A 229,607-nucleotide genomic window follows, 5' to 3' on the forward strand; every position below is an offset into this window, starting at 1 on the left:
GCACCAATAATTTGACGGCACAATCTGGGATATTACAAATCACGAATGGATGATTCTGTACAATGTTTGTGGAATGCAAGGAACATACAGATACTGAAGGCTGATGTATTTATATACCATATTTGATAACATAAGTAAATATATATGGGTCATTGACAAATCAGGTGATAAAAATGAGGAATTTCTTAAAAATTAGAAATGTGATCTTTGTCAGCATGTTGGTTTCATAAATGTTTGGAAAAGCATTTATAGCATTCTAATATTTTTATGAAAAGGCACATTTTGTTCAGGTCAAATGGAATACCACAAAGAAAACATTGTAATATGCATGACTCAAAAATTCATGATATATGTAAAGATTTCTTTTTTTTCTTTTTTTTTTTTACCTGGAGAAATATGTTTGAAAACTTTTTGAAATTAATGATTTAGTTTTGAACACTCACGTGTACTCAAGGAGCAAGGAAAGTATTTTAATACCTTTACTTGATGGTTACACCATTTTACATTTTTTAAATTATTAAATCTATTTTTTATTTGTAAAAAAATTCTATCTCCACCCCCCCCCAAAAATGTATTAAACCAGCATGGCCACAAAGATTACATTTCTACCAATTTAATATATGTGTTTTAAACTAGATTTTTAAAAGATTTCTCATTTTTATCATCTAAAGGCATCTTTACACAGCTGAGTTAATCCTGATACAGCATAAAAGCCAGTCTAAATTAAGTCTGCTCTAACCCACCTCAGAGCAACCTTAAACTTAGTTTTTGTCATGATAGAGCTTATATTTCATAATGTAGTTTCATATTTAAGGTATAATTTCATATTTCCATTCATTTCATATTTCTATATTCAAAATTGTATATTTAAAACATTAATATCATATTATTTATGCAATTGTAATTTGTGTAAATGCATTTATGCCTGCTCTGAGCAGCATTAAACAGTCTGTGTAAATGCCTCTAAATACCTGTTTAAATGCAGCCTCTCTGCCACCTTGGCAGTGTTAAGATGGCTTAAGTCAACCTTATTTGTGAATGGCCCATACTGTATACAGTATATTAATCATTATACTGTAGAAAAGTATAGTGATTTTTAAAATAGAGAACTGAACATAAAAACATTCACCCAAGACTAATCTAAACTGATCTGGTCAAGATACGATGACTATGTTCACACACAGAGTGAAAACAGAGAATAGAAGACAAACAGAAAAGTGGAAAGTAGTTTGTTTTAGAAGGCTGCAGCTCAATATATGGTGGAGGCTGAATGAAGAAAATACTTTGAAAAGGCCAGGGCAGCTGGGGGGACATCCATAAATGTCTACATTTAACATGTGCCATGTCAACCAAAGAAAATACCTGTCCAATATTATAAATATATGAATGAATGGCCAACAGCTTGTGCATTTAGAATATGTGGCTGCTATGGCTAATGTATCATTAGTGGAACAATTACTGGGAGCCAGGACCTTGTCAACAACAATACTGTCCTTATAGGGTGAATTCAGGAAAATTGTGCCACTTTTGACACAAGAATGACAGTTTACCTGTATTTTAACTCTGCTTTTTCATGAGCTAGAATAAACTTGACAAGATTGAAAGAGGAACATTTAAATTTATGTAGAATCGCAAGGGACAGCTCCTCAGAGTGAGTTGAAATGCTTGTAAATGTGCACTTTAAAGTGCATTTTTAATAATAATAACATTAGCATAAACTTTGTGGGCCGATGATTCTAGATATTTTTGAGAATACAATTTTTAGTGCAACTAGCATAGCCAGATTTCTAATAGAGGGAGAAAGAGAGAATGAAGAGAGAGATAAAGAGAGAGGGAGAGCGAGCAGAGAAAGGCAAAGGGAGAGCCAGAGGTGGGGTGCTTACTAATGAGAGCAATGTCTAGATGGGCTGTAAATAGGAGTACCAATATATCAAAAGCTATTCTCTTCAGTGAAGGCTGTGAAATCTCAAGCAGACCCTTTCCTAATTGAATTTCATGCCTTGCTTTTGTCATGTGCCACTGCACCTTCTGTCCCACCAGCTCTATACAGCAGCAGGGTCCAAAGAGGAGGGAGACAGAGGCCGTGTGCATGTGTATATGTGTGTGCATTGTGGCCAAAAAGTGTGCAAGAGATATATATAAAAGTGGAAGCAATCTAATAAATAACTATAATTGAGTCTAGTTAATTTATATATGGGTAGCTGACATAATACATTTGGGAAACTGACATGTCTTTCAGCATAACACACTAAACTACATCTAAATCTACTTTAAACAGCATTTTGTTAATTATTTTAGAATTTTATGACTTCATATTATTGGAAAGACTACATGGGATAATTGTACTTAAAAACAAAAAATGTATTAGTCAAACCACAGGACCATTAAAAATGACCTGGTGATTGCAAAAATTTAGATTAAAAATAGTGAAAAATGTAAAAGAAATGGTGGCCAGTTACAGGACTTAAAATATACATTCTTAAAATTTTCATAAAAAAAAAAAAAATAGCTCATGGGCATATTTTGCGTCAACTACCCATATACAGGATTCAAAGTACTACGAGGAAGGCATACGGATGCGGGACTGTTCCCCCACCTGCACACACTCCGCCCCAAGTCTCTGTCCCATCACAAAGGCCCCTCCTCTGGCCAGATCAAGGGGCCGGATCCCATGAATTAATTACTGTCCGCCTCTCCGCCTGAAAAGGGGGGCTCCAATGGCCGGGTTATTAATAGTATGAAATGAGCAATAAAAGGGCTTAGGAGTGGGAACAGGGGTGGCAGAGGTGATGTGGCGGGGGGGATTTGTGGAGACGGAGAGAAACTTTTGTGGACATGGAGAAAGAGAGCAGAAAACACTATGGTGCTAATCTTCAATCCATCTGGACTTCATTAGCATTTAGTGTGTTTGCAGTTGCCAATCAAGCCTTAAAGGAGACTTTCTCATCCTCTATTCAGGCGTCCAATGTAAGCCCTGTTAGAATGGCACGTAAAAGACTTGACAAAATATTTTTGGACAAGTGCTTTTGTCAGCGCCCTAACCCCCCTGAGGATTGGCCTCTGTACCGGCGCTCTCAACGGCACAAGAGCTCAGGCATACAATTCGCCTATTACAGCCACAAAGCTTATTATCCCCCAAAATAGTTAATAATTAGATTAAAACTTCAAATAAATGAAGTGGTGTTGTGAATGTGCCAGGCAAAGTCTCGCTACATGCAATCTGTCCTGCAGTCTATCAATAAGGATTGCCCGGATCTCTCTTTTTTCTTGTTTTCAGAACGTGCGCACAATGCCGCTGCAGATACAGCAATGAAGAAATATTACAGCCATGTGTCCTTTCTTTGCAGCATGAGAAATTCATGGTCTTTCCAAGAAAGGAGGAGGCAGAGGGAAAGGCATAGCCATTTAAAAAGAGTGTTTGTGGTTAAATGGCAGTTCTAAAGTCTATTCAAATTGGTTTCATTTGCTGATTGTGGCTGTGATGCATGTTAAGGTTAAGAGTAGAAAGTGAGAAACAAAGATTCATCATTAGTGTGCATGTGAAGAGAGGAAATAAAACAGCTTTTCAAAGTATATAAAGTACATCTCTTCCTAGGTTTCATTATTGAATGATATTTTACATTTAGCTTAAAAACCTAGCTGTGTTTTAATACTTTGCAGTACTGTGCTTCCATTTGTATCTATATGCATTAATGTGTTTTTCTACATATTGTGAAGTGGTTTCATGAAAAGTGTTTCCTTTGTTTTCTATACTGTTACCAAATGGAAAACCTTCAATCTTCAGATGAAATTAAATGGGTTCTAAAGACAGCTTTTAGGAACTGTAATTATATGAAGTGGGGTCCAAATTTCAGAGACTACTACTAAAAAAATGTGTCCCAATGACTTTTTCCAGCAAAAACAGTTTGAGTGAAAAGTGACTTGACTTTCAGAATTTCTTAGTATTTGGTACACTCACAGAGGACTTTAATTGGCACACCTGTACACCTACTTATTCATGTGATTATCTAATCAGCCAATCGTGTGTCAGCAAAAAAACTATGCATAAAATCATGCAGATACGGATATTTAACTTCAGTTAATGTTCACATCAACCATCAGAATGGGGAAAATAATTATCTCAGTGATTTGGACCGTGGCATGATTGTTGGTGCCAGATGGGCTGGTTTGAGTATTTCTGTAACTGCTGATCTCCTGGGATTTTAACGCACAACAGTCTCTAGAGTTTACTCAGAATGGTGAAAAAAACAACAACTACTAGTGAGCTGCAGTTCTGTGGACAGAAATATCTTGTTGATGAGAGAGGTCAACAGAGAATGGCCAGACTGGTTCGAGCTGACAGAAAGGCGGCGGAAACTCAGATAACCGCTCTGTACAACTATAGTGAGCAAAACATCATCTCAGAATGCACAACATGTCGAACCTCGAGGCGGATGGGCTACAACAGCGTCAGGTGCTTTATTAGGACCATAGTGTTCATAATTAAGTGCTTGGTGAGTGTATGTTCCTCTTTACTTTAATGACATCATGCACTTGATCTGGCATTGACTACACAAGTCCAGCATTATTTAATTATGTTACTACAGTAAGTACATCTTGCGTGGAAAAAGGAAAATCTGACCTTTTGTATAAATTAGTTAACACTGTCAATGTGAACAATTTGCTTATTTAATTAGTGCCCTAGAAATAGCACAGAAACATCTCTAATTAATTGTATGTAATACAATTTCTTTTATTTTCTGATCAGACAGCTCAGACTTTGAATCCCAGATTTTTTATGTGATCTCAGACTTGTGGCCCCACTGTATAAATGCTGTCCATTCTGATAGCTGATGCGAGTCCTGTGCTGTAAGTATGGGGATTGGAGTGGAGGGAAAAATGATAAGAGAGAGAAATAGAGACATAGAAAATGAACTAGGAGCTGCAAGAATAGAAAAAAGGCAAGCAATGATATTTTCTTGTCTTGATGGTTTCAGACCACCTGAACAAACATTCACAGCAGGGGGTGTGAGAAGAGAAAAGATAGAAAGAGAGAGAGAGACAGATAGAGAGAGACTTGGGGTGAGAAAGGGTAAACGAAAGCAAAAGAGCGTGTGACATGTAGACAGAGACGCTCCATCGAGGTTAAATGCTGCTTTGTGCCACTCAGTTTGTGAGGTCACATATACAGTACTTGATCTGATGAGAACATGTTACAGTCATGGGAAGAAAATGTATTTCTGCCCTTAATTAAAGCCATTGTTGGAATTTCATCGAAGAGGAGGGTGAGCTATTGGTGCTATTTCCATCTGTATTTAGCACGAGGGTAAGCGTTAAAAGAAAAAAGTAATTTTCTGCTTGAAGATACTTGTCCCTGGAGCTGTTATAGAGTGTTTTGGCATAATACACAAGAGCAGACTCTACTTGAATTGAAGAGAAGACGTTCTTCACAAGCACTTACACCTGCCACTTATATATATATATATATATATATATATATATATAAAGCAGCTCCCTCGGTTATTCCAAAAAGAATCAGCATATGATGATATGTGTATTTTCAGTATATTCAGTTCCAACATTTAATGTCAAAACTCAATGCAACCTGTCGTCGGACGTGGCAGTGCCACAGACCAAGTTCTCTCGGATGAATCCGTCACAGACAGCCTTCTCAATCTCTCTCTCACTTTCTCTCTGACTCGCTTTAAATCCTTGAAACAGTTCAAGAGACAAATTGCTTCTTGTGCCTGTATCAATGCATTTCATTTAAACCTCCTCCAGCAGGGGGGTCTGGGCGAAAAGATGTCATTCAGCGAGAGAGGAAAAGATAAAAATATGTGGGGGAGAGATAGGAGAGCATTGGAGGCAAATGGGCCGTGAACTGAACCATCGTGTAGCCGCTAAGAACCTGCTTGCAGGCTTTATTCAATCGCGTCTTATTGTGGACCGACGGGCAGTTGAATGCTCTCTTTCAGAGGGGTCTGCAGCATGAACTTAAAGCAAGTAAATTTCTATTTTTCTGCGCATTAGCTGCCTCATTACCCTTCAATTGATTCCCTAAGAGGCCAGAGAAAAGAAACTGGTGGCAGGGGAACGAGGGAGAGAATGGAAAGAAAAGTTAGCCAGAGAGAGATTTGGAAAGAGAGAATGACGGAGAAAAAGGAGAGTTAGCTGAATAAACTGATGGACTGTAAAGATGGAAACTGTTGCTTACTTTACAATTACGACTCTCACACACACCGTCAGTACAAATTTCATTGAGGTGCAGTGGCCCCAAAAAGTTTTTCAGACACTTTTGTCACATTACTGTATATAAATGTATAAAATGCATATAAATGTAAATGTTTAAAAGTCATTTTATGACATAAACCAAGTGGATTAAAAAAAAACACACACACACAAGCACACTTTGAACAAGCAAAACATTTCACAAAAATGAAATTAGTTAGGCAGGGCCAGGACTAGGAAGAGTTTTTTGGTGGGGCACTTGAATGCTTCAAAAGCTATCCTGCTTAAAAAGACAAAAAGTATTTGGACTCTTTCTGGTTGTCATAAAAAGTTTAAAAGTTCATAGTTAATGTGATGACCTACACCTGTGGTTACTCTGCTAGGGCACCTGGGGCCACGCCCACACATCCATTTTCGCTTGAAAACTCAGCTTTCATTGTTTCTCAAAGTAAGTGGTTATGGAGAACACAGACAGTAACATAGCAAAAACAAAGCGTTTTTAAACAAAAAGGTGTTAGTGTGGATGTGGCTTGGGTGTAATTGTTTTCCACTAAAAATCACCTTGGGACCAGCTGGTTAAAAGTAATTGCAAAAATGACTAAAAAATGTAAAGGTAGTTCTCAGAAAAGGTCAAGAATATGCAGATGCCACTTGATATTTTGTTATCTATGCAATGACATTCATACATTTGTAAGTTTTGGGGGCCACTTTATATCAAAATTGTCTTGATTTAACCCATGAACTATGGAGAAATCTTAGGACAGAGTCCCTCAGGCGAGAGCCTCTTGACATCATGTCAATCAAACCACAGAAGACAATAGAAATCACCGGTAGATCGGTCACACTTCCTGTGCAGCACTGCAAGGCATTCTTCCCTAACACCCACCCCTCCTTCTCTTTCCTCTACTCCACCACAACATCAACAGGTTGCCCTTGTTATGATCAAAGAGACTCTTGTGTTTATCCAACACTGACAATAAAAGCAAATGTTACACTTCATGTCAGGGATAAAGGGCTGAAGGAAGTGTGTCGAGCAGGGAGTGCCTGATGCTGACAGATCCCTCAGCACTCCATGAACAGTTCACCTGAGTGCGGTGTGTGCTGGAACGGTGATGGACTAGGCAGCAAGTGGATCTATATGATAATCAAAGCCTGACACCAAAAGAAATAAAAAGTACTTGCCAAGATGACTGCAATTGTTAGTGGGTCTGAATCATGCAAAAAGGTAAAAAGAAAAAAAATCCTGTTTAAAGGTGCACTCAGTCATTTTTTTTCCTAATTTACAAAGATTTACTAATAGTGATTTTGAAACACATGTATAAAATCATGACCACTCATGTGAGTTCAGCCATATCAGTAACATTATAAAAGCTCTTTATTCTACATGGGCGGGGGTTCCCTCATGGGGGCAGCCATGTTAGGATCACATGACCAGCTGTAACTATACTACTTGATATTGGACACTTTCATTCATGGATTAAATTAATCCTGGCTTATTGTGCATAGTGAATTTCTACAATGGCATTGGTAAATGAAAACTACTGTTTGAATGATGCAGCTTCCAGGCCACTAGGTGTCAGTGTAAGACATACTTCATCACAATTGAAAAAATTATTGAGTGCACCTTTAGTTAAGGCTAAAAAACTGGCAGTTGCAGTGGCCAGAAATTCGACTTAAGAATAAAGCGGCCATGTTTCAGGCATTACAGGATGTAATTTTGGTGCATACATGTTTTTCACTATCATGCTGTATTTATTATTAAATGGTATAAGGTGGTAGAGCAAAAGGCCACATGATTACTTAAATTTCATCAAGAGTGGCCCTTTCAGGAGCAATGGCCAATGAATAGACAGTGCACAGTGTCACTCACACAACCAAAAAACACCAGCAAGGTAACACATGTGACACTAACATAATCCAATAAACATGAACTAAACAATAAAATGTAACATAAAACATTCCACTATGCATAACTGATCTCAAAATAATAAGAAATATAAGTATTGCAATAAAATATTATCAAATGTGATAGGTCACGCAGGAACTTCTGGAAACGTCCAATTATAGTTTTTCATCGTAATTTTCACAGTAGTTTACCTTAAAAGTACATATACTGTATATAATATACATTTTCACCATTAACAGGTAAATAATACTTTTTACTTGTAATTTTTTATTACAATATTTTACTGTACAATTACATGTATTGTCTTGTTAAATACATTTTACAAACATTGTAAGGTAACCATTAAACAGTATTTTACTGTAGCATTTTTACATTCATTTTCTGTTAAAGTTACGAAAAAATGTTTAACAGTTTATGAGAGGCTGTGCTATATTGTAAGGATTGCAACCCCTTTAGCGTTAACTATATTTCACAAAATAGCATAACCTTAAGTGTTAAGGACACACATATTATTAAAATCTTAATTAAGTGCAACAAGAACATACAATACCAGTTAAAAGTCTGAACACATGACTGAATTTATGTTTCTCATGATCTCAAAAACCTTTGATCTAAAGGTATGCTTAAATGCTTAAAATTAGTTTTGTAAATAAATAGAATTCCACCTTCGTATGAATTTCTTTACAAAACTGAAATAATTGTAAAAAGTTCACATGGATGAGTTGGACTGAACAGTGAAGGTCAAGCAGCTAATACAGTTGAAAAAGCATCCTAGGTGGATAGATATGTCATTGAAGTTGGTTGAGAGTCTGCAGAACTGTAATCCAGGCAAAGTGTGACTACACAGAAAAAGCTGAAGTATAAGATAGTTCTGATTTGTTTAACTCTTATTAAACTTTTTTAATCATTACATAATTCCCATAGCTCCATTTGTGATATTTTCATTTTGATTCATACTGCAGTTTTATTGTTAAATTGTAAAGTAAAACAGTAATTAGGAAATAGGAAAACAGTAATTTCTTTCCTAGTGATAAAGTTAATAGCTGGAATCTGTAGGTGCTGTGCAGTGATATACACAATACATGAACAAGTATTTTCTGTAATATGCTAGCACAAAATGCTGTACTGGCCAATCAGCATCCCGAACTAGCTGGAGGTGTACTGCAAAAATTTCTCAGCCTAAGACGAGGAGAAAAAAAAGAATAAGCACACTGAACCAACCAGACAGCAACCACAAACCAACTCTGCTGGAGATGCCCAACTCTTGATTAAATTATCTGACAATCTGTCAACAATATCATTGATTTCACAGTGCCAGTATTGAGAACAGACAACTGTTTAACCAAATAATCTATCAAATGATTGACAGCACTAACAAGTGTGAGAAAGAACCCACATTTCCACACACGTCACATCAAAGAGCAGCACAAGCATGACACCATTGAATATGGGCACAACTTGACTTGCTGAACTTGAGTCACCCTCACCGATGACCCCTTTTATGGCTTATGAGGAGCGTCGCTCATGAATGCCTTCGATTTTGCAGCATATGGTTAATGGTGACATTTGGCTGTCAGAGTAAAAGTGTCCCCCACACACAGTGGCCTGCGGCTGGGCCTCCAACAATGGCCTGGCCCACAGTGGACACACACACTTCCAGCTGTGGCTGACCATCCTGGCCTCTTCTCTGGCTCCCATGAAATTGGAAATTATCAGGGCCGTTTCTGGTGACAAATCATTGTCTGTGTGTTCCTGGCACTTTCCGTGGATGTAAAGAGACTGAAGCAAGGAAGAACATCTTTTTGATGGCACTTGAAGGCTGACCTCGTCACCCTCTTCCTTCAAAAGTGTGACCCCCATGGAGACCAACTCAAAGTGTGGCCTGGGGTTGACTCTCTTAAAGTGCCACATTCTTCTTTAACTGTTCCACATTTCCTTGAGAGGAACCAAAACCTTCAATATGCAAACAGGAATACTGGAACTTTCTTCAATCAGTTTGTCTACACCTTTAACGAGAAGGATAAGGAACTAGAAGTTAAAAGGATAGTTCACCTATAAATGGAAATTCCGTTGTCAGTTTTTCACCTTATGTTGTTCAATACCCAAATTACTTTCTTTCAACTGTGGAACACACAAGGAGATGTTAGGGAGAATATTAGGGAATGACATTCTCTGTCACCATTCACTTTCATTGTATCTTCCACGGAAGACAGAAACTCATATGGGTTTGGAACAACATGATGGTGAATAAATAACAACAGAATTTTCATTTTGGGGTGAAAAAAAAAAAACTCCTTCAATTGTGAATTGGGTGTATATGATAAAACAGAACACTGCGGTATCTCCAATGACCTGTATCTGAACTCTTCAAACCTGTGCTACTGTAGCCAAGAAAGCAGGCCGTATTTGTGTACAAATAATGTTTTCTTGACAGAGCAATTGCTGCTTGGCTGAAGGCTGAAGGCTGAGGAAGTGAGGGTGGGCACAAAGAGGAAGAAAACAAAAAGATAAACAGCAGTTGCCAGTTGCTAGATGGGCCAAAGTCTGCAAACCTTAAAAAAATCAATCCTGTGTGAAATTTCTTACAAGAAAAGTGGATATATTAAAGACAACTGCTTTTGTAAACTGAAATGTCATACATTCCAACTCATTCCCAGATAGCGCATGTACATCTCCGAGATGTCTGTTTAAGAGCGTTTCATCTGAAAACCATTTCATTTTAATTACATCTGCTAAATATCTTTAAAAAATCAGATTTACAAACATTCTTAAACATAAACGTCTCAAAGATGTCTTATTGACAGCCGAGAGGAAACATCTTATAGATGTATTGCAGATGAGCAAACAACCTAAAAAAATACCTTTTCCAGATGTAAACATAATCTTTTGGATTTCCACTATGGTATTCCTTGATTATCCTTGGAGTACCATTTATATACCATTCCAGGTAACACACGTACATCTTCAAGCAGTGGTGTAGTCAGGGGTGGGGTGGGGTGGACCCACCCCGAATTCTGAATTCTTTGACTTCAAATATATATTTATAAATAGTTTTATTTCTAAAAGTGTGAAAGAACCGTTTGAATGCGCTGCTTCTCTGTTAAGGAAAATTTGGGAAAAATAATGTATGGACGAAAACTTGGCCCATCCATTTTTGATGAGGACAACCAAAAGTAATTTCCTGGCAATGCCCTTGTCTCTGACATTGTCTTTGACATTCAGCAAATGTCTTTGAGGTGTTTACGAGTTTTAATGTTTGTAAATTTGATCTTTTTTAGATATTTAGCAGAAGTTAGATAGTGATGCTTTCCAGATTAAACGCTCTTAAACAGATATCTCAGAGATGTACGTGTTCTACCTGAGATGGTACTGCAAGGTATATCATGTATTACTCTACTGCAACTTGGATTTGATCACATAGTAAAAAAAAAAAAAAAAAAGATGCTATTAAATCAGATATTTTTGGTTATATAATTGATATAATTGTTATACTCTCATGCTCAGTATGAAAACAAGGCCAACCTTTATGTATAGTTGCATTTTGACAATTATGAAATCCACATAGAAACACAAAAGTAGCAAAGAACATGCACAGTGCTGTGGAAAAAGTATTTGCCCCCTTCCTTATTTCTTCTGTTTTTGTGTATTTTTCATACTAAATTGTTTCAGATCTTCAAACGAGATATAACATGAAACAAAGGCAACCTGAGTAAATACAAAATACAGTTAATATATATATATTATATATATATATATTTTTTTTTTTTTTTTCATTGAAGCAAAAAAGTTATCCAACATCTATACCACCCATGTGAAAAACTAACTGCCCCCTTAAACTTAATAGCTAGTTGTGCCACCTTTAGCAGCAACAACTGCAACCAAACACTTCCAATAACTGGAGATCAGTCTTTCACAACATTGGTGGAATTTTGACCCAAACTTCTTTGCAGAACTGCTTTAGTTCAGCCACATTGGAGGGTTTTCGAGCATGAACTGTCCATATAAGGTCTTGCCACAGCATCTCAATTGGGTTCAAGTCAGGACTTTGACTAGGCCACTCCAGAACTTTAATAAGCCATTCAGAGGTGGACTTACTCCTATGCTTTGGATAACTGTCTTGCTGCATAATCCAGTTGTGCTTGAGTGTCAACTCACGGACTGATGACCGGACGTACTCCTTTAGGATTTTCTGGTTGAGAACAGAATTCATGTTTCCATCAATTATTGCAAGTCACATTGTCCCTGAAGCAGCTAAGCATCCCCACATCATCACACTATCACCACCATGCTTGATCGTAGTTATGATGTTCTTTTTGTGGAATTCTGTGTTTGATTTATGTTAGATGTAACGGGACCCCTGTCTTCCAAACAGTTCCACAGAACATTCTCCCAAAAGTTTTGAGGATCATCAAGGTGTGTTTTGGCAAAATTCAGATGAGCTGATAATGTTCTTCTGGGTTAGCAGTGGTTTTTGCCTTGCCACTCTTCCATGGATGGCATTTTTGACCAGTGTTTTTCTGATAGTGGAGTCATGAACAGTGACCTTTATTGATGCAAGAGAGGCCTGCAGTTCCTTGGTTGTTGTTCTTGTGACTTTGTGCCTACCTGGACATGTCGTCGCTGTGCTCTTGGAGGAATTTTGGAAGGTCGGCCACTTCTGGCAAGGTTCACTACTGTGCCAAGTTTTCTCCATTTGGAGATAATGGCTCTCACTGTGGTTCTTTGGAGTCCCAGAGCCTTTGAAATAGCTTTGTATCCCTTCCCAGACTCATGTATTTCAATCACTTTTTTCCTCATTTCTGGGATTTCTTTCGACCTTGGCATAGTGTGCTACTGGGTGAGACCTTTTAGCCAACTTCATGCCGCTGAAAAAGTTCAATTTAGGTGTTGATTTAATTGAACAGGGCTGGCAGTAATCAGACCTGGGTGTGTCTAGTCCAGCTGAACTCCATTATGAATGCAGTTTCATAGATTTGGGGATTTAGTAACTGAGGGGCAAATACTTTTCACACAGGCCCAGTTGGTGTTGGATAACTTTTTTGCTTCAGTAAATAACATTATAATTTAAAAACTGTATTTTAGAATACAGAAGAAATCAGGCAAATACTTTTTCACAGCACTGTATTATAAAAGAACAGCAGTACCTTATTTGAAGACTGGGCAGGGTAAAGTAATTGAATGATGATTACGCCTTGATGAGACTTTTAATATCACATTTAAGCACAGTGGTGGTCCTGATATATACCATTAGAAACACCCGGAGCGTCATCTACTGCTCAAACGGAGGGCTGCAATCGTTGTCGATGGACAATCAGTTTCCAAATAAACCAAAAATTGGTATAGAAATGTATCTTGACAACCAATCTTTCCTAACAAAGTAACATATAATTACCACAATCCAATCATTATTGCAACTCTATTGTCAAATTATAATGGGATATAATTTAAACGGTGCAAGATACTTTCAGAATATCTCATTTGATCGGTCATTTATTATTATTTTTTTCTCATGACAGTAGTGGTTATATATGAAGTTATCACAACCGCAGCATGGCAGGCCGATTCAACTTTTAATCAAAAGTCTTCATGTGTGTGACAAATAATAAAACCTGAACCTGAGTTCACATCTGCATTTCCTCTACTGTATAGAAATATCACAGAAAAGCAAGACTAATAAAATATGTAATATATATTTTTATTTAATATGATTAAAGCATTAATAATAATCACCTAAGGGTTGTCGCTTGAGGTTTACAGCAGCCCAGCTGGCCGTCTGTGATGCACATAAATGCGGTCTATGTCGGCTACTGGCAGGTGCAGCGGCGCAGACAGAGGCAGTTGTGTCGGTTGCGCTCAATCCTTATGTGCACTTGCAGGCAAGCGGTGAGAAAGCGTCTTCTAAACTGTGAATGTGTATGAGAGAAGGCTGCCGGCAGTTTGCCAAATGGGTGGCGTTGCTCATTGAAGTACCAAGTATTAATATACGCATTAAGAGAAAGAAAAAATAATTGCAACGAGATACCTTGACACCTCAACACTGCAGTTTAAATGACGACATTAATGATTCTGGTCAATTTGTTGATTGTTGAGAATGAGTTTCTGAGAACTGTGAAGACAGACTGTCCAGTCTGATGGTCATCTGCTATCCACAGAGACTCATATCCTGCTGCTTGAATACCTGTTTTCCTTATAAAGTTGCCTCATTCTTCAGCTCCGACCTCTGGAAGGCCATGCTGCTCCACCTGATTGTTGTGAAGGTGACAGAGTTTGAACCATATTATGACCAAGCAACAAGCAGTACTTATTTACGTTCATTGGACAAAATGTCTGTTCAATGTATGTTTTCATGTAGACAAGAGGGGTTTTGCTTTTTTTTGAATATCACTTCAGTTTTTATTGTTATTTATGCTTAATTTTTTTTTTTTTTTTTTTTTGCATGGTTTACTGTGAAGATAAAAAGAAAACTAAACAACTGATATCATTTTTTCTTTTCCCTTTATATGTCAAAACAAACATTTAAAACATTTAGAAAACCAATTTTTTTTTTCTGTTATTTCTTTTTGTACAAAGAGTTTGACAAACCACAGGGTTTAATTTTTCTCATCTCACTCTCTTGCTTGTTTTGTAAACTTCAAAGTGACCTGACAACAGACAGCGAACATGAAACTAATAATTCCTTACACTGACACGAGAAGCCAACAAATCTAAAGAATGCTTTTTTCTTTTCATTTTTTTTTTTTTTTAAGAAATAAACTTTAAGGCCATTTAACTTTTTCATCTTTATGTTGCACACTTTTAAAAATGGTAGAGAATATGCATGAAGAGATTTGTTTTCTCTATGTTCACCTAGATTTTGATTATTTTGTGACTTGTTTGGCCTGTTGGACAGGGAAAGACCAGGGACTTGCCCATTGAGCCAAATAAAACAACAGTGTGTAGCAAATTTCAACACATCAACAAATGTCAGTTTAAAGAATAGTTCACCCAAAAATGAAAATTCTCTCATCTTTTACTCACCCTCATACCATCCCAGGTGTGTATGACTTTCTTCAGCAGAACACAAATTATGATTTTTAGAAGAATATCTCAGCCCTGTAGGTCCATAAAATGAAAGTGAATGGGTGCCAACTTTCTGAAGCTCCAAAAAATACATATAGCCATCATAAAAATAATCCATATGATTCCAGTGGTCTAATTAATGTCTTCTTAAGTGAAACACTGGGTGTGTATGAAACAGATACATTTTTTAAAACTTTTTTTACAAAAAATGTTTGCTTTCAGCCAGCTTGAATTTTGTACATTGACGAGAATGAAGTTTGTAACGTAACGCAAGTGTGTAAGTCTCCTCTTCATAGATATTCATACATAGATCCCTTATTAGCAAATGTTTCTATGGACTGCGATACTGTTTCTACACAAAAGCAGCTAATGCAGCAAAGAGCTCGGTCATCTCCTCCATTCACTCACTTGCATTTAAACCGATTCAAACAGCTCTTCTTGTTCACTGTTCCAAGATGGCGTGCAGTTGACATATTCAAACCAGCCGAATGAGGCATCTATGTATGATTCTATATGCTCCTCTATTGTAAACAACACGGCGCTTCTGTTTATTTTTTCCGTATTTCATGCGGCAGTTTTCACGTGAACTTGCCAACACGCTTGACATCGACCCTCGTGAATTAAAAAAAAAAAAAAAAAAAAAAAAAACACTTTTTAAATATTTATCTATTTCATACACACCCAGCGTTTTGCTTCAGAGGACATTAATTAGACCACTGAAAAAATTGGCACCCATTCACTTGCATTTTATGGACCTACAGAGTTGAGATATTCTTCTAAAAATCTTCATTTGTGTTCTGCTGAAGAAAGTCAGTCAAACACATCTGGGATGGCATGAGGGTAAGTGATGAGAGAATTTTCATTTTTGGGTGAACCAATCCTTTAAAACCAGCCCAGTGACAGCAAATTTGACAATGTCTGACCCATTAATCAACAACTTCTTGCTGATATAGAAACACAAATTTCAATGACATCTACTTTCATGTTGATTTACTTTAAATTCTCATCTTGATGAACTAATAGGTAACCTGAATTTGAAGGCATAAGTATTACTATAGAGAATGACATGAAGAAAATGGATGTCTTTGGTAAGCTGACTGCAGTTGGCACCCCGAAAAAAAGAAAAGGGCAAAATGACAGGGCAATGGAGAACAATTTGTTATTCCTTCAATTATGGCAGTTAAACGTGTATAACATGGATAATACAGATTTGGGGGGGTTCAAATAACAGAATCTGACCTGATACTTAGAAAATAAATATGATAACCTAATGTCTAAAATGCTTGGCAGAAATAATTCAGTATGCAGGCAAGATGAAAACAAAGACAGTGCATGAGATGTGGAGAGTGGGTCGTTCTGTTGGTCCTGGGATCTTTATGAGGTCACATCTCAATTCAGCTCAGTCCTCCCTAAGTAGTGTACCTGCTTTGAGGCATAACTGCAAGGAAATTCTATTTTCAAAGGGCAAACTACAGAGCGAACGAGTGAGCCGTTTGAGTTCAGTCCAGTCTCACCACTCTTTCTTTTTCTCATCCATAGACACTCCACCTGGACCTAGTGCTACTACCAGCAGAAGGCCTCCGATGACAGATGTGGTCTGGAAGAAGTCGTACTTGAGGAAGTCGTGCATGGGTTTGTAGGCTGGTATGGTCCAGAAAGCATTGAAGTACACGTTGACTGCCAGCAGCCAGATGACCAGGGTGAGAGCAGCCAGCTTAGTCTTAAAGCCAATAGCCACTAGGACAATAAGAGCTGTTCCCACCATGTTCTGCAAGATCTAAGCCAAACGGATATAAACACAGATATGAGCTTTGTGACAGTAAAAACAATTACCATGAGAAATAAGAAGTCAGAGACTTTAGGTTAATGCACAAATATATAGGAAAAGGGAACACTCAAATAATTTCTGTGATAAAATGTCTTGTGCACGTCTGACCTCTAGTGGCAAAAAAGGCTTATTGCAATGGAGTAGGCAAACCATTACAGGGTTAGTTCACCTAAAAATTTAAATTCTCTCATGATTTACTTGTCCTTTAGCCATTCCAGATGTGTATGATTTTCCTTCTTCAGCAGAACCGAAATTAAGATTTTTATAAGCAGGTTTCAGCTCAGTTTGTCCATACAAAGCATGTAAACGGATGCCATCAGGCTGCTGGCTATTTGACGGTCCAAAAGGCATATTTAGGCAGCATAACAGTAATCCACGCGACTCCAGTCGATCAATTAATGTGTTCTGTAGCAAACCGAAATGTTGGTGTAAGAAACAAATCGATAATTAAAACGTTTTTAACTTTACATCGTTGCTTCCGGCCAGTGCTGAGATGCTGTTTGAAATGAACTAACTCTCGCGTGACATTTGTTCCTCTGTATACAAAGCGCGCGCTTCCAACTTCTCGCTTGAACGCGCCATAGCGCTTACATCACTGATACGTTGACTGCTGGCAGAAAGCGTTTTTTTTTTTAAAGGTTAATCAAGTTTTAATTATCGATTTGGTTTTACACAATCCTATTGATTTGCTTTAGAAGATATTAATTGATCGACTGGAGTCATGTGAATTACGTTTATGCTGCCTAAATATACCTTCTGGACCGTCAAACAGCCAGCAGCCTGATGGCACCCATTTACACGCATTGTATGGACAAACTGAGCTGAAATCTGCTTATAAAAAAATTTCACTTCATTTCTGCTGAAGATGGAAAGTCATACCTTTAAGCTATCCCAAATGTGTAAGTAAATCAAGAGAGGATATTCATTTTTGTGTGAACTATACCTTAACAAATACTGTAATTCACCCAAAAATGAAAACTCTGTCATCATTAACTAACCCGTGTGTCGTTCCAAAACCATATGACCTATCGTATGCCTACAGAAGACTGGGAATATTGCACACAGGCAGCATGGACTACTTTTAATTTTATTTATTTATTTTTTTAAGCTGCCACTGTATAGAATAGATTCGAAAGACTGGGATATTCATTATTTTTTCCTTTTGTGTTCTATGCAAGCAAGCAAGTCATATGGGTTTGAACTATTCCACAAATGACATTTTATGAGATCAATGATGACAACTTGTCTTGTTTTTACAACAACCATGTTTGAAATGCCAAATACATCATGTTCAGTCTGAATGACATTCCCACTGTAATAAACACCATACATTTACAGTATTAGGATAAACTGATCATGGTTTAAGTCACCGTCAGAATCAGGGTATCATTAAGCAACTGACACAAATGCTGCATTACAGCCAGACCACATCCTGAGCAACGCAATCACAATATCTTCTGTATTATGAGTAAGCCTTAAGCATTTTTTGACATTCTGCCAACTCTTAAGATGGCACAGAGCTGGGCTTATGAGTATAACCAATAAAAACGCAGAAAAGGCTAACTTGATTCTCCACATTTATTCGTGAAGGCCGTTTTAAATGTGAAAGTTGTTGAAAGATCTGCATGCAAGCCTATTAAAAAAGTGCTTAGAGAAATGGTTGTAATATTCTAAATGCCATATTTCTTTGCCAGTTGCCATTTAGGTAGCTATTTTTTAGAGGAGCTTCCAATGTTAACATGAAAGCCTTGATTAGTTTGTGATTAAGCCGTGAGGATAATACCCTCATCAATGCTGAAACTACTAATTACAAAAAAAGACAACAGAAAAATAATAATTATACTTAACAAAAAGAAAATGAAGACAATTTTAGCACCATAAAGGTTTTTTTCATAACAATTAAGCACTCCCTATATTGTCAGTAGCCTACTGTAATGTGAAAAAAAAAAAAAAAACTAATTCCTATTACTGTATAGTGAAAAACAATATTTAAATGATATATTATTCAAGTAGTAATGTATGCATGTATTTTATTGTTTAATGCCATATCAGCATCAAATGCAATTTACATGGCAAGTAAAAGGTGAGATCCATCAATGAAGCAAATAATTAAAAACAGTGAAAATGAATAAAAGGAGAAACCAAACAAACAACTAATCTTCATGCCGAAAATGTTTAATATACATAGGATTTTTAAATTGTATTTGTGATAATCAAATACATTTTTAAATGACAACTTTAGGAATACCATATAGTAATATTTGTGATACTGAATTTATGCTGATTTTAATCCACAAAGATTTTTTTTTCTTTTTTTTTTTTTTTCTTGGCACCCAGACAATGACATTGTTTTTCTACATTACAGTAATAAGAATGATTTTTTTTTTTTTTTTTGCAATGGACTATTGCACAACTGCTTCCGCATTCTACTAAGTGAGGCCCAGCAGAGGTTTATCCAAGGGAAGGCAGATCGTTTCTACTCTTTAGGGCCATCAGATGATTTAAGAAATAAATAATGTTTTTGGCGTTAATGGACTAATCTCAAATGTATAATTTACCTCTAAATATATATATATTTTTCTTTCCAAATGTAGCTAAATAAAACATTTATATTCTGCGTCAGTCCACCACTGGCCATCTTTTTAACACGTGTTTCCTTCATTGATGATATTTTATACCTGTTGAGCTTCAACGAATGCACAGGACTTTACTTTTGTTAAATGTCCCATGTGGATTTGATTCCTCAATAAATTAGCCGTTCTCTTACTCTGACCAAGCTTTAAAAATCACTCCAAGTGGAATAAAGCAGTTTTAATGTCCAATTGAATAAATACATTAACTGCGATTAAATATATCTAATATTATAACTCATTATCTTTTGCAGCTATTTTACTTATGCATTTACATAACATAGAGCGATATACTTATCAATGAAACACAGTTACACAAAACAGAAATTAATAAATGTATTTAATAAAAACGGGGTGTGTTCGTCAGATCTCTCCCTCCTCCCTTACACATAGAGAACTGGAGTGTTTGAAGCATGTAGTTGTTTCATTCTAAAAGTGCTGGTGCTGACACCCTTCTCTAGTCTTTCAACCTTCTGTCATGTGCGGTTCAAGCTGATTTGTGGTTAAATGTCTGCTACAGACCTTCAAGTGAGAAGAAACAGTGAAATGCACTTGAAGTGTTTACCAACCACTGCTTTCTCGGATCGTCTCAGGCTGAATTAAAACTTTAAAAACTGCTATTCCACTGAATTTTTAAGACGCAGTAATGTTCAGTCTCTGAAAATATCCGTACTTAATAATTTCCTTCCAAACACTAATTTTAAGTGGAGCTTCGGGAACTAGGCAACTAAGGCACATTGCAAACGCATATAACCGGAAACTAGCAAGTGCTCGAGCACCGAATGCGCGCGGCATGATTTTTTTAACCTTGCATACTCATGCGCAGTATACACATGCACCTGAAATTATTTGCACTAATAAGAGTCCACAAGGTGGCAACACTCACCGTTAAGCCATCATAAAGCACTTGAGATGTATTCAGCGCTAAACAACAGGAGGGTAATGTGGAAACAACAACAGTGGATGTGCACTTCAAGAGCGCGTGTATGAGGAGGTCAGGAGATACCTGCATTTGTATAACTTGAGTCTGAAGGACTATAAAGACATCTTTATGGGTCTAAACTCCTGAAGAGAAATAGTCCAGTAACTCTCAGCAGTCTAACGCGCTAACTGCCTGTGTATGTCAAATGAAGTATACTTTGAAAGGTGAGCGTTCGACGGAACGCACTACGCAGACAATAAGTGTTCACGTTAAAACCGAAGTATACTTTGGGTTTAACAGTCATGACAATAATGTCACAAGGCAAATAAACTCAATGGTTCTACAATAGACTTCTTTTTCTTTATGCACTACACCATTTCTTTTTTTTTTCTTTAATTTGAGTGAAATATGACCCCAGACATTTCTTTATAAGATTCACCCTTTTACCAAGCTGAGGATGTTTGCTCACTGAGAGGAAGCTTGTGTCAAAGTGGAGCAGCGTCATAAACATGAGCACCAACAGGACTCTGCCTCCGAGCTGCATGTACTGCTTAGGAGAGCTCTCTCTCATAGTGGGAACTCCAGCAAACATACTCCTGCCCTCAGAGCGGGACTCAGCAAGGAGCAGCAACAGACCTCCACCCAGGGCCAAATTCCTGACAGAGAGAGTAGAGAAGTCAATCCAGGTGAAATTAAAGCATAATCCATGTTGCATGTTCCTTAGCCTTCAAAAAGCTTACCTCATCAAAAACTTTGGGTCCCAAAGAATGCTATAGGCAACAGTCTGGAACAGATAAAGATCATGATTGTAATGAAACCATTTAACTTATAGTCCTATTCAAAGATGGTGTTTAAAGGGATAGTTTACCCAAAAATGAAAAATCACCCTCATGATATCCCAGGTGTGTATGACTTTCTTCACCAGAACACATTTAAAGAAAAATAGAAAAATATCTTAGCTCAGTAAGTCCTTAAAATGCAAGTGAATGGAGATTTCTCATTTGAAGCTCCAAAAATCACAGACAGTCAGCATAAACGTCATTGATACGACTCCAGCTGTTAAATTAATGTCTTCTAAAGTGATACGATCACTTTTGGTGCAACGAAAATAAACATACAGATCTAAACCAAAACCAACCAAGCTACTGTACAGCATTCCTCCTTCTCACTTGTAAACAGCGCTGCTCTCCCGGCTGTGACGCATGTGCCTCAGTTCTCGCGTTTTTTTATGCCAATGCGATAAAGTCACAAGCGCTTACCACTGCTGAACGGAAGCATGATTTAGTGTTTAAAAAAAAAGTACATAAATATTGATCTTCTTCGCACCAAAAGTGATCGTGTCGCTTTGGAAGACATTAACCGCTAGAGTCATATCAATGATGCTTATGCTGACTGTCTGTGATTTTTGGAGCTTCAAAAGAGAAATCTCCATTCGCTTGCATTTGAAGGACCTACTGAGCTAAGATATTTTTCTATTTTCTCCAAATGTGTTCTGGTGAAGAAAGAAAGTCATACACACCTGGGATATCATGATGAGTGAATAATGAGAGAATTTTCATCTTTTGGTTAACTATCCCTTTAATTACAGTCTTAGTTGCCGTTCACGAGGAGCGTGTTTTGCATCTATTGGTGCTGATTTTGAATGGTTTTTCTTTGTAGATGGACGTCTTTGAACATCACCTCACATCTTGCTGTTTTTGTCAGCATCTTGTTCATGAATGCCACGATTTTAAGATTCTGTTTTAAGTTAAAAAGAACTTGACCTTTAAAAAACATGTCTTAAGAGACCTGCAATCTGTTCCATTTTTTGAGCATAAATATACTAGTTTTTTAATGCAAGAACACTTTTGGTGTGAATGGCCCCTAAGGTGGTTCTATGTTAAAGTAAAAGAACATGAAAGGAATATTCCGGGTTCAATACAAGTTTAGCTCAAATGACAGCATTAGTGGCATAATGTTGATCAACACAAAAATAAATTTTGATTTGTCCCTCCTTTTCATAAAAAATAAAAAAAAGAGAAAAAAATCTGGGTTACAGTGAAACACATACAATGGAAGTGAATGGGGCCAATCGGTTATTGTTAAAATACTGTTTCAATTATCTAGTCACAAGACATAAACTTTATACAAGTTAACATGATTTTAGCATGATAAAATCAATTACTGACCTTTTCTATATAAAGTTATATCCAATAATAAATCTTTGCTATGACGATGTAACGGTGTAAACCCTATAACAACTGTAAAAATGACGATTTAAACAACTTAGCTCAAATAATACACACGTTTTAACAAAAGTAATAATGTAAGTGCTTTTATAAAATTTTAAGCTTCACATTTTGGGGACCTGGGTTGCTCAGTGAGTATTGATGTTAACTACTACCCCTGGAGTCGTGAGTTCGAATCCAGGGTGTGCTGAGTGACTCCAGCCAGGTCTCCTAAGCAACCAAATTAGCCCGGATGCTAGGGAGGGTAGCGTCACATGGGGTAATCTCCTCATGGTCGTGATTAGTAGTTCTCGCTCTCAATGGGGTGCGTGGTAAGTTGTGTATGGATCGCGGAGAGTAGCATGAGCCTCCAAATGCTGGGAGTCTCAGCGGTATCACGCACAACGAGCTACGTGATAAGATGCGCAGATTGACGGTCTCAGAAGCGGAGGCAACTGAGACTAGTCCTCCACCACCCGGATTGAGGTGAGTAACTGCGCCACCACGAGGACCTACTAAGTAGTGGGAATTGGGCATTCCAAACAGGGAGAAAAGGGGATAAAAAAAAATAAATAAAAAAAGCTTCATATTTCTGCCTTTAAACCCTCCAAAAATTCACTTCCATTGTAAGTGCCTCATTGTAACCTCGATTTTTTTCGTAATTTTTTTTTTTTTTTTTAAAGAAAAGGGAGGGATGGACAAAATTATTTTCTGGTTATCAACATTATGCCACAAATGCTGTTGATTGAGCTTTACTTGTACTGATCCTGGAATATTCCTTTAATAATCCTGCTCACACCTGCAAGGCGATGATTCCGAATAATCCAAAGCAGGCATACTGCACAAAATTTCTGCTCAGGATCAGTATACAGCCACCTGTTTAAGAAATACGATAATAATAATAAAAAAAATAATTCTATCAAAAAAAAAAAACAAACTGTTTAACAGAAATCTAAAGACATTTACAGGAGCCATTATAACTGGGTCAAAGATTTTTCCATTGAATAGAATGAATTACACTTACCCAGCTGCCCTAACAAGTTGATTAAGACAAACAGTGTGGCAAGGAAGAATCCACATCCCCACGTCGTGTCGATATACTCTTTCTGCTCACTCCACTGGAACCACATCCTAATGCCATCCTCCAGAAATGTACTGATCAGACAGAGGCGCGCTATGTGAGGCAGGTACTGCTTCGTCATCCTAAGGAACTAGAGATGAACAAAAGGGCAGAGATATGAAACAGCGATTTCTGGTAACTAAGATAAGTAACTTAGACAGCTTATCAGAAGATCATTTTTGTTTATGTCTTAAAGATTTTGACATGAAAAACATGTCATTAGCAATATAATGCCATTCTGAAGTCATCTTAAAAGCGAAAAGTTCGCCCTAAAATGCAAATTCTGATTTTTGAATGAAACTGACATTTTTTAAATGAAAATTCTGTCATCATTAACTCACCCTCATGCTATTACAAACCCTTGTGTGGAACACAAAAGTAAATGTCAGTCTTCATCACCACTCACTTTCATTGCATCTTTTGTCCATACAATGAAAATGAATGGTGACTGAGGCTGTCGTTCTCCCTAGTATCTCCTTTTGTGTTCCATGCAAGAAAGAAAGTATTACGGGTTTGTAACAGCATGCGGTTGAGTAAATTATGACAATTTTCTTTTTTGGGTGCACTATCCCTTTAAGGCAATAATATTGGACTATAATTAGAGACCACACCTGAGGTCCAAGTCAGCATTCAGGACCCGGTTGAGACAGAACAATGTTAAAAGGAAAGGTGGATGGTGTTACATTTATTTTTGGTGTCTAGCCCAGATTTATGGAATTAGAAAAGCTACTCTGATCCCAGTGTCACGTTACACTAATGACCTCAATGATCTGATACTTTTAAACCAACAAAAAGAACCAGGAATAAATAGCTGTCTATTGATGTGACAATTTTCCTCAAATTTACAGTACGCCTACTCAAATGTGTAAATGTTTTGGTTATTCACTTACATATTACATCAAGCAAATGCTGAGGCAGCATCTCAAACAGGTGTTGTTCAACGTTCAACCTCTGAGCTCCAATTACCCTTTTCACTTTCCCCTACATTTTCAGCCAATATCAGCGCACAGGTGGCCAAATGTACATCCATATGCTACCGCCGTGTTCATGACTCATTTCCAGCATTTGAATTGCAGCGAATACTGCGGTCTATAAATCACTATCACTTCCTCATGCAACAGGTGTTGTTGAGCAGAGATGTACAGGAATGAATATCTCAGCTCTGTAGGTCCATGCAATGTAAGTGAATGGTGGCCAGAACTGAGGCTAAAAAAACCCCCACAAAGGCAGCACAAAGTAATCTTTAAGACTACAGTGGTTTCATCCATGTCTTCAGAAGCAATATCATAAATGTGGGTGAGAAACAGATCAATATTTCAGTCCTTTTTTCCCCTATAAATCTCCACTTTCACTTCCACATTCTTCTTCTTTTGTTTCTGGCGATTCGCATTCTTCCTGTAAAACGCCACCTACTGGGCAGGGAGGAGAATTTATAGTAAAAAAATGGCTTAATTTTATCTGTTTCTCACCCACACCTATCATCATATTGCTTCTGAGGATGGGTTTTACCACTTGAGTCTTATGGATTACTTTTATGCTGCTTTTGTGTGCTTTTTGGAGATTCAAAGATTTAGTCACCATTCAGTTGCAATGTATGGACCAACAGAGCTGAAATATTCTTCTAAAATCATAATTTGTGTTGTGCAGAAGAAAGTCATACACATCTGGGATGGCATGAGGGTGAGTAAATAATGAGATAATTTTCATTCTATTCACTATCCCTAACTATATAAAGAGCTGTTCAGTAACTCCACAGTCTTGAACATTAGTTTAACGCAATATTAGTTTACTATTGTCTATTATAAACGGATATTAAGGTGTCACTTTTAAGCTTCATTTGTAAGATTCATTTCAAGAATCAGAGAGCTTATATTTGTTTTTTAAGCCTACTTCATGTTGAGCTATTTGGATCCAAATTTTACTGTTTGCTGGTCTGATAATTTAGATTACTACTTGTAAGCTACCTTATGTTTGCATTTAATTATAACACTTTGATAAATGCAGGGCAGACTTTCATAATAATACTCCTTACATCTGCCTGTGATTAACACAACACTGAGCTTTGACAGAGGGCTCTGCTAAGCCCCGCCTCCAGACAATCTACATCAGCACTCAGTCGAGAGTGAGCCAATCAGCATTAAACAAGTACCAAGCAAGACTGAATGAATGGGAAGAGACCACAGGGGCAATGTCTGCTTGACTGTCAACACATTTTTTGCAATCAGTGTGCCTGGAGGTCCTTATTTCCAAGCAGCAGAGGAATATTGAGTATGGGTTACATGGCAAAGCAAGACAGAATTCCAGAATCAAGCAATATTGTGTGAATGAAGTTGAAAAAAAGCATAATAATGAATTATTATGATTACAGATGTCATCGACATGGGACTAAATGACTAAACTAAAATCCTTGAAGATTAGGTTATAATAAAGCAATATATCTATAGAGATAATGACACTAAAGGCCTTGCCAACCCCAGGACTGATAAAATGGTGGCAAATGCATCCGATGCAGGCACAAAACATTCATCAAACCCTTATTAAAGGTGCAATATGTAACTATTTTTTTTAAAAAGAGGATGTGATGTTTGTGCGCGCTCTCGAGAGCCTTGCCTCAGTGCTTCTGCTATTCAACAGCGACAACAAACTGCAACACTAGGTAACGTTATCTTAGAGATGGAATCCAGTAAACGTCTGACTCCCAGCACAACACCGACTCCTACACAAACTCTGAGTAAGCCAAAAAAAAAAAAACATTTATCTACTGAATCCCGTCTGGCTAAGCGGGAACGTGATTGTGGTCGGGCGAAAACTAGAGTGAAAATCGGCAGGGCATTTGATTCCTGGAGGGACCCTTCGTTCGGTTTTGGGGATCAAAACTGACCCTGAATTGGCGTTCTTCTTATTGGACAAGTAAGCTTACAAAACTGCAAAGCATGTGAAATATAGTGCCATAAGGATTGATCTGCGTAATTTTAGCTAACTTGATCTTGCCTGCTAACGCTGATGAATTGCAAGCTACCTTGCTTCGTAACTTTCAAATAATTTAAACGATCTTCTCTATATACTAAAAGTCAGGTATACAGGATACATTTAAGCAAATATGCTGGTTTCTTGATCGTAGTACAACATATGACATACAAAACATACAATAGTGCAACACAACAGTGCAGTGCAACAGTAAACTGTCCAGTATAGTTTGGTAGTATGTAGCTGTATGTGTGTATCAGTGTGCTATGTTAGCTGATAAGTAGTTTTAGTTTAGTCTCAAAGTTTGTAGTAAAACAATCATAACTGTGTAATTTTAATTATGCTACCTCATCTGTCATCATGATGCCGGTGAATCACGTTCAGTCTCTTTGTACGTTACATCATTGTTTTGGCCAATGCTCATGTCCCAATGGAGTGTGTGCATGAGCACGAGCAACAGGTAGCTGGCTGCAGTTCACTTAACGGCCGCAGGTGTCATTAATAACAAGGGTTTCTGAATCTTACATACTGCACCTTTAACTAAAGGTTTAAAATGACTTACTGCTAATAATTAACAGTCAGCATAAAAAAGACCCCCTAACACAAACAATAATCATGCAAATCTACTGAGAGGGTAAAATGCTTATACAATGCGGACAACACAAATGTACTTTACATTAAGGATGTGTATGAGTAATCGATTAATCGAGTACTCGTTCGGCACCAGCTACGCGATTATTAAAACACTACTCGAATACCGCAAATTGATTTTGTGACATTATAAAATGTTTCACAAATGATAAAAATGTGACAGCTTTTATGTAAGCTCCAGGGTAGGGTTGCACCAGCTGTGCGTTAATTCTCACATAAGTTAGGACGTAAAGTTCACACTAAGGGCTTAGTAGTTACTAGTTAGTTTGTAACTAAGTCAGTGCTTAATTTGGTTGCACCACCTGTTCTTAAGGCAAGACTTAACTAGTAGGACGTAAGCTCTCCGTAAAGTAATGTGTAGTTGCATAATATGACGTTTATCCGTATTGATTTAATAAACAGCCTTCAAATTTGTACACAGAAGTGTTAAAAAGCTGTGTTTCAGTTTTATCTCATTACGGTTGATGTTCAAACCTTGTCTGCTCACGTAACTGTCAGCTGTAATAAATCATATTCCCATTAAAAATAGTCATTTATTCATTTTAATGTCCTATATATTTTTTGAATGTGTTGAAACTTGACACCGGGCGACGCACCCTAAAAACTGCGCCGTTAGAACGGTTTCATGCTAAAGAGCCGAATAAAAGTACGTTTTTTCGCTCTCTCGTAAATGTAAACGAGTGTAAATGTCAACATCATAATGTATGTTGAAAGGATTGAAGCCTGTCACACAAAACATGAGCTCACTGATGTCATAAAATATCAGTCTGCTTTTTTATTCCATCAGTTACTCCTGGTGGGAGTCTTCTGTAATTATGTAGTTTATACTTAGGGTTACATCCTACCTAATTTTAATGGTGCAACGCTCAAATATTTAGCAGTGCGTAAATTGTGACTTAGTGTCCATTTACGCCACAACTAGGCTAAGTTGTAACGTAGGTATAGCTGGTGCAGCCGGTCCCTGATGAGTGATCGATTACTCGTTTTTTGTGGGTACTCGACTACAAAATTACTGGATAATGCCCATGCCCACTTTACACCGATGGCCTGATGTCATTTTCCTGTTGCATACGGTCAACACAATTTTATTTTTACCTAACTGTAGTTATCTTAAAAATAAAGCAACAATCACGTTTGCATTTAAGCATCATTTCATTAAACGCGGCGATTCAAATCATTCCTAAAGTTTAAACGCCACTCTCACACTTTGGGTGCACACAGTCCTCATCACCACTAGAAAGCAGCCTTGGGAAATACAGCATAATCATTAGGATACCGAAACATATTTGACTACGAAGACAAATGAAGCCATTACTCAAGCTACTTACGGGTTTAACATTTCTTGATAGTAGAACTAGTTCGAGTTCCTTGATCCGAATCACAAGACTAGAAGTTAGTTGTTCAACAAGTCTCTTTTACAACAATGCAAACATGACGCTCACTCCAAACAGAGACACGGACCTTTCCTAGACTCTGCTTTGAGTAAGCAACATCAGGTTGTTTCTGAAACGACAGAAATGCCCTGAACTCTCCGTGATTTTGTGTCAGTTGGCTAACAGGGCCTTCTGTTCTGTTCTGTTCTTACCTGATCCGCCACGTCCTCCGCGTTGCTCATCAAATCATTCTGAGCCATGACAGCAAAACCAAGCGACAGTTCCTCTCGGCAAGACGCCTTTGATTGTTTATGCTATGTTTGTCTATATCTGTGCCCACTCTAAGATGTGTTACAGGTTTCGCACTAGCTTTGCCTTCCTGTCGTCTGTATGCGTGCGCTAGAATGCCATCTCTCCGCCCCATAATGCCCCGCTGTCTGATCTGTCGCCCCCTGTAGGAAACAAATGTGTCTGCATGCCACGTGTACTAATGCAGTCATAGAGATCAAGCACAGAAGTGACTGTTCACTACTGTCTATTGCCATTGGTACTTTTATTCACCAAAGTGGCATTCAGCTGATCACAATGTATAGTCATGACATTATTTAACGTGAAAAATTACTATTACAATTTGATTGTAATTTTTTTTTTTTTTTTTAAATCCTCCACATTCAGCAATGACAGCTTTGCAGATCCTTGACATTCTAGCTGTCAGTTTGTCCAGATACTCAGGTGACATTTCACCCCACACTTCCTGTAGCAGTTGCCATAGATGTGTCTGTCTTGTTGGGCACTTCTCACTCACCTTACAGTCTAGCTGATCCCACAAAAGCTCAATGGGGTTAAGATCCATAACACTCTTTTCCAATTATCTGTTGTCCAATGTCTGTGTTTCTTTGCCCACTCTAACCTTTTCTTTTTGTTTTTCGGTTTCAAAAGTGGCTTTTTCTTTGCAATTTTTCCCATAAGGCCTGCACCCCTGAGTCTTCTCTTTACTGTACATGAAACTGGTGTTGAGCGGGTAGAATTCAATGAAGCTGTCAGCTGAGGACATGTGAGGCGTCTATTTCTCAAACTAGAGACTCTGATGTACTTATCCTCTTGTTTAGTTGTACATCTGACCTTCCACATCTCTTTCTGTCCTTGTTAGAGCCAGTTGTCCTTTGTCTTTGAAGACTGTAGTGTACACCTTTGTGTGAAATCTTCAGTTTTTTGGCAATTTCAAGCATTGTATAGCCTTCATTCTTCAAAACAATGATTGACTGATGAGTTTCTAGAGAAAGCTGTTTCTTTTTTTGCCATTTTTTGACCTAATATTGACCTTAAGACATGCCAGTCTATTGCATACTGTGGCAACTCAAAAACAAACACAAAGACAATGTTAAGCTTCATTTAATGAACCAAATAGCTTTCAGCAGTGTTTGATATAATGGCAAGTGATTTTCTAGTATCAAATCAGCAATTTAGCATAATTACTCAAGGATAATGTGTTGGAGTGATGGCTGCTGGAAATGGGGCCTGTCTAGATTTGATCAAAAATGACTTTTTTCTAATAGTGATGGTGCTGTTTTTCACATCAGTAATGTCCTGACTATACTTTGTGATCAGTTTAATGCCACTTTGATGAATTAAAGTATCAATTTCCTTCCGAAACAGCAAAATCTGAACATTATTCCAAACGTTTGGCAGCCAGTGCATATGCATAAAGTCAGAAGTTTACATACACTTTAGCCAAATACATTTAAAATTGTTTTCCACTATTCCTGACATTTAATTGTAGAAAACATTCCCTGTCTTTATTTTAAGAATGTGAAATGTCAGAATAATAGTAGAGAGAATGAGTTATTTCAGCTTTTATTTCTTTCATCACATTCCCAGTGGCTCAGAAGTTTACATACACTTTGTTAGTATTTGGTAGCATTGCCTTTAAATTGATTAACTTAGGTCAAATGTTTTGGGTAACCTTCCACAAGCTTCTCACAATAAATTGCTGGAATTTTGTCCCATTCCTCCAGACAGAACTGGTGTAACTGAGTCAGGTTTGTAGGCCTCCTTGCTCGCACAAGCTTTTTCAGTTCTGCCCACAAATTTTCTATCGAATTAAGGTCAGGGCTTAGTGATGGCCACTCCAGTACCTTGACTTTGTTGTCCGTAAGCCATTTTGCCACAACTTTGGAGGTATGCTTGGGGTTATTGTCTATTTGGAAGACCATTTGTGACCGAGCTTTAACTTCCTGGCTGATGTCTTGAGATGTTGCTTCAATATATTCACACAATTTTCCTTCCTCATGATGCCATCTATTTTGTGAAGTGCACCAGTCCCTCCTGCAGCAAAGCACCCCCACAACATGATGCTGCCACCCCCATGCTTCATGGCTGGGATGGTGTTCTTCGGCTTGCAAGCCTCACCCTTTTTCCTCCAAACATAACGATGGTCATTATGGCCAGACAGTTACATTTTTGTTTCATTAGACCAGAGGACATTTCTCCAAAAAGTAAGATTTTTGTCCCCATGTGCACTTGCAAACTGTAGTCTGGGTTTTTTATGGTGGTTTTGGAGCAGTGGCTTCTTCCTTGCTGAGCAGCCTTTCAGGTTATGTTGATATAGGACTCATTTTACTGTGGATATAGATACTTGTCTACCTGTTTCCTCCAGAATCTTCACAAGGTCCTTTGCTGTTGTTCTGGGATCTATTTGTACTTTTCGCACCAAACTACGTTCATCTCTAGGAGACAGAATGCATCTCCTTCCTGAGCAGTATGATGGCTGCATGGTCCCATGGTGTTTATACTTGCGTACTATTGTTTGTGCAGATGAACGTGGTACCTTTAGGCGTTTGGAAATTTCTTCCAAGTATGAAACAGACTTGTGGAGGTCCACAATTTGTTTTCTGAGGTCTTGGCTGATTTATTTTGATTTTCCCATGATGTCAAGTTTGTCGAGTTTGAAAGAAGGCCTTAAAATACATCCACAGGTACACCTCCAATTCAGTACACCTCCTAAAAGAAAATTGTAAAAAGGCTTGACATCATTTTCTGGAATTTTTCAAGCTGCTTAAAGGCACAGTTAACTTGGTGTATGTAAACTTCTGACCCAGTGGAATTGTGATATAGTCAATTAAAAGTGAAACAATCTGTCTGTAAACAATTGTTGGAAAAATTACTCATGTCATGCACAAAGTAGATGTCCTAAATTACTTGCCAAAACTATAGTTTGCTACTATGAAATCTATGGAGTGGCTAAAAAATGAGTTTTAATGACTTTAACCTAAGTGTATGCAAACTTCTGACTTCAACTGTGTGTATATATATATAACTCAGCAAAAAAAGAAACGTCCCTTTTTCAGGACACTGTATTTTAAAGATACATTTGTAAAAATCAAAATAACTTTACAGATCTTTATTGTAAAGGGTTTAAACAATGTTTTCCATACTTGTTCAATGAACCATAAACAATTAATGAACATGCACCTGTGAGACACTGTCAGCTTACAGATGGTAGGCAATTAAGGTCACAGTTATAAAAACTTAGGACACTAAAGAGACCTTTCTACTGACTCTGAAAAACACCAAAAGAAAGATACCCAGGGTCCCTGCTCATCTGTGTGAACGTGCCTTAGGCATGCTGCATGGAGGCATGAGGACTGCAGATGTGGCCGGGGCAATAAATTGCAATGTCCGTACTGTGAGACACCTACGACAGCACTACAGGGAGACAGAAAGGACAGCTGATCATCCTCGCAGTGGCAGACCACATGTAACAACACCTGCACAGGATCGGTACATCCGAATATCACACCTGCGGGACAGGTACAGGATGGCAACAACAACTGCCCGAGTTACACCAGGAACACACAATCCCTCCATCAGTGCTCAAACTGTCTGCAAAAGGCTGAGAGAGGCTGGACTGAGGGCTTGTAGGCCTGTTGTAAGGCAGGTCCTTACCAGACATCACCGGCAACAACGTCGACTATGGGCACAAACCCACCTTCGCTGGACCAAATAGGACTGGCAAAAAGTGCTCTTCACTGACGAGTCGCAGTTTTGTCTCACCAGGGGTGATGGTCGGACTCACGTTTATCTTCAGAGGAATGAGTGTTACACCAAGGCCTGTACTCTGGAGCAGGATCGATTTGGAGTTGGAGGGTCCATCATGGTCTGGGGCAGTGTGTCACAGCATCATCGGACTGAGCTTGTCATTGCAGGCAATCTCAACGCTGTGCATTACAGGGAAGACATCCTCCTCCCTCATGTGGTACCCTTCCTGCAGGCTCATCCTGACATGACCCTCCAGCATGACAATGCCACCAGCCATACTGCTCATTCTGTGTGTGATTTCCTGCAAGACAGGAATGTCAGTGTTCTGCCATAGCCAGCAAAGAGCCAGGATCTCAGTCCCATTGAGCAGGTCTGGGACCTGTTGGATCGGAGGGTGAGGGCTAGGGCCGTTACCCCCAGAAATGTCTGGGAACTTGCAAGTGCCTTGGTGGAAGAGTGGGGTAACATCTCACAGCAAGAAATGGCAAATCTGGTGCAGTCCACGAGGAGGAGATGCACTGCAGTACTTAATGCAGCTGGTGGCCACACCAGATACTGACTGTTACTTTTGATTTTGACCCCCCCCTCTTTGTTCAGGGACACATTATTCCATTACTGTTAATCACATGTCTGTGAAACTTGTTCAGTTTATATCTTAGTTGTTGAATGTTTTTATGTTCATACAAATATTTACATGTTAAGTTTGCTGAAAATAAAAGCAGCTGAAAGTGAGAGGACGTTTCTTTTTTTTGCTGAGTTTATATATATTAAAATGTTAACAAATTACAATAATTAGTTAATGCATTTCATATGATGAACTAATAATGTACACTATTTCGTTATAGCATTTAATAAATCTGGTTAATGTTAATTTATGAAAATACTAGTGTTCATTGTTAGTTCATAATGCATTAACTAATGTTCGCGTACATACAACTTTTAGTTTTAAATGTATTAGTAGGGTATGTTGAAAATAACATTAACCAAGATTAATACGTGCTGTAAAAACTTTGTTCATTGTTAGCATTAGTTATCTACATTAGTTAACATGAACTAATGAATACAAACATATTGTAAAGTGTTACCAATTAAATAAATAAAATAAAGGAATATAGAAATGTAATAAAGAAAATTCCAAAGATTTAAAAAAGGGTATTATTATCAAATTCATTCAACTGACAATGAACAAGAGACAGATATTGTCAATGTGGAAAATTCATAAGTTGAAACAGAGAAGGTGTGTTCTTTAGATGTGAGTCTGAACAGTTTTGTGTTGTTTTGCCACCAATGTTAAACAGAGCTGACCGAGGTGCCTCAACAAATGTCTGATGGTGTCCCATTAAATTCATAAAATTGAAATAACTAAACACTTTTTTTTTTTTCATTAAATACATGCACAAATACAAGCTTTGATGTCCTTTGCAGTTTAGTTAATGAAAAGATTTAATTTCATAGACAAGATGGCAGACTTCATGGTGCTTCAGTGTCAGAAGCATCACACAGGAGACAAATTATGCTGGCGTCCACTATATCTGTAGCCAACATTTGAGCCAGTGGTATAGTGGCGACTGAAGAGGTGGGCATACTGTGAAATTGATCAAGGACAAAATAAATAAATAAACAACAACAAAAACAAAATAACACCCGGTCTCTAGAGGACATACAGTATATTTACATTTAAATACATATACAAAAAAATTAACAAATGCACGCACATCCAACGGCAAAAAAGCTCAACGTGAAAAAGAGAGAAAAGTCTGTGCACCGCGGCTCCAAAGTTAGAAACATTTATTTTAATTTTCTCACCTAAGGTGACGTTTCGAGCCCACGGCTCTTCATCAGCCTGAACATGCATACTTCCCTACTATATAGTATGTTAAAAACATGCCAATGTAGAAGTGTCCAAATCCTCAGTATTCATAAAACTGTAAGCAAGAAATACCCAGATGAACTACTGTACTATTTCTGGCGAGATTCTAAACTGTGCATCCACTGGACACTGTTTCATTCCATCATGCCTCAGGAACTAAGGAGACGTCTTGTTCAAAACACTGGATTTTTTAAAAAAAAGGTGAAGAACTGCAAGTCAGGCATTTCTTTTCAATTGAAAGTGCTTTATACACCAAGAAAGTTATTTCCTGTGCTTAAATGGTGCTTGTTTAACAAAACCAGAGTAAGTTGTTTTTGCAGTTGTTGTTATTCCTTCATATATTCAGGTCAAGGGGCAATCCCCACGTTCCTGGATGAATGTCTGGCAGAGAAGTGTGTCCTTCATCAAATTCAGTACATACTCTAACAGTTTCAACCCCAATAAAGAAAACCCGTTTAAGTCATTTATATGACCACACACATTGTTGGCTTTTTAAGCATAACCGGTGTAAAAACATGCATCTTAACGTGCTCACTGTTGCCTCTGGCGAAAGACCACAAAGTGGCATATAGAGAAAATTATAGTTCATCCAAGAATGAAAATTTTCTCATCATTTACTTACCCTCATGCCATCCCAGATGTGTATGACTTTCTTTCTTCAGCAGAACAAAACAAAGGTTTTTAGAAGAATATTTCAGCTCTGTAGGTCCATACAATGCAAATGAATAGTAGCCAGAACTTTGAATCTCTAAAAATCACAAAGTCTCCATAAAAGTACTTCACATGACTCCAGTGGTTAAATTCATATCTTCTGAATAGAAGTCTGATGTTCATGTGTGATGATAAGTTTGGTTAAGAAACAGGTCAATATTGCAGTCCATTTTACTATAATCTCCACTTTCACCTCCACATTCTTCTTTTATTTTTGGCAATTCGCATTCTTCGTGCATATCACCACCTACTGGCCCTGGTCAAAGGTGGAGATTTATAGTTTAAAAAGGACGTAAAGGAATATTCCTGGTTCAGTACAGGTTAAGCTCAGTCGACATCATTTGTGGCATAACAGTTATTACCACAAAAATTTATTGACTTGCCCCTCCTTTTCTTTAAAAAAAAAAAAAAAAAAAAAAGCAAACATCTGGGTTACAGTGAGGCACTTACAATGGAAGTGAATGGGAGAAAATTTTTGAACGTTTTTGAGCTTAACCTGTATTGAACCCGGAATATTTCTTTAAATATTGATCTGTTTCTCACCCACACCTATCATATCGCTTGGATGGATTTAAACACTGGAGTCATATGGATTACTTCTATGTTTCCTTTATGTGCTTTTTGGAGCTTCAAAGTTCTGGTCACCATTTATTTGCATTGTAAGGACCAACAGAGCTGAGATATTCTTCTAAAATCTTTGTGTTCAGCAGAAGAAAGAAAGTCATTTGCATCTGGGATGGCATGAGGGTGAGTACAGGTGCATCTCAATAAATTAGAATGTCGTGGAAAAGTTCATTTATTTCAGTAATTCAACTCAAATTGTGAAACTCGTGTATTAAATAAATTCAATGCACACAGACTGAAGTAGTTTAAGTCTTTGGTTCTTTTAATTGTGATGATTTTGGCTCACATTTAACAAAAACCCACCAATTCACTATCTCAAAAAATTAGAATACATCATAAGACCAATAAAAAAAAAACATTTTTAGTGAATTGTTGGCCTTCTGGAAAGTATGTTCATTTACTGTATATGTAATCAATACTTGGTAGGGGCGCCTTTTGCTTTAATTACTGCCTCAATTCGGCGTGGCATGTAGGTGATCAGTTTGTGGCACTGCTGAGGTGGTATGGAAGCCCAGGTTTCTTTGACAGTGGCCTTGAGCACATCTGCATTTTTTGGTCTCTTGTTTCTCATTTTCCTCTTGACAATACCCCATAGATTCTCTATGGGGTTCAGGTCTGGTGAGTTTGCTGGCCAGTCAAGCACACCAACACCATGGTCATTTAACCAACTTTTGGTGCTTTTGGCAGTGTGGGCAGGTGCCAAATCCTGCTGGAAAATGAAATCAGCATCTTTAAAAAGCTGGTCAGCAGAAGGAAGCATGAAGTGCTCCAAAATTTCTTGGTAAACGGGTGCAGTGACTTTGGTTTTCAAAAAACACAATGGACCAACACCAGCAGATGACATTGCACCCCAAATCATCACAGACTGTGGAAACGTAACACTGGACTTCAAGCAACTTGGGCTATGAGCTTCTTCACCCTTCCTCCAGACTCTAGGACCTTGGTTTCCAAATGAAATACAAAACTTGCTCTCATCTGAAAAGAGGACTTTGGACCACTGGGCAACAGTCCAGTTCTTCTTCTCCTTAGCCCAGGTAAGACGCCTCTGATGTTGTCTGTGGTTCAGGAGTGGCTTAACAAGAGGAATACGACAACTGTAGCCAAATTCCTTGACACGTCTGTGTGTGGTGGCTCTTGATGCCTTGACCCCAGCCTCAGTCCATTCCTTGTGAAGTTCACCCAAATTCTTGAATCGATTTTGCTTGACAATCCTCATAAGGCTGCGGTTCTCTTGGTTGGTTGTGCATCTTTTTCTTCCACACTTTTTCCTTCCACTCAACTTTCTGTTAACATGCTTGGATAGAGCACTCTGTGAACAGCCAGCTTCTTTGGCAATGAATGTTTGTGGCTTACCCTCCTTGTGAAGGGTGTCAATGATTGTCTTCTGGACAACTGTCAGATCAGCAGTCTTCCCCATGATTATGTAGCCTAGTGAACCAAACTGAGAGACCATTTTGAAGGCTCAGGAAACCTTTGCAGGTGTTTTGAGTTGATTAGCTGATTGGCATGTCACCATATTCTAATTTTTTGAGATAGTGAATTGGTGGGTTTTTGTTAAATGTGAGCCAAAATCATCACAATTAAAAGAACCAAAGACTTAAACTACTTCAGTCTGTGTGCATTGAATTTATTTAATACACAAGTTTCACAATTTGAGTTGAATTACTGAAATAAATGAACTTTTCCATGACATTCTAATTTATTGAGATGCACCTGTAAATCATGAGAGAATTTTCATTTTTGGGTAAACCTTCCCTTTAATTAGAGTGATTATAATACAAGGCTGTATAATTTGAGACTAAGATGAGAAAAGTCAGAGATTGTCTGAGGCAGATATGTATTTGAGCAGGAAGTGTTTGATCTCTGAGATGTGCATAATCTCTCTGATGGTGGTGTCTCTGTTACGGACCAGCAGAAGGCTATTCTTTAGTGTGCTTACACTGACTATTACTGTGAAGAGGACACCCATCTCATCATACCTGCAGCCGAAATTAGACCTCTCAATACTGATTTCATCATGACACGGTGCTGCGGTGTCAATGAATATTGTTGAAAAATGTGAATAGAGTCAGTTACTTTTATGTAAATTATCCAGGGATGATGGCATAATTATTAATTTTATCACACATTATACAATTTCCACATATACAATGAAATACAGGATCAGCCATTATATGGTGCTCCTGGAGCAGATAAGGTCAAGGTCAAGGGCCTTGCTCAAGGGCCTAATAGTAGCATCTTGGCAGTGCTGGGGCTTGAACCCCAGCATTGGGATTCAAGCCCCAGAGTAACCCAGAGCCTTAACTGCTGAGCCACCACTGCCCCCTACTCCATTGTATCCAGGCCAGGTGGAAATTCCAGCTTCAAGAAACTCTTGGAGCAAACCCTCACAAACCTTAGGAGACACATTTGAATTGCCTTACCAGATTTCTACAAAAGCTTGACCTGGTCTGAAATAAAATAAATCTATTTTTTAGATTACTGGTCAGAATATTCCTAAATGTTTATCTTTCACTGTCCATTGTCCAAGACACTCGAGGTACCATTTGTGGTTCCTCAGCTGCCACACCGGCCGAACCTTCTGGAGAACATCTAAGTTCCTCCTTGGCTCTCTCAGGCCATATCCACTCTAATACATTATTGTATGAAAACACATTGATTTTGCTACGTTTACCTCTCACCCACACTAGAGCAAACTTTTCCTCCACAAAAACGGAGCATTTAGAAAACACTCTCCATTACTGCATACTTTGGAAAACAATGGCGTTAGAAAACTGAAAATGGGGTTTTCAAATGAAGTAGGGATTAGTGTGGATGTGGTTTGAATATCTTAAGCTACTCTTAGTTCTTGCAAAAATTGTTACAGTCTCTACTCTCTAGACACTGTCAACAGTTCATTAAGGAAACTCCATTATGTTCCCATCATAAAGGAAAGGCTTTGAGACTTTTGAAATACATATTGAAGTTCCTTGAGCACAAATACAATTTTGAGGCTTCTTTAAAGGATATCTGGATGATCTCAAGAGGGTTGTGTTGATGTAGCAGCTGAGGAGCCTCAAATGCCTCAAGTATCTTTTCATATTTACCTGTCTAAGCTCTGAATTACAGCCCCGTCCCAGATCCAGGGCAACTTTCACAGGAGTTAAAGTGGGATGCAGCTTCAAAACCTGTTAATACCACAGAAAAATAGCAGAGAATGTAAGCTTGCTGGAGTGAGTTAAACAGGTAAGCCAGCATGCCTCTGTCCATATTCCCACTAATAGAGATAACATGAGTACCTACAGACTTCCTTCTATCTCTGCACTGGGGGAAAAACCACATCCAAGGCACTGTTGTGACTTGATACATTGACATGAAACTGTGATAATACAATTTAAGCTCAATCAACAGCATTTTTAGTATAATGTTGATTATCACTTAAACTTACTCGCCCCTCCTTTATTGAATATAAAATACATTGTTTATAATTGTAATATAAAAAATAAAAAAAAAAACATTGCAAAGACAACTACAAGTAAGCCATTTGTATGTTCATTTATCAAAATGTAAACACTGTCTCTCTGTGGTGCTATAAAAAATCCTCTTTGTTTTGACCGATCCGTCCAGCCCGACACAACAACACTGACTCAACCAATGGTGTGAGTTTGGTACGAGACTATCTGTTTGTTTGATTAACAAAAGATGCCTATAATTGCCCTCCCAGAACCCTGACCTAAACCCTATAGAACAACTATGGAATTAAATTTAGAAGAAAATATCAGACCGTCAGTGTTCTAGTGTGGATGAATTGAAAGCTTTGGTGGCTGAAACTTGGAGCTTTACAGAAACTTGTTGATTCTATGCCATCAGGGTTGGGGAGTAACTGAATACATGTAACGGGATTACGTATTTAAAATACAAAATATAAGTAACTGTATTCCACTACAGTTACAATTTAAATAATTGGTAATTAGAATACAGTTACATTCAAAAAGTATTTTGATTACTGAAGAGATTATTTTGCATTTTATTGTCATTTGTTTCATTTAATATTTAGTCTATTCAGTTGGAAAACGTGTATCCATATAAATGATGCAGGAACTTTCTCTTTGGGACTTTAATAGAGAGAATCCACATCCAATCAGAAAAATATGTCCTTGTGTACACTCTGTGGGGTTTTGAAGTTTGGAGCAGCACAAATAGTTAACCTTACTTGTAAAATTGTCATGTGACCATTTAGATTTATGCTAAGCTAAAATGGTATTTCTAGCCCTTTTACAGAGACATTTTAGTCTGAGAATGAACACTTACTAAAATGAATGGGGGAAATTGGAACGCCCACTATCGCCAATGTACAAAAGGAAGTCCCGCTTTATAATTAATAGAGCCAATCACCTTTTAGAAACAGATGTCACCTGTCATTCAACTCGAGAATGTGCATGCCCATTAGCTGGACCTGCCTGAAAAAAAAAAAAAAAACATTTTTTAGCATGATCTGAGCTAAAGAAACAATTTATTATGTTTTTTTCTTTTTACTGCTGATTTGAAATATGTTCTTTAATCATGATCTTGACCAACCATTTTAGAGATATCTGTCTTTCCCTATTTAAGTAGATAGGAGCTGTACTTTTATGCCACTTATATCCGTAGAAAATAACTGCCGAGGAGCGTTCCCAAGATGGCTGCAGAGTGGATTCACTTGCCTTGTAAGGGAATTTGTCTTACATGCACAATTATATTTTTTCTATCAAGAAAATTCACATTAGATCTTTCTTTTTATCTCTAGTAAGACCTTTGGTATTAGGGCAAAGATATATTGAAATGTTTTTATTCTTGATGAAAATGTTTGTATTGTTTTACGGAAAAAATATCTAAAAATCCTTAGAACAACATACATTTTTTTTTAGAAGAAACACTGCATAAGGTATTTAGGCTTTCTTCAGAAAATGTATTTTAAATATAACTGTATTTTGTCTTACTGTACTGGCAGACTTTTTAAACTTTTTTTATAGTCAAAACAAGTTAAAAAAATCTGTGCTGAAGAAGTAATCCAAGGTATTTAGATTACGTTACTGACCTTGAGTAATCTAACAGGATATGTTAGAAATTTACATCATGTATTCTGTAATCTGCAGAGGAAAATATTTTGTAAGTAACTCTCCCAACCCTATATGCCATGACATGGTCAAGAAGTCCTGTGAAAGGATTACAAACCAAATACTAAAACACTTAAACTGAGATGTTTAAGTGTCCAAATCTAAACAGTATATCTGTAGTTTTACAATTTAAAACCTGACAAGCTTATTTTTGTTAAATGTTTTTCTTAAAAAGTGTGCTCATGCTAATTTTCTTTACAATAAATAGCATTTGGTTTATATTTTGTTTTATAATGCAATAGAATTCATATTTTTAAAAGCAGCCTAAGTGTCCAAATACTTATTGGGGCCACTGTATAATGTTTACATCTTGTATTATATTCATACTGTGTGTATTTGAATGTTTATGGACTTGCCCCATCCACTTCCATTGTAAGTGCCTTACTGTGACTAAAAATTTTCTCTCTTCCTTTTTTTTTTTTTTTTTTTTTTTTTCAAATAAATGAGGGGCAAGATTTTTATTTGTAATTAATATAATTCCACATATGCTTTTGTTGATTGATCTTAACTTGTATTGAGCCAAATGGTTTCTGTAAAAACTAATTTAATAAATCTATTGTATACTTACTTCACACTTGTGTAATAATATACTGCCCAATTTAGTAATATTCCATTGGCAAATAAACGAAATTATACCTTTTATAAAGATACCATATAAATGCATCTAACATGCACACAGTTCATTCTGACCTGTAGTTTTGTACATGTGCCCTGGTGAGTCTTCAGCTGTCGAGCATCCCCCAGGCTCCACAGTGTCTCCAAGGTCTCTAGGCCCCAGGGGAATTTATAGATGACTTTGATGCCACGAGATGCCCCCTCTTTCAGATCCTCATCCACCACATCACACATACTGACAGACGGGCCTAAAACAAACTACAGCAGGGGGTCTTGTCCCAAAGTTCCATTACAGTGTTTTAACATGCTACACTCTTTTTTCTATAATTCACTCAATTATTCCATGTCTCTTCTACAGGATTTTAATCAAAACTATTTCCTAGGCACCTCTTTCTTGTCTCACTACACAAAAAAAGTTTACATTTCTGTTTTTCTCATAAACATTTTTGGACAATACCTTAAAATCTTAAAGCTGAAGTGTGTAATTCTGCACCAATAGTGCCACTAATGTAAATGCAAAATTAATCCCCGTTTTCAAATAGATTCCAGAGAACTCCACAAATCCTTCACTGATTGCTCAAGCAGATAGTCCTGCCCCAAACTCAATCCATAGATCGGGCCAATTACACTGTGTAGGGCTGGATGACCGTTTAAACTAACATTTTAAGTTTTGATAGAGCTACAGAGCCACAACGTTATACTTTTAGGAGAAATCAACCTACAAGAGGCTTACTTATGGTCAGGGTTGGGAGGGTTACTTTTGAAATGTATTCCACTACAGATTACAGAATACATGCTGTAAAATGTAATTTGTAACGTATTCCGTTAGATTACTCAAGGTCAGTAACGTATTCTAAATACTTTGGATTACTTCTTCAGCACTGGTAGATTTTTTTCACTTGTTTTGACTATAAAAACTCTGCCAGTACAGTAAGACAAAATACACATGTTAAAAATACATTCTCTGAAAAACCTAAATATCTTATGCAGTGTTGTTTCTAAAACAAGATAAATCAAATTGATCTTGTTTGAGTGATATTTAGATATTTTAACAGGAAAACAATTTAAAAATTATTATCAGGAATATGATTTTTGCTCTATTATCAAAGGTCTTTTCTTGATAAAAAATATGATCGTTCCTCGTAACGTGCATGTAAAATGGCTAGAAATAACATTTTAGCTTAGAGTAAAGCTGACAATTTATACAAGGTTTATTTCTATTTCTTCTGCTCCAAACTTACTTCAAACTTACTTCTCTGTCTGCTCATATGAATATAACACATCATAAGAAAGTGCTTCACCGCTGTTCAAATGCACTTTGGATCGCATCATTTATATGTATAAATGTTTTCCATCTGAAAGGAGTAAATATTAAATGAAACAAATGACAATAAAATGCAAAGTAATCTCTTCAGTAATCAAAATACTTTTTGAATATAACTGTATTCAAAACACCAATTATTTAAATTGTAACTGTAGTGGAATACAGTTACTTATATTTTGTATTTTAAATACGTAATCCCATTACATGTATTCCGTTACTCCCCAACCCTGCTTATGGTTGACTCTGCATACTAAGCTGGGATATGAAAAAATTATTTTGTTGGCAGTTTTGACAAAGTCTCTGACTTTCTTTAATTCTCTAGGAACAGCATTGCTTTTCAGCCTACTGCCGCCTTTTCAGCAACAATACACACTCTGTTGGCTTTTCAGTTTAACACACGGAATACACACACCAACTCGCCTGCGTGCGTCTCTCTCTCCTCGTCTGCCGCTGTCTCCTCTCCTTAAATACTCCTGTCCCTCCTCACTGGAAAAAGAGACATGTGTGGAGCACAGGTGGAACTCATTCCCCACTCATCTCCATTGCCTCACTCTGCCCAGACACCGCTCTGCCACACCCCCATCACCACATACCCCCATCGCCCAACTCAGGCCGGGGAGCCATCTGGCCTGTGACTTACACCCCCCCCCTCCATTTCTGGAGAAGAAGTGTTGGCGTTTCGACCGACTCACTGCAGGATGGCTTCTGGGTCATAATTCCGTGTTTCTGGGAATAGGAACAGGATGAGGGGAAGGAGAGGGGGAGGGAGGAGAGGGAGAAAGAAAGAGGAGAGAGAGAGAGAGAGAGAGAGAGAGAGAGAGAGAGAGAGAGAGAGAGAGAGAGAGAGAAGAGGGCTCGCCGGCCCCCAAATATGCCGCCAAACGGTCCTCAGCCATCCCTTTCGGTAGCCTACTGACAAACAGCTCCAGAACTACCAGATTGAATATCTCGCTGAAGTTGTGATCTTCAGCCAGCAACGAGGACTCCACGACAGCGTTTTCTTCCTCCAAATCGGCACCACTGTGACAAAGTTTCTGACACTGCATTGCTTTTCAGCCTACTGCCACCTTTCCAGCAACAATACACACTCTGTTGGCTTTTCAGCCTAACACACAGAATGCACACACCAACTCGGCTGCATGCGTATCTCTCTCCTCGTCTGCTGCTGTCTCCTCTCCTTAAATACTCCCGTCCCTCCTCACAGCAACACAAGACAGGTGTGGAGCACAGGTGGAACTCATTTACCACTCATCTCCCCAGCCACACTCTGCCCAGACGCCACTCGGCCATGGCCCCATCGCCACAGTAGTGTTCGAGGAAGAAAATAACAAATAAATTTAACAATGTATGCACAATCAAAAGACAACCAAATTTCTTAGATTTCTTACATTCACCTGTGTACAGAAATCCCTGCAAACAGTCTTCAATCTTTCAAGAGCTGCAAAACTTACATTTAACAAAGGGTCAGTACATGTTATATCGGACAGAATTAAAGAAGTTTGTTGCTATTGCAGTCAACTCAGATTTTGTTCATGCTTTGATTTGAACTAAGGGTGTGCATGAGTAATCTAGTAATTGAGTACTCGTTCAGCTTAAAATTTTAGACTAATAAAAACACTACTCGAATATTGCAATTTGATTTTCCTTTGTGCTTTGTCTGGCATGAGCAACAATGAAATCGCTTCTCTCACCAAAATCTTGCCGTTAAAAATCATGACATAACATGCATGACTTTATAAAAGAAATAGTTCACCCCAAAAATCATTCTGTCATTATTTAAAGAATCTAATTACATATATATTAATATCTCATGATAGGGAATTACAAAGCTTATGGTTTTGATCAAAACACATTTATTAGTCTCCATAATCTTTTTATGGGTGTAATTGAGGCCCCAATACCAATCACATTTAGAAATTTTCCAACCTTATGGGCCAATTATGGAAATATTTGTATCCTGAGGAGACTCTGAACCATGTCGAATCTGTATGAGCGTTATTCTTTCTATAAGACATTTTTTGGCTTGGAAATAATAAATACTTCAGGTGGCTGAAAAAATATTAAAATCTAGAATTTGCAAGAAATATTTCACAGACGGTAGTTTTAGGTCACAAACAACAAATGAGCAAGCTTTAACTCTCCTATTCTGTTAAAAAAATGGCCACTAACTTTACTGTAAGTACAGGGGTAACTTATTTTTAAAAGAAATGATAACATTTCTTCTTCCCTGAAATAAAAACTATCAAATTAATCACTTCTTTTCAGATCTTATTTAAATATAAATTTCTTGATTTCACCATTAATTTGCTTATGCGAATAAGCAAATGTAGGTAACCTAAAACATTAAAAACCTACATTTCTATAAGTTAAAACATGAAGAAAATATGAGAATGTGTCACGTAATGGGGCCAGATTGCTACCATCTGGTGAAAAAAGAAAAATAACTTGAAAATCATGTTGTGACAATAATAGCCAGTAGGTGGGCTGCAGTGACATTATCAAACAATTTTTTGTCAAAGTTTAGCACTTATTTTAGTTTTTACTGTTTTTGCAAAAATGTTACATTATGCTTTCAGTTAATCCTGTCTAGGTGTTACAAAGAGAAGAAACAGAATAATCATTCTGTTACAGTACACATCATTTATTTCAAACATCAAAATGTTTTGCACTATAATGTTTTATAGTCTCACCCCTTCATTTCTATGTGTGTTTGTTCTGCATTGAGGCTGATTTTTATATTGTTTTTGACAAAAAAAAAAAAAAAAAAAAATTCCCATTCATTTCCTATAGTCTGTCAATTTTGACCACGAACAGTAAAGGTGACGCTTTTTTTTATTACTACTTAGACTTGATTTTTGTTTTCTTTCTTTTTTTTTTTTTTTTTTTTTTTTTGCAGATGGTAAATGGAGGAAAATTCACCAAGTCTTGTACTGCTCAGATAAAGGAAACCATTTTTATTACATAGGAAAACGTGATTTCAGTCAAATATGTCCAAACAGTATAGGAAGGCTAAACAAAAGCTGAGTCAGTGCAGCAACTGCCCTATCTGATATGACACTGACTGACCCCAAAGCAGTCTAATATAGAGAGACAATCTGTTCTCTGTTGATCGTGTGCATGTATAATAGGGTAAACCAACTATAAGTCCTTCCTAACTGTCTTCCAGGATACACATGTAGTTCATGCCTCTGTTGTGAAGACTGTTGAGGAGGATGACAATCAGGCGAAGACAAGAGAAAATCTACTTGTGCTACTGGTCTACAAGGCTCTGATGGGGCTGTTCCAGGCATCTTCTCTGTTGCTGGTTAAACTGCTTTTCTTTGATTTTAAGCATTCTTGTTCCTGCTAAGATGCACACTGCAATGTACACAGGTGCCTGTTTAGAACAGTGTGCAAACCTTTACATTTTAGGGGAAACAAGACTGCTACATCTATATTCTGTTTCACTATAAACACATGGCATGACCAGTCCATAACACCTATTGGTAGATAAACCTAGCCTGTACATTAGTTGCATGTAACACTTAAGTAATGTGACAGAATCATAGTACAGTGAGAGTATCAGTTGCTAGTACTATGGCACTTTGATATTTACCATGAATGATTACCATATTTATATACCATGTTATTTACATGTACTTTAAGAATACCAAGGTATTACCATATGCAAAAAATAATGGCAATAATAATACCATGGTTCTTTTAGGTAAGTGGTAATATATATATATATATATATATATATATATATATATATATATATATATATATATATATATATACAGTTGTGCTCAAAGTTTGCATACCCTGGCAGAAATTGTGAAATTTTGGCATTGATTTTGAAAATATGACTGATCATGCAAAAAAATGTATTTTATTTAAGGATAGTGATCATATGAACCCCTTTATTATCACAATTGTTTGGCTCTTTTTCAAATCATAATGATAACAGAAATCACCCAAATGGCCCTGATCAAAAGTTTACATACCCTTGAATGTTTGGCCTTGTTACAGACACATAAGGTGACACACACAGGTTTAAATGGCAATTAAAGGTTAATTTCTCACACCTGTGGCTTTTTAAATTGCAATAAGTGTCTGTGTATAAATAGTCAATGAGTTTGTTAGCGCTCACATGGATGCACTGAGCAGGCTAGATACTGAGCCATAGGGAGCAGAAAAGAACTGTCAAAAGACCTGTGTAACAAGGTAATGGAACTTTATAAAGATGTAAAAGGATATAAAAAGATATCCAATACCTTGAAAATGCCAGTCAGTACTGTTCAATCACTTATTAAGAAGTGGAAAATTCGGGGATCTCTTTATACCAAGCCAAGGTCAGGTAGACCAAGAAAGATTTCAGCCACAACTGCCAGAAGAATTGTTCGGGATACAAAGAAAAACCCACAGGTAACCTCAGGAGAAATATAGGTTGCTCTGGAAAAAGACAGTGTGGTTGTTTCAAGGAGCACAATACGACGATACTTGAACAAAAATGAGCTGCATGGTCGAGTTACCAGAAAGAAGCCTTTACTGCGCCAATGCCACAAAAAAGCCCAGTTACAATATGCCCGACAACACCTTGACACGCCTCACAGCTTCTGGCACACTGTAATTTGGAGTGACGAGACCAAAATAGAGCTTTATGGTCACAACCATAAGCGCTATGTTTGGAGAGGAGTCAACAAGGCCTATAGTGAAAAGTATGCCATCCCCACTGTGAAGCATGTTGGTGGCTCACTGATGTTTTGGGGGTGTGTGAGCTCTAAAGGCACGGGGAATCTTGTGAAAATTGATGGCAAGATGAATGCAACATGTTATCAGAAAATACTGGCAGACAATTTGCATTCTTCTGCACGAAAGCTTCGCATGGGACACTCTTGGACTTTCCAGCACGACAATGACCCTAAGCACAAGGCCAAGTTGACCCTCCAGTGGTTACAGCAGAAAAAGGTGAAGGTTCTGGAGTGGCCATCACAGTCTCCTGACCTTAATATCATCGAGCCACTCTGGGGAGATCTCAAACGTGTGGTTCATGCAAGACGACCAAAGACTTTGCATGACCTGGAGGCATTTTGCCAAGACGAATGGGCAGCTATACCACCTGCAAGAATTTGGGGCCCTCATAGACAACTATCACGTGGCTTGTTGAGCACATTACCGCGGAGACCTAGCGTGTGTGGAGACTTCACGCTATTCTCAACGGCATCCATGCACACAACTCGCCACGCGCCCCGCTGAGAGCGAACCACATTATAGCGACCATGAGGAGGTGACTCTACCCTCCCTAGCAACCGGGCCAATTTGGTTGCTTAGGAGACCTGGCTGGAGTCACTCAGCACGCCCTGGATTCAAACTCGCGACTCCAGGGTGGTAATCAGTGTCTTTACTCACTGAGCTACCCAGGCCTTACATACGTAAGTGGTAATATTTTATTCTAAAACAGTGAATCTTATTCAGAATTTCATAAGGTAGAGGCAAGAGACATTGCATAAGATCGAATTCTTTTACACTTGAAACAAAACTGCATGCAAGTTTAAGCCTACAACAATGTCAAAAGAGTAATATCAGCACAAGACGATAATATTGTGACAGATACACAACAGGAGGCGGCACTGATACAGGCCTGTAAACTTTGAGAAGGCTTGAAATGTACGTCAAATAACATTTCTGCTTTGATTTGCTTTCTTTTTTTAAACAACTTGGGGTAAATATGGGAAACTGCTCACCTTTTGATACGAAAACAAGATTTACTCCATTACCGTTTATAGACAACTCTTACTCTCCTCTAGCACATTTGTTTAGATGTCGGTTAGTAACAACTAGCGGTAGTCCATCCTACCTTGGCTGGGAGAAATAATCGAATTCTTGTAGCAAAATAGAAGTTAATTATTTCTATTAATATTACACAAATTACTTTTGTGTGCACAGAACGCCTGTGCAATAAAATTCAAAAATTTTAAGCGTCGAAGTAATCTGTTAGGACCATGGATATTACGTTGTATGTATATCTAAGGTTAGAACAAGCACAATGGACCTTATTCAGAGTAGCGCCATGTTTAATTTTCACGAGGCTGTGAGGGATAGAAGTATTCTTCAATTGGTTTTACTGGTGTTTAAATTGGATGTTAATTTCTCAGCTGACGCAACATTGAAAAACATCTTTAAATAAATAAATAAATAATCCAGTAGACAAAAACTTAAAGGAATGTTCCGTGTTCAATACAAGTTAAGCGAAAGCATTTGTGGCATGATGTTGATTACCACAAAAATTCATTTTGACTCATTCCTCCTTTTCTTTAAAAAAAGCAAAAATCGAGGTTACAGTGAGGCACTTACAAAGAAAGTGAATGGGGGCCAATTTTTGAACATTAAAATACTTACAAACCTGTTCTGTTTAAAGTTATAGCCAATTTTACAACTTTGTTACCATGACGATGTAATGTCAACAAACCCTAAAACGACTGTAAAAATGACAATTTAAACAACTTTACAGCTCAAATAATACACAAGCTTTAACAGAATATTTAATGCAAGTGCTTTTATAAAATGATAAGCTTCACATTTCTGTCTTTAAACCCTCCAAAAATTGGCCACATTCACTTCCATTGTCCCTATTGTCTTCCATTGTCAGTGCTTCACTGTAACCTCGATTTCTGTTTTTTTTTTTTTTTTTATTTAAAGGAATAAGCATTATGCCACAAATGCTGTTGATTGAGCTGAACTTTTAAATTTGAACATTCCTTTAAGAAAATGAGTTGTTAGAATAGAGCTGTTTGGGTTGTGTTCCAAAAACCTGGAAGAGATAAGCATATCAAACTGGGTTCCCCTCAAAATTTTCCAATGGGTTTTTATTATGGCCGTTTTGGATTTACGAGTAAAATAATGTCTGTGGTAAAAATTACTTCAAGATACCTGGATGTTTAGTAATTCAAACATGAATTTTGAAGCCGCCGTGTTAAAATGTTTTTTTTTTTAAAATATGTTGCTAACCAGTTGATAGATACAGACTACAAATACCACAAGCATGTGAGGGAATCCTATCCTAGTTCTCATCTAGCAACTTTTTAATGCTTTAAAAAAATAAATAAATAATAATAAAAAAAAAACACTGGCTTCAAAATTCACGTTTAAGGTTTGACTGTGTGCAATATGTGTTGTAGAACAAAACGTCCAAGTAGCCTATCTTCAAGTAATGTTTACCGCAGACCATATTTTGCAATCCAAAACATTTTAAAAAAAACTTTGGAAAATCCAGTGGGAACCCATGGCTCTAAAATGCCAATTCTATTCTGGGTTTTGGAATACAACCTGAACAGCTTTATACTGCTGTAGCCTATACAGCGCATGGCATTGAAAAGACTGTCTTTCTCTTACAACCTGCTTTTCATTCATGTCAAAACATTTCCTTGTGACCCCCTTTTAGTACAGTTTGGGTGTGATTTAGTTTAAAGGGATAGTTCACCCAAAAATGAAAATTCTCTCATCATTTACTCTCCCTCATGCCATCCCAGATGTTTATGACTTTCTTTCTTCTGCAGAACACAAATTAAGATTTTTAGAAGAATATTTCAGCTCTGTAGGTCCATACAATGCATGTGATTGGGTGCCAACATTTTGAAGCTCAAAAAAGAACATAAATGCAGCATAAAAATAATCTATACAACTCCAGTGTTTTAATCCATATTTTCGGAAAGGATATGATAGGTGTGGGTGAGAAATGGTAGAATGGTGGTATTTAAGTCCCTTTTTGCTTGAAATACTTCTCCCTGCCTAGTAGATGGCGATATGCATGAAGAATGTGAATCAACAAAAACACAAGAAGAAGAATGTGAAAGTGATCTGTTTCTCACCCACACCCCTCATATAGCTTCTGAAGATATTGACTTAACCACTGGAATCGTATGGATTACCTTTATGCTGCCTTTATGTGATTTTTGGAGCTTTAAAATGTTGCCACCCATTCACTTGCATTGCATGGACCAAAACATGCTGAGAAATCGAGAAATTCTTCTAAAAATCTTCATTTGAGTTAAGCAGATGAAAGAAAGTCATACACATCTGAGATGGCATAAGGGTGAGTAAATGATGAAAGAATTTTCATTTTGGGTGAACTATTCCTTTAAACAATTTATTGAAATTACTGATCAAGCCATGTTATAACAGGTCCCCATCATTGCGCCCCCAGTGGCTTGAGAAGGTACTGCAGTCGGCGCCTCATCACTGCATCCAACCCGCAGATCGCATAGATGTGGTGAACACAGACAGGGAGCTGCGGGTTGGGAGGAGGACGTACGTCGATTTGCAAAGGTGCCTGGAAAATTGAAGGAAACGCTGCAAGGGACAGCATTCATTTATTACGGGGCTCCATTCAGGGTCGATTCCCTCGTTTTTTCCCCCACACTGTGAACTAGAGCCGATTGTTTTTCCATAAAGATGGGCAATCGGGGAATGGAGGACTTGATTCCTCTGGTGAACAGACTGCAGGACGCCTTCTCTGCGATCGGACAAAATTCCAACCTGGACCTTCCTCAGATCGCGGTGGTCGGCGGCCAGAGCGCGGGGAAAAGCTCGGTATTAGAGAACTTCGTAGGGAAGTAAGTGACATCCGACGCCAAACTGATGTGCTACATTACGTGCATCGTGACTGATAACATCCGCTCAATCATTAATTGCTCCTGCTCTAGACACAAGCATATTCAGAAATCGAGCATTGCTTCACAAGAAACGAGCACCAAAGTCATGCATCAATGTTTATTTATAAAAACATCTAAGTATCTATTCATAACAATGAGGAGCGAGATCATTCTTACTCTGTTTTCAGGCAGGTTGCGCTTATAAATCAGGTGATTTTGGGACACATTTTGTGACACCTACTCTCTGACACTATAAACCTCTTTCCATCAATGTTTTATTTCATGCCAAACGTGGAGCCCTCAAAGCTTCCACCAGTCTCTCGTCTTGCATGCCATTCGTTTTTTCGAATCGGGAGGGATTATAGTGCCACCTTTGCATTATAAATAAAATGCTTGTACAATAGTGAATTCTATTTTGTGTGCTATCAAATTCAAGAGAGGTCCTGTTGAGGAAAGCTGGTGATAAGCTACTCTATATCACATCATTTGTTTCATTTTGTAGCTAGGCTAATTGGAAATATTTGTATTCGTTTCATAAGCTATTTTTGCCTTCAACTCTTTTTAAACTAATTGGCATCCCAGTAGAGAAATCATTATCTTGGATTTGGCTCACATTCAGATGAACCCTGTTTGGTTTCAGGACCAGGGACAGTGATTCAAAATATAAATTTGTGGAGCTGGATATCTCATCATTTACTTAACATTAGATGATGGGCCAAGAGGGGCACAAATTACATGTTAGAGCCCATTAAATTACAGTGCTTTCAAGACAGCACTGTACTGAGATTCTTATTTATGATCCACAATTTCTGCAATTAATTTGGCTCCGGCCTCTTAAAGTACACACTTCATTCAAGCTGTTGTTTTGTAGATAATTTCTAAAGTCTTAGCTGCTCTATTTTGATTTATATAAATAAACTATTTCAAAGAATTAAGAGTTTTTATTTATTTATTTATTTGCTATTAACAATTTTTATTGATTCTTGTATAAAAAAACAGAATAAACAATATACAGCTCTGGAAAAAATTAAGAGACCACTGCAAAATTATCAGTTTCTCTGGATTTACTATTTATAGGTTGTGTTTGAGTAAAATGAACATTTTTGTTTTATTCTATAAAGTACTGAAAACATTTCTCCCAAATTCTAAATACAAATATTGTCATTTAGAGCATTTATTTGCAGAAAATGACAACTGGTCAAAATAACAAAAAAGATGCAGTGTTTTCAGATCTCGAATAATGCAAAGAAAACAAGTTCATATTCATTTTTAAACAACACAATACTAATATTTTAACTTAGGAAGAGTTTAAAAAACAATATTTGGTGGAATAACCCTGATTTTCAATCACGAATCTGCCTGATTCCAGCCTTGCTGAAGCACCCCCAGATCATCACCTATCCTCCACCTGGTCATCTTATGGTTAGATGGAGACCTGGAGAGGCCTTCAAGCCACAGTGTCTTGCACCCACTGTGAAATTTGGTGGAGGATCGGTGATGATCTGGGGGTGCTTCAGCAAGGCTGGAATCAGGCAGATTCATCTTTGTGAAGGACCCATGAATCAAGCCACATACAAGGTTATCCTGGAAGAAAACAACTCTGTTTCCCAACTCTGAGGATTGGTTTTTCCAGCAGGACAATACTCCATGCCACACAGCCAAGTCAATCAAGGTGTGGATGGAGGACCACCGGATCAAGACCCTGTCATGGCCAGCCCAATCTCCAGACCTGAACCCCATTGAAAACCTCTGGAATGTGATCAAGAGGAAGATGGATGGCCACAACCCATCAAACAAAGCCAAGCTGCTTGAATTTTTGTGCCAGGAGTGGCATAAAGTCACCCAACAGCAATGTGAAACACTGGTAGAGAGCATGCCAAGACGCATGAAAGCTGTGATTGAAAATCAGGGTTATTCCACCAGTTATTGATTTCTGAACGCTTCCTAAGTTAAAACATTAGTACTGTGTTGTTTAAAATGAATATGTACTTGTTTCCTTTGCATTATTTGAGGTCTATTTTGTTTTATTTTACCAACTGTCATTTTCTGCAAATAAATGCTCTAAATGACAATATTTTTATTTGGAATTTGGGAGAAATGTTGTCAGCACTTTATAGAATAAAGCGAATATTTTCATTTTACTCAAACACATACCTATAAATGATAATTTTGCAGTGGTCTCTTAATTTTTTCCAGAGCTGTATATACAGTATATACAGAATCAACTGTATATCCCTCCCCAACCCACCGTGTCCCTCAACAAACATCCCTGTGGTCAAAGCCTAAATTACACAATGCACACATATAAACAAACAAAAAATATTTGAGGTCATCAAAAATATACAAATCAACAAACAAAGAGTAAAGAAAGAAAGAACAGAATCCACAATTACTACCACAATTTTGGGGGCTGTGTACTACCCCCAAAAATAGTACAATGTAGATGGTGCAATTGTAAATACTGAAAAATTGAGACCTATAAATCCCAAATTGCTGTGTTATATTTTCAAATGATCTCAAAGCTCCATTTTCATAAAGGTCACCAAGTGTAGCAACACCCCTCTCCATCCATTCTTTCCAGCAAAAGGGGGACTTGTTGATACACACTCTGGGGTTCAGCCATATGCTTGAGGAAACATTTAGGTAAGTATCAAAATTGAACATACAGGAAACTGAATTTAAGTGTGAAATAATAGGATGCATTTTACTACAGTTTGATAGAAAGACTTTGCAATGGTGAGATTGGGGCAAGGACTGCTTGTTCAATGAAATACCAGGGAGGGGCTCTCTCAGGTGGAAGAGACCAATGGGCCAAGTGTCTAAGATTAAAAGCATAGTAATAAAATAAAATTATGGGGAGGCCTAAACCTTCTTTGTCAAATGGTCTATGTATCTTACTGAAATGCAACCGAGGTTGTTTACCATTCCAAATAAAAGACTTAGATATTCTATCAGATTATTTAAAATAAGAAAGAGGAACTTCTAAGGGGAGAGACTGTAGTAGATAATTGAATTTATAGCACTGACCTTCCCAGCCATAGACAAATGTAGGGAAGCCCACCTATCCACATCACACAAGAATCTTTTCATTAATGGGTCAAAATTAACTAACTAAATATCTCAAATTTGCTGGAAATAAAATACAGTTGAAGTCATTAAAACATCCTGGTTACTTTCGTAACCTCCCTTCCCTGATGGAGGGTACGAGACGTTTTGTTGATGTAGTGACACTAGGGGTCACTTTTGGGTGCCCCAAACACCTCTGCTTTTTGAAAAAAGGCCAATGGGAATAGGCGAGTGGAATTTGCATGCCACTCCCCCAGACATATGGGTATAAAAGGAGCTGGTATGCAACCACTAATTCAGGTTTTGTGCTGAGGAGCCGAGACAAGGTCCCGGCCATTTCAGCAGGTAGTTCAGTGTTGTGGCAAGAGGGACACAACATCTCGTTCCCTCCATCAGGGAATGGATGTTACGAAAGTAACCAGGACGTTCCCTATCTGTCACTTACTCGATGTTGTGTCGATGTAGTGACACTAGGGGTCCCTATACAAAACGCCACAACTAACTGAACTGTGTTACGTGGACTGGCGGTGTGAGATGGGCAGACCTGTGTGTGCCTTGTAGCCAGTGCACCAGGCCATCACGTAACCTCCCCCAATGCTCTTATGAGCGTCAAACGCTCCTTCGGGAACAAGTTGACTGCCTAACAAATAGGGACAGGCTAGCCCAGCCGTGGCCTCTTTTCCTCTTTTTTCTCCCCAAAAAGAGTGGAATTTGTTAACCGACTGGGGGCCATAAATGTCTATGTCGGGGGGGTGTCACTCCCAAGGGGAAGACACCGCGGAGACCACACCCTGCCCAAAGAAGGTGGGGGGTATTTTGAGTGGAAATCTTTCACATGGTCTTACTGAGTCTTGTCGGAAGTATGTCATGTGGAGAATTCGCATGGTAGGTCCTACCTGATGGGGGAGGAGTTTCTACAAACATAGTGACCGGGGGCAGAAGGGCATCTGGATCAACGGCCAGAACCTCCGCAAGACGAGCAGTACTGCCAACGACTTGAGGCAGTTGATGTGCCAACGCAGCCGCGGGCCAGTCCAGGAGCCGGTGGCTGTGTGCCCATTGCGTACGGTGCCCCAGCCCGTATTGGAGGTGTCCGTCATAACCACGACACACCTGGAGACCTGCTCTAGGGGAACCCCTGCCAGTAGAAATGCAAGGTTGGTCCAAGGGCTGAAGAGGCGGTGACAGATCGGCGTGATAACCATGTGATGTGTCCCGCAGCCAGTGCTGAAGCGGTCTCATATGCATTAACCCGAGCGGTGTGGCCACTGCTGAGGATGCCATATGCCCCAGGAGCCTCTGAAATAGTTTCACTGGAACCGCTGTCCTCTGTCTGAATGCCTTCAGACAGTTCAGCATCGACTGTGCACGCTCGTTCGTGAGGCGCGCCGACATCGAGACTGAGTCCAACTCCAAGCCGAAAAAAGAGATGCTCTGAATCGGGGAGAGCTTGCTCTTTTCCCAGTTGACCCGGAGCCCCAGCCGGCTGAGGTGCATGAGCACCAGGTCCCTGTGCACACACAACACAACCCGAGAGTGAGCTAGGATTAGCCAGTTACCTTAGCGGGGCAAGGGCTGCCTCTGCAACCTTTGTGAAGATGCGAGGGGACAAGGACAGGCCGAAGGGGAGGACCTTGTATTGGTATGCCCGGCCCTCGAAAGCAAACCGCAGGAAGGGTCTGTGTCGAGGTAAAACCGAGATGTGGAAGTACGCATCATTCTGGTCTACCTCCGAGAATCATTCTTGATGCCGGATACTCCCTAGAACACGTTTTTGCATCAGCATCTTGAACGGGAGTCTGTGCAAAGCCCGGTTCAGTACTCGCAGGTCCAAGATTGGCCGTAACCCACCACCTCTCTTAGGTACGATGAAGTAGGGGCTGTAAAACCCCTTCTTCATCTCGGCCGGAGGGACAGACTCTATCGCACCCTTCCGTAGAAGGGTAGCGATCTCCGCACGCAAGGTAGTGGCGTTCTCACCCTTCAGCGAGGTGAAGGGGACGCCGCTGAACCTGGGCGGGCGCCTGGCGAACTGAATCGCGTAGCCGAGTCGGGCACAGGTGCACCGCAACTGCCTTATCCACCTGGGAAGTACCCCCTGGCAGCCCCACCATCGAGGGTAGTGAGAGCGGAGGAGCTCAGAGACCGGGTCTGGGCAGTGAAAGGTGCCCGCCACGACCTCGTGGGCTCCTCATGCACCTCTGGGAAGAAAGGGACTGGGGTGGGGTGCGGCCATGAGCGGCACTCTGGGCCCAGGAACCAATCGTCAGGCTGCGAGGGTTCGGGGGGGGTGGAGGGTTCCACTCCAGCCCGACACACGCAGCCGCCCGGGCAAGCATAGCTGCCAGCTGCGCGTCAGGCTGCGACTGGGTGACCGCACCTGAAGGTGGGAGCCCAGTCAAGTCCTCAGCATCAGACTGGACAGCCCGCTCTCCGATGCCGCAATCGAGAGCACAGCCACTTCGCGAGTGCTGAAATGAGACCGCAAACTCACCCTGAGATGAGCCGGCGGTCTCATCCCAGCGGGGCAAATGAGCGTATTGGGGAATGGGAGGTCCGTTGGGAGCTACCCGGCGGAGTGGCTCCCATTGGGGTCCCCAAATCGCCCCCAGTGCTAACCGACGTGGCCTCAAACCCGTAGGTAAAAGGACCGACGCGGGCAGCCACTGGGGTGGTCTTTCCCTCTAAGGAAGGAAAAACCGCGACCGCAACATTGCCATGGTCACGCTCTCGCAGTGAGAACATGACCCATCCACGAATGCTGTCTCCACGTGGGCAGCGCCCAAGCACGTAAGGCCACGATCCTGGCCATTGGAAGCGGAGAGGTAACGACCGCAACCAGGAAATACACACAAATGGAGAAGCATCTTTAAAAAGATGCTCTCCGTTAATGCCACTCTTTTAGAAGGGAAAATATACACTTTCAGTAGGAAGAATATACTCTTTTAGCTGCTGAAGCGCCCAGGGGCATTCTCTGCACTTCACCAGTGCAAGAGGGGGAGAAGCCGCTGTAATGTGCTGTAAATCCAACAGCTTTTTGAGGTGAATGGGCAGAGTAATTCAGCTCGCTGAACACAACCGCTCAGCTCCGAAGAGAAAATCTGAATGAGTGGTTGCATACCAGCTCCTTTTATACCCGTATGTCCGGGGGAGTGGCATGCAAATTCCAACTTCCAATTCCCACTGGCCTTTTTTCAAAAAGCAGAGGTGTTTGGGGCTCCCAAGAGTGACCCCTAGTGTCACTACATTGACACAACGTCGAGTGAGTGACAGATAGGGAACTCATTTTTTAACCACTCCACAGATTTCATATTATCAAATTACAGTTTTGGCAAGTTGTTTAGGACATCTACTTTGTGCATGACACAAGTAATTTTTCCAACAATTGTTTACAGATTGTTTCACTTTTAATTGTCTATATCACAATTCCAGTGGGCCAGAAATATACATACACTAAGTTAACTGTGCCTTTAAGCAGCTTGTAAAATTCCAGAAAATGATGTCAAGCCTATAGGCAATTAGTCATTTGGCTTCTGATAAGAGGTGTACTGAATTGGAAGTATACCTGTGGATGTATTTAAGGCCTACCTTCAAACTCAGTGCCTCTCTGCTTGACATCATGGAAGAATCAAAAGAAATCAGCCAAGACCTCAGAAAAGAATTTGTGGACCTCCACAATTCTGGTTCATCCTTGGGAGCAATTTTCAAATGCCTGAAGCTACCACGTTCATCTGTAAAAACAATAGTATGCAAATATAAACACCATGGGACCACGCAGCCATCATACCGCTCAGGAAGGAGATGCATTCTGTCTCCTAGAGATGAACGTAGTTTGGTGCGAAAAGTGCAAATCAATCCCAGAACAACAGCAAAGGATCCAAAAATATGCAAAGGGAAGGAATGATGAATCTGCACTCAAAAATGGGCTAAATCTCACATCAGTTTATTTATACAGAGGCCACAACAGAGTAAACAAATTTGCAAAAGTGCCAAGTGCTGCAGCAAAACGTTTTTGGGTTTACTCCTTCATCAGTGCTAAATACCTATGAGCACACACCTGCAATAATTTATAGTACAAGCCTTTACCGTAAACATTCTAATATTAAGCATATAACTGGTTCAAACGTCAAAAGTCAAGACACATAGTTATATACATTCCAAAAAACATTGCTTGTATCTATAAATAAAAACATATTACATTTATTTCCCATTGATATAAAAAAGACATTTTTGTACATTGATATAGAAAGGAAATTTTGTTGGTCTAGACTACGGTATATACTGTATTTACACACATACACATGTACACAATCAAGCTTGTACAGTTCTGTATATCAAGAAAAAGTTCATTTAATAACTTAACATTTGAGTCTACAAAAAACAACCCAAAGAAAGATCTTCATTCATTCCCACAGGATACATTGAATTCAAATAAAAAAATCCATCTACATTCCCTCTGTAAGAGTCTATGTTCAATATTCCCTCCTCTATGGTGACATTTAATTTGTACAATCACTAGAAAGTTAAATTTAGAAACGGAGTGATTCGCCTCACTAAAATGACATGCAATGGGTGATTTTTGGTCGTCTCTTCTTATCGCACTCATATGTTCAATGATGCGTGTTCTGATGGTCTGTTAGTTTTGCCAACATACTGTTTGTTACAAGGGTATGAAAGTAAATAAATCATGTTTCCTGAAGCACATGTGACAGATTATTTGATGTTATGTACGGCCTGCTATCGAACTTTTAAAAGAGGAAGTTCTCCTATATACATTCTTACAGCACAGTTAAGACAAGCGAAAAAAACAATGTCTTTACTTAAACGACCATCTGTCATAATCTGTGTGTTAAAGGTATCAGATTTAACTAAATAATCTCTAATATTACATTTGGTATGGTTTTTTCCCTTGTTTCTACATAAACATAGACTTCTGTCTTTAACATTTGTTGAAATGCTGGGTCCTATAGAAGGGATGTATTAAAGCGGCATCTATATGATATTATTTTCTCTATATGTGGCAACATCTCTAAACACACCATAGCATGATTTGAAACTAAAATGTTCCCAATTGAGCAGTCAGTGGCAGATTTTATATATATATATGGTATATTTATACCCCAAGCCCTGCCAAGTTTTTCAGCTTCCTGTAGAGAAAGGTGCGTTTCTTAAAGGAACACTATATCATATTTTTTACACTTAAGATACCACCTTCCTAATTTTTATAGAGTGCCCCAGCCCATTAACATTCCACGTGGAGAGAAACATTTTAACTATATAAAGTGTGACATATTGAAATGCAAAGAAAAATGGTGTACCCAAGGCTAAGTTACATAGACCACAATTCAACACTGATGTAGCCATAAAATCCTTAATAACCCACAGAAAAGAAAAAATATGTGCTTCAACCTCACGCATAACAGTCCCAACTGGTGTCCATCCCCCGGAAATCCAACGGTCCATGCATGCTTACGAGATTTTCCGTTACAACTTTACTACAAGATTACTTCAGTCCGGTGTTTTTTTTTTTTTTTATACATACACCATACAATTGAACTGCACATGAAAGTAATAGGCCCAGTAAATAACAACATCAAACCCACAAAATGAACAAATAAACTCAACAATAACCCAATAAAGGAAAAGAGAAAATAACAATAATGATAAAAAAGTAGATCGAGAGAGATAGACAGTGGGCAACCAACCGAATAACAAACCCTCTCAGACCGCATCAGAAAAATGATGTGTAATCCCGCTGATTCAGCGCTGGTAAAGCCACCCACTTACTCCATTGATTTAATGAAGGCCATAGCTTCTCGTGGGTATGTGAAAGTCTTACGTCCGTCCTTGGCATCAATTCTCAGTTTAGCTGGGAAAAGCAAAACAAAGCTCACATCCTGTGCGTGAAGTAATTTCTTACACTCTTTGAATCTCTCCTGTTTCTCTTGTGTAACATTTGCTAAGTCCGGAAAAAACATAATGTTGTAATCCTCCCAGCACAACTTGCCTTTATTCCTCGCCACACGTAAAACAGAGTCTCTGTCTGCCAAACGCAAGAATCTTGCAAGTATGGATTAGGTTCTGTCACCTGCTCTGGAAAGCCAACCGAGAGCTCTGTGCACATGCTCTATTTCCAGATGATGGCCCACTGTGTCGAACAAATTCGGAATAAGCCCGTCCAGGAACTTTACCATATCTTGACCTTCCTTTCCCTCTGTGATTCCAATGAAACAAACATTATTACGTCTGCTTCGATTTTCCATATCCTCTTATTTTTCCAACACCTGATCCATATAAGATTTGGTGGCCGGCGGGCTAGTCTGCAGCTCTTTTCCGGCTGCTTCCAGAGGCTCGATTCACTTTTCAGCCTCATCCATTCTTGTGATCAGGGCGGAAAGTTTTGCCTCCATAGATGTGACCGCTCAACGTATTTCCGCGAGGCCCTACATATTGGTCGAGATTTTCTTTAGCGCTGCATAATGTTCGCAATATCTTGACCTACATCCTGTGGCACGCTGCCATTCCTAACCGGACCCCCACCATCTTGCTCTTGAGAGTTGTCAGACTTGTGAGACCGTAAATGCTTTTTAATGTCCCCGTAGGCCGACGATTTCAAATTATTTATATCCTACACTCCCTGCGCAGTTTAACAATCAAAACTAAATCAGTTCTCACCAAGTAATGTTGATTGAAAGGATAATTGTAGCAAAGTGTAGTGGAGAACTCCACTAGGCTGCTTCCAGTCGCATAGCGTCACCTGACTCTTTTAAAAAAAATAAAATAAGAGATTAAATATGAAAGAAAATCTCCCATTCACATACATTGTTTGGATGTTAACCCTTCAATATCGAACCAACAGCGATTTTTTTCTCTGCAATATTTGTATACTGCGACTAGTCTTCTTTCTGGCATTTATTTGCATACTAAACTGTGGTCTTTTACTTCTTGTGTTGATTTAAGCATCCATAGCTGCCTAGGATGGTGCAAGGACGGTGTTGAAAATAAGATAAACTGAAAAGCGGCTCTGATATGGCATTTCCTTTACAGAGCCTAAAGATTTGACGCCTTTAGGAGATGCAGTCCCTTGATCCCTGTTAACATCCTTGCTGAAGGAAAAATTTGAAATGTTGTTTTGCTTTTACAAGCCCTCTAAAACACACATACATCCACGTCAGTGGCAGGTTGCTATTAAGTCTCAACAGTAACGTTGTGACGCTGGTTGTGCTCTCGTCAGAGCCTCATTGTTATTTAGCAAGGCTTTCAAACAGTGTTATTGGTCATGCTATACTGTGAGCCCCGTGTACACTAAAGTGTCTGTCAAGCTTGTCAGTCACAAACAGCTCTATTGACCAACAGTACAATGCTCACAGCTGTTACAAGTAGGGATGCACAATGGTGTGTAATGACAGTTGTTTGTCATAAAATGGTGTACACTGTACAAATTCCCAAGGTTTTACAATATCATTTCTTACTGTAAAATACTGTATTCAGATTTTTACTGTGAAATAAATGTAGGCCTGGGCATTTTCTGTGATAGGTAGCAACAAATAACTGTAAAACAAATTAAAGTACAAACACACAAAAATATTTGGGTTTTGTTTGAAGTAACCATCATGATGATAAGATTATTTAACCCAAAAATGAAAATTCTCTCATCGTTTACTTACCCTCATGCCATCCATGACTTTCTTTCTTTGGGACACAAATGAAGATTTTTAGAGGAATGTTAGTAGGTCCATAAAATGCAAGTAAATGGGTGCCAAATGTTTGATGCTCCAAAAAGCACTTATAGCCATCATAAAACTAATCCGTTTGACTCCAGTGGATTAATTAATGTCTTCTGAGGCGAAACGCTAGGTGTGTGTAAGGAATGGATCAATATTTAAAACTTTTTTTACTAAAAATTCACGAGGGTCGAGGTCAAGCACGTTGACAAGTTTACGTGAGAACTGACGCGTGAAAAACAGGAAAAGAAAAAAAAACGGAAGCGCAGTGTTGTTTCCAACAGAGGAGCATAGAGAATCATACATAGATGCCTCATCTGGCTGGTTTGAATATGTCAACTGCATGCCATCTTGGAACAGTGAACAAGGAGAGCTGTTTGAATCGGTTTGAATGCAAATGAGTGAGTGGAGGAGATGACCGAGACTCCTTGCTCAGACCGCTGCATACGTAAACTCCTTTTGTGTCAAAAAAGTACCGCAGTCCAGAGAAACAGCTGCTAATAAGGGATATGAAGTTACATAATATAATACATAAGAGACACGTATGTGCTAGTAACGGGGCACATTTTCATATGGTCCCATTTTTCTTTTGTCACAAAGATATCTGCTGATAATCTATTCCAAAAGGCAACTATCGGCACCGATTAATCAGTAAAATCAATATATCGGTCTACCTCTAATTTATATTACATATATAATGGGAGGGGAAGTTTGCAATACTGTTGTTGTGAGTGGAGTGGACAAATCAAACTTTTAGTATGAGTTGTAATAGAGACTAATGGACAGAGCACTTGTATTAAAATGAATGGGAAACTGGAACACCCACTATGGCAGATGTAGAAAAGGAAGTCCCACCGTACAGGTAAAACAGCCAATCAACTTTTAGGTACAGACATTGACTGTCAGTCAACTCCAGAATCATTAGCTGGACCAGACTGAAAAAAAAAAAAAAAAAACAGTTTTTAGGGTAATCTGAGCTAAAAAAATAAAATATTAAATTGATACTAGTCAAGTCATTTTTATTTGTATTGTGCTTTTTACAACACACATCGAAAATTATAGTGTTATGTCTAGTTTAAATGAAAAAATGTGAATAAAAATCATGTCTTAAAAATTACCATTGATACCACTGTTGTCTGATTTTACTGCTGATTTGAAATATGTTCTTTGATCATAATCTTGACCAAATGTTTTGGAGATTTCTGTCCTCCACCATTCAAGTAGATGGGAGCTGTCCTTTCATGCTGCTTATATTCAAAGAAAATAGCTGCCCGGGAGCAAGATTGTCGCTGAGTGGACTGACTTGCCTTGAAAGGGACTTTGATTGTAAATGGTATTCCCAGATCTCGCAAGAGAAACAAATGACCTAGTCTGGAAAAACAAGCCTAAAAACACAGCTGCATTCTGGAAATAAGACAAAAACACAGCAAAAAGAGGTTGCGCTAGAAAAAAATCTTCATCTGTCACTCTGATGTACTGAGTTGTAAAATTTCCATCATGGTCTATTTTTTCATCATACTTGTTATACTATAATTTTATAAGTACTACATTCAGTGGCGTAGCATCTATACAGGGGTGGATCTACTGGGGTGGCATAGGGTGGCAAATGTCACCCTAAGAAAAAGCATTGCCACCCCATCTGCCACCCCAACATAAGTATCCAAATGTATTAAATATAAATATAAGTATATTATTGTTGATGTTGACATTGTGTAGGGGATTATTAATCTCAAACTGCCTAAACTCTCACCGAACGCACAAATGACTACAGACCCATAGCGTGATTGATTACAGCTGCAACCAATCCCGTGATTGTTTACAGCAGCTGCAGCGGCCAATCACAACATCGACCAATCGCCTACCTAGCAGCGCGTGTACAGTGTTTGGGCTCTTGTGGGTTGATGAGCTTATTTCCTCAACAACAATGACTACATGGACAATTACATGAAAAAAAAGAGGTAAAAGATGAATTTCTCATTTGTTTCCAAGTATTCACTGAATGATTATTAGATGCATCAGTGTCAGTTGTGGGTTGAGACGGGTAAGATGTGTCCTCACCACTTTTTGAAATAGTTTCGTCAGGTGATTGTTGATGGGGCGCACCGGTGCGCAGTGTGTTTCCTCCCTATTTAAACTGAGTGTTTCATGGCTGGGTTGTGTGATGGGAGACGGTTGTTCGTGAACTGTGTCATCTCGTTCACGGGTGTTCAGGCGCATTTTGCCTTTTTTCCGGGTTCCCGCTGCTGGTGCGGAGAGTTTGTGGTTGTTGCTGTCTGAATTTCAGAGTTTGATGTTTTTCATATACAGAACTGTCAATAAATATGTCTGTGTTTCTCGTCTCCCCGCATCTTTTATTGCATTATATTTTTAAAGTGTAACACCCATTCACTGACGTACAGATGCAATCTTGTTTTATTAAAATAAAAAGTTATATTTGGGTGAATTAGAATCCAAAACCTCTAAAAACTAAAGGCAAAAGGTTACCACTAGATCAACCAGTCATGTTCTTAATCAAAGTGCTGATCTATGTACTCATCTACTGATTAACAAAATCCCAAGACTGATAGTGGCAGATGTAGAAATGAAATTACCATATTATGTGAAATATTTATTTGGGTGCTTGAATCGGACATTAAGAATGACTGTTGATCAAAACAGGTCATTTAAAAGAATCTTTTAATGTGCATAGCATAATAATTAATTAATTAATTAATTAGTTTTGCAGCACTGCCCCCCACAGTACAATTTTCTGTACAGTTTATTTTTATTTAGACCTAACTTTGTGTTAATCTTCGCTTTCAAATGGATTATTCCAGCTGTTACAAAGATGATAGGCCTACAGGAATTTATTAGCAGAATAACATGGTGTATGCATACATTTTCCATCCATGTGTACACTCAACAAAATAAAAAATTTGGCCTGCATAAGGTGGTGACATTTAGTCCAGATTGCCTGTTCTATATGTGAAGCTTAGGAACATTTATTATTTGTAGAAGTGTTTAATAGACAATGTCTTGGTGCTCTGCAGATAAACATTTTGTTACTTATTTTTTATTATGCAAAAGAAAAAAGAAAAAAGTTAATGTTGAAAAATGGTTACTATGTGGTTCCTGTGGAAATGCAGCTGTATCACAAATTCATGGACATTTGTAATATGATAGTTACTCCAATTAATGAACTAGTACTTGTTGCAATAAAGCTTGGTACCTTAATCCATAAGAACTACGCATGGGCGCTTGCTTTGGTGTTGCCACCCCTCATAGTCTGCATGCCACCGTCTTGCCACCCCATAAAAACATTTCTAGATCCGCCCCTGCATCCATAATAATGGCATATACATGAAAGTGGATAGGCTTGAGTGATATATTTTTTGACTCCTCAAGCACAAGTTTAGTGAATCCAAGGAGTTCTTGGGTGAAAGTTCCATCTGTCAATCAACTGTGCTAATACAAGACTTTTAAACTTTGGCAGTTACTTGCAGCTTTTAAAGAAAATAAACGTCTGATCGAACATTTTAAAATGCGCATGCTTACATACACAATTTCACTGAACTTGTTCAGTGTGCCTGATATCACAATAAAGTGTCACAGATGAGAAGCACACACATCACTGAAGCTCTAATACAGGTACTCCTCTAAAATAACTGACAGTTCTGCTCTAAACGTAATGTTGGCTCTTAGATTAAATACAAGTAATTGACAGAAACAATAAGCTGCTTTTTTTGCACTTTCATTTGGTTATTTTTTTGTGCTTTATTTTAATAAAGTAACACACTACTCATGCAGTAACACTGAGTATCACTGATGTATGCAGTCATAAATTCAGAGACCCTCTCCTTGAAGTCCAAACACAATATGTCAAAAGAGATGCACATTACCAGGTGTAAATGGTGATGGCACATGTTAATACACATCTTAATACTACCAGGCAATAAACAGGGCACAACACAGCGTGAGTGTGTGTGAGAGAGACAGTGAATTCAAAACTGATGCGCTAGGTTTTTTTATTTTTTTATCTGTCAAAATGACAGACAGCATATGAAATGATCCTTCAATGTTTAAAAAAAAAAAAAACAATCGGTAAATGAAGGAAAATTTTCAGTTGTTTTTTAGATTTTAAACCTTAAAAATATACTCATTACAAATTTTTTTTACAAAATTACATTACAAAAAAGTAGCTACAAGTGACAACAAAAACAGCAGCAGCAAAATAAACCAGCAAAATAATGAAAAAAACAAAAAACACAAAATATATTCATGCTTGCATGCAATTAGCCAACGTAGTAGACATCACTATTACAGTTAATGATAGTGTGTAGATTACTGTTATACAGACACAGCTAATCAGTGTGATTCTACAACACAGTCATTTCCTGGTTCACTGTGACGTCACAGTATAGATTTCAGTTTTTAAATTGTACAGATATACTGTCAAAATTTGCCAGAAAGCATTGCAACTAGTAGCCAGTAAAATACAGCAAATTCGCACTATATATATATATATATATATATATATATATATATATATATATATATTTTTTATTATTATTTATTTGTTTTTTTTTTTACAGTGTTTTGTATTGTTCTACCTGGCTACTGTACAGTTTTCAGCTCTGATCAGGATGGATCTTAGCTGATTGTTCTGTAATACTTGTTTCATTTACGCAGATACTGTTCTTTGGATTTATGAATCAGTTAAAGTGTCTCATACAGTTGAACGAAGATGAGCTTATTCACACTGACACTTGTGGTGCTATTTATCAGACAGCTGTCATTATGGATGAGACATATTTAAATGTAGGCATGCACTGATGTAGCTTATCACCATCATGATATGACAGTTACATAATGTTGCAGTCCAGTAAAAAGCAGATGGATATCACAGCTGCTGTATGAATGTAATTTCATTGACTGTGAGAAGCAGATATGATGTCTTTGTGTTAAAATAATGTTTGAGGTTCAGTAAAAGTTAAGCTCAGTTTGCAGCATTTGTGGCATAATGAAGGTGATTTCCACAAAAAAATAATTTTGGCTCATCCCTCGTTTATTGAATATAAAAAATAAAAATCGTTGTTACACTAAGGCACTTGCAATGGAAGTGAATGGGGACAGTCCATAAATGTTAAAATACACAGTTTGTGGTTGTTGGTTAATTATTGACCCAAAGTAAAAAAATAAAAAAATATCCAAGCCTTTATGTTATTCTGGTCCCTATATATGGCTATGGACTTTTTGATGTGTTTTATCATCTGTTACTTAAATTATAAGTCTGATCACTTAGAAAAGTAATAAAACATCTCTGTTCTACATGCTGCACAATTTGAGGTATCATTCAAGTCTGTAGCACAGTGTGGGACAAGTTACACACCACAAATTAATAATCAGGGCTAGAGGTTTGTTCAAGTATGAGCAATATTAATATTGATATGTGCCTTAACAACCAGCACTAACTAGAGCTTAATAGCAGCCCTAAAATGTGTGGCCTTATTCGCTAAAGGCTACAGTTGAACAAACATAAGCTCATCATTCATTATTCTACACACTGCGGCTGCACACTATAACAGATAATGAAGAGATGTGAAGCAGTTTATGTGAGAATCAAAGTGTAAAGATTAAAGGCTGATAAGAGATTTTGGTGATATAAGAGGCTATTATGATAAGATACTTGTCTATCAACTTTATTATGGCATTTTCATCTTAACATTTTCAAGATGAATAACATAATTGCACTGTCAAAGTAACATTTGATTGCATTACTAAATTAAAGGTTACTACATATTAGCTTTCTAAAATGATCAAGATTCGATCATGATAACTGAAAAAAGATCAAAATTAACTGGTTTTATTCAAGTAAAAATATGAATTAACATAACTGAATCAACCTGAATACATTTGGTTACACCAACAAAACTATTTTTAGGGTTAGATCAGGTAGAAATAGCTTCCACTTTCACAGTGTAGGCTACATTATACTGTACAGGTGCATCTCAATAAATTAGAATGTCGTGGAAAAGTTCATTTATTTCAGTAATTCAACTCAAATTGTGAAACTCGTGTATTAAATAAATTCAATGCACACAGACTGAAGTAGTTTAAGTCTTTGGTTCTTTTAATTGTGATGATTTTGTCTCACATTTAACAAAAACCCACCAATTCACTATCTCAACAAATTAGAATATGGTGACATGCCAATCAGCTAATGAACTCAAAACACCTGCAAAGGTTTCCTGAGCCTTCAAAATGGTCTCTCAGTTTGGTTCACTAGGCTACACAATCATGGGGAAGACTGCTGATCTGACAGTTGTTCAGAAGACAATCATTGACACCCTTCACAAGGAGGGTAAGCCACAAACATTCATTGCCAAAGAAGCTGGCTGTTCACAGAGTGCTGTATCCAAGCATGTTAACAGAAAGTTGAGTGGAAGGAAAAAGTGTGGAAGAAAAAGATGCACAACCAACCGAGAGAACCGCAGCCTTATGAAGATTGTCAAGCAAAATCGATTCAAGAATTTGGGTGAACTTCACAAGGAATGGACTGAGGCTGGGGTCAAGGCATCAAGAGCCACCACACACAGACGTGTCAAGGAATTTGGCTATAGTTGTCGTATTCCTCTTGTTAAGCCACTCCTGAACCACAGACAATGTCAGAGGCGTCTTACCTGGGCTAAGGAGAAGAAAAACTGGACTGTTGCCCAGTGTTCCAAAGTCCTCTTTTCAGATGAGAGCAAGTTTTGTATTTCATTTGGAAACCAAGGTCCTAGAGTCTGGAGGAAGGGTGGAGAAGCTCATAGCCCAATTTGCTTGAAGTCCAGTATTAAGTTTCCACAGTCTGTGATGATTTGGGGTGCAATGTCATCTGCTGGTGTTGGTCCATTGTGTTTTTTGAAAACCAAAGTCACTGCACCCGTTTACCAAGAAATTTTGGAGCACTTCATGCTTCCTTCTGCTGACCAGCTTTTTAAAGATGCTGATTTCATTTTCCAGCAGGATTTGGCACCTGCCCACACTGCCAAAAGCACCAAAAGTTGGTTAAATGACCATGGTGTTGGTGTGCTTGACTGGCCAGCAAACTCACCAGACCTGAACCCCATAGAGAATCTATGGGGTATTGTCAAGAGGAAAATGAGAAACAAGAGACCAAAAAATGCAGATGAGCTGAAGGCCACTGTCAAAGAAACCTGGGCTTCCATACCACCTCAGCAGTGCCACAAACTGATCACCTCCATGCCACGCCGAATTGAGGCAGTAATTAAAGCAAAAGGAGCCCCTACCAAGTATTGAGTACATATATAGTAAATGAACATACTTTCCAGAAGGCCAACAATTCACTAAAATTTTTTTTTTATTATTGGTCTTATGATGTATTCTAATTTGTTGAGATAGTGAATTGGTGGGTTTTTGTTAAATGTGAGCAAAATCATCACAATTAAAAGAACCAAAGACTTAAACTACTTCAGTCTGTGTGCATTGAATTTATTTAATACACGAGTTTCACAATTTGAGTTGAATTACTGAAATAAATGAACTTTTCCACGACATTCTAATTTATTGAGATGCACCTGTACATCAATCCTCTGAAGCTATAGTAGTTGTTTTAGTAGTAGGGTAATGCAATTACATTGTACATGTTCTTTCTTTCTTTCTATATATATTTTCATATATATGTGTTTTCCTCTTATTGACTTGAGAAATCTCTTTGAAATGTAGCAGCATCACCATTACATATATTTTATCATTTGGAATATTTATTTATACTAGAAAGCACAACGTTTTTGTGTAATGTACAGCACTTTGTGCAGCATTTGTATGCTAAAAATGCACATTGATAACCTTTAAGAACTCTTGTTTATTTATTGAAATGAATGACATTCAATGCTGCTTTCTTCTCTTTCAGGGACTTTCTGCCTCGTGGCTCTGGTATTGTCACTCGGCGCCCCCTAGTGCTGCAGCTCATCAACTGCCCTACTGGTAAACATCTTACTCTCTTCTGCACACTATTGTATGGAAGTCCATTTCCGCTACATAATAAAATTAATTGTGCTTTGGTAAGTCATAACTATGGCATACTAATTCATAATTATGAGATTATGAGACTGGTTCCTGGGCTCAGAGCGCCGTTCACAGCCACGCTCCACCCCAGTTCCATTCTTCCCGGAGGTGCATGAGGAACTTAAGAAGACATGGTAGGCACCTTTCACTGCCCGGACCCGGCTTCCGAGTTCCTCCGCTCTCACTACCCTCGACGGTGGGGTGGCCAGGGGGTACACGGAGGTTCCTCAGGTGGAGCAGGCGATTGTGGTGCACCTGCGTGGGCGTGGCCCAGTCAGTCAATGCAGCTCGCATACTGATCTGACGGCGGGATGTGTCTCTCGCATAAGGAACACTTATGGAATCTTTAAAAAGACACGAACACATAAGCGACTCTTAGATATATAAATATATAAATAAATTAATATTTATATTTCACACAATATACAATTAGGGTTGGGCGATATGGCAAAAAATATTATCACGATATTCCTTTTCATATTGTTCGATATCAATATTTATCGCGATATGCACATTGCACTTTTTTTTTTTTTTCAAAGCAGAATAAAAAAATTAAAAAAATAAAATCCTAAACAGTCATAATAGTCTCAACAAAACTGCATTGGGGCCCGGGGACAGCTGAAGCAGTGGGGTCTGAGAGATCTTCTCCCAAAATATAAAAATATTTTATAGAGTTTATTAATCGAGTGCAGTTGGATATGAATGTTAAAAGATCATCTGTTCGTTTTGAAGCATAATGACAGCAGCCCAGCCGACACTAGTGTGCCGTGAAAGATTGTCAGGTGTGCCGTGGAAAATTATTAAATTCCACAAAATAAATAAATGCATGAAAAAAAATTATAATTTCAGGATCCAAACTCCTCACCTTTTTGAGAAATTCACCATTTTGAAATCATAATCGGTCACTTTTGTGATTGTGAAGAGCAATAATTAATGTGCAAAAGTGAGTGATATTTATACGCGTTAAGGGCCTTTCACATGACTCGCATCAGTGCTGCAGAATACATTGAAGTCTATGAAGTGACGCCACTTTACACCAAAGTGTTTTTCACACACACGTTTTTGCTTCACCAATAATGTCTTTGAGAGTACTAAGCAACAAGAAATATTTAAAAACTGTCCAAATTTGTGAAGAGACATTGAATGACGCATAATTTCCGAATTTCAAACATTACAAGTAAACGCTACTAAGACAGACAGAAAATATGGACAAGTTCTTGAAAAGGAAAAATATTGACGATGGTTAGCCTATGTGGGATAGTGGTGTGCCATAGAATTTTTTAGTCGTAAAAAGTGTGCCGTGGTAGAAAAAAGGTTGGGAAACACTGCCCTAGCGTTGTTAGTGGCTTTGAGCTGATTTCTTCCACGCCAGTGGAAACGTAGCCTGAGAAAGCCAAACTGCTTGTGTTTTTAGCAACATGCATCTGATCTTCGTAAAACATAGACTTAATATCGAAAATTGCTCAAAAGTTTATCATGGATATCAGTTTATTTTATTTTTTTTCGTGATAAATATCGTTAAAGTTTTATCGGCCAGCCCTATATACAATACACAATATGCAATTACTTAGTAAGGATACACAACACCTGCCAAAGCGCTGCGGAGAATCAGGATGCTGAGGCCCGTTCACCAGCGAAGTGTCAAGCGGCGAGGTGCAGTGATGTTCGCCGGAGCACTGCAGGGGAGCGGAGAGTCTTCTCGTTGCCATGAAGATTCCGCCCGCTGACTCATGTATATCGATGGCGAAGGGTAGAGGGCTTCTAGACAAGAGATGATCGCTGTCTTGAAGGAAGAAATTCTGAGGAAATGGTGTTTGTGCACCTGCTTTTATAGTGGACAGCTTCGCGGCAAAACAGGCGGGGCTCAAACACCATAGCCAATATTAGAATTTTGCCGTTATTGTAGAGAGGTTTCAACTAGCTCGTGTAAGAAGGCACTCCCCATGTGCGTTAATGAACGCAATGTCAAGTGTACTGAGTCGTAAGGGAACAAAATGTACTTACAAAACATGGTTCATCATACATTTATAAATAAGCTCATTTAACAAGCATTATGCCTCAACATAGCTTATGTAACGCCATTAAATCATTAAATAAATGTGTTATCTAATTTGATTCTTACCTTGTTTCCTGTTGTTTTGACTTGATATTTAGTCTCGAAATGTTGAATTTTAATCTCATAAGTATTACTTAGTATGTCATAATTATGACTTACCAAAGCACAAATAATTTTTTTATTTGGTGGAAATGGGCTTCCATACTATAGTATTTGTCAATCAAAGTTTTAAATGCTTGTTTTCAATACAAAAATGAACTAAAGTATTGTGAAAATGTCTATTTGTCTATAGGCCAACATTTTCCTAATTGCTTGTTTTCAGAGTATGCAGAGTTCTTGCATTGCAAGGGAAAGAAGTTTACGGAATTTGATGAAGTGCGTCTGGAGATTGAAGCGGAAACAGATCGCCTCACCGGCCAAAACAAAGGCATTTCACCGGTCCCTATCAACCTGCGTGTCTATTCGCCTCATGGTACCTACACACTCATGCATGTACAGAGAGAATTATTGAAACGTAATCAGACTGACATATTTTGACATACTGTATATTACAGGGGTCATCAACAAGCTCTGCTAATGTTAAACAAAAATACAATATTAGCTTCAACCAAAAACTTTAACCAAAGCTGAAATTAAAAAGCTAATGTTTAGCTAAATGTTTCTTTCTCCTTCCTGCATTATAATGTATTAAGTAAGATTTAAAATGTAATGTACTTGTATATGACTCTGTACAACAGTAATTATTATTTTAATTGTTTTGTAATGTAAGCATCATAATAAAGTATGTAAATACTGTACAGTAATATAGTTCTATACGCATGTTATTACAAACCAGGCTTAAAATGCAACACTCTTTTTTATACAGTATGTGACAAGGAATCCCTGCTCTGTTTCTCTATTCACCAATGAGTCCTTGGTCTGGAAAAAGTTGAAGACCCAATGTTCATTTATGTCAAATATAAACATGCATTTTGATAAATTTCACATGCAACCATGTCACTTCTTGTCTTCTTCACTAGTCCTGAATCTCACACTTGTGGACTTGCCTGGCATAACCAAAGTGCCCGTAGGCGACCAGCCAGTTGATATAGAGTTCCAGATCAGGGAAATGCTAATGCAGTTTGTGACAAAGGAGAACTGCCTGCTGCTGGCTGTGTCTCCTGCCAATTCTGACTTGGCCAACTCAGATGCCCTCAAGATTGCCAAAGAGGTGGACCCTCAGGGTATGTTTTTTTTCCCTTTATATCTTACAAAAAAATAGCTGAGAGGATATCGAATAACAACTAGAGCGTTCACAGCAGCCCAGTTCACTTAAGGCTAATCATATAGTTAAAAAAACATAAGCTCATCATTCATTATTCTGCCCAAAATGAAGAGTTTTGAAGCAGTTTATAGGACATTCAATGTGTGAACATTAAAGTCTAATAAAAGATACAGTTGATACATGAGGCTGTTATGATAAGACTTGTATATCATAATTGCTTTCTCATATTAACATTTTCAAAATGAGTTACATAATTGCAATGTCAGAATAACATAATATGACCAAAACAACCTGGTCAACTGTGGACCCTCAGAGAGTGTTTTCATCCAGTAGTGACTAAAATCTTGTTGGTGATTGTTGTCAAATCAATCTGCATAATCTTAATGGCAACAGACAATATTTAGCATCAGATCTAACACATAATTGCATAGATACTTTGATGTGAGATTTTGAAAGCTATACCGGCTTCTGTTCGGCTATTCATGCATCAATGTGTATGTGATTTGAACAGGCCTTCGAACTATTGGTGTGATCACTAAGCTGGATCTAATGGATGAAGGAACTGATGCACGTGACATCCTAGAGAACAAGCTTCTTCCTTTACGTAGAGGTGAATTCAGTCTACAAAGAACAAGCATGTATATTTGTTACCCATAAATAGAACATCCATGCATAGCTTATCATTTCAAGTTTATTCTTGAAAAAAGAAAAACTATTTTGTTTCTGTGCCCTTTTTGTCTAACATTACATTACCTTTTTTATGTATTTATTTGATAAAATATTAACAAGAATTGCTACTAATCCTCAATTGTCCTCGTGATAACAAAGTAAGTAGTTTCAAAGTAATGAGGTTTGTTTACTTACTGGCTTTAGTATAAATCTTTAGACACCCACCCATCTATAAACCCATCTTTACCACTGATAAAACTTGCATGTCCTTGCACTAACACTAGAAGATGGTGAAGGAACACATCACTGGTCTCTTTAAAAGATCTCTTAAAGAAGCTAAAAAAATCGTATATACTGTATAAAAGCATGTTTTTATATATTTATTTTTAAGAGTGCTCAGATACAGGAACACATCTAATGATTCAGGAGTGCAAAAAAATCTACTGTGCCTGCAACATGCTTTAAGAAGAATTCATCTGTAGAGAACATTTGAACATTTGAAGCATTTCAAGCACTATTAAGTCTAAGTGTACTTGTGGATTTTAGTGACTGGTATACTTTATTTGCAGTTGCAGATAGCCTTTCTCCAGACTATTATTCACTGACATTGAATGGTTGTCATTTAACAGATGCTTTTTAACCAAAGTATACACAGTCCACTTGGAACAACCTTGAGATATAGTACCTTTGAATGACACAACAGTAATATGATTCGCTCATTAACTCTCCAATTTCAGACAAGTGTTTCCATTTGTTTCTGCAGGACTTTACATTTTAAAGAATATTTGGTCATATTAACAAGACAGGTTATCAGGAATGTCAACTAGATGCAAATAATTTAGCAATTACTAAAAGGGTTAAAGGTACAGTGTGTAATATCTGGCACCAAACAAAAAGATTTGCAAAAAGAATGACTGGCTGAGTTCGGAATAACATACTACTATACTACTACCACATTTTCTGTCATATATAGCTATGGTAGAAATTGACAGAGGAGTAAGTAGTATGCAATTCCGAATTTAGCACTGTCTCCAAACAGGTTTCCCAAACACTCACCCTCTCTTCCATTGTTTTGTGAAACAGATCACACCCCAAACTTATTCCATTGGTTGAGCCAGAGGTTGACATGTCGGACTGCTTAAAAAACAGGGCGATGTTTTTATAGTCATCATTTACTCACCCTCATGCAGGGCTCCAGACTGCGACTAAAATTTAAAATCTAGTTGCCACTGGCAACAGTAGGGTTGTGTGCGTTCATATGCGGTTTCGTCAGGTATCATCTTGTGAATTATTGAATACATATTTATAGTGCGCAACAGTGTGTCTCGCACCGCTTTTCAACCGTTCTGTTTCTGACAAGCTCTCTGCACCACATGCAACAACAAACCCAGCGTGAGAGAGTTCTGACCAAATGACTCTTTTAATTAGCAGTTTGAATCAGAGTCACTTTCTCAGCGAATCAGCCATCAGTGAGCTCACAACTGGGAGCGCAGACATTTCAAAATAAGAGTCCCATGTGTATTTCGGACTTCTTTATAATTAAAAGTCCCATATTGTGTACCACTTTTTTTCTTCTGGTAATTATTGATTGCGATTGGAGTAGCACAATAAACTGCATCTGGGATTTCATTCAGTTTGCACTCTTGTAGTCTCTGTGTCTGGGCCATCCGGTAACATTTAAAGAAAGAATTAAGGCAATATTTTAAAACAATTAAAATTATAAATATATATAATCAAACTTTTGACACTCAGGACAATTGAGGGACTTGTTCACAACTATTACACAAGGTGCAAACAATCATTGATGCTTAAGAAGACAGAACCCTACTATTTGCATACTATATGTAAATATCTGTAATGTAGATTCTGAAGAGCACTAATAAATACAAATTATGTAAATTATGTAAATTGTATAAATTATGAAAGGGGTTTGAACATTTGAGACAAAAGGGAATGCAAACTTATCTTCTCAACTATATATACTGTTTATTAAAACTTCGATGAATGGGTTATCAGCTGACTTCCTTTTCTTCGGCTTTCAATCTTGTTTCTGAAAAGCAATCTAAATCGAGAAAATCTGTGATTTGGCTACTAAAAACAGACATTTGGCTCCTTAATGTTTCAGTTTAGGAGCCAATGGCTCCTAAGTCATTTTTTTAGTCTGGAGCCGTGTCACGTTGTTCCAAAGCCACATGACTTTCTTTCTTCTATGGAACCCAAAAGGAGATGTTAGGCAGTATGTTAGTCTCAGTCACCATTCACTTTCATTGTATAGAAAAAAAGATGCAATGAAAGTGAATGGTGACTGAGGCTAGCTTCAGCTACTTGCAATGTTCTTTGGCTTAGCTAGAACTAGCTTCTTTCTTTATTTTAGACAAAGATCAGTGACATTAAACACTGCTTTGGTCATTCTGATTGAATCTAACAACTGTACATCAAACTCACTGTCTGTGATGCTTCCCTGTAGGCTACATTGGGGTTGTGAACCGCAGTCAGAAGGACATTGATGGCAAGAAGGACATCACTGCTGCCATGGCAGCCGAGAGGAAGTTCTTCCTCACCCATCCAGCCTATCGACACCTGGCTGATCGCATGGGGACTCCCTACCTGCAGAAAGTGCTCAATCAGGTAGGATGCACTTTGAATTTTTTCAAGCCACTTATGTATGTTCTATACAATTTTCCATTTTGATTTAGAAGAATTGATCATAAAAGAAATAAAATAAAAATACTGCCATAATTTACTCACCCTCATGTCATTCTTAAGCTATACATAAATGGAGATGTTTTAATTAACAACATGGTCCATTTTTTCAATACAATGGCAGATGATGGTGCCTCACTTTAAAGCCTAAAAAACAAAACTGTGGTGTATAGAGACTGAAGAGGTGGGTGTGCTGTGAATTGTTGAAGGACCCAAACCCAACCCCCCAAAAATATATTTTTTTGTGAGAAAATTTTCATTGCAAAAAAACAAAACAACAACAAACAAAACAAACACAAAAAGAAGAAGAAGAAAAAAAAGGTAGTTTATTGTCTGTTGTAATCATAGTCCCATTTGAAATGTATGTCAAGGCATGGTGTACAGTACACACTACTAAAACTTGATGTTAAATATCTATTTAAATGAATAGGTTTGATTAACTGTTCTTTTTATTAATGGTAAAATGGGTAACACTTTATACTTACTCTAATTAATAAACTAATACATACATTACCTTATACATAATAAACTGTTAAGCATTGTATAGTAAATATTTATGTAGTATTGTCAGTGTTAAAGGAATAGTTCACCCAAAAATGAATATTCTCTCATCATTTACTCACACTTATTCCATCCCAGATGTGTATGACTTTCTTTCTTCTGCAGAACAAAAATGAAGATTTTTAGAAGAATTTCTCAACTCTTTTGTTCCATACAATGCAAGTGAATTGGTGCCAAAATTTTGAAGCACACAAAAATCACAAGTCAGCATAAAAGTTATCCAAGACTCCAGTGGTTAAATCAGTATCTTCAGAAGCAATTTGATAGGTATGGGTAAGAAACAGATCACTTTCACATTCTTCTTATTGTGTTTTTGGTGATTCACATTCTTCATGCATATTGCTCCCTACTGGGCAGGGAGAAGAATTTATTGCAAAAAAGGAATTAAATATTGATTTGTTTCTCAGCCACGCCTATCATATCACTTCTGAAGATATGGATTAAAGCACTGGAGTTGTATGGATTACTTTTATGATGCCTTTATGTGCTTTTTGGAGCGTCACAATTTTGACACCCATTCACTTGCATTGTATAGATCTACAGAGCTGAACTATTTTTCTAAAAATCATAATTTGTGTTCTGCAGAAGAAAGAAAATAATACACATCTGGGATGGCATGAGGGTGAGTAAATGATGAGATTTTTGGGTGAAATATCCCTTAACACAATTGTTAACACAATTTATCAGTGAAAATCTTGACGTCTGTTGCACGTTCATGAGTGAAGCTCGTTTACATTGTCAAAGAACTTATTTTGTTTAGTGCTAAAAGCAATCCAATTCTCACATGAGCACATGACACTGTGAAAGAGCCTCTCTCATAGTGCTCAATGCACAAACATTTTCACTTTGTTCGCTTGTGTTTATTTGTTATGTAACTTTAGACATATTTCCCAGTATTAGATTTTAGGCCTGTGTATCTGTACATCATAGTGACTTTTAGCTGTCAGAAATCGTACTGGTTACTTTGGTAACCTCCGTTCCCTGATGGAGGGAACGAGACGTTGTGTCGATGTAGTGACACTAGGGCTGAACAGGTAGCGGCAGATTGGTGTGATGACCACACGATGTGTGCCATGGCACCATGCCCACCTCGCGACTCAAGTCTGATGCCAGTGCTGAAGCGGTCTCATATGCATCAACCCGAGTGGCGTGACCACCGTCGAGGACGCCATATGCCCCAGGAGCCTCTGAAAATGCTTCAGTGGGACCGCTGTGCTCTGCCTGAACAACTTCTTGCAGTTCAGCACTGACTGCGTGCGCTCGCTCATTAGGCGTGCCATCACAGAGACTGAGTCTAACTCCAACACGAGAAAAGAGATGCTCTGTACTGGGGAGAACTGCTTTTCCCCAGTTGACCCGAAGCCCCAACCGGCTGAGGTGCCTGAGTACCAGGTCCCTGTGCACACCCAACAAGTCTCGAGAGTGAGGTAGAGCCAGCCAGTCATCGAGACAGTTGAAGATGCGGATGCCCACTTCCCTTAGCGGGGCAAGGTCTGCCTCTGCGACTTCCGTGAAGATGCGGTGCGACAGCGACTGACCGAAGGGGAGGACCTTGTACTGGTGCACCCGGCCCTCGAAGGTGAACCCAAGAAGGGGCCTGTGCCGAGGAAAAACCGAGACGTTGAAGTACGCGTCCTTCAGGTCTACCGCCGTGAACCAATCCTGATGCCGGATGCTCGCTAAAATGCGTTTCCACGTCAGCATCGTCAGAACTGGAGTCTGTGCAAGACCCGGTTCAGAACTCGCAGGTCCAGGATTGGCCACAACCCACCGCCTTTCCTTGGTACGATGAAGTAGGCGCTGTAGAACCCCTTCTTCATCTCGGCTGGAGGGACAGGCTCTACCGCGTCCTTCCGCGTTCTCGCCCTGCACTTGAGGTAAAACGGATGCCGCTGAACTCACGCAGGTGCCTGGCGAATTGAATCTCATAGCCGAGTCGGACACTCCTGGTCAGCCATCGTGACGGGTTGGGGAGCGCAAGCCATGCCCCCAAGCCCTGGGTGAGGGGGACCAAGGAGAAAATCGCATCGGACGTACCGGCGGGTGGGGCCTAGTGGTGGGGCGGAGCCGGATGTGCCACGTTGAGGGGGCTCGGACCCCGAACTCGTGGCCGTGCTGAGTCTGGGGACATCGAAGCACTTACCTGGCTCAAGGTACCCACAATAGGACCGGTCAGTGACGGGGGAGGAGGACATTCTCGTAATCTGTCACAACCGCCCGGGCGGGTGTGTTGTGTCGCAGCTGGGCACGCAGGGGTGGGGGGCCCACCTCCGCAGCGTTGTGCCTGCCATAAATGTGTGGTGTCTGGCGATCACAATAACAACGGCCGTAAACACCGGGTGTGTGACCCAGGAAATGAGGAAACCACTCCTTTTCTGAACGTGTGGGTACCGCAGCCTTTTGGGCATGCGGCGAATCAAAGAAAAGGCAACAAAAGATTCTTCTCCCGGCCTGCAGCAGGTCTCCACGTGCCTGGGTTGCCCATCTCAGGGGCGGCTAGAAGCCTTCCTCGGGTTCTTGACGGGGGGCATCTGCTTCCTGCGGGTGGCTCTACGCCAGGGCCAGGCCGCTGGCCCGGGCTGCGACAGAGCCAGTGTCGTCGCTGCAGGGGGACGCTCCTGGCAACGAGCAGATGGGGCACGGGATCTTGATCCACGCCGGGGCAGGATATGCTGAATAGCCTCCATCTGCTTCTTAACCGCCGAGAACTGCTGGGCAAAGTCCTCGATGGTGTCACCAAATAGGCTGACCTGGGAGACGGGGGCGTCAAGGAACCGTACCTTGTCAGCTTCCCTCATCTCAACCAAGTTGAGCCATAGGTGGCGCTCCTGGACCACCAGGGTGAACATCGCCTGCCTGAGAGTCCACGCCATGACCTTCGTCGCCCGGAGGGCGAGATCGGTCGCCGAGCGCAGCTCCTGCATCAATCCCAGGTCAGAACTACCCTCGTGCAGTTCTCTTAGCGCCTTGGCTTGGTGCACCTGCAGGAGAGCCACGGTGTGCAGGGCAGAGGCGGCCTGTCCAGTAGCACCATAGGCCTTAGTCACCAGAAACAACGTAAACCTACAGGCGCTGGATGGGAGTCTCGGGCGGGTCCACCAGGTGGCGTCGGCCTGCGACTGGCCAACCACACCTGAAGGTGGGAGCCCAGTCGAGTCCTCAGCATCAAACTGGACCAGCCTGCTCACCGTTGCTGCGATTGAGAGCTCATCCACTTTGCGAGCGCCAAATGAGATCGCGAACTCGCCCTGAGATGAGCCTCATGAGTCTCATCCCAGAACTCGACTGAGGCAAACGAGCGTAGTGGGGAATGGGAGGTCCATGGGGAGTTACCCAGCGGAGCAGCTCCCATTGGGGTCCCCAAATTGCCCCCAGTGCTAACCGATGCAGCCTCAAACCCGTAGGTAAAAGGACCGAGGCGGGGAGCCGCTGGGGTGGCTTTCCCTCTAATGAAGGAAAGCCACAACCACAACGTTGCCACGGTCATGTTCTCGCAATGAGAACATGACCCGTCCACGAACGCTGTCTCCATGTGGGCAGCACCCAAGCACGTAAGACAGCGATCGTGGCCATCGGAAGCGGAGAGGTAACGACCGCAACCAGGAAATAAACACAGACGGAAAGGCATCTTTAAAAAGACACTCTCCGTCAGTGCCACTCTTTTAGTAGGGAAAATATACTCTTTTATCGCAAGAATATATACTCTTTTAGACTGTTGAAGCGCCCAGGGGCATTCTCTGCACTCCACCGGTGCACAAGGGGGAGAAGCCACTGTAATGCGGCGTAAATCCAACAGTTTTTTTAGAGGTGAATGGAACGGCAGAGGATTCAGCTCGCTGAACACAACCGCTCGGCTCTGAAAAAAAAATCTGAATGAGTGGTTTCAAGCCTGTATGTCCGGGGGAGTGGCATGCAAATTCCACTCGGCAATTCTCATTGGCCTTTTCTCAAAGATTAGATGTGTTTGGGGCTCCCAAGGATGACCCGTAGTGTCACTATATCGACACAACGTCGTGTGAGTGACAGATAGGGAACTAGGGAGCTGTTTCAAGTGTTTTTACAGTAAATGTGTAACTAATATAAAGATTTTGTTTTTAATGGGAAATATAATTTTTTTTACAGAATGAATACAGAACTGCCTGATTAACTACAGAGATAATCAGCACAGGCTGACCAGAAAGGCTCATATTTGGTAAATGAGTAACCATGATTCTCCACTTTTGTTAAGCAACTGACTAACCACATCCGAGACACCTTACCCGGACTGAGGAATAAACTGCAGAGCCAGCTGCTGTCCATTGAGAAAGAGGTGGAGGAGTACAAGCACTTCCGTCCAGATGACCCCTCTCGCAAAACCAAAGCCCTACTACAGTGAGTCCAATACACATCGCCCACTTCAGCATTTCCTGCCCAGGCACATGCCTTGCCTTTGTGTTTGTATTTCTGTGAGAATGTATGTTTATTTTGTATGACTCACTTGTAAAAACTCACTGGTTTAAAGGATGGTGCAACAGTTTGCGGTGGATTTCGAGAAGTGTATTGAGGGTTCAGGAGATCAAGTCGATACGGTGGAACTGTCTGGAGGTGCAAGGATCAATCGCATCTTCCACGAGCGCTTTCCCTTCGAGTTGGTTAAGGTAATTTCCATCACACAACACACAATACATCTGTGTTTTTTCTTTGAGAACCAAACATGGCTACAGTTGCCAATCAATACTCTCAGAGTAGACAAAACAATTAATCTAACAATTGTAATTATTATTTTTTTTAATTGCAAACAAATTATAAAGGAAAAACATTTGCTATTATGAAATAATTGGCTGTATAGTTCGTTCATGTTTTCCCTGCCAAATAATCCAGTTTAAACCAGCCTTAGGTGGTTTGCTGGTTTTAGGTGGTTAAAGATGGTTTAGATTGTATCCCAGCAATGTCCAGGTTGGTGTTTCACTGGTTTAGCTGGTCGGCCAGCTGCTCTTCCAGCCTGACCTGCTGACAAGTGCCTGACCCACTAAAAACAACTGGTTTAAGCATTTTTTATTTTATTTTTTTCAGCAAGTTTGTATTAAAACTGTCTATTGTAGAGGTGCACCGATACTACTCAGTAGTACACATATCAGGCCGATACTGGTGGGTAAATACTCATACTCTGTATCAGTGTCATCATTTCATATTACGAGTACGAGTACATTAATATAATGATGTGATTGCACATGTGTGCATAGTGCTTCTAAGACCAGTTTGAAAACATGAGAAACATTTTAATGTATTTAAACCATTTAAATCTAGAACATCAATTTTTTATTTTATCCATCTTTACTTGATATAAGTGGATTCTCTCACGTGCAAGCGCCTTCTCTCTCTCTCCCTCCCGTGTGTGTGGCTCGAGAGCTTGCATTCCTTAGCGCTTGCCAGTCATCCATGATTTTTTTTAAAGGATAATTCCAAATGTCATTTTGACAGATAAAAGAAAGAAAGAAAAGAAAGAAAGAAATTGTTTGAAACTAATGCTTAAGTTTTCATTTCATCCACCTATTCCCTCTCTGCACATTTGTGCTTGAGGGAGAGAAAAAAAGAGTGCTATGATCAGACTCGAGCCAGAGATCTTCGTACCAGAAACACTGTAACTCCAAAAATCATTTGTTATGTATGAAGACGAAGCTGGAAAATATGATGGGAGTTACTGTTTGTCACTTTACTTCAGCCCAATAACAACACAGTATAAAGCAATCAAACAGATGTCGAACTCAGTCAGGCTTAATGCAACAAGACCAGAACAATCAAGCAGTACTAAAGCTGCACTCTCCTCTCCCTAAATGTACAGAACAATATGGATAAAATAACAACAAGCATGAATAACATGTATGTGTTAGCTGGGATACTTTTAAAGGTAAGCTACACCCTATTATTGGTATCGGTGCACTTCTAGTCTATAGTATTACAGCATATAGTATTATAATACTGTGTCTCTGTCTTTTAATGGTGACTAGATGGAGTTTGATGAGAAAGAGCTGCGTAAGGAGATCAGTTATGCCATCAAGAACATCCATGGTATCAGGTGTGAATTCTCTAATGCACACACTCAAACACACTCAAACACACACAAATACTCACCTGCACTGAGATGAAACTCGCTTTGATGTTACTGTGGCATTTGAACAACTGCTCGCTACCTATGAAATATTGCATCACCAGTTTGTTGTTGCAGTTTTTTTTTTTTTTTACATAGTTCTTATAAGCAACAGTAATGCACATAATTTTGCTTTTCTGACTGTTCTATTCACCATTGCTTTTAGGACTGGTCTGTTTACTCCAGACATGGCCTTCGAGACTATTGTGAAAAGACAGATCGCCAAGATCAAAGAGCCATGTCAGAAATGTGTGGACCTGGTCATCACTGAGCTGGTCAATACGGTCAGGCAGTGCACCAAGAAGGTACTGTATGTCTTACTGTAGCACTGTCTGTAATCTCTGCAAATCTTTGTACTCATTTATATGCTTTTGAGATTTGCATACACTCGACTGAATAGATTTAAAAACATCAAAATGTTAAAAACATTTGACCCCATTATTACATCACATTAGTGTGTCACACAAAGCCTGTCCAGGTCATATTTCACCCAAAAATCAAAAGAAAATAATGAAAATTATATATAGTAGTAAATATTGTATGTACAGTATATTAAGTGACCATTTAAAGTTTTGGCATTGTGCCATTATTTTCATAAAAAGCACATTGCCCAATTCTCATTACAGTAATACAGAAAATACAAATAATATTATGTGTGACTTGCACCATCATTTTGAGTTGCATTGACCCAGAATCACATTTTGAGTTTTATGCACTAAAGTAAAAAAGAAGGTCACAGCTTTCTAAAGATATAAGTTTTACCACTGCTGAGATATAATCATTTGAATGTTGGCTATTGTTTTTGAAACAGGCTTTAAAGATTCCATTTGTTCGTCCACACAGAGATTGTGCATCCTTCGGCACCAGAGCTAATTAATAGTCTGAAGTTATTTCTATCCACTCTGCATCTGTTGTCGCATCTGACAGTTAGCAGTTTGATGGTTAGCCATTTGCTCTTCTCTTAGGGTTACCCTTTCCCTAACCCTAACTGTTTGTGGAAGTGTTGCCCCCTTTTGGAGTGAGTCCAACCTTCTTCTGGAGTAACCTCGCCCCCTTCTGGAGTTACCTCGCCCTCTTTTGGAGCTTCCGCCCCCATTTGGAAATGTCCGGGCTGTAGTTATGAGCGCAACAGTGCCCACCCACTTATTCAGCCGTCTGAGTTCCAGAAGTATTTTCCCCATTAATTTTTTCCAAAGACTTTTCATAAAATCGTCCATTAAAGAATTCTAATTCTAAGCCATCAAACCAACCAGCCCCGAGGTAAATCACAATGTCACAAACTTTGCTTTGAGGCAAAAAGTATTTAAAAATCGGAAAAAAAGACAAAGGTATAAGGCTGTGTACTTACCGTCTTTCATGAGGGCATGGAATACAATCCCATGAAGCATTGTGAATGATGTCATTGAATAAAAAACAATGGGAAATATATATAACACTTGTGATTTTAGGTTGTTGATTATAAGTATAGAAACAATATATTTTATGTTTGTTGCAAAATATTCTGATATGTACAAATCAATAAGTAGTTTAAGTGTGAAGAGACATCGACTCGATTACATCATTCACAGTGCATCATGAGAGTGGGCTGTCGCTCTGAGGCACGTTTCGCGGGCTTCGTTGGCCGTGGCTCTCTGATTGATGAAGCTTTCTCTGCTGGACCTTGGGTAATGTTTACCAGGAATTCTGCTATCAAACACTATTTTTAAACAATGAGGTTGAAATAATGCGGACTAATGGCTTCAACGGAAGCATATACCATAGATGGACAACCATGTAGCTCACAGTAGGTCTACCTGTAAAGGTTTAGAAGTTGTCATTGAAAACGTATTTGTCTATGGGATAAATTAATGGAATTTTTTTCTTCTGGAACCAGATTGTTGCACTTTATACTTGGCCATCTGAACTGACAGCAGCGCGATTTGACACACCACATTATAGGTGCAGTATGTAAGATTCAGAAACCCTTGTTATTAATGACACCTGTGGCCGTTAAGTGAACTGCAGCCTGTAGCTCGTGATCGCGCGCACTCCATAGGGAACAAAACAAAGAGACTGAACGTGATTCACCAGCATCATGATGACAGATGAGGTAGCATAATTAAAATTACACAGTTATGATTGTTTTACTACAAACTTTAAGACTGCATATTATATTAGACTCTCCAGTGCTAGAACAGGGCTAAAACAAAGTGCGGATATAGGTCTGACTATGCGAGACTGGACTTTGAAGTAATCACTTTTCTTTGCATGATACATAGGCTGTCGTATAAATGCAGTCAATGTCGTCATTAGCTAGCTAGCCAGCTTTATCAATAGCTGTTAGCTAAATTTGGTGGATGATGACAGTAGCTGTTTATAAAATAGACTGTACATTATAAATATGTTGACACAATTCAGTATTGATGTGATTCCATCACAACTGTCATTTTGATATATCGATGTGCTATTGTTTTATAATAATAGATTGTATATATTTTCTGTATAACCAAGTTACATTACACTAATGAATGGGTCTTTTTGCATTATCTTGAACATTGTCTAGCATTCATTTCATGTGTTATTGTAGTTTACCTTGCTGAATAATTACAGATTAACATTATGCCAGTTACTGTGAATCAGCATACTTGATTTTAGTATAAAGAGAAGATCGTTGAAATTATTTTGAAAGTTACAAAGCAAGGTAGCTTGCAATTCGTCAGCATTAGCAGGCAAGATCAAGTTAGCTAAAATTACACAGATCAATCCTTATGGCTCTATATTTCACATGCTTTGCAGTTATGTAAGCTTACCTGTCCAATAAGAAGAACGCCAATTCAGGGTCAGTTTTGATCCCCAAAACCGAACGAAAGGTCCCTCCAGGAATCAAATGCCCTGCCAATGTTCACTCTAGTTTTCTCTCGACCACAATCACGTTCCTGCTTAACCAGACGGGATTCGGTAGATAAATGGGTTTTTTTTTTGGCTTACCCTGAGTTTGTGTAGGAGTCTGTGTTGTGCTTGGAGTCGGACGTTTGCTGGATTCCATCTCTAAGATAATGTTACCTAGTGTTGCAGTTTGTTGTCGCTGTTGAATAGCAGAAGCACTGAGGCAAGGCTCTCGGGAGAGCGCATAAACATCACATCCTTTGGATTTTCCCGGCAAAAGCGACCCGCTCCCTTCGCATGAAAATCAGTCTACAGGCTTTAATAGGCAACCTAGGAAGTCCGGGAAGGGCTCGTTTTTTAAATTGCGTTACAAGCCGTTCACACATTGGCAAAAAAAATATTACATGAATAAAGTTACATATTGCACCTTTAAAGAGGATGGAAACTATATTTTATAGTTTGAATTTAATGATAACAAAGACTTTGCTTTATCAAAAAGCAGAAAATCCAAATTTATACATTTACGCTAATTTGTTTTTTTTTACTTTATTACAGAGTATTCCAGAATCTACTGAGAATGATCACCAAGAAATGTGAGAATTCTAAAGCCAAAAATATTATTATTAGAATTATAAACTCAAAAATAAAACAACCAGATGCATTACAATAATGTGTATTGGGGTAAATGTGCTTAATTGTCATTAAAATTGTCAAAATGCAAAAAAATCTTATTGGTCCTACAAAAAGGGTTCTTTTCCCAATGGAAAATATTATTTCTTATTTTAATTTCTTATTATTTCTTTTGATTTTGGGGTGAAATATTACCCAGAAATGTTTTCATAAAATTCATACTTAAACTAATAATCCCTTGTTCATAAATCCTGATTGTTGTTAATCCAGTCTGTGCTTTGTGTTTTTGTGGGACAGCTGGCTCAGTATCCCATGTTAAGAGAGGAAATGGAGAGGATTGTCACGCAGCACATCCGTGATCGAGAGAGTCGTACTAAGAATCAGGTATAGCCCACCCACCTGCCAATCATTCACAAATTAAAACGAATGTGGTGAAACCAAAATATGGTTTGAATTGAAAAATAAGCAATGAAACATTTTATTTTTTATTTTTTTCTGGTGACAGGTCATGTTGCTAATTGACATTGAGTTGGCCTACATGAACACTAATCATGAGGATTTCATTGGTTTTGCAAAGTAAGAACATTGGACTGCACTATTTACAAACTTTTTTGTCTATCACCTAAATTACAAACAGCTAGAACACTCTAACATGACTGTAAGATCATTACACTCATTGAAACATAAACTGAAAATCTCTATCATTGAATGCTTTTATCTAGAACAATTAACCACTGGACTGTGATGGTAGACTTGGATTGTGTCCTCTGTGACCCCCAGATGTTCACAGTGGACACATTGGTGCATCATTTTTAATGGCATTTGTAGAATCATTCTAGATGTGAATGTACGATAATTTCCTAAATGTACATACGTATGATTTATAAAGCATTAATACACAATGCTTTTCAGTTGATGTACGTATAAGAACAAATCCATAGAATTTATGATCAAATCTGATCATCCCTGCTGAAAAGACCATCTTAGACCAGGATGATTTGGTTTCAAGGCTGGTTTATGCTGGTCTAGCTGGTGGACCAAGCTTTGCTGATGAAGCTGGTCAACCAGCATGGTCTGTCTGGTGAAGCTGGTTGACGAAGGAAGTCTTGCTATTTAAGAAGCCTAACACAACATATGCAGTTGTCCAGCTATGCTGGGTTTTTCAATAGGGACATATGTGTGTTTTGTAGCATTAGTGGCCATTAGTTGTTCATACAGTAAGTTCCAATCTCTTTTTGCTTTCCTTCTGCTTTTTATTCATTTGGTTTTATTTGTTTGTCTCTTCAGTGCCCAGCAGAGAAGCAGTCAGATGAATAAGAAGAAGGCTGCTGGTAATCAGGTATGTAAAACCTAAATGAACAGATACTATAGTTTGTATCCACCACACGAACCTTACAGGTCATTGCAGCATCACTTAGACCTTGCAGTAATACATGCAGGAACACCAGCAGAAGGTCTATCATTGGATACTATTCAAGCTCTGTTCCAAAACCTGTTGAGCTCTCTTCGGAGGAAGCATTTTAAAGGGCTGTCCACACTGAACATGTTTTTATGCTTGTCTGCGCTGTTTAAAAAAAACGAAACATATTTTTAAGGCACCGTGTCAATTAAAAAAAAAAAATCATTTCTAAAAACACCTGCATTCTGTTCCTTTCATTGCACTGTGTCATGTTTTTTAACACAAGAACACGTTCTGTCTGAATGGCCCCTTGACATCACAGGTGCGTTTCCAAAGGTAGGCAGCTTAATTCAGCTGCCTCCTATGATTCTTTGTTTTGGTCACATTCTAATTCTCTAAGTCAACATTGTATGTACTGCACATTTGAAGGCAATCACATAATGCACTGTGATGTACTCAGTGACATAATAAATCGAAGAAAAATAGTTTAAAATAATAGAAAATTGACTATTTTACACAAAAAGTGTGTGTGCAATGTATATTTATGCTCATTATAGTATCATTTTTTTCAAATTAAATATGAGTCAAATCTCTTATGAGTTATGTATGTAAATCTTGTATCATGTGTCTGTGTAGCCACTTATGAGGTTCCATGTCACTTAGGATGCTGACTATGTAGGCAGCAGGCAGTGAGGCAGTTCACTTTATTTTGGAAAAGAGCCTCAGTATTTAATTATTGGGTGTAATTCACGTGCTGTATATTAGCTATGAATGAACTAATTGCTGTTTCCTATTGAGGTCTGTATACCTTATCTTTTTTCATGTCCTGTTACCAGCTGTGTGAACTGGTTACTGAATTATCCCAGCATTATCTTTTTTGTTTTTGTTTTTTACTTTTGTATTCTGTTAATCTTGTTGATTCTTACTGCTGCCTTTCCCAGTTTATGATTACCTACAGTATCTTAAACCCTGTCTTTTGCTTTGCTACTGTTGCTATGCCAATGCGCCTCAGGATGAGATAATGGTAAGTGTGAATAGAGTGCAGCCTCTGTGTTGTGTGTATGTTTGTGTCAGCTAATGCACTCTTTTGTATTATACTGTATAATATGTATAAAAAAAATGCATTGCATACTTATTATGGGCTTCATTGTGATGTCTTTTTAAACCACAAAGGAAAATTACTCATTAGGATCATTATTTAATTCTGACCTATTCAATAACGTTGTGTTTTTTACACCATGGTTCTGCATTCAAGAAGCTGAAATTAAATAAGGTTCCCTGTCTGTCACTCACTCGACGTTGCGTCGATGTAGTGACACTAGGGGTTCATTCTTGAGAGCCCCAATCACTTTTGCTTTATTCAGAAAAGGCCAATGAAAATTGGCGAGTGGAATTTGCATGCCACTCTCCATCCCGGACATATGGGTATGAAAGGAGATGGTGTGCACCATTCATTCCGACTTGTTCTTCGGAGCCGAGCTCATGTGTGTTCGTCCCGTCACCTTACCTTCTGCTGCTGGAATTTACAGCGCATTTCAGCGGTCACCCTCACACGATCGCACGGTGGCTGAGTCCACAGGTATGAAAAGAGTATATTCCAAAAGAGTATATTTTCTCTAAAAGAGCTTGCACAAAAAATTGCTGTCTTTTTAAAGATGTCCTTTCACCTTTGTGCCACTGGCTGTGGCCGTTATCTCTCCCCACCGGATGGCCATGAGATCTGTCTTGAGTACTTGGGTCGCTAGCACGCCGAGGCAGCTTTCATGGAGGAGTCATGTTCTCATTGCGAGAACATGCCCATGAGAACGTTGTGGTCGCAGCTCTCTTCCTTCTTCATGAAGCAGTTCGGGCTGCTTCCCGACCTGGTCCGTCCTGGGTTGAGACTCAGGCTGCAGCGTCGGCGAGCGCCACGGGCGATCTGGATGTGGATATGGGAGTGTTCCCGCCGGCTCAGTCCCCGCGGATTTCCCAGCCCCCAGCACATTCGTTCTGCCCGGTAGAGTTCACGAGCAAGGTAGGCGGTCCGCCTCAGGGCGGATTTAATATCTCATTCGGAGCTCGCGATGAGGATGAGGTGTCGGTTGCAGCATCAGAGGGTGGGCTTCTGCTTTCAGAAGCGGACGAATCTTCTGAGCTCATGCTCTTGGGCGGTAGATTTGGCAGCCGTGCTTGCCCGGGTGGCCGCGAACGCTTAGGGCAGGGTGGAGGGTTCTACTCAAGCCCAATGTTCGCAGCTGCCCGGGAAAGCATGGCTGCCAACATGATTGGTTTCTGGGCTCGGAGCGTGACTGTGCCCCGCCCCAGTGCCCTTCTTTCCGGAAGTGCACGAGGAGCTCACGAAGTCGTGGAAGGCACCTTTCTCTGCCCGTACATGCTTCGCCGGCTCGTCCACCCTAAATACCCTCGACGGCGGAGCGGCTAAGGGATATGTCGAGCTTCCCCAGGTAGAGCGCCCAGTACTCGTGGTATGCCCCTTTTCAGGTGAGCCCATGTTCTTGGGCTCAGTGCTCCATACATGGTGAGTCCCCCCTCAGTAATCCCGTATGATGCGTTTCCACTGTTTGGTTTCCCCTCAGGTGAACCTTGTGTTTCCCCTCGTCAGAGCTCTGTTCTGCCTCGACCACTGTTGCTGTGTACCCTCTCCGTATATAGGGTCCTCCCCAGTGGCATCATTCCATATGTGAACTTCCCCATCAGTAAGTCCATGTGAGGTATTCTCCACATGTTAACCTTCCTCCAGTAGGATGTGGTCTCTGTAGTGCTCTCCCTCTTGGAGAGGAAAGAGCACTTCCCCAGTGCTATTCTAGCAGGTGCTCAGTGGGAAATTGCTTACAGTTTTTTCAACTGCTTACATTTTCAAAACTTTGCCTCTTTTTTTTTCAAAACTTTACACACAAATCCAAGAATTGCACACACAAAATGCAAAATGCCTCACATCTCTTGCAAAATGAAGCACTGCATTCAAAATATCACAAACACATCTCAAAAGCAAACATTTATCTTACGTTGCAAACACCTTTGCCATAATATTATATTTTTGGATATATCATATACAAACAGTTATTCAAAACCTAAAGCTCTTCTTTCATGAGCTCCTATGAACATTTCTGTACAAGATTGAAAGTAATTGGCAGAGAGATGTTGAAAAATTCACGATAAACACGTGATTATTCCAAAGGAATGGTGTGTGTGTGTGTGTGTGTTTGTTGGTGGGCGAGATGGTTGGGTGTATCTAGGCTCCATCTCTCCTTCGGGCTGGGTCCGGCCACAATACTTCATCCACATCACATGCTATGTTCTCTCTTGCCAGACACCGTGGAAAGAACCTCCTTGTATGGCGTATCCAACCTTGGATGGAGGTAGCGTCAATGTCTCCACATGCCTCCTCCATTGCCTGGAGAAGTGTCATGTTGACATAGGGACGATGATCATACACTTTCCAGCGCCATGTGGAGAAAAATTCCTCAATAGGGTTTAGAAATGATGAATAAGGAGGCAGGTAGACAACAGAAAAATGGGGATGAGTAACAGACCAGTTTTGGACCTGATGGGTGCGGTGAAAGCTGACATTATCCCAGATGATGACAAATCTTGCCTGGTCTTCATTCTGCAGACCTTGAACAAGCATATCATGAACAGCATCCAGAAAACATATGATGTGATCAGTGTTATAGGGGCCAAGTGTGGCATGATGGTGCAGGACACCATTCTGTGTAATTGCAGCACACATTGTAATGTTTCCGCCACATTGTCCAAGGACATTGACAATGGCCCTTTGTCCATTGACATTTCTCCCCCTTCTTCTGGTTTTGCTGAGATTGAAGCCCACCTCATCCACATAAATGTATTCATGGACGATGGCATGGGCATCCATCTCCAAAATTCTCTGTAAAAGACAAAAGAATATGTAGATCAGTATATGCACAAACCAACAGCCTGACTTGGTAGGTGCAAGTCTGATATATTGGAGAAAGTGTTGTATGCATACATCCACAAAGTCATGTCGAAGGTTTTTGACTCTGTCACAGTTCCTTTCAAATGGGACCCTGTTTCATTCTCAGTTGATTTTTCTGGAGGACACGATGTATTGTTGAGGGGCTCACAGCATTTATGTTAGCCAAAATTGTGGCATCATTATAGAATATGATTGTGTATTTGGCAAATTATTATAGCATTATTGGCCAAAACCAAATTCACGATAGCTGTCTCTTGCTCTTCAGTGAACATGTGACCTCGCCCACCATGAAACCGTTGCCTTTCCACTCTGTAGAAGATTCAAGAACAGTGTGAGTGTGTGCCATAAACTGTAACATAATATATGCTATTTTATACAATATAGTAAGAATGTCTTCTTACAGTCAGCTGTACTGTTGTACAGTATGATAACCCACCAGACTGTGACCAATCATGCAGTGCACTGCAGCAAAGTTGGTGTTAAGTAAAGCAATCAGTGTTTGCACATGTGAGGAGTTAGTGTGAGGCACTGATGAATTAGTGTGGCATTTTGATTGGTTGTGTTTGAAAAAGGAAATCAAGATACTTCCTGTTAGAGTTTTGTGTGTTACATAGTGAATTGTGTGTTGTGTTTTGCAAAAAGTGTTTTTTGAAATTGAAAACTGAGTCGAAGGCCGAGAATTAGTGTATGGTTTTGCAGATTTGGTGTGTGGTTCTGGTGTTTGAGTGTTAGGTTTCAGAAATTGTGTGACAAGTAAGGATTTTGTGTGTAAGCAGTTAAAAAAACTGTAATACAAAAATCAGGAAAGGCCACCGCCTGTAGCTTCCTCGGGAAAGTGCCTCCTCCCACCCTTATTGGGACCCGGAAGACACCTTACCTAACTCGCTGGAAGGTCACGACGTGGTCGAGCGCTCACTGCAAGGCAGGCAGGAGCCTGCCCATGTCCGCCCCTCCGTACCTCATGACATGGTTCAGTGCCTGTGGCGTTTCGTCACTACATTGACACAGTGTCGAGTGAGTGACAAACAGGGAATGTCTTGGTTACTGATGTAACCCCTGTTCCCTGATGGAGGGAATGAGATGTTGTGTCCCTTCTGCCATGGTGCTGAACTGACCGCTGACATGGCCGGGACTCTCCCTCGGCTCCTCAGCACAACTCTGAATGAGTGGTTCACGCCATCTCCTTTTATACCCGTATGTCCGGGGCAGAGAATGGCATGCAAATTCCACTCACCAATTTTCATTGGCCTTTTCTGAATAAAGCAAAGGTGATTGGGACTCTCTAGAGCGAACCTCTAGTGTCACTACATCGACACAACGTCTCGTTCCCTCCATCAGGGAACAGAGGTTACATCAGTAACCAAGACGTTTTCACAGGAAATCCATTGCCCTCTTGAGAGCTGTTCCTGTAGATCAACCAACACACTCACATGGCGAAATCATCAGGATTCGTAAGACTTAAATTTGGCTAATTTGCAAGATATCAAGCGACTTCACTTGTTTCAATTCCTATGACTTTCACTACAGCCAATGACATCGCTGGACATCCTTTCCATCTAAAACGCGACAATTATTTGCTTCTGTCACACACAACAGCTTCCTACCATGTTTACACACTCTACTGATTGGTTAAATTTAGATAAGTGGTTTGGGTAAGGGCATAATATTAATAAGTATGTCCTTAATGCCTCGTGTGCGGAACTCGTGCTTACTTCCGCAGTAGACATCCGGGAATTTGCACGTGATGAAGTCATATGAGTTTATGCAAACAACATCGTGCGAGACCATACGAAATAGCCAACTCGTAAAGTATGTATGAAATTTCATGAGATCGGATTGAGATCAACTGGTAGAAACCTCAAGTGCTGTATATCTATTGTAACAGAATATCTATTGTTTTACCATTAAAAACCTAACAAACTTATTTTTGCTAAATGTTTTGCTTGAAAGGTGTGCAATTCTTAATAAATGCCATTCTGTTTGATATTCATTCACACATGTTAACTGTGATTCAAGAGGCCAAATACTTTTTTGGGCCTCTATCCTTCGAATCACTCCACAGTCACTTTCTTCTCACATAATAAAGTCGTTTCAACTCAAATTAATATTTCATGTCTGTTCATTTTGATATTTGTTAAACAAAATAATGACCGTCTGACTGTATATTATCTCTTATGTCTTTTGCATTTGCCTGACTAGGTGATCAGGAAGGGCTGGTTGACCATCAATAACATTGGAATCATGAAAGGAGGAGCAAAGGAATATTGGTTTGTCCTGACCGCTGAGAATCTGTCCTGGTACAAAGATGACGAGGTGAGTCACCCTCCGTTCCTCTGAAGTTGGTTGCTTTTCATAGAGCCAGTGCTTTATATCCAGAACAACACACAATAGACACACTGCACAGTGGAACAGTGGCCCTAAAGCAGCCTTGTTTTCTTGTCCCTGGTCTCTGTAGGTGGTTAGCATTACTTACACTATCAGTAAGACTATATTTACTCTATTTTACAATGAAACCATCTTTTCACCAGTGATCTATGGTTTAAATGCACTGCTCAACTGGTTCCAAGAAAAGATGCATTATGTCTGAAAGCAACAGATGAGGTCATACAGTATACACGGTATAAATTAGTGTTTCAGATCGTGTATTAGCTCTGTTTCTTATTTCAGTAATGGCCAGGCATTTTGCCGTCTTAATGGTCTGATCAAGCACAGGTGTTGCGGTACTGCCGTGACCCCCACCCCACTCCCGCTGTCAGTCCAGACTGGAGGTATGAGTAGAAGCAGACCAGGGGCTGGTGGGAGGGCTGCTCTGGGGGTTGGCGAGGTGGCATATGGTTTTCATTTACATACATACCAGATTTTGGTCCAACACTTCCCAAAAGCCCTCACTTGAAGTTAGTTTAGATATGCAGAGAAAGTCCTTTGAAAACAAAAGGGTTTCTAGTCCAAAAATACTTATTGTTTTAAATAAAATCCCTCTTTTGCATTTAATTATTTTTTATTTAATCTCCTCATTTTTAAAAACCACAGTTATGTTCCACTTGTGCCAAAACAAGTCCCTTATGGTCCAAGTGAATGAAATAAGAATCCAAACCATGACAATCACACACACAGAAATAACTTCTTTTATTTTCCAACCAAATCAGCATCATAACTATTCATTTCAGTTTCTTTCTTTCTTTCTTTCTTTCTTTCTTTCTTTCTAAATGGGGACATACCATAGACTTCTTTTGTTTATATAATGATAATTATGATTACTACAGACTATACCTAACCCAAACCCCTTTAAACTCTAAACCAAACCTTTAAAATAAAACTTTTTGTAACTTTAGGGGTAAACAATTACCCATTTTTTGTCAGTTTTAGATTTAGCTTCTGATTTAGATTTAGCTAAAAATAATAGAATAATTAATTAAGTTAAAAATAAAAGAAAATCATTTTATATATTGTATTTATAAAGGTTTTTTATATATATATAAATTAGGGCGTCCCATCCCATCCCGTTTTCAGATTTATATTTTGCTTCTTGGGACAAATTTGTCCACAAATCATAGCTATACTTAAACACACAGACATTACTAAACACATGAAGGCATGCAGTTTTCCATGAAAAGACATACAGAAACATGAATGCTTTGGTGAGACTTCAGTGTTGATGAACAGAACCGGATGATGTGTGTGCACCTCCCACACAGCCTAACCAATGTGCAGACTACTGTACAATCTCTACGCCCTGAACAGGTAGTCTGAACACTGGGAAAGCGGGGCAGGCATGACGCATCACAGGGAGATGAGATGAGTCCAACAGCACTGAGGAATGAACATGTACAAAATGTTTAGGATCACACATATAGTACATGCACATAATACAAAGATGTTAATGAACATATAATTTATTTATTGAAAATAAAATTCTTCACACATAATCAAAGTGAAAATGTCACTTATTTCAGTGTTTGGTGGTGTCACAATTAGCATAGACAGAATGAGTAAAGAAAGCCAATGATTATTATTGACAATTGAGGTTGAAGTTTTCACATAAGCTACTTTTGCAGGTAAACAAATGCAGTATTACAGCATTTAAAGTGCTGCGTAAAAATCACACCTTCATCCAAACATTCATTGTGTTTGGTCAATTATAGTAATTGAAGTTTTTTTTTTCCAGAGATGTTTGCCAAGATACATGCTAGCTCTTCCACAATGTATATACTGTATTTTGCCCCTTGTATATAAATGCAATTCTTTAATTTCATGTGTCCAATAACAGTTCCTTCGGTGAAATAAAATGAACCCTCTAAAATTTTAAACTTAAACTTACTGTAAATTGCTGCCTTAATTTTTTAAGTAAAATGAAAGTTGTGCCAATGTGACAAACTGCAGTGATATGCTCATTTTTGACCACTTTGAATTTTATTGCTAATAAACTAATAAAATCAAGTAAAAAGGACAAAAATTGCTGTGACAAGTTACAGCAAATGGATAAAAACAATAATGTTATTATAACGTAAGGATGAAATTTTGTTTGCAGTGTAGAATTTTCTGTCTTTAGTCTATCCAGCCCATTGTCCCTCCTTGCCTTTTAACTTTCATATCCATCTCTCCCATATGCAAACAATAAATACTTCAAAGGGACAAAAAAAAAAAAAAAAAAAAAAAAAGAAGAAAAAGAAATACCTCAAAGTTCTCGCATCCATGCCAATCAGAATTGGCATTAGCGTCAGACCATCAGATTATTCTCCGAAAACCTCAATCCATCCGTTTATCTGTCACTCTTTTTCTCTGTCTCTGTTGGGCTGGATGTCCAAGTGTGTAAGATGCCAAAGAGTGGTGGGTGAGTGGGGGAGGAGGAGAGGAGGACCCTTTTAAACCTCTTAGTGTTTAATGATGGTAGAAGGCAAAGAATGTGGGTGGCAAGAAGTTTTGGATTTCCTGGCCCTTTCACCCCCGTCGACTCATAAATCCCTCTAAAAATTATCAGCAAAGAAAAAAGAGACAAGATTATAAGTGAAGCAGCATTTTGGATTGCATCACAAGCCTGGTTTGTAACGCACGAGATCCAGCACAAATCATTCAATTTTCGTACTTCATTCAAAAGTGGACTTTTTTTCAGAATCGACGTGGCAGACTTTAGACTTTCCCCTGAAAGAGTTGAAAAAAGGGTGCGGGAGCGAAAGAGGTGGAGCTTTTCCCCCTTTTTTCCTCTGCCTTTGGTTTATGTTACTTTTCTTGTTAAACAGGAAGTCAAAGGTCAGAGGTTAAAAAAAAGTAAGGCAGAGAAAGCTGGTACTAATGAAGACCTGTCAGACTCACTCTTTGTGATGTATTTCTGGTATCTGTGTGTTAATATACACTGATCACCCACAACATTAAAACCGCCTGCCTAATATTGTGCCTTGTTGATGAGAGAGGTCAACAGAGAATGTCCAGACTGGTTCAAACTGACAAAGTCTACGGTAACTCAGATAACCGCTCTGTACAATTGTGGTGAGAAGATTAGCGCTTAGTTTGCGTTGTTTTTGCAGCATGCGGGAGTACCTACACAATATAAGGCAGGTGGTTTTAATGTTGTGGCTGATCAGTGTATGTATGTGTGTGGGTGGTGGTTCTTAGTTTCTTGGCATGGAAATGGAATTGTAATATCTCCAGATGTGCAGTCCTGTGGTCTGTACCTCTCTTCATGCTTCTATTTCTTCTGAAGCACACTTCCTCTCTGTATACTGGATAAAAGACCCTTTATACTGGCTTACAGCCCCCCTAACGATTACACACACATATGCGTGCTTTTAAACATATATGCAGACAAGAGTTAAGGTGCTTTAGTGAAGCTGACAGGAAGTCTTGCTTAGTTCACATCAGGACTAAAGTTCAGTCCCACCACAGAGCATTCTTCTGCAATGCAGGAGGGTTCTTATTAAAGGCACTGGCACAAAGATGACCTATAACCAAGAGACATAAATCATCTTTACACCGTTTGATCTGTCCCTGGGGTCGGGGACTCCCCTTACATTGGTTTGTCTGGACATTCATCTCTTATACTGACAGTTTAGATGGAGAATTTATTCCATCACCAGACACAGTGTTGTGTTACTGGAGAAAGAACTATTGTGATGGCTCTCTTCTTTGTCAGCAGTTCTAAAAATGAATATGAATTTGTGAAGATTTTAGAGGAATGTTCTGGGTTCAAAACAATTTAAGCTCTATAAATAGCCATGTGTGGCATGCTGTTGATTACCACAGAAAACAATATGGATTTGTCCATCACTCCAAGTATAAATTGTGGTTTTAGTTATGCTGTTACGATTGAAGTCTGTGGGGCAAGGCATAGACCTTTTTCACACTTCAGTGTTTCTCATTTCCAGTGGTGGCCCTCGCAGGGTAAACTTACGTCCAGTATCAACAACGGCCATTGAAATGTGAGCAAGATCTGCTCTATAGATAGTATCTATACAAATTAAATGGCTGGTAAATGTTTTAACTGAGGCCATAATCTGGAAATCGAGCGAGCTCACAGAGTTCCGGCTCGGAGATCCGCGGATGGATGCAGGCCCCGATCAATTCTGGCCAAATTTCTGAGTTTGTTTTGTGGAATAACACTCCTTCGGGAAAGTTTGTGGATGAATCTGCACATTCTTTGTGCTTATGCCTCCTATTGGCTGGAGTTTGTTTTGTGGGATATTTCTTGCAGGACATTGGTGTGATTAGGTCATTTGTTGCACTCATGTAACAGCCGAATAAACCGGCTCACTGAACATTCTTTTGACTGCTCGAGGAAACTGAACAGCTTTTTTTGTTGTTGTTTTTTTTTTGTGCTAGTTCTGCTAGCAGCTGGAGCTTATTTTATGGAGGAACACACCTTCGGGACAGTTATGTGGATGAATCTATACGCTCTTTGTGCTTATGCCTCCTATTGTCTGGAGTTTGTTTTATAGATTATTTTCTGTTGTGTAATTCTGTCTCACTAATTTGTATAGAAGCACCAGACTTGAGCAATCTGATGGCAAAGTTGTTGCGGGGGACTATTTGAGTTTAGAGGGATGGACACCAGTTGGCGCTGTCGTGCGCGGGGTTAATGCACACGTTTTTCTTTTTTCTGTTTGTTTGGTTCGGGGTGAAGTTCGAGGTTTGATTGTTGCACTAATGTTGGAATGTGGTCGTTATAATTTTATTTTTGACACAATCTATTTTTTCTAATATGTCTAAATTTAAAATGTTAGAGTGGATTGTCTCTCTCCACGTGGAATATGAATGGGTTGCGGCACCCCATAAAAAGAAGGAAGGTTATTTCTTTTCTTAAATGTAAGACATATGATATAGTGTTTCTTCAAGAAACACATTTTTCCCTGCAGGAAGCTGAAAAATTTGGGAAGATATGAGATGGACATGTTTTCTTTTGTGCTGGCTCAAGTAAGAGCAGGGGAGTCATTACACTGATTAGTAAGAATCTACAGTTCAAATGTCTCAAACCGATTAAAGAGAAATAGCAGAAATTCAGGGGCAAAGGTTGATTTTGGCAAATATTTACGCACCTAACGCTGATGATCAGGGCTTTTTTATAGATCTTGAAGGGATGTTGCAATCCGCTGGCACCCCTCATGATATAATATTGGGAGGAGACTTTAATCTTTTGATGGACTCAGTCCTTGATCATAGTGAAGCAAAAGTGTGTAAGCCCCCTAGAGCAACAGTGACGCTTCACAGAATGTGTAAAAATCTTGGTCTTACAGATATTTGGAGACTTTTGAACCCATCTGATAGGGACTATACTTTTTTCGTCATCCCATAAGATTGATTCTAGAATATATATATTTTTTTATATCTAAGTCCCTCATTTCGTCTGTTGTTGATTGCTCAATTGGAAACATCTTAGTTTCAGATCACCCCTGGTGAGTTTCATGTTTTTCATGTCTTTTATTTTGAAAATCTAGTTCCTGTTCAAGTCATGTGGTGTCATGTCATGTGATTTCCTGTTCCCTCATGTGATCTTGTCATGTGTTTCCCCTGTTCATGTGTCTTGTTTTCATTGGTTTATTGTCTAGTTATCTTGTTATCAGTTCTGTCTTTTCATTGGTTAACTTGTTTGTCTTGTTACCCTTGTCCATGTATTTAAACCTCTTGTTTGCCATTATCCATTGTCAGGTATTGTGTGTTAATGTATCGCTGTTGGTCCCATGAACAATTCAAGTCATCAAGTCAAGTCATGTTTACGTTTATGTTTTGTTTCATAGTCTAACCAAGTCATGTCAAGTTTAGTTAAGTCAATTTCATGTTTATGTTTTGTTCACGTTTAGAATTAGGGTTTCTGGATATCACAAATTTATAATAAACTGCACTTGGGTTCTACACTTCATCGTCGTGTTTGACTGCATTGTCATTGCCAGCATCAGCCAACATTACAGAATACCTGACCGACACAAGATGAACCCAGCAGTTCAGCTCCTCCGTCAATGCAAGGGGAGTCATCCCCTGGAGGATTATGTGGAGGAATTCTGTGCTCTGGCCTGCAGGGTGGATTTTAATGGGGTGGCCCACAAGGACTGTTTCCAATTTGGACTGAATGGGCCCATCTCTTCTCTGATGCCTGGCGGTCAGAGTACCCACAGCCTGGCTCAGTATATCGACCTTGCCCTGCAGATTATTGGTTCTACGTTCACTGTGGGGGAGGCGGATGCCAAGCCAGAGTTCCACGTCATGGCCGTCGAGCCAGAGTTCCACGTCATGGCCGCCGAGCCAGAGTTCCACGTCATGGCCGCCGAGCCAGAGTTCCACGTCATGGCCGCCGAGCCAGAGTTCTGCGTCATGGTCTCTGAGCTAGCGCCATCTTTTGCCCCGGATCCTGAGTCTGCTCCATGCCATGTCACAGCCACACCTCAGCCTGCTCCATGTCACAGCCACGCCGGAGCCTGCTCCATGCCATGTCACAGCCAAGCCTGAGCCTGCTCCATGCCATGTCACAGCAACGCCTCAGCCTGCTCCATGTCATGTCACAGCCATGCCTCAGCCTGCTCCATGCCATGTCACAGCCATGCCTGAGCCTGCTCCATGCCATGTCACAGCCATGCCTGAGCCTGCTCCATGCCATGTCACAGCCACGCCTGAGCCTGCTCCATGCCATGTCACAGCCACATCCGCAGTCGGATCGGTGCTTTCCTTCCTGCAGGAGAGGCTGGAGGGGCGGCTGTCCCCCTCCACCTTGAAGGTGTATGTAGCCGCCATTTCGGCACAGCATGATGCATTAGATGGTATTTGGGGAAGCACGACTTGATCATCAGGTTCCTGAGAGGTGCTAGGAGGTTGAATCCCTCCAGACCGAGCCTCATCCCCTCGTGGGACCTCTCTGTAGTCCTTCAGGGTCTACGGGGAGCTCCCTTTGAGCCCCTGGAATCAGTTGAGCTTAAGGCACTCTCTTTGAAGACTGCCCTCCTGACTGCGCTCTTTTCCATCAAGAGGGTAGGGGACCTGCAGGCATTCTCTGTCAGCGAAACGTGCCTGGAGTTCGGTCCAGGCTACTCTCACATGATCCTGAGACCCTGACCGGGCTATGTGCCCAAGGTTCCCACGATTGCTTTGCCGGACAGCAGAAAGGGATCGCTGTCTCCAAACAGAGGATCACCCATTGTGTCTTTGACGCCATCGTGATGGCATATCATGCTCAGGATGTGCCGCCCCCCTGTGGGGCTATGAGCCCACTCTACTAGGAGTGTGGCGGCTTCCTGGGCCCTGACCAATGGCGCCTCTTTGGCAGACATCTGCAGAGCTGCGGGCTGGGCAACACCCAACACCTTTGCAAGGTTCTACAATCTCCTGGGTTGAGCCAGTCTCGTCCCGTATAATGTCAGGTACGAGCAGATGAGTTCTGGGACAGCTTGCTGGGTATACCGCTTGCGCATAGTGCCTTTCCCCTCCCCTGAGGTGAAGACGTGCACTTTTGACTCCCAGTCGTGTTCACAAGTTGTGATCCCTGGATGACTTTCCTCCTTAGCCCTGTGGCAGGCGAGTTTGTAGAGAAACTTGTTGCTGGCCCAGTACATGTGCTAACTAAGCCCTGTATGGGGGTAGGTGCTCCACATGTGCTGGTTCCCCATAGGTGTCCCCATGTGATATATTTGCCGCTAAATCGTTTCTCTGTCAGTAAACTGCATCTTCCTTGGGCAGAAGGTCCTCTGCCCATGGTCACCGTGTTTGTAGATTTCCTCCCCTCTCGGGTAAGACCTACAATGGGACTTCTCCACATGACATACTTCCGATAAGACTCGGTAAGACCATGTGACGTATTTCCACTCGAAATGTCCCCCAGCCCCCAAGGGGTGGGGTGTGGTCTCCGTGGTGTCTTCCCCTTGAGAGTGACACCCCCCCAATGTAGACACTTATGGCCCCCAACCGGTAAACAAAATTCCACTCTTTTTGAGGAAAAGAGGCCACGGCTGGGCTAGCCTGTCCCTATTTGTTGGGCAAGTTGACTTGTTTCCAAAGGACCGTTCAACGCTCATAAGAGCGTTGGGGGAGGTTACATGATGCCTTGTGTGCTGGCTACGAGGCACACAGTGGTCTGCCCGTCTCGCACTGCCAGTCCATGTAACACAGTTCAGCTTATTGTGTCATTTCGTATAGGGACCCCTAGTGTCACTACATCGACACAACGTCGAGTGAGTGACAGATAGGGAACGTCCTGGTTACTTTCGTAACTTCCGTTCCCTGATGGAGGGAACGAGATGTTGTGTCCCTCTTGCCACAATACTGAACTACCCACTGAAATGGCTGGGACCTTGTCTTGGCTCCTCAGCACAAAACCTGAATGAATGGTTGCGAGCCAGCTCCTTCCACTCGCCAATTCCCATTGGCCTTTTTTCAAAATCAGTGGTGTTTGGGGCTCCCAAGTGTGACCCCTAGTGTCACTACATCGACACAACATCTTGTTTCCTCCATCAGGGAATGGAGGTTACGAAAGTAACCAGGACATTTTGGCTATTCAGGGCAAGACAGGAAAACTCTGGCTAGATATATAAAGCAGAGAGAGTCTTTTTCTACCATTCCCTCAGTGAAATCTGCTGGTGGCTTTGCCACTGAATTTTTTAGATCTTATGCTACAGAACTGGCTCCACATTTGTTAGAAGTTTATACGAAATCATTAAAGAATGGAAAGATTCCGCCAACCATGACACAAGCCTGGATAAGTCTGATTCTTAAAAAGGACAAAGATTCAAGCGAGTGTAAGAGTTATCGTCCAATTTCCCTGATCCAGCTAGATGTAAAATTATTGTCCAAAATTTTGGCTAACCAATTAAGTTATGACATCTCTTATACATATAGATCAGGTGGGTTTATTGGGGCCGTAGCTCTTCTGATAAAATTAGGCATTTCATCAATATTATGTGGTCAGTGGCGAATGATCAGGCTCTGGTTGCTGCCATCTCACTTGACACCGAAAATGCATTTGATATGGTAGAATGGGATTATCTTTTTAAGATTTTGAAAATATACGGGTTCGGGAATACTTTTATTGGATGGATTAATTTCCTTTTAGACACCTGATAGTGGTGGTACAAACAAATGGATTAATTTCAGATTATTTTACTCTGGATAGGGGCACCCGGCAGGGTTGCCCTCTTTCCCCATTATTGTTCTGTCTTGCCCTGGAACCATTAGCAGCTGCGATAAGAAAGGAAGATGATTTTGCAGGGATGGTGGCGGGAGGTATGTCGCATACGCTTTTGCTTTACGCAGATGATTTTTTTATTATTCGTCTCCGACCCCACTAGATCTATGCCTTGCCTCCACAGAATTATTAATTCCTTTTCTAAGTTCTCAGGATACAGAGTCGCTTGGTCTAAATCCTAAGCTTTGGCTCTGACAGCGTACTGCCCAGCGACGGCTTTTCAGCTGGCCGTCTTCCAGTGGCCCAAACAGGGCATTAAGTATTTGATCATTTTATTCCCAGCAAATTTGTGTGATTTAGTTAAAGTTAATTTGATATCATAGCGAAGTCTTTTCATTTGGAATGGTAAGCGTCCCATATTACATTTTAATAAGTTACATAGGCCGATTGACAAAGGTGGGCTAGGCATACCCAAGATTTTATTTTATTATTATGATTCGGTCTCAGACATTTGGCTCATTTGTCACTTCCACATGAGAGAGCCCCTCCCTGGTTTTGTATTAAACAGGAAGTTCTTGCCCCTATTTCGCCATTGCAAAGCCTTTCTATCAAACTAACCGGAGAAGTTAAATTACATCCCGTTATCTCACATTTGCACTCGGTATGGACAAAAGTGTCTAGAGTGTTTAATTCAGACATTTATTTAAATGTTGCCTCGAGCATATGGCTGAACCCAAAATTATATATTAATAAGTCCCCTTTCTGCTGGTCAGAGTGGATTGTGAGGAGGTTGCTACACTCAGTGACCTATATGAGAGTGGAGTGTTGAGATCCTTTGAAAATTTGGTTCAACATTTTGGGATTCCCAGATCTCAGTTTTTTAGGTATTTACAGCTGCGCCACCTGCTCTGTACTATTTTTTGGAATAGCATACACCCCCCTAAAGCGGCAGACACTCTGGGAGTGGTGATTACTGCTTTTGGAAAAAGTCATGAGGCATCAGTGTATTACTCCCTGCTAATTCAGAGTCTGGGGGATGGAGCTTTAACTTCTATCAAGAGATTATGGGAGAAAGACCTTAACTTGGTTTTGGAGGAGGGAGTGTGGGCTAGGATTCTAAAAAACGTCAAGTTTATATCTAGAGATCCAAGGGTGCGCCTTATGCAATTCAAGATTTTACAAAAGATTCTATTGGACCTCTCTAGATTGTATAGGCTTGGTCTTAAAGACACACCCACCTGCTGGCAATGCCAATCGGAGGATGGAGACATGGCCCATGTTTTTTGGTGGTGTGCTGATATTCAGGAATTTTGGTTAAAGTTTCAGAGATTTGTGTGTGACGTGTTGGGCACTCAGGTTTCGTTTTGCCACAAACTCTGTGTTTTGGGTGATGGGGGGTCATCGATATTGGAGATAAATACATAAAAAATTGGGTCCTGACCAGTGTTATGACAGGCAGGCAGATTGTTTTAAGGGGATGGAAGTTGGCTGGAACGCCCTCAATTCGGGAGTGGTGCGAGGAGATGGGGAGGGTGGTGTGTACTTATGTGAGACCACGGGGATGTTCGTTGGGGGTCCTGGTGTGGTTGTTGATTGGAGAGGGGGTGGGGTAGTAGTGGGAGTTAAATATTGATTCATTGTATATATGTTTTGTTTTTCTTTGTCATCTCTATTAATCAATAAAAATGTTAATCTTAAAAGATTGGAATTGGAAACGGTACATGATGACTTGGTTTCATTATTTAATTTGATAATTTGTACATTTATATTGCATTTAACATTATTGGGATTTTCTTACGAGGTTCAGTGAGACATATACATTATTATGTTTATTTTTGCATCTGTGCTGGGAGTATATATAGCTTTTTAGAATGAATTTCTTGTGATACCGTGACTCGAAGAGGGAAATGGTTGAATGAATATCCCTGCTAATGAGATGGGAGCTGGGCTGGCGAAGAATCCACACCAGGGCTGCATTTGAGCATATAAACTCAAAAGAGACTGCAGCTTGAGTTGACGAATCAGTTCAGAAAAGATGACAAATAATTTCCATGTATATTATATTGTGGATCATGGAAAACCAACAGTACAAAAGAGGTAAGAAGTGTTATTCGAGATAAATGTAAACTAAAGTAATAGCCGTAAACCGTAGCGAAAGTAACTTTACCCTGTGGTGTTGTAGTTTCCAGTTCTTGTGAAAAAGGCTAATTGCACTTGGATAAATGTTAAAATGCACACTGTTTTGATACTTAAGTCACAAGATGTAAACATTATTTGTGATCATTTGAGAATCATGTGATAAACTTGTTGTATCCAATTTTTCAACTCCTGTCATGACCATGTAAAGCCAGTAAGCTACACTCAGTAAGTTTTTATCTGGCTCTACTCATCCCGTCGGCCCCAGTAGTACTTAATATTGTTATTAAGTACTTAGTAAACAAACGTCCACTATCCAGGACGATGGGTGTCAGTAAAGAGTCCATTATAAGTTTATTTATTAAGTGCTACTGCTGCACACCAAAGATATTTGTTTATCTTCTGTTTTGTTACTTTTAGTCTTGGAGTGTTTGTCTCCATCTCATACTACACACATCCATATAATGGATATTCTTGGATTTAATCCAAACTAATTTTCACGCATTGTTGAGTGCTGGAGTGTGACCTGCAACTTGCGAGCACTCTGCTGGCTGAACACCGCCTTGTGCTGGCGGTTTGTTTCATGACTGCAGCAGGGACCTCTTGTTTGGAAAATTCATTGTTTACTTGTACTTTTATTGGTTACTGATATGACTGGAGTCTTCATCTGTGAATGTAAATCATTTTTCAACATATGATTATGAAAAAATGCTATTCATGTCTTTATGTGTAAAACTTTTTCAATATGTAAAACTTACTGAGTGCACCTTTAAATCGTCTGTCTACACAGAGACATATCCACCCACAGGAATTATGTCACAGGAGCCTTGAACTTGTATTGAACACGGAACTTTGCTTTAAGTAGTATATATTATTTATATTTCTGTATAACTATAATTGTATATTTATATTAGTATATACAATTTATATTTCTGGTAATGAATCAAGGGTTTTTAATTAAAAAGTAAAGCTTTTCACAGATGAAAGGTTTTACTTTGTCATTTTGACTCATTTTCATTACATATTTGTAATAATACAAATACAAACTGTCTGCTCTTTAAGTGAATCATAGCCAATAAGCCATAGTCTTGGCACAGTAAACTTTACAATGTGAGGTTTGGTGCAAATCTGCCAAAAAAATATCTAATGATCACTCAGTAAGAAAGCAAATACAGCAGCTCTGTTCCTGGGCTTTACAGACACAGCTTCCTCTGTGCTTTTATGAGACTGTGCGTGTGATTCAGCATTTTTGTTTACCCAGACGTGGGAGTCACTCTATAGTCTGTTATTACTTGGTATCGTGTAGTGGAGGAAAATTATTAACAAATTACAGGATAAATTATTTAATAATTTAAGAAAGGAGCTATATATATATATATACACTACACGGTCAAAACTTTTGAAACATTTGACTGAAATGTTTCTCATGATCTTAAAAATCTTTTGATCTGAAGGCATATGCTTAAATGTTTGAAGTTAGTTTTGTAGACAAAAATATAATTGTGCCACCATATTAATTTATTTCATTATAAAACTTTTTTGAAATTGATGACTTGGACCAAATAATAAAGAAAAGCAGCCAATAAGTGCCCAACATAGATGGGAACTCCTTCAATACTGTTTAAAAAGCATCCCAGGGTGATACCTCAAGAAGTTGGTTGAGAAAATGTCAAGAGTATGTTTCTGCAAATTCTAGGCAAAGGGTGACTACTTTGAAGATGCTAAAATATAACACAGTTTTGATTTATTTTGGATTTTGTGTAGTCACAACATAATTGCCATAGTTCCATTTATGTTATTCCATAGTTTTGATGATGTTACTATTATTATAAAATGTGAAGAAAAAAATATATATATAATAAAGAATGAGTAAGTGTTTCAAAACTTTTGACCGCTAGTGTATGTATGTGTATACACGTATACATAACGTGAGATAGGAACATAACGCGGGCTTGAGTCTAACCTGCATCTCTCGCACCATGTGTTACAAGCTGGCTGACCTTAATCAGGGTAGACATGTATATTTAGTTTGACACATACCAATTTAATATGTCATACTGTTGTGTATCTTGGGGTTGATTGTTGGTCAATGAAACATTGAAAATTTACTGAACATTTCCAGTGAACGAAAACTTTGTTGTGATAAATAAGATGTGACTTAGGATCTTAAGACATTACAACATATTGCATGGACTGTACTTCTGTTGTATCTACTGGTCTACACTGTAAAAAAATGTCTCGTAAAGTAACCCTAAAAAATTCAGTTCATGTGGTAACTTCTACATTAACTGGTTTTATTCATGTTAAAATATTTATTTTGTCTGACTAAATAAACCTGACAATTTAGGTTACACCAATAAAGTATTTTTTTATGGGTTAAATCAGATAGAAATAGATCCTTTAGCTAACAATTGCAGGTTACCACTTTTTTCAGTATGGGTTGGCTGATGCTGATACAGATATTGACAGAGCAGGATGGCCTATAGTTGAGACACCTATACGTTGCAATTGAGCTAATGTTTTTGATGCAATATTTGCTATTAATATATTTGCTATAGATTATATGCTATAATAATAATAATTTATACACTATCCAGTGCTTTATACAATTTAATACAGTATATGAAACTGACATGAGGAACGCTTCTGTTAATCAGCCGATCTCAAATCGGCCTGGGTGATATTGTGGACCATCACTGCTTCTGTCCCTCACAGCATTGTTTTCTTTTATGTCAAATTAAATATACCATCTTCCTTAACGAGTTGTGAAAAAAAGAGACTAATTCCCATCATTTGCAAAAACAGACTTGTTGAGTTTTGTTTTGTAACTGACAAAAGGTCAGCAGTACGCTAAATCTTGCATTGATGCTGAGCTGTATTCCTCTGTTTGTTTGTAAGTAGGTTACTCTTCCGCTGTGTGCACGCTTCACACTGTTAACATGCAAACATCTTTTTCATCTTCACTGCCTTTTCTCCTCCTACTCCTACTTCATTCTGTCATCTCTCCTGCTCTCGCTTTAAAATCCTGTCGAGATTTTAAAGGGATAAGCATCAGTCAGAATGATAAATCATCCCAGCATCCATATCACCCTGTAGCTCAAGACTGGTTGCCTACTGTAGCTAAGCAGGTTGAGCCTGGTCAGTACCTGGATGGGAGACCTCCTGGGAAAACTAAGGTTGCTGATGGAAGAGGTATTAGGGAGTCCAGCAGGGGGTGCTCACACTGCAGACTGTGTATGTCCTAATTCCCCAGTATAGTGGTGGGGACACTATATTGTAAAAAAGGCATTGTTGTTTGAATGAGATGTTAAACTGAGGTCCTGACTCTCTGTTGTCATTAAAAATTCCAGGACACTTCTTGAAAAGAGTAGGGGGTGTAACCCTGGTGTCCTGGCCAATTTCCCCCATTGGCCCTTATCAATCATGGCTTCCTAATAATCCCCATCCATTAATTGGCTCTATCACTCCACTCTCTCCTCTCCTCCAATAGCTGATGTGTGGTGAGTGCAAAATGGCTGCTGTCGCATCATCAGGGTGGATGCTGCACACTGATGTTGGTTGAGGAGAGTCCCCTGTTCACTGTGTAAAGTGCTTTGAGTGTAGTGTCAGAAAAGCGCTATATAAATGTAAAGTTCATTCATTCATCCCTCTTTTGGTCACTTGAATGAACGAATGAATGTTACATTTATATAGCACTTTTCTGACACTACATAGTGAACAGGGGACTCTCTTTAACCACCACCAGTGTGCAGCATCCACCTGGATGATGCGACGGCAGCTATAGTGCACCAGTACGCTCACCACACACCAGCTATTGGTGGAGAGAGAGTGGAGTGATAGAGACAATAATCTATCTATCTATCTTTCTATCATATCGTAACTAATATACATATATTATATCATTATATTAGTTCCGATATGATAACTGGATGCCACACACAATTAGGCACATACATAATGAGGTAATTTAACAACAACACAACATACTACAACTTTATTTTTTTATTGTACAATGCATACTGTTTCACATGTTGTTTTTCACGTTAAAACTGTTTCACATGTTGTTTTTCACGTTAAAAAAATTGTCTGCAAATTACAGTATAAGCAGTATATTAATATTCCATTCCAAAAATCTTGAAAGCTGTTTGTTTTTGTTTCACTGCTATTGCTATAGGCATTTAAAGTCATCCCAAAATACTGTCATTACATGTAAGGACAATTATTTTGGATCAGCTGTTTTGCTTCATGATAAAGCTGCAATATGGGCCCTGATCTCCTACTGTAATGTTCTCTTTTGCTCTTTATTCCTTTTTTTATTTATTTTTATTTTTTATTTTTTACAGTAAATTGTGTTTGTTGCCCTCTGCAGGAGAAAGAGAAGAAGTACATGCTGCCCTTGGATAACCTGAAGCTCAGAGACATTGAAAAGAGCTTTATGTCCAGCAAGCACGTGTTTGCCATTTTTAACACTGAACAGAGGTTAGAGAAAAAACATATTACTCACTAGAGAAATAAAATAAATGTATGCAAGCAATGCATTACTCTGAATTTATTGTGCTCATTTTTATTTGTAAGCACAGCATAGCAGGAAATCACTCAAATAATTTTGTTTGCACACAATGTTGCACTGTTGTTTCTCAGGAATGTGTATAAAGACTACAGGCAGCTGGAGTTGGCTAGCGACACTCAAGAGGAGGTGGACAGCTGGAAAGCATCTTTCCTACGAGCTGGTGTCTACCCAGAGCGCATCGCTGTACGTGCATACTATCATTGATCAACTCTGTTTACTCACTTTAACTTACACATTAATGTGCTGTTACAGCTGCCATTTGTATATGACTTTAAACAAAGCCATGTTAACAAACAACATCAATGTACTCATATTTACTCATTCTATTAACACTGCACCCTTTCTTTGCTGGTCCATGCCTAAATCTGCAGGATAAAGAGAAGGTAAGTTGAAAATTGTCTCAAAATTCAGTGTCATATGGAAACATATTCTTCTTTGGACATCATTATTTGTGGCATTTCACAATGCTTTCATACAATTAGGAAAACACCACCACTCCCACCAGGGATCAATGATTAGATCTAATATTCTAGTGATCCATGAACTGTGAAAGTAATGAAATTAATGATCAAATTTAGTAGCTTTATTTTTCCACTTATTGTTCTTGATCATGTCACTAGTGTTCGTAGTTTGTAAATACCTGTATGTTTTGCTGGCCCTCAGCAGAGTGATGCCAGTGAGGAGAACGGCTTGGATGGCTTCATGCACTCCATGGATCCTCAACTTGAGAGGCAGGTGGAGACCATCAGGAACCTGGTGGATTCCTACATGGCCATCGTCAACAAGACTGTGCGGGACCTCATGCCTAAGACCATCATGCATCTCATGATCAACAACGTAAGAATTTTGCTATGACTAAATGCATCAGCTTTTCGGGTTTTGATTTATTCTTTCGATTCTACTCTTTCCCATATCAAGATTCCAATTATCTATCATAATTTCAAACCAACCTTAAATGATCTTAATGGGTTCAAATAAGAATACTCTAATAATAATAATAATAAAAAGAACCTACTGGATAAACTGACATTCTTAAAAAATAAGAAATGTACATTTATCCAGTTGGATTTTATTTGATTCTGGGAGTATTGACAAAGGGTGCCTATTTAGATACCACTGTTTAGATACCACATTTGGCATAGTTCTATCATCATATTTTACCTTCTGAGACTTGAGCGTGATTTGTAACTAGTAGCACCAAACAAACATGCAAAAAATTTATAATAATAATAATTTTGAAGCACAAATAGTTTTCCTAAAAATTTATGTCCTCATTATAAGGGACAGCGGGCCTAAATTGTGAAATTTTAAATAATACCAAGCTAAAGCAAGTCAGCTTTTTTTAATCAAATTGTTTATTATGTTTCCAGGATATGTATGTTTTTAAGACGTTACAGATATTACAGCTGATTTTCTGTAAAATCTCAATATTCTCTCTTTGCACTGTCAAACAAACAAGTGATAGTCAGTGCTGAAGCATTTTAACAATCAGAAATTAGCACAATTCTGATTCAAAGTATTGGCCAGCATCATCCAAACACTGCCAACCATGTTAAAATAAAATTACACATTATAAATTCTAAATCTATGTACTGATTATCATTGTCCCAAGTCTGCCCACCATGTTGAGTGGTGCATCATTTGCTGCCTGAAACTGAAATTTTTGACCAGAAGTTTGGAGTGAATGCACTTGGCTGTATAGAAAAGCTATATACTTCCTCTCCTGTTCTCTTATTAATGGATGACTTAACCTCCAGTGTGCTGTCTGTCTGCACTGGTCTCAGAACAGTTGGAAACGCACCTTATTCCTCTGAAAGCAGCATGCACCCATTGATTCTCAATGTGATAATGCACAGTGCATATAGGATTTCTAAGGTAAATTAGTCCTTTAGTCCTCGCAGGAGGTCATCGTAATTAACAGTGTGCTGATTCACGATAAATCGCTGAAATTTCTAAATGGCATATTGGATGAAACTAGATATTTTACTCTTTTGATACAAACAAGTTTCAGTGTAAAAACTTAATGAGGTTTCTGACCAGATGCAGTTTTGTTGCCGTTTCTCCCAAAGACAAACTCCACTGAGATCAGCGCCATGTTGTTTTGTCACATTGAAAGTTTAACCCTTTAATGACAGCCCAGAGTGTCCTGAACTGAGATCAGTTGGTTTAAATTAAATTAAATTATGCATAGCATATAGCGAAGCCAAAACACAATGTCCTCGCTGGAGGACGCAGGGTTGCACAAGGTTAAACTTGTACCCCTGCTCTAGATACTGTCTTAACCCTGCTATTAGGCAAATACAGTTGACACAGCACTTTTTATCTTTGCCTTCTGCCTCTCTTTCTCTTCCCATAGACAAAGGAGTTTATCCATGCTGAGTTGCTGGCTAACTTATACTCATGTGGAGACCAGAACACTCTGATGGAGGAGTCAGCAGAACAGGCTCAGCACAGGGAGGAGATGCTACGCATGTACCATGCTCTAAGAGAAGCTCTCAACATCATCGGTGACATCAGCACCACCACTGTGTCCACTGCCATGCCTCCACCGGTTGATGACTCTTGGCTGCAGGTACAAGGAGGATCTTCAGGGCGCAGGTACTGTGTCATCTTTTTTAATTAATCAAATTTGTTTTCGATGTACACCTGTCTTTCAATTAGTAAAAAATTATAGGGCTTTTCATTTGGTTATTCAGTATTCAGTTCTCTGAAATTATAATGACAGAACCCACATTGTCATCCAATTGCAATGTAGGGTCAGGTCTGTCTACATGTTGGTCTGGAAAATGGTTTGTTGAATGCAATTTTCTTTCCAGTGATGACATATTTCCTTTTGAAACAGGAGGTTATGGTGGGACTTTTTGAAGGACTTGTCCTTTCTTAAAATAGTCAATAGTCTTTGGTTTTTCATCTGGTTAAACCATGATTTGTCACTTATTGCCAGACAGTGCTTACAGGGGAAAGGAACATTCTCATTCTAGAGAACATTTTATTAAACACAAAATTGTATTCGCCCCTGTGTATAAGATGTCATCAATATTTTGGTAAATTTTCCCAAAAGAGAAATACTGCAAATGTTAAATGCCACAGGTATGTGGTACAAGTATTTGGTCAACTTTTAGGAGTACACTACCATAAAAATGGCCTCAAACTTTTCCTCAAAATGTGTCTGGTGTTATATGTGTTTAACTTTGAATATTTCTTTCATTTTCTGAACAGATCTCCAATGTCTAGTCCCACTCCCCAGCGTCGGGCTCCACCTGGGCCCCCTCGTCCTGGTGGTCGCACTGCCCCAGGCCCCCCTACTGCTGGAGGGCCTCCTGTACCATCTAGACCTGGAGCGTCTCCTGACCCCTTCAGCGGGCCCCCACCCCAGGTCCCCTCTCGTCCCAACCGTGCCCCACCAGGTGTACCCAGGTGAGTCAAATAAGAGCATTTATCTGTACAGTAGTTTACTTTAGTAGAGACAGGTTTCCCACAGTCATGGAAATATCTGGGGATTTTAAAATTGTGATTTCCAGGGTTGTGTTTCCCAAAATATAATATCTGGGCTGTGTTTCTCAAAAGCGTTGCAAGCTTAAGTTGATCGTAGAGACCGTTGGCACCAGTGGTTTCTACGATCTACTTAGGCTTACGGTGCTTTTGGGAAACACAGCCCAGGCCTGGAATATGTATGGTAGTTAGTAAAATCTTAAAAAGTCATGGAAAATTCATTAAAATCTCTATAATGATTTTTTTTGTCTGGTTATGCTCAGCTCTAAAAGTTTATCAGCTATAAGTCTCTATAAAAATGAATTTAAAAATAGTTTTCCAGTAATTATAAACAACTGGAAAAAATTATGGAAATTCATTGCTGAAATGGTGTGGGAACCCTGTAGAGATGGTGTCAATCACATTTAAAACATTTAAAATGTTTTACCATTTTGACTAGGGATGTGACGGTTCACTCATCTCACGATTCGGTTCGGTTCATGATACTGAGCTCACGGTTCGGTTCAGTTCAGTTTACGATTCTTTAAACATTGAATCAAGAAAAGTTAAGATTGAAAGTTTTATTATTATTTTATTATTATTACTACTTTTATTATATTTAAAGATATATGCAAAGCATTTAAAATTTAGCACTGTTATTAAAAGTGCTATATGATCCATCAGAGATGCACTGGGATTAAAAATCAGCCTAGAACAGGGCAATGGTGACACCAGATGGAAATATTAGCTAATAATTAGCGTTCCTGAAAATATGGAATAATTTTAGAAACATATGCTGCTTACACACAGTCACTGATGACATACTGTACATTTAAACTATTTCAAATTAAAATAGTATTTTTCTAAAATAACATTGTCTCTGATTCTGAATCTAAATATTCTTTTCAAAAATACATATTTCATGGAAGTGCATGCTTATTCAGTTAAATAATGTCCCCACTTAAAACCCTACTGAAATGTACTGATGAAATCAAATCAGACATGACATTTGACATAGCATAGCATTATTATACATATTCAGCATTATATTTAGTAGATTAATATGGCACTATCATTAAACCTCTGTAAACTTTAATTTTCTCTCACGCAGTCAGAGCAGATCACTCGGAGAAGCATCCTAATTTGCCAAAAATCTTAAAGGTGCATTCAGTAGTATGGAGCCAATTAAAATTTTTTACACATTAACAAGTGAATTGTGTTTTTGTGAAGTCTGATCTGAATGGTGTACACTCACATGAGATAAAGACTTTACTCCTAATAGTTTTCTATAAAAAAGTGTTTTATTCTACATGGTGCGGGTCACCCCTTCAATGTGTTTCGCCATGTTGAAATCACATGACCCACATTGTTTCACTGAACGTTGAAGAAGAGAATCCTCATGCTCATTGGCTGCCGCCTGTGTAGATAGATATGCTTAGGCTATGCTTAGAACACTGTTGTTTGGTGACGTGAAGAGCAAAAAGAATCAGAATGAGCTTTATTGCCAAATATGCTTACACACACAAAGAAATTGTCATGGTGACAGAACACAATGGAACATACTTTTTTATCGTGCTTTAGCAGCGGAGATAACGGGAGATCCAGTAGCTGTACTGCCGAAGAAGCAATAAAAGGTTTGAAGCAACTTGTTTCAAGCAAGAAGACAGAAAGACCGGCAAAGGCAAAAAATGGTAACGGGACGGCATCTAAGTCTTCATTAGTTTAGTGCAAAGTATCTTGGCTCAGCGATTGTTGTGGATTTTGAGTAAACCATGACATTGGTTGCTTGGAAATAAAACGAGTCCTTCAACATGCTAAATTTGATCATCAAAAACAATTCTAATCTTTCCTTTACCATAATATTCTGTATCACTAGATAATTGAGGTTTATTTTACACTAAGCAGTTCTCTAATAAAGGAAATAACGTGAAACATAGACAGTTTCCAAAGATTATTGATATGAGGGACAATAATAATCTGTCCTTTATTGTAGAAGTCTGTTCGCTTGATTTCTGACATTTGTTTTTAGGCAAAGCAATTATATTATAGGAGTAATAAATAACTTTAGAAATTACCTCAAACTCCCAACATTTTCCAGATGCAAATAATATTCCAAAGCTGGCGGGGGCAGCAGAGACGATTGTGCTTATCCACATCGATAGGTGGCAGTACAGAGTCAAACACCACTGTCGTATCGGTACATAAAGTACACGAAGAAGAGCAGTGCTAATGCTAGCTAGAGAACTACTGAATGCCCCTTTAAATAAGTGTCCAAACTTTAGGACAACCCCACTGGCTTATTGAAAGCCAACTGTTACAGTCACATTACAATACTATGAAACATAACTATAGCATTGTCCAAGAATAGTGCTTCATTTATTAGCGATACAAAACGCAGGAAAGCAGTTTGATGGTGGACACTTTTGAAAGTCCCAGATAATGTGCTGCGCTTTGATGACAAAACACTCAAAATAATTACAGACTCCCATGAAAATGATAATGCAGTTATCAAAATTTTTATTTCTGCAGTCTTGAAATTAAAAGCTTGTCGATTTTGTTTCTCCATTTTCATACATCTAATGTTTTATTCACAGCAGCCATTCGCCGTTGTTGGTTGCTTGGTAACAGACATGAGAGTTGATTTTCGAACTCGATGGAGCGGTTTAGGATTTCCTAACTAGAGATAACATATGATTTTGTAAGATAAGGTATGAATCCTAAATCAAGATAGGATGTTTTTTGTATACGCCTCCAGATCCCTCCCGGCTAAAAAGGCGCTTCTCTCCCGCTAACAGTTCTCGCAGATTCAGCTATTTCCATGTGTATGTCCACGTTACGTAGGCGTAGGACATCGCGTGTATTTGATACAGATGCTTGTAAAATAATTCAAGAACAAACAAACAAAAACTGCCCAATCTCCATGATACGTATTGTCACATTTTTTAACCGCGTTGTACACGTTACATCCCTAATTTTGACTTATGAATGGCATGTTTGATGATGTTCCAGTGTAATTGGTCAGATGATGCAAATGTACTGCAGGTTTTTTGAGGAGTAATATAAGCGCTAATGGCGTTGAGAGCAATGATCTACAAACTACCCTCCATTTACACCTTTTACAGCCCCTCTGCCCTGTCCTGATCCCTGTTCTTTAACACAAGAAAGATCTCTCCCCTTTCACAATCCATTATATTTTCTGAGCACACACACTGTCCAACTTTCTGTAGGGACCTGTACTAACAAACCACGCACTCATGCTGGTTTTCTTTTCCCACCTCCTCGGCATCCATCCATGTGACAATCCACATGAATATTCATTCAAATAATGTTTTAACTTGTTAAATTCATTTATTTTTGTATAAATAAACATCATTGCATCCTCTTTGTGAGATCATTCACTCGTGATGCACTTTAGAGTTTGGGAGAGAAAAAATTAGGGAAACAAACATATTAACAGAGGAGTAAGAAGTTAAAGGACAGGCCATGGAGATGATAAGTTTTTGCTTCCTCCCATTGCTTCTTTCCTGTGTACACATATTCTCCTCAATCTCAGTCCCACTAAACCCCTCCCACAATGATTCCGGTTATTCTTTCAGAATTTCTATCAGTGACCAATGAGGAATTACGCAAATGGTATGTCTGACACATATTGTCCTTATGTGACATCATCCCCTCTTTTGCATGGATCCATCTTTGAATGTGTTAACATCTGATGTCCCCTCATTCTCTTTATATGACTGTTGCAATTAGTCCACCCCTCTTTGGACTTTATTCTTTTTTCTTTTCTTTTTTCAGAGTTTTATATCAGTTTTTATCCCACCTGGTTGGTGATACTGTTTATATGGTGATAAATCTTTATACAAACACACCAGTCTTAATGTATGTTGTTTTGTGTATTTTGGTTTTAGCACTGCATTTAAGGTTTAGAAATATTCAGGTAAAAATGTAGTGGCAAATTAATTCTCATCCCAGTCCACCAAGACAGACTGTCAGCCTCCCACTTCAGATGTGTCTGTGTTTAGTGTTTATGTTGTTTTATGAACACACACACACAAGTTCTCAGAAATGAAGCTAATGTGGGATAGTTCAACAGTTTATTTCATTTTGTTTGTTTTGTTGTTTTGATTTGCTTTGTTTTGCTTTGTTTCAGATCCCATGTAATTCATCTAGCTGTTTTTAATACTTTAGTCATTCTATAACTGTTAATTTTGATTCAGTGACATGCTGTGTCTGATTTTGTGTCATGTGCTTTTGATACTTGATAACATTTTTAACACATTTTTTAATTTGTTTGAAAGTTCACATTAACAATAAATTCTGTGTATTTGTACTGGAATATTAATTGAAGGACTCAAATTATTATTATTATTATTATTATTATTATTATTATTATTTTTACAGTAAATTAGATATTATAGGAATATTCTAATTTGCTGTTCTTACAGTTGCATCCTAAAGCTTAAAGGGATAGTTCACCCAAAGATGAACATTTTTCATCATTTACTCACCCTCAAGATATTTTAAGTGTGTATGACTTTCTTCGCCAGAACACATTTGAAGAAAAATAGAAAAATATCTCAGCTCAGTAGGTCCTTAAAATGCAAGTGAATGGTGATTCGACTTTTGAAGCTCCAAAAAGAACAGACAGTCAGCATAAACATTAAATGACTCCAGTGGTTAAATTAATGTCTTATAAAGAGAAATGATCTTTTGGTGCAAAAAAGATCAATATTTAAGTACTTTTTTAAATATGAATCGGTCAGCAGCAGTATATGTGTGTGAAGTAATCACAAGAATGCTGAGTTCAAGCGGTCTCTCGTGTGACGAATTCGCGTTGGCATGTTACGGACATAATCTCACGTTCTTCTCTCGGTTGAGACATCCAGGATAAGCACACAAACACACCATTGTGAGTAAAAAAACAGATGCAAATGCAGATCTAAACCAAAACCAACTAAGCTTCTGTACAGTGTTTCTCCTTCTCACTTGTAAACAGCACTGCTCTCCCGGCTGTGTCGCATGTGCAGCAGTTTTCGTGTGAACATGCCAACACGATTACGTGACACGCGCATTCCATTGCTAACCGGAAGCAATGCATTTAAGTTAAAAAGTTCTTAAATATTGATCTTTTTTGCACCAAAAGTGATCATGTTGCTTTAGAAGACATTAATTTAACAGCTGGAGTCATATGGATGACATTTTTGCTGACTGTCTGTTCTTTTTGGAGCTTTAAAAGTTGAATCACCATCCACTTACATTTTAAGGACCTACTGAGCTAAGATATTTTTCTTTTCTTTTTTCTTTTTTCAAATGTATTCTGCTGAAGAAAGAAATTCATACACACCTGGGATATCATGAGGGTGAGTGAATGAGATAATTTTCATTTTTGTGTAAACAAACCCAAATTTGTGTGTTGTTCCTAATTCTGTGTCTTTTCCCTTGTTGTCTGTCTGTCCCTCTGTCCATGTGCCTCCATCAATCTGTCTGTTGTTGAAGTTGGAGAGCACCAGCCTCCCACACCAGATCCAACAGAGCCCCAGACTCACTCACAGAGCATTAACACTGGCGATGAGCAGACAGAGGATAACCACTGACCCCCTCTGCCACATGCATGCACATACACTCACATGCAATGTACATAAAAACACTCCCATGAACACAAGGAAAGTCCACATACATTATCACTATTTTACTTGAAGGTGTGTTTTTCTCCTACAAAAACACATGAAGGAGAGGGTATCAGTAAATGTATTTTAATTACAAATTATGCTGATAATTGTACTGTACACAGGTGTGATGCCAGTGTATTTCATTACTAGCATAAATCCTTTGTATTTAGAAATGAAGAACACCAGTTATAAAATGCACAGGGATTGTCGAAACCAGCCTATTTTCACTGTTTACTTAAACACGTATGCACAAGAATGCTACACGTCACTAATTTGTTTTTGCCTTTACTATCTACGACTAAGCCTTAATCAACATTTGACAGGTCTTTAACCCCCCCCTAAAATTGACCTGCATGTTGCTCTAAATATTGTAGATTGTTCTACTGCTACACTCTCACATTTTTTAAACAAGTTTCATCTTACTCCTCTGCATTTCTATACAGCCATCTATAAAAAGTATCCAGTATATGGATTTTACTCTTTTAAATGCACAATAGAATTAAGGTGCACTCAGTCATTTTTTTCTCATTAAAAAAGTTTAACTCCTAAAGACATGAATTTTAATTTTGCAATATATGTAGGAAATCATGACCACTCACATTAAAATGAAGACTTATCAGTAACTTTATAAAAGCTGTTTTATTCTACATGGAGAGGGTCCACACATGGGGGCTGCCATGTTAGAATCACATGACCAGCTGAATACTACTTCCCTTAATCTCAGTAACCGTCCTGTTATTTGACACTTTGACTCACTGATTAAAGTAATCATGGCTGACTGTGAATACTACATTTCTACAATGACATCTAAAACTGAAAACTATTGGTTTTAAATGATGCCGCATCCAAGCCACTAGGTGTCAGTGTAAGTCCAAGATGACACAAAGACAAAAGTTATTGAGTGCACCTTTGAACTCATTGACCCTTTTCACAGAATGATGACACATTTCCGCCTTAATTTAGCAGCATAAATCTAGCAATCTTTTAAAAAATTATTTAGTGTAAATATATACAATTATTCCTTGTTCTTTGTTAAAAACAAATAGTCACCACTGCTGTGATGAGGTTTCAAATACGACTGTTGGGTGAGTCACAGTAGATATTGCATCTTTCTCTCTTCTGATTGCCATAATTCATCTCTCTCTCTCTATTGTCTCCCTCTTTTGGAAAGTAGTGGAACTGTAATAGTGGATTCTTTTCTTTTACTGTTGGAGTGAATGGGAGTGTAAAAATAACATTTGCTATGGTCTTCCATGTACTTTTATAGAAGTTTATCCCATTATTGTTTACTTTCCTCATCCCAAACCTAGAAATGTGAAAAGGGTCCATCAGAGGGAAGCTCTTGTTCTTAAAGATTTTACATAGTTATATTGCATTTATTTATATCTTCATTTACCTTGTTAATAATTGAAAATAATTGAAAGTTGTATTTTGATTCTCTGATTTGTGTTGGGTAGTTCCTTTATTTGTCTTTCCTCTTTTCAATATCTTTACGTTAAAGGAACAGTTAACCTAAAAAGTAAATTCTCTCATCATTTACTCACCCTCATGCCATCCCAGATGTGTATGACTTTCTTGTTTCTGCAGAACACAAATGAAGATTTTTAGAAGAATATCTTCGCTCTGTAGGTCCTCACAATGCAAGTGAATGGGTACCAAACAGATCCAGAGAAACAGATCAATATTTAAGTCATTTTTTACAATAAATTCTTCTCCCTGCCCATTAGGTGGCGATATACATGAAGAATGCAATCGCCAAAGACAAAAGAAGAAGAATGTGAAAGTGAATGTGAAAGTGGAGATTGATAGTAAAAAAGGACATAAAAACTGATCTGTTTCTCATCCACACCTATTATATCACTTCTGAAGATATGGATTTAAACACCGGAGTCTTATGGATTACTTTTATGCTGCCTTTATGTGTTTTGGAGCTTCAAAATTGGTATCCATTAACTCACATTGAATGGACCTACAGAGATGAGATATTCTTCTAAAAATCTTTGTTTGTGTTCAACAGAAGAAAGAATGTCATACACATTTGGGATGGCATGAGGGTGAGTAAATGATGAGAGAATTTTCATTTTTGGGTGAACTATCCCTTTAATGTTACCCACAACAACTACCAAATGCTTATGTTATCTTAAATCAACAATAATAAGCCCTTATTCAGGACATTAACATTGCCAATTTTGTTCTAACCCTCCCATTCTTTAATTTTCAAAGACTTTTCTTCTTTTCGTTCTATTTGCTATTCTTTTCTCTGTCTTTTAGCCATCCAAGCAAAGGAAGCCCTTCTCACAGTGAGAGTTCACATCCTTCGTCTGACTCTTAGAACCAGTCCTCCCTCCCTCCTTTCTCTCTTCTACCACTCTCTCTCTCTCTCTCTTTCTGTGCTTTTCCTCTGACAAAGAGCAGCATCCTGAAATTGCTGCATGCCTAATGTTGCTGTAGCAGCAGGAATGGATAGAGTGTGGTTGAAAGAAAAGATGCAAATGAAGAATCCTGGAGAGCTGTTGGGTTAGTCACTCCCTCTGTCTGTACTAATCACTTTGTTATGGGCCTCTGAGTGACATGCCCAGTGTGGACTTATGTGTCAATATCTGAAATCACTGCAATGTTAATTATACTGAAGATATTGGGTAATGTTTATGTTCACACCCTCTACAGAGGTCACTCGAAGGTGTATCTGCCATACATAAGCTTACAGTATTTTCTGTCTACTCAACACTACGGGATAATGGACACACAAAGTAAACTCCACCGATTTGTGAAACTTGTTATATGGTACTAAGTGTGAATGTATTCTCCTCTAAAAGTTAGAAAAATAATTTGTACGCACAATGTTTGTTTTGTTCACTGTCTGTTCACTAGAAGCCTTTGCATTTCCCAATGATACTAATAATGTCTGACTGAACTGTATATACACTAGGATATATATTATGAAGCATCTGGTAAGGGGAAAAGTGTCAGAATTTTGTTTACCGTGGATACCTGATGTTGTGCAGTTAATTTATTTGTTGATGCAACAGTGGAAAATAATGTAACCTAAGGGAATAGTTAGTGTAAAATTAAAGGTAAAATGCAGCTGAAAAATAAATTCAAACATCCTTTAACCCAGAAAGGTTTAAGAGTAAGTGTAGCCTCTGTTCTGACTGATAATGTGGTAAATGGATCTTACTGTAATGTGTTGATGTATATTTGTTGTGCATCTCTGGGATTTGTGCTTCTGTTGCCTTGTGTTGGAATTGTACATTTACTAAGTATTGAAGTCATTGTAATTAAAATGAACTGATTGTAAAAATATAGGTATATGCTTTGTATGTGTGTATATACATATATGGAGGGCTCTACAGGCATTACCAAAATCTACTCTCTAAATGGAAAGTGTGTGTGTGTGTGTGTGTGTGTGTGTGTGTGTGTGTGAGTGTGTGTGTGTGTGTGAGTGTGTGTGTGAGTGTGTGTGAGTGTGTGTGTGTGTGTGTGTGTGTGTGTGTTACTGCTGCCATCTGTGTCTTATTGTGGTGTGGTGTCATATACTGGCCAATGCTTCCTCTATGAAATTAAAGTGTCTTTGTGTGGAAGGTAACAATAAGACTGTGTTTTATTCTCTTGATGTATTTTTATATTAATATACTTAATACTTACAGTACATAATAATAATAGTGACAATAATAATACATTAAAGGGATGGTTCAGCCAAAAATGAAAATACTCTCATCATTTACTCACCCTCATGCAACCCAGATGTGTAAGACTTTCTTTTTTCTGCAGAACATAAACGAAGATTTTTAAAAGAATATTTCAGCTGTGTTGGTCCATCCAATGCAAGTGAATGGTGCGAACTTTGAAGGCCCAAAAGGGACAGTATGAAAGTAATCGATAAGACTCCAGTAGTTAAACCCATGTCTTCTGAAGCGATATGTGTGGGTGAGAAACAGATCAAACTTTAAGTCCTTTTTTAACTGTAAATCTTCACTTTCACATTCTGGTGTGGAAGAGACTTTCACATTCAGCCACCTACTGGTCAGTACTGATCAAAGGTAGAGATTGATGGAAAAAAGGACTTAAATATTGACCTGTTTCTCACCCATACCTACTATCATATTTCTTCAGAAGACATAGATTTAACCACTGGAGTCTTATTATTATTACTTTTATGTCTCCTTTATGTCATTTTTTTAACCTTCTGAGTTCTGGTCACCATTCACTTGCATTGTATGGACTGACAGAGCTTAAATATTCTTCTAAAAATCATAATTTGTGTTCAGCAGGAGAAAGAAAGTCATACACATCTGGGATGGCATGAGGGTGAGTAAATTATGAGAGAATTTTCATTTTTGGGTGAACTATTCCTTTAAATACGAGTTACAGATTTGGCATTATGTTGGGTTGCAAAATAAGTTATTAAAATTAATAATACAGTTACTGTATGTTGTGCAGAATAACATTTTTATGTCTCACTCATAAAACTAATATTCATGAAAATACTTTAGCTAAGCATTAAAATATCATACTTTTCCTAGCACAATATCACATCTAATTATAAGCAGTGTTATATGGTATTTCTATGTGTAAAACAATGCAAATGGGAATCTGCGATGTGGTCGGAGTCTCTGCTGATCACTGTAGAGCTGGCCTTCTTAAAGGTTCAAGACAAGTTCATAAGGCTGAGGAACACTCTGGGAATTAAATGTTGAAATCAGAGGAACAGGAAGTCCCTAATTACCAATGAACAATCCATGTAGTTGATGTAGAGTGCAGATACCCTCATAAACTACAGATTTCCCGCTCATTTTAGGAGAAGCCAGTAGCTTTCAAATGTGCTTCATAAAAGGAGGGAGGGAAAATGTGTGGCAGACCAACAAATAAAAATTCTAAAAGTTCTATGGATTGATTTTAGGTGTATTCTCCCTTATATTGCCTGTTTCACAAAATTCTTTACAGCACATAATTGTAATCTGTATTTAGTTGCACTGACATTAATTACTAATCAAGGAATAGTTTTGGAGTGCCCCAAGGAAGCTGCCACCACACTGGACAGCTATGTAAATTGGCATTCATTCTCGTCCAGTCTCAACAGTGCGGTCAGATGTTTAAATAATCAGTCTATAGTGTCATACGTGGTGTTGTGCTTGGCTCTCACTGTGTGGCTTTGTTTATGTTAAGTGGGTCAACACTACATAATGTAGTTGTTTTCTCAATGGAAGAACACAGCAATGGTCTTTTGGAGTGGGAGAGGAGGTGTGCAACACTTTATATGGGGCAATAAAACAATATTTCCTTTAGTTTTTCATATATATTTATATACTGATATATAGTCATAAATAATTTATACTATTTAGAAAAATAATAATAATTAACATCTTATTTCGGATTAGCTTTGCCATAATTTGTTGCAAATAATATTGACATTCTAAATCAATATGTGTCTCACTCAAAGTGTATTTTATTATTATTATAATTTTTTATTATTCTTTTCTTTCTTTTTAAAGGATCATCCCCAAATGAATACCTTTCAAAAACAGTCACTGATGAGCTGATGGTCAATGGTTTTTAAGCTGTTTCATTTAACACCAATAACCAATCAGTGTTCTCACATTGTAATGGGGCACATCCCATGTGTCGTTATGTCCTTGTTTAGGAACAAACCCCTTCTATTGTTCTGCCTTTTTGTGGTGTCACTCATTGTGTAGGACTAATGGCTAGACAAGAAGTGGAGGCTACTGTCTGACTTCTGTGCTTTCACACTGCTCTTGAGTCAGTGAGACAGGATTCCAGATCATGTTTTATTTTCTATATGATTACATTAGTGGTGGCTTTAAAGGGAGAAACTGGCCAGCTACATGTTGCAAACAAGCAGGGTCTCTTTTAGCACATTTAGGAACTAATTTTAAGGGCCTGTATCTGTTCTGAGATTAAAAAGACACTGAAATGTGCCAGACAAGTAGTCAAATCTGCCAAAAGAGAATAAAGGAAAACAGTGTCTGCCACTGATATATATAGCTTTCTGGGCTGACAACCCAGACGGAGGCAGAAAAAAAAAGTAAAATTCTTTTAGGATACTTGGCAACAAGAGCGTCTTCAGTGGTAGTTAAAATAAGGGGAAACAACTGGCCCCTGTACCTAATAAAAGAAAAGTCAGTTGGTTAAATTGGGTCTGAACTGATGCAATACTGTAAAAACATGCAGATATAGGCTATTGTAGCACTAATGGGACAAGTCAAATTTCTTGTTGGGACAAGACTTTTAAATGCACAAGCCTAGGAGACACATTTAAAATGACCAGTGCCTATTTTTATCAGACAAAACAAAATATTCTTCAACAGCTGCATTTGACTAAACTGATTTTCTTTCTGAGCATGCAGAATATCAAAAAATAATTTGGATGACCAGTGAAAATAATGCAATGAAATGATAATGAATCACAAAAAACAGTATATACGGAAAACAGTTACTCCTTCATCCCCAATTACTTTTGGACCCCAGTGAGTTTTGGAAAATTGTGCAAGTTTACTCAAACTCCCCTGCGTTTAAAATGCAGCTCTCTGATTGGTGGACGCATCCACACAGCCTCATCTGTCGCACACACACACTTCCTCTTCAGTGAGAAGGACTGATGGGGGGAGTTTCTGGAGTTTGAATGTTTGCGGTGGCACATCTGGACTTCTCAGACCCTGGTACAAAAATAAACCGAATAGCTGGGCATTTGTGTTTATAGAGATGGACTATGGGAGACAACACGCCCGCTGTATGGATATCCGAGAAAGGTAAGTGTAAACTACCTTATTTGGAATATTTCTGAGTCCTTTTGGAAAAGCCTAAGATGAATCTTAAAATACAAGCTCAGTTCATCTGTGGTGGTTCAAGAGTTTACATACGAGTTAATACCACTGTTGCCTGCAATGTTGTGGCGTGTAAGCAATGGTGATAACTGGAAATAACTTTATTTTCTTAGTTAAAAATACCAACATCAAATTTGAAGTACAGTTAACTTCTTCAGGTTAAGTAAACAGATGTGTTAGAATCTAAAGCACTATATCAGAGCTCTATTAAATGTAACAATGTCACATTGCACATTGTTATAAAAGAAGTGAAAAGAGTGTAATCCGCTCCTGTACTTCCTGATTACTGATGCGCTCAAGCAGCAAGTTCATGATTACAGGATAAAGTTGTAAAGGTTTTTCCCCCCCATTGTGTGTGTGGGTTTTTTCTAGCAAAAATTACGGCATTGGACAACAGAACAACGATTTTATACCTCGACGATGGTATATAACTTGACGTAAAACCGCTTTTGCATTATTTTGGTTAAACGCTGTTTATCAGCGAAACAATACAGGATAAAGTGTACCCAAAAAACAATCTATATATTATGGTAGACCTATTCTCTGAACTAACGTTACCCTTTTTTTTTTCTTTTTTTTCTTAAATTACTTTAAAGGAATAGTTCACCCAAAAATGAAAATTCTAAAAATCAAGATTTTGAAATTGAAATTGAAGCTTCAAATAATGCATAAAGGCAGCATAAAAGTAATCCAGACAACTCCAGTGGTTAAATCCATGTCTTCAGAAGTGAGATGATAGGTGTGGGTGAGACCCGGATACATTTTTAAGTCCTTTTTACAATAAATTCTCCTCCCTGCCCAGTAACTGGAGATATGCATGAATAATGCAAAACGCCAAAAACAAAAGAAGAATGTGGAAGTGAAAGTGGAGATTTATAGTAAAAAAAGACTGATATATATATATATATATATATATATATATATATCTGTTTCTTGCCCACACCTATCATTTCGGTTCTGAAGACAATGATTAGACCACTGGAGTCTTATAAATGACTTTTATGCTGCCTTTATGTGCTTTTTTGAGCTTCAAAGTTCTGGCCAGCACCATTCACTTGCATTGAATGGACTGACAGTGCTGAGATATTCTTCATTTCTTCATTTGTGTTCTGCTGAAGAAAGAAAGTCATATACATCTGGGATGGCATGGGGGTGAGTAAATGATGAGAGAATTTTCAATTTTGGTAATTATTCCTTTAAACCAGTGTGTCACAAGGTAAATTTGAGTACATTTATGAAGTCAGTGCCTAAGCAAAGCAACCACAGTTCATCATTTCGACATGTCCCAGATCTTAAAATTTCATTTTTTTGTTTGTTGATTTTGAACAGTATATCCATTGTTTTATTGTTTTATTTTATTTTTATTTTTTTTGTGAAATGTTTAGCTTGAAACATGTGCTTGTGTTATCTTCCTTTAAAATGAATACCAATGTTTTATATTTTGCTATCTCTGAGGTGAAGACATTTATACATTTGTTCACCCAAGTGTCCAAATGTGTGGGGCCACTGTAGCCTAAATGTCTTAATAATGTATTAAAATACAAGTTTAATACCTTTAAGAGGTACTTAAGTAAAAGTAAGTTTAAAAAAAAAACAAAAATATTTAAGTAATGAAAAGCAACTTAATTTGAATCTACATTACATGTCACCCATAAAATCTGAAAGATCAAAACATTTGGTCTGGGTTAAACAGTGCCTCCGACCTCTCATTCCTGCAGATTGCCTGTTGAGCTGTCAGAAGAAATTCCCTTCAACTTATCCAGAATGCCTTAAATAACTTAATGAGGGGCATTCCTTGTTGATTTATAAATTAGCAAATTAACAACATTTAGAGTGTACACAATCATCTATAGTAGGAGTAACTATAACAACTTCAGATAAAATGTAGGTTATAATAGTGTGGACATTATGACAGTCCAGCTATTGCATGATTGTCTGTGGATTAAGATCATTTCAGAGCCTCCTGCGGGGTGCACTTGTCTATCACTCTGTCATCAGATTTCATGTGCCAAACACATAAACACCTCTGGCTGTTCCCTCAGGAAGAGACTTCACAGGGAATCCCTTTGGCTACAGGATCCATCCCTCCCCAAGGGCCCATCAACAAAGAAGCCGTGCGGAGAGAGAACCAGGCTTACAGACAGCAGAGAGAGGAGAACTTCGGCGAGACACATCAGATCTGTCAGGGACAAAAGGGCATTGGCACCCAGCCACCAGACAAAGTAAAGAACCTCTGTGTCTATGAGGCTTGTGACATAAACGTGTGACATGAACTGAACATTTCTGTTTAATGCTGCGTGACCATATCAAAACAAACCATACACTGTTTAGCCCGGATATACCAGTGAATGGAACAATACGTCATCTGTGTATGATTATCCATGTTAAGAATAATTAATAACTAACTTTCTGCACGTACACCTCTGCTCTATATTTATTATGGTATGTGCTTGTATTTTGTTTTCTCTTTGATTAATTACTGCTGGTTGAATATTATTATTGAAAGCTGCGTTGGATAAAAGCATCTGCTAAATGAATAAATGGAACTGTAATTAATGCTAAGAGTCACTTTTTAAAAATAAGCAAAAAGCATGAATGTTGTGGGCGACAGTTAATTTGCTCTCATACAATAGAATCAATCTCATTCATATAGAATGTGTCACATTGAATAACATTTAAGTAGACACACAGTTGTGTTTTTTTCCGCATGCTGCTATTTCTTCCTGTGATTTCTGTATTGTCAGTGCTGGAAGGCCAAATGAGAAAGAATGGGGCAACGCTCTGAGCCAAAGTACATCTGCACATGTTAAAGTGGCGGCAGTGGTCAAAACCACTGTTATTAACAATACAGAAACGGCACGCAAGAAGAGGAGGAAGATTCACCCTTCTGGTTTCAGAGGAAAAGGTAAGAGATTCATCTTTCCCCAAGCATTGGTTTCTGAGTCACACATTAAAGGGATAGTTCACCCAAAAATGAAAATTCTGTCATTATTTACTTACCCTCATGATATCCCAGGTGTGTATGACTTTTTTTCTTCACTAGAACACATTTGAAGAAAATTAGTAAAATATCTCAGCTCAGTAGGTCCTTAAAATGCAAGTGGATGGTGATCCGATTTTTGAAGCTCCAAAAATCACAGACAGTCAGCATAAACATCATTGATATGACTCCAGCTGTTAAATTAATGTCTTCTAAAGCATCATGATCGCTTTTGGTGCAAAAATGATCAATATTTAAGTACTTTTTTAACTCTAAAGGCCTCGATATACTTCCTACGAAATCGAAGAACTAACGGGTGTGACATCATTTAGAAAAAAATCTGGCCTAAAAGGTGTTTTTGCATTCATTTTGGTGGTTCGTAACAGCTTGCTGGGGCAAACTTTTAGTAAAAATTCTTATCGGCTGCTAAACACCTTCTTACTGCCATTGGTCCATGTCATCTGTACGTGTGACCTGGAGCTCCACTTACTTTGAAGCCGATGGCTAATTTTTTTTTACGTTGTTCAGTGAGTCAAAATCAGTCAACATGAACACATCGATATGCAGCGTTATTAGCGAGCTGGTGCAAATGTACCTACATCTGTACGATCGTTCACTTAAAGACATTTTCCAAGACCAAGTCATGTGATTTTTTCTTTTTTTTTTTGTCTACTAAAGGAATCAAATCTTCTCAAATACTCTCAAGTGCCCATTCACTCATGTGCCATCTGCAGCAAAAGCCATTCACACATCTGTTTAAAGTAAGATATGCCTGTATCATCATTGTTTAATCTTTGTTCTGCACATTAACACTTTTATACACTCATTTTGGCAATTACAATAACAGAGTGTAACCGGCGCATATTATGGCTGCTTGTAGCATGTTAGTGCATTAGCATCATAAATTCATAAGGTAAACAAGACAAATGAAACATTTTCTACTGCATATATACTTTAAATCATCATCGAGTGGTTAAAACAGCTTCTTTTAAATAAACAGCTTTTTTTTTTATCATAAAGTCATTGAAAACATATTTTTAAGGTTTTACATGTAGTTTCCTCATATTTAAATTTACTTCTAAATGCCTCCCACAGCGGTGTGGCGGGTGTCTGAATTTTCGGAAACAGTATACTGATGCTCTGCTGTTCAGAACTTCTTTACCCCTGAAGGAAGAATGAAGAAGAACTTCTGCGGAAGTATAACGAGGCCTTAAATCATTGCTTCCGGCCTGCAGCGGTATGTGCGTGACGTAATTGGGTTGGCATGTGAGACACATGAGAACTGAGGCACGTGCAACACACATGGATGAGCGGCGCTGTTTACAAGTGAGTAGGAGGAATGCTGTACATTAGCTTGGTTGGTTTTTGGTTTAGATCTGTATTTATCCATTTCTTTACTCACAATGGTGTGTATGTGTGTGAATGTCTCAACCGAGAGGAGAACGTGAGATTACGTCTGTATCATGGCAACGCAAATACATCTCACGGGAGACCGCGTGATCTCCACCCTCTTGTGAAGCCTAACTGAAGCAATGGTTTATAATTAAAAAGTACTTCAATATTGATATTTTTTCACACCAAAAGCAATCTTATCGCTTTAGAAGACATTCATTTAACCGGTAGAGCCATATCGATGACGTTTATGCTGACTGTCTGTGATTTTTGGAACCTCAAAGAGAAATCTCCATTCACTTGCATTTTAAGAACCTACTGAGCTGAGATATTTTTCTGTTTTTCTTCAAATATGTTCTGGTGAAGAAAGAAAGTCATACTCACCTGGGATATCATGAGGGTGTGTAAATAATGAGGGAATTTTCATTTTTTGGTGAACTATCCCTTTAATGTTGGTGACAATTCTTATGGAGATGAGTGAACAGTTATTACAATAATGTTTTGCACTTTGAGCCACTAGATGGCAGTGTTAGATTCTCAGAGCAATGTTTGTAATGCAGCGCATGCTTACTGAATATTTTTTTTTTTTTTTTTACATCAGACACTATTGTATGATAATGTTTAAAACATGCTGCCTCCATTGTTGTAGCTTTTAGTTATGACCGTGTAAATAAATATAGTTATTTTGCAATAAAAATGCTAAAAATCGAAATATCTAAAAAAAAAAAACATATATATTAAATAATATATAATATATCTGATCAAATAATGAGATATGTTAAAAGTCTTATCAAATAATAAGTAAAAGTCATGGCTGTAATTACTTCCGGTTCATTCACCACACTGGAAATGGAAGGTCAATTTGAGAGCAGATTGAGGGATACAGTATTCCGCACAGTATGTACACTGTACATTTAAGCCCTTACTGCTAAACACAGCAATCTTAAATTTGGTTATAACATTGTAAAGCTTTGTGAATAGCTCAAAATTACGCATGCACCCTACTGTATATATTTTTCACTATTTTAATTTATAAAGCATTCCATTGCATAACCGTGTTATGGTATGGATCCCTATTTCTATACATTCTGCTCAAAACATTTGTGCTTACTGAAAGGACAGTGGTTGCACATCAATAAATACCTCCTGACAATAGCAGAGCAATTGTATATTTGTAGACTGAAAGCTAAAATCTGGGGTTCAGGTGTCCCATCTCAGTGATCTCACAAATCACAACACAATGATGAGCTTTATACATTTTTTGCCTGTTACATTTTTTGGAATATAAGACATTGCCTGAATTAATTTGACTGCATTACTGCATGCTCCGCTGCCAGCTGTTTATTGTTATTTTTGTCTGCGTGAATGTTGAGTTGCATGCATTTTCCATGGCTTCTCTTTCCCAATGGAGGCTAGGAGATGCTTTATGCAATCAGCATGGTTTTGCTCTTGTGGAGGGATGCGTACCATCCACAACCACATGAAGGATAATTACATTTTGAGTTATTTTGAGTCCAGCTAGCATGATTATACAGCAGGCACCAGCTGGTCATCAGTGAAATCTGGATTTAACCACTGGAGATGGATAGCCAGATCTAAAAATTAATGACGCAATGACTGTTTAATTTCCTGCATGGTCTGTCAATGAATGACTCTTAGAGATTAAAGTCCTTTAACGGACAAGAAAAAAGGCTTCTACTTTAGGCTGCTTTTACAGCAATAAGATGTAGTTTGACAATAGATTCTTTGAGAGTGGCTTTCTGTCCTAAGGAGAAAAGGTTTTTCACTACAAGAATAATACATTTGTATTTTCAAAGCTTAAGTTGTCTATAAGACATCAGGGTGTTTGACAAAGTCTACAGTTAATACATAATATGCATCCAAACTTTTTTGAAGGATTGATTCTAAATCTGATCATTGTCTTGAGTTATTTTTAATGTTGTGCTTTTTTTGTATGTTTTGTTAGAAAGGAGAGGGGTAGTCCAAGATGTTTGTGTACTGTTGTTTTCTGAGACTATTTGCTAAAGTGAGCTCAAACACATTATAAGGGAAACCTTATCTGAAATCTAAAATCTGATTTCAGATCAGCCCAAAAGAGCAACATCAGTCAAAGGTATTGCGTATTATTATACAGCAGGTGGACTTGGCCTTCCTCCCCCCCACGCCCCCTTTCACTCCATTCATCAGTGCTGCTCTCTGACCAATCACAGCTCTTCCTGTCTAATCAGCTATTCAAAATGAAAAGGCGGTTGAAATGTAAGCCTGTTTTTTCTTGCTGTGCTTTATTCTCTGGTTGCAAGATATGGATAGTGGCAGTTAAATTCATGAATAGCTATGAGGCATCAAATCGGAATGTATTTACAAATGTTTTGATAATTCACGTGTGATGCAAATGAGTTGAGACGTTTTATTTTTTATTTTTAGCTGCAGTTTAATTATGATATGGGCTCTAAGAGGGAAAAGAGAGAGACACTGGGCTGTTTAAGCCAATGGCAGAGAGTGTCCTTTATTTTACAAACTCATGGTGAGTCTTTCTGGCTCAACTCTTTCTTGACCTGCTGTTCTAAAATTATACATGCTGTAATAGTTAATTAAATTGTTTGTGTCTGTCTGATGTCAAATGCATCTTGAGGCAAAGACTTTAACATTCACTTGTTTGACTGCACATATTGTTGTGGCAAAAGATGACCTGTTTGTGACAGGTTTTGCTGATGTTTTGAAGGAAATATGTGTGCCAGTTTACATATTAGTGAAACAGAGAATGTATCACCAGTAGGTGTGTCAGGGGGCCTAGGTAGCTCAGCGAATAAAGACGCTGAATACCACCCCTGGAGTTGCGAGATCAAATCCTGGGGTGTGCTGAGGGACTCCAGCCAGGTCATTCAGGAGGGTAGAGTCACATGGGGTAACCTCATCGCGGTTGCTATTATGTGGTTCTCGCTCTCGGTGGGGCGTGTGGTGAGTTGTGCGTGGATGCTGCAGAGAATAGCGTGAAGCCTCCACACGCGCTCCATCACCGCGGTAACGCACTCAACAAGCCACGTGATTGATGGTCTCAGACGCGGAGGCAACTGAGATTCATCCTCCGCCCCCCGGATTGAGGCGAGTCACTACGCCACCACGAGGACTTAGAGTGCATTGGGAATTGGACATTCCAAATTGGAGAGAAAAAAAATTACAAAAATTATATGAGTCATAGAAATTCATGGGTCAAAAGGTGTGTGAACTCTTTATATAATTGTTTTTTGTATCTTGTGTATAAAATCTGTTTTTTCGTCTTTGTTCGCAGGTCAACTGAAACTGACAGTTACTCCTGGCAATGGGGTGCTTTATGTTCGAAGTAAGCACAATTACATGTCTGTAAACAGTTTTTGTACTTTGTACTTTTGAAGTTTAACAGTTTGTTTGCTGTAAATAAAGCTCTTCTCATGCATCCATACATTTTTTTTTTAATTTATAGGTTGTGCTTACAATGATTTCATACTTGAATCATTTCTAAACAACAGTTTGAATGCCTTACACTATAAAAATGTAAATATCTAAATGAACTGGTTTTAATTCAGTCAGCCTGATTTCTGTAGAAAAGACATAATGTAGAAAAAAGGTATCAAATGCATGTATATCCAAATAAGTATTTGTCATTACAGTTTTTGTTGTATTTACTTTTTGTATTTTAACAGAGCCTACCTCACAAATTTCAATGCTCATTTTCCACCATGTGTGATCTGTGCAAATTACAATGAAAGACTTATGACTTACAGTATATCCACTTTTTACACTACAGGCAGTATTTTCACTAATGTTGTCATTTCACAGTTTTGGAAGCCAGGGGACTCATGGGAAGAGAGTATAGACCAAGTGACTCATATGTCAAGGTGGGCACTTTAACATATTTGATAAGCAGTGTGTTTTTATGACTCTGCAGGCAATATTTGGCATGGCACATAAGCTCATCTGCATGCACATCAACAGGGAAGGTAACAACCAAGTTCTTACAGAGTAGATGGGAAAGTAGGGGAGAGAAAGGGGGAATGGAATCAGGACAGGCTGAACTTGAAACCGGGTCTCCATGAGTCAGCAATTTTTCATATGTCATGAGCATGTGCACAACCCACTGCACCACAGCTCAGACCCAATATATCAATAGAGAAACAACGTTAACTGTCCTGTTCCCATGTAGGTGATGATGTGATATTGTTTTTGTCATTATTTGTCACATAATTCCCTGTGGATGTCTGCCCTTCAAATGAACCCATGTTCATTTCATCTGAGGCAGGTTTCAGGCATGAGAAAGCATAAGTTGTGTTGGCAGCTGTCCACTTGCATTCAGATACAAGTGTTGATTGATTTTCCCTCCATATATGATGAATATGTCCGCTAGCAATGTTAAACTAATGAACTTGATAGGAACCGCTAACACGTTTTTTGTACGTTTCAGATAGCCATTGCTCCAGATGTTGACCACAGCAAGCAATGGAAGACCAGGACCATTCTAGACTGCAAAAGTCCTGTTTTCAATGAGACTTTTATGTTGTGAGTGATTTTCTTGTAGTTTTATTGTTCAGCAAACAAAAATGTTTGATGTTCAAAATGAGCACTTTGTGATCTGGGATTTTAAATGAGGAAGTAGAAGTGTGTCTTGTTATCTTATACTGTAGTTGAATAATTTATGTTAAACATTATGTGCTCCCTAACCCCTTGCGTGACAGGCTCTATATTTCAATCAATCTTTCTGCCTTTAAGACCTGAAAAGATTGAGTCTGCTGCCTCTCTTTTGTTGGCTAAATCAAGGCAAATCTCTTTAAAGACTTTTGAAGTCTTTGCAGGAGAAAGACATTGTGTTGTTGGATAAAGCTGGACATTGATGGATGAGCTTTTTAAGTGTTGTATTTACGTTCCAGAGATGTGGATGAGGACGATCATAAGAAAAGACTGTTAGTAACAGTGTGGAATCGAAATCGAACATCCAGGTAAAACTTTATCTTCTTTCATTTTTTATTCTGTAAAACATAATATCTTGTAATTGTTACCTCAAGGAGTTATTTCTACCCTTCAAATTCGTCTGTTGGTGTAACTAATGTATTTATGTTGATTCAGCGATGTTAAATTAAATCAAGTTTGACTTGAATCAAACCAGTTAATTTAGATGTTAAAACAAGGTTAACATTTTTTCCCTGGGCAGGGATCATGACCTAACTGTGTGTGTGTGTATATATATATATATATATATATATATATATATATACATACGTATACACTACCAGTCAAAAGTTTTGAAACACTTGACTGAAATGTTTCTCATGATCTTAAAAATCTTTTGATCTGAAGGCGTATGCTTAAATGTTTGAAGTTAGATTTGTAGACAAAAATATAATTGTGCTACCATATTTATTTATTTCATTATAAATCTAAAATTTAATAAAATGTAATAAAAAAAAAAGTTTCTGAAATTGATGACTTTGACCAAATAATAAAGAAAATCAGCCAATAAGTGCCCAACATAGATGGGATCTCCTTCAATACTGTTTAAAAATCATCCCAGGGTGATACCTCAAGAAGTTGGTTGAGAAAATGTCAAGAGTATATTTCTGCAAATTCTAGGCAAAGGGTGACTACTTTGAAGATGCTAAAATATAACAAAGTTTTGATTTATTTTGGATTTTGTTTAGCCACAACATAATTCCCATAGTTCCATTTATGTTATTCCAAAGTTTGATGACTTTACTATTATTCTAAAATGTGAAAAAAAAAAATTATAATAGAGAATGAGTAAGTGTTTCAAAACTTTTGACAGATAGTGTGTTTGTGTGTGTGTGTGTGTGTATATATATATATATATATATATATATATATATATATATATATATATATATATATATATTATATGTATACTGTACTGTACAAACGTTTTAGGCACTTAAGATGTTTCACAAAAACATAAGATGATTATTTATATCTTTAGTGTGTCAATAGGAAAAATATATTTTAGACTCCCAAACATTACTTTTGCAAATAGAAAAGATTAGAATAGAAGAACAGGGAGCCCTGCAAGAGATGGCATTGCCCCCACAGAATCCCCCACTGAACATCGTGTCAGTCTGAGATTACATAAAGAGACAGAAACAATTGAGACAGCCGAAATAGATACAAGAACTGTGGCGAATTCTCCAAGAAGCTTGGAACATATCTGCTAACAACCAAGAAAAACTGTGTCCAGGTGTACCTATAAGAATTGGTGCTGTTTTGAAGGCAAAGGTGGCCACACCGAATATTGATTTTTTATGTTTACTGGACTTTGTATGATGTTAACTGATAAATGAAAACTATTTATGTCATTATTTTTGAAGACATCCTCACTATGCAACATTTTTCACAAGTGCCTAAAACTTTTGCACAGCACAGTATACAGTATATAATCAATATGAAGTTATCAGGAGTTCAAAAAATCCCTGTCTGCTGTTTTTGTGTATTATAGTGTTTGAATGTGCCCACAGGCGCAGTGACTTCCTGGGCTGTATGAGTTTTGGTGTCCAATCTCTCATCACCTCAACTAAAGTAAATATTCTGCTGTCAATCATTGTTTACATGTACACACTGAACATTTATCCATAGTGCTTCACTTGCAGTGCTACAAAAAATGGTTTGGACAATATTTATGGTACAACGTTACAATGAAGTATACGATAACATGAGTTATAACATGGCCCTCTGGAATGCTTGATTCTGATTGGTCAGTTTGCACCATATAGTGGACATTTCTGAATAATGACCGCACATTCGAGGATAAAAATCAGACCATTCATCCGGTATTGCAAGTCATCTTTCCTACTCATTTCACTCTGCGATCTCTACAAGTGAGCTAATAAAAGAATTTCAACTCAGTGTTATTTCATAATATTTCATGTTTTTTAATTTAATTAGCAAGTAGTCTTGTTAAAAGTAATGAGCAGCCAGACTGTGATTTTTGCTAAATAAACTCCAACAGAACTCCAACGCAAACCTGAGATGGAATTCAGGGTTTCTGGAGACTCTGCGGTCTCTTTCTTCTCACATATTAGCTTAATTTAAACTCAAATCAATATTTCATGTCCATTTATTTATTTGTTACTAATCATCATGCTAATTCATGATACTAAATGCATTAAATAATGTTAACACTTATTGTAATGTGTTACTATATATTCATATGAAAGAATTGTTGGTAATTATATAGCTACATAACTCTGTATTGTAATTATAGTGTCCAGGTTACAAATATTACATCGCAAAGAATGTCAAAAGCAATATTAATGTGTGATCACAAAAGGCTCCATGTGATAACATGTACATAGTTAAGTATATGTAAGGAATTAGATTGACTGCCAAGAGAGCAACATAACATCCATTATTTAACCAAAAAGGTGTTTTAATTGTAAGACAACTTTGTCTTCACTAAAGCATAATTTTAAGGAAGATGTAATTTCTTGTTTTCTAAAACTATTCCTCTTCACTTCATTCTTCCCTTGGCAACGCATTTCCTCCACACCATCATCTAATTATGCAGTGGGGGAAGTGGCAATTGGACTGCTTATTGAGGCTTGAAAAATGACCTACAATTACTAAGAGCAGCACACTGCAAACATACTGGCATACTGCCTTCATTCTGCATGCTTGACTGGAAAAGAGTGAAATATCACATCTGATGTCGTTGTTCCTTTGAATTTTGTCCTGCTGTCAAAGGCAGAAGTGTTATGCACATGGGTTATCAAATAAGACACTAAAACATTTCTCAAATGGTGATAATTTTTGAAAAATTATATTAAGGCGGATAGATGTTTTATATAACACGCTGCCTTCCGGATGAGCAGGAAAGAAAAAGGGGCATCAGCTGCTGACCGGCAAAGGTCTCAGAAACATGCACACACTCACGCACACACAGTGCTAAGAGCTGGGGACAACCACAGGGTCTGTTCCTATGAGGGATGCATGAACAAGTCAGCAGATATTGGGATTGTGAAAAACCTTGCAGGGAAAGAGCAGCTTCTTCCCATGGCTGCTGCTTGCAGTCTCTCCCTCTCTCTATCTGACTGTATTTTTCACATTGTCTACTAACAGGAGATCAGGGGTTGGTATTATCTCCTGGGAGAAGAGCTGGGCAGGAGCAAACATCTGAAAGTGGCCTCGCGTCGCATCAGACAGACCGCTGGTGAGATTTAATGCTGTTTTCTGCCTCTCTCTCTTTTGTCTTGTTCTCTTTCTTTTTCTGTTTATCTTAGGTCATGTTGTTTCAAGCCCATATGACTTTCTTTCTTCCATGGTACATAAAAGTAGCTGCTCTTTTCCACACAATGAAAGTGAATGGGGACCAGGTACAGCTGTAGTCACCATACACTTTTATTATGGAAAAGAGCAACATTGGACATTCTGCTAGACTGTTCTTTTTGTGTTCCACACAAGAGAGTAGGGCATACAGGTTTAAAACGACATGAGGGCAAGTAAATTAAGCTGAACAAATTCCACATGATCATTTTTTTTTCTTGTCAGCAACAGTAGAATGAGTGATCATGGATACGTTTGTTGAATATTTCTTACATCAATAAACAAAAGTCAGCAGGTCCAATGACATTTTAAAGGAATAGTTCACCCCAAAATGAAAATTCTCTCATCATTTACTCACCCTCATACCATCCCAGATGTGTATAGGGTTGCAGCGGTATACCGGTTTCACGGTATACCATGGTATGAAATTTGACGGTTTTCATATCATGTACATTTGCTTATCTACAGTATATAGAAAAACAATGCAACCGTACGAAGAATCTCACCTGCACGTGCGTATCTCCTTTCCTCCTCGACTGCCTGTCAGACTCGTCAACTTGCGCCACACACACACACATGCAACAGAGAAAATGTCAGAGAGAAGCGAGGCGAGGGGGTCTGACATGAGTGTGTGTGTGAGTTAAAGCAGTGTTTCTCAACTGGTGAGTCGCGACCCACTTTCGCACGAGTGTAACGAAACCAGCTCGCGATCATGATATGCTCTTCTCTCTGGTGCGCGCGTGCAACAACAGGGCTTTCCTCAATATTGCGGAGCACAGACCTCAAAACTGATGTGACCATTTTCAATTCTAGTGAGACTTTTCTAGTTTAAAGCATTACGGAGGAAGTCAAGTCGAACCTCTCAAACAGTAGGCAGTCCTGACATGCCAAACAGCACTGAGGAGGAAAAGAGCAACACTGTGCTATGCGCTAATTCTTTTTCATTATGCATCATCACATTTACGAAATTGTTTCATGATTTTACATGAGTAAAAGTAACTTATATTTTGACAAAATATTATAGTTTCATATGAAATAATCTAAAGGTAGAATCTATTAGACCTCATTTTATACCAACAGTGGCAGTTTAGTTAAAGTTTCAAGATGTGTTTCAGCTAGTATTTATTTTTTCATAAATACTATAATTTGTTATTATCGTTACTATTATTCAAGACTGGCTACACTGACCTAACCATGGTAATGAGGAGCCTTTCCTCCTGTGTAATATGTATGTTCTGTTTGAATTATGTTTGAAATTATGAAAGAAACAGGATAATAATGGGCCCATATAAGTTAATATGCTCTTCAATTTTTAAAAGGGGGGAGAGAAAACTTCCTGTCACTTTTGTTGTTTACATCAACAACAGAAATAATGTCACTTGATGCATGTCCTTGTACTTGAAAACCATGAACAAATCTATGCAACATAGAAGGAACTGCGACCCAGGATACATTAAATACAGGTTAAGTTTTTACTATGGCGGGTCACCACTTAATTTCCAATGTAAAATCTGGTCCCGAAGCAAAACCAGTTGAGAACCACTGAGTTAAACGTACAGACAGGAGCAGTCTGGCTGTGCTGTCGTGCACCTACAGTATATGTTAATTGTTCATAATCGCAGGACATTACTTTAAAAGCTCACACAGCTGATGTTATTTTTCATTTAGTAGTTATTTTAACATGCTATGCTAACATGTAAACTAACATGCTTTAGTTATATAACATGTTATAGTTACATGCTATTTTTTTATTGTGTTTATAATTCTGTTAGCTTTCTTATTTATTCTATTTTATTTCTTTTCAAAAGGGAGACTTTTTTTACACATACTTCCATTTAAAAAAAAATGGTTTCATGTTTCAATTATAATAAAGCGTTTGTTCAACCAAAAAAAAAAAAAAAAAACCCTTATGTTTTCACTCCTTTAAGGGTCATTGTAACTGATAATAATAATTGTGTAATACCATATACCGTGATACTGTGAAACCATGAGATGGTTATCGTACCGTGAAAATCTCATACTGTTGCAACCCTAGATGTGTATGACTTTCTTTCTTTTGCAGAACACAAATTAAGATTTTTAGAAGAATATTTCAGCTCTGTTGGTCCATACAATGCAAGCTAATGGTGACCAGACCTTTGAAGCTCCAAAAATCACATAAAGGCAGCATAACAATAATCTGTACTAAAAGAGTATCACAAAGCAGATGTAGTGAGCATGCGTCGAAGGCATTCAAATTCACTCGCAGTCAGAAGAATGTACTCAAAAAGGCAACGCGGTCGGCTCGGCGCGATCCCTTCCGGAACACAGAACAACTAAGTATACCCAGGCCTTTATGAATGACTTTTATGCTGCCTGGTCACCATTCACCTGCATTGTAAGGACAAATAGAGTTGAGATATTCTTCTTAAAATCTTCATTTCATTCTGCAGAAGAAAGAAAATCATTCATATCTGGTAGGACATGTTGGTGAGTAAATGATGAGGGAATTTTCATTTTTGTTCTGAACAATGCCTTTAAGGAACATTTCACCCAAAAATGATAATTCTGTCATCATTTACTAACCCTCAATTTGTTATAAACTTTCATTTTGTTATAAACAAGAGGATTTATATATAGCAGAATGTCCAAGCTGCTCCTTTTCCTTCAAGGAAAGTGAATAGAGACTACGGCTTTCAAACATTTTGAAGTTAAGATTTTTAGTATAACAACTTAAATTTCAGTCTTTTCCTTACCCAAAATTATCATCTGGCATCAAAAGAATAAAGTGCGTGAGTCATATGGACTACGTTTTTATGCTTTTTGGAGCTTGACCGCCCCTAGTCACCATCCGATTTCATTTTATTGAAGAGAGCAGCTCGAACATTCGGCTAAACGTTCCACAAGAAAATATAAAGTCATTCAGGTTTGGATCAATATGATGGTGTGTAAATAATGACATAATTTTTATTTATTGTTAAACTAACCCTTTAAGTCAACGAAAGTTACTTTTGCATTCAACCAGGTGCTTTAAATGGAATTTGCATGTCTTTACTTACTCAGAAAATGCTTTGTTAAATTAACAAGCATTTCCTTGTACTTTTAAGGGGGATACAGAGGTCTTGGTGTTGAAACGTACAGCATCCCCACAGAGAAAAGTAACAAAGAGCTAGGGGCCGGGGGCCAGCTCACTGTGTACTGTGATGAGCTGTTGGAATGGGATGAGAATTAAAAGGCTAAAGCGTCATGCCGTGTCTAAGTCAGTTTAAATCCACTTAAGAGATCTTCCCTCCCTCCCAATGCAATTTCTTATAATGACCTTTACCAAGAAAGCGTTTGAAATATTAGTACAGATTTAAATGTGCATTTTGTTCATTGCATGTAAGTGATCATCTTAATTCCAACTCACAAAAGGAAGCTCCTGGGATGTGGATGGAAGGACATGTGTTGCGTTTGAGAAATTCAGCCGAGATTAAGTTTGATTAGGGAGAGAGAGGTGGGGGAAAGAAGGAGAGAGATCAAGAGAGAGAGAGGGCTTGAGTCAGGGCACTGTGCTGACTTTAAGAGCGAGAGCCAGCTGTATTGTGTCCCTCTTGAATGCTGTTTTCATGAAGAATGTTTAAAAGACATTATTTCCTGGGAGCGTAATCTCTATGGTTACAAAGTGGGGGAGCCTGTCGCTGGTTGTTAGGGTGGGGGTAATGCTTTTAGGGGAGTAGATTTCTTATTCTTTCTCTCTCAATCTCACACTCCCCCTCTCTCTTCTGGGGTAGTGAGCACTGTGTCACATAGATGCAGGCTTAGTTCATCTCTAGATAGAGTCACTTTCATTTGAAGCCTGCAGACAGTGCTGACCGGGTTCTGCTGTCCTCTCTCTCTGCTGGAAGAGTGTCAGGGTAGAGAGAGAATTGTACCCAGGGCTAAGATGTACTCAAAGAGCAATCTGTCATCCTGGGACTCATGGGACTCTCTTGTGTATCTTTCAGAAGCCGCCGTGTCCAACTATGAAGCTGGACCTGAGACCACAAGTCCGGAAAACATGCAGTCATATACGGTAAGGGTAATTTGAATTTGAAATTATATTTGATCGGAATTTTTTTATTTTTTTTTTTATTTTTTTTTTTTAAGGCTTTGATTTTTTAAAATAAATGTGTAAGTAGATTTTTCTTACTAATACTGTTTTAAATGCACTAAAAATCTGCTTCATGTGATAACATTAAATCAGCTGGCTTTGTTCAAATATTACTTAGCATCACTGAATCAACTTGACTACATTAGGTTAACAAAACTCATTTTAATGGTTAGTTCAGGTAGAAATAGCACATTACGGTAACAAAAAAAAAGTGCTTCGTATGGTAACATAAATTAACTGGTTTTATTCAAGTCAAAATTATTATTTATGAGTAAATATATGTGCAAATCCACCTGACTGCATTAGGTTACACTAATTAAATACATTTTTATCAGTCAACTCGGTTAGAGGATGTATTTCATCTTGATCTGACCCATAAAAAATTATGCCTAATGTAGTCAGGTTCACTCACTCATATTAAATGATATTTTTGACGTGAATAAGGTACATCTGCATGGTTTCATGTTATACAGTGTAGGATGTCTTTTCAGACTTATGAATTGCTGGCATTTTAATGTTGTTTAATGTTGTTTAGATGTTGTGAATTTTAAATGTTGTGTAATCTGTAAAAACAAGAGAGATATTTAAAATATTGATGACTCTGGAAGGTTACGGCCCATAAGCATTCTTTAGTAAACACAGGGAACACTGAAAAAAGTGGTAACCTGCAATTGTTACCTAATGAGCTATTTCTACCTGATCTAATTCTTAGAATTAGTTGTGTTGGTGTAACCTAATCTAGTCAGGTTGATTCAGATTTGTTAAATTTTTTTTTTTTTTTACTTGAATATGTTTGCTTGAATAATTAAGAGGTTAACTTTTTTTCAGTGAAGAGGTAACATCGCTGTTCATAAATTGAGCTCTGGAATAATGCAGTTTCCTAAATTTTATATTTGATTTCTCAGAATTCTTCGGTGCTGTAACCACCCTATCTGATGGGATTTAACTCAGATTTTAGTAAGATTAGATTTAACCATACTGTTTTGTCAGGAAAAGCTATTTCATATGACTGAATTCTTAAGGTTACAAATGCAGATTTTCTCTTTTAAAGTGCAGGCATTTTGAATGTGTTTTCAGTGGAGAGAGCTTAAATTGACTGGCTGCATGCAAACAGATGATTTTTTCAGCACATAGCCATCAGTGATGCGACAGACTCCATCGGCTCAGAAATACAAGTGCCTCTGTTGCATGCACTAATGATACGGACTGTAGATATATGAGGATGTGCTTTGGATATTGCATGATTGTGTCCAGCCATCAACCCACACCTCCGACACACACACTCACTCACTCTTCAAACCCTCCCATCCACTTTAGCGAGCAACTTTTCCCAGGACTGTTCTCCGCCTGCTCTGTTCTCCTCAGACAAAGCTGGGAAACGGGAAAAGCCAACAAAGTGGCTGTAATAGGAAGTCCAATCCAGCTCAGTGTTTATAATTTATCTTTGATTCCCGTCTAGCTGACACTCTTGCTGGTTCCCTGCATTTTTACGTGGAGGCCGGTCAAATACGCTGCTAATTGTGATTTCCTTTCCTTCCTCTTTTCCCAAAATCCATTTTTCAAAATATTTCGATGGCTTTCCAGGGTTTCTAGTAATGGGGGTTTTGTAAGTATAAAGTATCATCAAACTACACTGTAAAAACTGAAACTGTACAGTTGTGATCTTACAGTAAAGGGATGGTTCATTCAAAAATGAAAATTCTGACATCATTGGCTCACCCTCATGTTGTTCCAAACCAATATGACTTTGTTTGTTGCATGGAAGACACAAGGTGAATTTTCAAAACGTTTTTACAGGGTTTATTCACCATATAATGAAAGTGAATAGCGACTTCAGTCTGTCTAGCTTGAAACAGGACAAAAAATAAAAAATAAAAACACAATAAAAGTAACTGATACAACACATGCACTATGTCCCAAGTCTTTTGAAGCCATAAAATCTCTTTGTGTGAATGAAATTCAAGTCATTTTTCACTCTCAAATCAAATTAAATCAAATCATTGATATAGTGTGCAAAGTGGTCGATGTCTACAGAAGACTTGGAATAGAGTGCATGAGTCATATTGATTGCTTTAACTGCAGTTTTATGGTGTTTTTTGTCATTTTTGTAGCTTGACAGACCGGAGTCACTTTTCACTTACATTATATGGCAAAAAAAAGAATAATTTTTTTTTTCCTTTTGTATTCCACAAAAGAAGGTCATACAGGTTTGAAGCGATATTGGGGTGAGTTAATAATGACAGAATGTTCATTTTCGGTGAAGCATTCCTTTAAAGGGCCTTGAATAAAAGCAGTGTATATAGATGTTATTGAATGAAGCACATTTTTAGGTTTTCTAACCAGGTTTTTATTTATTTTTTTTGCAGTTTATGGACTATTGTAGAGTTTGTAAATGTCAATTTTCTAAAAGAAATGACCTGATTGCAGGGCTGTAACCACGAGAGACACTGAGGGGGACGTGTCCCTTCCCAATATTCAGTTTAGTGTTCAATCAATATGGATTTTTTTAATGAACAATTATTTTTCCTAATCATGTTTGTTTACATCCTTACCTAATCGTGCTGCTTTCTATACAGATACTATTCTAGTTGTGTTTTAAAATTGTGGTTTTCAGAAATGTTGACACTGTTTTCATGAATCTACATGTTGTTCAAAGGCTGGACATCCTCCATGTTTTTCAGTCTACGGTCCTGCTTTTCATAAAAAAAAAAAAACCATCTAGCACACTTTAATGTCTCTGGCTCATGATGAATATTGGTGTTTACATGAAATCAAGCCTATCTGTGTGAGCTCCATCTCAATGCAGAGAGAGAGTGAGTTCAGCCACTACAGTTGGGAGCTACTCAGGAAACATGTTGGCTTATCGAGAGCAGACATACTGCCTGGCTACTGACTGGGGGGTTGGAAGGTTGTTTCCTGTAATTCTTCTGCTCAGAGCAGTTCCCATGAGTGGGCATGCATAGCCACAATAGAGCAACAACGAAGGGAAGCATCATCACCTGTGTGACTTTTACTGAAGACACTAAGAGTCGACGACAGTGGCGTAGATGTAGGTGGATGTACATACGGTGAGCTATGCATACGATCCACGGACTGTGCAGGCTCTGCATCGAACGAAACTTGCCACAGGTTTGTCACGTTACTTTTATTGGCTTGTTGCGTGTAAATGTATTTGGTTTTGGAGCTTTTTAAGGAGTTCTGGTGGGTTCAGTCTGAGATATTCGGCAGGAATGTCAGGTTTTTTCCAACTGATGTTTCGGAATTTTATTGTTTGTGTTAGTTTACAATGTGTCTGTGAAGCCTAAAGGTAAAGATCTGAAATGATGCAGGTTTGAACTCCACAATAGGTGATACATGAGTTTTCACCTTTGGGCTAGGCACTTGGGTTGCTTCAGCGTCTTTGTAATGAGTGTACTGTGGAAAAACATGAATAAAAGTGTGAGCTAAATGACAAAGTAGTAAAGTAGTAGTAAGTGGTCAGAGCTCAATATTATGTAGGTTGATGATGAGTAGAACATTTCTACATGTCAGACCTCTGGGATTAGTTTAACAAACTGGAATATGGTGGCATAATGTACATTGGGTCCAAAAAGTCCCAAAGACAACATTGAAAATCTGGCATTTTTTTACATTTTAAACCTAGAAAAAAACGGTAAGATTTAAGATTTTGAAAGATTTGAATCAAATAAAAAGTAATTTAAAAATGAAGAAGAAATGTTTCTGCACTACTAGGTGACTAATCAAATTTCAGCAAATTTGTGACATTTACCATGTTGACTCTTTTGTACTAAAAGGTAGCATAAAATGTTAACCTAAAAATGTGCTTCATGTGGTAACATTTAAATGAACTGGCTTTATTCAAGTCAAAAATAACTTTTAACGTGTATTAACCAAGCTGACTATATTCGTTTTTTTATGGGTTAGGTCACTTAGAAATGTCCCTTTAAGATACCAATTGCAGGTTACCACTTGCAGTGCACAAGATGCTCATTGGAAGATTCTTTAATCATGCTGATTAACATGGATCATCAGGTTTTGCACAAACTTATGGAGTCCATTCCAGCTTGAGTGCATGTTGTCACTGAAACTAAAAGATAGATATATCATGGACTCAATGAAACAATGAAATTGTTAGTGAAAAATATAAATTTTTCAGACTTAAAAAACCCCCAGCAACAATAGAATACAAAATAGAAGCAAAACTGAGGCACTAGTGGTCTCAGTCTTTTGGACCCCACTGTATATCCTTGCTTTGCGATTGAGAGGACTAGATAAACAAGCTCCTTCCAAACTTTTGTTTAAAACTTCATGTAATGAGGGGTAGAACATTTCTCCACTTGAGACCTCTCAGATTTCTCCATCTTAAACTGGAATATTAAATAATGTATGAGTAGTCTCATAACAAGAACTAGTCTTCATTCAGTATTGCCAGCACTGATATACGTTCACACAGGTGAGAATCATTGTTTGAAACAATTGAGAATGAAAGAACAGCAAATAGGAGCAATGGAAAAGAGGAAACTGAAGTGGAATTTGATTAGATAATTATTTCATCAGAGTAATTCATGGTAATTCATGGAGCTTGTAACGAGGGCATCCATGTCGACCCAGAGAGAAGAGGAACAGCAGTGAAAGTTCTAAAGCTGTCATCACTCTTTCTCTTTTTATTCGCTCTCCCTTCCTAAACAAGTCTCTTTGTTGTTGTGCGGTCAATGTCATGTTAAATGTGAGACACCCCCCTCCCTCAACATTTCCTATTTAGTTTGGCTCCAGGTTGTATTGACATTTTGAACTTCTACTGTCCAAATATTAATTCTCTGCTGTTTTGTCAGTGCCAGGGCAGTTTTCGGCCCCCGTAATTTCTTTTTCTTGCCAGGGAAAAAGAAAGGCTCCCTGATCACCCAGCAACCCTGACTAATTTCTCAGCTTGTAGTTTTTAATATCCCTGACTATTTGCTGCTGTGGCATTACTGTCTTGGGGTACAGTGGTGCTCCAGGGGGGATATTGGTTTCTTCAGCACACACACACACACACACACACACACACACACACACACACACACCACACACGTAGAGACACACTCTCTGACCCGGTTACTGGAAGGTCTTCTTACACTGTACTCCTACTGTGAAAGGTCCATTCTCCTGAATGTCTCTTTAAAGGTGGAAGCTTTAATTGTAGTCCATTCAAAACAAATGATAGATTTATTATGGAGTGTTATTGTAGAAATGCTGTTTACGTAATGCAAAATTGCATTTTATTTACATGGATAGTTCACCTAAAAAAAAAGATGCAATGAAAGTAAATAGTGATTGAGACTAGCATACCACCTAACATTTTGTTTTGTGTTCTGTTTAATAAAGAAAGTCATACGGGTTTTGAACAACATGAGGAAGAGTAAATGATGATATAATTTTCATTTTTGGATGCACTGTCCCTTTAATTATTTAGAAATGAGCTGACCCCAACATTTGATTGAACTCTTGCACTTTTCTCATGTAAACATGCATATGTATGTGGTCTCTCAAACAGGTGACCATTTTGAGAGGAAAAGATGGTTTTGGTTTCACCATCTGCTCTGACTCACCTGTGCGGGTCCAAGCTGTTGATCCAGGTAATTTTAAGCACTTTCTATTAATATCTTTCTTCATGTCGTTTCCATGATTAGACTGTACCATGGACTGTAAATTATGCAATATAGTGAATGTATGAATATGATATCAGGAGGAAAATTGCATTGCTCAGTGGTTGCTCTTTTAGAGACCGGGTAGCTTAACAGAGATCTTAATTATGTTTAATTTAAGTATCAACTTTGCCTCGGACGTTTCTCCTAAAATTACTTGCGAGAAATGAAAATAGACACACATATGTGACAAATGTGGATAGATTGAGAATAGAGTTATTCATGTAAATAGCACAGCTCAGATAATTTGGTCTTGGAAGAAATTGATGATAAATGACTTTGATGTCATGGCAAATCTGAGCATAGTTCATGTCATTGTTGAGATCTCTTCTGGAACAATAACATTATGGAGACTCATGTAAGTATACTAGAGTCTTTTTCTAAAGTCTCAATTTGCTCTTTATTTAATGTTGTTGCTGTTAATAGACACAATTAAGGCGCGATCACATTTACCTTTACGCGGCGAAATACAGTCATCTCAGTGGGTATCCGTGCAATCTTGAATTTCGTGCGATGGACTTCTGGTGGCAAAGTATCACTATCCCACCTCCCCCTCACACCCTCTTCACCCGTGGAATTTTGCTGTGCAAAGGTAAATGTGACCGCACCTTTAAAAGAATATTCCGGGTTCAATACAAGTTAAGCTCAATTGACAGCATTTGTGACATAATGTTGATCAACACAAAAATGTATTTAGACTCGTTCCTCCTGTTCTTTTGAACAAAAGCAAAAATCTGAACATTAAAATACTCACTTTTTCAAAAGTATAACTACAAGACATAAACAATATGCATTTTAACATGATTTTAGTGAGATAAAATTATTTACAAACTTTTCCTGTGTAAAGTTATAGCCAATTTTACAACTTCGTTGCCATGATTATGTAATGTTAACAAACCCTAAAATGACTAAAAATTACAATTGAAATAACTTTAAAGCTCAAGTAATACATGAGTTTTAACAGACGAGTTAATGTAAGTGCTTTTATAAAATTATAAGCTTCACATTTCTGCCTTTAAACCCTCCAATAATTGGCCACATTCACTTCCATTGTAAGTGCCTCACTGTAACCTCTATTTTTGCTTTTTTTAAAGAAAAGGAGGGATGAGTCTGCATTATTTTTTGTGATAAACAACATTATGCCTCAAATGCTTTCGACTGAGTTTAACTTGTATTGAACCCAGAATATTCCTTTAATATATTAAAGAGAACCCATGTGTGGTTGGTCTTTCCTATGGGTATACTTATGCTTCATTTGACTATGGTCTGATTGGCTGGAGTGTTTTTCTGTGTTTTTCTTTTCTGTTTTTTTTTTTCAGGCGGGCCAGCTCATCAGGCTGGATTACAACAGCTAGACACATTATTACAACTGAATGGCCAGCCAGTTGAACACTGGAAGTGTGTGGATCTGGCACATGCCATCAGGTCTATAGTTTTTTTTATTATTATTATTTTGCCTATCCACGCCTGTGCCTATGGTAATAGTTGGGAAAGGTACATTGAGCCAAATGGAAAATGGATATTTCACCCCAAAATGAAAATTCTGTCATCAGTTACTCACCCTCATGATGTTCTAAACCTATTAGACTTTCTTTCCTCTGTGGAACACAAAAGGAGATGTTAGGCAGAATGACAGCCTCAGTCACCATTCATTTTCATTAAGACATTAAATGAAAGTGAATGGTGACTGAGACTTACATAATTCTAAACATCTCCTTTTTGTGTTCCACAAAAAAAAAAAAAAAAAAAGAAAAAAAAAAAGAAAGTCTAATAGGTTTGGAACAACATGAGGGTAAGTAAATTATGACAGAATTTCCATTTTTGGATGAACTTCAATTATTTAGAAATAAGCATACCACCTCTGGAGTTGCAAGTTCGAATCCAGGGTGTGCTGAGTGACTCCAGCCAGGTCTCCTAAGCAACCAAATTGGCCCAGTTGCTAGGGAGGGTAGAGTCACATGGGGTAACCTCCTCATGGTCGCTATAATGTGGTTCACTCTCGGTGGGGCACGTGATGAGTTGTGCGTGGATGCCGCGGATCTCCGCGGTAACTCGCTCAACAAGCCACTTGATAAGATGTGTGGATTGACGGTCTCAGATGCGGAGATTTGCCCTCCGCCACCCGGATTGAGGCGAGTCACTATTCCACCACGAGGACTTAGAGTGCATTGGGAATTGGGGAGAAAAAAGGGGAGAAAATCAAAAAAAGAAAAAAAAAAAGAAATGAGCTGACCCCAAACTTTAATTGAACTCTTGCACTTTTCTCATGTAAACATGCAAATGTATGTGGGGTGAAATGTCCCTTTAACGGATCTTTTGCAATGCAATCATTACAGATCATTAACATTATCTTTTTTTCCTGTAGGAATTGTCGTAATGAGATCACAGTGGTGGTATGGAGGACAGTGCCTGTAATGAAGCCTTACTACGAGGGGCTTATTCACAGGCCTTCTTACAAACCTTCCGGTTTTGACACTCTCTCTTCTAATACAAAGACACAAAACAAAACCCCACCTTTGCTCTCTCGACCCACCAACCACAAACAAAGTCGCTGTAAGAAAGGAAGCGGCCATGAAAACGCAGGAAATGGATTAGGAGAGTCGTTGTGGTCTTGGACTGGGAAACGAGAGGAGAATGACTACAAAACACGCACTCAGACCCTCAAAGGTACCCGTGTGACATCATCAAATGGCGACAACTACATAATCCTCTCGCCTGTCAGCCCTGGAAACCAGGTAGCAATTTTAAATACAATATAAACGTTTAACTTCTTCACCTTAAGTGTGCATATCTCACCGTAATGACAGTGCTTGTCTTAGAGGTTAGGAAGGCAAGAAGCTGTCAGTAGCCTTTACCAAATATTAGATTTGAGCTTTTTTACTGTTTAGTGGAAGATTTATGGTGACTTAATTTATCATGCACCCAGATGCTTAGGTCATTCATCACAGCATGATGCTGGTCTTTAGAAACTAGGGCTTCTATCTGTGCCAGCTCGCCAGTTCATGCACACTAACTGTAGCCAGGAGATATTTTCTTATTTATTCTAACTGACCCATTTTTGTGAAGGCTGAAGTATCCAGTGCCACTTGTGTGAATGTTTTACATTGCAGATATTGCAGCCGGTGTATTCTGACAACAGTGGAACAATAGGAACACTTGGTAAGACATTAGCCCATTTAGAGTTGTCTTTATCTCTTTTAAAAATTTAGGAGGAGATCTGATGTAGGCTGATCTAAGATCAGTTTAAAAAGTCACATTTCTACATAAGTCTGCTTTTAAGAGAAAATAATGAAAGAAAAGAGTGTCTGTACATAAACAGTTTCTGAGCACAGTCTTTATTTACAAAAAAAAGTGAATTTAACATGTTAGAGTATCAGTTTTAATATTCAGTTTCAAAGTATTTGTGTTGTGCTTTATACAATGCATATTGTTCCATTGCAGCTTTGTAGAAAATAGAAAAATAGAAAAACAGTACCTTACAAACCCCCCAGAGAGCATCCAAAGACAACACTGGCAAAGAAAAACTCCCCAAGAAGTAATACCATGCTACTTTGATATATAGTATACCATAGCACATACTCCAAAGAATACCATGGTATTACAATGGTACATGTCCAAAAAGGGTAATAGTACTTGGTAATGGTACTTTTGGTACTTTTTTTTTGCAAGTGTTTGATATATCCTGTCAATTCATAGGAAGAATCTATCAGACTCACACTAGCAGGGGGCTGCAGCAGAGCTCAGGATACCTGCAGGATGGGGGACTGCAAGCACAACCCACCTTATGCAGGTCTATGAGCGGGAAGACTACCACCATGCCTCCCTCATCCTACAGACAGAGCTTTTCCAACTACCAGAACTGCACCATCGTCCAGTCCCACCTGCCCCACTCCAACTATGGGACATATGTCAGTCTGGCCCCTAAGATTCTCATCTTCCCTGTTTTTGTGCAGGTGCGTTGAGTTTATTAATTGAATCTAATATTGGATCATTTATTGTATAATGTTTTTAAACTGAATTATTATTAGATTTTTTAAAGTTTACATAAAGAGATCATATAGATTAAGATTGCATTTAAGTAGTTTCAGCTATTAGATCATTGTCAATAATGGCTGCTTAAATTTGTTTGATCTACTATTACCTAATGACTTGTGTGCGATTATGTTTATATACAGTATAGGTCAAAAATACATTAAAATGCAATGCACACAAAAAATACTTGACTACACCTCACTATGATGAACACGTTTTCAGTTTCTTAAATTTTTAAACCCCCTTTTGATAAGTTAAACACTCTGTTGAACACTCTCATGTATTCAAGGTGCAAGGAAAGTATTTTAATACTTTTTACTTGATGTTTATGAGACTTGACATTTTCTAAAGTAATTAAATACATTTTTGTTTTGTAGAAAATGCTCTAAATATTTTTTTCAGAAATGTATAAACCTAGCATGGACACAAAAAATAAATCTGTACGAACTTGACAAATGTTAAAACTACATTTTTAAAAGATTTTTATCAATTGACATATTTGAGCTGGTTAATGTGATTATCCCCACAGCTTAATCTTTGACCAGTTTTACAAATATACAGCCCTTTGCCACTGTAATACCATTAAAGGACATTTCAGCCACAATTTGTGTATGAGTGGCAGCCAATCATGTCATTGAACCTAGGGGTGTTCGATTTCAAGTTTTTTGGAGTCGACTCCGATTCCCGACTCCAGCCGTTGGAGTCGATGCATTTATTTTCAATCAGGGTAGTTTCAAAATTCAGGGCCATCACCAGGGATGGCCATTAGTGGGCAGTGCCTTACCATGTGACATATTTTCACACCCCAAAATTACTTGTCAGGCATGAGCAGAAAATCAATGGAATTATAAAATCACTCGTATATAGCTCACTCAATCCACTGCTTATTGCGTCCGATTGCCACTTCGTAATAAAGTTGACGTTTTTCTGTAACTGCTGGTCAGTTTCTCCTACCCAACTCCAAACACTAACATTAGAGGGATGGGAGAAGCTTTAGTCTAGATGGCTTCCATGCCGATGGAAAAACAAATCGCACATATTTTCTTGCTCGAATCACTTTAATAACTATTAATAGGCATATTATGGAAATGTAATAAAATAAAAAAAATATTAATTTGGACTATTGTTTTTAAACGGAACATGCAGTTTGGTCGTGAAATCGCTTTTTTGTGGAACGTATGGTGAAAATGTTAAAACGGCAGCTTTTTAAACTCAACCGTCTTGATCACAACGGATTAAATAGCAGCGGGTTTAATTAAGATATATTGGTGTGGTTATTGCTTTGATAACATATCACTAGCTTACCTGCAGGGCCGTAGCAAAGAATTCTGGGCCCCCTGAGTGTATATTGGACTGGACCCTTTTTGTATAAAAAAAATACAGTTTAAAATTTGTTGTGGGCCCCCTGGATCCGTGGGCCCCTAGAGTCGTTACCACCTTTCACCCCATTAGCTATGGCCGTGCTTACCTGTAAGTTAATAGTGTTTCCTATTCCATGCATATTCTGGCGATGGCCTCGTGAAGATTGCAGCCTTTAATCGCACACTTATTTAGTTTTTATTTTATTTTAAGAGTTTTTAAAATGTGAGACATGAAGACATAAACTCCTGCTATTATAATTAGAGACATTGCATAACTTTACCTTAAAATGAATGCCAACAATGTCATTCCCTCGTTGCTGCGCATATCCAATTTTAAGAGGGAAAATATCAAGAAACCGGCTGGGTCAGAAATAATTTAATTGTCATATAGAAACTTGACAAATTGGGAGAATCCACTTCTCCAACCACTGTCCCTTGCATTGATGTAATACTACACAAACTTCTGAAAGTTTTAAAATTTGTCACACCTCTCTCTCTCTCGTTTGCATGCACGCACATTATCTCTCACTCAAACGCATATGATGAATAAGGTGGTGTCCCACCAACCAACAGGTGTTTGTAGAGGATGTGATTAGTTCTTAAGAATGCCAATTAATTATTTTGAGGCAATCACATCTTCCTGTTCAGAAAGTTAAGGAGTCGAACAAAAGAATCGATTCCTGTATCATAGTCGACTCCAATTCTAGGACGAATCAGAGTCGAGGTATCGACTCTTTTGGAGTCGACTCCCCATCACTAATTGAACCCTTTTAACTATTGTGTATTGCAGCCACTGGACCTGTGCAGCCCTGACAGAATCCTGATGTTATCAGAGGAAATGATCCTTCATGACAGTAAACACATAGCTCTTAAGGTAACAGTACCCTCGCTTTCCACTGTGGAAAATGTTATTGCCTAGAGGCAGGGCCGTAACCACAATATACTTTGAGGGGGACAATTCCCCCCCCAATAATCAGATATGGCCAGATTGTACCCCTCCAATAATTGATATCCTTGTTGCTGTTCTGCTGCAGTTCATTATGCACCGCTGTTTAACTGTCATTAAGTTGTTGCAGGAATAACATCATGGTTTAAAAAAGTAACATTTTTACCATGCTTAGTAGTCAAACACCGCTGGTCAATGTGATTTGAAGGTGGGACTCAAGTTTAAGATGCTAAGTGGAAACCTCATGGATTATCCCAGCGCAACGTAGCACGCATGCATCAGTGTCAGCAGTTCAGGTTAAGAGTGTTTGTGTCATGTAAGATGTCAGTATATAACTAAACATGCAATATTTGCCCACTGTTTTATGATTGAAATTTTCAGTCATGTCATGTACAGCATGTGAATCATATGTCATTCATAATTTTGAATGTGTAAACATTAATGGAGTAGTTTTCAGCATATCAGGCTTAAGACAAGAGCGAATGTGTGTATATTATAAAGGAATTGAATGAATATGGTAATCTGGCAGGCTTTTTAAGTTTCTTTTTAGTAAATTATCTATAAAAAAAAAAAAACCCACACTCACAAAGCTGAGTGTTATCACCCTCAGATTAGTACTAGAACATGGTAAGACCTGTGATTTCTTTACGTCTTTAATTAATTCTGAATTTTGTAAAGCATCTCCTAAGAGTCTACTTTTAAAAGAGACATTTTATTTTGAGGATGTGTTGTCAGGTTTGTGGCAACAACCAGTGAAAAGAGTCGTTCACCTAAAAATGGAAAATGTACTTTTACTCACTCAGTTACTCAACCTTATGTTGTTCAAAACCCATAAGATGGGATTTTTCTTGGAACATAAAAATAGATATTTTAAGCAGCTCTATTCCATAAAATAACAGTTTATAATGAGCAGAAGCTGTCGAACTTCAAAAAGGACAAATACTATAAAGCACTATTAAATGTTCAGTATAAAGACATCATAAAAATAGTCCATATGACAAGTGCATTATATTCCAAGCTTTCTGGGGCCATTCAACAGCTATGTGTTGTATGGACTACTTTTAAGAAAATGTTTCTTATGATTTTTTTTTTTTTCTCTTTGGACCTTAACAGCAGTGCTCAATATGAACTAGCGTTAGGATTCTTGAAGAAAATATTGTGTTAAGATTATACTGAGAGGAAAAAACAATGAGGGACAACTTGAGAGCAGTAAATAATTTTGTATATTTTCTTTTTGCTAGCCAGCTGACACAGTCATGTCATTTTACATATACATCAGATGAAAAGAGATTCAAATTATATTCGTAATTTCTTTGAGACAGCACAAAAAAGAAAGAAAAGATTACTAAAACGGGCAAATTTCTAGCAATGCATACACAGTGTCTGTCGTGTACTCTGTGGACTTTAAAAATACATGTATCTTTTAAAACCAAAAATGATACACTTTTGGGTCTTTATTGCATTTCATGGGTTTATTCAGAAAATTATTGCATTCAGAGCTTTACTATATTAAAGGACCAAAGAGGACTATTGTATTTGTGACCTCAACACCAGTGACGACACCCCCCCCCCCCCCCTCAAAATGGTTTGGTCCCCCCCAATGTTCAAGACATGGTTATGGCCTTGCTTAGAGGTTGCTCCTTCATTACTTAGGAGGATTAATGGAAAAATCATTTATACACTTCAGCTTTAAGAAATTTTCTCCAGTTGCTCTCATTTTCATCTCATTACTGTTACTGGGAGAGAATATAGCTGGGTTTCCATGAAAATGTTTCACATTTTTAATACGCATTTCTGAAAATTTGACTAAAGAAAATACGAAACTTTGCGCATTATCTTGAGGGAGCCCACCTTTTTGTCATGGAGCAGCTGAATGACCTCTTTGCTTCAGGGAGAGTTGTATTTGCTTAATAAAGCAATTGTACATTATGATGTTAAATGCTGCCAGGAGGCATCGCAGAATAAGTGCAATAGTTCACATACGAGGGCTCAAATAGCTATTCCCATTCGCCGACAGCCTCCATATACCTGGGAGCGCTCGCACTCAAAATAGTTCTGGTGGATTTTGAGGACCCACTTTAACGTCGATTTGTGGGTGAAGCACTTTCGACTTACCAGGGCTACATTTGAAGAATTGTGTGCCATGGTCGGGCCTTTCGTTGAGCCAGTCACATCAAGCTCTCGCACACCCATCCGATGAGCACATTGCCATTGTGCTTTACAAAGGGTCATGACACATCATCGTTCATGTGAATAAGCCGTTTCCATCACTTAAATTCGCATTTTAACTAAAGTGAAGATCAACCTCCTCCTAGCGCATTACATTTTATGTGAATTTTGAGAGTTTATTCGCATATCAAGAGTTTCCATTCAGGATTTCTTATGTGCAATTAGTTGGATGGAAACGCAGCTTATTAAGATATTAAAGAAAAGTTCACCCAGTTCATACCAAGAGTATAACTACTGTATATAGAGTGGAACACAAAAGATGTTTTTGCAGAATGTATCTTTTTTTGAAAATTAAATGAAAATGAACAAAAAACACACATAAAATAAGTCCATATGACTTTATTCCAAGTCTTCTGAAGTCATACAATAGCCTTGTGAGAGGAGCAGACTGATATTTTGTATGCCAGCATTCAAAGTAGATCATTGTCATGTTCATTCTTTGTAAATTGTCTGCTTTTCTTTAATTATTTAAGGCATGGCCTTTCAAATTCTTTCAGTGTAAAGTAAGGAATCTAAATCACATCTCTTGTCTCAGATAAAATAATGCAGGAGGGATTCTTATAACATCATGGTTGTGAGCTCTGAAGGTGACCTGTATCTGTAAAGAATTGGTGTCTCCTTTCAGCAGAATTTACTTTCTTTGCTCAGTCGGCGTTTTAGCTTGTTCTCATGATAGCACTCTAAAAGCCTCCTAGTCTAGAGGCCTTGATGCATTTTTTGCGCTGGAGGAAACACTACCTTTTCTATTTGATCCATTTCATTAAACAATTATTGGATATTTGTCTCTGTGACAGTAATGCCCGACACAAAATATGTGCTCCTCATAGAGGTAAAACAGATACCTTGATCTGAGTCTTTTTTTCAACTGCAGCTTTAGAGGAACCTGCAGTTTGGGAATAACATGACTTCTGGCTTCCTCAGCATGAGCAATATTGTGCTAAGATAAATCTGAGAGTGCCACAATAGCCTCTAAAAACTACTTCGTATCTATAGCAATTCCCTTTGAGAGTCTGTGACATCCTTTGTTCTCCCTGGCAGGGCCTCCGTCTGTATGCCAGCTGACCTCAGTTTTGCTTAGAGACCTGTTTTAGTAATGCAGTCAAGAGTTTCTAAAGATCAGAGTGTTTAAGAAGGATGAGCTGTTCATCGCTAACCACATTCCTTCAGTGTCCTAGAATGAGTGTGTGTGTTTAACTGTGATTTAGATGGGCTGATTTTATTAAGTTGGCCAAATTCCAGCAGTTGGCCAAGCAGTGGACACCGTTAGAGGCAAAGCACCCCAACCAGCCTTCTGGCTCCTGTATGGGACTTTTCAGCATTCTCTGTCCTAATCACTGACGTGCACAGAATGGGGGCTACAGGGGCCCCTGCCACTTTCGTTCACAAATGTAAAGGTGCCCTTTTAAGTGACGGTACCTTTAAGAGCGCGGAGATTTAAGCGGAGGTGTCTTTACTACACAACCCCCACCCCGCTCAACAACTACTGACAGCACATTTCTCTTCACACTCTGTCCATGTCCTTTTGCTCCTGCCCCTGCTAAGGTCTGTGCACTGGTCCTAATTGTAACTTTAAAGATGTTGTGTGTATTTTTTGTTACAAAAAAAAATAAAATCTTATGGAAGTATTTGGGGAAACTTTTTTGGAAATGATTATTTTTGCATTTCTGTTTGGTGCTGCTGATGGCACAAAAAATGCACTCTTCACCTTAACTAGACTTGATTATAACTTAAATTGGGTTAATCTAACAAAGCTTGTTAAGAACATGTATGGGCCCATTTTTACCCCAAAATCAATAGAAAAAAAAAGAAAAAAAAAAGAAAAACAAGCTTATTTTTGTGCGTTTAAGAATTTTTTCATTGCAACATTATTTATTTATTTTTTCTTTTGATTAAATTAAAGAAAAATGTATAACAGACATGTTTTCATAAGTTTTCACTTGTTACCCATCTAGTGTTACAAATATAATAATACTTTAGCAGAATTACCAGCAGATCACTGAGGAAAGGACAGTTTATTGTTCTGCCGCAAGTTTAAATTAAAGATGTAAATTATTAAAGACCTAAATAATTTAAAGACAAGTATAAAGAGTTAACTTTGTGTTCACATGGCCAGAAGATGAGTGAGAGTGACTCAAAAAGGTCAGTCTGTGATGTTTCAGTGTGGTACTAACTGTTGACTGTATCGCCCCCTGTAGGCTACAGTATTCATCTACACAGACCTGATGCTGTTGACCAAGGAGGATGAAGCGGGCCGCTGTAATGTACTGCAGAGTCCACTCTACCTCCATCAGATAGACCTGCAGGATGGTATGTTATTCTGTACACTGTATTATTTGATTAAACATGAGAACATGTGTATAATGTATGTATGTTTCATTATTTAGAGCAAAGGCAGTTCTTGCTCTTAGTATACTTTGTTTCCACTAACATCTGGCTAAGATAAACAAACTGAAATAAACAGAGTTTCTTAAAGATACTCTATGTAACTTTTGACCCTCTAGTGGTTAAAAAATAAAACTGCATGTGTCTTGTGGAAGAACATTATTTTGGTAATGATGTAAGTTGTGCTTCAGCTCTGCTCCTCTGCATGGATGAATGTGGTTCGAGGCACCGGTGTACACCTGAATACAGGACATCTTATCAGAGCGAATGGACAAATACGGATATCTGAAAACATGTGCTGTTGTTTTGACTTATTGGAAACATTGATATTTTGAAATAAATGACGTAATAAAAGTTTTGCAACATTCATAGACATAACGATTGCTAGTCTGATAAGGTCAAACAGTGTAAAGTTTTTATAACTGCAGGATATTCTGGCCAAATAGACCATGGTAGTAAGTAATTTATAGATTGTCATTAACTACGTTTCCATCCAAGGATTTTTTGCTGAAAAATTTTAGCGCATCAAAATAAAGCTGATGGAAACGCAAATTATCGCTAAAATTTCACAAGTGTCGACATAATATTTTTCCGTTTAACTCTAGCGCATAAACTCTGTCGATACATCAAATGTCGCGAAAAACTGGTTTGGAAACTTGGAAAATTGCCATTAACGCAAAAATGTCACATGACAGAATTTACCCCAATCAGTAGCCTGTGTTAATCATGATGACAGTATACATCCTTGAAAGCCAATTTATTGTACGTAATTATGGATTGATCTTAACAGCATAAAGATCCGATCACTGCAAACATGACATTTCCAGGAGTGCCAACACAAATATCTCGTATCATGCACATGGACAAGCACACGGAGAACAAATGAATGGCCAGTCTTTGTGATCAATTTAAATGCGGTAGACATCCGTTTATTTATTAAAGTTGCTTTTCCACACCATTCAAAAAAATAGACAGCAGTCATGGAATTAGCCCACAATACAAAAAACATATAATTTCTGTGCACAAAGATGTTTTAAATTAAAAATAAATACACAATACTAAGAGAAAAGCATCAGTGTGCTTTTTTTTTAAAAACACTAACAGCCCAATTCTATTAAATTATTGTTTAGTTTACTTTTGAAAAAATGCTGGCAAAATTCCCTGTATTAAATTAAATAAATTGCCAAACAAAAAACGCATTAAATTTAAAAAATAAATTACCAAACGAAAAAATACTATTTTTAGACCTATATATGCCTTTTCTTTACACAAACTTAAATTAGCCATACCCTGTTCTGTAGACTAAAGAAGTCGGCTGAATGACATTTTCTACACTTCAAGACTATAAACTATCAGAACTATTTGTCCAATGAGTTCACTTTCAGAAAACAATCTTTTGAACTTTTTAAAACGTTTAAATCTAATCCTCTTTACCTCAGATCGCATTTGCTGAGCTTCTTCAGAAAATGTAAATTGCATTATGACACTAAAATTAATTTGAGATGACAATCAAGTTCAGCTGGTCGTTAAAAGCTGCTGGACAGATATGCGGGACATAATGCAGTTGTGATGGCATTGCTTTAGATTAGATGATTGTTCAAAACAGCCTATTGAATATCAGGAATGTATCATTGTAAACAGGCAGAAGACGGCAAATTTCTCAAAAATGTTTTTACGCATTTTCACTTTGTCGATAACAAAATAGCACGAAAACTGGATGGAAATTAGGCTATTGTTACCAACCAGTGGTCAACATCATTTCAAGGCTCACATGTCCTTGGCAAGCCTAGGACTAAAAGATTTATTTATATAAATTATTGCTGTTATAAAGAAAATAGACACATGTGCTAGCAAGTGAAAAGTATATTATTGTATTTCACTACACACACACACAGACCTAAACCATATCAATAAAATATCTTACCTGTTGAGTAAGAAAAAAGCCATCTCTGGGTCACTTATAAATCCTTCAGATCTCGGAGTTGTACACATCTGAAAAGCCAAGCGGATGTTGGTTCGGGTTTTATTACGGACTCTTTTATTACGGACTCTTTCCCTTTTTGCTTGTAGACTCTGCTCGGTTCAGGCTTTCTTTGTTTTTACAAAGTGATTCCCTGGAGGACAGATCTAAAATATAAATCATTATTATAGGTTAATCAAAGTGTATTTGGGTAAAGACATGGTTTGGAAGATGGATTTTTGTTGCACTCTCTCATTAATAACATTTAGTTATTTTTTAACAAAAAAAGTTACATAGTGTAGCTTTAACATTTACTGGGTAAATGGTAAGAAACATTTTACAACTGTCTGTCTGTCTGTTTGTCAATCCATCATTCTCTCTGTCTATTTATACGTGTGTGTGTGTGTGTGTGTGATGTATCTCTCTCTGGGCTGTTTTTTTTTTTTTTTAGAGTGTAGGGGAGTTCCACCCTGTGTTATTTGTGACCATGTGTTAGTAGTAGCGACAGTCAGGAAGGAGGCGTCATGGCTGTGTGAATGTGTGTGTGTGTTATGAGAGTCCAGCTCTCCTCACCCTCTCTGTCTGCTGAAACAATGGTCATGTCTCCGGTACGACCTTTTATAGGCAGGGTGGGTGGGACTGTGTATTCTTCACCTTCCTGCCGACAGAAATACAGCAGCATGTGGCACAGAGGGCATTTATATCTTAAGCAAACCTTTATTTGACATCTCAGATTCTGAAATAACCATCACCATGCTGACCATTGTCTTTTAATATGTGATTCAAGCACTTACAGTGAAAGTCTATCCGGCCTGTGAATGTTATGTATTGGTAACATTGTGAAAGGACAAACATTTATTATTTCCGTTGGTATCGTATTTGTGATTCATTTCGATTAAAAGAATTTACTTTAAAATAGGTCTATTGTGCAGGGCATCTGCATGCCATATACAGTACTTTATGTAGGCTACACATCCAAAATAAGATGAGAACTGTTACTAAAGACCTTTTTTTTTCGCTGTTTTATACATCATTAAATAAAGACATTGGCTAAACAGTCAACTTCAATATTTCCCTCATGTAAAACAAACCTGTTATTCAAATTTACATGCAATGGACATGTCTGTGATTAGTTACAATGCTTAATCACAGCAAAAAATAAATAAATAAATAATATTGATGCAACAGGAGTAGACCCAACTGTAATGTTATAACTGACACTTTGCATGATTAGATAATTGTGGCTGCTGTAATTGTCATCTTGATTATTTATTGGATTAATTGTTTTGCCCTAATTGTGACTGTTTTTATGCAAGTTACATTGGCAGATTCTACTTGGTTTACTGTTTTGTTAACTAATGCAATGAAATTGTGTGGTTTAATTGTCCAAAACTTTTTGAGGTCACATACATAAATATATTAACATGTCCATGAACTTTCCTTTTCAACATCAAAATTGTATGTAATTTTTTTTTTCTTTTTATATATACTGAATGTATAATGGAACGTGTATACTTTAAGTTCTGTAACTGGTGACCATTTCTTTTACATTTTCACAATGTTTAATCTTTTAGCTTTTTTGCAGTTCACTTAAAATGTCCTGCAATGTGACAGATGAATTTTTGTCCCAATATTCTATGTAGTCTCTCTATAAACCACATGCATAACAATTATAAAAAATTAAAAAATGTCAAATGATTTTGTTCTGATGATGTACAGCATGTCACACTGCAGGATACTTCTGTCACTGCTTAACCCATTCATTTTGAAGCATATGGGTGTTTTGTAGTGCTTCTGGTTTTCAAGTAAATTTAAATACCACGCTATGTATTTCTTGTACATATATCATGGTGCATGTGGGTGTTCACATATACCCCCAGAGGAAATGGTAAAAAATAAAAAATAAAATAAAAAACACCATGACATCCTTTTCGTAACATAGCAATGCTCAGCCTAAGGATGAAGAAATTCACACCTCTTTCTTCTTCTCTCCAGTTCCTGCAGACAAACTGCGGCTGTACATCTCCTACTGGATAGAGGTGAGATCATGCGCCACCAACCTACTCATTCAGCAGAGATCTGTGCCTACAGTACAAAAAGAGATAGTTCACACAAAAATTAAAATTCTGTCATTATTTACTCACACTCATTGTGTTACAAACCCCTACGACTTTATTTCTTCTTTGGAACACAAGAAGATTATGTTATCCAGAATGTTTGCCTCAGTCACCGTTCACTTTCATTGCCTCTTTTTCCATACATTGAAAGTGAATGGCCTTAGACTGAACATTCTACAGTACATCTCCTTTTGTGTTCTGAGGAACAAAAAGAAAGTCATACAGGTTTGGAACACATGAGGGTGAGTAAATGATGACAGAATTTTCATACTGGGGTGAACAATCACTTTAGCATAATGTACTGCACTAAAAATCATATGCAGTTTAATGTGTTTCCCGAAGCGGTGACCCAACAGGATGGCCCTGCGGTAAACATTAATGGGAAGTAAATAGTGTGAGGCTGTTAAATGGAGGGCCTCTTGTGCCCAGAGTTTACGTCACATGTTAGAGCCCTTAAAGCTGCTATTTCTCGCTAAAGTAAACGTGCCAAAAAGACGTAGCCAGCTCACTCGAGCAAACACATTCATCGACCCAGCCATCTGCCCATCTCCCTGACAACACCTTGCACATACACACTCACACACTGACATGAATGTATGAGTGTGTATGAGTGCATATCTCTTATGCCATTCTCCTGCATAATAGCATATGATATCGAGGGTTCTTAAAAGATGATCTTTTATGATGTGCCATGCGTCTGAATAAACCTTTAAAGATGAATGAACCTTCAATTCCCTCCTTTTTCCCAAATTAATGAGACTGTGATGAGTAATTCTCTCCTTTCATGCATATACACACACCTTTTCAGGAACACTCCCGCAATGTCAGTTACATGCACTGTTTCTGTGTCTCTGTAGAGGACAGAGTGTCTGTTCAGCCTGGAAGCCTTTTCAGCTGAACAGAAGAGGAGGGTCGTTCAGTGTCTAAGAGACAATATCGACAAGCAGATTGCCCTAAGGGACAGAATCGGCCCTGATCAGGTAGAAAAACAAACACATGCACACTCACCCACACAAACACTCACACACATTTAACCATAGCCTGTCTGCATTTCTCTATCAGTTATGGAGTATACTGGCTTAGGAAAGGTAGTGCTTCATAAACAGGGCTAACAGGTGCAACCTAACGTTGCCTCCCTGTCCTTATCTTATCTTCAGATGTCTGTAGTTTAGCTCTTTCCTAAAAGTCAACGTGAAATGGCATTCACAAACCGTTTAATTTTGTAATGTGACATATTTCAGAGGGAAACAGGATATTAAATAAGGCAAAAATGGCTAATAGGTCAGGACTTGAGTTCGGGGTTAAAAATTTTGGCCAATACAATAATTATTTCAATGTTATGGCCAATAACCGATATGATGGTCAATATTATAAAGCTACAGTATACTGTTTTCCTCTTGTTTTTAAAAATAATGTTCGCACTAAAGCTCTATTAGAGAATTTTACATGCAAATATGTAAATCAAGCAACAACATTTTTTAATGTACTGTAGAAAAAAATTGATAACCTTTTAGCACTTTTGAAACTTGCCTTAGAAAAGGAGTACATTGTTGGAAGAGGAAAAATAAGCTTTGATATTATGTGCTTCCTATATTTAGGGCCCAAGCACTGAAAGTGCGGAGGTCCTATTGTTCTTCTAAGGATTATTAGGGCCCAAGCACTGAAAGTGTGGAGGTCCTATTGTTCTTCTAAGGATTATTATTATTCAATACTCCTCCTAGGGGATTCATGTGACTGGCACCAAATTTGTATAAACATCATGCCAAGACATTGTTGATGCTAAATAGATTTGTGATATTTTGAACATTGTCGCCATGGTGAAGCAATAAATTTATAGTGAAAAATGGAAAACAGGAAGTGCTTATATCTTCTCTGTGTGCATTGTGTGATTTTGATGAAAATTCAGCTGTATGCGTGGTAATGGGGGCTGATCACATGGATGCAGCTTTTGTGGGTCACAGTCATAACACCAAGTATGGCACTTTTAACAGACTTTGAAATAGCCCTCTTAAATTTATATGAATCGCTTCAAAATTCAAGACACTACTGATGTAAAATTGTCAAGGGATATTTGATATCTTAAATACTGTTGCCATGGTAACACATTAATTAGGGGTCAAGCCCTGAAAGGGCGATATTAGATGAACTATTGTAATCGTTAGTGTTCTTATTATTATTCTTCTGCCATGGGAGTCTATGGCAGCCCATAGAACCGTTCGCAGGAAAGTTATGAAATTTTGCACAGAGCTAGAGGACAGTCTGAACTGATACCACAGAAAATTTTGATGCATACCTTGGTTTTAATTTCCCCCGACTAGATTTTCCGCCATTTTGAATTTTAAGGAAACACGTTTTTCGCAACTCCTCCTACAATTTTTGTCCGATTTCCACCAAAATTGTTTTAAAGAAATTGTGAGATGGAGCTACATAAAAGTTCTTTTTTCAATGTTGGAAATCATTCCTGAGAAATGGCTTCACGAAGTTGACAGCGAGCACACCAAAATGGACTTTTTTTTTGTGACAAAACTTGGTATGTGTCATCGCCATCATGCCTTGAGGTCACCTGCAGCGTTTTGCCACACTGCCCCCTACTGGTCAGGAGATAGAAAAAAATGCTATTTTGGCTTATAACTCTTGAACGCTTCGGCCAAAAATTATAAAACTGGTCTCGATACCCAATTTTCCCATGTTGGCCATTTTGGGCGTCAGCCATTTTGAATTTTGTCGCAAAATGTTGTATTTTATGAATGCATTGGCGTATCATTATGCCATGCCCTGAAGGTGCCTGAGAAGTTTGGGTCCGGCACCACGCAGTGGTGGAAAAATGAATTTTTTTAACTTTGTGAGCTTATAACTTTTAGTGGCACCCCCTTTAAAATGGCCATGTAAGCCGGCCTCAGTAGCACCCCCATTTTCACATACAGTCACCAAAATTGGTACATATATAGTTTTCATCAAGCTGGACAACTTTCATAATTATAGTTATTAGCTCCGCCAAACAGGAAGTCAGCCATTTTGGATTTTTTGAATATTGCAGTCTCTGAACTTTTAAGTACTCCTCCTAGGGGATTCATGAGACTGTCACCACATTTAGACAATATTATGCCAAGACATTGAAGATGCTAAATTGTGAACAGATTTTTGATATATCGAACGGTGTTGCCATGGTGAGGCATTAAATTAATGGTGAAAAATGGGAAACAGGAAGTATATCATATCATCTGTGTGCAATGTGTGATTTAGATTAAAATTGAGATGTATGTTTGGTAATGGGGGCTGATCACATGAATATGGTTGCTGTGGGCCACGGCCAAGCATCACCAACTGGAAACAGGAAGTGTGGCACTTACAACAGACTTTGAAATAGTCCTCTTACGTTTACCCAAATCGCTTCAAAATTGTTAACAATAATGTCAAACACCACTGATGTAAAACTGCGAAGGTATTCTTGATATATTGAAAAGTGCTGTCATGGCAATGGATCAAATTCTATAATGTTGTAGTGTATTTGGGTGTATTTGACTAACTCAGCCATGTGTTTAATAACGCTTATGACATGGATGTGGCTATGGTGGGTCACAATCATAGGGCCTCCAGCTGGCAACAGTAAATGTTCAAGGGTATTCCAAAACTTGTCATAATTACACATTTATTTCATTTGCCACACACATCAAAGTTGTTAACAATTATGTCTGAGCAGAAGGTAAGACATGGTGTCTTGACCAAATGCATGTGTCCATCATGCATGGTTTTCCAAAAACCACCAGGTGGAAATGTACAAATGGTGCTTGGGCCTGTCATCGCTGCTAATCTGACCAATCTGACAAAATGTATTTCTCAATTTAGGTTACACCAACAAAAGTCATTTGTATGGGTTAGATCAGATAGAAATAGATCCTTGAGGTAACAATTGCAGGTTACCACTTTTTTTGTGTGTATACTGTATGACAGGTAGATGGAGGGGAGGGATTGAAAAATAAGAGGGCTTGGTGATGTCATCAAAAAAGGAAAGTTGTTTCAGGGGTGGTGCAATTTATTACAATTTGAATAAAGACTACAGCGTTTTTTTTGGTTGCATTTTATTTTACAGTACTTGTACTTTCAGAATACTTACAGTGTACTTACCCAAGAAAGTACTGAGTAATATTAGGTAACTACATGTACTTAATATGGGTTAAGGTTAGGGTTGGGGTTAGGTTTATGGTTAGTACCTAGTAATTACTGTAGTTGTTATAATTATATAGTACGTAAATGTGCTGCCGGGTTTTTTTTTCTTTGGAATAATGTGCACTAATTAATCTTTCACAAAAAGACTGAATGTATATTAAGAAAAAGTAAATAGGATCAATTTTAATTTCATGTTGGTGTAAGAGACAGATGCTCTCTCAACTACACTCCATACACTGTACATACAAGTTTAAACATAATGTTTGCTCCTTTGGTCTTCTGTTTCTTATTCATGCTCTCTCTCTCACTCGGTGGGCGAGTGACATCAGGAGAGCAGCGACATCATCATCAGACTAGCACAAACAGATACGCACATGTGATGGCGTGAAAGAGAGAGAGAGAGAGAGACAGAGAAATAAGGCTGCTGTAATGCATGCTAGTACAATGGAGTAATACATTATTTGTTGGAAGGGGGAAACACTGGCTCTTTGTGAGGTGAGGTCATTTATATGTTTATTGTGCATTTTCTGTGTGTTTCCTGCTTTTGCTGTCTGATTGTTGGAAGTGAGATTTTCTGTATATTTAGCACCTCCATTCTGATTTGATTGGCGTGCGTGATATTGGAGAAGGTGTGGTGGAGTAAGATGTATGAATTATTATTGATATATGTAAGTTTAAACACTTCATTGTATCTTAACCTGACACAAGGCATGCAATGTGATTTTGATAAGGACTGTGAGAGTAAAATCTTGTATATTACTGCTTAATTATAGATATGTTCTTTCATGTAATGTATACTATACACTTGAATGCATTAATGGTGGTTCATGTCAGAAATACTTGTTTACCTCCTTGTGTCAGATCTTTTGTGCTGTGGCTTTAAAGAGCTTGTGAGTCAGTCGCTCCACCAGCAAACTACTTTATGAGCTGATTAGGTCTGTAAGCCACATGAATACATTAACCTTTTCCACTGCGATACTGAGATGTAAAGCACACATTGATTCATTTTTTTTCTCTTTTATTATTTTCTCCCTCTCCACCTTTCCTTCCCAATAAAATGCAATATTGTAGTGTTTATATGCTTTCTTATTCAGTTAGGTAGGATATTGGATGTTTGTAAATGCAGTTTTCACAATCCTTAGGCTTTTAATATGCTGCTTTTCTGATTAGTATTGATTTATTTACAGCTTCTGTGGATCACCTGTAACTATATTAATAATTAGGGTTTGTGTACCAAGGGACTTGGCATAGACGGTTATTCAGTTTAAATTAGATTTCACTATCCTACAGTGGATAGTTATTTTTTTTTATTCTATATATATATATATATATATATATATATATATATATATATATATATATATATATATATATATTTGGGGTACAACGGGGCTAAAAGTTCCATGGGTTAAAAAGCTCCATTGATTCAATTTTCTCCCAAAACACTAAATAGCAACAAAACTACCACAGTACTTCCCTAAACACCTGTTTGTTTGTTTCCAGATTAATGAGATCTTTGCGTGTAATGTCTAAAGGTTGATTTTGTGGCAATTTGATCTGATTTTTTAATATTTTTTAAAGTGTTACTCATCCAATCATAATAGTGATTAGTTTGTTTATAGAATACTTGAGATGTAATAAAATGCCAAATGTGTTTGAAATTAACAGGAAATGGTTGACTTTTTCTGAAGTAGTTATTTTGAGTAAGCATCATCTTAATATGTCACTCAAAAAAGCATCTTGATGTCTCAAAATTATTTAGCATTTGTTGTTAAATTTTGCACTATAACTATTGCCCCGGTATCCACACGATATCACTTTAAACCCCCTAGGGGCCTTTTACCCCATGTGAGGGAGCCTTTTACCCCAAGTGTGGGGTAGAAGGCTCCCTCACCACCTTTTTTAAAAAACTTGATTAAAACAACCTTCCGTTTTTATTTCTTTTCACACAAATTATATCGCTCCATCAATATTCAATAAAAATAAATAAATATATATATATATATATATATATATATATATATATATATATATATATATATATATATATATATATATATATATATATATATATTTTTTTTTTTTTTTTTTTTACCTTCATACATTTTGTGACCAGAAATAGCTAAATTTCCCCAATATAGGGACCAGAATATCATAGAGATTTGGGGGCAGTTTCTTTTGACTTGGACCAGTAACCACCAATAAACCTGACAAAAACTACCTAGCAACCAGTGAGAACCCCCTAAAAACTACAAAGCATCGTGCTGAATACAACTCAGAAAGCCTTAGCAACCGCATAGCAATGCCCTGGCAACCACCCACAACAACCCAGCATCGTGGCACAGAGATTTGCATGGACAAGCACCACACATTTTCTTTAGAAATTTAGAAGTGTGATATATACTGTTTATACGTTTGTTTTTTATTTATTTATTTTTTTTACATAGTAAAGTAAAGTGATTTACCACCAGCTACTGTTTACAGGTGACAGTTTCAGTGTATGTGAAGAAAGTGGATTATATGGGACAAATATTCCTTTTTGGCACGTTTTCCCCATGTGTAAAGCACTGCAAAAAATTATTCAGTACATTACAAGCACTTTAAAAGTTCGATTCCTGTCAGAATAAAACAATAATTTGTCTTTGTTAAAAATGTTATGTAAAAAGTCTGATTGAAATTGTACCAGTCCAATTTCTGCGAAGTCTGAATAATAGACCTAGATAATGTGATACACTTTAATCTGACTAAAACTGGCCTCTGTTTTACATGCATACATACATGCTCCAAAAGACAGAGGTGTCACGCGACATGTATTTAACACTTCCTCAGCTAATGTCCTTTCGTTAAATATTCCATTATGCATTGTGTCATGTATATTTGGACAGACAGATGAAGACTGTGGCTGGATTATGCAAAAACCTGCTGTATCTCGATAAAAACTGTGCATGTTAACGTACTGACATTGGCAGCTTGTTTTTTCTTGTTTTAAGCATAAACCTCTTAAAATTTACACTTAAAACAAGAAAAAATAACTATTTGCCAATGCAATAAACAAATAAACATATTTCAACATGTATTTTCTGAAAACATGTCTTACAGAAATATCTTGTGCAATTTTGCTTCTCAAGTAAAATTTTTTTAAGGATGTTTATATATGTTTGCAGGAAAACACTTAATAAGTAAATGCTTTTTTGCTTCAAGAGACAGAGATTTCCTCTAATGGATCTTCAGAGCCACAATGAGACATACTCAGTGTGTGTTAAATCTAAAGCCATCTGTTATATTTCAAATTAATCTCTGTATTGACAGATGTTGGAACCAAAAGCAGCTGATCAGACTGATCTGGGTCTGCTGGGCTTCAACCCTCATAGTGTGTCTGAGCCCTGTTCCCCATCATGCCCCTCTGCATCACCCATCATTAGAAGTACCAACTGCAGCTCTCCAGCTCAGCGGCTCTCTTACCCAGACCTACATTGCAGCTCTGGAGATGCCAGCCAAACCATGCCACCTTCGCGAGACAGCTGCAAACCTATGTACATGGAGACCTCTGAGATCTGGAAGGAGAGACCGAAGGAGGTGAAAGGAGGTGGGGAGGAGTCAGATCTTGAGAAGAGAGAGCAGGGGGAGGGCGAGAGCGCATCCGAGACTATCAGTGTTGGCGCAAGACCCACATCTTCATCATCCTCTTCCTCTCCTCTAGTCATTCCCAAGCTGTGCTTGGATCGCTCCTTCAACACAGATGCTATGACTTCACCGTCCACTGACGACGATGATGAGGATGAGGAGGAAGATGATGAGGAAGCAGACAGTGATGAAGGCTTTCTGAAGAGGAGGAGTATGGTAGAACCATCTCCTTCTGGTGTGCAGCAGAGTGGAGGGTTGTGTGTGCAGAGATCACTCCACAGACGCACACACAGTGAGGGCAGTTTGCTGCAGGAGCCCAGGTCTCCTCGCTTCATCTCTGATCAGGCCATTGACTGTATAGAGGCCAAGCGGGACACTCCGGAGCGCTGGGCAATGCCCTCGCCACAGACTCTGAGGAAAGAGCTGACCAAGAATGGAGGATCTGTCCACCAGATCTGTCTGCTTTTCACTGGGAGGAGGGTGTGTATCTTCATTATACACAGAAACAAAGTCATATTGCAAAACTAATGCATTCTGAGTTCCAGAATTAATTGTTATAAGGATACTTAATATCAATATAACAATATCACATGGTAAAATAAGTAATTTTGATATCTTCCACAGGTCTGCGGCAAGCCAAACTGTAAATGTGACACAGGAAAAAGTGCTGTCAAAAAGAAGAAATCCAAGAATTTGTGAGACAAACCACTTTCTTTCTTCTTTTTGCCTATGTATAATTAAGTTCTTCATCTGTAGTTTATTGGTTGACTCTCAAAAAATGCTTACAATTGTCTGGGCATTTTTATATTTATTTATTTATTTATTTAGTTTTTTCAGTTTACACCATGGTAGTATTTATTGCAATGAATTTATTTGATGCTGATCATTGTGTCCGGACTGGATGGTTTTCATTACTGTATTACAGTAATATGAATGAGATGATAATGATAACTTTGGAGGGAAATGTGCTTAGTTTAATCAAAATAATTTACAATGCAAAAATAAAATTGTTCATAAAATAGGCTTCATTATCTTTATGCAACATATAATTAATTAATTAATTGTTTTCTTTTGATTTTGGGGTGACCTGGACATTTCTATGTGAGATTCACCCTTTTGAGGTATTTGATTACAATTGTTTTTTCACTGAGAGTTTTTTTTTTTTTTTTTTTTTGGTTAAAGAGATGCTAACATAATGTTTTCCACACTCAAATAAATAAACAAATAAATAAAAGTACATAAATAAATAAATTACTCACTCTTTGGCTTAACTTGATTCAATAATGGACAGTGGTTCCACATGTTTTAAATTCGTTTTCTTAAATTAAAATTACCATGTAATTTCAACTTAAATACTTCAAGTAGATGGACTCTTAACAGAATCAAACAAACCCAACAAAATTTAACATGTCAAAATAAGTCAAATTAAAATCTTTTAGTGATTTTCTATCTAGTGACAAGAAATGTAAGTATGCATGCTCCAATCTTCACTATGATGTGAAACCCACAAAACTACAACATAACAGAATTTCTTCTAAATCTCAACATAACAAAACATTAAACATTAGTAAGTCTCCCCCTTTATATTCATCTTGCAAAAAGACATAAAAAACACTTAATTTTAACTCTCCCCGTCAAGTCCCATGCAAAGCATGCTGGGAAAGAAACATTTTCTGCCCAGTTACAGTTAACCGAACAAAAAAAAAATATTCATGTTGTCCCAACGGAAAAGGATGAAGTAAAGCTGACAAAGCACTTTTTTAGTTGAATCAACTCAGTTAATTTAAGTTCCCTATGTTAGATGATTTTTTTGAGTAATATGAACATGGGAGGATTGAATAAAACTGACGATAGCGAACTTTCATTTTGTGTGCATTCTCTAGTTTATTTGGCAAAAGCATAACGCCTTTACTGTCAGTTTTCCCGCCACAATAAATCTCACGGCTATAGACACAATACACAGACAAGTGATCTCCTCCCATTGGCTCTTCAGGAACACAGTTTCAGTAGCCAATTATTCACCTGATTTAACGTCGTTTGTCTTCCTCACACAGGGCCAAAGACATGAGAAATCGACTGACTTTCCTGCGAAAGAAGAGCAACGACAGACATGGCAGCAATCCAGCTGGCAAGCTTGAGAAAATCCTTAAGTCAGATAAGTGAGTACATGTGATTGTTCCCTGTTTCACCTGAACTGACACCAGGACAGCTTAACTACTGTGTCACATATAAATGTTGGAAAAAAATGCCTGTGCAAAAGCCATAATGCCAGTGTGATCTGGGTGGTTGCTAGGGTGTTATGGCTGGTTTATATTGGCAAATTGTCAAAAGAGCCCATCCCAAATACTCTATGATATGCTGGACCCTAGATATACAGAGTGCCTCCTTCAGTGTAAATCTATGGTAATATTTTGCCCATTGTATCTTCTGCTAGAAAAAAGAAAACATCTTTCCGCTTATTACCAAGGCTTATGCACTATATTTATGCACCAAAGTTTAATATTTATTGTTAGGGTTTGTTAAAATAGTAATAGTTATGCTTGCCTTAACAGACTCTATTAAGATGAGTGTTTAATTACGTTAGAAGCCTAATAATTGAATTGAAAGATCTCTGCAATCAAAACAATACTGACGTTTTGGGATACTGAGTAGATGACCTACTTTGTGTACTATTATTATCTTTGTATGGCTCATTAGTGTGATGAGTCATGGTTTTGTTGACCACTTTGTCTGCTCTCGCTCTCAGACCAACTCCGGAAGAAGCTCTCAGATGGGCAGAATCACTCGATGCACTGCTTTCTCACAAATGTAAGATTCACATCTCTTATTTCGTATGACAGCTGTGCTGATATCTGCACTGGAGCAACTGTTACTGTCGCCAGCAGAGTTTATCCACATCAGTCTCAGCACTTGCATTCACACTGTATTCCAAATCCAGACTTTCAAAGATTTACCCCAGATTATCATTCTCTTTAAGTCTTTTTTTAGTGCTAAGAGTCATTTTCTCCCCTTTCAGATGGCCTGGCAGTGCTCCGCTCTTTCCTACAAACTGAGTTCAGCGAGGAGAATCTGGATTTCTGGCTGGCATGTGAGGACTTCAAGAGGATCAAATCACTGTCCAAAATGGCATCCAGAGCAAAGAAGATATTCACTGAGTATATCTCCATACAGTCCTGTAAAGAGGTAAACTGAAAACGACATTTCAGTGCCTCTATAGAAATCAAATCACAGATTCATAACAGTGTTATTGTGACTTATGTTATGAAGATGTCATGTTCATATTAAAGGAATAGTTAACCCAAAAATTACAATTCTTTAGTAACATGCCCTTCCTTCGCTTTAAACCTGTATTACTTTCTTTCATATGCGAAACACAAAAGGATAATTTTCAATAAATAGCCCAGTCTGTCTTGTCAATACAATAGCAGTTGATATTGACTCATTTTAAAGCTTACAAAATGAACCAAATTTATATCATAAACGTATTCCATGTGGCACATGAATCATATTCCAAGTCTTCTGGAGGCATACGATGCTTTTGTGAGAAACAACCCGCAATTTAAATATGAATATTCCAGGTTCAATACAAGTTAAACTCAACTGACAGCATTTGTGGCATAATGTTCATTACCACAAAATATTATTTCTAATATTCTCTTGTTTATATATAAAAAAAAAAAGAAGAAGAAAACATCACACTTTTAGCAAGGCACTTACAATGGAAGTGATTGAGACAAATTCATAAACAGTAAAATACACACTTTTTCAAAAGTACTGACACTAGGCGTAAGCATTATACATATTGACATGGTTTTAGTGTCAACATTGTGCTCCAAATGCTGTCGATTGAGCTTAATTTGTATTGAACACGGAACATTCCTTTAAGTCGTTTTCACTGAAAATATTGACGTCCATTGCATGTTCATTCATAATGCATGAAAGAGGCTTGCTTACAATGGCTCACACTCTAAACAATGCAAGTTCTCGACATGACATGAAGGTGAGTAAACTATGACAGAACTTTCATTTTGGGTGAACTGTTTTTTAAAAACAGCTACAGATTATTAGTAGTTCTTAGTTGATTAGACTTATCTTTAAAAGCAGATCTGTCACAAGATTATGAGCACTACATTTATTTATTTATTTTTTATCCCCTTTTCTCCCCAATTTGGAATGCTCAATTCCCACTACTTAGAATGTCCTCATGGTGGCACGGTTACTCACCTCAATCCGGGTGGCGGAGGACAAGTCTCAGTTGCCTCTGCTTCTGAGACAGTCAGTCCGCGCATCTTATCACGTAGCTCGTTGTGCATGACACCGCAGAGACCCCCAGCATGTGGAGGCTCATGCTGCTCTCCGCGATCCACGCACAACTTACCACACGCCCCATTGAGAGCGAGAACCACTTATCGCGACCATGAGGAGGTTACCCCATTTGACTCTACCCTCTCTAGCAACTGGGCCAATTTGGTTACTTAGGAGACCTGGCTGGAGTCACTCAGCACACCCTGGATTTGAACTTGCGACTCCAGGGGTGGTAGTCAGCATCAATACTCGCTGAGCTACTCAGGCCCCCATCCTTGTGCAGGCTTAAACAAAATTCACAATGCAAAGTTTTATTTATTACATGTTCAGCTTCTATATTTTCATAAAAGCTACCAAAACTGTGTAAGAGAACCACACTGCAAAAATGGAAGATTGAAAAGGACAAATAAAAATATTTTACATTTAATGTAGTTTATGCCAAAGTGAAAAAATTGCCACTGAAACAAGACAGAATACATTCAAGACAGAAAACAAGAGTTGATATCTTGTGCACCTGGTTTAAGGATGTTTATAGTTATTTGTACTTGAAAATATTTTTTTTTCTCAATAAGGGAGTAGAGGAAAACAAATAATCAATAATAAATATTTGTTAGAGAAAGCTACCATATGTACAGAAGATATATAGAAAATATACAGAAATATTATGCAATTTGTGTAAAGAGATGTGTAAGATGTACAGAATGATTTATTTTAATTTGCAATGCCAGCAATTAACTCTTTAGTTTACTAATATTCAGCCACAGTCAAGATACAACACAATTTCAACTGTCTTACACTTTTTCTTTCTTGAAAATGTGTTTTATTTCCAATGTTTCATTGATTCCAGGGAGCAGATGTGCCAGAAACCAAGAGAGTATGTGTTGTATCCTAAGCAGAGTGTTGTTTCTTTGTCCCCAAGGTGAATCTGGACTCGTACACCAGGGAGCACATCAAGGAAAACATGGAGAACATCTGTGCAGACTGCTTCGACCTGGCTCAAAGCAGAATCTTTGGACTTATGGAAAGAGACTCGTACCCTCGATTCCTCCGCTCTGACATTTACATGGAATTAACCAAACAAAAGAGACCTAACACTACCACAGATTCATCTCAAAGCTATGAAAACAAACTGTAGAACTTTTGGATAAGTATTGCTGGAGACAGGCAGCAGGTGTATGAAATGTGGATTTAGTAGTACAGAACGTGTCTACATTCACACTATCCATTTCATGCACAACTTCATGTTGACATGTCAGTCCGCTAAGCACCTTGGAGAGTGCAGACTGATGGATCATTTATGTCAATTTGTACAAATTGCTTTTGAATAATGCTGTGCTGCACCCTGATGGAAGGTTTTGGCAATAAGAAGGTGATGTATGTGTTATGAAAATGGTGGAAGGGTTGACTGAAGTCAATTCATCAGTGCCCAAAACACCTAGGAACTTGAAGTGTTGGTCATCATCCTGTTGACCCAATGGCAGTACATGGAAAATGCAAAGCATGTGAAGTATTGGAGCAAAGAGACATTTTGGTACTGTTTTGTTCTTCTTTACCAAGATATTTAGTTAATTCACTTAACTTTTCTTGTGATTACCATACCTCAACATACGGCAGAATATACACACCATTACAAAGATTAATTCCAATTACATGTTGAGATGATATTGGGGAAAAAAGCATTGCTTAAGTATTGTATAACACTAATGTCCTGTCCTTTTTTTCTGGAAGGCAGTTGACACAGTATGTATAAGAGATGACATGTGAGTCTAAGGTCTTATTTTATATTAAACAGACATTACAGTACATGTTCTTTGTAGAAACTTTTGTGGTTTCAAATCAGCTATGTGGAATTCAACAAGGCCTTGAGACACACCATTGTTTTTAATTTGTATAGTCTATTTCCTCTCAGTAGTACTCTGGAAAGAAATCTTTACAAACAGAACACCAATTTTTATTAATATAAAGGACTTGGATGTAACCCTATCATGTTTTAAAAGTGCAATATATAGTTGGTTATTACAGTAGTATTTCTTTAACAAACGGTATATCAAAAGGGTTGGAACTTGATTCTTTATATACAGTACATATTGTATCAATGCCCTGCCATAATGCATCATAATGGTCAGTGTCTATGTTCAAATGTAAGAAGTGATTCCTTCTGTAAATAGAGGCTGACATACAGTATATGGACTAACAGTTGTGGTGATTTTAAAAGCCTAAAGGTATTCTGGTTGTTGTCATTGCTATTAGTCAGTTGGTCACAAATCAAAGAAACTAAATAACAAGAATAATAAGATAAGAATAAATTTATAAAAAAAGAAGAACAAGAAGAAGAAAAAAAAAAAAGAAGAAAAGCCCAAATTCCTATATAGTGGCTGTGTAGTGACTGAACGTATAGGGGCATGTTTTGTATATAAAAGTCTGTATTTCATGTTGATCTACAAGGCACTAGTCAGTTTAATGGGAGACTCATGTTTGTCATGTTTTTTTCATCCTAACAATATCCTTCTTGCTCTAATGATTATTTCTTGTATTTATTTGTGGGTTCATATTCACTCATTGCTGGCTTTGTATCATATTCTGATTGAATAAAATTACACTCAGGCAAGTCAGTTTCTCATTTTTGTAGTCTTTTAGAAAAATAAAATAAATATATATATATATATATATATATATATATATATATATATATATATATATATATATATATATTTGGCCTTTTCCTATTATTGTTGTTGTTTTGATACATATTTAGGAATTATGATAGTCTCATGTAGAGGGTGTGTGTCCCACTAAAAATCCCCAGGGGTCAGCAAAGCTCCACAATAATGCAAGAGGAAAATTGTAATGAAACATTCTGTGATGGAAAGATTTTTATTGATAAATCTATGATTCACACAGGGTTTGTAATCAAAAGGTGTGGTCAATGAAGATTTGACAGTGGAGAACTGTACTGAGAACTACCTACTCTACAGTGCAGTATGACTAAATTGACTGTTCACCTTTTCAGATTGGGGTGAGCTAATACAGCAGTCTCTCACATAGTGGACAATAATGGCCAAAGATCTCATTGGGGCAGAACAGTTCCATGCCTTCTTCCTCCCTCCCTCCCTCTGATGCCCACCTCTTTGATGGGTCCAACATATTTTTGTGTGTGTATATATATATATATATATATATATATATATATATATATATATATATATACAATAAGTAAAACATTGTTTGATTAGATAATACAAAAAGATGCTTTAGAGTATATATATTCATTATATTTTATTTTTTATTGCCATATCATTAAACACATGCCTATTACTGGCCTAATTCCTCAATTTTCAGAGTTTAGGATGACCAGATGACTGTGACAGAAAATCAGGACACAGAAGGTAGTTGTGACCTTGTGTTGTGCTGCATAAAATAGATTTAGAAGTCCTGACAATGCTCGAAATTCCATGTCAATTACTGTGAAAAAGTTTATTTAGTGCAACAAAATCATTGCAAATAAACACTGGGATAGAAACATGTGCAAATATGAATAGATGCAACAAATAAAAATAATTCATAAAATTAAAATCATTTAAATCAACAATATACAGAAACACAACACCTCGAAAATATATAAAAATAAAATGTAAATATAAGTGTAGCCGGTGGGTAGTAAATAACTCAGGATACAAAAATATTTTTGGGGGGGTTTTATCTGACGGCTGTTCATCAAAAAAAAAGAGGGGAAAGAAACAGCAGTCAATGGGACCGTGTATATATATATATATATATATATATATATATATATATATATATATATATATATATATATATAGAATAAAGAACATTTAAAAACTGAAATAGGGTACAATGAAATACAAAAATGTATAAAAATAAATAAATATGGAAATGAAATAAGGTACAATGAAATAGTAGTCTACTTACTACCTTCAAAAATTATCCATATCAAACACTCAGTTTTAACATATGACTCTTCTGAACACATATTTAATGCAATTTATAAGCATTTTGTGTGAAATTTTATATTTACCCAAAGAATTCTCAAACAATGCACAAAACCGGGCGCTCTCAATACAAGTTCTCACATCTCTAACCAACACATACACACAACACGATAGAGTGCTGGAAAGCAGGTGTCGCAAAACTTTTTTATTTTTAAATATTTTTATTTATTTATTTAGGACTAGAGTTAAATTACATTAAAATTTTCCCCTTGGCTACATAAGTAATAATAATAACTATACACATTTCTCTTAATGAGCAGATCTTTTCATTTTGTGTGCATTCAAAGACTCTAATAGTAGCAAAGTATCCTTTTCATTACTTTTTTTGCGGATATCTGTCAAACGGGAGCAAATTTTTCTCTGCAAGGTGTGGAATCTGTGGACAATACCTAAGTAGTAAGTAGACAGTAAGTCCAACGTAAAGACATGATGTGGACGTGGCACTTAAGCTCCTAGCAATGCACCCGGGCATAAATATATAATGCAGATTACTGTGTAGTCCTACGATTTATTATTTTACTTTTTGCCTATTTAATTTAGGCTGCTGTTGTATTTGTTGTATCTGTTGTTTAAGTTTGTTCTGTTCTGTTCTGTAAGTTCAGTTCTCTGATATGTGTGCAACGATGTTGTGTTCTGTTGTTTCTATCGCTGTGGCAGACCTGTTTTTAGATAAACAGAGCAAGTTTTTGCTTGAACGCCCCATCTCGCGAGAGGGAGCAGTGCTCTCTGTAGTCTCATGAACGTGCAGACAAGAGCAACGGTCGGACAAGATTTTCACTAAATAATACATTCGATTTCGATTTGTTTCTCACCAAACGTTGTTATATGCTTTCAGAACAATCATGGGTCTTGTGACAATTTATTAGACTTCAGAATTATACTTTTGTGTCCTATAGAAGATTGAAGAGGTGGTCTCCATAAACTGCCATCCTATGACATCACTGAGCACAATTGTTTTTTCACAATCTCTCCCTTTGTGTTAAGAAAACTTTCTGTAGTCATATGGGATTATAACAATGCAGGGGTGAATAAACAATGACTGAATTTTCATTTTTGGGTGAACTAACCCTTTGCGGATTCCATACATTTGAATGGAGAGAGCCGTAAACTGACATCTACCTGTTGCAAAATTGTCCGCGTCTTCTCTTATAAAACAGCAATTTTATCGTAGTAAACTCCACACATAGTTCATTCCAAAAGGATTGTTTAGTGTAAAACATGTTGAAGATTAGCGAACAGGTGGGCAATTCATTAAGTGATGAGTTGTTTCCTCACAAAAGCAGTTTACTCAGCACACTGAAGCATCTCCCCCTATTGACATCCATTCAAAAAGAACAGCCTCTTGTCTACTCGGCAATATACTGCCCATAGAATGTCCATGGGACCACTGCGTTATGCTATTTTATGCTAAGCATGTAGGCTCCCCTTATTAGAAGGATTCTAGAAAAGTTTCCCCTGCAAAGTGGTGCGTGGGACGCAGGTTGAGTCCTATGTTTCTAGATCTAAAGTATCAAATGTCAACCACCTAATTTTTGCACATCAGAGCTTTTCACTTTTTACTAGAGCTAAGTAAAAACATTTTTAATCAAATTTATACATGACATGCTGATTAATCTGTCAAATTAATCACAATTAATTGCACATATCAATATTTGCTGAAACCCCCTCAAATATATCTAATTAAATATATAGCATACATAATTAAATTATATTCATAATATAATATATATAATATTTAATAGCGTATTAAAATTAAAATTATATATTTAATACATATAATTTCAGATCATTGCATTGTTTTTGAAGAAGATCTTAAATTGCTCCATTGGTAAGAACAATTCCTTATTACAGAATATCTGTAGGATCAGGGGTTATGATACATTTCCCTCCACGTTACCAGTTTTTATATACATTTGGTCTCTATACTCTCTACCAATGTTAATGAATGCTACTGTTTCATGCTAAATCATTGTGAACATTTGTTTAATTTCAGAGTTTTCTTTGTTGCATTTTTGTGAATGAGTATAGTTTAAATGATATACATCCCAGATGAAATAATGAGCACACAGGACAATTTGCTGTTGAAACCGTTTATTAATAACATCAAGGATGCATATTGCACACTTCTTGCAAATTCCTGCAGATTAAAGTAACAGTTTAAGTGATTTAGGACATTTCTTTTATATATTGAATGGAAATATGGATTATTTGAGTAATCTATCATTTAACACTTGCCTTTATTTTGTGTTTGGTAGAGACCAAGTTCAATATATAGGTGTGGTGAAAGATACTCTGAGAGGGTCAGTTTCTTTTCAGCTGAGCTCAGCAAGGTTAGCCTTTACCATCACAGGCTGCTGACTCAGTTCATTTTATTTTTTTTATTTTTTATTTTTTTTTGGTTGCCACTTTGTTAACCAGGGGTAGAGTTATTGTTTTGAGGCCTGGTTTGGTTTTTTCCCAAGTATTTATATTTGTATGGACTACATTTTATGACTGCACTTGGATGGTTCTTTTTTTAGAGAAGTAAAAATGCTTCTATTGTTGTCCTGCCTTCTTTGGCCACAACCATCATACCATATTATTTATAATAGCCATCATTTTAAAACATGGACACAAGCCACAATAAAGAGTCTGAATATTGTTGCATTTGATAAAAATTTTAACCATGTGGTAGTTAAAGAAAGCTATAGATCAAGCACACTTTAATATTTCACATTTGTTAGGTTTAAAAACTGATCATGGTCAAAATTAAGATAAATACTTCCTGGTTGTCAGAATTAGTGGTACACTGTTAAAGTGATGAACTAAACTTGTTACTCATCATGGTTAAGGAATTGCAGGTTGAAGTTTTGTAATTGCATTTAAATGCAGCTTAAGTGTAAAAATATTTCTGGGGGCCACTGTACCATATTATGTACTTCATAAATGTAGCAGTCAGTCAAGGTTTTACAAGTTTTTTTGTTTGTTTTTGTTTAAGAATAATTTTGTAAGATCAGAATCTTAGAAAACAAGTACTGCAAATTACTAAATGACAATCTTACTCAGTTTAATTCATTGTCTAAATGGCCTCTTTGGCTAATGAAATCGGAGAAGAGGTGATGTAAATATTTATTGTAAGAACACAGTTTCCTCTACTTTAGGTTGAGCTTTATCTCTTCTTGCAGGTTAGGGAGATGTGGAAGTCACTCCTTTTAACTTGAGGCTAATGTTCAAAAACAAATTATCCATGTGTATGAAAACAGCTACATTGAGAGGAAAGTGAAAACCATGTTTTCTGTACTATGAAAGCTTTTGATTTCACTCTACATCTGTTTGTCACAAGTGTTGTCAACGGTGACAATTTGAACCTGGGATGAGCAACTGTAAACACAAGGTTTCTACCAGTACACTATGGGGCAGTGAGGATACAAATGAAGAGTCAATAGAGACAGGACTTGAGAGAAACCAAAGTAGTCTTTACAAGGAGTCCTCAGAATCAGTACAGTTAAGTACAGGGTTCACAGTTTTCTTGAGAAAAAGATATTCCAAGCATAAAGTACAAAGTCAAAAAAAAATAGACAAAGCAAAATATGTCTCACTTGCAGCAAGAGACTTCAAGTCTGAGCAACGAAACAGCAGGTCTGTTTATATACACTAACGAACAAGGCACAGGTGATATCATTAATTAGGTTGTGCAGGTAGGCAAAGAAAACTAAACTCCCTCTTGCCTCATTCTGCTGGCCAGGTTGTGGTGTGACAGCCCACCCCCCTTCCAATCAGTGCAGCCTTCCAGTAACAGGACATGACTTGGGGGCCACGATCAGACACATCAATTGGAATTCCATGAACCTGAACAACACTCTGGAGAACAATATCTGCAGTTTCTTTAGCAGAGGGTTTAGGCACAGCAATAAAGTGAGAGGCTTTAGAAAAATGATCCACCACCACAATAACTGGGTTACCTTCAGATACTGGCAGACCAGTGATGAAGTCCATTGAAATGTGGGACCAGGGATGTTGTGGGTTGGGTAAGGGTTGTAAAAGCCCAGCCAGGCACTGGTTAGAAGACTGTCAAGATTTGACAGTCATCTTTGGCCACTTGAATTCCAAGGTCTTCCCCACCTCAGAGTGGTCAGCAAGGCGAGAAACATGACCCCACTGGAGGACCTCAGATCTTGACTCTTGGGGTACAAACAAACATCCTGCCGGAACCCCCTCTGGGATCGGTCTGCCCTGAAGAGTCTCACAGACAGGGTCTTCAAATGGACCGACAAACTGGCACCCAGGTACAGTCTTTAGGAATGATGGGTTCTGAGGAACAGTCATTATCCGAGTAGTCATAAGGTGGGACAGGGCATCGGCCTTCATATTCTTTGAGCCCAGTCTGTAGGAGGAGAAAGTTAAAACATGTGAAGAAAAGTGCCCATCTAACCCGCTGGGGGTTTAGACACTTCGCCTTCTGTATACAAGTAGTGCACGACCGATTTATCGGTCGGCCAATGTTAGCCTTTCACAGATATTGGTATCGGCGTATGTTTTCCGATATGTGCAGATATAGAACTTTTTGTTTTTCCCCAGAACATATAATGCAGAAAACAATGCTTGCGTGATTTAGAATTGGTGTCATAGTGTAGTTTGTCCAGCAGAGCGTGCTGCAACTCTATTGTTTACAGAGCTGAGGTGACAGTGGTTCTGCAGACAGAGCGGAGTTAAGTGGTGCCGAGTTAAGTGGTGTCCCTTTTCAATATAACTAATATAACATTAACCCTGTCCCTGACAACCATGTCACTCATGTTTCACACCTGTTTGCTGTTAGCCAGCTATAGTTTGTCAGTGCAGTCAGTAATGTAGCAGATTGAAAGGTAAGCATCGGAGCATCTTTTTGCAGCTCAGCAGACAATGGTGCGGTGGTGGATTGTGTCTGTTGTGTGTTGATTTCACGGTATGTTGTTACCTAGTTGGTGAGACGCAATGCTGGAAAGTAAATAAACAACATCCATCTTTTACTCTCCATGACAACGAGCTTATAGCTAACTAGCTAACCACGTAACTACTTTCATACCTTGTCAGCTGAGTGGAAGCTAATGTGTAAACATGTATTCACCAAACTGTTTTGTTCAAGATTCGCAGTTTGGTACCCTCTTCATCTGAACAATTCCAGTCATTGCATTTACAAAATTTAATATTTAAAAGTCTGGTTTTCCACCGGAATACGGTGTAACACCGCTGTGCTGTTTATCTCTTGACTCGGCAGCAGCGAACCATGAGTTATTGTTTGTGACCGTTTTGTTATACATTAACAGCGAAATATTGCTGATGTTTTGATAAGCAAGAAAACCGTACTTTAGTTGTCAAGTGTAGAGGTATTTGTACTTTGAGTATTACCACGGCATTTTCTATTACTTTATACTTCCACTCCACTTCATTTCAGAGGGAATTTTTCCAATGTTGACAATGTATAATAATGTCAAATATTCTTTGAGTACATTTTTATAGGCATATCGGTGCAAAATCAGTGCACAATCCACATATAGAAATGGTCTGTTTTCATTCCAGCTCAAATTAACTATATCGGCCACCATACCGGTAATTGGTGAATTTTCCCCCTCTAAAATCGGTCAGGCTCTATATACAAACGAGATTTTTGGGATCTGTCCATATGACAGGATGCTTTGACCACTCCAGCCAGTGGCGCCACTCCTCTAAGGCAAGTTTCACAGCTAGAAGTTCTCTGTTGCCGGCATCATAATTTATTACTGTAGGGGACAGGTATCTGGAGGAGAGAGCATGGGTGAACTTCGTCAGTCAGTATTAGACCTTTTGGAGAGAACAGCTCCAAAAGCAATCTCAGAAGCATCCATTTCCACAATAAAAGGCATTTCAGGGTCTGGGTGCAGGAGTATTGGGGCCATTGTGAACCGATTCTTTAAGACCTCAAAGGATTTCTGGGCTTCAGTGGTCCAGTGAATGCAAGACGGGGAACCCTTTGTCAGGGCAGTAATGGGTGCGGTGAGCTTACTGAAGTTACGGATAAAAGTTAACAAAACCAAGAAACCATTGTACCTGTTTCAGTGTTGTAGGCTGAGGCCAGTTTGTAATGTCTGATACCTCCCAGATCCATCTGCATGCCTTCTGGAGAGATCACATAACCCAAGGAGGAGACTTGAGATGAATGTAAGTCACATTTCTCAAGTCTGATGAAGATGTGATTCTCTTGTAGTTTCTGAAGAACCTGACGGACGTGGTGAATGTGCTCCTGGAGAGAGCTGGAGAAGATTAGTATATCGTCCAAATAGACAAACACAAAATGATTCAACATCTTAAACGGCACTGACGAATGCCTGAAAAACTAAAGGAGCATTAACCAATCCAAAAGGGCATCAACAAGGATTTCCAGTGGCCACTAGGGGTGCTAAAAGAGGTTTTCCATTCGTCGCCCTCTTTGATGCGTACCAGATTGTATGCACTGCACAGATCAAGTTTTGAAAAGATCTTAGCTTTCTGGAGCAATTCGAATGCAGATAACAGAGTTAGAGTGTAACGGTTCTTGAGGGTAATCTTGTTTAGTCCACAATAATCAATGCAGGTATGAAGACCACCATCTTTCTTAGCAACAAAAAGAACCCTGCACTAGCTGGTGAGGTGGAAAATCGAATTAACTTAGTCTTTAAGGCATCTTGAATGTATTCATGCATAGCCTTAGATTCTGGAGCAGAGAAGGAATACAACCAGCCTCTGGGAGGAAGTGTGCCAGGGAGAAGGTCAATAGCACAATCGTATGGTCTGAGAGTGTAACTCAGTAGCTCGCTGCTTGCTAAACATTTTTTCAGATCATGATATTTAGAAGGCAAATGTGTCAGGTCTGGTGAATTCTGGAGAGCAAACACCCACCTCTTCATCCTTGGGTTGACTCTCCTCTAGAATTATGGCCACCGAGGATGCAGGGGAGATGCAAGAATGCTTGCATGTTAGACTCCAGTTGAGAAGGGTCCCAGAGGTCCAAGAGAACTGTGGATTGTGACACCACAGATTCAGTGAAAAACAGAGAGCATTTCACAGTTAGTGTTTTCAATGGTTAAAGACAGAGGTTTGGTTCAGAACTTAATTACTCCATACCCAATAAGTCTGCCATCCAAGGCTTGCACTCTCCAAGATGAAGGACAGGCTTCATAGGGAATGCACATCTTCTTTGCCAAATTAATGTCCAAGAAGCTGTCGGCTGCCCCACAATCCACAGCTTTCAGAGAAATGTTTCTTTCTTCGGTGTGTTTCCATGTGAAAGTAGCAGACAGCAGGAAGCGGGAGTGAGGAGTGTCAAATTGGGTGGCTCCTCTCGCTTAAGTCCTCACATCCCTTAGTGACCTTTGGCTTTTACTGCAAATTCAGGGCAGCATGAACGCAAGAGTCCAGATGCTCAACAGTAAAGGCAGCGACCCTCTCTTATGCGTCTCTCTCCTAGTCTTCACTAGGGGTCTTCAGAGTCAGTACAAATATATATTCCAAGCATAAAGTAAAAAAAAAAAATAGACAACACAAAAGACTGGATAACTTGCACCAAGAGACTTCAAGATTAAACAACAAAACAACAGCAGGTCTGAGTTTATATACACTAAGCGGGCTTTCACACTGGGCACGTTTGCTGTGGTCCGATTCCGAGTGCGATTGTTCCCGGTGCCCCACGCAGCTTTGGTCTGGTTTCACACTCACTTAATTCTATCAAACCCCGGTCCATTTGCGTTCATCTTACGGCATCACAAACACGCATGGAGAACACAACGCGACTCATCATACTTTTTGTTTTTTTGTTATTTTGGTGCCATTATGCACAGCAGAGTGAACGACAACTGCGTATATGTGCGCTTCATGGTGTAACTCATCAGACGTCCAGGGGAAGGCGGCTTGCTGCTGCTCGCAAGCTGCGTTTTTTTGAGGAGACAGCTGATTGCAAGGAATTCATTTGCATCTTTGTTTACACTGCACGCTTATGCTCGTGTCCAAGGTGAAGTTATCGCCACTGTCATCTCCTATTATACCCTATATTTATAACCTATAATAGTATTTATATATAGTATTTATAAGGTGTATAGATAGATAGATAGATGTCGTCATCGGCTAAAACGCATGCGCAGGTTACTTTACTTCCTGAATGAGTGCGCACCCGAGTCCGAGTTGCTTTCACATTCACGCGAATCGCGCTACAGTTCCATTGCAACCGAACTCAGACCACCTCCTACAGGTAGTCTCGGGTTCGGTACCATGGTGCGCTCCCCGGTCCGCATGACAGCTTTCACATTACCAATTTTTCATGCGAACCGTACTGTGTTTCGAACTAAACTGCCAGTGTGAAAGCACCCTAACAAACAAGACACAGGTGATCTCATTAATTAGGTTGATGAGCAGGTAGGCAGGTGGGAGTTTAGCCTTTTCTTCTTTGCCTCCCTCTGCTGGCACTGTTTCCAACCATTTCTCTGAACACAACTATTCAGTTTATAGATACTTTTTATGACACAGTCAGTGCAGCAGTGTTTTTACACAACATGTTTACCAAGTATTATATCTACAATTACTGTGCAAGTTATTTCCTTTAGGCAGCTAGGCACGCCACTAATACTGAATCACTGAGCTGTTACTAACTGCAGTATAACACCCATGAACTACTGGAATTTACATTTGTATTGTACAGATTTAATAAATAAATACAAAAAAAATGCAATTAGAAAGTCAATCAATAAGAAAGCCTCTTTAAGCCAAGGAATCTCTTGGACATATAATGAGTTCCTAAAAGCAGATGTTCACTGAGCACAAATGACCTGAGCTGATGAGTCATAGCTTCAATAATGAGCCTGTAGGTAAAGGAAAGGACTCACACAGGACACACTGTCTCAGACACAGACAGGCAAGAGGTCAAAGAGACGATATTTATGACGCACACAATCCAGGTGTCTGTAGAATGAGGATGCTTTTTTCATGTGGGGATTGTGATGTATGTGGTTCCCCAGACCAGCGGTTTGACTGGATTCCAAAAATGTCAACCAAAACGCTGTGGATTTTTTTGAATATTGAAATATGTGTTTGAAAGAGTAAGGTCATTTCCACTTGTTCATGTGCTCTGCTGCTAAAAATATAAATATTTGCTTCCCTTTAAATTTATATATATATATATATATATATATATATATATATATATATATATATATATATATATATATATATATTAAAAAAAAGGCAATAATGTAATCTTGCAATTTTATTTTGTAAATAGTTGTTAAGAATATCAGATTTTTTTTCTTCATTACTCATAAATATTTTGTAAAAAAAAAAAAAAAAAAGAAAAAAAAAAGGTTACAATTTAAAGTAATCTATAAGGAAATGTGTATTTTGTAGGTGCTGTGACTGGTCACAATTTCACAGTTTTTCACCATTTTTAATCACCTTTCTGCCTTCACTAGTTAATTTTAAATGGTCATGTAGTGTAACAAATACATTTTTTAAAGTACAAATATTCCATGTAGTCAATTAATATAATCACAGAAACTGCATGCATAATGGTTATAAAAGAATTGGCCTAATGTTGTTTAAAATACTGTGAGACAGTGTAAAGAATGTCACAGAATGAAAGATTTTTCATGCCAGCAACTTTCCAAATATTTGAGATTGCCTGAAATTCAGAAAACACTGATTCACACCCATAGATGGTGCTGCAATCATAAGTTTAGCTGTTATTGAAGAGCCATACCATCTGAATAGACAGTCTACATTTGGACTGATAAACGGATGGTAGGGAAATGATGGAGATGTTTCTTCACCCCCCCCCCCCCCTCTCTGTGTGTGTGTGTGTGTGTGTGTGTGTGTGTGTGCGTGTGTTTGCATTTGAGGGGTGGGAGAGCATTCTCAGTATGGAGGGAATGTGACAGGAATTCTTCTCTAAATTCATCAGTTCAATCCCTACTTTACTGTGACTTATTCAGAAACATCAGAAAAGCTTAGAAAATATTCTTAGAAAAGAATAGTACACCTGTAATGACAAAGAGAGGCAAATGCCTTCTGAAACATTTGGCAGGAAATTGATTTTCAGTGAGTCTGACTTATATTTTGACTGTGTGATTTTTAGGGGTGGAAAGAGTACTGAAAAATCATACTCAAGTAAAAGTACTGTTACTTGTGAGTAGAATAAAAGTACCTGTCCTAAAAACCACTCAAGTACGAGTAAAAAAGTAGCTCATTTAAAAGTACTCATGAGTAGTGAGTATTCAGTACTGGGTTGCGAATGCGATGGCCTTCGACAACTTACTCATTTGACACACTGTTTTTTTCAAACACGCACACACACACACACACACATACACACACACACACACACACACAGGTTTCTTGCTCAGAAATGCTACAGGCGATGTATCGAACATTTTACAAGAGGTACTGTTCCCCTAGGTCCATCATTATTTTAACTAATGTGTTCTTTTGCAGTCCGTGTTCAGGACTGGAATGCGCCATAGATTGATAGCCAACTTCACATAAGTGCAGATGCAACATCCTGTCAGGTATTGGCAGACAGTGTCAGAATGACGTTGACTACAATTTTTATGGCTGCACACTTCTGCTTTTTTTCCTGCCGTAAAGGATGAACTCATCGCTAAAAATGGATCCTGGTTCCTTTCTCATCACAGGCCTCATTATCAGCAAATTGGAGAATGGGCGATGAGCCAGGATTCTTCATCTCTTAAAGGCATTAAGCCCTTTTCTTTATTCTCTCTCTCTCTCTCTCTCTCTCTCTCTCTCTCTCTCTCTCTACGTTTGCTCTCTTGCTGCATCCGAATTCCCATGCTTTCAGAGAATGTTTTGAAATTGATGAAGAACTTCTTAACCGTTAAAGGAATACTCTGGGTTCAATACAAGTTAAGCTCAATCGGCAGCATTTGTGGTGTAATTTTGATTACCACAACAATTAATCGAGACACGCCACTCCTTTTCTTAAAAAAATAAATAAAACAAAAATAAAAACAAAAATAAAATCAATGTCACAGTGGGGCACTTACAATGGAAGTGAATGGGGCCAATTTTTGGAGGTACTGTAGATGTTTCTGCCTTTAATTTTTTTTAAAGGCAGAAATGTGAAGCTTATAATTTAATAAAAGTACTTACATTAATTATTCTACTCCAATTTATGTATTATTTGAGCTGTAAAATTGTTTAAATCATTGTTTTTATCATCATTATAGAGTTTTAGAGTTTAAAGGGATAGTTCCCCCAAAAATGAAAATTCTCTCAGCATTCACTCACCCTCATGCCATCCCAAATATGTATGACTTTCTTTCATCTGCTGAACTCAAATGAAAGTTTTTAGAAGAATTTCTCAGCTCTTTTGGTCCATACAATGTAAGTGAATGGGTGACAACATTTTTAATGCTCCAAAAATCACATAAGTCAGCATAAATGTAATCCAAAAGAATCCAGTGTTTTAATCAGTATCTTCAGAAGCGATATGATAGGTGTGGGTGAGAAACAGATCACTTTCACATTCTTCTTGTGTTTTTGGTGATTCACATTCTTAGTGCATATTGCCCCCTACTGGGCAGGGAGAAGAATTTCAAGCAAAAAAGGATTTAAATATTGATCTGTTTCTCACCCACACATATCATATCACTTCTGAAAATATTAAGGAGTCATATGGATTACTTTTATGATGCCTTTATGTGCTTTTAGGAGCATCAAAATTCACTTGCATTGTATGGACCTACAGAGTTTAAATATTCTTCTAAAAATCATAATTTGTGTTCTGCTGAAGAAAGAAAGTCATACACATCTGGGATGGCATGAGGGTGAGTAAATGATGAGAGAATTTTCAATTTTGGGGTGAACTATCCATTTAAGGCATTACATCATCATGGCAAGGAAGTTGTAAAATTGGATGTAACTTTACACAGAAAAGCTTAGTAAGCAATTTAATCACATTAAAATCATGTTAACACAAAATTTGTTTACGTCTTGTGGCTAAACTTTTGAAACAGTGAGTATTTTAATGTTTACTTATTTCCCTATTCACTTCCATCATAAGTGCCTCACTGTAACCCAGATTGTAGCTTTTTTAATATAAAAAAGGGACAAGTCGAAAGAAATTTTTGTGGTAATAAACATTATGCCACAAAAGCTGTCTATTTAGCTTAACTTGTATTGAATCCAGAATGTTCCTTTAATAAAGTACATTCTTCAGGTTTGCAGGTGTGTAGTATAAATACATTCCTGGACATACATCCGTCAAGGTAGCACTGTCCTTTGAGTTGTATGTTCTTCGACCTATGACATACCACAAAAATAATGTAGTGTTGTTTAACAAGTAGGTCTATAATTTAACCACAAGGAACAAATTTCTTGGTATGTACTGTATAGCACTTACACTTGAAAAGAGCTGCCAGACTCACGGTTCGCTGTTGTTTTTTATTTGTCAACTTTTCGTATCTGATGGCTCCTCTACGACAGAGTTTTAGTGCCATATTCAAGTAATAATAATAATAATAGTAATAATAATAATAATAATAATAATAATAAAAACAGAAAATGTTGAGAATAAAGTCGTAATTTTATCCCTTGGTCTTATGGGATAGTAAAGTGTTCACTGGTTGCATGTTTCAGATGCAATACATTATGCATCGTATTCCTAATACTTTGTATTCCACAACCTACTCATCTGACATACTGTTTTTTGAATACTATTTACTAAAAAATTTTCAAACATGCACAGGTATCCGCTAACAGAAATGTAGGCACAAATTGCTAATATACTACTGGTATACACACACAAGCGTCTGCTATCAAAAGTGGCTCTGAGACTATTCCATGAAGATTCATTAGGCAGAGGCATATTTTGTTCCGAGCTGGATTTCTATGGGTATGTATTGAAAAAGAATCCAACTTAAGCCAGTTGCACTTTAAACAATTGAAATGTCTGAGAGGGAATGATTAGTCTGAGTAAAAATTAAGCACATTTTGCTCTTATAGTGATGACAGAGAATTATATAATATAAGATTGACTGTAGTGTCATTTCCGAACACATCAACTCTGAGCTACAAGAGGACACAGGGTTTACTCCATTATTTCATTACTCCATCATTCAAAGAGATTTTCATCAATAGATTATTTGAGGTCATTTGGCAGCTGTCCAAATCAGTGGGTCAGGCCTCATATTATGTTTGACAGTGATCTACTGCTGAATACACTTAGAACATTTACAGCTCACATTAAGAAATGGTGTAGAGTTAAATGCATGGGTGAGAAACAGATCAATATTTAAGTCATTTTTATTATAAATCTCCACCTTTGACCAGCCCCAACCAGTAGTTGGTGATATGCATGAAGAATGTGAATCATCAAAGAACAAAAGAAGAAGAATGCGAAAGTGAAGACAGGTACAGTTTCTCACCCACACCTATCAAATCACTTCTGAAGACATGTATTTAACCACTGGAATTAGTTTATGCTGTCTTTATGTGATTTTTGGGGATTCAAAGTTCTGGCCACTATTCACTTGCATTGTAAATACCTACAGAGCTGAGATATTCTTCTAAAAATCTTTGTTTGTTGTTCTGCAGAAGAAAGACAATCATACACATCTGAGATAGTATGAGAGTGAGTAAATGATGAGAGAATAAATTTTTGGTGAACTATCCCTTTAAAATTTTGTCTAGTGTTGTTAACCATGCTGTTAACTTACTCTTTAAAGGTGAAGTGTGTAAATTATGTGCCACTAGTGTCACCAAACGGAATTGCAAAAATAATCGCTGTTTTCAAATAGGTTTCCCAAACATTTCCCCCATTTGCCATGATTGGTTGGACAAATAGATAGTCCCAACCCAATCTCACGTAATTGTTCAACCCAGTGTTTCGATGTTGGGCTAGTCAGGGTGCTCAAATAAACAGAGCAATGTTTTTGATTGTGCCATAGCACTTCAGTGTTACACTTTTCCAATTAATCAACCTATGAAGGTCGTAGTTGTCACTGCACATAAAGCTGCATATTCAAATCCCTAAAGGGATAGGGAAAAAAGCATTGTAACGTGGAAAAACTATTAAATTTCACCTTTAATTCACTGTCATAAAAATTCTTAAAATCACTAGAGAGCATATGAGGTGAAACCTGGTCAATTCTAAAATATAATTTAATCGTTTAAACATCTGGGCAGCCCTTCAAATTCTGTGTATACCAGACTCACATAGTCCTTTCTGCTGTATTTGTCTGCCTTCTTTCAATGCCTCAAATGTTTCCTATTATTTCTTTCATTTTTTCCCCACTGTAAATACTCTGCTCTTAAATGCCTCTGCCAATGTTTAAAATACTCCAAAGTTTTCATTTTGCATCATTCACCCCAAAGTATGCTTAATTCAGTCTCCTTCAAACAGTGCCATGAACTGATTAGAAAAATATGGACAATTATAGACAGCTTAACCTCTTTTCCTAAAAAAAAAAAAAAAAAAAAAACAGAGGCTGGCATGTATTTCATTAGTCTCTAACCTGGGTCCAAAAAAGAGTCACAGAAAATAGATGTTAATGATGTATTCCACAGTGCGGGTTTTACATTATTAAAATTAAAAGAGGTCTCCAAGAGCACATATATGCCAAAAAAAAAAAAAAAAAAAAAAAAAAACATTCCTAGTGACCATGTTGGAACATCCCTGGTGCCCCCAAAGGTAATTTCAGACTAGCTCTACTGCAGATTGCTTTTGTTTGCACCCTTTAGAAAGGAGAGAAACCAAAGGTTTTACTGAAATATTTCCTGGGACTTTTGTTGCAAGTATAGAGCTGCTTTCCAAAGAGAAAAGAGCAATAAATATAGAACAGAAACATGAACACTCTCTGTTAAGTATTAAAAACAATTTAGGTGCCATTTAATATCGGTCAATTTAGCGGACTGCCAAGCAAATTCTTTACGTTTTTTCTTTTATTTAAACAATAAATTGAGTTTTATGGATGATCGGCAATATACTAATCTCTTTGTGTTTATATACACAACAACCCCAACCCTGGGTTTTGGTAATAGTAATATACTGTGCAAAATTAATTCTCAATGTTTAGTCCATTCAGATCTCTTGTTGAACTAAAAGAAACAGCAAAATTTCTTCTTGTTTGTATTACATGACACAAAGAATGGCAAGGATAATTTTCTTGAGGCTTAAGGTAAATAGTAATGCTTTTTCCAAATTTGGGACTGTAGGTAAAACTCCCAAAAGTGAATACAGTTTTGTCAGATTTTGAAGAGATAAGCAATTGTAGTGAGTTGTTTTCATCAGGGCTGCCATGGAAGGGTCATCCCAGGCTACAGTACATTACAATATATGTACTGTCACAGTGAGACTCTATCTGTATGTAATTTTACTGAACATCTCCGTCACACAGGGCAACACACAACACCATTAGAATGACAGAGAGCCATAAAGACAATATGGGAATCATTTGCGGATGAAATTGATTCCTAGCCATAGGAATGTTTTTGATTTGCTTTTTATTCCCATCATATTTATTTTTAATCAAACTGGGAAAATATAGCCTTCCAACACTGAAGTCACCTTCTATTGGGAATCAAAATTCATGTTTTACTATCAATGAACAAGAGGACCAGTTTTGTTGTAAGACTTGCATACATTAATACATTTTAATCTAAATCTTTTAATCAAGCAAGTTATAAGTGATCATGCTATATTTACAATATAAACACTGCTAAAGGACATTAGGCATGGCACACACTGGAATACCTGCAACCCTTTCAGTCATGACTATATTCACAATATAGCACAGCCTTGAGTGTCTTATTGCTTTTTGAAACAGTTACTGCATAATAAAAATATTAAGGACATACCTTTTTTGATTAACTGACATCCTTCTGCTACAAGTTCAATTTCAAGCTCAAGTTGTTGTATTTATTTTATTTATCATTTGCACAGCTTACACAGGGTTTTCCTGGGCATTGAAATGCTGAAGACAAGGCTCAGATTACAGGACATCAATAGTGTATACAATTTTCCAAGTCAAGACAGACACAGAGTTAGTAAATACAAAGGTAACAGAATAAAGTATGTAATACAAATCTTTTATATGTCAATAGTAAATAGAAACTTTAAAGTGAAGAAAAATCTTCAATATGTAAAACAAGAATAGTAATAATGCAGAGTGATCACATAGGAATGGGACAGGACCACAGATAAATTCCTGAGGTACAAGATGATGTATTGTGTAACCAGTCTTGCTCGACCTGCTCTGAATGGGATTCGAACTGGCATCTCCGGCATGGCAGACGGGCATGCTAACGAGGAGGTTAAAGGCTACAGCCTCTAGTGTCAGTTGATAGTGTGCCTCTTGAGGCCAGGGGAGTGAGGTTTACACACACTGCACAGCATGTACAAGCTGGCTACCGTTACACTGACCCCCCTAAACCTCACTCCCATCTGGGTCACAGCACCACTGTAACCAGTCCTGCTCAACCTGCTCCATATGGGATTTGAACCGGCATCTCCAGCATGGGAGGCAGGCGTGCTAACGAGGAGGCTAAAGGCTACAGCCTCTAGATCAGTCACTAATGCGCCTCATGAGGCCAGGGGAGTGAGGTTCACACACACTGCACAGCATGTACCAGCTGGTTACCGCTACAATTGCAATAAACATTACGTAAATTATATAGCAGACAGCGACAATGCAGTAAAATGACATTGGCCATTGGCCAATCAGCATAAAGGATCCTTTTTACAATGAGTTACAGTAAATGAAACATCTCTGACTTATTGAAGGGGACATAATGGGAGCTGAGAGTTTTTGATAATATATCTGAGAGCATGACAGCATCTCAAAATGCCCAGAGTGTGAAGTTATCATTCTCTTTGGAATGGGGTGATACGATGAAACGCTGGTAACAAGAGCTCGCAACCTTAAGGTTGATAGTTTAACCTGCTCAATGAACAAGCTATGAGCTATAACAATTGTGCCCTTGAGCAAGGCACTTAACACGAGAGTGTTCCAGGGGGATTGTCCCTTTAATAAGTCTTAAAATTGCTTATGGATAAAAGCATCCACTAAATGACTGCTTGTTCACTATGCTTACAGTAGATATTCAAAGGTATAGCGAGAACATAGAATTAATTTAATTAAGTTACCTATTCATACAGACCATATTTGTTCAGTTCCTGTCTACTGTGATGTGTGCAACACAATTTTAGAATCACACCTGTTAGTAAATATGGTTGCGAGTCTGAACTTTGATTGTGTGAATGAAGCGAAAGATTACTCTCAAGCATGATTCAACACATGAAAGCTTTCTAATTTAAAATTTACCTCTGTTCCCCTGCATGTCAAATTTCATCCAGAGCAAAAAGTGTCAAATATGTGGAAGAAGCACACCTTTTCTAGCTTTCTCATGTGAGGGAGAACATGAGGTTTCCACTGAAAAGCAAAACAAGAATTTCCTGCTTTCAACATGTTTCTCTCACAAACAAAATTCCACAATAATTTTAAACAGCTGTGTATCGCACCTCTTATATTGAAGGCATGCATGAATTCACAAAACTATGTGTTACACTGGCTCTGACCCAATGCCCTATTTGAGTGAGTCACCTAACTCAAATATTACCATAGATAGCAGTCTTTTGTCATTTCACTGTTTCATTGAGTAGCAACATCATTGATTTTCCTGCTACTCCAACTAGCTAGAGAAATCTCATCTAAACTGATCTTAGATCTGCACAGCAATATTTCCTCTATTGTGTGATGTCATAGTGCTGATAAGTGTGACAGTCAAACAGCATTCAATAGTGTTTTTGGCATGCTGTCAGAGTGCTCTTAGGTGAATGGACACAACCCAAGTAGAGTCAAAGAGCGAACCTGCAAAACAAAGCTGTCAAATTCAGTTCTTTTATCTGTGCTCCAACAAATGTAGCTCCAGTCAAAACTATGAGTTTTTATTACCCAAATTATTTTCTGTGACTTGTAGACACAAAAACTTATAGCTTCTAAACAATTGTCTTTATGTGTGAATTTATGGTGCTGCATTTTTGTTAAAAAAAACAAAAAAAAAAAAAACAACAACACATCAATATCTGGCCAAAGTTACAGCCTACAGACCGTTTGTTATTAGAAAGATAATGTCATGTGCATTATTTAATGTGCAGGCAAAGTTCCAAGTCAGTATTAATCACATCACAGATCATATAAAAACATTAAAGCATTGAAGCATTGCATAATTTATGATTATATGAATGATATAACTCTTAGAAAATGCATAAGAATTCTTACTCCTACCAAATTTTCACGTTTGTGTATTTACACATTTGACTACAGCTTGATCCTTATGAAATGACTGATTATAAGCCCAATTTCAAATGTTCCATATTGGTCTAAAATAGTAGATAAAGCTCCCAATTATGTTCTTTCTTGCAGAGAAATGGAATTCATGAAGGACTGAGGCGCCATCATAGTATAGAGACTGCATATTTCTGAGTTACAAACTTTTATCATCTATCCATTGCTCCATCTCTTTATTAGCCCTAAAAAGGTTCTTGTATCCTGGAGGACACAACATTTTGAGAGGCCTGGGAAAGGAGCAATGAGTTAGTTGTGAAAAAGATTTTAAAAGGGGTCCCCATAAATGCTGAGGACGTGTGACTTAAAAAATGCTGCCATGTTACTTTTAGATAAAGATTGCAAGTTGAGTTTTAAAGAGTGCAGCCGAACTCATGGTAAATATTGCTATATTTTCAATGTTATTTTCATGATTTCAGGTTTTAAGAAAATTTCAAAAAACATTTATTTGGGTCCTAATGTTATGGAAAAATAATAATAATAAAAAATAAAAAATAAAAAACAATTCTAAAGTATTTTTACATTATTGCTCTTTTTAAGGTTGTGCAAAATAAAAAATAAAAAGTCAAAATTAGCCCCCTTTCAGTTGTCACGAGTCACACCCCACAGGAAGTTGAATTTGAATGATAGGAGGTAGAATTCACTGAATTGCAATTCAAAGAAATTCAACACAGTTACACTACACAATTTCAGTAGTCCAAGACACATTTTGTGACAAATAATTATGAAATTGTTTGGACCAAGTATTAATAGGTAGAATAATTCTTCTTTTTTTTTTTTAAACTGAAAGACGTATAACTTCTGTCTAAATAAATAAATAAAACTAAAATGAACAGCCACCAAAATACTTTATTTTTCTATGGCACCAGAAATGGTCCACCATGTTGTTTTCAGATAAGTTCATAAAAATAGATTCAAAATTTGAATCTGTTGATTGTTAAAGTATAATACAGTATATTGAGCAAATTAGAGAATTCCTGAAAATTAAGTGTTCTTCCACCATGGTCCATAAAATGAAAATGTTTTACATATAGTGAAATACATGAAATACAAATTTATCTATGTGGCATTTTAAACATTGTTACATTTTATTATATTTATTATTGCTTATTAACACTGTGAAAATTGATGTGTTTGTAGAACATAAAGATATTACGTTTCCATTGCTTTTTAAAGTTGAATTAATTCACTTGTCAACCTGCGATGAATTTTACACATTAGCTGTACGTGTTACATATTAATTTTGCATATTTAGCAATTACATATTTAAATTAAGTAGCTTTAAAAAGATTTCTAAAACTCTGTTAATTTAGTCCTGTGACAACTGATTGAGCTGACGTAGAAGAAAAATGACCTAAATTAACAGAGAACATCCTTTCTTTTAGATAGGAGGAAAACCACTGGAGCGCCATACCCTGGATTCCAACCATAGATTCTAGATGACTGAGAAGAATATTATGGTCAATAGTGTTGAACACGGCACTGAGATCTTATAAAACAAAGATGACAGGTGAACTTGAATCCATGGAGAGAAAAATATAATAAGTGACCTTCAACAATGCAGATTCAGTGCTATGCAAGGGTCTGAAACCAGACTGAAATGTGTCTAAAATATTAAATGTATTTAGATAGGAGTAGAGCGAATAAACAACTCTCTCCAAAATCTTGGAAATAAAAGGCAGTTTGGAGATTGGTCTGTAATTGTTGTGTATTGCCGGATCCAAAAAAGTTTTTTTTTTTTTTAACAAAGGATGTAGAATTGCATGTTTAAAACTACTTGGAACAACTCCACTTGCTAATGAGCTGTTAATTATAGCAGTCACACTGGAACTGATAGTCATGAAAACTTCTTTAAGAAGGCGTGGAGAAAGAATATCCAGCTTGTAACTGGAACACTTAATCTTGGAGAATACATCTGCTAACTGTTCTGACGAAACTGGTACAAAGTGAGTCAGGGAGCTGGATGGGGATGGAATTAGTGGTTGATCAAATTGTGAAGGTACAACCGCACCTTTAATCTGCTCAATTCTGTGAGTAAAGAAGTTAAAAAATGTTTCACAGGTCTCTTGGGTGGCATCCAGAAAAGCATTTCTAGTTCTCGATTTGCGTTATCAGAGATTAATGTAGAGAAAAACATAGCTTTCACTTCCTTTACAGCTGTCTGATAGTTAGTTAAACACTCCTTTCAAATATCATAAGAGACCTGAAGCTTGTATCTTTTCCACTTGCGCTCTGCTTTTCTGCACTCTTGTCTGAGAACGCATTTAGCCAAGGTTGTGAAACACCCTTAATTCTCCTTGGCTGGAGCGAAGTGACATTTTCAAGTGCAAAAGTACAAGATTTATAAAGCTTCAACCAATGATTCAGTGTCCTGTCCAGCTAAGACATCATCTGTGAAATGCGTTAGATAAAATTCTGAAAACAGATTGGCAGTAGACGAGTGAATGGATCGGGAGTGATGTAAGGGCTGAGAAAAAGTAGGGAGAGGACAAGTAGAGACAAACTCAAACATTATTGAATAATGGTCTATATCTAAGACCTCTAAGCTGGATACAGAAAGATCATAAGATAACACAAGATCTAATGTATGACCCATATTGTGAGTAGGACCAGTGACATGTCATACAAAATTTAAAGACTCAGTGAGGGAGATAAACTCATTTACCAGAGGTTTTGATGGACAGCATACATGAATATTAAAATCCCCAAGAATCAGGAGTCTGTCACCATGAGACACCAATCTAGAGAGAAATTCCGAAAATTGTTGGATAAATTCATTATTAAATCTGGGAGGTTTGTACACAAGTGCACAGAAAGCAGGACCCAAGATGTCAGTCTTTAATAGTTGGACCTCAAAATTGGAATACATGTCTGTAGGTAGCATTCTGCATTTAAAAGAGTTTCTAAAAACTGTGGCAACACCACCTCCTCGCCCTGAAGTCTGTGGGGGAATTTAAAAAGTCACAGCCTGGTGGTGTAAGTTCCCCAAGCGCCATTTGTTCACCAGGATTCAGCCAGGTCTCGGTGATGAATAAAGTCCAATGATCATGATATAAAAAAAGTCATTCAGAATAAAAGATTTGTTTGATACTGATCATGCATTAATGAGGGCCATCTTAATAGTGGTGACATCTGTGTTTTGCGGTGAAATAAAAGATGTGCGTTTCAGCAAGCTGAGATGATCAAAATTGACACCTCGCTTCACATCACTTGCACCAGTCGTAGGTCGACGGCGTGAAGACCATATGGCCGGTATGTGGTGGTTGTCAGGGGAATCAGCCGGTAATCTGCAGGGATGTCGGCGTGACCCTCGATGGACATACTGGGGGCGATGTGCAATTCCAAGAGCAGCACAATAGTTGTAATCTCCATCTGACAGGCGGGCCGAGGAATTCAAATGCCGTAAATCCAGAGATGAGTAGAATAAAACCATATCGGAAGAAAGATGATTGCATAAACTTGCACACAAGCAGGGAGCTCTCTGCTGAAACTGGCGAAGGCCAACAGTAAAACTCCAACAGGCCAAGATGGGTAACAGAAGGCAGAACATCCTTAATGAATCCACCAACACGACTTGAATTCAGAGTCCACATGCTCCAGCCCCACTGGACTTCAGCGATGGACAGGGAATTAAGCAGCCTATTTAGGACCGCCTATTTAAGACTGCACGTAGCAGTCCCGGAGAAGACCATCGATGAGTGCAGCGGTGTTAATTTCCTTTGAGGTAATCCAGTCAGATGTGAGGTGTAGCGTAGAACACAAAACAGCTGAACACAATGATGATGGGGGACAGGTGAGGATGATAATAGTGCATCTTGGGAAATGTAGTGAAGAAGGTGATTTCAACATAAAAGTCTCTAGAAGAAGACAGGGGTAAACACAGAATAGTTTGTGACAGCTATCACTTTGTTTGTAAATTAAGAGGTGTCAAAACTATCCCAAGTTTCACAAGTGAAGTACTGAGTGCAGTCTTGGGTCCACTGTTGTTCTCCTAATACATGCTCCCTTTAGTTTATATTAGATTTCACTGGTATGCCGATGATACTCAGCTTTGTATGTATTCCAGACCAGATGAAGTTTTCACAATTTTCAAAGATAGCAGAGTTTAATAAGGAATTTCTGTAAAATTGTGACAAAACAGAATAATTATTAATTGGACCAAACACTCCTAAAACAAGCTGTTTGAATATAATCTGAATCTAGGTTGCAGGCCTACTGTTATGTCATTGACATCAAGCTGCCTTTTGAAAAACACATTTATAATGTTTCCAGAACAGCATTCTTCTGCCTTAGATATATTGCTAAGTTACAAGTCATGTCCTCAATTCCTGATGCAAAAAAAGCTAGTTAATGGTTTCATGACACCTAAGAATATTGCAATGTACTGTCTGGATGTGCTGCATTCTCCATAAACAAGCTTCAGCTGGCTCAAAGTGCAGCAGATGGAGCTCTTACCAGAGTTAGAAAATCGGATCATATCAACCCTATTTTATCATCTTCTTCACATTGGCTCCCAGTTAGGTTTTTCGGTAATACTTTATTTTACAGTGTTTGTATCACACATATTATATGTTATAGTAATACCTATAACAATATGTAAGTACAAGCAGCTCTACAATATAATTACACAGTAGGCTAAATATATGTAGTTTGTTAGTATTACTCTGTAATTAACCAACACAGCAACATAAATACTGTAAAATAAAGTGTGACCGGTTTTTGTGTTTATCAGTTATACTGTCCTTTAGCAATCTTCTACCTCTCTAAACTGTAATCCATCATGCTCATTAAGATCACTCAGTTCAGGTCTGGTGATAGCACCTAGATAGAATATCAAATCCATAAGAGGAGGTTTAGTCTTTTCCTATGTGGCCCTTAAACTATGGAATAGCCTTTCTGGCAATGTTCTGAAAGTGTGAGGCATACTCTTTCAATTTCAGTGTAGACTAATGGCTTATCTCTTTAGCCAGGCAAACACCTATCTCTTCTGTGAAATCTGCTGCCAACTGCAGCCTATGTCAGACAGAGAGCAAAGAAAGCTTCACTGACCACTGCCTGCATCTTTCCAGCTGTCTTATGATGGACTCTAAAAATTACAATTTAACAATTGTCTTTTCAATTGAATCTTTATTTAAAAAAATATTAAATAATAAGGCTCTCGTTAAATAACAAAACAATATTTATTAAATAAATGACTAGTATAAGATATGTACATTTTCTAACTACACATCTTAGGGAGATTTTCTTTGCCACAGTCACACATGACTTGGTCACTGGGGGTACTACAGCATTGTTTTCTTTAAAGCTACTTTGGAAAAATATGTTTTGTGAAAGCACTATAAAAACAAACCTCACCTGACTTGAACTAACCTTTATATATATTCTAAGCGGGCTTGCATACGGTATATTCTGAAATGTTGCCTCTATTCATTAGAGTATTTTCCTATTCACTACAGTAACATTAAAGGGATAGTTCATCCAAAAATGAAAATTCAGTCATCATTTACTCACCCTCATGTTGTTACAATATGAATTTCTTTCTTCCATGGAACACAAAAAGAGATGTTAGGCAGAATTTTACTATTAGTTACTACTAACTTTCATTAAATGGAAAAAAGATGCAATAGAAGTGAATGGTGACTGAGGCTGTCAGTCCATATAACATTCTGCCTATCACCTCCCTTTGTGTTCACGAAAGAAAGTCATATAGGTTTGGAACAACAAGAGGGTGAGTAAATGATGACAGCATTTTCAGTTTTGGGGGAACTATCTCTTTAATGGACACCTGTATCATAAACCCAAAATCACTGGACCTGCTTGTTCATAATGCTGCTAAAAGTGATAAACAGTTCGTATTGCATTTAATTACTCAAGAACCCTCAGAATTATTCACCAGTGTTCACTTACGAGTGTTCTCCTTTCTCTGTGTTCACTAATGGGTGTTTTGTGTTTATATGTGACCCTACCTCCCCAACATCACATTGCAGAATAATGATTAAAAACATTACAGTCTTTTTTATTGGATAAGAAAATATTTTTCAGTGTAAAAGGACCTAAATCCAGATATCCATGCCTTAATCAAAAGCAGTTCCAGAAATAGCAATCACTTTTACGGCATCATAACGTGAGACAAAACAGTGTTGTAAAATATAATGAACGAAATCCGTAAGCTTGTCTCATTAATACATTAAAGCAAACTCTAATTTAAGGTATGCCGCTTTTCTAGCTTTGCCATTGTTCCGTGTTCGTGATTTTAAGATGTTTAAAGAGAGGCAGTGGATGTTGGAAAAACTAATTGGTGTAAATGATCTGCATATAGAACTTCTTTAAAAAGTTTCAAGAAAGCTTCAATGATCCATTATTCAATGAAAAGCTTAAATGGAGTAGTGCACCCAAAAAGGACAATTTTGGAATCATACTCACCCCTATGTCGTTCCAAACACAAATGGCTTTCTTTTTTCCCATAGAACACAAAAAAGATGTGAACTTTTGTTCCATACAACACAAGTGAGTGGCTAACATTCTGCCTTTTGTTATGTGTTAAAAAGAAAGTAATTCAGGTTTGGAACAACATGAGAGTGAGTAAATGATGACAGAATTTTCAATTTTGGGCGAACTAACTTTTTAAGCTTTCAGCATTAGCAGGCAGAAGCTGTATGTCATGTTGTTGTAGCTTTTGCTGTTACCTCAGTAACCCATCTCAGTGTGAGATGTCATTTAAAATTCATGTCTGTTTGGGTGTGAGTTTCTACTGTTGAATTTTTTTTTTTAAGGATCTCACAGTGCAAAACATGTCTATAGGGATTAAGGAGAGCAGAGAGTAATGAGGTGGTCATGATACTGGAAAACAATATGAGCTGGTAGAGCTAATTTTTGCTTTAACATTAATGCCTGAATTATATGGGGAGAACTATTTAAGCAAATATGCAGGGATAATGGCTCTGCGTCTTCATAGAGGGCCAGGAGAGTTCTGGAAAGTAACACAATCTCTTGGAATCATCACTGCAGACCTGCATCTTATGTGGGCAATTTTTCAGGAGCAGTGAATTCTGTGGGTGTAAGCATAGAGCCATAAAAATATCACATATAGGGCCTGTGTACATTTTGTACCACAAACATCACATTCTACCCAGACACAAAATGGGGTCTAAATGGTGCTATATTCTTTTTTCTTTTGGTATGCTTTTCATTATTACAGCTTTTATTACCACTAACCATTACACATGAGTTTCTATTTTCATAGGGGAATGTGCATTACTTTAAGAGACAGACTCAAAGGGTTACTGTTTCCACATAATGACAAGAATCTAACATGCTATTCCTCAAGGGGAATGTATGGATCATGATGGGTCAAACTGGTGTAGAACGGTATGGAATGTGGACTTTTAAACCACACACACACACACACACACACACACACACACACACACACACACACACACACACACACACACACACACACACACACACACACACACACACACACACACACACACACACACACACACACACACGCACAGACATGTTGGTGCAGCTATCATTATGAGGACTCTCCATAGACATAATGATTTTGATACTATACAAACTATAGATTCTATCCCCTAACCCTACCCCTAAATCTACCCAAATCTAATCGAATACAACATTTACATGAAAAAACATAACATAAAAAGTTCCATACACTTAATTTACCCATTTTGCTTAAATGGGAGCATGCACTCGAGCTGGCATACATTTTAAGCAAAACTTGATTCGAGTTATCCAAATATGATTTGAGAAGGTTTCAAAGAGCATATTGTGTGCTTCAATGGGTGTATAGAAATCTGACCTTTTGTACAAGTACTTATTTTGTTACAAGGTCAGTGTTATGGCCAAATGGTCAAATTTGCTTTCATTTTAGTGACCTTGAAATTAGTGATCTAGACATAGTGCAGAATTTTTGTTTTAAACTTTTCAAAACCCAAAGCGTTCTCTTTATTTCCAGGTCGAAATTAGATTTTGAACCCCAGATTTTAATGTGGTCTCATACTTTTGAGCTCCTCTGTATCCATTCCATTACTGAACATTAATGGCTCCCACTTTATATTAGGTGTTTTTAACTACAATGGACTAACATTTCAACACATACAATACAATATATTTATTAATGCTGTTCTGCAAAATTCACAAGATTTGCTTTGCTGCTACTGAGGTTGAGGTACTGGTAGTTTTAGGAGTAGGGGTAGGGGAAGGGTAAGGGTAGGGTTAGGGGTCAGGGTCTGGGTTGGTTTAGGCCTAGGGGTAAGGTTAACAGTATAACTACAGCTGTAATTAAATACAGGTATTATAAATGTACAGTAATGTATTATAAATGTTGTATTATAATACAAAGCAACAACACATTAAAATACATCCAATACAATGTATTTATTGTGCAACTACATGTTGTTCTGCAAAATTCTCACAAGATTCAAATTTGCTTCTACTGAGGTTGAGGTACTGGTAGTTTAAGGAGTCGGAGTAGGAGTAGAGTTTGTATTAGGGTTTGGGGTCAGAGTTGGTTTAGGGCAGTGGTTCTCAATTTTTTCGGGTCACGGCCCCCTTTGAAACAAGAAGAGCTTCTGCGCATGCAAGAATGAACTTGTTTACATGAGCGCACCTGACATCAACGCTTTGGGCAGTCAAAAGCTGTGCACGCAAGATGTGGTGCCAGGCAAAAGTTTAATCAAGGCAGGAGAAAAGGCAGAGGAAAAGAAATTGCACACATCGCTTCTTATGTGTATTTTCACTATTTTTGTTGAATGTGTGAAAGTGAACAAGATTTGAGGACGGGTCAGTCTTCCGTGCCCCCCTTGCAATAATTATAAGTACAATGCAACAACACATATGTGCAGAGTAAGTACAATGTATCAAATGCTTAAGTACATTGTAGTTAAAGACACCTAGTATACACCTAATATAAAATGGGTCCCATTATTGTTTAAAAACTGCCTTTAAAGGTGAACTCAGTAATTTCTGGAAGTATGTCGAAGTAACTTAAATTGGTTTACACTGACACCTAGTGGCCTGGATGCTGCATAATTCAAACACAGTAGTTTTCATTTACCAATGCCACTGTAGAAATTCACTATTCACAGTAAACAAGGATTAATTTAATCCATGAATGAAAGTGTCCAATAACAGGGCAGTTACTGAGATTAAGCGAGTAGTATCCAGCTTGTCATGTGATGCTAACATGGCAGCCCACATGAGGGGACCCTCTCCATGTAGAATAAAACAGCTTTTATAAGGTTAGTGTTATTACTGAACTCTGCATTGATTTTATACATGCGTTTCAAAATTATTATTCACTGCTTTAGAAGTAAATATTTTTAACTGAGGAAAAACATTACTGAGTGCACCTTCAAAAGACCAAAGCTCTAAGCCTAAATGTTCTAAATATGATGCTTAATCAAGTCAAGTCATTTGTATGGTGCTTTTCACAACACAGTTATTTCAAAGCAACTTTACAGACAATTATGATGTTATAGAAAATAATGCTGTAATATCTTAAAGCCCTCAATTAGAAATTGAAATGAAAAATGTGATTTAAAAAATCATACTTTAAAAATTATTTATCTTTAGACCCCAAGTGAGCAAGCCAAAGGCGACAGTGGCAGGGAATCCAGTGGAGGTAGAACTTTTCACAACTAAGCCACACTGTTTTTGCATGTATTTCTGTCACTTTGGCATAATCACACAGATACCAAGAATAACTAAACATGAACCTCCATGTAGTGTAAGGTAATGTAATTTTTTAAATAATGCATTTGATCTTCAAAGATTCTCTGTTACAGTATATACTTGAAACTGCTGTTATTGTATGGACTGCATTCATAAGGTCTAAGAGCATCACATGGTTCCAATTAGATAAAACCTCCAAACAAATAAAGAAACTGCTATTTATTCTCATTTCCTGTGCTCTTGTTTGCAGTGCTTGTATTTTCACACTAACCGCCAGTCTTTAGTAGATGCGTTTTCACCCGTTCCTGTTCTATTTGAGGATGCCAAAATAGAGCTGAAAAATAACAAGCTCTACTACTTGGTACAATTTTTCACCACCATTGCCTGAGGTCAAGTGCATTTCCAAAACTCATTTGTTCTTCAGTTTTTCCTCACTTGCTGAAACCGGGGTAAAATCTCTCAGTGAAAGCGGGACACCCGCTCTGATTTCAGACGTCCTTTCAGCTGCAGCCGGGCCTCTGGGTGACCTCACGAGGCTGGGACTAAACTGGTTGCTCTTAAAACCACAAAGCCACAGTTGTCTCGCTCAAGCCAATTTTACTGCCAACTCGGAGTGTGGAGTGGCCTCCGATTGCAGGCAAACAAATTTGGCTGGTGTGGCCAGGGCGAATGTATTTCACCGAACAGTCAATGGAAAGATATTGCATTGCAGTTTGACTTTCAATTCCAGCGCAATGTAAACTGTGCTCTCTTAGGTTGGTTAAAGGAATAGTTCACCCCAAAAATAAAAATTATGTCATCATTTACTTACCCTCATGTCATTCCAAACCCTTATGACTTTCTTTTGCAGAACAAAGGAAAAAAAGAAATACTGTATTCCTGTCCATCAATACAATGGAAGCTGATGGCGACTCACTTTAAAGGCAAAAAAACCCCCAGACTTACCATAAAAGTAGTCTATATCGCTTGTGCATAATATTAAATATTTCAGTCAGTCTTTTTTAAAGACAGTTGTAGTTGTTCGTGCCTCACTTTGAAGCTTCAAAAAGGACTCAAAAGTAGTCCATGTGACTTGGTTCATCATATTCCAAGTTATCTGAAGACATATGATTTTGGTGAGAATCAACCCAAAATCTGGTGAGACACAACAGTGGTGAAGCATAAGCACTTGTGCTTTCTTGGATCACTCCTTTCTTAAGGAGTTTGGTGATATACTCTCTGACTTCCCTATACTGAGAAGGTGGGATACGCCTATAAGGCTGGGCCACCGGCACATCATCCATCACGTGAATCTCACGTTGCACTTTGTCTGTAAAACCGAGGTCTTCATCCTCTAGAGCAAAAATATCAGAAGTACTTTCACCACTCATCTCTCACTTTTTCATACATACAACACTTTTCAACATACAACTCCTCTGAACACATATTTAATGCAATTTATGAGCATTTTGTGCCAAATTTGAAATTTACCCAAAGAACTCTCAAATGATGAACAAAACATCATGGTTACTTTCATAACCTCCCTTCCCTGATAGAGGGAACGAGACTTTGTGTCGATGCAGTGACACTAGGGGTCACTCTTGGGAGCCCCAAACACCAATGAGAATTGGTGAGTGGAATTTGCATGCCACTTCCCTGGACATACGGGTATAAAAGGAGCTGGTATGTAACCACTCATTCAGGTTTTGTGCTGATGAGCTGAGACCAGGTCCCAGCCATTTCAGCGGGTAGTTCAGCGTTGTGGCAAGAGGGACACAATGTCTCGTTCCCTCCATCAGGGAACAGAGGTTACGAAAGTAACCATGACGTTCCCTATCTGTCACTCACTCGACGTTGTGTCGATGTAGTGACACTAGGGGTCCCTATACAAAATGCCACAACTAGCTGAACTGTGTTGCGTGAACTGGCGGTGTGTGACGGGCAAACTGCTGTTTGCCTCATAGCCAGCGCACCAGGCCATCATGTAACCTCCCCCAACGCTCTTATGAGCGTCGAATGGTCCATCAGGAACAAGTCAACTGCCCAACTATAGGGACAGGCTAGCCCAGCTGAGACCTCTTCTCCCTCTCTTTTCTCCCCAAAAAGAGTGGAATTTGTTAATGGACTGGGAGCCGTAAGTGTCTGTGTCGGGGGGGTGTCACTACCAAGGGGAAGACACCGTGGAGACCACACTCTGCCCAGAGAAGGGGGGAGGGGGGTACTTCAAGTGGAAATACATCACATGGTCTTACCGAGTCTTGTCGTATGTCATATGGAGAGTCACATGGTAGGTCCTACCCAAGGGGGGAGGAGTTTCTACAAGCATGGCGACCGGAGCAGAGGGTCCTTTGCTTATGAAAGACGTAGTTTACCAAGAGGGAAACGATTTTACGGAAGATAAAACACATGGGGTTACCTATAGGGAACCACCGCATGCGGAGCACCTACCACAGTACAGGGCCTTACCAGTGCACTTACCGAGCTGGCAGTGATTTACTCTGCAAACTCGACTACCACAGGGCTAAGGAGGAAGTCATCCAGGGATCACAGTCTGTGAACACTACTGGGAGTCAAGAGCACACGTCTTCCCCTCAAGGGAGGGGAAAAACACTATGCGCAAGCGGTACACCCAGCCAGCTGTCCCGGAATTTACCTGCTTGTGCCTGCCACTACACGGGATGAAACCGACTTAACCCGGAGATTGTAGAACCTCGCAAAGGTGTTGGGTGTTGCCCAGCCCGCTGCTCTGCAGATGTCTGCCACTGAACAGGGCCCAGGAGGCCGCCACCGCAAAGTGGCATAGTGAGTGAACTTTGACTTGACAACAATTTCGTCAAAAGAGACTGTTTTATCTCTCGCTTCGTTCTAAGTTGAACAGTAATCAAATCAGCAAATATGGATGCCACAGGCGCTTTGTCTTCAGACGAGAGGGACGCTGTTGAGCCAGATGACTCAGAACAGCGTGCAGAGCACACGGTATCAGCAAACCACACTACAAAAGTGCTACACTTCAAAGTGGTCTGCCACCGTGTTTTCATGGAGATGGTAGGGACAAAGACAATTTTTCTTTATGGAAAGCACATCTGGAACTTGCTGTTAATGCATGTGCTAATACACAGAGACAAGATTTAGTTGCCATTTTGCCTACGAGGTTGAGAGGAGATGCATTAGCATACTGGCTCTCCCTGTCTCCTGAGATGCAGCAGAACTACGAACTGTGTGTTGCTGCTTTAAATTACATTTTTGGATGGAATTTTTTTTACTGCACTTTCAAACTTTTGTGAATGCCAGGCAGTGCATGCCCAAAGAGCCGCTGGAGGTATTTGCTGCAGAGATTACAAGACTTGTTTTGGAGGCATTTCCAAATTATGGTGAGTCAGCCATTGCGATGGATAGGTTCAGATGGTTCATAGTTGGCCTTGACCCTGTTCTTCAAGCAAAATGTCATGAACATGGCACTACAAGCCTAGAGGAAGCATTAGCCATTGCATGTAAATGGTAATGAGCACAGGAAGTTCTCAGGCTTGCTCCCTTTCCCACACTAATCAACACACTACTCAAATACCAAACTTATCTACAGCTACAAACTCATCCAACATGGAGTCACTTTCAATGATGGTGTCCACAAAGACTGTATCGACCTCCAGTTCTCCAGAGAGACGCACAACCTACAGCCTTCCAGAAATAAACCGCCGTCACCCAGTGATCTTCAACACATCAGTTTTGTCGATGAGGACATCGATCTTCAGGGAAATGGCTGGTAGCAGGTACTATGGGCCAAGTGTCTGCTGAGCCTGAGAGTGGGCCCAAACAAACTGAACTGGTAACGTCTGACATTCCCACACCTTATGTTTTTGCTGTCATTGAGTGCCAACGGTGCCATGAGAAAGTCCTTTCCAGAGACTGGTGACTGTCTTGACACCCTTGGTATGCTGCCTATTACTATTAGGCCGGGTGAGGAAGTTTTCACTCATAACGTCCAGGTAGTCAGAAATGCTACACAGTCAGTTATCCTTGGTTGGGATTTTCTTCAAAAACAGCATGCTGCTATTGATCATAGAGAGAACCAGTTAAAACTGTGGAACTGTACTGTCCCTCTTTTATGTTCACAGCACATTGCACCTCTTAAGTGTAATGCTGTGACATTAGCACCTGTACTTATCCCTGCCATGTCACAAATGAACATTCTGGCAAAAATTCAACCCCCTATGGGTGAGCCAGAACTCCCATGCAATTATACAGAACTTTTGGACCCTGAAACTCATACAGTACCAAGGGTTATGTACCGTAACCCCTGTCAAAGCTGGTGTAACTTGTGTTTGAGTCATGAATTCAACAAGTGATGATTGTCATGTTCCCTGTGGCACTAGGCTAGGTGAGTTTTATTCCTTAATCAGTCAGACAGGTGAAGATTATGCAGTGTTGGAACCTACTGTAGCTCAAGTACAGACTGAAATTGAGCCCTGCCTGAAATCAAAAGTAAACTTCAGTCAGTCGGCAATGGACAGTGAGCAACAAAATCAGCTGGATGCTCTGGTTTTAAAATATTTCGATGTTTTTAGAATGCATGACAATGATTATGGCCGTACTGATTTGGTTAAGCATGCCATCCATACTGGGGATGCGCAGCCCATCAGGCAGAGGGCCTACAGGACATCGCCACCCATTCGAGCTGAGATAGACCAGCAAGTTCAGCATCTCCTTTCTCAGTATGTCATTGAAGAAAGTTGTAGTCCCTGGGCTTCTCCTGTCATTTTAGTTCAAAAGAAAGATGGCAGTTACAGATTTTGCATCAATTTTAGAAAACTAAATTCAGTCACTATAAAAGATTCTTACCCCTTACCACGACCAGCAGATGCTTTAGACAGCTTGTCAGGTGTGTGCTGGTTCAGTAACATGGTTTTGTCAAGCGGCTGCTGGCAAGTTGAGCTAAACCTGGACGATAGGGAGAAAACTGCATTCAATACAGGACGTGCTTTATATAAGTTAAAGTGATGCCCATGGGTCTTACGAATGCCCCTCCAACGTTTCAACGACTCAAGGAGCTGGTGCTTCGTGGACTCCATTGGAAAGTTTGTCTTGTCTACCTTGATGATGTTCTTGTGTTCAGTCAGATGTTCAGTGAACATCTTAGCAGCCTGGAGGAAGTGTTCAGTCGTTTCTGGTCTGCAGGTCTTAAGCTGAAAGTCAGTAAATGTCATTTTGCTCGCAGTCAAGTGTCTTACTTGGGTCATGTTGTGTCCAGTCAGGGTCTCCTGCCAGATGAAAAGAACCTGGATAAAGTCCGGTCGTGGCCTACTCCCAGAACTGTCACTGAAGTGACAGCCTTTGTTGGTCTCTGCTCCTATTATATGAGGTTTGTAAGAAAATGTTGCCATCATTGCCATTCCCCTACATGCGCTCACACAGAAAGGTGCTGTTCCCTGTCTGTCGCTTGCTCGATGTTGTGTTGATTTAGTGACACTAGGGATTCGATCTTGAGAGCCCCAATCACCTTTGCTTAAAATAGAAAAGGCCAATGAGAATTGGTGAGTGGAATTTGCATGCCACTCTCCGCCCCCGGACATACGGGTATAAAAGGAGATGGTGTGCACCACTCATTAAGATTTTTTCTGAATTTCCCCTTATTTGCTGCTGGATTTTATGGTGCATATCAGTGGTCAGCCTCGCACAGTCGAGTGTTGTGCTTCCCCTGGGCGTTTCAGCAGCTGAGACTGCAGGTGCTAAAAGAGTATATTCAAAAGAGTATATTTCCTTCTAAAATTGCTCGCACAAATGCTTGGCATCTTTTAAAAGATGTCCTTCTGCGTTTACGCTAGTGGATGTGGCTGTTATGCATTCGCATCCTCAATTATCTCGATGACTGGCTAATCCTAGCTCACTCGCAAGATCTATCGTGTGCGCACAGGGACCTTGTGCTTCAGCACCTCGACCAACTCGGGCTTCAGCCGTTGATTCAAGGCAAGCATGTGTTGGTCTGGACTGATCACACAGCGACCGTAGCATACATAAACCGCCATGGCGGCATACCCTCGAGTCGCAACTCACCCGCTGCCACCTCCTCTGGAGTCAGCAGATGTTGAAGTTGCTGTGAGCCACTCACCTTCCAGGCTTCCTCAACTGTGCAGCAGACACACTCTCATGGCAGGTAACACTCCGTGGGGAGTGGGGACTCCACCCCCACGTAGTCCAGCTGATTTGGGAGAGATTCGGGGAGGCGCAGGTAGACCTGTTCGCCTCCCAAAAGTTCTCTCACTGCCCCCTTTGGCACTCCCTGTCTGATACTCCCCTCGGCATGGGTGACTTGGCACACAGCTGGCCTTGGGGGCCGTGCAAGTATACATCTCCTCCAGTGAGCCTCATTACACAGACTCTGTGCAAAGTCAGGGAGGACAAGCAGCAAGTCCTGTTCATTGCACCGTACTGGCCCAACCAGACTTAGTTCTCGGATCTGATGCTCCTGGTAGTAGCACCTCCCTGGTGCATTGCCCTGAGGCAGGACCTTCTCACTCGGGCAGGGCATGCTCCAGCACCCACAGCCGGACCTCTGGAATCTCCATGTCTGGCTCCTGGATGGGACACGGAATACCTAGCGGGTGGTAAGCACGATCACTCTATGAGGCGGCTGTATGCCTTGAAGTGGCATCCCATGGAGATGTGCCGTTGGGTCTGTGCTGTCTGTGCTTTCCTTCAGGAAGGGCTGGAGAGATGGCTGTCTCCCTCTACCTTGAAAGTGTACGTGGCTGCCATAGCAGCTTACCACAACACACTGGATGGGAGGCCCTCACAACAGCGCGACCTGATCAACTGGTTCCTCTAGGGCGCGAGGAGGTTGAATCCTCCTAGACCATGCCTGATTCCCTCTTGGGATCTCTCTGTGGTCCTACCTGCCCAACAGAGAGCCCCCTTTGAGCCCCTGGAGCAGGCTGAGCTCAGTACTTTGTCTCTGAAAATGGCCCTCCTGGTGGCGCTCACTTCCATTAAGAGGGTGGGGGACCTGCAGGCGCTCTCTGTTACCAACAAATGCCTGAAGTTTAGGCCGGCACACTCTCATGTGATCTTGAGACCCCGGCCTGGTTACATGCCCAAAGTTCCCACCACTCCTTTTCGGGACCAGGTGGTGAACCTGCAAGCGCTCTCTTCAGAGGAGGAAGACCCGGCCTTGTCGTTGCTGTGTCCAGTTTGTGCCCTGCGAACCTATCTGGACCGCACGCAGAGCTGTAGATGCTCGGAGAAGCTCTTTGTCTGTTTTGGAGGACAGCAGAAGGGGAAAGCTGTCTCCAAGCAGAGGCTAGCCCATTGGATTGTGGATGCCATTTCTCTTGCATACCAATCTCAGGACTTGCCGTGCCCCTTGGGAGTTCAGGTGCACTCCACTAGAAGTTTTGCATCCTCCTGGGCACTGGCACGGGGGACCTCTCAAGACATATGCAGAGCTGCGGGTTGGGCTACACCCAATACCTTTGTGAGGTTTTATAACCTACGAATAGACCCGAGTGTTACATGGTAACAGCAGGTAGACCGGGCGGCTGGTTGGGTGTACCGCTTGCATTGCGCCTTTCCCATTTTTCAAAGGTGATAATGTGTGCATGGTGATTCCCCCTTGGTAATCCCGTATGATGAGTTTCCACAGTTCAGTTTACCCTCAGGTAAACCCTGTGTTTCCCCTCACCAGAGCTTTCTCTGCCTCGGCCACTGTGGCTGCATACCCTCTCTGTAGATAGGGTCCGCCGGTGGTATCATTCCATATGTGAACTTCCCCATTTGTAAGTCCATGTGAGGTATTCTCCACATGTTAACCTCCCTCCGTTAGGATGTGGTCTCTGTAGTGCTCTCCTTCCTGGAGAGGGAAGAGAACTTCCCAGCGCTACTCTAGAAAGTGCTTGGTGGGAAATCGCTTAACAGAAAATCAGGGAAGGCACCGCTGGTAGCCTACTTGGGGAAGTGCCTCCTCCCTCCTTAACGGAACTAGGGAGACGCCTTACCTAACTCGCTGGAAGGTCACGACGTGGTTGAGCGCTCGCTGCGAGGAACGCAGCAGCTTGCCCGTGTCCACTCTTCCATACCTCGTGACACGGTTCAGCACCTGTGGCGTTTCCTATAGGAACCCTAGTGTCACTACATCGACACAACATCGAGTGAGTGACAGACAGGGAATGTCTTGGTTACTGATGTATCCTCTGTTCCCTGATGGAGGGAATGAGACATTTTCCAGTGGTCGAGTGAATGTGAGGATGCTTTCCAATCGTTGAAGCACTCCCTCACTGGTCCTCCCTTTGTGGCTCATCCTATATTTACACAGCCTTTTCTGTTGTGCACAGATGCCTCTCAGGACTGTATACGTTCAGTGCTTGCTCAGGTTTGGGATAAAAAGGAGCATGTAATTGCATACACAAGTCAAACTCTCACTCCTTTTAAAGGAAATGGTCAACTTATGACCATGAGCTTTGGGCTGTGGTATGGTCAGTCAGACATTTCAGATATTTCTTGTCAGGAGCTCCATTCAAAGTTATCACTGACCACAAACCCTTGTTGAATTTGAAGAAGGCCCCAGTCGATAATGATCCAACAGGTAGAAGAGCACATTGGATACTCAAAATGGATGTTAACAGCTTTACCGTACTTCAAAGAGAAGGAAAGCAGCATAGCAATGCTGATTCCTTGTCCAGGCATCCTAGCTTGCTTGTGAAAGAAACAAAAGCAGTTCAGTGTGTAATTTCAAGCCCTAACATCACTGAAGGAGTCCCCTCTTCTGACCAAATGCAGAACATTTGTGATGTTTTCCTGACCCTGGTCTGACACTACCGGTTGACTTAAAAGAATTGCAAGCTCAGCAAAGGGATAATTTTTGTCTGAGTACGGTCATGGACTGGAAAGAGAAAAGTAAACAAAGGCCACCACTAGGCAGACTTAAGCATTCCTCTGCCACCCTGAGAAAACACTGGCATGAATTTCCCAAATTGTCAGTCCAAGATGGAATTTTGTGCCATAAAGTGAAACCCTCTCCTCATAGCCCACATGCTTACCAAGTAGTCTTACCTGCAGTGCTCATTCCCACCGCTCTTAAGTGTTTCCATGGAGAGAAGTTTAGTGGACATTTAGGTGCTGAGTGCACTTTACTGAGAGCCAGGAAAATCTGTTACTGGCCTTACATGTCTCGAGATATCCAGAAACACTGTGGTGAATGTGTATCCTGTCAGTTCTGTAGTGCTACCACTCCTCATGAAAGGGCCCCAGTGCAGTCCAATCACGCAGAGAGACCATTCCAAAAGATTGCTGCCGATATCACAGAGTTGCCTGTTTCTTCACAAGGGAATAGGTATGTGCTGGTTGTGATGGACTATTTCACTAAATTTGTCAACCTTTACCCTCTGAGAGACCATCGAGCTACAACTCTTGCACAGTGCATTTTCGAGGATTACATTAAACAGCATGGGATCCCTGAGTCAATCCATACAGACCAAGATAGACAGTTTGAGTATGATTTGATTAAACATTTATGCAATCAACTTGGAATCAAGAAAACACGCACCTCTCCCTACCATGCACAATGTGATGGTATGGTCGAAAAATTAATCGCACATTGAAAGATCAACTTTCTAAGTGTATCTATGAGAGTGGAGGTGAATGGGATAAATATCTGCCTCAAGTAGAGTTGGCTTATAGCTCAAGAGTTCATTCAAGTACTGGGTTTTCTCCTTTCTTTCTGGTGCATGGAAGGGAACTGTGTTTACCTGTTAACATCCTCTTGAACTGTAGTCCTGCGGTGACCTCCTGTACACAAGGTACACCAGCGGAATATACCAGTGCTTTGACCACATGTTTGTCATTTTCCTTCAGAGATGTGGCTGCACAGTCCACAGCTGCTAAGCTGAATCAGAAAAACAGTATGACATAAGGAAATTTTTCCACCCACATAAAGAAGGTGAACTTGTGCTTTTGGATGATCCAGCTCAGAAGCAGAATAAGCTGGCTCCAAAATGGAAAGGGCCATATATAGTTCTGAGATGAATGGATAAAGAAAACAGCCCAGGTGTAACGAATGAGATCACTGACCCAAAGAATCCCCAGTCAAGGAGCTGGGTGGGTCATCACAATCGCTTGAAGCCTTACAAGGGTTCTTTGTTGAACATGCCTACCAGTTCCTCTCAAGTATCTGTGCCTTCTGATGTTTGCAGTACAAATGCCCTTCAGCATTCCTTTCCCCTCAATGCACTGTCAGGAGCTTTGCCTTTTCGACCTTCTACTCCACCTTATGTGCCTAAGCGAACTGTAAAGCTCACAGCTTCTGCAGCAGGAACTGAATGTTCAGCTCAAACTGTTTCTCTGTCTCAGCCTGAGACTGTGCCAATGCCACGTCTACATCCTAGCACCTTGCTGTCCCCTTGTACGGCTCCTTCCGCATCAGTAGATTCATCTCAATTTACCCATAGTGGCAGCACAGTGAGGAAACCTGAAAGGTTCAAAGACTTTGTTTGTTAATGCCTATTGATTATTCTATGCACTTGCACACTGGTACAGAACATGCTATTAATGGAGTTAGTTATACAGTGTTGTGTTTAAAAGAATGTGATGCTTAAAATCTGCAATCATTGTTGTTCCAGACTATTTGACTCTGATAACTGTATATTGCACACACACACACATACACACACATACACACACACACACACACACACACACATATATATATATATATATATATATATATATATATATATATATATATATATATATATATATATATTCTTGCTTACTGCACTCCATGTTAATGATATGTTGTTCTATGTTAATGTGGTGAAAGGTGTTAAGTATAATATCATGCAAGAAATTAGGACGTTTCTTTAGTAAGCAAGGGAAGACTGTAATCTAAAATTGGCCAATTCATTACAAATGCCATTTCTAAATTTAGTAATTAATTTGGTAATTTATAATTAATTTGTACTTTAGAGTTTTATTTCACACAGAGTAGTAAAAATACTTAAAACAGTTAAAATGTTTTACAATAAGTTTTCCCTTATTTTATTTGCCTTACAGAGAGTATTTGTTTATGAATGTTATTTGTTCAGTGTCCCTTTAATTCGGGGTACATCGCTGTGGGTTAAAAAAAAATGGTTGAGAGGGGGACGGCACTTGCGCTCGGGTTTTTTCTTTTTGGAGTGTGCACAGGTGCTGCTGTTACTGCTGTTTGGCCAGTACTTCTAATAAAGAAGATAAGTTGAATTACACCGTTGTAACCCGTTTATTTTATGTCAACCACTCCTATGGAGACTGGAGTGTTCACCGATGCAGAGTCACAAAATAAGGGTTACAATATCATCAGGTTGCTGTCCACGAACGAGACTGCATTTATGACTTCATTTGGAATCTTTGAGTATTTTCTGTGCCCTTTGGGGTTTGCAATGGACCTTTGATGTTTCAACGTCTTATGCAGGCTTCCATGGGTGATTAAATTTTTTCAGATCATACTAGTGTACCTTGATGACATACTAGTGTACTCGCCCACTTTCCCTGAGCACTTGCAGAGACTGGAAGTAGTCTTTAATAGGGATGAGCACGAGTACTTGGGTTCTCGGACATGAATGATCAATCCTAAAAACGATGATCGATGGTGATCACGCATGATGTGACTTCTCACTTAATTCGAAATTCAGTGACAATTACTTGACAACTAAACACAAACGTGTCAAAGAGGGAGCTTATTTTTAATTTTGAGATCGATTACATTGTGGTTTTGAGGGGTACATTGATTGTCAGAGATGTCTAAGTTAAGCCTGAAAAGTGACATTTCTTGCAGAAAGAAGCAACTTTCTTAGATCATCAGATCTCAGATCGAGGTATTGGTACTGATCCAGCTAAAGTTGAAGAGGTCAAGCAATGGAAAATTCCTAGTTATAGTTAAGGAATTACGCTCATTCTTAGGATTCTGTAGTTACTACAGAAAGTTAATTGAGGGTATTTCTAGAATTGCCAGTCCTCTTCATGATTTAGTGAACCTGTGTATCAAGCAGTTTGGCATCACAAAGAGAGAGTTTAGTGCTTTGTGGTCATCAGAGTGTCAATCAGCGTTTGAGCTGCTGAAGGAGAGGCTTACTGTGTCTGCTCCTGTGTTAGAGTATGCAGATTTCAGTCTTCCTTTCACATCGGAGACTGATGCGAGCAGTGAAGACCTGGACATTGTCTTATATCAGCAGTAGGGTGAGTGTAGGAGAGTCATGACTTATGCCAGTAGGAGACTTTGTAAATCAGAAAATAATGACATAATTACAGTAGCATGAAGCTTGAGCTACTGGTCCTCAAGTTACATATCTAAGCATGTAATTTAAAAACACTATTAATTGTTTTGTTTTTTTATTGAAGTTATATTTTATTGTTATAATCATAATAATGCTTTCCATTAAAACAGTCCATGTGACATGCAAATATGCCTTAGCTTAGTTGTTTTTAAAAATAATATAAAAAATAAAAAATATAAAATAAATAAATAAATAAATAAATTCACAGCCTCATGAATTCTACGCATTTTCTCTGTGCTTAAAAATAAGTGGATGTAGTAAAGAGAGCTTATCATGCGACCTTGGTGTCAGTCTTGGCTTAAATCTCCCTCTTGCCCAGAGATAAGTGCAAACAGCTGCTGCTTGTAGCACAGACTATTCCTTACATTCAAGATTTTACAATGGGCAGCAGTAATTCCAGAATCTAAATTCTCCAACACGACAGAGCCTAAATTCCCTAACACTTTCCAAGTTCTTTATGATACTCCTGTGCCAAAATAACAATACTGGACTGTGTGCAGTTTACACCCTCTACATGAGTGGTATTGATTGTATTTTGGACTGATTACATTTGATTACTTTTTGATTACTTTGCTAAATTTCTAACGAATGTTTTCAACTGTTAATCATTTTCAAACATTTAAACCAGGCAGGGTTAACCTTACAGTAATACTCAACACTGATTACTGTCAGACTTTCAAAATATTTCATCACTTGAATTAAGATTATAATAATTTAATTTTAAAGCACAGCCACCACAAAATCAGACTTTAGCACCTCTTTTTACTTTGAGGTCGTTCTGAGGTTAAATACAGATTTACAATCAAAAGACACTCAAAATTAAAATGGGTTAGTGGTAAAGTTGCTTTGGCCAGGGGAGTCTGTTGGTGCCCTGAATTTCACAACTCAACGACCTCGTGAGTCATTAATGTAGGTTATGCTACAATGCTGAAATACCTGTAATATTAGATCTGACATAGTTACCGACCTTATTCAGTGGGGAAAAACTTTATATATTTTCTGTCAAAGGGTTCATAAATAGAAGTGTGGCTGGTAAAGACGTCTTTAGCTAGTTAGCAGACTAGCTAATTTGTTATGAATGGAGATTAACATCTTTAAATAAACTACTGGACATGCACCAAGCAATACAGAGCTAAAATACGTCTTGAATATACATTAGTAGCATGGTGTGGCAGGTAGGAGTAGGCAATGCCTTTCCTACTTTATTTAATGACTGCTTACAGTTAACTTTTGGCTAAGTTACATACCTGCAGATGCTTCCTCAGGTTCAACAATGAAACCTTCGATGTCGATAGCATTTTAATAGTTGGCAAACATATTTTGCACTGAACTGTTATATTTGCACCCTTTTCTGATTTCTGCATGAAATTATTTTTAAATTTCCAGCACTGGAATGCATTTTTATCACTCGCATGGTGGCAACTCTCAGACAGGTTGTAGCCTAAATCTTTCAGCGACAATGTGGATTGATGTAATTGGCAGACGTGGTGCGCTGCAAATTCAAACAAGAGAACCAATCAAAAGCATCAGAATAGCATCGCATTACTAAACGGCCTTTAAATGGCAGGAGGCATTGTGCACAACAAAAACAGGCAAAGCAACAAATTAATATTATTCAACATATCCTAGCTTTTTACAGAACATATTCAGATGTAACCCCCTTTGTAATCGTTAACATTTTCATAAGTAACTGTAATTTAATTACAATTTTTTTCTCAGTAACTGTAAAAGATTACAGTTATATTTATTTTGTAATTAAATTACGTAATGCCGTTACATGTAACTAGTTACTCTCTCTCTCTCTCTCTCTCTCTCTCTCTCTCTGTCTCTCTATATGCAGTATATATTAGACAATAGCTTTTAGTTTACATCAGAGCCACTTGCTTTGCTATAGTAAGAGGGCAGATGGTATCAAGGGGAGGGGATGTATTGAGAGCATTTTATTGGACAAAAATTTAGATATACCCTTGTGGACAAGATGAGCCATTGATATTTTCCCTCCTTTTCCAAAATACAAAGATTGTAAATTTGAAATGTGTAAATGTATTAGTGTACTTTGTGAACTTTTAAGATTACACACATGTAGATAGTCTCAAAGTTGACAGACAATGGAGTAAAAGCAACAAAAGTTTGACTTAATGGTGTCTTTAAATATGTCTTGAGTTCATATCAGAAATATAAGGGAGAGCAATGCACATGCAAGTGTGCTTCTATCATGTTTCACTCAGTAATTAAACAATAGGTACAATTACATTGAATTAACCAGTGTTTATTTTCTAAACAATACATATCAGGAAAAATAACATTGATTTATTTACTGTTAATAATTCTTGAGGAGTTCATGAAAATATACAGTACACTAGTCTGCTCTGTAACAAATAATACCACAATATTACATTATATATATATATATATATATATATATATATATATATATATATATATATATATATTAGGGCTGCAACTAACAATTATTTTGATAATTGAATAATCTAACTGTTATTAGAACGATTATTCGACTATTCGGCGATTATTGTAACGATTAATCATTAACTTTTTAGTAAGTTTAATTCAGTAAAGAAATTCACTGCAATAAATCCTATTGCTATCAAGTGTTTTTGTCTTGTTTTCCATTTAAAATTGTCTAAAAATCCTTAAAACAAGAGACATTTACTTGAGAAGCAACATATGAGATATTTAGACTTGCTTTAAGAGAATGTGTCTTAAATATAAGTGTATTTTGTATATAAGTGTATTTTTTCACTTGGTTATACTTCTGGGAGTGCAGTAAAGACAAAATATACTTATATTCAAGATCTATTCTCTAAAAGCAAGTCTAAATATCTTAAATGCTGCTTCTCAGGTGAATGCATCTTTTTTAAAGGATTTTTAGATATTTTAAAATATTTGTATTTTTAATATTCAGCATTCTCAGATAAAAAAAAAATAAATTCTGCAGTATAGCTGCTAAACATCCCCGTGCGAGCGTCCCTGTGACAGAGTGTGCATCAGTTTCAATCTCTCCCCCTTAGATCGGGACATTTGAGCAACTCATAGAAGAGGTGCTGACCGCACGGAGAAATGCCACTTTCGGAGTTTGTGGTTATTTACGTGACCTGCTTCCATATTATTTTAACTTTAATAAAGCTATAATGCATTAAATATAAATGCATTTAAGATATAATGCTGGGGTGTTTCGTTTAAAGACGCTCGACGTGCAAGTTTTGCTTCAGCGGAGCGGCAGCTCCAGCTCCACTTATTCCACAACGAGGGTGCCTCTGTATTTACTTATTTTGTATTTTTTCATTATAATTCCCTTATACTTTGCGATCTACATCACCTGAAGCAGTTTGGAAAGTTTAGAGTGCATCTGGACTGTGAGATGTTTTCTTCCTCTCCTCAGTCAGGCGCGAGCTGCAGTGCTGCTCTCACGTGTCATCATTAGAGTTTCATATGATCTCATGTTATGTTAAATGAGATCAAACGACTATTCGACAACGAACATTTTTGTCCACAAGTTTTTATTGTCGACATTGTCGATAAAGTCTAATAATCGTTTCAGCCCTAATATATATTACTATACATAAAACAGACAGCAGTAGCAAACCGCTCACATCAAAGATACTCGTGAAAAATGACAAATGGTGGGCAATAAAAATCAACTGGTTATTAAAACGGGATTGTGGTAAGTGCACAAAACAGTGCATTAAGTATATATACTGAGCAAAGTGGGTTTCTTGAGTCTAAACAGTGCTTATGGAGACCATTAGTGTAAAAGATCTAACCCTTAGCTGTTGACACTACAGGGCCATATTTGAGATATACCAGAAAAGAAAACCAGGTCGTTGCCATTATGTCTGGTCTTGATTTTTATCTCAGTGCAGTCGCAGATGAATTTGCGAATTTGGAGACCAAACAATGACACTGAGACACAATATGGAGCAGGGCATTGAAAATAAACAATAATGAGAACACTTTTGTAGAAAATATATAAAAATTACATATATTTGACTTGGAAATAAAAAAAAAAAAAAAAAAAAAAAAAAAAAAACAACAACAACACATGAATTCATGTATTCAGATGACATATGGGATTATGTTTTATGATATAATACATCTATCATCTTTCATCAAATTTTTCTTTGGGAACACAGTTTTGATCATGCAACTGTAATCAGGGTATCTGATTTGACAAAAAACATGATTGTTAAACTGGCTGAATATTGACGTCAAAAAAGTGCAGTCATATCACGTTACACTGTACAAAACATCACAGCTGCGAATAAATACAGAAACTATAAAATGAAAAGTGAAATAATGGCAATTTTTTTTTTTAATAATTAGAGACAGTAATCATAGATGCAAAGTGTCCTAGGGGAATTTTGTTCAATACAGACAATTACAGTAAATGCAATACACTATGCACTTTAAAATGGACTATTCTGCAAGCAAACACAACACACAGGAAATATGAAATATGTCTAAACCTTCAAATCACAATCATGATTTATTAATGTATACAAAATAGTAAATACATTTGCAGAGGTACAACTGTCTGAATAGATGAACATGAGGATGTGCCTCTCTCTGTGGCGGGAATGAACATTTAAGGAGACGCGTGTGATTATGGAAGGAATCTATGCATGAGGCTTTCTATATGTGGCCAAACATCAGCAGCTGAGCCACCACAAACAGTCTTTCAGTTTCTCTCACCTATTCTACTATTTACAAAAAAAACCACACGAGCCCCACGGCTCCAGCCTGTTTCAATGTATCTACTCAGCTATTGGAAATGGAATCTCTCTAACCAATGTCCACAGAATATACAAACATATGGAATCTAAAACATGGGTGAAAGTCAATACAGCAAAGGAACACTTTGTACAATTTTCCAAAGGTGACATTTCTATAACATTTTCCTTGTGTATTAGAGAATTTTTATTTATTCCTCATTCAAATTGAGTGGCTGGGAAAACAGGTCATTTTGCTTGTTTGTGGTAAAATTAGACCTTTACTTTCAAACTGGAACCAAGGGAACCAACAGAGAGAAGAAGAAAAAAAAAAAAACAGCATGGAAAAAAAGACTTTTGATCACACCAAGTAACACTGGAGACATATAAAAATAACTTAGATGAACTGTGTAAACATAAATAAAAAATGACAACATTCTTAATAAATAATTCATTATTTACAACATTGTATATTGCTAAGAGATTTAAATTACTAAAATACTGAAAAAGTAAGCAGCAAGGATTACAGGCATGAGGTACAGCAAAAAATAAAGATCCTGTTAAGTTTACAGTAGACTGTTCAAACATTTTCACCAAACTTCATTTGATTTAATCTTGCTTTTCATGGCTTCAGAAGAAAAGGGTAATATTGCGTTCATTTCCATTGAGCCTTTTAAATATTTCCAGAAAAAAAAAAAGAAAAAGGACAGAAAAGGAGATCACTATTTGTGTACAATACCCTAGTAAAGAACTATGTGTAAAGCTCAGTAATGGTCCATTTTCAGTGATGTCTGAAACTGGTTGTGATTCTAGTTTATACAATTGCACATATACTGTTATTTGTTCTAGGCATTCTTTCCAAGTGATAATTTAAATAAAGCAGCAGTTTTTGAGCCTTTACTATGCAATAATAACAGTTTAATATTAGGAAAAAAGATGTCTATAGAGGCAAAATATGACATTATCTTTTCATTGAAAGAAATGAATCAGTGACTCGATTCTCTATTACTACATACACTGTCATCTCATTTTCACTAATGCCACGCCCTGATTTATTTTTTATTTTTTTTCTCCTTTGGATGTTCTTTGATGGAAGCAGTGATTTATTTATGTCTGCATTTTAAATGTAATTACACACACCTCTCTTTTAACCTCTTCGTTTCAAACAAAGGTAGAGAAAAGAATCAATTACCAAATGAAAAAAAAAAAAAAAAAAACATTTTGAAGTACTATTCGATGATATCAAACACAAAAATACTATTTTATTTAACACTTATGATTACCTGTATGACCATAGCAGCTTGTTTATGGTAAACTTTTCTGTCTTTTCTTTCTTTATTACAATTTGATAGACAAAACAACTTTACAAACCAAGTGCAGCAACTGTGGTCAATTATAAAAATACTGATTGACAAAGATACACTTAAAAAATAGGCTACCATCAAATAAAAACACACAAAAGGCCATTCCTACCTTAAACTCTTCTCTTCTGCAAAACAAAATAATTGTTACAAACTTTGTTACACATTAATGCCATAGAAATAACCTCTCATCGTTTACTGGGCTGGCACAACCTTTATGTACTTTGTTAACCTCATTTCTTTTAACTTAACATGTCAATTGTTGTTTTCATGCTACATGTTTAATCTATTCCCCAGAGGAAAAAGCCCTTTACATTTATTTTTAAGAGTTGAGGGAGATTGTGAGTGTGCCTCATAAATGTGTTTAAGCCACTTTGTAGTTTATTACATATTTATATCTTTTAAAAGTGGTTTGTATTGGACTGATGATCCATTGGACTGTGAAGGTACATGTGTATTACATACATTAAATGAGATTATGTTGATTACCATTAAACATGTAAGCTCCAGTTTTAGACTGGTGCTCTTAATAACAATAAAGCATAATACCTGTTAGTACACTGTGACTACATTGTAATTCAATGTTGTAGCATTCATTTGCACTTTCTACCATCCTAACTACAAGCTGGTTGTTGCAGTGCAAACAAATACACTTTGCAATTATCCAGTAATGAAGTTATTATTCACAAATATGGGTATTTTGAGAATCTCAAAAACAAGGAGGAGCACCCATGGCATATTCACAAAAGAGGATTTTCTGTTACCGAACATAACATAAGATAAGAGTTGATGGCTCCTCATTCATCCTGGATTGCAGAGGAGGACCGAAATCTGTCATTAACTGATCTACTCTTTACATAGTTTAACAGCTCCATTCTTTACAAAAATAGTACTACATAAGACTGAACAAGCACAAAAAACCAAGATGAAAGACTAAATGTTGATTTTACAACAGCGAAGCCTAAATTACATTCTTTGTGTCAATAAATAACTCAATTAGATATATGATTTTTCATATCAACTTGGTATAATTTTTGACTGGTTGCATGGTACCTATTAAAATACATTATTGTCCCAAGCACATTTACTGCAAGTGACAACAGCACTCCGGCTGCCTATTTTATTTGTATTATTAATTATATCTGGTATGTACTATGCCAACTTTTACATTACTGAATTTCTTACATTACTGAATCAGCTCTATGGAGTAAAGGGGCCTTCGTGTCTTTATGTGATCTTATTTGTAGGTATTCATATGCAAAGTCTATCACACATATATTTTTGAACATTTGAAGAGACACTGAAACGTACATTATCAATGTATTTATAGGATATGAAATGTAAACCCTTTTAAGAATGGAGTCTTTGATCAGAAAGGTTGATCATTTGATCATAAATGATTGAAACAATGTTACACAGTAACATCAACAGTGTGCTACTTAAATTTCATACTCGTTGAGCTTTGATGATTATAAAATTTAGCTATACAATGAGTGCAAATGACTTTGGATCTGGATTTCATTTATAAGTAAATTTGCCATTAAAAAGGTATTTTTTGGAAAAGAGTCCACGCTATGGGATTGTGTCTGAGAAATGTTGAACTCAAGTCACCTATGGCAGTACCCTTCCAAATGTTCTGGCAATAATCCATCCTGTCTTGAAAGCAGCCTGATTTCATAAAAATTACATATGACGACATTTCTGAAAAATTATATTACGCAGACATATTGCAGCAGTTCCAAGGTGAAATGTCCACTCTGTGGCGCTAAAAGCGAGTTAAATATTCCCATAAACAGATGAGGTTTTTAAGGTTAGTGCTTTAAATCAACAAAACCTACCACCCCACTCTAAACCTAACCGATATTGTCATAAAAACATATGCGAGATGAAAAATCCAATTGCAGAAGCAACTACGTCATTTTGTGGTGCTTCTGTGACAATTTCGGCTCATGTGTCGACTCCAGTGCTCTTCGTGATTTTTAGACCAGGTCCTTTGCATCGCAATCGCAACACTTAGTTGAGATATCATGCAATTTGATTGTACTCAAACAAGCCTGTAAATGTAGTTGGTTACGCAATGCAAATGTTAAAATGTATCGCCTTAAAAAAAAAATTTCATTGCAAAAAAATAAATAAATAAATAAATGTATCGCCTTACAATCATGTGCTATAGAACATGTTTTGATGTCTTAAGATAGCATTGTGTGAGGAACAGGGCAAAAAGTATGTGTTTCTGAACTGATAATCTACCGTTTTAGTCATGATTTGTGTGAAAGTGAATAAAAGTTGTTGTTCTAGCGCCTCTAGTGTTTATTTCACCATTAAACTGGCGTCATATGTATAACGAGTCACGTTATATCGTAAAATCACAATATTGAAATAAAACTGGTATAGTAACCTGATTCTATGAGACCAGGTTGCTTGGAAGGATTTATATTGATATTGTACAAAACAT

The 229,607-nt window shown here is 38.2% G+C and overlaps 3 protein-coding genes and 1 pseudogene across 9 annotated transcripts; 2 read left to right on the top strand and 2 right to left on the bottom strand.

Moving 5' to 3' along the window:
• Window positions 1-14,591: 14,591 nt before the first annotated feature.
• Window positions 14,592-29,287, bottom strand: LOC127439932 (surfeit locus protein 4-like). Its single transcript, XM_051696231.1, has 6 exons — window positions 29,083-29,287; window positions 23,784-23,970; window positions 23,559-23,635; window positions 21,293-21,336; window positions 21,022-21,208; window positions 14,592-16,949 (listed from the first exon to the last, which is right to left on the bottom strand). The coding sequence occupies exons 1-6, from the start codon at window positions 29,128-29,130 to the stop codon at window positions 16,683-16,685; spliced, it is 810 nt and encodes a 269-aa protein (XP_051552191.1). The 5' UTR covers window positions 29,131-29,287; the 3' UTR covers window positions 14,592-16,682.
• Window positions 29,288-37,926: 8,639 nt separating this feature from the next.
• On the bottom strand, window positions 37,927-43,901 carry LOC127439710 (DNA polymerase subunit gamma-2, mitochondrial-like; annotated as a pseudogene).
• A 7,570-nt stretch (window positions 43,902-51,471) lies between these two features.
• Window positions 51,472-123,900, top strand: LOC127440095 (dynamin-1-like). 3 transcript variants are annotated; one of them, XM_051696483.1, is made up of 22 exons: window positions 51,472-51,781; window positions 70,505-70,578; window positions 73,038-73,187; window positions 73,735-73,938; window positions 74,491-74,589; window positions 77,116-77,276; window positions 82,141-82,283; window positions 82,414-82,549; window positions 83,900-83,967; window positions 84,206-84,344; window positions 87,832-87,918; window positions 88,040-88,110; window positions 88,822-88,873; window positions 89,946-89,957; window positions 95,088-95,201; window positions 110,987-111,096; window positions 111,259-111,370; window positions 111,854-112,024; window positions 113,544-113,785; window positions 114,407-114,604; window positions 118,255-118,291; window positions 122,599-123,900. In XM_051696483.1, exons 1-21 carry the CDS (start codon window positions 51,621-51,623, stop codon window positions 118,274-118,276), a joined length of 2,526 nt encoding a protein of 841 aa, XP_051552443.1. In that variant the 5' UTR covers window positions 51,472-51,620; the 3' UTR covers window positions 118,277-118,291; window positions 122,599-123,900. The 3 variants fall into 3 exon arrangements, with proteins under 3 accessions (XP_051552443.1, XP_051552442.1, XP_051552441.1); XM_051696482.1 differs by lacking the exon at window positions 122,599-123,900 and adding an exon at window positions 120,155-120,223; XM_051696481.1 differs by lacking the exon at window positions 118,255-118,291.
• Window positions 123,901-126,952: 3,052 nt separating this feature from the next.
• On the top strand, window positions 126,953-179,365 carry LOC127439036 (regulator of G-protein signaling 3-like). Of its 5 annotated transcripts, XM_051695054.1 has the most exons (25): window positions 126,953-127,094; window positions 129,212-129,391; window positions 129,914-130,074; window positions 134,831-134,881; window positions 135,358-135,416; window positions 135,980-136,074; window positions 136,443-136,511; window positions 138,036-138,096; window positions 139,636-139,726; window positions 143,805-143,872; window positions 149,484-149,565; window positions 150,954-151,059; window positions 152,000-152,369; window positions 152,745-152,793; window positions 153,331-153,587; window positions 155,818-155,901; window positions 160,398-160,509; window positions 164,540-164,583; window positions 165,519-165,641; window positions 172,138-172,932; window positions 173,077-173,147; window positions 174,507-174,611; window positions 175,199-175,260; window positions 175,469-175,635; window positions 177,677-179,365. In XM_051695054.1, exons 1-25 carry the CDS (start codon window positions 127,048-127,050, stop codon window positions 177,890-177,892), a joined length of 3,525 nt encoding a protein of 1,174 aa, XP_051551014.1. In that variant the 5' UTR covers window positions 126,953-127,047; the 3' UTR covers window positions 177,893-179,365. The 5 variants fall into 5 exon arrangements, with proteins under 5 accessions (XP_051551014.1, XP_051551029.1, XP_051551023.1 ...); XM_051695069.1 differs by lacking the exons at window positions 126,953-127,094; window positions 129,212-129,391; window positions 129,914-130,074; ... (4 more) ...; window positions 138,036-138,096; window positions 139,636-139,726 and adding an exon at window positions 143,664-143,714; XM_051695063.1 differs by lacking the exons at window positions 126,953-127,094; window positions 129,212-129,391; window positions 129,914-130,074; ... (5 more) ...; window positions 139,636-139,726; window positions 143,805-143,872 and adding an exon at window positions 146,877-147,079.
• The last annotated feature ends 50,242 nt before the right edge of the window (window positions 179,366-229,607 follow it).

Source organism: Myxocyprinus asiaticus, chromosome 4 (assembly GCF_019703515.2).
Source record: "Myxocyprinus asiaticus isolate MX2 ecotype Aquarium Trade chromosome 4, UBuf_Myxa_2, whole genome shotgun sequence".
Classification (NCBI taxonomy): domain Eukaryota; kingdom Metazoa; phylum Chordata; class Actinopteri; order Cypriniformes; family Catostomidae; genus Myxocyprinus; species Myxocyprinus asiaticus.

Coding starts and splice junctions, on each gene's coding strand:
- LOC127440095 (XM_051696481.1), top strand. CDS start 51,621: ATGGGCAATCGGGGAATGGAGGACTTGATTCCTCTGGTGAACAGACTG. Junction 73,939..74,490: donor CAAAGAGGTGGACCCTCAGG/GTATGTTTTTTT, acceptor TGATTTGAACAG/GCCTTCGAACTATTGGTGTG. Junction 87,919..88,039: donor AGAGTCGTACTAAGAATCAG/GTATAGCCCACC, acceptor TTCTGGTGACAG/GTCATGTTGCTAATTGACAT.
- LOC127439036 (XM_051695054.1), top strand. CDS start 127,048: ATGGACTATGGGAGACAACACGCCCGCTGTATGGATATCCGAGAAAG. Junction 139,727..143,804: donor TCGCATCAGACAGACCGCTG/GTGAGATTTAAT, acceptor TGTATCTTTCAG/AAGCCGCCGTGTCCAACTAT. Junction 151,060..151,999: donor GATCTGGCACATGCCATCAG/GTCTATAGTTTT, acceptor TTTTTCCTGTAG/GAATTGTCGTAATGAGATCA.
- LOC127439932 (XM_051696231.1), bottom strand. CDS start 29,130: ATGGCTCAGAATGATTTGATGAGCAACGCGGAGGACGTGGCGGATCAG. Junction 23,636..23,783: donor CAACTTGTTAGGGCAGCTGG/GTAAGTGTAATT, acceptor TTTCTTAAACAG/GTGGCTGTATACTGATCCTG. Junction 16,950..21,021: donor TTGACACAAGCTTCCTCTCA/GTGAGCAAACAT, acceptor CGTTTGGCTTAG/ATCTTGCAGAACATGGTGGG.